Genomic DNA, 229,036 nt, shown 5'->3' with positions numbered 1-229,036 from the left:
GTTTGTAAAAAAAAAAAAAAAAATTGTTTTATTGTTTGAATTTGCTTCTATGTTAATATTTAATATTTTATATCATTTAAACTTAAATTGAAAGATAAAAAACCAAGAATAATTTCTAAAATTAATTGTTGCTTCTTTTATTCTTATGTTTGTTATTTTATTACTAAAATCATATGCATCGATGTATTCCTTATTTTTATTATTTAAACATTTTTAATCAAATTTAAACGAAACGAAATATTTGTTAATAAAATAATGAGTCGACTCGGTCTTGAAATCTTAGCCCAAGCCCATTTCAAAACTGGTGAAGCTTACGAGCTGGTTGAAAACCCTGGTCCACGGACACGAGTAATGGTAACGGTAGAGTGACGGAGAGAGATTCATGAGTGGGCCTTAGCCCCTGACAATGCAAAAAAGCCACTTACTAGTTATTGATTATGGTGAGGCTCTCGTTGTTCTTCAACTTTTACTTTTTAAGTTGATAATTATTCGGATTGAACGAGATTTGATTTAATTTTTTTAATAATATAAAATTTTAAAATGAATTTTAATCAAAATTTTATATTATTTAATTTGATTTGAATTGAATTTTATTGGTTTGATTTATTGATTTTTTAAATTTACATTTTTTATTTTTAATTATTTTAATATAATTTTAAATATATTTAGGTATAAAATAATTATTTTTATTTTATATAAAATACATATAAAGTTAATAAAAATATATAATTTGATTCGATTTAATTTTTTTTAATTTTTATTTTTTTATATGAAATTCAATGTAATTCTAATATACATTTAATATCTGAATTTAATTCAAATCAAATAAAAAAATAATCCAATTGAATCAAATATTATAATTTTAAATTGATTTTCGATTTTCTCAAAATTTTTTCTCACAAACACTTTCTTTTCCTCACTTTTCTGTTTTTGTAGGTTTTTTTTTTTTTTTTCTTTTCTTGATAAAGTTAGATTCGGTTGTTGCATCCTGCAACCTTATTAATGATTATATAATCAACCAATCTAAAAATCAATAAGAATAATAATGATACCAATATGGTGGTGATTATTGATCATAATCAAGTTTAAAAGAAACAAAATTTCACTTTAAAATAGTGCAATTAATACAGGGGTAAACTTAAACGGTGTACAATCCCATGATCATCTCCTTCGTGGATGTTTTGTCTGACCCTTCTGAGTACTAATTGTATTTTATTTTATAAAAAGTCAAGAAACAAATTAATTGTCCTGGAGACTCGATGATTTTAAAGATTGGCACATTTTGGGCTCTGTTTAATTGGATTTTTGGACCCACCCAAGAAAGTTCCTGGGCTAAGCTTCAAGCTATTTTAGTTGCCTTGAATAGTAAAATACGAAAGTGAGATATTCAACTCGTTGCATGGTTCATAATTACACGTCAATTTTCTTCCCAATTGTCGTCTTCTGGCCTCAGCTAAGCTTTTCGGTGAAGCTTTTTCTGGTTGTTGTTTTTTATTGCAATGTCCTTTTGTCGATGAAAAACATGTGCTTCCCTTATTCATTGTTATCAACACCATCTCAATAAACAATAGGTAATAGAACAGAAGAAATAAAATACATATAGAAGAAACCACCATGTGTTGCATGTGGTAACTTTTATCTTGTTCTAATGGGTGATTATTGATACAATTATTTATATTTAATGCATAATTTTTTAGATATTAAAAAAGAGATTATTCAAATCCAACTCTTTAAATAAAGAGAACATAGATTCATTATCGAGTATTTGGGTCTAATAATACTACATGCCCCCCCTTCTCGTATTTCTTGATGTAATCCTCATAGTTAATTAGTAAATTATTTCATAAATATTTAAATTTTATTTCTAAAAAAATTATATCTTTTGCTTCTAAAGTTCTAATCTAATTTCATCCATGATTTATAGACAATCTTTGATTTATTTTCTTCTTTTTTATTCATCTCTCAAACTCTCTTGGCATGTGGAAAATATTAACTAATATATTTTTAAAAGTTACCCAATTTTTTTCTTTAAAATTCTTAGTTAGACTTTTTTTTTTTTTTTTTTCATACCGAGACTTTAAATTTTATTCAATATTTTATGTACAAAACTTATATATCACTTCAACTATAATATTTGAAATTTCAGTTTAAATTTTCTGAAAAAACGAATTTATATTTTGTCATCGTTATGCACTAATAATATTGTTATGGTTGCCTAATTTATTTGCTATGCCATTTTTGCTCCATGTCGAATTTTTTGTGTTTTTGGTCATACGAGTGGATTAAATGTGTAAAAAAAATTCAATTTATAATATGTTTAATTAAATCTATTTAGAATAAACTCAAAATTAAAACTAAAAAATATTAATTTTAATAAAATTATATGTATAATTAAAAATTATAATTGTAATTAAATAAAAAATATCAAATAATAATTTTATAAAAAATAACATAAATTAGATAAACTTATCTATATCCTATATATAAAAACTATCCCTAAAGGATAGTATACTGAGATATGGCAAGTCATTGCTTGCTATTTGTTAATTTTTTATTGTTTTTAATTTTATTTTAAATATTTTAAAAAGTTAGTATGTTAAGAACCCTTTATTTATCATGTGAAAATTATTTTCTTAATTATAATTATAATAAAAAAAATAGGAGTTGAGTATAGGGATGATGATGCATTGTTGACAATTATAATACCTTCTAAAGTTTTTGCAAAGAAAAAAACAAATACCTAGATAATAAAAAAATCCATAAAAATATATCTAACTTATCAAAAAAAAAATCAACCTTCAAAATCTTAAAACTAACCTATATATTAAATTTCAATCACTTACTAAAATTAAAAAATTGTAACTAAAAATAATCAATTGAAAAAATAATTTACATGAAAATCAATTAAAAATATCTCACAAAAAATAATAAAAATTCTTTAAGAATTATCAGATCTAAAATTTAAATACTTTTTAGAAACGTTTTTTAAAAATAAAAAATATATAATTAAAACTAAAAATATTAGATTTGAAATTTTTTAATAAATTACAAAAAAAAAATTTAACAATAACCAATCAATACAAATAATCATATAAAAAACTCTAGATATAAAATTTTTAAAATTTTAATCTAAAAATATTTAAAAAATAAAAAATAAAAAATTTAAATTATTTTTTTTATAAATATTAAAAAATCCCCATGCTAAGCAGGGTAACACACGTGGAAAAGAAAAACATCTGTCGCTTTCGATCTTAACGGTAAAAAAATGAAAAATCCCATTCCAAGCCAAACGCCGCGGTTTTTCCAAAGAGGCAGGCCAATGGCCCATGGGCCCCACCGAGAAACCCGATGCCTAAGATTTTCCGATGCCCTTTAATTAACTTTCTTTTTAATTTTAAAAGAGTCTTGCTCTGCAAGATTTTTGTTTGACTTTTCCTTTTCTCGGTTTCCTTTCGAACTTACAGATGTTGCCACTCTAACCATACAAGCCTTTCAGTTTTGCCACCTCCTCTTCGCACTTCCATCACCACCCTCTCTCTTTTCTTTCCTTTTTGTTTCTTTAGGTTTAATCTTCATTTCCAGCTTCAGAATTAAAAAAAAAATGGGGACTTCGAAGAGGCAAGTGAAAGCAATGCTTAAGAAAAACTGGCTTCTTAAGATTCGTCACCCTTTTATCACTGCTGCTGAGGTTTTACTTCTTCGTTTTTCTTTATATTTTCTAAATTCTTTTTCGGATTCTTTCTTTCTTTCTTTTTTTTTTTTTTATAACTTTGTTTGTTTCTTTTTTCGTTGGTTGTTGCAGATTTTACTTCCAACAATCGTAATTTTATTGCTAATAGGCATAAGAACACGTGTTGATACCCAAATTCATCCGGCTCAACCGTAAGTCAAAATTTTTTTCTTTCTGTTTTTACATTTATATATTTGAAATTTTGGTCTTTCTAATTTTTTTTATGATGAACTGAGTGTTATTGAATTGGTTTAGGTATATAAGGAAAGATATGTTAGTGGAGATAGGCCAAGGTATATCCCCTAATTTCCAACAAGTTTTGGAATTATTGTTGGCCAAAGGAGAGTTTATAGCTTTTGCTCCTGATACTCAACAAACAAGGATGATGATTAACTTAATATCCATCAAATTTCCCTTATTGCAGGTATCCTTTAGGTTTTTTTATTTTTCACTCTTATTATTATTTTTAATTTTGTTCTGTTTCTTGTTTTTTCTTTTCGAGATTGTCTTCGTTTATCTGTCATACAATGAGTGTGATTTACCTATGGTTTTGTTTGGTTCATACATTCGCTGTTTACCTTTTAAAATTTGCTGAACTGTAATGGTAAATGGTAATCAAACAAAACACATTAGAATGTCATTGTTCTTAGTAAAAGTAAGATAATGCATTTTGTTCTGAACAGAAAGTTAAATTTTTAATCTTTTGTTATTAAAAAAAATGTTAATATTTTCATCCATATCAGAATGTACTTTTGTTTCAAGTAAAAGTCTAGTAGAAATATAAACTATTAAACAGAGCTTTTTCTAATGTTTACGAAATACATCATTGAGAAATTTAAATATCTAGGTGGTTTGGTTTCCTCTTTTTTTTTTTTTTTTTTTCTAGGTCAATGCAATGTTTTTCATATTACAGTTGCAGATCAAAAGCCATAATGTGTTCTGAATGTTGGTTATAAATTTATTTTTCATTGTTGATCCTTCCTTGTGGTGAAGTTATAATTTAGCTGTTGCATTTGAGCCACTATCCCTGTTTTTTTGAATTTCTCTCTTACTGTGATTAGCAACTTCCCTGTTTTTGCATGCACTTTTATCACTTAATCTCATGAAACTTGGTTTCCCGGCTGCAGCTAGTTTCTAAAATATACAAAGATGAGCTTGAGCTGGATACGTATATACAGTCAGATCTATATGGTACTTGTGATTTCAAGTAAGTTACACTCTTTTTACTGTGGTAATGATATGAGGGCAGCTTGGTTATATTATTATGTGCTTCATTGTTGTCATGAACAATTTTAGGAGAAATAAATGGGGAACATACTATTTGGTTACTTCTACTGGGTAGATTGACTTTTCCAAGAACTTTGAAGGACTTTCAAATTAGTAATTAATAATTCTATGATGGAAGTTGACATACACTTGAATTTAGGTAAAAATTAGATCTTAAATGGTTTTACACATTTTTCATGATACCGTGTGAGCGTTACTGAAATCCTTGCATTAGTGTTGGCCCCCCCTCCCCCTTTTTTTTAATATTTGTTTAAATTCATGTGGTTAAAATTCATTTTTATTTGCTTTGCAAAAAAGAAAAAATGATGATGTAGAAAACCTTTACAGTTATTTGTTCTACATTGCACGTGTACAAGTTGTTTTTACTATTGTGTTGTTGTTCATCTTTCCTTATATTCCCTCTGCTCCATTTTTAAGTATTCTGTTGTTCTTCACATTTGTATACATTGGATGCCCTTCATAATCTAAAATATCTTTATCTTATAAGAGAAGCATAATTTTATGAGAACTCTTAGAATGGTACATAGCACAAATAAACTTGGTTTAATTTTGATTTTATCTTGGCCTAGGAATTGCTCTAATCCAAAAATTAAGGGAGCAGTGGTGTTTCATCATCAAGGTCCTCAGTTGTTTGATTATAGCATTCGCCTCAATCACACATGGGCTTTCTCTGGATTTCCTGATGTTAATAGTATCATGGACACTAATGGCCCTTATCTGAATGACTTGGAATTGGGTGTTAATAACATCCCAACAATGCAATACAGCATCAGTGGTTTTTTGACGGTATGAACCAATAGTTCCTTCCTGATAGTGTTTGTATTGCACAATTGTTTCTTTAGGTTTATGGCTTTTCTTTTGATATTCTTTTTCTCAGTTTATGCTTATCCTTAGGGTTGATGAAAACTGAATGATGGATTTTTTCTTTATTTCAAACTATAAATTTGAAAGACAAGATAATAGTTATTTTAATGTGCATACCATATGCATCGTATGTATTAATATTCAAATGTTGTCTTTATTTCTATTTCTTTTTGTAGAATTTGTACTTCATTGAGTCCCCCCTCTTGTTATATGTAGTATGAGTTCTCTGATTTTGCTTCATGTATTCGTTTTCCTTTTTTTTTTTTTCAAAATTCTCTTCACTGTGAAATGAAGGTCATCTACTCCAGTTATCATCCCAAATTTGATGAAGTATGTCTTGCTCTTGTTGATGATACTTTTTTACTTACTGCAGCTTCAACAGGTGCTAGATTCTTTTATCATATTTGCTGCCCAGCAAACAGAAACTGGCATTGCCAGTGAAAATATAGAACTTATACCATTGAACTCAACCGGTGTAACATCATCCCTTGAGTTACCTTGGACGCAGTATAGCCCTTCAATTGTAAGAATAGTTCCCTTCCCAACTCGAGAATACACGGATGATGAGTTCCAGTCCATCATTAAGAGTGTCATGGGCCTGTTGTATGTTCCTCTTGATCATTAATGTCTCTGTATTGATCCTTATTAATTTTACATTAAAAAGGGTATTTCCACTGCTAACATGTTGGCAAACTGTTTTTTGTTGTCCTGCCTTTGGAATTAACAGGTATTTGTTGGGATTTCTCTATCCAATCTCTCGCCTGATCAGCTATACTGTGTTTGAGAAGGTTTATAATGACTATAACAATTATAATTTCTACATGTCTAACACATTTATACATTTTTGGTTAATTTTGCTTCTATTTGTTTTCAATATTTTATGTTTTCATATAGAAGAAGTTTGTTCTTTCTATTTTCCTAATCTCTAAATAATTTTCCTTTTCTAATGTTTCAGGAGCAGAAGATAAGAGAAGGTCTATACATGATGGGTTTGAAAGATGGGATATTCCATCTCTCTTGGTTCATTACATATGCTTTTCAGGTTAATTTTTGGTTGTGGACTTCTAGTGAATACTCTTGTATTTTTCCCTTTCTTTGTATTTTTGACGGAGTGTGAGGCAGTCCTCTTTTGATTTCTATTTGAAACTTTTTCTTGATTCAATCTTTTAGGTTAGAAATCTACGATCTGCATTTGGTGTGGATCTAGTGCTAATGGATTAAATTGACAAATGATTCATTTGAAATTAGATAAAGTGTTAATTTCCTACATTTAATTCAAATATTTGATCAAAATTGATATTGAATTGTAGCATTTTAAGTGGAAGAAAAGTAACTTTGTCATACCAATGGGACACTTTTTTTGGTTTTTAATGGGAAATATGAAATGCATAAGGCCTGTCCACACTGTATTTGTGACTGCTTCATGGACTTAACTGGTGTCTCCATAGGACCTGTCACAATTAATATTGATTAATGTGATATTATGAAATCTTTACATGTCCAAATTAGTAAATACCTTAATTTAGACAAGAATGCTGTATGTGTTTTCTGGAATTCGGCAGGTTGAAGTGGATCTACAGAATGGTGCTTAATTCATGTTTAGTATGCAATATGCTGTGTGCAGTAGCATACATCTAAATTTGAACTCTTTTTAACTTATACTTCATGAAGGCTTTGTCCTGTCTTCTTTTTAATCTGTAATTAAAGATGTCTAACTTTTTGGTTATTTGTGCATTTTCTTAGTTTCAGATTTAGACGTTAGGGTCAAGGTAACAGAGCTGCTTCAATGATGAGAACCTCTTCATTGCATAACCTATTAGGGACATTATTCTTGCTTTCATATTTTTTGTCCGGAAAGTAGATTTTGTTTCTTAAATAGCCATCATGCTACCTACAGCCTCCTGAACCTAGATGAAGTTGACCCTGGTTTTCTACTACCATATTGTTAGTAATACTACTTGCAGGCTGGATGGTGTCTTTGTAGATTTATTAAATCTGTCTTGTGAAGGAGTTGGTATATGATATGGGTTGCAAAAATTTTACTATAATGGTGGCAGTATAAGAAAACATGTAGATGGTTTGGGAGTTGCTCTTGATGTTGTCAGTCTTGCTTCAGCAATGATTTTTGGTGGTTGATTAGAAAAGAAAAGGAAGAAAGTGGCAGCAGTGGGAGGAGGCTTGTAATATATTCCTGTACAACACATTTAGGTTAAAAATTGGAAAGAATTTATTTGACTTAAGCTTCTTTTATGATTTTGAACAACCATGTATCAAATATGTTTCTGTAGTTCAGTTATGCTATGGAATTGTTAGTTCAGTTTTTCTTTTGTAAATCTACACCTACCTTGCTAGAGAGACAGCAGATGCTTAGAAATTTTTATTAATATCATTAGTTTCATGACTTAAGAACCCGTTTCTTTTAGTTGCTAATTTTTTATTTATGTGTGCTAAAATGAAGTAGTGGGTGATGAGTTGTCTTGGGTTGGGGATCATTACTTCTGGGATTCTCATGTTGATTTAATTTGATTCCATTTGCAGTTTGCTTTTTCATCTGTGATCATTACAACATGTACCATGGATAACCTTTTCAAGTATAGTGATAAGACAGTAGTGTTCGTGTATTTCTTTGTATTCGGACTCAGTGCAATCATGCTATCATTTTTGATCTCTACGTTCTTCACACGAGCAAAGACTGCTGTTGCAGTTGGAACTCTTTCTTTTCTTGGGGCCTTCTTTCCTTATTACACTGTCAATGATGAGGCAGTTGCTATGTAAGTACTCGTGCAATGGACAGATCCTATTCTTTTGATAATTTGTTTCAAATTGTTGTGATTTCAATTAGCATGTTTTATTACAGGTCATTAAAGGTCATTGCCTCTTTTCTCTCCCCCACGGCCTTTGCTCTTGGATCAATTAATTTTGCTGACTATGAACGTGCTCATGTAGGGCTTCGTTGGAGCAACATATGGCGAGTATGTTCTGTATGAGGGAATTTTTTTGCTGCTAGTTAGCTTATTTAGATTCTTTTTTATTTTTAAACTTTTCTTAAACAATCGTTGATGTAGGGATCATCTGGAGTGAACTTTTTGGTTTGCCTTTTAATGATGTTGGTTGACACTTTGCTGTACTGTGCAGTTGGTCTCTACCTAGATAAGGTATATCTTTTAAAAGCCTAATTTTTTCTTTTCTCTTTTGCTTAAAGGGTTTTTAGTTGTTAACTGGTATCCAATTATACTGTTTGTTATAATGGTCTCTTCTATTGTTATGATGCATATAATGGAGAAAAAGTGGGAGAATTGCTCTTGTTATATAGGAAACCTTTTCGGTTATAGTTCTGCTGATAACAGAGTTAAAACCTTGTTGATGTAGAACAAGTAACTTGTAACTCAAATATTCATAAATCCAATATTCAATAATCTATTAGTTGTCTGAAGTGTTTTGCAATGTTAAATGAATAAGTTATTGTCATGTTAAATGTCAAGTTAAGAGAACCTTTTTGGCTTTCAATCGTGATGGTTGGAAAATTTCAATTACACTGGTTAGTGACAACTGGTTCTTCTCAGTACCTGTTTATCATTTTCTCAAATCCGGAGGAAATATAAGGTTATTCATACTTTATAACATAATATTCAGCCTCAATATCAGGTTATTTATAGTAGTGAATATTAGGATGGTATATGTCAAAAGAACTTTTAACAAAGAAATTCTTTGTTACGAATAATGAAATCAAACCTTTAAATGGACAAGCTATCTTTTACTGATCTTGCCACATTATCCAAATCAAAATACTGAATGAGTTTAAACCCTGCACAAATCACAAACTAAACTAGTATCACGTTGAGAGTTTTGTTCTCATCGAATCAAACCATTTGCTCCAACAATAATTTTTTGTGTTGCAATATATTTGTCCAGATAGTGTCTTTCTCAAGTTGACAGGGTGCCAGATGAAGTTTTGTTGTTGAGTTTTGTCATTGACGGAGATTAGGTTTGTTCCAAAGTTGTAACAATTGATCCTGAAAAGGGATTATTATTATTTACTATATGCATCAGGTATTTTCTGTCTAGTTTATGCCTTTTATTTAGAATCCTTAAAAGTCAACACTTCAGACCTAGTATCTTTTACAATATTCTATGATGTCGCAATTAATTTAATTTAATTGCTTAATAAAGCAGCTTTATGAACTAAAGTATTCTCATGGTTAATTTTGGTTGACTAATATCTTACATGGAAATATGTCTGATTCTATGAGGTTACTATGCCTTGTCTGCCTTTGCTAGAGTATTTTGTGCATGAAATGTGCTGAAATCTTCCTTGGATCAGGTTGTTCCCGGTGAAAATGGATTGCATTATCCTTGGAACTTTATATTTGACAAATGCTTTTGGAAAAAGAAAAGTACCATAAAACATCATGCTTCCAGTTATGAAGTAAAAATGAATGATACAATCTCCAAAAGGCAGAGTACCTTTCCTAGAAAGGGTATGTCTGGAGGTGCTTTGGAAGCAATAAGCTTGGAAATGAAGCAACAAGAGATTGATGGCAGGTACATTTACTGAAACTAGTATGCTTCTTTTTTGTTGATTTTAATTGGTTTTGCCTTTCAAATATCATGTTTGACATGCAGATGTATCCAAATAAAGGACCTGCATAAGGTTTATGACACTAAGAAGGGGAAGTGCTGTGCTGTTAACTCCTTACAGCTCACCTTGTATGAAAACCAGATTCTAGCTCTTCTTGGTGAGTATGCTATACTTTCACACCTCAATATCTCTCACCTCTTTGGTCTTCCCAACCCTCCACTGCAATTTTTTTGTTCATTTTTTGGAACCAATTGTTGAAATTCCAATAGCCTAAAGTTGGTTCTTCTCATTAGCTCTTGAAGGTTTTGCTATGTTTATGGCCATGTTTATTGAAATGTACTAAGTTTAGGAGTGGTGGTGGGGGCTGCCTCCTATTGTCCAAGCCAATGGATGGGATTTTAAGAAGAAAAAACCTTTGATAACCAGGCTGTTTAATCATATATATTTTTACCATAGCCAGCACTTGCATTTGACGGGTATGTGAGTAATTTCATTAAAACATTTAAAAGTTATCTGAGTTTTCTATACGAGAAGAGAACAAGTTGGTGAGAGATCAACTCATTGGCTACATTATATGTTAGTGTATATATATATATATATATATATATATATATATATATATTCTTTAAAGAGGATATGATGCTTTAGTTCATTTCTACGTAAGATCTTGCCTTTCTTCTTTATGACTTTTTTTATATCAGCATTCCTTTTGGTAGCATGAATAAGAAATCATGTCCATATATATAGACATGAAGACATTTGAAATCTCAATGTTGCATTTGATGATGTGACTTCTAAAATTGGACTGTTAAATGTGTGTTTTAGTTGGCATAAGAAGTTTTTAGAAGTGTAAACTCCTTTACAATTGGGTATTTCATTAGTAATTGCATCTTGTTTTTGTTTGGTCCACAAAAAAGAGGCACCTCTATGAGCTGAACATCGGTATTGCAAGTTGATGTTTCATTAGAACAATTTTTCTATCAGGGACTTGAACTTGAGTGAAGCAACTTTGACTTGAGTGAAGCAACTTTGACTGCATCATTTATAAAAGGAAATGCTGACTTTATTTCTGGTACTTGAGAAAGAACTGTCTTACTGGATGAGCTAATATTGCTTTACAATCTGTAACCTTTTTTTTTTTTTTCCTGAAAATGATAGAAAAGTTAGCAAACTTCTATCAACCCCTAACCTGTTTCCAAGTTTTCTTTTCTTTTTTTTTTTTTTTTATAGAATTCCGAAACATTGTGTTTCCTTATATTTGTACACTTTTAAAACTACATACATGCTGGAAGAAGTACAAAAGTCCAGAAAAAAAGATTGCGGCTATGCTTCTGCTTCTTTATTGCTGACATGTTGGAATATTTGCAGTCTTATTAAATTTCGGTCCATCAAAAAGAAAAATCTCTTTCTTTTTCTTCTTAACTGGATAATTTTGGTTTGTCAATTGATTTTATGCTGTTATATTGAAGGACATAATGGAGCTGGTAAAAGTACAACAATATCCATGCTTGTTGGCCTTCTTCCCCCAACTTCAGGGGATGCTTTGGTATTCGGAAAAAGCATTCTAACAGACATGGTATGTTGTATTTTCCATTGTATGCCCTCAACATGTTAATATATTGTATGCCTTCTTGATTAGTAGTTGGAAAGGAGTTTTTCTGTATATAGCTCTTGTGGGTTGTGTAGTGCATGCTTCCCAATCTGTTTATAGTTGTCCTTGGTGGCACAGTGGCTTGTAAGTGCTGCATTATGGTATATTTTGATCTGGTCTATTAATTAGAAAGACTATTCTAAGTCAACATCTATTCATTTGCATCTCACTTTGAGGTGTTCAATTTGTTTTAAGAGTCAACAAGCATTAAAAATTAATGCTTTTGTAATTTTCTTATATATCATCCTGGTTAATATTGTTGAAGCTGAAACATTCACCAAGTGTATTCCACCTTTCGCCTCACTTTTGTGTTTTTTATTGTCAAGTTTGGAATTTAGAACTAACTTGCTGATATTCCTATTAGAGTTTGATATCGAACAGGACTGGTAGTCACTCAGGTATGAATAGGAGGTTTTGTATCCATTGATGATCCACTTTCTTTTATTGTATCAAATTAAGCTGATATCGTGTTATGTTCGCAAAATTTTTTGGCAGTATGATAAATTTAGGCTCTTTTGAGATTTGCATAATAATAGCTCTCTTTGTCTCTCTCTTTTACATGCACCTGCAACTGGCTTGTTTTTATGCATTTTATTCTTTTCTGTTTAGTGAATGCATGGACATTGAGATTGTCTCAAGTAACTTGAGTTTGTTGTAGCTTTATGACATATGGTGCATAAGCTATATCAAATTCTTGACTTACTGATTTTAATTAAGTTTTAAGCTGTTTAAGTATTACTGCTAGAAATGGTTTTTTTCCCCTTTTTTTTTCCTGCTTCATTCTTCTTTTCCCAATCTCTTTTGTTTCTTTTGCTGTTAAAAACTGATTATGTTTCTAATGTTGTTATTATTATGAATGTGTGCTGTAGGATGAGATACGTAAGGAGTTGGGGGTCTGTCCACAAAATGATATCCTTTTCCCTGAATTGACTGTAAGGGAGAAGCATCTTTTAATTTTGAATTTGTACCTAATTAAATGTGTAGTATTTGTTATTTAATTAAATTGTTTTATATTTAGCTTTCTAAATGCACTTCAAAATATTGAATGTTATTTCAAGGGAAGTTTTGGTTTGTATGGTGGATGATAATGAGCTTCTGCCACAAGGAGGCTATTCTAGTATACGTCTACTTGATATAGTTTTTCTTTCACATCTTATTACTTGGCATGCTACATCCTTTTTCTCATTCCTAGGAAAAGCTTTGTAATCTTGTATGTTTGTATGCAGGTTCATCTCAAACTTTATTCATTTTTTATTCATTTTCTTTCATTACTTATCAGATGGTACTGGAAATATTTTAAGTCACTTGGTGATCATTTTGTTTGTAAGATCTGTCATGCATGTTGATTTGCAGATGGACATCCATAAATAAGTGCACAAATGTGCATTTGTTCTCTCAGTTTTACTCATACAGGTTTATGTTTATGTTGTTCGAACTCTGGATTAAATGTTGAACATGGTTAGGTGTCCAGCATTCAAGTTTTTCTAAGTGTTCACTTATAGTTGGAGGGTCGAGGCCTGTAGCAGTGTCCATTTGAGGTGTTGGATAAGTGTCCAACATAGGTATTTGTGGCAAAAAGAAGAGTTGAGCATGTAGGTCTACACGTTATATGTACACTCTATGCTAGAAGCCCCTTGTAACAGTTTTTGTAGGCCTTCTTCTGATGCTGTCTATGGAATTTAGCATGCTTAAATTTTGTAACTAGAGTAATTTATTGTAAAATAGCCCTAACCCTGTTGCCAATATTTTGTGATAGTCAAAAACTTACTTTCTCTTCTTTTTAAAAGGGTGTGGTTAATGGGTGGGCACTAGTTAAAAAATTATTTAATTACTATTTTAGGAAAATTTTTTGCATTTAATACACTAATTTTAACTAATTCAATATGAACCAATGCATTAATTGTACTTTTCTTTCCTTAAATATCACCTTAACCAGTGCTACTAGGCATTGGTTAACAATTTCCTTCTAAAAAATCTGGATTTCCAAATTTGTTCTAGTTTCTTTATATCTCTACATTTAAAGTTTCTGATTGGTAACTATGGTGATCTGAAGTGGCAAAGTTTGACTTTGTTGATTTCCATTTTCAGGTCAGAGAGCATTTGGAAATGTTTGCCATATTGAAGGGTGTGAAGGAGGATACTTTGGAGAGTGCTATAACTGAGATGGTGGATGAAGTAAGTTCGTGTCTACCTTACTGAATTTGTGTGCATATCTTCACTTGATATTCTGAATCATTAGTTTGTTTTTGATGCAGCTTAAGCAGATCTGTTATTTTGAAAATCTATAATTCTATGTTTGGGACAATGCATTTGTGTTTGGTTTGTTGGATGATTGTGAGTGATGAATATGGACATCATCTGAAAGTTATTTAGGATTCAATGCAGCTATGTATTTGAGAGGGTATAAGTGGATAAATTTTGAAGTCCATAAATCACTACAGTATCTCAAATGCACCTCTAAATAGAGATCTAGCAAATCCATAAATTTGAAAATATCAAGAAAATCATGTTTTATTGGTTTCTGTTTCCAACTCTTAGACAATTTGAAATCCAAATCCCTTCTTCAAAATTTAAGTTTCCAAATGCAGCCTAATATTAGGTCAATTAGCTTTCATAACAGTTTTGATTTAATTGGTTCATTTTAGGTTGTTTTGGATTTTTGGTCTGTAAGCTTTGGGTGTTTTTGAGCTGTGCATTTATCATGTGGTGTTTGCCCGTTTTGGTAAAGTTTGAGGTTTTGTGTAGCCTTATGTTTAAGTTAGATCCCTCCACCTTAATTAATTGGTTTTAGGTTAGGTGCCTTAGCATGGCATTGGGGCTTATGTTCTTTGTTGCCTCAATTGTTATTTGTTGACTGTTGTTTGTTTTATTGTAGTTGTTGACTGTTTACCGTGGTAAGCCTATTTGTCTAAGTTGTTAATATTGGGTTGTCAGGAAAACTAAGTAGTGTTATCTGACCTTGTGAATTTCAAGAATTGTTGTTGCCTTATATTCCAATATAGATTCCAATAGGGTCTTTCCATTATTTTCAATTGGTATCTAGCTGTTTTTTGTTAGGTGTTTTAGCAATGTCAATTGTATTTGTTAGGTATGAGTAAAATGATTGGCTTATTTTAATTTAGGTTGGTTTGCTCTCTTTATTGACATGATAAACTTCATGTATGGTTCATTAAGTTGTTTATCTCTGTAGTGAATAATTTTTTTTCCAACTCTTTTTTTGTGATTTTTTTCTCTTATTTGGTGAGTACCTAATTCTCACAATAGTTTTTTATCACAATTTTATTGGGCTCAGATTCTATATGCATCATTGGTATTACTTGAATGGAGGGAACCTGGCTTACCTTGTACGGAATGTGTATTTCTGGACTCTGAGACTTGCCGAAAATGAAGTGTTCAATATTATAGGGTCTGAACCAATCAATTTGATTTAACAACATGTGTTCTGTAAAAATTCTAGGGTTATGCATAACAGAAACATGCCAGTCTTTTGGAAAAAATGTTAATTGAATCTTATGGAAAATTTGTTTTAGAATCGTTTAATAAAAGCAAAAAATATCTTACATGCTTCTTTGTCTCAATCTTGAAGTCCAGAGGACCTGTCACATGCTCTCTCTCTCTTTATATATATATGTGTGTGTGTGTGTGTACATCTATCTATCTATTATTTCCCCTTGAATGGTTACATTTTTAACTTCTATTGTTATGGTCAGGTTGGTTTAGCAGATAAACTGCACACTGTGGTGCGGGCCCTTTCTGGTGGTATGAAGAGGAAATTATCTCTTGGAATTGCATTAATAGGAAATAGTAAGGTGTGAAAATGTTCCAGGTCGCTATTAATATTTCTTGATTCTGGAAGTTGTCTTTGTTGATTCTTGTTTTTCATTTGTTCTTATCACAGGTTATTATTCTTGATGAACCTAGTAGTGGAATGGATCCATATTCAATGCGTTTGACCTGGCAGTTAATAAAAAAAATAAAGAAGGGTAGGATAATATTACTTACAACCCACTCAATGGATGAGGCTGATGAACTTGGGGATCGGATAGCCATCATGGCTGATGGTTCTTTGAAATGCTGTGGAAGGTTGATGTTTGTTAACCAAATGTTTTATACATAAGACGTGTTTTTTTGAAAGTTATTCTTGAAAGAAATCAGAAATCAGGCATTAGAATTGCATTTTCTCAAAACTAAATAACATATATGTATAATTCATACTCTTGCTTCTGAAATGAATTTGAATTTATTACAATGTCTAGGAGTTTGTAGACTTCTGCAATACTGTGCTGACATTTTTAGAGTTGTTGAGGTGAAGGATCACTAAAGACTTGGATTTCTTCCAACCAAAATATAAATTAAAAAAAGTTCTTTTGTCTCATTACCTTTTTTTCTCCTTTGTTTTTCTCCCCCTTAATTCATGGAAATCCATCTTTTAGATTGTGGGATTTTACATTTGGTTATAGGCTAAAAAAATTGTACAAGATTTTACTTCTTTTTTTTTTTATTTTCTGGGAAATATTTTAACATTGCTTCCATAATTTCTAATGCTTATTTTTGAACAGTTCCCTTTTCTTGAAGCATCAATATGGGGTTGGCTACACTCTTACATTAGTGAAGGTTAGCTTCTGTTTCTTCTTATTTTTCTTATGATTTTGTTCAAAGATTAATGTATTTTCATGACATCCTTGGTGGTCTGATTATTCATTTTACTCTCAGTCTGCACCAACTGCTTCTGTAGCTGCTGATATTGTTTACCGTTATATACCATCAGCAACCTGTGTAAGCGAGGTATTCATGTGCTTTTATACTTCATTGTGTTTCTTTTAAATCAGTTTAATGTTAAATCTAAGGAGTATTCATCTGTAGTAGCATCCAATCTATCAACATCTCTAATACGTAAAGGGCTGAATTTTTTTTTTTTTTTTATTTTTCTTGTCAATTTTTTGCGGGTAGTTTTTTCCTCAATGACTTTGAATAATTTTGGAGTTAATAGATATTAGCTTTGATTGTTGTTTACATTTTTGTTTGTTACTGAATGTGTGTAATGTCTTGGTTTTACATGTAAAAAAGGCAGGTTGGAAAAAAGTAAAAGCAAAAAAAATAAGAGATACTTTTCATAAATAGTGTGATTTGCTTATTATAGCATATATTTTTGCTTCAGTAAAATTTTCAAAGGCTCAGAGATGGGTTTAATAAAAATTTCTTGCAGTTATAGTCTTTCTTTGCCTTGAAAACATATTAAATATGAAGTTTTTGTAATGCTGGTTCTATCTTATACCAGCAAAAAAGTGTAAACAGGTGAAGAAATAGAAGGAAACTACAGCTAGCCATAATTATGAACAGAGTGAAAGTGACCCATGATTTAGAATTCATTATCCATGTTGTAGTTCTGGTAAAAAAAGGTTGTCTGAAATTATATGTGTTGTATATTGTGTAATATAATTGTTAATTGTCTTATAGGTTGGAACTGAAATTTCCTTCAAGCTTCCTCTAGCATCTTCATCAGCCTTTGAAAGTATGTTTAGGGAAATTGAAAGTTGCATAGGAAGATCAGTTTCTAACTCAGAAACAAGAGTTAGCGAGGATAATAATTATCTTGGCATTGAAAGTTATGGTATATCTGTTACAACTTTGGAGGAAGTGTTTTTGAGAGTTGCAGGTTGTGAGTTTGATGAAGCTGAATCTGTTAAACAGGGAAATAATTTTGTTTCACTGGATTCAAAGCCTTCTCATGAGCCAGTGCCCAAAAAAATTTCACATGCTAAGCTTTTGGGAAGTTTTAAAAAGATAATTGGGGTCATGTACTCCATTGTGACGAGAATTTGTGGTTTGTTTGTTGCTACATTTATAAGTTTCATGCACTTCTTAAGTATGCAATTCTGCAGCTGTTGCATTATTTCGAGGTCAATGTTTTGGCAACATTCTAGGGCATTACTTATAAAGAGGGCAGCTTCTGCTCGAAGAGACCACAAAACAATTGTTTTCCAGCTTTTGATTCCTGTGATCTTCCTGTTTTTTGGTCTTCTTTTTCTCAAGCTTAAGCCACATCCTGATCAGCAGTCTGTGTCTTTCACCACTTCACATTTTAATCCTCTTTTAAGTGGTTCTGGTGGTGGTGGACCAATTCCTTTTGATCTATCCTGGCCTATTGCAAAAGAGGTTTGTTATTCATTGTTTTTTACATTTTTCTAGTCGCAAGTTCTGTTTTCTGATTTCATTAACATGACCAGAGTTGTATACTGCTAAAAGTCATGATACTTTTGGTATCATGCTTCTTTTGATAAATGATATCACAAGAAAGGAACTATTCCTCTCTCAAAATGCTGTCTACTGCAGGTAACAAAATATATTGAAGGAGGGTGGATTCAAAATTTTAAACAGACTGCATATAAATTTCCTGATTCAGACAGGGCTTTAGCTGATGCTGTTGAGGCAGCAGGACCAGCTTTGGGACCAGTTTTACTTTCAATGAGTGAATTTCTAATGTCCAGCTTTAATGAATCATATCAGTCAAGGTAGATTTGCCTTAATTACTAAATTATTTACTTTTATTGTTATTTCTACTGTTCTCAAAATGGCAGAAGATTGTCTGAGAAGCATTGAATTATTTGTAGCATTCAAAGTCCATTTCTCTACATGATTATGCCCTGCTAAAAGCTTTTGTTTGTCATATTGTCCACATTTATTTATTTGTAGCTTTTCAATTTCATCTCTCTTTCTGGTTAGTAATCCATAATAAAAGCCTTAATTTGTTATTGTTCGATCTGTTTTAAGATGTTTGTTTTCAATGCTGTAGATCTATTTTTATTGCCTCATTATCATACAGCACAGACTTTTCTATTTGTTGTTAGACATCTCAAGCTTTTATTTTTTTTTTTTGGCCAGTAGCCTCATAATGATTTAATTGGTGTGGAATGGTATGTTTTGTGCTCATATTTTTCTATATCTCAAAGTGGTAGCACATTTGCCTGTTTGTCCCATTTTTGTTTTTTAAATGAATTTCTGAATTATATATCTTTTAAAGTGGTACTATCAATTTAAAAATATTCCAAAGGTGCTTCTCAAAGCATTTGATGCATGCATGAAGCCTGTTGAGGCAACAAACTTTTGATAGTACTACTAAGGCTGTGGTTGATATCTGGTTATTGCATCTTAGGGGTTAAGCTGGAAATATACCCAAATAGTGATTGAGAATTGATACTTGGTATAAGGATATGAGTAAGTAGAATCTATTAGATGTTTTAAAATCAACTGGACCCTAAAATATGTGAAAGGGTTTTGTATGTCTGGAATTGTTTATTTAATGTGGTGGAATGACTTCTGTTCTAAGTTGGTTATCCGAGTATATTTTCACAAAATGTGCAGTGTTGATAAAAACCGGGATTTTAGGTTTTGCTTCGTTTGGGCAGTAAAGTGTTTAATAACGAATGAAAAAATGGGTTGGAAAGTGGAGTGGATACCAAATAAGTGGGAATCATCTAGCAGTTATTTGTAGATTTAGTAAGGCAAGTTTGAGGATAAAGGAGTTACGTTATTTAAGTAGATGACACAGAAATGGCAAATCTAAGAGATGAAGCAAACTAGGTGAAAAGGACTTTGTCGCATGTGGCATAGGGAGGATTTTGTTCTATATACAGAAGAACCATAGAAAAGAAATTGTATAACCATGCCCACATAGTTCGATGAAGACTGTTTTTGAGTTGGGTTCTTTTACCATTATCTGTCTGTGCACATTATTTTAGTGATTTTAACTGATTTATGCCACAATAATCATTATCACATGCCTTTCTCTTTTTCTTCATGTAAGGATTAATTAATCTATGCTTTTTGCTCTGGTTTCAGCCTATTCTATCTTAGGTTGAAAAATGTGCCTAAAACTTTTGTTTCCCGTGGTTTCTTTCATCATGTTTGAGTATTCTAATTGTGATGAAAACAACTGGAATTCGAATCACTTACTTTAAGCATGTATGTTACTTTTTTTTTTTTTTAATATCACAGTTGCTTTTATGAATGTTTGGGTAGGTATGGAGCAGTTGTGATGGATGACCAGTATGATGATGGGAGTTTGGGGTATAATGTACTGCACAATTGTTCTTGTCAGCATGCTGCTCCAACCTTTATCAACTTGATGAACTCTGCGATTCTTAGGCTTGCTACTAACGACAAAAATATGACAATTCAAACTCGTAATCACCCTCTTCCAATGACAAAAAGCCAGCGGTTACAACGACATGTACGATTCTCACTTCTTATTAATATAAATAATCCAGCTACAAAACATGGTAAGTCATCCTATAAGTGTAGTAAAGATCTAAACATGTGGTTGCATTTTTGACATATGTTTACATCCTGTGGTATTTCTTGTTAATTTCTCATTAAAATAAGTTCTGCAGTTATTAAGTTTAGGGTACCCTACATGTTTAAACATAACAGAGATCTCTCTACCTGTTTCTAATTGGTTTTAGGATGGATGTCATGACATTCTTGCTTGATTTTAATAATTTTGTTTTATACCATCTTAATATTGACAAGGTATACCTATGTGAGAAAAAGTTGGGCGGGATGATAAAGCCATTTAAAAAATGTATAAGATGTTTGTAATATTCATGTAAACACTTTGCGATGTTGTAGGGTAAATTCTTTTCTGTTCAAAATTACAAATTAAAGAAAATGTTGGTATTTTTGTTTTGCGCCAACTTAATATTGACAAATACTGCAAGGAATTACCAAGGGAGAAAAAAGTGGGAGGTCTAATAAACTTTCCTGAGAATGGACATAATGGTTCTAACAAGAGGGGGAGGGGGAGAGGAGGGGTTATCATTTAGGCTTAGATTGTATGACAGGTTAAGTGGCCACCTTTCTGGCAGAAGTACAAGTACCAGAAAGTGCAATTATGGATAGGGATGTCATACCCTGAGCCACTCTGTACCTTTGATGATTTAAGACAAGCATCTTTCTTCTATGTAATACATGTGGGCTTTGCATCGAAGTAATGATTTACATGCTTGCAACTTTGCCTAAAGCACCAAAAACATTTAAAAAAATAAAAAGGCCCTCAGTGTCTTTGTTTTGCAGTTTTTAACATATATTTTAATTTCTAAACAGCAATGTAGCTGCTCATTGATATTTTGTTTCTTTCATTTTTTTCAAAAACTCCTGCTGGATATTCACTTTGAATTCTTATCTGAAATTTGCAGGATCTGGATGCATTCTCTGCTGCAATTATTGTTAACATAGCCTTCTCATTCATTCCTGCTTCATTTGCTGTTCCCCTTGTAAAGGTATAATCCTAGGTAGTTTTCTGAGTATTATTACATGATTGTAGCATCATAAAATACTTGGTTGTTATTCTTGATAAGCAGCAGTTAATTGCAAATGTGGAAAGACAAAGATGTTTGCTTTCAGTTAGACCCTGCCTTTTATTGGCTCATTTTTCTTTAGCAATTAGATATAAGAATAAGAAAAAAAGAAAGAAACAGATGAGCAACTTTCTTGATATTTCATATTAATACAAAAAATTCACTTGCTCATTATTGAGGGAACTTCATTCAGAGTGGTAGGTTTGTTCATATATGTTATGTTAAAGTTTAATGGTCAGTTATGTTGTTCCCTTATTTATTCTTTCCAGGTTACCTTGTCTCTTAACTGTCAGGCTACAGATATGTTGATGTGTCTACATAGAAGTACTTTGATGATTGATTTTCTAAGTTATGACCTGAGTCTATTTTTTATATACTCTTTCTAATTCATTAAGTGGTTTTGATTTGAAAACAAATTAAGAAATCCAAAGTGAATGGCAGGAGAAGAGAACTTTCTTTTTCATCATTCCATTCAAAATAGACAGTGAAGCGTGTGCATAGCATTTATGCAGGCACATCAAATATATGCAGTTCATTGCTCCATTCTCATGTTTTCTCAACCTTTATTTAGTATGTTTACCTTTTGCCTGTTTATACTTCTCTGATATTCCTCTTCTGGGTCCTGTAATATAAGTTTTCCTTTTTTTGGGTGCTTGTCGTCTGTACCAGATTCATGCAGTAAGCCTTTTCTGTCCAATACATCATCATGGTTTGAATCATTGCATTCCTGCTTAACATAAGGTTTGGTTAGGCCAAAGTCTATTAGCCAATTTTCTTTACTTTTGGCTGAAATTTTGTTGCAATTATAGATTTCATAGGATGGATGCAACATTTGGCTAATTCAAATGGTTCCAGGAGTCAGGACCATAGGTTGTGCATTCCATTGTCCGTATACCCTCATCAAATTTCCAAGGGTGCCCGTTTGATTTTCCTGCTCTTTAGGAGAAATGTTGATTACAACTGTCTTGAGTAGTAAGGAGGATTGGACCCTTTTCTATGACTTGACCGTCAAGCTCTTTTATTTCTGCTTTGGCTTCCTCTGTAATATTCCCCGTATACATTCTTCTCTTGATCATCGCAGGTTTACTGGGTTCAGTCCTTTCCTGCAATTACTAGTTTCATGCTTCAGTAAAAATCTTTTTCAGTTATATGTATAGCCGATAAAATGTTGTTTGTCTCTAGATGAAATTGTTTAGTTCATGTGACACAAATTGATTCCTTGTCTTGCATTGAAATTTATTCACCCATCTTTATATGTACCATAGACAATTATGTGCCATTGAAGCTTATATCAGCAGTCAGGTCCACCTGAAAACTTGCATATTGTGGAACAAAGTTTGTCCATGATTTCTGCTTTTTATTTGATGCAGGAACGTGAAGTTAAAGCTAAGCACCAACAACTGATTAGCGGAGTATGTTTTACTTTACCCAAGAATCCAACTAAATTTGTTTAGACAATACATTTATTTCATCATAAATTTTTTTCTCAGGTTTCTGTAATTTCATATTGGGTTTCAACATACATATGGGACTTCATCAGTTTCTTATTTCCTTCAACATTTGCCATAATTCTCTTCTATGTGTTTGGTACATTCCTAACTAAAATTTTCTCAACTAAGCACACACGCATGGATAATATTCATATTATTGATTGTTAGTCGCAGTTATGCATTTCTTAAACATTTTGAGCCTCCAAATGCTTTGGGAGTTGCTAGATATCCGAGATAGTAATTAAATGTTCAGAATTATGTATTTTTGCTATTAATTAACGAAAGATGTACTCTTATTTCATTTTGCATTTTCTGAAGTCCATAGCATTTCCTAGGGACGTGGAAGTTTGGGAATTTGGACATCATGTGCAGTTGTTTCTCAAAGTTGCTGGGCTAGTATTCATAAGATAATTTGTTACAGTTAATTATAAGTATTCCTTAGTTTTCTAGTGACAAAAGGAGGTGCTACTAAGTACCTTTTAATATGGTTGTGACTCCTGACACTTAGTGCATGACTCATGCAATATATAACGAGACTGAATGAATTATGCTTTTTCTCCCTTTTATATCATCACTTTGTCATGCAGCTTTATCTTGTTTAATGATTATTTTACCTCTTTTTATCTTTTGAAGCTTTTTCTAAGTTGCAATGTAATTGGGGTCTTTAGGTCTTGACCAATTCATTGGAAGAGGTTTCTTGCCAACAGTCATCATGTTTCTGGAGTATGGCCTGGCAATTGCAGCATCAACATATTGCCTTACATTCTTCTTCTCTGACCATGCTATGGCTCAGGTAGGGTTACATTCTTGTTTTGTTCTTTATTCTCAGCATTTAAGGCTGTAAGTTTGTTATTGAAATAAACGTTTGCCTTGTGCTGGCAGAATGTGGTTCTCTTGATCCACTTTTTCACAGGACTCATTCTCATGGTTATCTCATTTATTATGGGGCTTATAAAGACAACTGCAAGTGCAAATTCTTTTCTGAAGGTTAGTTTCCTTGAGTTTAGCATTCACCATTCAGTAGTTAGATTGTCAGTTTCTATGATGGTCTCTGTTTCACAGCAATCAAAAAGTAACCTTCTTTAAAGGTTTTCTTTTCCTCTACATCAATAATTTTCTATCATCAAGGCCAGCATGATTGTTATAACCGTACATTGAGTTAGTGAGGCGAATCTTAACTTTCAAGTTTAGTTATAGTGTCACTTTTTTAATGTTAATGAAGTATTGAAACTAAACTTTTCAATTGTGGAAATTCACAGTGTCTCACAGGCTTTTCAAGATCATTGTTTTTCTTATTTTTTATTCTTTTTTTTTTTTTTTTGGAATTCATTCTCTCTCATGTCAACAATAATTCAGCAATTTTGTATGCTAAAACTCATTAGTTTCAAGTACAAGTTTAGTGGCAATTTTTGGAATTCTCTCTTAAAGAGAAAAGATCTAACCTTGTGAAAATATGGATTATGGTATGATATAATACCACATCAATGCTGCTTCTATAAAGTAAATCGTTCCAAATGTTGGTCAAAATATTTATCAGGAACTAATTAATCAGGGCCATTGAAGAAAGTGGATAAAATTAAATGAATAATGGATTAGATGAAAGACTGATTTGAGCACTCATTAGAGTATCTTTTCATACTTTAATTTCTGGATACCCACATGATTTCCACCCCCTCTACCCCTCCTTCTCCTTTCCCTGTAGAACATCCAGTGTGCACTACCTAATGCTTGAAATTTAGAAAAAAACTCTGTTGTCCCAGCTACATTTTTAAAGAATAATTTCTGAAACTTGTAAGAACTTGCTTATGTATTTTAAATTGAATTTGATGCTATTGATAGTCCCAAATGACTAGGACTGTTCCAATGCCTTTGTTTGTCTCACAAGAATATATATTTATTGGCATTAAAGAAAATTAACACTGCTATAGCATCTTTCAAATGTTTGGAATTTCTGAAATTGGCCAATAACCGATGTTGTTATTTATCATTGTTCCATGTGCTGCAAGTTTGTTGCTAGTATCTGTGGACTTGACTAAGTTATTATGTATTGCTACAGAATTTCTTCAGATTATCCCCTGGGTTTTGTTTTGCCGATGGGCTTGCTTCACTGGCTCTTCTTCGGCAAGGGATGAAAGATAAGTCTAGTGATGGGGTTTTTGATTGGAATGTGACTGGTGCTTCCATTTGTTATCTTGGAGTTGAGGTTATTATCTTTCGTATTCCTTCTGCTTGATTATTGTCTGCTATTATGCTTATCATCATCTTTACCATGTCAGAAGTGGAAGTCCTTTGTGAATACAGTTTTGAGTTGTTCATGTTGAGAATTGAAATTTCCTTTTTGAATCCCATATTTGTTCTGATTAAAAAATTCTTTTTCTTATTTCTCCGAGGAGTTGTTTGTATAAGTACTAGAACTAGCCATTTGCTTTATCTTGATTTTCCTGTAACATGGAGTTTCAAACAACAGACTTGTCTCTTTATTCTTGGCTAATTTGGACTGTCAACCTGGCATTGATTGCTTATCACTCCTGATAGAAGGTAATAATGGAGAAAAACCATTGTCTAGTAACCTGAGATCTTTGAAAATTTTAATGCATGAGGAGAGGGGAGTGCATGATATTCTTGATTAAACAATTATAACCTTAAAAGGTTGCAGCTAAATGTGCAGTTTGAAACTTATGTAAGTGGTTTAATATTGTATAAAGAAACATTTATCTGTTAGCTCCTTTTCAAGCCAGATATAACTAGTTATTTCGGTTTTGCTTAGGCTAGAAGCTTCCTTTGCTCTAGGGGATTCAGATTTCAAAAGGAGAGTACAAATTGCAGGATGCCATTTTTTTTACTATGCAGGAAAATTGACTAAATTGCTTAAGTTACATGAAGGAGTGCAGAAATTGTTTCCTCTTATTGCTACATCCCACCTTGGTGGTGAAGTTTGCCTCTGGACATGGTCCTCAATAAGCATATCAATGGATGCATTATGCATTAGTTACCGCTTACCATTTTACTCATTAGGTACAATTTGAAAATGGGCTGATTTGGATCTGATTCAGTTTTCTTTGTGTGGCAGGCCATTTGTTACTTTCTTCTGACGCTTGGACTTGAACTCTTACCTACTTGTAAATTGACTCCAGTAAGACTTATAAAGTGGAGGAGAAAAAATTTTCAGGGTGATGCTTCTGTTTTAGAACCTTTTCTAAAATCTTCCTCTGAAACGGCTGTTCACCTTGATGAAGACATAGATGTAAGAGCAGAAAGACAAAGGGTTCTTTCAGGTTCCATTGACAATACCATTATTTTCCTGCGTAATCTTCGGAAGGTATCTCCGTGGACTCTACTGTCCTTGATTTTAGTCATGTCATTCTGGCTCTCTTATTATTGCTTAGTTGTAACATTTATCAACCAAACTCAGGTGTATCCTGGAGGAAAGCATTACTGTGCAAAAGTTGCTGTAGATTCATTAACTTTCTCGGTTCGTGCTGGAGAATGTTTTGGCTTTTTGGGAACAAATGGAGCTGGGAAAACTACCACTCTGTCAATGCTAACTGGTATTCTGCTACTGTCCAGCTTAGACATTAATATTTTTATGCAGAACAGTCCAAAATAAGCATAGTTTATGCCAGATTGTTTTGTGAATGTATTGGTTCAATATTGTGGAGTAATGAAATTCATGAAGAATGACTAAGCCTCCATAATTGTTAATAATTTAATTATAATTTTCTTTCTCTTAGATTGTGCTGCATTATGTAACACCTGGTTCATGAATCTTCATGAGAACTTTACTCTGTTTTACATATTGTACTGTAGTAAGATTTTAGTCCATCTGAACCATATCTTTTGTTTTTCTTTTCCCTCTCATAGGAGAAGAATCTCCAACTGAAGGAACTGCTTTTATTTTTGGCAAAGATATATCTTCAAATCCAAAGGCTGCCCGTCGCCATGTATGTTATATTCTTTTATTATTTTACTCTTATGACTGATCTATATGACTGGATGGTTCATCAAAAAGCATTTAACTATTTTCTTTTATTTCATGAATCATCTGCAGATTGGGTACTGCCCTCAGTTTGATGCTCTATTGGAATATCTTACTGTGCAAGAGCACCTTGAACTTTATGCAAGAATAAAAGGAGTTACAGATTACAGAATAAATGACGTATGTGTATCTATCATAATTATTCTAATCATTATACTAGAGGGGTTCTAGTTTTATTTGATTTGAGAGGATTGACTATTAGCCAATGAGTTGTCTAGCTGTACTGCCTTTCTCCCTTTATTTGAAGGAGCAGAATATATGGTTAAATGATTTTGTTTTAGTTGCAGTACTCCATTCTGATTGACAGTTCAAGTTCTTTCACATAAACTCCTTGAACCATGTATCATCAATTATCCAAACAAATAAATAAATAAAAAAGAATTATGTAGTTTGTAGTATTCAATGTAGACAATAATTTGAGAGGTTTGATCTGATTATAAGTCTGTAATAAGCCCCCACTTAAACAATATGTGGTGACACCAGTTAGCATGTTAGGATCTATGTATTAATTTAATGCAGTAATGACCACATGATGCATGGAACTGTTTTGGCAGGTTGTTATGGAAAAGCTGCTAGAGTTTGACTTACTAAAGCATGCTAACAAACCATCATACACTCTTAGTGGAGGAAACAAGCGTAAATTGTCTGTCGCAATTGCAATGATCGGAGATCCTCCAATTGTCATTCTTGATGAGCCATCCACAGGTATGCACAAGTTGCGGAAACTTGTGAGTTCTTGGAAGGACTTGATAAATGTTTTATATGCAGATCTCTATGGTATATGCCATTTTTTCTTTAATGATAGAAAATAGTTTATATCTTTAGACATTAGAATGTTAATAGCTTATAGATCTTGTGATCAAGCTTCGATGTTGGCTTGGTTTCCTTGCTATGTTGTAAGCATGTTGGTTTGCTTTTTCTCAAATGGTTGAGGGTTCTTCCCAAAATTTATGCATGATTTTATTCTAAAGCTCCTAGAAATTTTTAATCTCAAATTCTCAATGCATTATTTTTAGTTCTTTTTACGTGCTGCTTGTTTTGAGTTTCAGAGCTACCAGTCACTGTAAAAACTGTTCATCCCTCGTGTGAAAGCCATGCCTTTCTAGTCTGTTCTGTGTTGTTCAAGAGTTTTGTTTTGATTAAATTCTAGCTGATTGTTGTCTTAGAAGGGCATGTTATGTGAAATGTAAGATATTTTATTTAGAGCTTTCCTTGCTTCATAGCAGTTAGTAATTATCAACTATTATAGGTATGGATCCCATTGCAAAAAGATTCATGTGGGAAGTAATATCCCGCCTATCAACCAGACAAGGAAAGACAGCTGTGATCCTTACTACCCATAGCATGAATGAAGCCCAAGCTTTATGCACCAGAATCGGGATAATGGTATCATTGTTCCTCCCATTCTAAAAACTTAAGCAACTTGTTGGCATTCACTTAAAGTGCACTGTCTTCCATTTAGGTTGGAGGCATGCTAAGGTGCATTGGAAGTCCCCAGCACTTGAAAACAAGGTTTGGAAATCATCTTGAGCTGGAGGTATGTAGTTAAATATGATGTCATTATTTGATTTAATAGTGTTTAATATTCCAACTTAATACACTCAAACACTCGTAATGTAAGAAATTTTCACCTGCAATCAGGTCAAACCCACTGAAGTGAGCTCTGCTGATTTGGAAAATCTTTGCCGCATTATTCAAGAACGGCTTTTTGACATTCCTTCCCATCCAAGAAGCCTACTAGATGACCTTGAAGTCTGTATTGGGGGCATTGACTCCATTACATCTGAAAATGCATCAGTAGCAGAAATTAGCTTGTCAAAGGAGATGATAATTGTTGTAGGACGTTGGCTTGGAAATGAAGAAAGAATAAAGACTCTTATTTCTTCTAGACCGGTTTCTGATGGGCTTTTTGGTGAACAGTTATCAGAGCAGTTGGTTCGAGACGGTATAAGTGATCTACTGATGTTGCTTATTTTAATAGCCATTCACTGCTGATGCAATTTTTGCATTTAATAGAAGATGTGAAAAAAAGTTTCTTATCACAAATTTGAACTTGCATTGCACAAAGACTAGGAATAAAACAAGACATTTCTAATTCATAAGGGCAATGACATTTTTAATCATGTTATCGTTTCCCCATTGTTGCTTACATTTTCTTTCTTATAGCATTTTTGGCTTATTGTATGAATTTCTCTAGGGGGTATACCATTGCCAATATTTTCTGAGTGGTGGTTAGCTAGAGAGAAGTTTGCAGCCATTGATTCTTTTATGGTATCTTCATTTCCTGGTGCAACTTTCAACGGGTGCAATGGAATAAGTGTTAAATATCAGGTAACATTCATAGCTACTTACAGCTATATATGCCCTCCTTAATTTTTAAGTAAGAATAATCCCTTAGTTTTCAATGAATTTTCAATTGTTTGATCGATTTGGGAGTAATTCTATGGTCTAATCACTATTGATTTGTGCTATATTTTTTGCACTAGAAGCGAGTCATGTCAGATTAAACATGAGATATTTCAGCTCTGTATCTAATCAAAATAGTAGTTGTGTTTAATTTTATGGTACCTACATTTCTTAAATAAAATGAAGCTTATAGGAGATGATGAGGAAATAAGTTCATATATCACATGGCCAAAGACCATGATAAACCCATGAAGAAGCTGAAGCTTCTCTTGGGTGCTTGGCCTGGGGCCTGTCATCAGCAAGATTATAATGGGTTCATGTGACACGCCTTGTTACTATGTTTCAAAGTCTATTCATTTTTTTTAGTACAGGATCCATTATCAGTTACAGATTTGCATTTTAGGAAAATGAGATCCATTGCCTTTGTTGTATTGTCCTTTACTTGGGATAAGTACATCCTTTAGAATCTTTACCCTGCAAAATATTGTAGGCCTTTCATGACTCCATTGCCTTTGCTGTACTGTCCTTTACTTGAGATAAGTACATCTTATACAATCTTTACCCCGCAAAATATTGTAGGCCTTTCGTAACGCTGAAATATAATGGGGTGAATGTGTCACTTCAGTCTCATAAGTTATCATAAGCCAAATTAATTCTCGTATCTTGTATAACAATCCAGAATCCAATGTTTTCTACATCTCATATCATATGCCAAATTAATTCTCAAGTATTGTACCTAGATGAAGCAGAAGAATTTGTCATTGTCATAAATCTGATCTTCTACATCACTGTAGGTTGATATAATCAATTTTTTCTACATTATTGCCGCTATAGGGTTTTTCGGTGTAATTGAAACATTGTTTTTCTTATCTTAGCTTGAGTGACAGTAACCGATTCAGAATTTTGTTGCAGTTGCCATATAGGGAGGGTCTCTCACTTGCAGATGTTTTCGGGCACCTGGAGAGAAACAGGTTAGCATCTCTCTTTAACTGCCTTTCCTTTTTCTTTCTATAATTTTTTTAAGGGACTTTACAATGATACTGATTTTTTAAAATTTTTTATCAGAAATCAACTGAGCATAGCCGAATACAGTATCAGCCAATCAACTCTTGAAACTATATTCAACCATTTTGCAGCTAACTCCGGATAGATCAAAAACATTAGTGCATCTTTACATTTATGACCCTTTTTTTTTTAAAACGGGTCACATTTGGTTAAGCTTCTCCCTTGTTCTTTGTATAAGATTTTCAGGGAAAATGTAAAAATAAAAAGCAGGCAATATATATTATTGCAAAAACTAGAGCACATTGAAATGTAAATTTTGCCTATCTAATTCAAAAGAAATATAATTTTACAAGATTACAGCCCTGTCCCTGCACTAGTCCAGATTTGATTGGGACAACAGGTGGCCATTGAAAGTTTGAAGCATGGAATAAATCAATTGTTGATCTAATTGACACCAATGCTGACTCTGTAAGATCTGCTTTAGACCATTTAGATAGCACTGCATCTATGAGTATTTTTAGCTTCCAGGCTGAGGATCCTGACGGCTGTCTTGTCGGTTATCATCGTGACTTTTGTTACTTTTATGTTCTGCTGCCTAAATGGCAGGCTATAATAGCCGGATTGTATGGATTTTCGAATTACAGTAGTGCTAGAGTATCTAGGTTTATTTACTCTTGCATACGTTGACCAATCTAATTTACTTTGTTTCCACTCACTCAAGAAAAGAAGCTAGTATTTCCAGGTTTTGGGGGTCAAGCCGAAGTAGCCAAAGTCATTGTGATCACTTTGAGGCTATGTACGTTACCCATGCATTTGGTAACAAAGAGAATTTTGTCACATGATATTGGCGTGGTGAATGAGTAATGCCAATGCCGTGTGTCTAAATAATTTCTCAGCACTTTGCTTCAATTTGTCTAAGTAAATTCCTTTCCTTTCGTAAAAATTCCAACTTGCAATTTTAACTTAATTAAACCAAATATTCTAACGTTTAAGGAAGGAAAATTCTTCTTAACGACACCTTTCGTTTTCTGTGTCCCTTCTTTTCTTTCTTTTTTCAATTTATTACTAGGCCACGATATAATTAATATAACCACTTAGTCAGAGTATATTATTTTACTCAATATATTTCTAATTATTAGGGAAAAAAATGGAAGTAATATTCCTTGTTTATGCAACCATAAATATATATTTCTTGTTCGGTAAAAATGGAATTTGATGTTAAATTATTAATATATCCAGCTATTCTATCTTCTCCGTGTATTTTAAGTTTGACATTGGAGATGGACAATATTTCAAAATTTTTACGTACCCAAAAAAAAAAAAAAAAAGGAGAAGAATGTCACAGAAAATATTTATATAGTTTATATATTATGATATATGAATAAATAGTTGGTTAAATTTTTAATTTTAATGAGTCGTAGCTTCAAATATATATAAAAACAACTTTTATATAGGTATGAACCAATATGAACATAATAAGAATGTATTAACCAATTAAGCAATGGACCCATTTTGTTTATATGTATAAAATAAAATATAATCATAATAACAAGGCCATCTTGTCACTGCATTTTTCTTAAAATTTGCATTTGACTCATTTTTGAAGGTATAATAACCTTGAAATTAAATATCGTATTCACTTTATCTTGTACCTTTCGCCGTCCGGCTCTGATTTTCCAACCCATTCAACACTTCTGCTGGTCAAATACAGGTTGCTATCTTTATACATCATTGTTCTTATCGTTTCAAAAAAAAAAAAAAATCAAATACTTCTAAATCATATATATGGATCAGTCTTACCTTCATTTTTAATAAAACCAGCAAAATGTCAAAGAGAAGACATTTCAAATCAGCTTCTAGAAAACTAAAGACTAGTTCATATGTCAATCATATTTTTTGACTTTTTTTCTTTTTTGTTTCTGTGGATGAATTAGACCACATATATTAATTTGATTTGCAAATTTTGTGAAAATCGTGTGCCACCCAAGAAAGAAAATCAACTGCCAGCAATTGTCCTAGTTGACAATTTGAGGGAACGGAATTTAAGTTTTTGGGGACTTTGTCAATCTTTTTAATACATACCGGCCAACTGCTCGTAAACTTAATATTATGAACATTTTTTTCTACACTGATTTAGACCCCCAAGTTATTATATTTTTTATCTATTTGCAGTCACTAAGGGATAAGGAAAAATTATATCATTTGGTCTTAGGGTTTGTCAGACATATAAGAATGTAAGATCAGGGGATAGTTTTTTTACAAGTAGAGTTGAAGTAATAGACAATGGGTTCAATAATAGGAGAACATATAGAAATTTATACAAGAATGTATTTTACGTATTTTATTTATGCAATAAATTTTTTATTTTAAATTTTAATTTTATATAAATAATTTTTTTTTTAAATTTCACGAACTTTACTTAAAAATATATTGTATAAATTTTTTTTGCGTGTTTAATTAATTAAGATTGCATTTTCCAACAACATATAGAAGCTTGTTTTCAACTACTAAAATAAGTCTAGTAAGGCCAACCAAAAGCGTACATACACATGCAAAGTTTATCATGACTACATGCATGCAATCGTAATCTATATTTATTAATTTTTGCTACGATTTCGTATATATCCTCCTGATCAGATTTTTTTTATACAAAAAAAGTCATAGTTCAAAGATAAGGGAAAAGATTGCAAGTACTTATATTCGAATCCAAGGCCTGATAAATGCTAACTACACAAACTAATTCAGCTAAGTTTTGGATTTCTTTTATGATCATTATTTGCAAGATTGAGACAGTAAAATGCTTGCGCTTTCACTGATGATCTCAGCTCTCCTTCTTTTCCTCTCCCTCTCTCCTTCAGCTTCCAACCTCACTCCGAACAGCTTCGGACTCTCGTGCTCTTCTTTTTCCCTCTCAAACTGTGCATACTTGGTCACCAACTCAAGAAGCTCCTTACATTTTCTCTTCATGCTCGTCAGCTCCAAGCGTAGGATCCCGTTTTCCTTCCTCAGACGCTTGTTTTCATCGACTAGGTTGTTGTATCCTGAAGATGAAGAAGTTGACGAAGATCTCTGATCTTCATGATCAGACTCCTGAGGTGACCCTTGAATTATTGATGCAGCTGTTTGTTGCTTATTATTTGACCATGCTTTTCTTCTTCGGATATTGCAAAGTAGCTCTCTTTCGCCCTTCCTAAACATGTCGGTGCAAAATTCCCATCGGCTAGTTGCAACTTTCCGAAATCCCTATACACACACGCACGCGTGTATATGCTTTCGTAAGTGAATCTTATAATGATATTTTATAAAAATTTAATTTTAAATTTTTAAAAATATATTTAAAATTAATTATTTTATGAAACACCATTGTATGATTCACTGATTATATATAATATTTATATATTAATATTGCATCAAATATAAATTCTAAAAAATAATAAAATTTTGATAAACATATACACAAATGTTTAGTTCATGTTATATCAGGCCAATAACCTTATGATTCCTACTTAATCTATATATATACATATATATAAACAAGTCAACTCAACCTAAACAATAGAAATTGATGCTATAGGATTTTATTATAAACGTACAAAATTTGGTTGCAATATCAATTGCTAATATCAATAATAAAGAAAAAGTTTACTTACGTAAGTATTAAGCTGGCGGACAAAGCTAGAGAAGTTGCTGTGCTTGAAAAGTGTTGGGAGGAGATCTTGAGCAAACTCCGCCGGCTGCCACACCACGAACCCTGTCCCGTCGGCGTTCCAGGATATAATATGGTCGGTGGCCGGATCCTCCACCAGCTTGTATGTCTTCAACAAAAATGGTGGTGGTGTTGATTTCCTAACATATTCTAACAAACCCTTATTATTATTTTGATCACTTGCGGCCATAGACTCCATTAATTACCAAGTTTGGAAACTGAAATATACTATATTTGGAAGAAGAAGAAGAAGAGATTAATCAAGGAAAAGAGGAGAAGAGAAGAAGGGCAGTTAAGAACTCCCAACCCCAACAATAGAAACCCAACACGACTCCACAGTTCATGAGAAATGCAAGGCCTTTTCCTTAACAATTCCTCTCTTCTTTCCTATTTCTCCCTAAAACCAAATATATATATATATATATATATATATAGTTGAAACGTATGTTCTAAGCCTACCGCTTTTTATATTATAGTACCTTGGGAATTTCACATCATCAATATTTATATAAGAATTGAAGTCTGAAATGGGTAACCTATATATATTACAATAAATCAATTTCACATGAATTTATATGAGCTAAAATTTAATTTGATTGATTTATATTATTATTTTTAAAAAAAATTATATTCAATAAATTTAAAAACTAAAATTTAATATCTTTAACCATTTATCTTATTTTTAAAATACGTGTACAATCAATATCCTGTATATTACAAAATAAAAAGAGTTGATTTAGTAAGAATGAATGGATGAGATTGGCAAGGGACTAGAAGAGTCTAAGACGGGTAACCTTAGTGTAACAAATTCTCCAATAGATAAAAGAATAATGTTAGTTTAGTTGTTTCTCAGATTGTTGATTTTGATTTCTTCTTCCTTCATGATCTCATGCTTTTGATTTTTTAAATATGACAAGTGACTTTCTTGACCATGCGCTATTTCCTGCCCCCACTTGCTATAGATGGGAGCTTGTGCAACACACTCCAATTGCTCCTAAATGGTGAAAGAATAATAGCGTTGGTCACTTGGTTGAGCCATTGCTCTCCTTAATTAAATAATTGGTGAAAATTCTTTTGAATTAGAAAGTAAGAAGTTAGGGGGAGATTTAGTTATGATGACACTCCTAATAATTACATAAGTTCAAGAAAAAAAAATTGTTAAATTTGTCAAACCTTTTTTTTTTGGCAAAAGAGAGAAAAAAATAAAGATGTTATTTAACATTAAAATGACCAAAAAATTTTTTATTCCGAAAATATCTTCAATTTAATTGTGCAAAGAATTCATGAGATATAGTTAATTTTTTATTCAAAACAAGTGTAATTGATTTTGAAAGTAAAATTATTAAATTTGTAAGATAAGAAAAAAATTAAAATTGAAAAAATAACTTTTCTTAGTTTTTAGAAATTAATAAAGGTCTGTAAACAAAACAAATATAATTAATGGTTTTAAATGATATCGGTATATACTTCATTTTATTGAGGAAAAAAATTTATTTTTAATTTATTTTTTAAAATTAAAAAGTCAAAATTTATATAAATAAAAAATTACAAGTATAAGGATCGAATTTCAATTTCATCAACAATTTGAATTAAGTTTTAAATTTTCGAACTTAACTTTTTAAATAAAAAAAAAATTCGTGTATTTGTCATTAATTCAAATATTGATCAATTTCATAGGTATATACATATGCTTTTTAATGTAACAGTTAAATGAATAAAAGTCGAATAAATACCAATGTCCAAATTACTAACAAAAAGTAAGCATTTAGTACAAACGAAGAAGGTTTGCATTGATTTGCATTAAATAAAGCTATTGAATTACATTATCATGTATTGATTAACAAACAAAAGGTCAAGATGGCCTTGATTTGATTTTATTAAGTTTCTGGTTTATTTTGGTCAACAATTTTATCATTTATTAAAAAGTCAATAATGTTACAGTTAGTCAATCACTTTGGCACATTAGTAACTCTGGACTTTTGCACGTTCCAATGAGGAGGAGCGTGGATTACACGCTTCTATTCATTGGTAAGGTGAGAGTAGCTGTGGGACAAAAGGAAAAATAGGCATGTAGACACGTATTGGAAGCTTCTGAATTTGATTGGGCAGCTGTGCTTTCTTGACTTGATTATAATTTTAGTTTTAATTTGTTTATTTGTAAAAAAAAAAAAAGTAATTTTGTTTATCTGTTTATATTATTTTCTACATTCAACCCTCCAAAAAAAAAAAAAAAAAAAAAAAAGAAACTTTCTGCATGTTTTGTAACTTTGGGATGGCTTTTGTCTCCACCATTCCTTCAACAACCATAGCTTTTGCTTTCCCATTTGTTTCAACATGTGAATTGAGATTTGGATATTATAATTTAAAATATTTTAAGATAATACGAGATAAATATGATATAAAAAATAAATATAAAAATAATATGTTTTAAAATTTTAATAATTATTATATATAAATTTAAAAAATTTAAAAAATTATTTTTTATATTTTATATAAATATTAGTTGTGATATATAATTTTTATATAAAATATGATATAAATATATAAAATTTAATATTTTAATAATATAAATATATCAAATTTATTTAAGAATAATGTGAAAATCGCCCAAAACTGGGGCAGGAGCATCACAACTCCCCCTTTGGGCCCGGCCTTAGTTGGACTTTGGTGCCTTCCTAACGAGTTTAATCCACGAGACTGTCGTATTGTTGGGAAGGCGGGTCAACTTTCATGTCCCATAAAAAAAACATTTCACATGAATGTTGGTCCGGTTGTTAGAAAAAGAAATTTTTTTGTAAATCTAAGTTTAAATTTTTGTAGAAAATATTTGAAAAAGATGTTTAGTTCGCAAAAAATTAAACTTTTTTTGAAAAACTGTATTCCTTCAAATTGTTTTACTTAATATATTTTATTGGAAAGACTATGGCATTGACAAAAAGAGTCTACGAAATTCTTTAAAATAATTCAAAATATTTAAATATTAATATAAATTTTCTATTAAGTTTTTAATTTGAATATTATTAAACATGAATATTTTCATATTTTAATAATAAGTAGAAATATATTATTATTTGAATAAATAAATAATAAATATTAATACAATAAGTAATATTTTATTATTTTAATAATGAATATTATTTTATATAACAATATTATTATTTTAATAATAAAATTGTTAATAGCTTGAATATTTTTAATTATTTGTTAATTTTCTTAAATTTAAAATATAGAGTATTTTTAATATTTTAAAGATAAATATTTTTATATTACTATTTTAATAAAAGTATAAATAAATAATACTTTTTCACGATTTAATAATAAGTATTTTCAATACAAAAATATTACTGTTTTTAATATTTTAATAATTACTCGCTCTCGCCTGCAGCTTACCGATTTACTCGCTCGACAAAGCCTCGATGCTTTTGTAATTGAAGCGTTTGTTTGACTGTTTGATAAATAAAATTTGAAAAATGTTTTTCTCTTTTCTTGACTCTTCTTGTCTTTAAAAGGAAAATTTTATGAACAGAGATTAAAAAAAAAAGTTTATTCTTAAATTTGACATTATACATTATTATTACTTAATATCTTTTATTTTATTTTCTTATTTTCGAGCCCGTTGTTTTTCATATTATAAGCATTGCCTTCTCTTAAATTATAAATATATATATATATTAATAACAATTTAATATCAATTTTAAAATATCTTAAAATTTTATTATTAATAAATAAAATATATTCTTACCAAAAAATAGTACAAAAGTATTAATATACTAATTTTTAAATATTAATTTCTAAAAATATATATTGTACTGATATCTACAACGTATATCTTAAAAAGAGTAAAAAAAAATGGTTAAATCAAATGCATAAAAATTTATTTTTTTAATATAAAATACGTAAAAGATGTGCTAAATAATTGGAATTAAAAAAAATGAAAAAAAGAAATAATGACATATAATATGTAAAAAATTCAAATTTTAGAAAAAAAAAAACTTAATATCCCATATTCTTACATTTTTGGGTACATAAAAAATTACATAAAAAATAAGTTAGTTGAGAAAGTAAGAAGAAAAAAAATTGTTATAAAAGACAAAAAAGAAAAAAAAAAAAGAAATAATCCTTATCTGGAAGGCATGAGGCTAGGGATAACCCCGAAGACAGCAGCCTTACCTTGACACAAGAGAACTCCATTACTAAGTGCTGTCAGCAAGTAATAACTGGCTTTGGCTTTGGCTTTGGCTTTGGCTATGGTTTTTCTCTTTCTTTTTTCTTACATAAAAAACAACAGTATTATTTTTTATATGGTCTGAAATCCAATGGCTGTCTCTCCCAACATAAGAATCGGAATCCCATTCCCCCGCACTCCTTCCACCCACCGTCTTCCTATGTCCACTCTCTCATACCCTTTCTTCTTCTACTACTCTTTCCCTCCACGCGCCCTCCGTTTTCACTCTCCCTCCACGCGTCTCCGTCCCCTCTCTATCCGCCCCAAGGCCTCTGTCGAACCCCACTCCGCTCCAGGTCTCTCTCTTTCTCTTTTTCACTATTTTATATTTTGTTTGCATTTTAATATGAATTTTAATGAGCCAAGGCCTCATTGGCTCAAATTTAATTATCATTTCACTTTTTACTCTTTGCTTTTACTTTTTAGTAATTTTTAAGAAAGCAAAAAGCAATTAGTGGGACTAACAATCAAGCGGAACTTAAGTTCAGAACAAGTGTAATTTGTGACTGGCATGGGTTAAGTCGTTTTAACCTCTTACTTTGAGCTAGATTAGAGGCAGGTTCAGGGCTATGTTTGTCTTGGTGTTTGCAGCCAAATGACTTTTGAAGGCATTGAGTAACGATTTCGTCTTTCACCTTGCAGCTAAATCAGTGGAGAATGTGGTGATCATAGGTTCAGGTCCTGCTGGATATACGGCAGCAATATATGCAGCTCGTGCCAATTTGAAGCCTGTAGTGTTTGAGGGATATCAAGTAGGTGGTGTTTCTGGTGGCCAGTTGATGACTACCACTGAAGTGGAGAACTTCCCTGGTTTTCCTGATGGAATAACTGGTCCAGATTTGATGGATAGGTAGTTAAAAGAAGGATGAAAGCTTGTCTTCTGTTATTTTTATGGACAACTACATTTTCAACTAAAATAATTACACAATAGAATCTTGATCATGTTTTGACTAGGATGCGACAACAAGCTGAGCGTTGGGGAGCAGAATTGTTCCAAGAAGATGTGGAACACATTGATGTTAAAACCAGTCCTTTTACAATACGGAGTACTGAACGTGAGGTGTTGTAATAATTTTTTTGGCTACTCCATTGTTATGTTGAAGTGGTTAAAATTATTAGAATAGTGAATTATCTTAACATATTTCAAAATAGATGCTTTGACTTGAATTGCGTCATTATGCCAAATAATGACCCCTTGTAAGACTCAAATAATTAATTTTCTGGCTGAATTTAATGCTGGTCAATGTGATACCAGCTTTTTCCTTTGGAACACCATATGAGTAGAAAACTTTTCTTGCTTGTTATGGTGCCCATGTGAGGCAGTTATTCAATGACGTGATTCTACTGTCTCCAAAAAGAGGGTTATGTTTAGTGTTTTTTTACCGTTTACTTTGTTACTATGTTGAATTTTTAGGGGCTCTGTATTTATTGGCCCTTGAATAAACTTTTTGTGGTGCTTATTCTTTATTCAAATTTGTTCCTTACATTTGTATTTCAGGTTAAGTGTCATAGTGTAATTTTTGCTACGGGAGCTACGGCAAAAAGGCTCAGGTTACCCCGTGAAGATGAATTTTGGAGTAGGGGAATTAGTGCTTGTGCAATTTGTGATGGAGCATCGCCATTGTTTAAAGGACAAGTACTTGCTGTGGTTGGAGGAGGTGATACAGCTACTGAGGAAGCATTATACTTAACCAAATATGCTCGGCATGTTCACTTGCTTGTTCGTAAGGACCAATTAAGAGCATCAAAGGCAATGCAAGATAGGTGAGTTTGACAAACTCGTATTTTGTTTAAAATTTTATGGCCAATATTTTACACTATGCTTTAATAATTCAAATTGCTTGCATGTATATGTAATGTTTATGGAAGGCAGTAATATCTGCTTGTGAGATATCATTTCAAAAGTTCTGGAAGCTTGTACTTAACCTTTTTCCTTTCATTCTATATCTTACATGGTGTTATTGAATCTTTTATACTTCTAGGTTTTCTCTTTTGTTCGGATTTTTATTACTTCATATCAACCCATATGTTGTGCATTTGCTTGCATAAGTTGTATATGTTCGAGGATGTGCAAATCATGATCTTCACTCAGTTTAGTTAATCCTCCTATAGGAGGTTTCTGCAGTTTTAACTTTTATCAGTACACTTTTGCTTGGTCTAGAATATGTCATGCAATTTATTGAGCTATTCCATCATATTTTTTGTGAAATTTTCATTCTATACTATTTGAAATTTATCAAGTGAATTATCTGAATGCATAAGGCTTTGCTTTAATGGAACTTGTGGTGACTGTCTGCATTTTATATCACCTTCTGTTCTTTCATTTAAATTTAATTTACGTCAGTTGCATAGTGCTAGCTGAAATTTCTCATGATGATTCTAATTACTATCATGATTGTGGTGCATTGTGTACTAATGAACAATTTGTATGTCAAGTTTTCAACTCCCTGAATGTTTGTTTAACAGGTTACTTATCGCGAATGTTTCAGAGTTTACAACAATCCAAATATCACCTTGCACTTCAATACAGAGACTGTGGACGTTGTTAGCAATACAAAAGGTCAAATGTCGGGCATATTAACCAGAAGAGTTGATACAGGGGAGGAATCTGTGCTTGAGGCAAAGGGCTTGTTTTATGGTATAGGACATTCACCAAATAGTGAGCTGTTGCAAGGTCAAGTCAAACTTGACAGCTCAGGATATGTGCTAGTTGAGGAGGGCACTGCTAAAACTTCTGTTGAAGGTGTATTTGGAGCGGGAGATGTGCAGGTAATCTCCCTCTATCTCGTATTAGTTTGGGAACAGTCAGCAAACATTGCATTTCCTAAATTCCTTGAGATCTGTGTCAGCACCAGAATTCATGGCATGGTCTCATTAGCCTTTCAAAAATTAATCAGTCAATATAAACACTTGTGTTTGGAATTATTCATAATACTATGGTACGAGCATCTGAAGAATCTAATCATTGCTCTAGCATCAGTTAAAATAGTTACATGAAAGGAAACATTAGAACAAGAAAAGTGATAATGGAATATATCAACTTCAGCTGTTTAAAAAGCTAGTGTATGCTCTCATATGCTGATTTTGGGTTGTTGGTGGGCAAGAGTGACCAATTATAATAGTGAGAGAATGAATATTTGCCATCTTGTTCATCACCATTTGAGGAGAGTCAAACCAGTTATGAACTCAATGAGTCAAATTTTAGGTATACATTTCTCTCTTCTAATCCTGCACCAGAGGATTATAGTGTAGTATAGTGCGTTATATTTGGTAAACCTTATGATCACTTGGCTATTGAGTGGGATTTTTTGGAGAAATGCCAATTTGAACAAGTGTCAAGCTAATCTAGTAGTCAAAATGATAAAATTAAATTGAGATATTGGCTCCCATGAATTGGAACAACTCTTTGATTACGGATTTGTGAAAGTAATAGTAACATAAAGTTCTAATTTTTATAATAAAGAAATTGTGAGTAATTTGGATTTGATCATAGTCAAATACCATCAAGTTGGGTGAATATTTATAGTATAAAGTTATGTCAAAAGATTCCTCATACCAAAATATTAGTTTTGGCCAAAAGGTTTGTTGCACTTAAAATTTCTTCCAGAATTCGGATAATTTGGTATCATTGCTTAATCATGTCATCTATAGGAATCGTGTTAAGGTCCTTTTATCTTTCTTGGTGTATATGATTTCTGGAATGTGCCTCTTTCTGTCATGTATGTCAGATTATAATAGTATTACGGTTGGAGAAAAATAATTTTTAGGTGTAGGATGGAGCTTCTGTTATATTTGTTGTTGGAACCATAATTTGTAATCTATGTTTTCTGTTAGTTAGGATAAATGACGGGCATGGGCATTTGTCCAACATGAGCATGTATAAATTTTCCTAAGTTTTCCCCTAATTTGGAGTCATCCTGCCATACACATATTCGACACCATACTCACTTTGAGGTGTCAATTATTTGCACGGAACATGTTGAAAACATAAGTGTCAAAGAAACATAGATTTAAGCATTTAAGATGACATCTTTTCTTTTGACAGTGTCTAAATATGAAAATGAGAATTAGTCAGTTCTTTAATGCGTAGGTGCATCTTCTTGTTACATGAAACAACAATTCTTGACTTGTCGCATAAATTCAAACCATCATATGACTTCACATCTTTGGAAAAGTCTGTATTATAATGAATTTATCTTGTAACTCCATTGGTCATTTCATTTAACAGGACCATGAGTGGAGACAAGCCATAACTGCTGCTGGATCTGGATGCATTGCAGCTTTATCCGTTGAACGATATCTAGTTAGAAATGATATCCTTGTTGAGTTTCATCAGGTATTTGTCTTTCTAACAAATGCCAACTCTGGCCATTATTTGGTGATTTACCTTGTGTCTAAGCTGTTTATTTACTAAGCACCTTTCGAATTCACACATGCTTTTATTAATCTTCTTCATGAACTTTCATATTACAGCCTCAAACTGAAGAGGTTAAGAAGGAACTGGCAGATAGAGATGTTCAAGCAGGTTTTGACATTACACTCACAAAACATAAGGGCCAGGTTTGTATCTAATTGTCTTATATAAATTTTTTAAAGTTGATGTACAAAATCTTCCTGCTTTTGGTTTTCCAAATAGTCTTACCTCTAAACCTGTGTTTCTTTTATCTATTCCAGTATGCTCTACGGAAGTTGTACCATGAGAGTCCGAGGCTTATATGTGTGTTGTATACTGCACCAACTTGTGGTCCATGTCGAACTTTGAAGCCAATTCTTAGCAAGGTATGTTAGTGTTAATTGTTTCAATGCTGCATGCTACTTAGCTTCCAGAGTCCAATTAATATGACTTGGTTGGTCTTCGACTGTGATTTGGATATGGCTTTATATGTTTCAGGCTTCTGGGTTACATAGAATAGACCACTAAGCTTGTGTAAATATCCAAACAAGGTTTCTATATTGTATTTACTATTATATTAAACGACTTCTTGTGCTTATCTCTTGCTAAATTTCTCTATTTACAGGTGATCGATGAATTTGATCAGAACGTACATTTTGTTGAAATTGATATCGAGGAAGATCCAGAAATTGCTGAAGCTGCTGGAATCATGGGCACCCCATGCGTGCAGTTTTTCAAAAATAAAGAGATGCTCAGGTTGGCTAATCTTGTTCTTATTTCTGTTCTTCTATCTTTTCACATATGTGCAAAATGAACTTGTTTTATATAGTTCATTGGTGATATGGCATGTCGCAAAAGACATGCATGACAGATAAAAAGTTACAGTGTCCAAGGTTGTTAGTTGTTGCCTGCCACCAACCCTTTTATGCTGGTTATGCAGGACTGTATCAGGGGTCAAAATGAAGGGAGAGTACAGAGAAGTCATTGAAGCGAATAAATGAGAGTATTATGGTGCATTCTTTGGCTATCATCATTTGTGATTCAGTTTTGTTCCTTCTGAAAAGTTAGTTGAACAGTGCCTTCAATTTAGAAACTGCTAATAAAGTGGCAAGTGCTGCCTATATATTCTATTTTTTCAAAAAATATATATTATTATTTATTTAATTTTATATTTATATACATATATATTATATTAATAAATTTATTATTTAATATCTTAATTTAAGAGATTAACTTAATAAATATATTATATTTATATATAATTAAGATATAATTTATATTAAAAAATAATATTTTTATAAATATTATAATAAATTAAAATCGTTGAATTAATTTTAAATTGAATCAAATCAGATATAGATTTTACATGTGTCGAATCTAGAGGCTACCTCTTGTAAAATTTTTTCCTTTTATTTATAAAAATAAATATTTTATATCCATCCGTATTATTGTAGGTTTTATATAGAATTTTTATACTATTATTATTATTATTTTCAATTAAGGTATGATTGATTTATTTAATTTGCATATCACAGTGCAAATTGTTCTATCGTACTAATATATTTTTATTTTTTTCAATTAAGGTGCAATATGATCAGATATGGATATGCAACCATGAGCACCAATAAATATCTAATTGCCTAAAGAGATGATTAACTGTATGAACAAATTGAAACTGGAGGGCTTTGACATTACAAAGGGATAAATGCTAAATTGTCAATACAAACAAATCACTCTGAGGCCACTTGACTACCTGAATCATTGCTGACAGGTTCAATCTTTGCCACTTTCCTCTTGCGGCCAACATCTGAAGTCAACCTGAGAAGCAATGAAAGTATCAGTCACATGATGATATTGTAATGAGCAAGAAATGGATAAATGTTCAAAGAAAATGTGAATGACAATTTCTAGCATACCCCAAGTGCAGGGAAGTGTCTGAGTGATCATTGTCACCGTTGTCATCATCCTCATCCTCTGAATCACAACTATAATCAGGCTTTGAACTAGTGGGGGAAAATCTTATTTGCAGCGGATTGAATTCAAGCAAATTTGAGCTTTTGTTTTGTCTCAGTTCCTCAACCTTAGTGGAGCAAATACATAATTAGGGAAAATATAATATTACAAATTTGAAAACCTTAATATCAAACTGCCTTTTTAATACATATGACAGTTGATTCTATGGTCTACCTGTTTACGTAGAGTCTCATTCTCCAGAATAGCCTTCTGCTCCTGAAAATAAAATATTAAATCAGAGAAGAGAGTGTCAATTACAATTATTTAATTGCTAAACATATGATCCTTTGTCCTCGCATAAGAGCAGGTTTTTAAAGTTTTAATTGCTTTTTCTGCAGTCATTCGCCTTTTGTCAAAAGTCCCAAACTCCTAAATGAAATTACAATTTACCTGTAGTCTGGATCTTTTAAGCTGCTCCAGTAGAATTTGCTCCTGCAAAAGTAAATCCTCAGTTTAAGGGCTTTGAGCATAGCTTTACAGATTACAATTTAGGCTATGTTTAAGATAAAGTAATAGCCCACAATCAGGCTCTGAATTGAGCACAAGATATGAGATAAATATTAGTAGTATTTATTTGTATGAAATGGATTTAAATTTCTGTTTGTACGATAGAGTTATCAAAAATACTCTTACGAGTCAATATATGTATATATGTATGTATGTATGTATGTATGTATAGCATTTCTGACCAAATATTGAATCATCAAGAACAATAAGCATGATGTGTTGGCTGCTGACGGAGGAAAAAATTAACCAAACAAGCAGTTCATGTCCAAGCATTAAAGATAAGGAGAAAATTGTCTACAATATTTATGAAAAAAATAAATATAGCGCAACTTATAATTTGAAGTTGCTAGTGATTGGCAGCATTTAAAGGGAAAAAGAGTGCAGTAAGATGGAATATTAATATTGTTCAGTACCTTTTGTTCCTTAACTGATAACATCCCTTCATTTAACTGATGCTCCAGCTGTTGCAGTTCTTTGAAACTCAGACCGTCCAGCTCCTTACCATTAAGTCGCCTGCAAATCAGAGCTGATATTAGATAATGGAATATTGATGTACATGCTCTAGATTCATGCATTTTTCAACTTATTGTATGGCAACTGAATTACTCAAGAGAAACAAATTTTCCTTCATTAACATTTCCCTTGAGAACATAAAAAGGAAGAAAATGTGATATTCCTGTCATCAATATCATTCTAATTCCTTGTCATTTTAAACTAAAAAAAATAATTAATGGGACATCATTTTCATATCTGCTACTACAAGGTTATCTTTGGAATATTTCCTTCTCTTTCACCACCATTCCCATGGTTATATAATTGGCAAATAATATAATGGAAATGACTTACATGTATGCCGCACGTAGCCTTAAGTACTCCTCTTTCAGGGTGTTCACATCAACTGGTTGCGAGCTCTGCTTATTTATCCAATGACAAAAACCCGAATCTAAATGTGATTATTATTCATAGCAAAAGGTATGTAAATTAAAAAAAATGTGTGGATGCAATGCAACATTTTAAGTCTTGTTCGTCTTCCAAAACTTTCATGAGAGCTACACTGTAAATGCAAAGAAAAATTGTAAGAATGTGGCATACCTCTGCCTTTCGTTCAACAGAAGGGGACTGATCCACTCCCATGCCTTTGTTGTATCTTAAAAGAGTGTGTTCCATGCTACATTGATAGGAAACAAAAACAAAAACAAAATCCAATTCATTTTGGGACTTTAAGTACATGTCTGGTCCAACAATATTTGGGCATTAGCCCATGAAAATTTAGGTCAAGTTAGCCTCAGCCTTTTTTTCTGGTAGCCGAAAAACAGACAAAAAAAGTGGTTTTCCAATTTTTTCCATTTTTAGTGGTTTTCCAGTCCAAGGGTTTATCTTTTTTTTTTCTTTCTTTCTTTCTTCTCTCCAACTTTGTCTCCCATACAAAATACATTAGAAATCAGTTAAAAACCCTGTTTTCATTTGTTAAAAAATCATATAAAAATAAAAAAAATAGTTAAAACCTACAAGGTTTACGTACGTACCTGGTGCTAGACCATTGATAAACTTTGCCAGTGCTAGAGAAAATAATGACTCCAACCTCTGCATCACACAAAATAGACAACTCTCTAGCCTTCTTCAACAACCCATTACGTCGCTTTGAGAACGTTACTTGCCTGCTATTCAAGTTCTCAATCTTTTTTATCTCAATCTTCCCTCTACCCATCTCTTCTTCTTTCTTTTCCCTCAGGAAAAAAAACAACCCTAAATTTCTATCTTTTCTTTATTTGTTTTTCAAAGCAATGTTGATTAAAACACAGAAAAGAAAGCAGTGATGTTTATATAGAACAACGTTTGTTAAATGGAATTGGATTCCAAGGGACAAATAATGAAGGAAAGTGTATAAAGAGTAGAAAGGTGACAGATGGGATACTATATCTAGCAATTCTCCAAATATGGAACTCTAATTATTATAGGAGTCGCTGTGTTTGGCATTTTACTCAAAATGGATTTCATTGTTGTTTAGGTTTCTTTTGCTTCTTTTTTTTTTTTTTCATATTTTTCAATTTTTGATACTAGTAAAACGAAGATAGAATTTTTATTTTTTAATTTTTTATACATCTTACTAAAAAAATTTAAAATCTTTAATAATAATTAATATTAATTTGATGACATGCATGACAAGTTTATAATTCATTGATACTATATCTCTATTCATTTGATCATACCACACATACTTCTTTCCAAAAGTAGGTTGAGCATGTGAAATTTGCAGTTGCTTTTGAGATTTATTCAAAAAATAATTTTTTTAATTAAAATTTTAAATGGGTTTTGTTTAAATGCAAATGAAATAAAAAAAAAAAAAACTATATTGTTATTAATTTTCCTTTCATAAAAGCTGTTTCCAAACACATCCTTGCTAAATTTGTGGCAATAATTATGAATGAGAAGCTCCTATAGTTAGTAAATCTTGGAGGGCAAGGTCTCCCAATGGTTTTGGCTTTTGTTGGATAAGTATGGAATAAATATAGATATATGTGGAAATAGCGATATCCCCCAATAATTTTGTTTCCAACCATTCTTAGAATTTCTTAATTTCTCAATTTCTCCAAATTTAATAAGGCAATTATCCCACCTATTAATTGAGGTTCCATTCCAAGGTAAGTAGGAAATTAAGAAATCGTATCCCCATGATACTATTATTAGCTCTTATTCAAAATGACCATATTCACCCTAGAAAAATCCATTTGCATATATATATATATATATGCTACCCAAATTGTCCATTAATTTGAGTATCCAAATTAAATTTTCATATATTTTCTTTATATTACTCAAAAGGTAATTAAAAGAAAGATTTTGATAATGAGTGTCGGGCATTGGAATAACTAAGGGACTTTGATTGATTCTATGAGTTAGATCCTCTTGGTGTCTAATATTGTATACAGTTATGTGCGTGAAAAACCTTAATTTAGCATAGAATGATTTGATGATGCTAGTAAATTATCAGCAAATAGCATGCTTCTTGACTGTGCTCAAATCTGAACATCTCTGCATAAAATTACAGAAGAACACGTACGTTAGAACTCAAGTCAACTCTCAGGAGAGTCAATGTCAAATGATTTGAAGTCACCATTCACCGCTAAAGAAGCAGTGCGTAGGCAATTCACTTAACAGTGTCCAAAAAATGATATATTAAAGGCAAAGTTTTCGAGGCATGATTTCAAATGGTTGAATATTGCAAGGCTCCATTGATGCTTTGACCCGAAGCAATACTGACTTGCTGACATTTTTAGAACGTCCAGAGCAAGTCAGCTATCAGCGTGAGAACATATATAGGAAATAATAGAATGTCAGCCGAGGCAGGCTGATCTTTGTATGTCAAACTGATTCACAGCTGATCATTGTTGCAAAACCCGGCCTGTTTTCTCATTACTCAGGAGCAGTTTTTTGACCTTAAGATATTTTTGGCCTGAATCCTGAACTTGCCTGACAACCTTTTTTCTCTTTGAGCTTAATGGTTCCTTCACGCTTTATAATATCATGACAGTACTGCTCACATTTAAAATTTTGGAACGAGCTCTAGGTTTGTCAGACTTTGGAAGTGCAAAATTAAATCCTCCTATCTGATTCATATCTTGTGTTCTATTTTGGTTGGATCACTAGGGAGAATTGTTTTGGCTTAGACCTTACATGGAAGAATTGAAGAATACCAAAAAGGATGTTTTATTCTGTTTTTACCAGTAATTGTTAGCTATTAAAATGGTCATTTTTTTTAAACTAATCACTTTTTTATTAACTAAATTGGAAATTTTTAGACCTTTAGGCTTGCCCTCCATTGTACCCGGATTAACTTTTGTTTGTTTCATACAATAATTTTCATGTGCAAATCTTGACATGGAAAATGACAATCCCTTGACAGAGACCATAGTTGGAGTAGGACCATTTGAGTTTCCCCTTTTTCCATGAGATCTGAAAACCAAACAGATAAAGAATTGGATACCCACATCTTGAATCAAGATGGGGAGAGAGCAACCCTAAACAACAAATTTGGCTTACTATAACAGGGAAAGAGCCAAAAACTCCATGTTTGGCTACCTTGGAGTTTCAGCTTCAGGTCTTAGACCAAACTGATGCAAACCATGTGCCGTAAAAATCAAGGATTGCAGAAGAGTCAAATACAGGAAATGCAACGGAAGCAAACCACATGCACTAGTTAAAGAAATTTATAGTCAAAAACATAGCAGGTGTCACAAATGCTACCTTCCTGGCCTAAATATCAGACAAGATGATTTGCGATGCCAATTGATACCACGAGAGGAAGGACATAAAAATTGGCAGAAGAAATAAGAGAGTAACCCATTATTTAATGGATGAAATCTGAACAAGTATCAGCAATTTATAACAAGGAGTAAATTCCCTGAAACCAAAGCCTTAAAAGCAAACACATAGTTGCCAAGCTGTAAATATTTTAGTCAATATATACAAATAATTGGTATAAAATTTCATTAGGCTAAACAATATGAAGTACGAAAGTTTTACAGAATATGAAAGAGAGGTTGCAACTCATGAATGGCCGATTAGCGTTTACCAAAATGAAGTTTATTTGTCATGGTTTGTGGTGCCAGCTGTACAAAACAGACAAGTAGAAGAAGGGGTAATCTCTACAAACGAAGGTTTACAAATTATGATCAAATAAATCAAATAATAATGAAGTGTAAAGAATAAGTAATAATCACATTTCAATTATGTTACATAATGAGAATTACTGTGAATGGAGATAAGATTGTCCGTGGATTCTAGTGATATAGTCATAAGCACGAACCAGCCGCTTCTGAAATCTTCTCAGGTCTAATTTTACAGTTTGCCCTTCAAGATAGACCTTCTTAGTGTATTCCCAACCTTTTTCAGTTATACTCGAAGGATTTCTTAGAACAGGATCATCTTTATCATATTCATCAAACAATGAGCTCTCTCTAGTCGTGATTTTGTAGCCAATATATTTCAAACCAAGCTTCCTTGCGGGCTCCCCATAGTATGTCTCAGCTGCCCAGTCTGTTCCTAGGGGAATAACTTGAACAAAAACAGAGCCAGGTTTCATGAACAGAAAATGAGTCATAGCAGCACCATGGACGCCAATCATGACATCACTTGAATTAAGTGTCCTATAAATCTTTGCTAATTCTGTTGTTCGTTCAGGCCTCAGAACATGAACCTGGAACCCAATTTTCTCAGCTGCTTTCACCAAAATGTTCTCATTAGTTATAGCTCTAGAACCATTTCGAGACAAGATAACCAATTTTGGTCTACTTGCTTGGTGTTTCACCTTTTTTCCAATATCTAATGCAGACCCTGATGTTGGACGTAAGGAGATTTTCTTCTCTTGTGCTTCTCGTTCCTCAACCCGAATCAAACCTCTAATTCTAGGCCAGTAAGCTCTATCAAGAAGATTCCGAAAATCAACGATACTCTTATTGCTTCTCATCAATGAAGAGTCCACAGTGAGCTCATCATGGATCCTCAGACCAACAATTGCCTCAGTGAAGCAATGGGTTCGATGGTCTCCACTAAAGTCTATTGTTGGATAATCCGAGAGACGTGAAAGGATGTCACCATACTTCATAACCCACCAATTATGATATTCAAGAATGACAAACACAACCTTCTTGTTAAAATGCTGTGAAGTGATGTATAAAGGTATGAACCCATCATTAAACTCATGATAAACGTTGCCGGTATAGCCTCCAGTTGAGAAGATAACAGCTGGAACATTATGAATCACATCACAAGGATGGCGAACACCCGAATTCTCTCTCTTTAAGATAAGGTCCAATTCATGAACGGTGTCCATCACACTTGTTTCCCATTTTCGGGTATAAGGTTTGATCTTTTCATGTTGAAGTTCATCATCTTCTTCTTCTTCTCCATCATCAACCATCCTTGAAACATAATTGATGAAACCGTTGCTGCTTTTTGGTGAATAAAGGAATACTGAAGAGGAGGAAGAGTGTGTTCTTATGTCACCCTTCATAAAACAAATATCAGAACGAAAATGGCTTCTGTCACAGCAAATTGTACCTGTATGTATTTAGCCCAAGAAGAACCATCAGATTCAACTAAACGGTTGGGGACATTGGAAATGTATATGATTCAATTAAAAATAAATCAAATAATAACATACACTCCTATAGTTCAATCTTGTATTTCAAGCAAGGCTGGAAGACATACTACTAACCATTAGAGATTGAAGAGCAAAGAGGAGTATTTACATCCCTATCACCGGGAAGGCCTTCATTTTGCACACCAAATGAATCTACAAAAGAAACATATATGAGAACTCAAAACGCAGAAACGGAGACAAAAACAGAGGAAAGTGAGCAAAAACCAGGGAAGAGAAGAGCTTACAGAGATGAGATAAAGCAAAATAAGAACTAAAGAAGTGAGGAGCCAATAAGAAGCTACAAGAGAGAAGAGAAAGCATGAGGAACGAGAAAAGTTTAGGCCTCCTTCTCCTGCAGTAACCAGGGTTTGTCCAAACAAGAACAATGGTCCCTGCTTCTTCATCTCCACCCTTTTTCAACTGATTATAACGCTGATAGCGCACCATTCCTTATGTTCAAAGCCCAATTCTTTTTCCTTTTTTTGGCTTTCAATGCTCCTGTTTGATCAGCTTTTAAGTGCACTACTCAAGCCAACAACAAAAGAGAGAGAAAGGAGCTTGCTTTCTAGGCTAAGTACGGTTGGCTGGTTGAGAACTAAAACCCCAGTTTCAAGAAAGAAACAAACACAACGTTTTTAAAAGAGAGAGAAGCAATTGTGCATATGTCTGAGTTTCTCAGCTTTGGGGAAGCTCTCTTTTGGTTTTTTTTTTTTTTTTCCTTTTTGAGAGTGAGATAATAAAAGAAAAGAAAGTTGTAATGGAAAGATGGCAGAAAAAGAGAGATATTTATATGAGCTGCCCTGTTACAATTTAAGCAAGCTTTTGTCGACTGCAGCCTTGCTTAAGTAGAAGAAGAAGAAGAAGGAGAAGAAGGGAGTTTCTGGGGTTGTTTTTCTTCTTTTCTTTAATAATTTTAAAAACGAAAGGACAAAAGGAAAAAAACCTGTCAAAGTAGGCTAAATCAATTCAGCGGGTTTGAAGTGGAGGGTTGTACTTTTTGGGTTTTGGGAAGTCAAATCAGAATTGCGTGTAGATTGTACAATCTACCAACCATTAATGTTTGTGATTTGTGAACTGAGAAAGACTTGCTTGGTCTCGTTCTCTGTTGGCTCAAATATCTAACTTTTTTTTTCATATATACATATACAACTATTTTAATTTTTAACATCATTAAATAATATTAATATAATATTTAAATATTAACATAAATACTATATAATTTAAGATTCGATTGTTATGTATTATTTAAAAATATTTTTTAAAATTTATTTTAAAATTATTTTATTTTTTAAAAATAATATATAATAATCATATTTTAAATCATATAACAATCATTTATTATTTATTTTTATTTTTAAATACAACATTAACATTATTCTACCCATATTAAAAAATTAAAATAATTTAATACATGAAAATAAAATTAAAATATCTAATTAAAATTTTTTTGTTTAAATATCATATTAAAAAAATATAATAATTTAAGAACGAAATGAGTGTTTTTGTTTTTTTTTGACTGGGTTGTTTTTCAACGTTCAAAAACAGTGTTTGCCTTCAACATCACGCGCCTGCCAAAGCTGCACAATTGTCAATTTTGTTTTTAAACAAAAGCCAGCAATTTAATAATTTCAGTAGTATTTAAATATTTTGTTTGTTAAATAAAAAACCGAAATTAACAGATTATATTGAGAGTGAAATCTGAACGTATAAAGATGCCATTTTTGGTTAGTTAAAACTAAAATTATAATTGGTCACAATTTATAGAATTATAAATTCATTTTTGGATATGGATGACATTCCAACCATATTATGCTTAGGAATCGAACCATATTGTTCAGTACAACTCTAATTCGTTTATTTTGAAGTATAAAATTAATCTAAACCAAGTCAAATTAATTGAACTCATTATTGTTTTGTATACGTTCAAATTCATTAATGTTTTGGAAGTCAAACTAATAATAATGGCTGTTTACATTTTTATTTGAAAAAGAAAAATTCAATTTTAGTTCTTTGAATTAAGAACATATACATTTAACATTAAATCACATGTTCGGTTATATAATTTATCAATATTTAAAAGTTAAATCAAATTTGCTCAATAATTACGTATTTTGTTGATAAAATATTAAATTTTTAGTTTCAATAATTAAAGTTTAAATTTTAACTGTTATAAATATAAAAAAATTAAGTGAAACTTTTTAAACAGGAAATATATATATTTAATAAATTTCTACATATTCAAAAAGCAATTAAAGAGAATGGAGGAAGAACAAGCTATTTTCTTAGTATTTGGATTTTCTAATTTTTATTTAAATTTTACAATGCATCATTGGTTATATTAAAAATTGTTTAAGGGGAAAAAAAACTTGCATTATTAGCCAATAACTACTGTTTTGCATTATTTTACTAATTAATCATATGGCTGGTGGCTGCCTATTTATTTTATTTTATTTATTTATTCGGTTCAAAAGATGGATAACCTATGATTCCTTTGGAGATGTAAGGATGTAGACCAATGTTTTATCCCTGATCAAACAAAGGAAAAACTACAAGGTCAAGCACCCATTTGCTTCTAATTGTAAATTTTACTAATATTCATTTCTTTTTAATATATATGGCATGCATTTGAATTTAAAATTTAGTTCAATTTATTTATATAATTATCTTTAATAATTGGATTTCAGCAACTTTGAGATTCAAATATCAATAATTATAATCCATTTCTTTATTCTCAAGTTATGATTTCTTGTAATTTATATCAATATATATTTATTTTTATATATTTATATTTATATGGTATGTGAAGAGTTTCATGTGGCTTTGCTAATTTATACATAATATTTTATAGTGAATTATTTATAAGCTCAAAATAATTACATGATGAAGGGGAAATTAAAAAATTAATAGTAGTATTATCAACCTAAGATAATTGAAAAAGCTTTTGAATGTATAGCATGCAGTCTGGTTTGCAAATATTTTAACAATAAATAATTAGCTTAACTGGTGGCTTACACATTTGGATATGGATTATCACAAGAGCTAGGGTTACCTTTTGATACTCTAGATTAGGCAGGTGATATCTGCAACTGATCACATTTTTCAAGCAAAGGAAAAAAAAATGCAAAACCAATAATCATTTTCTTATACAACTTGATGATTGAATAATTATAAGAATGTAATTCATTTTATTTTGATTGGCATGTGTAAATGTGCATGTGAATCCACTTATTCATTCATTGTAATGGTTGTATGCTTTTCTCTATTGGAAAAGGTAGCAAATTTACAATTAAAATGTTACCCACCATTTTTTGAATATTTATAAAAAAAAAAACTAAAAAATAATTTTAAATTAAATAATAATAATAATAATAATAATAATAATAATAATAATAAAGGTAATTATTTTAAAGTACTTGCTCTTTTTAGATTTTTTTTTGTTAGAGTATTATTGTGGGAGTAAATTGTTTATTTAAATAATTTTTATTTATGTATATTTTAATATATAATCCATATATATTACTTTATATATCTTTTAATATTTTTTATTTAAACTCACTAATTTCGCATTTTTTAGTTTTTTTTTTAGATTTTTATTATAAGGAAAAGAGAAAGTTTTTGAAAATCTCAAATCTATGGTTTCTTGTGGTGGTTTTAGATGGCATGTGGTTGTTGATTTTTTTTTTTTAGTTTTGATAATTTTTTGTTAATGTTTTTTATTTTCTCATTTTCTTTTTCTATAAATCTTTTCACAAAAATTTAAAATTGCTATTTGATTAGTTTATTTTTCGATGGATTTTTCGACTGAGTTTTATTTTTAGTGATTTTTTGGGTTGATTTTTATTTTTGTTGGATTTTTTCATCTTAATTTTTAAAATAATGATGGTTAGTGATAGGGGTTTTGAGATTAACATGTTCCCCGGTTAATATTTAGTTATTGAGATTAACTTCTTAGATAGTATTTATTTTTTTTATATAAAAAAGGTCGTAAGTTAAAAATAAAGAAAGTAATTGCTGAAACTGAGGATCAAAATTCAAATATATTAGATATCATTTTTTTAAAATAATTATATAAATTAATAATTTATCATAACTTTAGTCAATTTATTCCACTATAACTGTCTTTGGGAGTTTCAAAAGATATATACCACAAATGTTATTTTCAAATTAATTTCCACTTGCTATAATCTGGTTTTAGTCAATTGCCTAGCATTAATTTTCTACTTTGAAATGATTTTTGCCATTAAAAAATATGGACTCATATGTAACATCATGATTCTCGAAAATAATGTGTTTCTATTCTTAATTATATTAGCCAAGACGAGTTGATATATAGCACTAATATGGACTCATATATAATAAAATTTATTTATTGAATTCAGTTAATTCTTATTCATACTAGCTAATAAATTGGAATCAACCATAAAAATAAATTGCGAATTAAAAAATAAACTTGAAACAATGTTGATTGAATAACAAATAATTTACTTCACATGTAGAAAAAAAATCAGAAGAGAAGAGAAAAAAAAAACTTAGAAAAAAATTTTTTTTTTCTTTTTAATTTAACGCATCCAAAATTGATCGAGTTTTTTAATCAAGCATTTGAAGTTGAAGCTTAAGAGAAAATGGAATAAATTTGAAGCATCAAAAATCCAAAATTTAAATAAAGAAAAAGAAAGAGGGAGAGAACTCGGGTAAAGTTTTTAGGTTAAATTTGTGATATTTTTCGTTAAAACAATAGAATGAAATAAAATTTAAAAATCTAAATCAATAGATTGTTAAAATTCAATGAAAATTAATTAAAAAATAATATTTATACAAAATTTTAATTAAATTTAATTGAACAATGAAAATTTTGTCGGAATTTTTAATAAAAATATTTATTTAAATTATTTCAAATGTTGAATATTTGATTTATATAACAATTATATTTGTTAGTATATAGATTTGAATTTTTAATTTTTTTTCAATTTTTATATAAAAGAAATCATAATCTTAAAATAAAAATAAAATTTTAAAATTTAGATTTACTAGATATTATTTTTTAAAATAATTAAATCAAATGAGTTAAATTTTTAATTTTTTATTAAATTATTTTTAATAAAAAATCTCACGAGAGTTTTGACTGGGATAGAGGATGATGATGATGATGATATTGACAGGTAAGTGAATTTGAATACATTTAAGTGTGGGTAGCACTCACTGTGGCATTTTGAAAACTTAACTGGTGGCTTACACATTTGGAAGTGGATTATCACAAGAGCTAGGGTTACCTTTTGATACTCTGGATTTGGCAGGTGATATCTGCAACTGATCACACATTTCAAGCAAAGGAAAAAAAAAAACACAAAACCAATAATCATTTTCTTAGACAACTTGATGATTGAATAATTATAAGAATATAATTCATTTTATTTTGATTGGCATGTGTAAATGTGCATGTGAATTCACTTATTCATTCATTGTAATGGTTGTATGCTTTTCTCTATTGGAAAAGGTAGCAAATTAACAATTAAAATGTTGCCTACAATATTTTTTAATATTTATAGAAAACTAAAAATAATTTTAAATAATAATAATAATAATAATAATAATAATAATAATAATAATAATGAAGGTAATTATTTTAAAAGTACTTGCTCTTTTTAGAATTTTTTGTTAGTGTATTATTGCGGGAGTAAATTTTTTATTTAAATAAATTTTACTTTATGTATGTTTTAATATATACTCCATATATATTACTTAATGTATCTTTTAATATTTTTTATTTAAAACTCATTAATTTCATATTTTTTAGTTTTTTTTTTAGATTTTTATTATGAGGAAAAGAAAGAGTTTTTGAAAATCTCAAATCTATGGTTTCTTATGGTGGTTTTAGATGGTATGTGGTTGTTGACATTTTTATTTTTTTTTAGCTAAGATAATTTTTTGTTAATGTTTTTTATCTTCTCATTTTCTTTTTCTATAAAATTTTTCACAAAAATTTAAAATTTCTATTTGATTAATTTATTTTTCTATGGATTTTTAGGCTAAATTTTGTCTTTAGTGATTTTTGGATTGATTTTTATTTTTGTTGGATTTCTTCATCTTGATTTTTAAAATAATGATGTTAGGGGTTTTTGAGATTAACTTGTTCGATGGTTAGTGTTTAGTTCTTGAGATTAACTTCTTTGATAGTATTTTTTTATATAAAAGACATTGTAATTTAAAAATAAAAAAAAAGTAATTACAAGAATCAAGAATCAAAATCTAAATATATTAAATATCATACTTTAAAAGTGATTATATAAATTAATAATTTGTCATAACATCAGTCAATTTACTCCACTACAAATGTCTTTGAAAGTTTCAAAAGATATATACCACAAATGTTATTTTCAATTTAATTTCCACTTGCTATAGTATTAGTCAATTACCTAGCATTAATTTTCTACTTTGAAATGATTTTTTCCATAGAAAACATGGACTCATATGTAACATCATGATTCTCGAAAATAATGTGATTCTATCCTTAATTATATTAGCGAAGACTGAGTTGATATATAGCACTAACATGGACTCATATATAATAAAATTTATTTATTGAATTCAGTTAATTTTTATTCATACTAGCTAATAAATTGGAATCAACCATAAAAACAAATCGCCGATTAAATAATAAACTTGAAACAATGTTGATTGAATAACAAATAATGTACTCCACATGTAGAAAAAAATCAGAAGAGAAGAGAAAAAAATCTTAGAAATTTTGTTCTTTTTTTTTTTTTTTTTTAATTTTAACACATCCAAATTTGATGGAACTTTTTAATCATCTTGTTACTTTTAACTTCAAGCATTTAAAGTTGAAGCTTAAGAGAAAATGGAATAAATTTGGAGTATTAAAAATCCAAAATTTAAATAAAGGAAATGAAGGAAGGAGAGTACTTGAGTAAAGTTTTTAGATCAAATTTGTGACATTCTTCATTAAAAACAATAAAATGAAATAAAATTTAAAAATTTAAATCAATAGATTGTTAAAATTCAATGAAATTTTAATTAAAAATAGTATTTATACAAAATTTTAATTAAATTTAATTGAACAATTAAAATTTTGTAGGAATTTTTAATAAAAATATTTATTTAAATTATTTCAAATGTTGAATATTTGATTTCTACAACAATTATATTTGTTATTATATTGATTTGAATTTTCAAATTTTTATTCAATTTTTATATAAAAAATAATAATCTTAAAATAAAAATATTTTTAAAAAAAATTAAATCAAATGAGTTAAATTTTTAATTTTTTATTAAATTATTTTTAATAAAAAATCTCACAAGAGTTTTAATTGAGATAGAGGAAGATGATAATGATGACATTGACAGGTATGTGAATTCGAATATATTTAAGTGTGGGTAGCACTCAATGTCGCATTTTGAAAACTTAATGGTAAAATGATTTTAACAACCATCCAATGTTATTATGCCAAATTTTATTTAAAAAATTAATATGCAAATTTGACAAATGTGCCACATTGAATTCTTTATAACAATTATATAAATAAACATCGTTGTTGTAAAATTTTGAAAGTTGTATCATATGATATCATGCAAAGAAAATTTTTATTTTTGAAATTAATTATCTGTGGATAGAATTAACTCACAATCAAGTGAATCAAATGTCAGCTTTGGTTGAATTTTTATTAAAGAGCAAAGATAATGATGGGAGGGGGAATTCCATTAGGTATAGTGTGCATATATATATATATATATATATATATGAATGTATGTATATATGTATGTATTTATTTATTAAAAAAATTATATAAAATAAAAAAATAAAATTTTTAATCATTGATTCAATATATTTAAAGGAGAAAATTATTTTTTTTTAATTTTTTACTTATATCACTTATCTCTTAGTTTATTGAAATTAATAGTTAAAAATATATATATTTTAATTTTATACTAAATAAGTTGTTTCATTCTCATATATAATTTTTTTAATTATGGATTGAAATTGAAATAATATCAGTTGCCAATTGGATTATCAAATTAATTCAGTTTGATTTATTAATTTGATTAAAGCAAAATTACGGACATGCCTAAAGTATTCTATTATTGACAAGCAAATAAGCTTACACTTAAATTCACAATAATGATTGAATCTGCGAAAGGTAAGGTAGTGAGGAATTAATTATTTTATGAAAAATACCCAAATAAGTCATTTCCAAATTATGTTACCTCAAACCAATGACGATCAATATATAATTAAATAAATTTATATAAAATTAAATCAAATTCACTTACGAAAACTTGAAACGTAAGATTTTATGAGCCTTTTGTTTTTAAATGGCTGATCTTACATCATGCTTTATCTGTTAGACTCAAGGCCAATTGAAAGGGTGGCATATTTTTAGTTTTAGCTTGCTTGTTTAGATTTGGTTGGCTTGCAAATCTTATTCAACTTTACCTCACTCTTTTTCAAATTCTTCGAGATTTTTTTTAATCAATGGCACATCTCAGCAAATTTAATATATTGGAGGTTTTTTTAAAATTTTTTTTTTGTTTTTACATGAGAAAGTTTTTTTTTTTTTTTTTCATCTCGTCTTCTCTTTCTATTTTTTTTTTTTAATTTTACTTGAGAATAACATTATATTATTAAACACTTTTATGATAAAAAAAACGAAACAAATAAATTATTAAAATTTTAAATCAAAATAAAATATCCCGTATCTCATGAAAATTATGTATTGGATATTAATAAAAAAGCACAAACAACATTCAAATCTAAAAGCATTGTTTTAATTAAGATGAACAAATTCATGAGCTGGACCAAGATTATTACTCAATATCAAACCCAAAAACAATTACCAATGAGGTAGAGAAACTTATCAATTGAACAGCTTGTTATGCGTTATTATTATTATTAAATAAGTTTGTAATTGAGCTGGTACACAAGAAAACAGGAGTGCCTCGGGGTAGGAGATTCAGAGGTTGGATCAGCAATAGAATGCAATAGTCTATAGAATTCGAACGTTTAGAGGAAACAGCAAATTTGCAGTGGCAGTGGCAGTGGCAGGACTGAAATCAAAGAAAAAAAAATAATTATATCCAAATTATCCATTTTCTACATCTTTCTTCCTAGGAGCAGGACCACCCGCAAACAAGGACAAAGTCACGTGCCTCCATTTCATGCAGAATTACCATTGCATGTACAAAGGCAAACCCCTTATTTTTTTTTTAACTATCAATCTATAGTTGGCTTGTATCAATATTTAAAGATGATATTTTTCGTATAAAATTAGACCATATAAAATTAAAAATTATGATTTTCACATTCCGAGTTTACACATTTGAGGATAAACAAGTGATTTTTTGGTATCGGGAGACCGATATAATATTTCATTAAAAATTTAATAATTATTTATAATATTTATTTTAAAAATTTAAATTAATATGTGATATTATTTACTTAAAAAAAGTATAGACTCGTTGCGCAATGTAGGTGTGAATAAAGTGGAAATAAAACATGAAAAAAAATTAGGATTATGTTTTGGATAATTTGATATCATTTCAAAAACCATTCATCTAAAGGACTTAAATTGGTATGTAAGAATATAAAATATGTTTACTGATTAACAAATAACAACAATATAAAAATTTTCCCATGGAATTCAATTCCTTTTTCAATTCTTAACTTTTGTTCTTGTATTTAAGTGTTTTCATTTTCTTTTCTTTTTTCCTTTGCATTTTGCTTCTTAAAGCAAAATGCAATAATTAAACTTATACCTAAATAGAATTCATACAAATTAAATATGTGCATAATATTTAAGCCTAAGTACTAAAAAAAATCATATAAAATCAATAAATATTCGATCTTCGGATATTTTTATTATCACGATAAATTTTTTTTGAAATTATTTTTATATTTTTATAAAATTTAGGATAATTATTTTTTTAATAAGGATTACAAACTAAACCAATTAAATTTATCATTGTACATTATTGAATCATCCTATATTTTTTTTTATGCAATGATACCATTAAATTGAGATTTTCTATTTTTTTTCAAATAGGAGCAAAAGTGCAAAACGGAGTAACTGCGTTACTTCGGATTGAGCCCAAGTTCATAAAAGCCCAAGTACATAAAACGCCATCTGCATCGAGCGGTGGTCCGTGGACTTGACTTTGGATCGAAGGAAAGTTATGTACTTGCGGTGAAACGACCAGTAGCAATCAAAACTTGGCTGGGGCATTCAAGGGCCTTCCTTTCCCTCCCCCAAGTTGCTGCAATTTCTGCCAACAATCGAAGGTCTCAAACACTAACGACGCGATGTTCGGACCCAGAGGGTAAGTTCATCAAAACGCTAATTTCAATTTTTTATCTTGGTTCTTGTTCTTGAATGGAATTAGGGTTTTCTCTTCTCTGATTTTGTATTGGGCATGAAAAAGTAACTAAAATAAATTGGAGATAATAATAGCAAAATATATACCCCAAATTGAGTTTTGAACTGAATTTCTTCATTTTCTATATTCGGTGGCTTAGATTGCAATTTATTATTTTCAGTTAGTTTTATACTAAGAACTAATTTCAAAAGTAATATGAAAATGAATGACAAAAGTATGGAAACTTAAATTAATTTATAGCATGATTGCATTTGGTGTGAGATTGATTCTTTGTCTTTATGCTGGTAATGAGACTGTTTGAGTAATGTAAAGATAGAACTCTGTTATTTATAAACCAAACTATTCGCAAGAATAACCAATGCCACATGGTTTGACTTTACCAAATGATTTATTTTATTTCATGTTTATTGTTTTAAGTAGGGTTCATGAATATATATAAATATAGGAATTTAAGAAATTAGGTGTTCGGGATGTGTGGGTTGGGTTTGGCTTTATTAACAGGTTTAGTGGGGGATTTTTGTTTGTTTTTTGCTTTTTGGGTATGGATAATTGAAGGGCAATGTTGGGGAGCGGGGGGGTTTCGGACGGGTACGAGGTCGGCTCAAAGAGACAAAGAATGATGGAATCAAATCCCTGCTTCGCAGTGAGCAGCGGTATGAGCAGCTATCAACCTTACAGTTATGGTGGTGGCTACCAGCCACCTCCCTTTCCTGTGGTACGCCTCAGGGGTCTCCCTTTCAACTGCACTGATATTGATATTTTCAAATTCTTTGCTGGACTGGACATTGTGGACGTTTTGCTGGTCAACAAGAATGGAAGGTTCTCTGGAGAGGCCTTTGTTCTCTTTGCAGGGTCCATGCAGGTTGATTTTGCTTTGCAAAGAGATCGACAAAATATGGGACGCCGCTATGTGGAAGTATTCAGGTGCAAGAGGCAGGATTATTACCATGCTGTGGCTGCGGAGGTGAATTATGAAGGAATTTATGATAACGATTTCCATGGAAGTCCACCATCTCGAGGAAAGAGGTACAACGATAAGGATCAAATGGAATACACCGAGATACTGAAGATGCGTGGTCTTCCCTTCTCAGTAAAGAAACCTGAAATTGTTGAATTCTTTGGAGACTTCAAGATCATGGAAGACAGGATACACATTGCATGCCGCCCTGATGGGAAAGCTACTGGAGAGGCATATGTGGAGTTTGCTTCTGTGGAGGAGGCAAAAAGAGCAATGTCCAAGGACAAGATGACAATAGGTTCCCGGTATGTGGAGCTGTTTCCTTCAACACCAGATGAAGCTCGACGGGCTGAGTCAAGATCAAGGCAATAAAGAGGCAAAAACAGGATACACTTTGTATGTGTTGCCAGCCAGCAATGCATGTTCCCCCAGATTTTTAGGACAACCTGTATGTTGTCAATGTACTTTCATCTCTTTTAAAATGTTTGAATTTTGGATTTAAGGATAAAAAAAATTTAGATACACAATCATGCCCTATTATTGTTATTATTATTATTATTATTATTATTATACGAGCAGCTGCTCAAAGGCAATTGCATAAGCAACTGCCCATGGCATTCCAAAAAATAAAGATGCATAATCATTATATTATAGATCCCATGAACTGATATCGGTAGGTTGGCCCAACAAAATTTCATGATAGGTCCCTTGAACTCGGCCGTATTATATAATTTTTTTGCTTCACATCTTCGCGTTGTTCCCTTCTGTTCGGCTTGAGAAAAACACATTTTCTTGGAAACCCAGAAAAAAGAAAGGGGAGAGAAGAAGAAACAAACCAAACCCGAAAATAGAATCCTAACAGATTAAAATATAATAAAGCAGAGTTTAACGTAACAAGCTTTTCTATTCACATCTTTGAATCAAGTTGAGAAAAGAAAAAAAGAAACAAGAAACGGTTAGCTGCGGCGGAAATGGGGGACGCGTTTTGTTCGGACTGCAAGAGGCAGACGGAGGTGGTTTTCGATCACTCGGCAGGCGACACTGTGTGTTCGGAGTGCGGGCTGGTATTAGAGTCACACTCGATCGATGAGACATCGGAGTGGAGAACCTTCGCCAACGAGTCGGGCGATAACGATCCCGTCCGTGTCGGTGGTCCCACCAACCCGCTTTTGGCAGATGGCGGTTTATCCACCGTTATCGCTAAGCCTAATGGTGCTTCCGGAGAGTTCCTCTCATCTTCTTTGGGTCGATGGCAGAATCGTGGGTCAAATCCGGATCGGGGGTTGATTCTCGCTTTTAAGACTATTGCTACTATGTCTGATAGGTATTTTAATTTTTTTTGTTGGTTTTTTATGGATTTTTTGGAATTAATTTTTGTTTGGTATTTTTGAGGTTGTGTGGATGGTTAGAAATTGTGGGAAAAGAATGGGAAACGGTTGTTAGGGTTATGGATTCTAGGTGAAATTATTTGAGCTTAATTTGATTGATATAAATGAGTAGTTGAGTTTGGGATGTCCATTGTTTCTGAAGACACATTAATGGAAATGCCTTGGGATATTTTGAGGGATTTGAATTTGTTTCTGATGTTGCTTGACAGCTGGGAAAAGTAGATGCTTCAGTTATTGGTGAAAATAATTTGTGATGCTATTATTATTTACATGTCCACTTGTTTTTACTGGAGAAAATTGTGTCACAAAGTTTGAGGGCTGATAATAGGAAATTTAGGATTGATTGTCATTGTAAATTTGTGATTAACTGCAAAGTGTTATGCTTTTGAATTTTACTTTTCTTCGGCAGAATCAAACTGGTATTGAATTGTATGAATTAGATGAATATGCTGTTCTCTGTGGAATCCAGCTTAATCCGATCCAGCTGAATATTAAGATTGAATTTCTTAAGAACAATTGATGTTCTCCAATCTATGTGATTACTTTATGAACTGGTTCAATACTGGCTTTCGATTATTATTGTGTTCCGTTTAGGTGTAAAGATTTGCATATTTATGCTTTCCTTATTCCCATTCTCTGTGAAGTGAAGTTCTATGCTTGAGAGATGGTAATTTGCTATGAAATATCACTTATTTGGATAAGTTTGTGTTTCAGGTTGGGTCTTGTTGCAACCATCAAGGTATGCTACCCGTTTCAGTGTAAATATAATTTGAATCATATATGGTCTTTCAGTCTATTACTATGGACTTGCGACATGTACATATGCACATAGACTTGTTTTACTCTATTATTTTAGTATTTCATTGTATTTCATTTGTATTATTGATACTACTTGGTATTGCTACCATAGACCAAATAAAGGGTTTATTAAGTACCAGACAATATCATGTCAGCGACAATACTAAATTGAAACAAAGTTAAAAGTGAAGCTTGACAGGCTTTAGAAGAATGACTTGTTTGAAATAAAATGTCTTTAGTGTAAATGCTGACAAATTTGTGATAAATGAGCCAACTTGAAAGAAGGTATAAATATGAAACTCCGATCTTGTGCATGAGTTGAAAGCCTCGAATACATACAAACTTTACCATAACTGCTGCAGCTCCCTTTCCAAATCTGTACATGAGCAGAAAGGAATTATAAATTTAAAATTCCAATCTTCTGCATGAGTTGGGATACATATAAACATTACCATACCTGCTGCAGCTTCCTCTTAGAGTCCCAGTCTCTGCATGAATGAAAAGAAGTTATGAATTTAAAACCTCCAATACCTGTGCACGAGTAGAAAGAAGCTTCCCCTCCTCTTAGTCACCTTCCCATCAGGAAAAATAAGGTTAGGGTTGGTGGCTGCGCAAGAAAGCATCTTGTTTATTGCACAAAATTGTTGGTAAGTTTGATTGAAAATAGACTTCTGAGATGTGTCTAGCTCTGTATCTAATAAATAAGGAAAAGTTACTAGAAAATAATACACTATTGTTTGATTTATTTATTTATCATTTTACGTGTTATTTGACTATCTTTATAACTGATAATAAAGTAGTATTTCAGTTGTTTAATAACAAATAAGTTAACCAAAAAATGTACCAGCTACCAATAAAACTTGAATGAAGTATTAAGTAACCAAAGAAAGTTGCTACTGCATAGAAGGCCAGAATACAATGCTCTATAAACTTTGAAATATTTTGAGTAACAAGTAGGAGAGAGAGGCATCCTTCTGATAGTTTCTTTGCTATGCCTTTTTATAAGTGACTTGAGCAATGAGCATTTAACACTTAGAAATGGATGAACATCCAATTCTCATTTTAACTTGTCCATTATTCACAATTTGTTGTATGTAAAGCTTAAAAAAAGGAAAATAATCTGTTAAAAATGAACTGTGCCAGGAATAATTCTTAGCAGTGGCTGTGAATTGGAATTTCACTTTTCCCTCACTTTTAAAAGCTTTTCTTCTTTAATTTTGGAAGGATCTTTTATTTTTTTAATATTTAAAACTAGGTGCTTTTTCAGTTATAATTAATTTTCTTCATCTGGCCACTGAAATTTTATTGGAATCGCTACCCCTAGTAATTTACTTCTCAGTGATTATCTTCTAATGATCACTATATAATTTTGAGCATGTTTATGCTTCCAAAAGAAAATTATTTTATATTTGAAGTATTTGTTTAAGCTAGATTGAGAGTTTTCCTATCCATGGAACGAGCATCTTATGCTTTACACTTTAAATTTCAGCTTGATGACCTTTTCATTCTTTATTAGTTGTTGCTTTTATCAATTATCATGTGTATGTGATTTATGGGGATTTTGCAATTGATTGAAGGATCGAGCCAATGAGATATATAAGAAGGTGGAAGACCAGAAGTCTAGTAGAGGAAGAAATCAGGACGCATTGTTGGCTGCTTGCTTATACATTGCTTGTCGACAAGAGGACAAGCCACGCACTGTCAAGGGTACAGCCTAAGATTCTTTTTAACATCTGGATGCTTTGTGATTTATCTTTCCTAATGTGTATGAGCTTCCTTGAACCTTTGGATTTCAAATAGAAATTTGCTCCGTCGCCAATGGAGCCACAAAGAAAGAAATTGGCCGAGCAAAAGAGTATATAGTGAAACAACTGGGATTGGAGACTGGTCAGTCTGTGGAGATGGGAACCATACATGCTGGTGACTTCATGGTGAGTTGCCTTTTGTTTTTTCTCTTAAAGAAAATCTATAGCAGTCCTTTCAGTTAACAACTGTGTTGTTGTTTGCTGAATGCTTGGAAGGTTGCATTTCCTCTGTTGAATATCGTATTGCTCATTTATGCTTACCATTTATGGTTGCCACTGACTAATTTCTTTAATTATCAGAGGCGTTTTTGTTCCAATCTTGGTATGAATAATCAAGCAGTTAAAGCTGCCCAAGAAGCAGTTCAGAAGTCGGAGGAGTTTGATATAAGGTAGTTATTATTCTATTTTCATCATGATGCTGTGAGCCTAAACTGAAATTTCTTTTTAAGCCCTTAACCTTTCAAACAAATTTTAATTTAATGTCCTCTATGACGTAGATAATTCTGTATGGACCTCTGCTGTTAACAGAATGCATGATCAGGATGTGGGGATTTTAAGTTGATCAACTGACATGATTAGGAAATAATTAGAATGTTAGAAGAATGATATTAAGAAAAAGAAGCTAAAATCGAGTACCCAGAAATTTGTTCTGGGTACTTTTCTCCAACCTTCTCCTCTCTTTATTGAATACCCCCCATCCCTCCCCTGACTTACCTCTTTCGTTTTCTCCGATTCTTTCCACCCTCATTTGGTTTTTGGACCAGTTTGTAGAAGGAAGAAAGATGAAGTTGCTAACTTTATCTTAGGGAGTTCTGCCATTTAGCTCTTGTAGATTGGTTACCGAGTTTGCTATTTAAGAGTCAGGATTGTTGCATTGAGACATCTGATATTTCTTATGTATTATTATATATCTTCTTTAATAGTTTTGTTCACTTGTAGTTTGTATATGTATTTGCTTAACAATTTGCATAACTTTTGCAGGCGAAGTCCAATATCAATTGCAGCAGCAGTGATTTATATTATAACACAGCTTTCGGATGATAAGAAGCCTCTTAGAGGTTTGATTTCCCATCTTACTTGTTAAGCAAAAATAAGATATTTTACGAACTTTTTTTATGTGCCTATTTTCTTCTTGAAACAGTGCTGATTATTGCAGTTTAGGTTCTAATATCGAATTACCTAACATGGGTGCTTATGGAATGTGTTTGTCCTTGAAAAATAAGAAAGCAAAAACAGCGTCTTCAATTTTTTTTGAGCTGCTATTATCATTCTTTGAAAAATGAACACGTACGTTATTGATCGAAAATGTGTGGGATGCTACAGATATTTCACTTGCTACTGGAGTTGCAGAAGGGACAATCAGAAATTCATACAAGGATCTTTATCCCCATGTGTCAAAGATAATGCCAAACTGGTATGCCAAGGAAGAAGATCTCAAGAGCCTATCCAGTCCTTGAAGTGCAGAACAAACAACAATAGGTATACAAGAACCGAAAAAAAAAAAAAAAACCCTCAAAATTGGCTTTCTTTCTTTCTCTTGGATGTTCTGACTATTATGTTTTTTCTTTTTCATTTTTCCTTCATTACTCCACCCTTACAAGTAGAGAGGAAATGTGGACATCCACGGTATTTACTGATCAATTTTAATTTATGTATGAAGTTGCAGCAAATTTTTTCATATAGAAGTGTTAGCTATCCAAAAATTGATATTGTTAGCTGTAATTTATTCCACCATTTCATCCACTCTGCGGTCTCTCCATAACTCGTGAAGAATTGAATAAATTAAAAAAAAGTGTAAATATAATTCTGCTTATTTTATTCACTTAATAACTAAAAGTTATTGAAATTGGTACATGTTGACTGGGCTTGAAATAACGGTAACCTACCCAACATTTCTTTATTTTTCTCTATCTCATAGCCATAAGTTAATTAATTAAATCTTTTGTAATGTTCAAGAACTCCATGTAGATTAGAGTTGCTCATGGCTGGGTTGGGTAGGATATGGGCGGATTTAATATGATATTTTAATATTTAAGTAAGTTCAGATTTGGTCCAATTCGAATTTTTGGATATTATTTTTTGTTTAAATTTATTTTTATATGTAATAATAAAATTTAAGTTCGTCCAAAGTATTAGTATTTAAAATTAAAAAAAATAATTTTTTTAAATTTTTTGTAAATTATTAATTTAATTAATTTTAATTAAATTTATGAGTCATTTGTGGTTGGATTGGTTTTAATTTTGTTGAATATAATTTAAAATTAAATTATTATTTTAATATTTTACATAAAAAAATAATTTTTATTCTATTATAAGTAATAAAGCAAATGGATCTTATTCACCATAAAAATAAAGCAAATATATTTTATCCCATTATAATAAAAATATTTTTTTAATTTTCAAATTGGATCAAGCTAAGCTCGGACCTTAAATAATGAAATTCAAGCTCGATTTTATTTTTTTGATTGGCTTTCATTTATTTGTTTAGGTATTTTAAATGAGCTTAATATTCATATCTAAATTTTTTAGAATTTTGGATAGATTTTTTGATTCAAACAAACTGTCTAACTTATGAGCAGGTTTAATATAGATGTATAAGAATTAATTGACAAATATATATTCAAATAAGTTTTCAAATATTATGTCAAGTAGTAATTTTCATTTTTTATGATTAGGTGAACTTGGTATCAATTGTTTACCTTAACCGACATGTGTAAAGTTTAAAATTTTTATAAAGCATTGATTGGATAGGTAAACTTAAAACAAAATTAAGGAGATATATATTGATGCACAGCCAAGAAAGTGAATAAAAAAAAGAATGAAAAACTAACCTCAATCACTAGATCAAATGCAAAAGGTAAAATTTCCCCCTTTTTTTTTTTTTTTTAAGAGCACGATAATTTTTCTTCTAATCGTATTGGTTCTTCGTGCGAGTCAATGCCAATGTGGCCATGTGGGTATGAATTGAAATTTTTAAAAGCTGTCTAAGAGGGGAATATGATGCTCTGAGAGACAACTACTTCTATGAAAATTGCGACCTTTTTTAGCATTAAAAAAAAAAAAAAGGATTGTGGCCTTTTCTGCTAAATGGAAGGATAATAAAAATTCGACACTCCTAGGGAAAAATAAAATTAAAGAGTGTTGTATCAATTTATGGCGCTCATAAATTGGCAAACACTATGCTAAAGCCATAGCAAACTAAATCATCACTTAATTTTTTTTTTAATAACAAAAATCCCACCACAACATCTCAATGTTTGTTTATATATAACCCCAACACAAGCAAGATTTATCCATAGATTTTCATCAAAGAATTAATATTGCAATATAGAGAGGGGATTCCTCTGGGTTCTTCCCTAAAATGACAAACAAAGAAAACTCAGTGGCTGTGGTCATGGTGCCATTTCCAGCACAAGGCCATCTAAACCAGCTACTTCACCTGTCTCGGATCATCCTCTCCTATGGGATCCCGGTCCATTATGTTGGTACATCCACACACAATCTACAGGCAAAGGTCCGAGTCCATGGTTGGGAACCGGAAGCTGTTGATAGTTTCCATTTCCATGACTGCCAAATCCCTCCTTTTCTTTCTCCTTCTCCTAACCCCAATGCAGCAATCAAGTTCCCTTCTCATCTCCAGCCATGTTTTGATGCCTGCTGGCATCTTCGTGAGCCTGTCACTGAACTGTTACGCATGCTTTCTTTGCAAGCAAGAAAGGTCATTATCATTCATGATTCTATGATGGGATCTGTAGTTCAAGAAGTTTGTTCAATCCCCAACGTAGAGTCCTATGCTTTTCACACTGTTTCTGCATTTTCTCTCTTCTTTTATGTATGGGAATCGATGGGGAAGCCAAAAGTTAATGCAGAAATGCCTGATGAAGGTGATGTTCCTTCTCTTGAAGGATGCTTCACCAATGATTTCTTGGAGTTCATTGCTTTGCAATACCAATATCTCAAAGTCAATGCTGGGAATATATACAACACAAGCAAAGTGATTGAAGGTACTTACCTTGAATTGCTTGGTGACACAATGAAAGGAAAGCAATATTGGGCATTAGGGCCATTTAATCCAGTAAGAGTACCAGAGAAAAATAGTTCAGCTAGCCGACACTACTGCTTGGAATGGCTTGACAAACAGGCCATAAACTCTGTTCTTTACGTGTCTTTTGGGACAACAACCACCATGGATGATGAACAAATCAAGGAGCTGGCGATCGGTTTGAGGAGAAGCAATCAAAAGTTCATTTGGGTACTAAGAGATGCAGACAAAGGAGATGTTTTCAATGGAGACGTTAGAATACCTGAGCTTCCAAAAGGGTACGAAGATTCAGTGAAAGATATGGGGTTGGTGGTGAGACACTGGGCACCTCAGCTGGAGATTTTAGCCCACCCAGCCACAGGTGGCTTTGTGAGCCACTGTGGCTGGAATTCATGCATGGAAAGTATTACCATGGGCGTACCAATAGGGGCATGGCCTATGCATTCTGATCAACCAAGAAATACAGTGCTAATCACAAAATTGCTCAAAGTTGGCATTGCTGTCAAGGACTGGGCACACCGGGATGAGATAGTAACAGCAGCGATGGTTGAAGATGCTGTGAAACGGTTGATGGCTTCAAAAGAAGGAGATGACATAAGAAAGAGGGCAGCAGAACTAGGTGGCTCGGTGCGGCAGTCGGTGGGTGAAGGTCACGTTTCTCGGAAGGAATGGGACTCTTTCATTACTCATATCACTAGGTAGGTTTGTCATTATAATTATTACCACAGTAATGCTATCCGAAAATTTCCTTTCAAGTTTATTTCAATCTATGAAACAAAATGTAGTGCCTTTTCAGTCTTTAAATCTATGAAAAAAATTTATGGAAATGAAACAAAGAGAAGAAAATGGTTACATTCTCATTTTCCATCATATATATTCATTATTCATAAAATATACATTTCACAATGACTCGTTATGTATGAATCATTATAACAAATAAAGTTTTTACTAATAAAAATTTTCATCGTTGAAAGTTTGATTACTGTCAATATTTATTTACGAATGTAAATATACGTATGCACTTACAATTAAAAGTGCAAGTAAAAGTAAAATCTTGTTCAAAAAATTAACAAAGAAAATAAATTAATTAATAGAGTATAAGGTGGAATCTTTTCCTCTTTGGCAATATCATTATATTGCCATGAATCAATGTTGGACCATTAAGGATTAAGGACTAATTATTAAAGCCAAAATAGACCTTCCATCCAAACATCCAGCTGGATGGCTTACAAAATGTACAAGTCTAAATTCATAATTAATCAGTAGAAAGCACACTAGAAAAAGAATGGGATTTCCTCTTAATTAAAAGAATAATACTCTTGATGTAAAATAAGGATGTGTAGAAGCTGTTCAATTGCAACTACTGCTACCGATTTTGTACAAAAGGAAATGAATATGCAAAAAAGAAGGGTTGTTGCAAAGAATGAATGCATCATTTAGGATTTATCCAAATTTTATGTTGGATTAATGTCCTGAGCAGATCTTAAACGCTAAATTTTAAAAATTTTTAATATTATATTAAGATTATGAATTTATTAATTAATGTGATATTCATTTTAATATAATTAATTTCAAATAATAACACATTATAAATAACTAACTTTACAAATATCATATTAGATAATAAATTTATAATTCGTATATTGAATATTTTATTATAATTTAAGAGATATTCATAATATTAACCGTTCAATCTTTTAAATTACGAATGGCCTGTTGGTTGTATTAAACGAGTTTTGGTGATTTTATAATTAAATAACCAACCAATGAGCAATAGTTTTCAAAGAAATTAAAGGGATAGCTATGTATATGTAAAATTAATCCCCTTCAAACCACCCATCCCTTTCCTTGCACAACCCCAATTATTGTTCTCACTTTCCTGATTACATCACATCACTTTCTAAAATTAACTTGTCCTCTGCTCATGCATATGTATTCTTTTTTCTCTATAGTAGTCACTGTGAAAGTTAATTTGCTAAGTTGCCATTGCTAGATCATTTTAAACGTGGAATTGAAGAGCATGTGCAGTTAAGATTTAAGCAACAGCTACACACCACCAAGCATTATCATTAATGCATCCACTTACCATTGCTAAAGAGATAAAAGAGGAAACAAAAATAAATGAACTTTTTAGGTAATGAAACTTTAAAAACTTTCATATCCAAAGGTCCAAAAGCAACGCTCTGATAGTAAGAGTTTAAAACTTAATTTTGGAAGTCTCAAAACTTTAAGATGAATGGGTTATCTCCTATTGTGTTGCTTAATATCATATGTATTAAAAATAAAAGAAAATTTAAAAACTATGGAGTGGTTGAAAACTTATTATATGTCAACCGCATATTAGTTCAGATGACATGCATGCTAGTCAGACTCTTAAAGGTTTGTCCTTTTCAAGTGAATTAAGTAGATAGGGGGTTTAGATTAAGGTAGATTAGAAATTTCTAAAAAAAAAAAAAAGAGAAATTATAATTAATGGCTAGATTATCAAAAAAGTTTTTTTTTTTTTTAATTTTTCAAAATTCTTAAATAAGACTATTTTTTTATTGTTCCTAATTACACTCTTAAAGTACTTTTTTTTATTTAATTAAGTTTTTAAAATATTATTTTTGTCTAATTAAATCCTTAAATATTATTTTTATTTAATTAAACTAACAATTTTAGTGCTTTTAATATAAAATAAAAACTTAATTAAACAAAAATAATACTTTAAAGCTCAATTAGGTGCAATAGAAAGATAAAGGCTTATTTAAAAATTTTGAAAAAAATATAAGGGCTTTGGTAGTGTTTTAGCCTAATAATCCACAATCAATAGCTACAACTATTTCCACATTCTACTTTTGTTCTCTTAGATTTCGAACAAAGCTTCTTCTTACTTAATATATATATATATATATATATATATATATAAACCCACAATTAATAGTGAATAGACATAACATTTTCTCAAGATTAGTGATGATAACTTGGAGAAAGCCCAAGGTAAGCAATTAATAAAAAAGAAAATGGTAGAATTTTTAGTATCACTTTAATAGAATATCCTCACTACAGCAAAATTGTGTATTAGTAGTGTCATAACGTCTAGATCTCAGGATTTATCACTAGACATTGATTTTTAAAGAGTCGTCACCAATCTTTTTTATTTAGGTGCGATTGATCACCTAAGGAATCTGTCCTTTCAATGAACACCTAATTTTAAGGGTCCCTAAAAGAATAAGTTCAGGTCTACTAACTAGAACAGAGTTCGGGAGTTCGGTTACGTGTGAGGAAGGTTATAGCACCCTTACAACGTCCATCAAAAGATGGTACCAGCTTAAATTTGTGTTATCTAATGAGCCTTAAAATTTTACCAAGTAATTAATTATTGAAAATTATTTTCAATTGACTCTAATACTTTTAACAAAAAATTGAAAAAATCCCCTCACCTCAAGAGTATGTAAGAAAAACTACTGTTTCACTTGCAGAAGCTCCATCGTCAGATTATTTAACATTTAAAAAAACTAAAAAGAAAGAAAAGAATGATTGTTTTTGTGCAGGAAAAATTGATACTTTCAACTTTTCCTCAAAAATTTATTTTTTGAAAATTTATTTTTAAGCAAAATTGATACTTTCAACTTTTTTTCAAAAATATTTTTTGAAAACTTTGATTTTCGAGGAAAATTGATACTTTCAACTTTTTCTCAAAAAAAACTTTTTTGAAAATTTATTTTTAAGGAAAATTGATACTTTAACTTTTTCTCAAAAATATTTTTTGGAAACTTTGATTTTCGAGAAAAATTGATACTTTCAACTTTTCCTCAAAAAAAAAACTTTCTTTTGAAAATTTATTTTTAAGAAAAATTGATATTTTCAACTTTTCCTCAAAAATATTTTTTTTGGATTCTTTGATTTTCGAGGAAAATTGATACTTTCAACTTTTCCCCAAAAATATATTTTTTAGAAAATTTATTTTTAAGAAAAATTGATACTTTCAATTTTTCCTCAAAAAAAACTTTTTTGAAAATTTATTTTTAAAGGAGAATTGATACTTTCAACTTTTTCCCAAAAATATTTTTTGAAAACTTTGATTTTCAAGGAAAATTGATACTTTCAACTTTTTCTCAAAAACTTTTTTTTGAAATTTTATTTTTAAGGAAAATTGGTACTTTCAACTTTTCCCCAAAAATATTTTTTTTGGATTTTATTTAAAGAAAATAAAATAATAAAACAAAATAAAAGTGAAAATAAAAAAAAGAGTAAAACAAAAATAAAAATAAAAATAAAATGAAGATAAAAGAACATTAAATAATCTTAATTTAATAAATAAAATAAAAAAAAAAATAAATAAATAAATATAAAAAGAAAAAAAATGAAGCGGCTCGAAATACGGCTTGGCTCGACTCAAGGAAGAGAAATGGCTCAGAGAAGTGGCTCAGGACGTCGGCTCGGCTCGACTAACGGCTCTGGGAGGCAAAACACGCGCGGGTCAGAAAGCGGGTCGACGCTCGGGTTGGGTCGGATCTCGACAAAACGCGTGAATCTTCTAGGTTATTTAACGCAAAAACGACGTCATTTTGGGAGGGTATATAAGGCTGTTTCCTTCGTTTTTCGACAGAAACCTTTTTCCCTCTCTCTCTCTTCCTTCTTTTTTCTCTCGCGCCTCTTTAAATCGGTCGAAGAACTCCGATTGAATATTCATCGGATTCTGAAATTTTTCACCAGAATCTGAGTTTTTCTCTGAAAGTTCACCGAAAAGTTAATCGGTTTCTGAGAATCTTCACCGAAAACTGGGCAGCTGACCAGAAACTTCAAACTTGGCCGAAATTGTTGCAAAAAAATTCAACATTCGTCGAAAAAATCACCGGAATCTGGAAATTTTCCAAAAATTTTTAGAAAAAAATTTCGTCAAAAATCTCCAAAATTTTTTTCTGATTCCTACAACTGTTCTAACATTTCTAAACCTTTTCTTAGCCTTCAAAAATCTTCTATATGCCATTTTCTCTCAATCAATAGCTTTTTTTCCACTGTTTTTTTGTGTCTGTTGTTTCGTTCCAGAGGATCCCTTTTATAGGGATTGATCAGAAGAGTTTCTGATCAATCCCAATTCTTCTTTGGATCGAAATTCAATCATTGAATCCAACATGGACTCTTCTGATTGAATCTCAATCTAATTTTCAGTCAGATAAATCAAAAAAATAAAAAAAATAAAATGAAAATAAATCAGATAAATAAAAAAAATAACAGAAATAATACATAATACATAATCTGATATACATAAATATTAATAGGAAAAAAAATAAAGATATATACATATTAATAAATAAGTAAATAGCTAAGATAAAAATAAAGGAAAAAAATATATATAAATAATAAAAATAAAAATAAAAATAAAATAGAAATAGAACAAAAATAAAAAAAATAAAAAAAATAAAAAATAAAAATGAAAAAAAAAATAAAGAAAAAAAAGGAACATAGACTTACCTATTTGGACCAGGCCCAATTGATCCGGGCCTAGATCAAATTGGGTGTCTACAAGTGGTAGTTTTGTAGCGGTCTTTTACTTACAAACACCATTAGTTTTCGTGTTTTTATAAAATTTCAGGCGTTTATTATCCAAACGTCACTAAATATTCAAATAGCAACGTTGTTACTTATAAACGCCACCAAAGACTTAATATTAGAGGTGTTTCTCGATTAAAATGCCTTAAATATTTTTTATTAAAAATTTCAGTGAATAGTTAAGGTATATTTTTGGTAAACAACTCATTCAATAATCATATCATAAAAAATTGTATGAAATTAATGAAGGCGTTGTCTACAAGAAACGGCTTTAATATTTGGACCAAAAAATTTCACAGGCTTATTAAATTTATTTTTCAACAAAATAAATTTAATATTAAGCTTATCAAATTGTTTGGATCGTATGGATGTTTACTATAAAGGTTGTTGGTTTGATCCGTCCTTTAGCTTTTTTTAGGTTTTTACATATATTATTTGTTATTGATTATTCTAGATGTTTTCTTGACAAAAATGCCTTCACCAATTGCTTTAAAAAAATTTTATTGAATATTGAAGGCATTTTTCGTGGAGAGACGCCTTTAATAATCCATAGGAAAAATATGGAGTCGATTCTTGAAGGCGTTTTTGGTCGAACTCGCCTTTTATAATCCAATTAGTAAATTTTTTTTTATGATTTTTAAAGGCGATTTTATAGAAAACGCCATCAATATTCCATAGACAAAACTTAGATGGGATGTTTGAAGGCATTTTTTACTGAACTCACCTTCTATAATCTAATCAGTAAATTTTTTTATGATTTTTAAAGGCAGTTTTATAAAAAACGTCTTCAATATTTCATAAACAAAACTTGGATGGGATGCTTGAATGTGTTTTTAGCTTAAAATACCTTTAATATTCCTAATGATAAATTTTAATGGTTGGATTATTGAAGACGACTATATCCAAAAATGCCTTCATAAACATTTTGTTAGGGATTATTGAAGGTGTTACCCATTGGCAAACGACCTTCATAATCCATTCAATTAATTTTTAGTTGGTATTATTAAAGACGTTTTTTGCCCGAAATACCTTTAATTTTCACACAATAATTTTCTTGAGGGATTATTGAAGGCGATTTTGGTAAAAAACGTTTTCAATATTTTTTGTTAAGGGTGATTGGAGGCATTTTCTTGCTAAAAACGTCTTCATTAATCGCATCAAAAAATATATTTGATATTGTATATGTAAAGTCAGTTGTAGGTTTATGCCCAAAAAAAATTTGCTGTCAATTGTATATTTATGCCCAGAAAATATTTAGTTTATATATCTGATACTATGAATTGCATTTTGAAATTTACATAATGAACATTGTTGTATTTCAATAAATTGATCACACATCCGAAATTAAAACCGATAACGTTGCCATATTAATATACTTTTATAAAATAATCGTACTCAGTAATTTATTAAGTACATATAGTGTATTCATATTAAGTATAACAATAATATTAAACCAATACCCCCAATATACAAACTTAAAGTTTCCATTCAACATGGCATGTTAAAAACATTATAACAATTTATTCCATATATATTTTTACATTCAACCAACAATGTCTAACATGAAGATTTATCAACATTGATAAATGACAATACATAATCACACTATTCTTTACGGACTTCATCCAGCTCTTCTCCCGTGAGGCTTTCTTTATCCTCTCACTAAAAAAAATCAGAAGTAAATGTTAATAAATTAGAACATAATTTACCATTTTATTTTTTTTTGAATATATAATGAGTTTATGAAATTTATACTAACCTTGAATGGTGTGGTCATAAAATCATGTAACACTATCTCTCGCATAAAAAAAAAGACATAATACCTACATTCAGTGTTATCGGGTTGACAAGGTACCTAAAAATTAAATTGATTCTATTTAAAAAATATTTATCTACACAAACTTAGCATTAAAAGAATATATTTCACATTTACTGATAATGACACCCATTTTGATTTTTTTATTTTCTTATTGAATGCAGATATATACTTTAAATTGAAAAGAAAAAAATTAGTGGGAACATAAATAAAATTACTTATGAAGAAGTAGAACATATACAATATAATAAAGTACTGTAATACCTCTTTATAAAAGTTTTAATATCGGAGTTTGACATCACCGTTGGATTAACTGAATTAAGAAGGTATGGCATTAAGGATTTGGTGTTAATCACAATAAGCACCCAATCACAACTTCAAAATAATAACAATGATATACTCAGAATACACATCAGATTATATAATGAAGCAGGTTGGAGTAATTAAGGTTGAAATATAGCTTACTACGCATTATACAAGAGCAAATAATAATCAGCCAATCTTTTCACACATAGGATAACATGACTAGCACTATACATGACTGTGCCACTCTACTCACTAATGAAGTTGGGATCAATGAATCTAAATATGTTCGTAAACTATCTCTTATTTAGCTCTCTATATAGGAAGCTACACGATAACAATCAGCACTGCTAGTTAGTATTGCACCCTAATACTAACTACATATTGAATGTGCATATTTGTATTTATAAGCCAACTTCATATAAGCAACGATTTCAGCAACTGATAATTCATCTATTTCACAAAATTTTTTCACCTTCTACACACCAATGAAAGAAAATGATTGTTTATCAAATAAATCTTTATCAGACTCAATGGATATGAAATTTTCATCGGATAAATGTTTCAGCGACTATTTTGTTAACTCATCCATAGAAACCTGGGAAAGGGTCATACTTTGAGTCTGAACATCCTCCTACAATATTTAATGAAATATAAGTATTAAAACAAAATCAATCAATATAATAAACAAATGAATATTCAAATTATAAACATTATCATACTTCTTGGGTGGTAGCGGATGATGGGATCACTTCTTTACTTGCAACAAAAGTTTCTTGTATGGAGATGATGCTATCAGGCCAGGCTACTAGCATAACCTGCTGCATTACTGCCAACATGGACTCCAAAGTAACGAGTCTTTGCTGTCGGTCATTGAGGCATTGCTCATGGTCATTAATTTATTACTGTTGTTGCTCAATTATTGCTTCATATTATGTATTTCTCATTCGTGGGATTTTTTATTGTTTACCAAAATATATTGATGGCAAGACAAATTTATCAACCCCATGAACCCGACCAAGCTTTTTTTTAGTGCCTAATGTTAAAGACAAAAGATCTTCGCTATACTGGGTTGCCAGTTCATCAGATTTTACTTTGACAGCATAATAATCCTGAAAGACAATAATAAGTTGGGCTATTAGAATAAATCTACACAAGCTAGTATACACTCATGCATACAACCACAATGCCAATCATACATTATATTAAAAAAGTAGTTATACATACAATCTTTTTTGTTATTTCCTCGATTGCTTCATCTACGAAAGATCTATCCTTTCGTAGATATCCTTGTTTTTAGACATCTCATCTAAAAATTTTTATGTTTGAGCTACAAATTATCGTAATAAAAGAATCAGAATGTATGAAATGAATATTCATAAATATTCATTAATGAGTATAAAACAAGTGTACGAATATATACAAGTTCATACTTTACATTTGCATATCCTTTTCTTGCTGTCCAATGGTGATATTACTATTTGGCTTGAATGTTTTGAAGTTGTTCTTTGATTTTTCACGAAATCAAGAAATTATGTTAATCACATATAAAGATCAAAGGCTATATTGCATAAAGAATTATAAACTTGGACTCTTTTGGTAATGGATTTGTGTATCGAGAAATCTTTTATAAGTTGATATTGGACAAAATTTATCCAATTTTCAACACTTATGACATCTGCATATGTCACAGGTGGAATAGCTAAAACATCACCTTCACCAGCCAGCGAAAAAATATATTGGGATGTCAATCTATTTTTAAAATCTCTGAAAGCTTTTCCAGCAGATTGTAACACAATCTTTTTACATTCAATTGGGACATCGAACCATTCCTAAATAAGTTAACACAATTAGTATCAACGCATTGAATTTCAATTAAATGATCATTTAACAAATTTTACGAAATAGTTGAATAAACATACTACAACGGATGAATAAACATACTACAACAGATTGCCATATCTCATTCTTTAGATCATTAGGAACTCATCGCCAATCGATATACGTAATTGAAATCTTTCGATGGATGATGGCTTTAATATGAGTAGCCATCTTGGCAGCTCTTTTCGACACAAGCTGCCCATTTTGATTGAAATCAACATGAATTTTTGTGTCAGTCACTTTGATTTATTTATTTAGGCCCCTTCCCTTTCTTTTTTAGCCTACACTTCTTTCTTTTGCATGTTCATTAGAAAGAGAATGATGTTGTTTGGAGTCCATAATACCTGTAACATTGATCAAAATTATACAAATTACACAATATGACTCTCTAAATTGATCATTATACATAATTTAATACAATCAATATCATACTATGTACACAAACAATATTTAGCACACCATTAAGCAATGTGCTCATATACATCATTCAGCAAACCATTCAGAAACACCATTCAGCATATGATTCAGCCCTCAAATTTCATTCAAACCTATTCAGCAAAATAATATCAGACAATAAGGTTCAACAAACCATTCAACATGAAATATGATTCAGACCCGCAATATTATACAATACCATTCGATAATACAATATAAGTAAACAAGGTTCAGCAAACCATAATTTTTAACGCGTACTATATAGAAATAACATACTTGCAATATGAATAGAATCTTGGATGACTATGCTGACGGTGATGTTAATGAAAATATATAAACGCATATGTCAATATTAAGGAACCGAAAAAACAAAAATTCTCTATTGAATATTGTAAATAATATAGTAAACTAAAAAAAAAAAAAGACTTACCGATTAAAACAAAGGTTCGTAGTAGTGATTTGTTAAAGGTTAATGGCGACGAATGGGAGAAAGAAACCAATGGTCTGCTAGAAATGTGTTTAAGGGTTTGGTTTGTTAGGTTGAATAACGTAGTTTTTAATCATTCTGTGTACTAGCCTCTACAAATTCCTATGTTCAAGGCAGGAAAATGAATATAAAATTAATTATTAAAGGCATTTCCATGGAATAACGCCTTCAATAATCACCTAAAAATTTTATTAGAGATTATTAAAGGTGTTTTTTTATAAAAAAAAAGACGCCTTTAATTATAAGCCTTTAAAACTTATTAAATATGTTTTTAATAAAAAAACACATTTTCTAATTCTTAAAAATTATAAAAGGCGTTTTCAATAAAAAATCATCTTTAATAATTATGGATTTCTAAAGTTTATAATAAATTATTGAAGGCATTGTTATATGCAACCGTCTTCACTAATTATCTACAAAACTATAAGAAAAATTATTAAATGTGTCTTTCGTAGATATACGCCTTTTATAACCGTGTTAGAATTAGTGTGACAGTATATAGAAGGTATTTTACAGTAGAAGTTGCCTTTAATAATTTTTAAAATTTTTAGTAGGAAAATTTTAAAGGCATTTATTATTAAGAAATGCCTTCAGTAATGGATTACTAAGTTTAAAATATATTGAAGGCACATTTTTGAATAAACACCTTCCATAACCATCGTGGTATATTGAAAGCATGTCATAATAAAAGATGCCTTTAATAATCCAAAAATTTTTTTTAGAAAAATTATTGAAGGCATTGTTATCTGCAACCGCCTTCACTAATTATATACAAACTGTGATAGAAATTATTAAAGGTATCTTTCTTTTATATACGCCTTCAATAACCATGTTAAAATTTGTGTGACGGTATATAAAAAATATTTTACAGTAAAAGACACCTTTAATGATTCTCAAAATTTTTAGTGTAAAAATTTTGAAGGCGTCTGTTATTAACAAACGCCTTCAGTAATTGATTACTAAGTTTAAAGGTATATTGAAGGCGTCTTTTCGAATAAACGCCTTCCATAACCATCGTGATATATTAAAGGCATGTCATAATAAAAGACGCCTTTAATAATCCAAAAATATTTTTTTAAAAAAATTATTGAAGGCATTGTTATCTGTAACTGTCTTTACTAATTATCTACAAACTGTGATAGAAATTATTAAAGGCGTCTTTCTTGGATATACGCATTCAATAACCATGTTAGAATTTGTATGGTGGTATATAAAAGGTATTTTATAGTAGAAGACGTCTTTAATGATTCCCAAAATTTTTAATGCAAAAATTTTAAAGGCGTCTGTTATTAACAAACGCATTCAGTAATGGATTACTAAGTTTAAAGGTATATTGAAGGTGCCTTTTCGAATAAACACCTTTCATAACCATTGTGGTATATTGAAGGTGTGCCATAATAAAATATGCCTTTAATAATCTAAATATTTTTTTAAAGAAATTATTGAAACTTGTTATCTGTAATTGCCTTCACTAATTATCTACAAACTATGATAAAAATTATTAAAGATGTCTTTCTTGGATATACGCCTTCAATAACTGTGTTAAAATTTGTGTGACGATATATAGAAGGTATTTTACAGTAGAAGATAGCTTTTATGATTCTCAAAATTTTAAGTACGAAAATTTTGAAGGCGTCTGTTATTAACAAATGCCTTCAGTAATGGATTACTAAGTTTAAAGGTATATTGAAGGCCTTTTTTCTAATAAACGCCTTCCATAACCATCGTGGTATATTGAAGGCGTTTCATAAAAAAAGACACCTTTAATAATTCAAAATTTTTTTTTAAAAAAAATTATTGAAAGCGTTGTTATCTGTAAACACCTTCACTAATTATCTACAAATTATGATAGGAATTATTAAAGGCATCTTTTTTGGATATATGCCTTCAATAACCGTATTAAATTTTGTGTGGCGATATGTTCAAAGCGCCTATAATATATTCAAAAAATATTTAGAAGGAAATTATTGTTGGCGTTTTTCGTTAGTAAACGCCTTCTATAATCCTGTCCAATAAAAATCTTCTCAAACTTAGCGCATCCAATCACCAACTTCAAGTTTCATCTTCATTATTATACTATTTCTCTTTTCAGACCAAGTACAATTTACTTTCCCTTTCCTTTCGCTTTTAGTATTTGAGCATTATATTTTAGAACCTTATTTTGACTATTCATCATTTATTGACTTTAGCTTTACTTCATTTGACTATTCTTTTAGCTCTTGCAATTCATTATTTTCTTTTTGGTAAAAAAATTTTTCTTCAAAACCCACCTTATTTCACTTTATGTCAACCCCAACTACATTAGCAGTAAAGTTTTAATAATCATAATATCTGGTAGCTGATACATTACTTTACAATAAGAAGTTTTTATTTTGTGTAAGTACTAGTCTTGTTATTATCTTTTGTTTAAAACATAGTAAACTTAAGTATTATACGTGTTCATTTTCATATTAATTATTTATATACATTTGATCTGATAATGTAGCAACTAATCAATAGATAAGAGTTGGATGCAAAAGTCAAGGTTAAGTCAAAAGTACAGAGATGTAATGAAATTTTTTTTTAATTTTGCATTTGAAAATACAAGTGATGATAATATAATATTATGCCCATACGTGAAATGTGCTAATATCGAGTGACAAATGCATCAAGTTGTTTATGAGCATTTAATTTGTATTAAATTTTTATCAGGATATGTTAATTGATATTTTTATGGAGAGTCTGTACCGTCAAGGTCTTCTACTACAGTTTTTTCAATATCAAAGGTTTCCCATCACCAACATGATCTTTTTATAGCAGATGACATTGAAGGCATATTGCGAGATGCTTTTAACATTCATAACCAAAATTTTCATAATTTTTCTCCTCAAAATGAAAGATTTAATTAGTCTAATGTTGAAATGCATGAATTTGGTGAACCTGGGATAGATGTACGTGACCAACAACCTAGAGAAGAAGCATCAAAGTTTTATAGGTTGTTTTCGAAGAAGAATGAAAAACTTTTCGAAGGATCGAAACATTCAAGGTTATCTTTCTGTATTCATCTTTTTCACTTAAAATGCTTATGTGGATGGATGAAAAACTCTCTAACTTTATTATTACAGTTTATGAAAAAAATATTTCTTTTTGTAAAAATTCCTGAATCTTGTAAGGAATCAAAGAAGATGATCAAAGATTTAAGTCTCTGATATGAGAAAATTCATAGTTGTCCCAATGATTGCATGTTATATTGGGGGATAAAAAAATCAAGAATCTTGTCATTTGTGTGGTATTTCTCGTTGGGTCTACAAAAATCTCGATGAAAGGTTGAATGATAATGGTGATGAGATATGTGTCAAAAAGAAGTTTGTTAAGGTTTTAAGCTATTTTTCATTAATACCAAGACTTTAAAGACTCTACATGTCTTTCAAAATTCTAGATTCAATGAGGTGGCATCATAAGAAGTAGACGGATGATGAAACATTGAGGCATCCTACAGATTTTTTGGCATGAAAGTCATTTCATTCTAAGTTTTCAGACTTTGCATCTAATCTTTAAAATATTATGCTTGGACTGGCATTTGATGGATTCAACTCGTTCAAAATGATGAGTACTTTTTATAGTACTTGGCCAGTTATATTGATTCCTTATAATTTACCACCATGGATTGTTATGAAGTAGCAGTCATTTATATTGTCTATGATAATTTTTAGAGAAAAAAGTTCGGGTAATGATATAGACATCTACTTACAACTTTTTATTAAAGAGTTAAAGCAATTATGAGAAAGAATTGAGACTTATGATGCATTAAAAGTAGAGAACTTCAATATGTGTGCTATTTTATTATGGACTATCAATGATTTTTTTGCTTATGTGAATTTATTTGATTGAAGTACACAAGGTTGTTATGCTTGTCCATGTTGTGCTGTACAGACATGTTCAATGTGATTACATAATAGTAAAAAGTTCTGTTATATGGGACATCATCGATGGTTAGATGATAATCATCGATTTAGATTTTAAAAATATCTCTTTGATGGAATTGAAGAGTTGAGGAGATCACCTTTACCCATTCTGGGTCTAATATCTTGTCAAAGTTAAAAGACATCAATTTCACATATGAAAAAATAACTCAATCAAGAAAAAAATGAAAGATATCTTTGAAGGTGTCTAGCCTCGTATTACGTAAGTTGGTGATAATCATACAGAAGTTGGTGAACTTGATGTTCAGAGTGATGAATATGATGATAAAGCAGATGATCTCAATGAATATGAGTTGTGGAAAAAAATATAATTTTTGAATTGCCTTATTGAGAATATAATTTATTACATCATAACATTGATTTGATACATATAGAGAAGAATATTTATGAAATTTTATCGGGATAATTCTCAATGTGAATAGAAGATCCAATGATGACTTAAACAGTCTGCTTGACCTAGTTGATTTAAGGATTCGCCCAGACCTTCATCCAATGTTGCTTCTTAATGGCAAATATCATTTGCTTACTGCTTATTTTGGGATTTCTAAAGCTGAAAAATATGTATTTTGTAAGGTTTTGAAAAATGTCAAAGCTTCGGATGGCTATGTGTCAAATATATCAAGATGTGTGAATATGAAGGGGTGAAAACTTTCTTCATTGAAGTCACATGATTATCATATTTTGATGCAAAACTTATTTTTAATTGCTATACGTTCATCAATACCAAAGCAAGTGACTTATGTGATAATTGAATTGAGTAACATATTTAAATCTCTATGTCAGAAATGCATGAATGTAGAAGAGCTTGACAAAGTTCAAGATTGAGCCTTGATTACTTTATGCCATTTAGAGAAGATATTCCTTCCAAACTTCTTCACTATTATGATGTATTTGGTTATCCACATTCCATATAAAGCAAAATTGGTGGGTCGATTTATTATCGATGGATGTATCATATTGAAAGGTATTATTTGTTAATAGATTGATTACGCTTTTATTGATTATCAAGCCAATCTACTTAGAATAACATATGACTAATGTTTTATGCTATATGTTTTTGGAGAGGTTAAAGTCTTATTGTCGCAACAAACGCTATCCAAAAGGTTTTATTGCTGAATGATATTTAGCAGAAGAATGTATGACATTTTTTTCTCGTTATTTGGAATATGTTGAAACGAGATTTAATAGACCTTCGAAAAATATAGGTATGTAGCATACAGACTCGACCTACAATTATCTTTTTCAAAGTTTTGGACAACCCATAGGCAAAGCTGAATTGGTAGAGTTAGATGATAAATTTTGGGCACAAGCACATCGATATGTTCTTTTTCATCATGACTCAATTGAATCGTTTCGCACATAAGTTGTTTAGCAAGGAAATTATTCATTACATTAGGCATAATTAATTATGTTTATTTTTTTATTGTTAATACTTTATCATAATGCTTTATAGTGAGTATAGAAATAATTTGAGAGATCCTGCATATTATCGACGATCAAACCCTCGAGAGCTTGATAAGATGTTTGCTGAAAACTTTCATGAATGATTAGGAGCAACTGTAAGTAATGACATACTTCTCATTATTTTTTATCTACATAGAATGCTTACGGTAAAAATAATATTAATAACATATATATATTTATTTCACTTTTATAGATAGGAGTTGAAGGCTTGTTAGTGAAGAGGTGAAGTGTCTTTCATATAGTCCAAATTGGATTGTGAAATGATATAAAAGTTTCATCATTAATGGATTTAGATTTCACATGAAATCTCGTGAGAATTTAGAAGTACATAAAATTTAAGAGTTGTTGTGACTTCATCAACTACTAGCTATGCTAGTGCTAGAGACACAAACCCTTTAAAGGAAAATATTGATTATTATGGCATGATTAATGACATCATTGAGTTGGATTATTATGGCAAGTGAAAAGTTATCTTATTTCAGTATGATTGGACTTATGTGAATAGTGCGAGGGGTCTTAAAAAAGATTAGTACGGATTTACACTTGTGAATTTTTCTCGATTAATTCACACTGGACAATAACTCATCAATGAACTTTATGTATTTTCATCTCAAGTCAATTAAGTATTTTACTCTGAAGATCCGAAAGAATTGGGTTAGTTTATTGTTCTTTGAAAAATACCTAGAGACTTATTTGATATGGGGTTATATACTAAAGGTGATGTTGAATATGAAACTGAATGTTATCCTTTTGTTGAACAAAACTTGGATGAGAATATCTTCACTACATACGCTCAGTGGGTCCACGAAGATGTTACTGAAGACATTTACGAACCGTGATTTCGTGCATCTATAATTTGTAATTTGAGTGTTTAATACATAATGTAGTAAATAATAGTATGTAAATAATGTCACATTCATTATTGTATAATTATTTTCTTCTAAATCATACATTATATTTTGATTTAATTAAATTGATATATTTTTTATATATCATAAGTTTTGATTTCTTAAATTGTCAATGTCTTTATATATCTTCTAAACTAACATTTTTTCTATATTAGTTTTTATGATATAGGTAAGCTACAATGCAAAGAAGTAGATTGAAAAGAAAACATATCAGAGATATTAGTTTAGAATCGTCTGTGGCACATGTAGATATTGGCCATAGATTGAATCATTTGGAGGCAAATGAACGTACTATCAGATCTAACTCTGTCAATTCTAACCCTTCAACTGATATTGGATCTGATAATACGGGAGGTCCAGGTTTAGGTAGTACCCCATCAATTAATTATGTTTTAAATTTGAATGCAGGTATAATATACTTCAATTTTAAAATTCGAGTATAATGATAAAAGTATTACGATTTTACAAATATATTTTATATTTGTTATAGTTGATAACAATGATCAACGGAGGACTAGAAGCCAGACAACTTTGAAGAAATTGTTTGCATTACCTTATAATGATCATATTGTAGTATCGCAAACTCTGATAGGCAACCAATTGGTGAAGAGACTCAACTATTGGCTAGATTTCTAGGCATGCTAGCCCGTAATGGAATAAAATTGCCTATTCATTATGAAACATTGCATAATGTTCCAAGAGAAGTTAAGGTCGATGCGTTAAACTTTATTGAGGTATTAGTATAATTAATTAGATATATTCAAATTTTTTATTTTACATTTTGTTTACTTATTCAAACTTTTTTTTATTGTATTATTATAGTCAAAATTTGTACTTGAAATACCAACTTCATTTGTGCTTAAGTCATTGGGAAAGAAATGGAAAGATTATAAGCATAGTTTGAAAAATAAGTATTTCGATCGAAATACTACTGTAGAGGCGATGATGCAAAATCTACCCAGTAATATGATTAGGTGACAATATGAACAACTGGTTAGATTTTGGTTCTCAAGAAAATGAGAGATACTAATTTATAATTTTGTACAATAGAATGAAATGATGAAAGTGTTTGATGGTTTCAGTTGGTAATATTTGTATTTCTATTATATATGCAATTATTTTTTATGACAAAAAAGAGAATAGATTGGGATTGGTAGCAGAAAGCAACAAAAATATAGCCACACAAGTGGATCAAAAAGTTTTACAAGAAAACAAAAAAAATCGTAAGTTTATGATAATTAACTTATTCTAATGAGTGAACTTTTTCTGTTATTAAAAGGTAAATATGCAAATTAATATTTATTGTTCTGTTTTAATAGATTTGATTGTTTCAATACATGATATTAAACTTATCGAAAATTTTGAACTTAGTTACACAGATGATATGTATGAAAAGTTACTGTTTACGTATATTTACGCCTTTAATATCTGGTTGTTGTGATTGTTGTATTTTAACAGTTTTGATAGTTTCAATACTTGATATTAAGCTTATCCAATTGATTGAACTTGGTTTCTATAATTGATATAGGAGAAAAAGTTGTCAATTATGTTTGTTTGGGAATATTTTTGCATATAAAAGGCAAATATACAAATAAGTTTTGGATGCCTTTCAAAATATTGAATGGCTTCAATCCAGCATATTAAACCAGAAGAAAATAAATGAATTTGGTTTCCATAATCGATATGTGTGAAAGCCCAAAATGCTTTTATTTTTCACGTATGTTTAAGATTATTATGTTGTTACAGGGCCAAAATATAAATAAATGGGATTAAAATTATTCAAGATTTTAATACTTGATTGATATGATTGATATGCCTAAATAAGTTGTGATTGATATGTATCCTATCAAATAACATATTTTTTTGTATAACAGAATGAGATGGGCGATACAATTGGTTGTGGGGAATTTTTTTGCGTAACATACACAAAAAAAGACGGATCTTACATGAATATCGAAACACAAAAAATTATGGTAATTTGTATCATCTATTTTAACATAAAGTAAATATTTACTCTTTTTAACATGTAATCAATACTTGATAGTTGTACATGACAAATTCACAGGAGAAAGCGAAAGAGAAAATGGCTGCTGAGATTGAAATAGCATCTAAAGGTTCTCTCAATATGCCAAAAATGAAAAATCAGATATTCATAAAAGTTGTTGAAAAAGAAAGGCATGGACGGATCCGAGGCCTTGGATTGGGTCCAATACCATCTGCCTACTATGGACATAACTTTCCACAATTTACACTATCAGCAAGTCAGTCTTCACGAGACATTCAATATTGAGAGGGGAGTTGCAAACTATGCAACAATGTTTTCAGCAAATGGAAGCAGAAAGAGAATGGGAACGTGCCAAAATTGAAGAAGAACGTGCTATAATGAAGCTAAAGGGTGTAAAATTTCAACAGTTGCATGATCGATTCGATCATCTTATGAATTTTGTGCAACAACAATTTTCAAAAAATGATCTTGGTATTCCACCAACTCAGGTATTATACTTACTAAATATTAAAATTTTTAAATAAAAAAAAATACAATGAAGTGTTAAAAATTGTATGATATTATTCAGTAGGTTCTTGAGCATGCTAGTGACCAATGTGGAAAATTTTTTTAATCAATTGGTAGCCAGCAAAATATATGTAGTCATCTATTTCATACATTTTAATTTTTTATTTTGTTAATGTATTCAAAATATTTGAATGTTATTATACTAATTATTAAACTTTGTATTAATTAGATGTATATTTAAACGTGAATGAAGTTAATATTAATTTCAGTTTCTGAATTTAAGCTCTTTACTGAAAATAAAATTTATTATAAGAAATTAAACAAATATATATTTTTACATAATGACGACGTTTGCGTTGGGCAATGTCGTTAGATGAATAATTTAGTGATGTTTGTTACATAAAACATCACTATAAGTAGCGGTGCTCTTTCCAGCAAATGTCGCTAGTTAGGTGGTATTTTTTATAGAAACACCACTAAAGCAACGACGTTTTTCTCATAACAACGTTACTAAAATAGTAAGCCTAAAAGATACAAATGCTACAAATATTGAGGCGTTTTTAAATTCAAATGCCTATAAAGTAACGGTATTTTTTGTTGTAAATACCGTCAATGCACGACGTTTTTTTCATAAAAATGCCACTGAATTAGTGGCGACTAAAAGATACAAATGCCGTCAATATTGAGCTATTTTTATATTCAAATGCCTCTAAAATAGCTACATCTCAAAGATATAAATGTCGCTAAAATAACGACATTTCATATATAAATATAGCTAATATTGAGACGTTTTTTCCAAAACGTCGCTATTTACCGCGACGCGTATATAGGCGACACTCTACGTGATATTTTTCACGAACGTCGCAAATCATATAGCAGCGTTAATAAACACTGCTAAATGGTAAAAAAACGTCACTAAAAATCAAAACTTCTGTAGTGCATCTTTTTACAAGATTACATGTATAAGCAAAAATTAATTATGAAATAATTATTACATTTAAGAAAATTCATTAAACAAACTCATTAAAAAAAAGCAACAACCTGTGATACCCAGATAAATTAATATACACTTATTGGTTTGCATGAAGGAAGCAAGGCAAATGAAAGTATTGCAGAAAACAACTATGTTAATCACATCCATTGAGTTGAGTTATGGGTAAATAATTAATTACTTGTGGAGATCATGAATCTTATAAGGATGATAAACCCTATACAATCTCCAGTATTATAACTTTCACTGCCATGTAGAGACAAAAAAAATGACAATAATTAGGTGAAGATTCAATTCCCTGGTCGCACCACAGGGTATCGAAGAATTTGAAAACCAGTGGGGATGGTAGGAGTCTTATTGGTTCTTAAATGAAACAACAACTTCAGTACTTTTAGAAGAAACCTATTTATCTATTCTTATATATTGGCTCCAAATTTCACGGTCCAACAGGATAAGAACTCGTACATATATATCACATGCCAATATTTGTTCCTGTTGAATGGATTGGACTGCAGAAAAGATAAGAAAAATTTGGGAGTACTCTACTGAGAACGGACCCCATGACCACGTTGGACCTGTATAATTTATTTAAAGCTGAAATATATAGATAAAGTTTCAGCTTCAGCTTTGAAGCACGAGCATTCCTTGCCATAACAAATTAGAGAACGTGCCCTTGTCTGCAAGGACAAACGAACTTTGTCAGTATGTGTCCAAAATACTTCAATCTAGACTTATATGATATTTTTTTTGGGGCATTACCCCAATGACACATTGGCATCACCAAATGTTGATACATATGCTGTTACTGGTGCTATAAATCTACCATCAGAATTGATGTTTGAAGGTTTTTTCCTTTTTCTTTTTTTTCTTCTGTCTCAAGTACGTGTAAAAGATTTCTATGTATAGCTCAGGCTCAGATTTTTCCTAGCAGAAGAACAAAAGTAATGACGACCCTGACTAGTCCTGATCTGAGAGCTCAATTTATGAAGCGGAAAGAAGTCATTATGGTTTCAGGTTTCATCATTTCTTTCTGTCGGCGTTTCGCAAAGGCAGTCGTTTAAAATTTGGCCACTTATTGCTTGAAGTTGCTTGTTATATATAGTGCTTATCCAAAGTTGAAGCAAATATGAAATGAAAGATGCAATAATCTCAGCAAATTAGAATTATACAATAACAACAGGCAGCTAGAATTATCAAAGGCGTTGACCCTAGAACGTGCTGTCTAATGGAAAGGGCTCTCAACCCTTCTATTTAGAATTAAGGGAGGCCGGAAAGGTTGATTTCCTTCCAATCTTTTTATTCAGATGTCCCCATCATGAGCGGGGTGAGTACCCCAAATTACTTTCTGATTTAACTCGAAGGTAGCCATGTGTGTGATTTAGAACTTCATCGTAGCTTGGATGCAGCAGCTGTTTCCATCTCAAGACTCTACAGTTATTGGAGCCATCCGCCATTTTTCTCAAAGCTGTCTTTAGTGAGCATTAATATTGTTCACAATAAGAAAGCTACAAACCTAACAGGGAAATATTAGAACTATTGGAAATCCTTATTATCACATTAATTTTCTTGCAATGGAAGTAATGGAAACTTGGGAATCTCTAATTCAAATGCCGACATTAAACCTGATTATTTATATATCTAGAAAATTTATATATTAGTATTGTATAAAATATTGATAATTCATGATATTATCATCAAATCCTATTTTAAATTAAGATGCAGCCGACATCCCCCCCATGTCAATGTTAAGCCTTTCTGAATCCAAAGCTATTGTTATATATCTCCTTAAAAAGTGAAAACTGAGGCTTGCACTTTTTCACCTGCCTTGCGGACATCCTAATTATTGCTTATTGGGAGACAAAATAGGCTTTTAGTCAAATCATAAACGAAACAATATCTTAGTGTGGCGGATTCATACCCATAACCTTAACACCCATTTTAATTTTATTTTGTATGAAAAGTTTTGTGTCGGGTGTTTTATGGCCTTATATGTAAATCCCAAGCAATTTACTTACAGGAAGTAAAGTTTGAGTATTTGATTGCGAACTTTTATTTTTAAAGTATCAAATTACAAAAATATTATAATTTGGGAACCAAATCACTATTAACCCTATAATTAAGTTGGTTTCTGGAATCAGCAGGCAATGCTTACCATGGTAGAGAGAAACAGAAACCGAGGTTCATTATCCCTGCTAGATTGAATCAACTGTTTGTAGACCTGAAATTATTGCAGGCTTTTCATTTTGGATTAGCTCCAGGATTTGATTTTGTAAAGAATAATTTATAGCCTTATCAGTTAGAACCTAGTTTGGAACCCCAAGGATTCCTTCAACAAGACAGAAGCTTGAAATACCATTAATGCTTGAATAGTTAAAAATCATTTTGAACACGGTCTTTTATGTCTCAAAAAGTTTGGTCGATGATTTCTAGTGCCATTCCAAATCTATGATCTAGCCTATCTTTTTCAAGGTTCCTGATTAGCTCACGCCTGCAGATATGATTTGGCACATGGTTTGATGGTACCATCAAAGCTCGATGCTGGTTTGCTATTGCTTTCCGATACAAAAACAATTTGGCACGAGATATTTATGGTAAATTCCAAGGAATGGATCATCAAAAGTTTGGTCTATAGCCCTCTGTTTTTAATGTGCCATTCAAATTCCATGTTCGTAGTTCATTATTTTCTAGGTGTCTGAATATGTTCACCCGAATAGTTATAAAATTGAGCATGTTTTAGTTGAAAGTACCATTAAGCAAGCGCTAAACTTTTTATTTTTTCGTTTGTGAACGTAGGAAGGAATCACTGGCCAATGGCCAACCATACCAGCCATCAAAAATATGATTCAATCAACCATAAGCAAGCCCCAGTTGTCGTGATCGTGGTGCCTTTTCCGGGCCACAGCCATCTGAACCAGCTTCTCCAACTATCCTGCCTCATTTCATCCCACAAAATTCCTGTCCATTATGTCTGCTCTAGCATTCACAGTCGTCAGGTCAAGCTCCGGGCATATGGCTTGGATCCCTTCCACAATTCACTTTTAAGATTCCATGAATTACCAATCCCAACTTTCATCTCTCCTCCACCCAATCCAAGTGCCACAGTAAAGTTCCCTACTCATCTCCAGCCATCGTTTGAAGCCTATTTGCACCTTCGCCAGCCTGTTGGTGCACTTCTTCTTGAGCTTTCTGGATCAGCTGAAAGAATAATCATTATCCATGACAGCATAATTGCTTCCATAATCCAGGATGCTGTTTCTATCACTAATGCCGAAGTTTATGCTTTTCAAAGTATATCCCCTTTCGCTTTGTTCTACAACATATGGGAAGCCAGGGGGAAACCTTTCCCAATAGAAGCTGTAGTATCCCAAATACAAAAAAAGCTCCCATCTCTTGAAGATTGCTTCAGCTCTGAGTTCGTAAATTTTGTCACTTATCAATATCAATTCATGAATTTTCAAGCTGGAGAACTCTATAACACTAGCCGATTGATTGACGGTACTTACATTGACCTTCTAGCAAAACTGCAGACCAACGAAAACAGAAAACAATGGGCAATTGGACCGTTAAACCCTTTAAAAGTTCTTGAGCAAAGCAACCCAAATAGATATCACAAATGCTTAGAGTGGCTAGACAAACAAGCACCAAAATCTGTTTTGTACATTTCTTTTGGAACCTCAGCTTCCATGACCGATGAGCAGATAAATGAACTCGCAATCGGGTTAGAACAAAGCAAGACAAAGTTCATCTGGGTATTGAGAGATGCTGATAAAGGAGACATTTTCACAGAAGAAGTTAGGGAACCCGAACTTCCTGGAGGATTCGAGGCAAGAACAGAAAGATCAGGAATGGTTTTGAGAGAGTGGGCACCCCAGCTTGAAATTTTGGGGCATCCATCTACAGGTGGATTCATGAGTCATTGCGGATGGAATTCCTGCATGGAGAGTATCAGCATGGGAGTACCTATTGCAGCATGGCCTATGCATTCAGAGCAACCAAGGAACACTGTTTTAGTGGCACAAGTGTTAAAAATAGGCTTGGTTGTCAAAGATTGGAACCGGAGACAGGAAATGGTGACATGTTCTCACATCAAGGATGCAATAGGGAGACTGATGGCATCAATGGAGGGGGAAATGATGAGGAAAAGGGCAGAGGAATTAGGAGAAGCTGTCCGGAAACAGTCTGCTGCTGAAGGTGGAGTTTCTCGTGTAGAGTTGGAATCTTTTATTGCTCATATAACTAGATAAGAAGGTGTTGCCAAGGTAAATTTAAGAAGCTTCTATGTCATTTCGATTAAAAATTCTGGACAATGCTTGTTAACAGTCATGCCTTTGTGTTCTGATTGGAACTTTCGTAGAATATGGATTCCTAGTAATAGAAATCAAACAAGCTGAAAGAGAGGCGAGTGGCTCATTATCAGGTAATATTAAATAATGATGAATTTGACTGAATAAATTTCTTCCTCAAAGCCTAAAATGAAATATGAAATATCATAAAAAATCAAGGAGATACCCAAATCTAGGGACTTCACTCAAGGACTGACAACTCCAAGCATTGTTTGAGCCAAGACAAAAATCTTCTTAGTTCTTTTGCTGTATCATCTTAGCAAACAGATCTGTAAGACAGCAAAAAGTTTTAAGGTAGGACAGCAATCTCGACCTTACCAAAGGAGAAGAAACTGACACGCCCGTTCTCTACATGACAAAACTTCAAAGGGATGGCTCCATGTTTTCTTTCAAGGGCCTCAATTTCTACTCTAGAAGGTGGACTGCACCTGTAAGAAGAAGACAAGTCAAGCAAAATAAAAAAAATGGCAAACAATAAGATAGTAAATTAGAAAATCATGTTGAGAATTTCCCAGAAACAAGTTATATATTAAAAAGCCCCCAGACAGTCCTACATAAACCATGCAAATTATGCTAAAAGGGGATTTGAATTCTCCAAGCTAACAACAGCTTCTCTTTGTAAACTACCAGCAGAGCACTCTTAAGAAAAGTGGCTGTAAATATCAGTCTCATTTCCATCACAAGTTATGCAAACAGCTAATGATAACAATAAAATCACAACAACAAGCATTATGAGGAAAAACATCTCCATGCTCCAAGGTGTGGCTTTTTGCCAATGGAAAATGAACTTTTTGCATAAATATATATGCTTACTCCATATAGCAATAAATGTTCATTGATTTCCCTGAATGCAGGGCAGTCCTGAGTCCACAAATCAATCCAAGCAAGTAAATAAATGAACACAGTGCATTTTTCCAGAAAAGCAAGAACCAATCAGGTCAGAAAGGTCCTCTTCTCCCCATGATTATCGAATTAGGTGGCAATGAAAGGAATTGGAAAAAGCCACGTGATCCTAGCTTGGGCACACCGGAATGTGGATTTGGGTAGAGATCTTAAGTTAGAATTGCAGTGTTATCCTCACATTCTTTCCTATACTAATGAATAAGTAATGCAAGTTACAATAAAATAATTATTTGACCTAGAAGCAAAACTTGAGAAGTAAGAGACAACTGCACTATAGAGTCAAAAAAAAAAAAGACTACAGGTCCAAGGATGGTTAAACTCATAACAGTGTATTTAAATGTTGAACAGAAATTATGTTCGAAAATAAAGGATAAGGGAAGAGGCATAAAAAGTCAGGAAATATGATGTTCAAGCATATGATAATTAAAAGATGCAGAAAGGCTCTACATAAACTACTTCCTTTTCAGCAGCTTTGGGAAAAAAACCATGGCAAAATACTCAACACAGGCAATTTATAATTTAGCTTCCAGAAAAGAACCAATTTTGACAAAAATTCAAAGAACAATGTTGGTTTCACACATGAAGAGTGTGGTTCTGTATTCAGTTCTCTTTAGATAAAGTTAGGAGAGTCTCAAGAAAAAACACAAAAGCAAATTGAGAGCAACTGACGAACAGAAGATATTAAGAAAAGCTCACGAAGTACAGTTTTACTTTTAATAAATTCAGATTTTATATTGCTTGTGTTTACCATGACAACTTTGCAGTAAAGCCAATACACCTCAGCCTTACGTGTGTCAAAAAATGCAACAAGTTTTCTAATTAATGCAAATAGCTATGAGAAGCCTTAGAAATTTTATCACAGTCATTTCATGACTAGGTCTTCCTCTAATAAAGTTAACATGGTGGGTAAACCGTTAGGCATCCGACTTATAGTACAAAATACTTTATATGGAAAAAATCTAACACAAAAACAGATATTCAATAATGTAAATGAAAGATATGCAGTCAATCACCATATTCAGGAGTGTAGAAGAGTTTTCCAACTCTTGGGATAAGCAATATAAGCTTACCTACTTAAGTAGAGAACAAAACTTGGAGCGCCTAGAGAAGACTTTCTAAACTTGCTGTTTGGAAGACAAACATCAAAAGCAAGACTAACTTCCATAATCTGCATCTTATCGAACAACTTAATGAAGGAATTCTTGTCTTTCGGCTCCATTTCTAGTAACTCATTTCTCTCTTGACTGCCCTGAAGCAAACAGGTTCCAGCTTTAATATTTTGACCCTTCACAGACCAAGGGATACCATGGCGCCCAACTACATAACCATGAGAAACTTCAGGTGCCTATAAACTTCAAAAAGCTCCCAATAGCATCCACTCTTTCCATCTGAAAACTTCTCATATAATTCTTTTAAAGAAAGACATATACCATTTTCGTCTAAAAGATGCAATGCCCCTATTTCAATAAAAAAGCTACAAAAGTTATTTCTAAAAAATTACAATAAAAACATAAATTTACAATAACCAAAATTTTAACTCAGGTTGGGTTTCACCCACAGAGTTTCCTCAATGGAGCAATATGCGTTGCCGCTATGAACCATCCCCATAGTAACCCATATCTTACCCTTCTTTTTCCACAACTTCGGCCATAGCCAAATCATCAATCCATCGGGCCTTTGAAATATCTTTCCTGAAAACAGATTTTAGTCACATAATTCAAGTTTATATAATCCAGTAGAATTAACTCCTCTAACTATCTAGGGCTTCGTATGGTCATTAGAGTTAGATTTTTAATGTTTTTAGCTACAGATTGCATTTCTATCAAAGCAATATTTTTGGTCTTGGATAGAACTTAAGTGACGTTTCTTATATCCTTTTCACCATGTTCCCTAATGAAAATAAGTCAAATCTTTAAAATTGCTGATTTTGCAAAAGAAACTTAGCATGGTTCCATGCAAAGTAAACACTTTTAAACAAAAAACAGTATTTTTATTAGGGGACACAAGTAAAATATTACAAATTTATTCTACATGAAAAAGATTTTACAACCAAAAGATAGCTAACAAAACATAGAGTACCTAAATTGTAACCTGGATAAGAAGTAGCAATTCTCTTCATCATAATCATCCTCGTTTCTGTCTTGAAGATAGACCTCGTTGTCTGAACAACTTTCCATTATAATTACAGACTGCTGCAATATATATATATATATATATATATATAATATGAAAAACATGGCTCAAAATATTCGATAAATAATGAAACAGGATAAGTATAGTTGTGAATTTTTGGTGAAAGAAAAAGTCAAAGAGAGGTGTCTAGGAAGATAGAGAGAGATGATCCCTCATGAATCATCACAACAATGTAGGGAAAGAAGATGACAGCCAAGAAAGAGAGAGATTGGGCCATTGAGGAGTCGTGTATTGTGTGTAAAATCGGTGGCTATGGCCAGTCATAAATGGGATCGGCTAATAATTACCTATTCCTTACAAGGAACGAAATCACATGAAAACCAAAAAGCAAATCAAGCCCAACATGAAGCATAAAAGCTTAAACAATCAACCATCGTCATAATCAATACTCAATATTACACCCAAAACCAGAAAAATCCAATAAGCTCGCCAAAGCTGTAAGTAGCAGTAAAAATAACTGAGACGGACAAAGAGCTGACAACTTACAGAAAAAGCGGAAACGAAAAGAAACCAAATTCCCAATCAAGAAAAAAAAATGAAAACAACTCCAAATTGCAAAGACCATGAAGTTGCATATTCATAATTCTAAGTCAGAAATTTTAAAATTTAAGTATTAAATTAAATATTTTGTTATATATATTATTTTTATTATTGTTTCTTTTATTTGACTTCAAGAATTTTAGATATTAAATATTTATAATTATTAAAATTTTTATTTACATATAAATATAGAAATATAGTCAGCACTGTATAGAAAAACCCTTCAATACCAAACTTTTTCAGTGCAGCCCCTCCCTTTCTAAAAGCATAACAACTTTTTCTTTTTCTCTTTTTCTTGATTTAAAATTCATTTGTGGAATCTATTTGGCAAATCCAGAAAAGCAAAACAAATCCCAAAAAAAGTTCAACCCTAAAAGGAAATCGTAGCTGTTAATTACTGTATATATACAATACCACAAAAGCCTTAGAGAGAGAGAGTTAAGTCTTTTGCTTCGGTTTTGATCGCTGGAAACATGGATGAACTGTTGAAGGATTTTGAAGTGGAGCCGAAACACTCGTCGGAGGCGGCGTTGCGGCGCTGGAGAACGCTTGTTACTATTGTTAGGAACCGTCGCCGGAGGTTCCGTATGATCGCTAATCTCGATAAACGATCCGAAGCCGAACAGCAAAAGCTCAAAATCAAGGTTTTCATCTAATCTCCTCCATTTTAAAATTTTTTTATTCAAGGGAAATTAATTAATTAATAGCATAGAAATTGTGGTCTGGTGGATCAGATCCATGTGGTAGCTCCTTACAATTCGGAAACATACTGATTTCCGTCCATTTTACCGTACTTTTTTGCACGAATCAATGATGCCCTGCCACGTTGCGGTGCATATTGTCAACGAAATTACAAAAAAAAATCTGTACGGAAATCTGTGGTGTGGACTGTGGTCCACCGCTGCCCTTTTTTCTAACAGTGGAACTGCACTGTTGCACAGACCTTTCAGCTTAACTTTCTTTTGCATTTTGGTGGTGAGCCGCTGGGTTTAGATCTGCTCCAAAATTTTATGTTTTTATTCATTATTTTATAATATATTTATTGTCATCGTCATGATCAAAAAGCATGAAAACCCTAAAAAAATAAATAAATCACTTTCTAATTAAAAAAAATAATGGCAATTTCAGTTCATTTTTCTTAAAGCTTTAATTGGGGACGTAGAGCCGGGGTTTGAATTTAATATATGAGTCACCCCGCGAATTAAATCTACTTTTTTGACTTAAGATAACCACGAATAATAGATTATCCAAGGAAACTTCCGTGAAATTTCCTAATTCTCTTAAAATACAAATGCAAGTGGGTCCAAATAAGAATATCATGCGTATTAAATACGGCAAGAAGACGATGTCAGGAACCCTTTATTCCAGGGATAAAGAAGGCTTTTAATTTTGTCCCATTTGCTCCGCAAGAATCGTACGCCTCACATGTTGTTTGCCCCACTTCACATGTTTCTTATCGTGATGCTATAAATAGTAATTCCTTGACCAAGTGGCCACTCTTTTTATTATTAAAACCAATAATGGTGCTCTCCTAGTTCCTTTTAAGCTTTTAACTGTTATGGCTGTTAAAGATTTGTCTTAGAATTCTAATATTTGATTTTATTTATTTTGTATTAAATATATATAAAATATAAAAATTATTATATTAAAATTTTTGTTGATATGTTAAACACATAATATATTTTTTATTTTTGTCAAACTCATGATTTTTACTAAAATTTTAAATCATGTAACTTTTCTCTCTCTTTTTGATATAATATCAATGTGCCGTATTTAAAATTGCCCCTTGTCTTTTGGGTTCACCTAACTGTAGCAGATAACTTTATAAAAAAATCTTCATTATGTAATATCTTATATTGTAATTATTGCATGTTGTTCAAGCTTGGGATTATGAATATGATAACCTGATGTTTGATTTCTTTTAAAGTATTGTGTAAGCATGAAGAGAACTATGATAATAGTGGCACATGTACTCAAGTTCTGATAGAAGGAAATATTTTATGAAAATGGTATAAATGTGTCAAATTCATCTTAAGCATTGTTTTAAAAGTTTTTCCTACATTGATAAAGCTCTTCTGAATTCTGTTAGTGCTTTTGCTTCATGTTAATGAGGGTGCAATCCTTATCAAATACCCAGAACAGATTTCCTGTAAATTAAGCTCTATAACTCTTTTTACATATCACCTGAAATAAAAATTTCTTGCTGCAAAGACGTGGATATGGCAGATGAAGTGAATCCTAGTGATAATACCTTACTCTTATCAGAAAATATTTGGAGAAGCTCAAATGCAGTCTATTATCTGTATTTATCTTTCTTGAATAAGACAAGTTTCCCTTAAGCATCTAAATCATTTGCTTTTAGATGGCAATATATATTTTTAATATAATCATTCACAAAAATTTGGACCATTGGAAACAATATAGTAATTGATAATGAGATTTTTTTCTTTTTCTCAGATTTTCTAATGAGATATTGGAACATTACACATTGTTGTGCGTTTCAAAGATCAGTTCTCAGTCACCATCTTAAACGCCAATGATACCACAACCATTTATGTGTCCTCTCAAAATGTTACTTAAGAACACGAAGAACAACAAATTATGGCTCATTAGCCTCTTTACCAACAAAAACAAATGTCCTTTAACTGCATTTGGTTCTAAAGTTCTACTACAACACCAAGTATTATTGTTGCAATGAATTTTGTGCAATTATTGTTGTAAAGTCCTTCATTGACCTTATAATACTTTTGATCTGTTTATGGCTTTTCCCCCCCAAACCAGGAGAAAATTCGAGTTGCTCTTATTGTTCAGAAAGCAGCTTTGCAGTTTATTGATGGTATGATATGCAGTTTTGTAGTTCTAACAAAATTTATATGATACCATTGTATATATTATCACTGCTCTCCTTTATTACTTAACTGATCCAGTGGTCATATTCAGCTGCTGGTCCACCTGATTACAGACTTACCGATGAGGTTAGAGAAGCAAATTTTGGAATCGAACCTGATGAACTCTCTTCTATTGTTCATGGCCATAATATTAAGCGCTTAAAGTTGCATGGTGGAGTTGAAGGGATTGCTGGGAAAGTCACTACCTCCCTTGATGAAGGTGTCCTTTCCGACGACATATCTACTAGGCAAAAGATCTATGGCTTCAACCATTACACAGAGAAACCTCCAAGAACTTTTTGGATGTTTGTGTGGGATGCACTCCAAGACTTGACCCTGATTATCCTTATGATATGTGCTGTGATTTCTATAGGTGTAGGACTTGCCACGGAGGGGTGGCCAAAGGGTATGTATGATGGAGCGGGAATTCTACTTAGTATAATCTTGGTAGTATTAGTTACTGCTATTAGTGACTACAGGCAGTCCTTGCAATTCAGAGATCTTGACAGGGAGAAAAGAAAGATTTCTGTTCAAGTTACAAGAAACGGGCTTAGGCAGCAAGTTTCTATTTATGACTTGGTTGTTGGGGATGTTGTTCATTTAGGTATTGGAGACCAAGTTCCAGCTGATGGGCTGTTCATATCAGGATACAGCTTGCAGATTGATGAATCAAGTTTGTCGGGGGAGAGTGACCCAGTGGACATATATGAACAAAATCCTTTTCTTCTTTCAGGAACCAAAGTTAGAGATGGGTCAGCAAAGATGCTGGTTACAGCAGTTGGTATGAGGACTGAATGGGGGAAGTTGATGGAAACTCTAAATGAGGGGGGAGAAGATGAGACCCCACTTCAGGTGAAATTGAATGGTGTTGCCACAATTATTGGTAAAATTGGCTTGACTTTTGCGATTCTCACGTTTGTAGTTTTAACGGTGAGGTTTCTCGTGGATAAAGCACTCCAAAATGAGTTCACAAAATGGTCTTCAACTGATGCATTGACGCTTCTAGACTACTTTGCTATTGCAGTAACTATAATAGTTGTTGCTGTTCCCGAAGGATTACCATTGGCAGTGACACTGAGCCTGGCCTTTGGAATGAAACAATTAATGGATGAAAGGGCATTGGTAAGGCATCTCTCTGCATGTGAGACAATGGGTTCCGCAAGTTGCATCTGTACGGATAAGACAGGGACACTAACTACAAACCATATGGTGGTTAATAAGATATGGATATGTGAGAAAATTAAAGACAATGGTGGTAATGTGAGCAAAAACTTTGATGAGCTGATGATATCCGAAAGGGTTTTCAGCACCCTTCTGCGTGCTATATTTCTAAATAGTAGTGCTGAAGTGGTGAAGGATGCACAGGGAAAGAACTCCCTTTTGGGAACACCAACAGAAACAGCACTGTTGGAATTTGGGCTTCTTTTGGGTGGTGATCATGTTGCCCAACGAAGACAGATTGAGATACTTAGGGTTGAGCCTTTCAATTCTGACAGGAAGACGATGTCTGTATTGGTGGCTTTTCCTGAAGGTGGGATTCAAGCCTTTTGTAAAGGTGCGCCAGAAATAGTATTACGTATGTGTGACAAGGTTGCTGATTACACTGGAGAACCAGTTCTTTTATCTGAAGAACGAGCAAGAAATATCACAGATGTCATAATTGGCTTTGCCTCGGAAGCTCTAAGGACTCTATGCCTGGCTGTTAAAGATGTAGATGAAACTTATCCTGAGAGTAGCATACCTGATAGTGGCTATACCTTGATAGCAGTTGTTGGGATCAAGGATCCTGTGCGTCCTGGAGTCAAGGAAGCAGTTCAAACCTGTTTAGCTGCAGGAATTACTGTTCGTATGGTCACTGGTGATAATATCCATACAGCAAAAGCGATAGCTAAAGAATGTGGCATACTAACAGCAGATGAGAATGCCATAGAAGGACCAGAATTTAGTAGCAAGTCTCTTGATGAAATGAGGGACATTATACCAAATATTCAGGTTCTAATGATCATATAAAAACTTTTAACATTCAATTTATGCTTTGGGAGGTGTACATCTTGAACACTGTTGTGGATTTCAGGTAATGGCACGGTCAAAACCTTCAGATAAGCTCAATCTGGTAAACCATTTGAGAAATATGTTTGGGGACGTTGTTGCAGTGACCGGTGATGGGACCAACGATGCTCCAGCTTTGCATCAGTCAGACATCGGACTTGCTATGGGGATAGCTGGAACAGAGGTTTGCATTCATACACAGTTTTATTTAACGATGATGATGCTAACAACCTCGAACATGTTTACCTTCTTGTCTTTGCTCACATGTTTTCATTCTATTTGCCATCCCATGTGATGTTGTTATTGTTTATTCTCTTAATATTTTCATTCGAGATCTTCTCTCTCTCTCTCTCTAGGAACATCTTTATTTTCTTATTCTGGTATTTGATTTACACCAGGACTTGAAAAACTGTATTTATTCTATGAAATAAACTGCAGTAGAGGATTTCTGTTTTATTTTTGTAGTTATGTTTACAACCCCTATTATCTCAATTTTCTTGATTTTCCTGAATTAGTTTATCCATCAGGAAGGAAAACACAAGTTATTTTCCAGTGGTACAAATTGTGAATTTTATTGGCTTTTTGAACAAGGTTTCTCAATATCTTGATTCCAACTTCTATTTTCTAAAGGATACTTTAGTGAATTTTTTGAGCTTTAGAATTTTCTCCCTTCCTCTTTTTAATTTCATACTTCTCCATTTTTTGGAAGAATGGCCTGCATAATTTTGTAACCAACCCTTCTTATCCAAAGAGATTTTTGGAATCATTGCTGGCTTGCTGCTTCTGATGATTTTTTTTGGTATCATTGAACTTATTCTCTTAGTTTCTTTGTTCTGAACATGCATATATTTCGATTAGGTCATGTTCTTAACATTTTTGGTTTTCTCCTCCACATGCTTATGGGAGATATTTAATCTTCTTTTGGAAGAAAGACCTGTCTAATATTGTGAATGGTCCATTTTTTTTTCTATAGAGATCATTGGATAATTTGCTTCTGATGACTTTTCTTGGATTGATTTAAACTTATTTTCTTAATTTCTTTGTTTTATCAGCTATTCGGTATGAGAATCTATAATTGTTAGCAAATAACGTTTCTTTATGCGAAGAAATGCAATCAAGTTTTTTGTAGATTACCTGAAATAATTAGGCATTGTCAACATAGTCACCTTGCAAATGCATCTTGTTGTTCAGGTGATTCAGAATGGATTGATGTTTGTTAGAGGCTGTTAGCTGGTCTATCTCTTTTCTGTTTATGAAGATATCTGCTGTCAGACTATGATATTTTTGTGTTTGGGGCTGACTTTGTTGCTATATCAAGCTTGTTCACATTCTTCTCATTGTGCTCCAACTTTCATGTTGTAAATACCTTGATAGTACAGGTTGCCAAAGAAAATGCTGATGTCATCATAATGGACGATAATTTTGCTACTATTGTGAATGTTGCCAAATGGGGACGTGCAGTATACATTAACATCCAAAAGTTTGTGCAGTTTCAGTTAACAGTTAATGTTGTTGCTCTTGTAATCAATTTTGTTTCTGCATTAATCTCAGGTGTGTTATTATATGAAGCTAGCTTTTGTCAGACATGTATTATAGTTGTGATGATTAGAAATCACCCTCATCATTATCTGATTTGTGTTTAACTTTCAGGATCTGCCCCCCTTACAGCTGTACAATTGCTTTGGGTTAATATGATCATGGACACTCTTGGGGCATTGGCACTAGCTACAGAACCTCCTAATGATACATTAATGAAAAGGCCCCCAATTCCAAGGGTTGCAAGTTTTATTACCAGACCAATGTGGAGAAATATCATTGGTCAGAGTATATATCAACTAATTGTCCTTGGTGTTCTCAATTTTGATGGGAAACAGCTTCTAAGGCTTACAGGTTCAGATGCCACCAGTGTTCTAAATACAGTGATATTCAATTCCTTTGTGTTTTGTCAGGTATGGTTTTTCAGATTTAACTAACTGTTGCTATTGTAAGTTTCTTCTTTGGCAATCCTTTTTATGCTTATGTTCAGATGGATCCAGCATGACAAATAGTCTCTCATAATCAATTAGGTGGGACAGTCATTATTTGATCATGCCAAGATATCTCTATTTAGAAGTGTGCTAATATTTAGCAGCTTAGGGCTATAAGTGAGCTTACTGATGATTATTAGTAAGAATTTGTTAGAAGAGTTTTTAAATAAGATTGTTGAACTACCAAACTTAACATGGACATAAATCGCAGATTTGAATTGTTAGGTCAATAAATCATAGAAAAATTGTCAGAGAAAGTTATACGGACCATCTGGTTAGTTATCAGTCAATTTGACAATTATTGGAACAAAAACAAACTTTACCCGGAACACAAGCTGATTGCTATTGATCTTTTGTTGCCTGAACACCTGGCTTGATTTGCTTGCAACATTTGACTAGTCAGAAGCAAATGATACAATGTGAAGTTTACGATTGACATTTTTAATTTTCTACTTGGCTGGAATATTCTTAGCTGAAGAATAATTGATATTATGTAGTGATTATTGAGCTTATTTTCATTTTGGGTTTTTCCCAGGTGTTTAATGAAATTAATAGCCGTGATATAGAGAAGATAAACATATTCCGGGGCATGTTTAACAGCTGGATATTCATAGCTGTCATGGTTTCAACAGTAGCATTCCAAGTAGTCATAGTTGAGTACCTTGGAACTTTTGCCAGCACTGTGCCTCTAAGTTGGCAGCTATGGGTACTTTGCATCTTAATAGGGTCAGTTAGCTTGATTGTTGCTGTTATTCTCAAGTGCATACCTGTTGAAAGAGCAGTTGTTAAGCCAAAGCACCATGATGGTTATGATGCACTTCCTAGTGGTCCTGGTCTAGCATGATTTCCCGAAAACAGACTAAAATTTCATTTCTGAGGCTACTTGAATGCCAATTGATTTGTTGACAGGTTTTGCTTTTGGAATTGCTGTTTTTGTTTTTCTTCTTTATATCCACATTGAACCCCGGAGTTAATAAGGATATTTTGGAAATACTACTGGAGAGACTTTAACTTTTAGGCACACACTACGCCTCATCTGACTTCTGACTTAGAAAAATTTAGGATCGAGGTTAATTTTGGACATGAAAGGAGTACTTTTGAAACATGGTTTGCAGCCATGTTTATTTTCTCCTGTGGTTCGCAACCAATGAAATTCCAGCCCGTAATTTTTGCTGATCTTTATGTTCAATAGCATCATTATGGCAGGTATCTTATGTCGAATAGCATCATTATGGTTGAGCTTCGAGCAAGTTTTTAGAACCCTAGTCTGGGGGGAGTGGCATTTATATCAGTATTAATTCAAGGTCTTTGTTGCAAACTATGTATTGAGGCATAATTGTTTGTATCTGTGTTCTTTTTGTATTGCTTTGGCAAAGTATTATTGACTTTCGTTACTGGTGGAATGTGAATGTACAAGGAAATGAAGCCTTCTTTTTAGACATGCAAAACTGTCAAAGACGACTTCTATTCTAGACAATCATGCCATTTGGCTTGGGCTATAGGTAAAACAAATGGGGCTTGATTAAGGAAGTTGAAAGGGGATGAGGCCACATTACCTGTCATGAAATGTGGCACTTCATATTTCCTTTTGTTGATTAGGTAAAAATAAAACAATGTTTCAGTCCCCTGGTTGGCAACGACTAGATCCGATAATTTATATAATTGTATTGTATTTATTTCATATAAAATATGAAAGTTATCATATCTCAATTTATATAGATAACATAGAATAAATGAGGAAATAACATAGAATAAGTGAGGAAAGAGAAAAATAGAGCCTCTAATTCAAGGGAAAATAGGACTGTATAGGCTATTAAAGTTAACCCCGTAGATAAGTTAGAAGAATAGACTAACACTCAAACACACTCTTTCTACAAAATACTACGCACCAATCATCCATCCATGACTCATTTGGAAATGACAGTAAAAGACACTGGCACTTAAGCATGAACAATTAGCTTGGGGAAGAATTTTTTTCTTATTAAAAGGAGGAGTTAATAAAAACAAGCTCACAGCATCAATCATCGAATACAAAATTTGAAATAGTAAGAAATATTTGAGGTCCAAACTTTTTGCTCTGATTAATCGCTTAAGTTGGAAGGCTAAGCTAAAGGGCATGTCACTTGTAAGGTTTCTTCTGGATGTCAACGATTACGAGGATCCCTTTTTGGTCTACTTTCATATCTTTTTCCACTAAAAAACAATGAGACAATCAACAATCAAAGACATTTATATATGAACTAATGGTGGAAAGTTTTCTTTTAATCTTTGCTGTTCAGACGCGCTCTTTGTCAGAAATCAACTCATGAAAGTCAAAGAAGAAAGGAAATATCTAAATACTATCCGTTAGGTTTTTCAGCCACTTATTTTCCTCCACTTCACCTTTTTTTGCCCCAAAATATTGTTTCTATAAGGGAAAAATGGAAGAAATATATCCCTTATAGCTGGCTGGGGATGGAATTCAGCTAAGACAAAACATGCAACTCATTCTCTTTAGTGGATTGCAATGTTAGACGATGACAAGAACATAAAACTTAATAGCAGCATTTGACTACATGGCCTGGCACTAACAGGAATTATAAGCAACTTAACTTTGGTTCAAACTCAAGTGACCGCTTTTCCTCATCCACCTTCTGACAACTCCCCATAAAAAGAAGGCAGCCTGGTGCGTAAAGCTCCAGCTATGCGCGGGTTCTGGGGTAAAAAGCAAAAGGAAACTAAATGCATTGACTTCTGTGGCAGCAAAAATAGACCCAACACATGAAGAAATATGCCAGTTGCAGATGATGAACTAACAGAAATAAAACTGTTACACCCTTCCGAAGAAAGCAGGATACCCTGAAGAACAGACTTGAAGGCCCTTGTAGCAGTTACACTTATGCACATAATGAATCCAAACCAGTGAAAACCTGGTTCACCCTGCCACAAATAATCAAATTCAAAGGTTAAAGTTCATTAAGCAAAAGAGTTTTTAAGGAAAGAAAGAGGCAAAGGTTGCCTAGAACTGCAGAACGTTACTTTGAGCTCTGTCTTTTTCCTAGTTAATAAATCATGAATTCACTGACAGGGTCTAAACAGTTCATTTCCTCCCTTTCTGCAAAATGAATTGATGACATGGTGCAAACAGCCAATTTAACTTATTCAAAATATTGACCAAACACATGAAGATGGGGTTATGGAATGACACAATGGTTAGATGTGTTTAAACATAATAAGGAAACTTCCTTCTGGTGCAGCCAGCATAGGCCATAGCTATGCTAGGGAGGCAGAGACATGTATGAATATGAGCACTAAACCTGCCTTTTCCTCCAAAAATACCTGTAGTGGAGCCCACTGTGAAGCCATCTTCTTCATTTTTTTTTCTTTTTTCACTTTTGTCATATTCTTTTGGAGCAGTTTGGAGGAGGGAGACGATTATACTTACAGCAGCTAAAAAAATGTGGCAAAAATAGGTTCTGTTAAATCAATGGTCAATTATACATCAAAGAAGACATTACTGATAAACAGAATGAATCTCTTACCAAGCAAAAATATAAAAACTTTCTTCTTCTTCTTCTTCTTCTTCTTCTTCTTCTTTTTATCATCAAATGATCCAAAAAGGCAGAAAAAGAAACATACCCCACTAGCAATGACAACCCCGGCAACAACAGAAACAAGGGCGCCAAAAGTAACCCAAACTTCTCTCTTGAAAGTCAGAAAGTAAGCAAACAAGGCAGTGAAAAGGGGTATGGTAGCACCAACAGCCTGGTTAAAAGACACAGGGAAGTACCTTAAGAGAAATGTTACCTCCAACAACTGAAGCACAAAAGACAACACTTAAAAGTTGCGATCTTTAGAAGCTGAGGCCTGGATTTGATTGGTTGGAGAGGGACAAGTTTCATGAACACAGTGGAGATGTAACTGAAAAAAAGCACAAGCTGACATGTGACACATTGTTAAAAAGATTGGGAATTGAAGACCGTAGTTGGAGAGTAAGCAATTGTTTAAGAGAAGAACTCCAATGCTTGAGCATTACCATAGGATTATAAGTGAAACTATGAAAAGGGTTTTTTTTTTTTTATGATGATGGCTGTTGGGTTGATGACATTTTTGGAGTTTTGGAGGTTGGAAAGGAAAAGTGTTGGATCCGTTGTCGATGAACAAGATAAAAAAGAAGAAAAAGCTGCCATTTGATCTTCAATGAAAATTTTGGATTTTGCATTTTTTTTCCTAAATATAATGCAATTTTAAAATTAAATTTATAAAAGTGGATGACTTTTATCTTTTCTTTTTTAAATATTGATTCATCGTTAAGAAAGAAAAAAGAAAATTGATTTAATGTAACAAAAAATTAGAGAATACTGGTTTGCATATTCTTGCATTTTTATATTATAAATTTAATTTTGAAGTAAATTAAATATTAATAAATATTAAACAGCTCCAAAAGCAGCTAATAAATGTGGCAGCTAAAGTAATTTTGACTCTGCTCCATCTATTGACAAGTGGGATTAAAGCATTGTAAAGTGGCGCAGCGCAGTCAGGGCGTCCCCGCTGTCAAAAATTCCAAAAGGTACAGCTGCCCAAGTTTTATACTTTGCAAAACGCACGTCTTTTCCAATCTATTTACCATTTTACCACGCCTTTATTGAAGAGAGATATTACTCTGTAGGCGGGCATAGAACTTTCAGAAACACATACCGTCCGGAATTAAGACTCTCATCCTAAAGAGGGTCCCAGCACTCAGATAAAAAAGAAAAGGACTGTTGCATATAGGAACGGCAGTATCTGAATATCTTTAAACTTACTGCATGTGGACCCCATGAAATTGAGGCTTTTCTTTACCGTCCGATGTGCCTTTGTGAAAGTCAACGAATCAACGGTCCACGAGCAGCCAATATCGCCAAAAAGGGTCAATAAAAACGAATGGGGAATCTCTTCGGTGGGCCCATAACCTCCTACGCGTCCTACGTGTGATCTGACACAAATTCCCTTTCCTTGCCACCTGTATTTATTATTCCAATTTGGCCCCTAAAAAAGTCATATTTACAGAATAGTGCCCTTCCAAAAATCAGTTTTTCTTTAAAGAAAACGTTCGTCGCTTTCACTCCCAGTCACGTATACATAACTCTGCTCAATCTCAGCAAAAAGAAACGGAGTTCACTCACTCTCTCTCTAAAAGTTCATGTTCTCTCTCTAGAATTTTGAGATCTTGAAACCCTAGAAATTTCCAGATTATGCATTGTAGGGATCTATCAGGAAAGCTGAGTCGTTTCTTCTTCTGTTCATCGTGATTCGTTGTTGCAAATTTAAGGTACTGTTTGGCGTTGGAGAAAAAAAATGCCAAATTTCTATTTTTCTCGCGTTTTCTTTTCTACTTTTTTTTTTGTTTGGAACTGATTTCTTGTTTTATATGGCGTTTTGTTTTCTAGTGTTGTTTGAGCCTTGAATTTCTCTTCTGAATTTTGTGTTGTTCGATTAAAATGGAAAAAGGAACTGTTTTTAATTTGAATATTTATGATTTTATTCCTTAATTAGTCAATGTTAATGAACAAAGCTTAAATGAAGGTGATTGATTATAAGCTAGTTAAGGTAACTAAAACTGAACATTTTTATTCTTTTACTGTTTGTTAATAATTTGACGTCGTTGAGATTAAAAAAAGTATATACACACACACATGTATGTATGTGTGTGGACTAACTTTGTTTATGTTAGCGTTCTTAATGCTACCTTGTTAATCTTGTTTACTTTGATTGACACCGGAAAATCATTTCTTGATTGAAACTTAAGGACCCCATAAGTTTAAAAAAAAAAAAAAAAGGAAAACAGTAAAGTGAAAAAAGACACTTGTAAATTGAATTTTCAGCTCTTCAATTAGTTATTGAAGCAATTAATAACATTTTCCCATTTATTGTGTAGCGAATCATTATTTTGCTGTCTTGTATTCTGCAAGAATCATAATGTTGAATTGCTTGCATTTCAGGATACATATATCAGAAATTTATGGCTTTTGACCTCTGCGGCCCATCATTCCCTGAAGGTGGTTTCTTGTTTCTCGGATTAGCACTTATGATGCATTGTTAGTTTGATAATTGTTTTTGAGTGTGATTTGGCTGAATGTTTGTAATCTGCTGTAGAAAGCAGCTGTTGCATACAACCAGAATGGCAGTGTGACTTTTACTTTGGTTATGGCATTGGTATATTAATGCTTCTATCTTTATTGTAATTCTGGTTGGTATGGTTTGTTTCTTGGCTTTTGTTATTAACATAGTTATGCTATTTTTTTGTTTTTTCTGTAGACATGATTGAAGAAAATGCCTTGAACGAGAAATGTTGTGTTCAAGTTCTGAGGATATTGATTACAAAAGCAGATACTGAAATCGATGAACTTGAAAAAGATTTGGTATTTCTCCAAAGTGAACTGGCATGGGCTGAACATGAAGAATGGTCTGACATCTGCTGCAATGCTTTGAGAGAAAAGATCAATTGCCTTGGTATCTCAATAAGGAAATTGAGGAACAAGGATGAGAATGACATTGAGGTTTATTTATTGATGCATACAGAACCTGCTGAGAAATTGCATGAAATGGTGAAGGCCCTGCTCAAAAGTTTCTGCCATGAGAAAAATGAACAGGTTTGACTCTTGAATATGTTTCGTTATTCTTTTACTAACTGACCATGAATGTGATTCAACTCTGAACCTTAAGGGGACAATACCAGAAGATTGTGATTCATGTTGTGTTTTACAAATTGTCTCTATTAACTCTGCAATTTCAACTGATATTGTGTACCATAGCATAGTTTTTTGCATTGGAATTTTAAGTTATTTTGACCGGATGCTTCACGGCATTTGTCAATTTCTGGACTAGTGTTGTTTAATATTTGTTATGAATGTAGGTTTAGCACTGTTTAGATGTCATAGAGTCATAGTCATGTTGAATTTTTCTGCTACCCTTGGTCACCTTGGAGGGAAAGATGATGGAGAACCTTTAATAGAGTGAATTAGAGGTGGAATATTGTTTAGTGTTTATTTATTTGGAGTGCTTTTGCATCGTTGTGGAACTTGATAAGAATGGACAACTCCTTTTGTTGTCAGCAGATTGATTTTGTCTTTGTATTTCATGTAGTGTTATATCATTTACTTATTTAATTTTTCCTTCTAATATCTGTTTCTTTTATGCATTATTTCATGAACTAAGACAGAATTTTCCTTCTCAGAAAGTTGTTGGCTTAGATTCAAGGTCTGGTTCTCCAGAGCAGTTGGCTGGCCTGCATAAGAACCACAAATCGAGCAATTCAAATTCATGTTTCATTGCAAAGGAGGAAAACAATGGAACCAGTTTTACTCCCAAAGAAAACTGTACTTCCTCAAATCCATCTAAAGAGCTTGAAGAGAAGAAAGCAAATAGTTCAGAAACAGTTAAGTTATATGAAGCTTTTGGTAAAAATGTATCCAACCTTCTCATACTTGGAAGCTCAGAGTCATGGAACAAGTTGGTGTCTTTGCTTTGGTGCTACTGCTAAGGTTTTGTTAGGACATTGATTGAGAAGGTCTTTAGAGGGACATTATTCGGAGGTTGACACACACTGCATATTCTTGCTATACTGATACTAAGTAGTAGAAATATATTTGGTTGAGAAAAAGGTTAAAATAATGGGAGAGTTATCTTGACTTTGATTTTAGTGCTAAAATTTATGGTACTGTTTATCTTGATTGTCCTTTTTGTCTTAGATATTAAAAAAATGGACTCTGGGGTGTAGAAAGCTGAAGAGGAATGATTTGGTGCCTATGTTTTATTTATTTAAAGAAAAAATTATGAACAAATAGCACCTATGAAGGAAGATAAACTTATCTGCAAGGTTGTAAACAATATAGATTGGTAAAGGTCATTTAAGGTGGTAAAAACCCTTTTTTGTGATGCTAGTTGCAAGAATATATCAGCCAAGCATGCTTATAACCCATGCATGCATTTTATGGGTATGATGTAACAGCTCATTAGTTTTGATCATAACCAAGTATGTGTGAAATCTTGCATGGAGTTGTATCTTGATGCTATGCTTGTTCTTAGCTGAGCCTTGGATAAAATGTGATGGTTCACAACCATTGGCCATTCAAATATGAAGTGCATACAAATGGTAAAGAATAGAATATAAAACAGAAAAAGAAGAGAAGAAAAATAAAAGAATGAAGCCTTAAATTCCTTGCATACTAACATGGGTGCTTGATTTCCCTATAATTATGTTTGGCAGCTGCATCTTGATTTCTTTTTGTGTACAGCTATAGCTTGAAAAAATTTGACTGCTTTACTGCCTCCGCTTGATGTTCTAATGTATCATTGCCAGCTAGCAAATGCCGATGTCAAAGATCTGATACTTCATTCCCTGCCACCAGCAGCTGATCAATTTGATGAGAAGGAAGTTGTAACCATCCTTGATTTAGAAACTACCAAGAAGCAAGGAATCAAAGATTGTGGTCTCACTCTTAAAGACAAAAATGTGATCCAGCATTCATCTCCTAAGTCTACACAGAAGAGGATGCATAACTTAGACAGGACAAAGATTAAGGTAGTTCTCTTGCTCTCTTTTTGGTCAAATAATCCAATTCAAAATCATTTAGTAAGTTCTGATTAAAAAGTGAAAAACTCAGGGAAAATTTGTTGAGCGGGTTTCATTGACATTGGTGAAAGACATGCTATCCTGCAACAGAAAGTAATCTTTTCATTGTGGCTGACCTAATAATTGAAATGACAATGTTAATGCACTTGAACATTCGAAAGTACTTTTTGTGGTTTTGCTTAACCTTTTGCTTGATATAAAAGGTACTTTTAGTGAATATTAGTTCTCTTGTAATTAGTTCAGTTCAACAAGGGAAAGTTATTTGAACATTCTTTTAGCCCTTCTTTAATTTTGAATGACTTATAAATGTAGATAACAAATGGGCTGTTCGTGTATGTCTACACAAAAAGATAAGGTGGACCTTATAAGTTCATCTCTCACATGTTACAATCAATAGAATGAGTTTGTGTTAGTGATACCTGGGAGAAAAACTGAATTGATTGTGATTTATGTTGGTTTAGGTTTTAAACTGCTGTGTGTTTGTAAGAAACTGGTCTTTTGCATCTTCTACTCTTTTTAACTTTATGCATGTTATCATATAGGTACACTCTTGCTCTTTCACATATTTAAATAGTCATGTGCTTTGTAGCATTATAGCTCTCCTCTGGTGTTGCAAGTAAATTAAATTGAGTATGGTTCTATTCAACAGGAGCTGGCTGCACAGTTTGTGAATAACTCAGACCCGGATACTTCAAAAAATTCAGCTGGCCAGCTGAACAAGAAGAAAAAATTAAGTTCTTCTAGTTTAAAAATTGTGAGTGAGGAAGCAACAGTGCAGACTTCTATATCTGCAACAGATATGTTAATCCTAGGTTCGTCATCAAATCCAATGGGGAAGAGAACAGATCTTAGCAAGAAAGTGAAGGTATGGCCAGCTATCTAATTCATGTCAGTGCCAAAATGTGCTTCATCGTCAGATACCTTCACAGCTATACTTTACATGCTGTGTGTCAAGCTGTGAGATTGGTTGATTCTCTTAGGACTGCTCTGACTTGTGGGGGCTGTTGCATTCTGTCTTAACTTATTTTTTCGGTTCTCCTTTCAGGAGGAGCAGCCTGCAAATATTATTGCCAAAGATTCAATCGCTCGTAAACAGAAAACAGGCCACTCCAATGAGATGAAAAAGCTGTGTAAGTGTGACCTGAAAGTTAACGGATGTGAAGTGCAAGGATGTTATACAACTACCATCGAAAGTAAAATTTCAAATTCATGTTTGAATCCTGAACATAAAGGAAATATTCTGACAGCAGATAAGGTACAATAATTTCTCTCTCTCATAGAATTGTTGTATGTATGTAATTGTTAATTTTAGGAAAGGAAACCTATGGCTTTGGCGAGCAGTTATTTTCATAAGAGTATTTCAATTGCCACCGTGAGTTGTTTGAATCTAACTTAAACTTGCCTCTTCAATGAGCTTATAATGTCATTTTCTGCCAGCCTGCAAATGCTGTGGTTAAAACTAGTAGTCCTGATACTTTGAGACATACGACTGGCCTCAACAGGAAGGAAAATAGCTCTGATTCAAGGTTAGGTGCTTTCAGACAGGCAGAAAGTCTAAAATGTGATATGGAGCAAAAACTATGTGACTTAGCTGTGAAATATGCATGTAAACGAGGCATCAAAGAGTTAAAGGTTGCTTCAACTGACAAGAAAGGGCCTTCAAATTCATTATTTAAGGGAGAAGGGAAGAGAAAAGACTCTTTACAAGTTGTAATGCAAAAAGAAGCTGCTCTGATTGACAACAAACATTCTGCCTTAACCTCACTCATAGAACTGCAGGATGAGAGGGGCAAGGATAAAACCATACAATGTATGGAGGGAAAACCAGAACCGGAGGAAGTTCAGATGGCTGAAATTGCTGCTAGTGATGACAAACTTGTTATGAACTTTAAGGAAAAGACAAATATGGAGTCAACTTCTGCCATTGTTGAAGAACCTGGTTTAAATTCAAAGGAAAATGCTTCAAACTCATCTTCATTTTCAAAAGGAAAGAGGCCATGGAAAAATGCTAACAACCATACTTTAAACTATTCTTTGAGTGGAAAAATCCATGAGAAAACTGTTCAGCAGAGCCAATGTGAAGAAGAAGAGCAGAACATGATGCTGGATTCTAGCCAGAATACCATTTCACTGCCACAAAAGAAAAGCAAAAAGTTTTCTAGTGTACCAATCGTTGTGGAGATCAGTGGTTCATCTGTTCAAATGAACATCTCACAGTTGCATGGGGACATAAGTATGTGTACCACCAAGGCAGATTTTGCTATATCAGAGGGTGTTGATCATTCCTGTGCAAAGGGCGTGGCACCCCAGCCTTTCGATACAAGTAACTTGATGAAAATGAAGTTGTGTGAGCTAAGGGCCATTGCAAAAGAGCAGAAGCTGACAAAATACTCCGCACTAAAAAAGGAAGATCTGGTCAAACAATTGGAAAATCGATTAAGTTGCTAATGAATATATGAATGGATTCTGTACAGGTTGGTATCCCATATATTTTGTTTTCTTCTGCTACATGTTATAAAGAAAGCCTTGCTTTTGCATGTTTGAATTGCTCCATTGTTCTGCATCATTGTATGAATCCCAAGGCAAAATCTGATGGGTGACACAGTCTTCATTGGAAAGCACATGTTTGTTCAAGCCTCCAAGTATCAGCTGAAAAAGAACATGGCAGATTAATCTCTTAGTAACCCACTATAAGAAACTAACTAGGATACCTCCATTGAACTCCACTGCTGGTGAAAATAATAAAGCCATACATTTGACAGTAAAAAAGGGGGAGAGAAAAATACCCAAAATTTTCCTCAACAGAGAATAGCTGTATTGAGAACAAAATGGGATGAACTTCAAACCCAAAAAAGAAAATGCAGATTAAAAGAAAACCCTTTATCTAGAATTAGACAAAACCTGAGTTTTATTGGAACATTTCAGTTATTTTTACAAGATTAATCATTTAAGAAAATGTCAAAACATAAAGGAAAACTAAATAAAGCTTAGAGGAAAAGAATGGAACCTCGGCTTGGATAGTTCTCTGGAACAAGGGAAATAGCCAAAACTTTTTTAATAGAAAAAATGTGAAATAATAAGCTGTAATCGGAGACGATAAAGGAGCTGAACTCGAAGCACTTTCAATGGATGTGACAGGAATTATGGATCCAACAGTGATTGAGATGATGGCAGCAGCTAAAGCAGCTGACATGGGTTTCGGCCAAGTTACAATGGAGGGACATGCTTCAGGAATTATTCAACAGACACAACAACTGGATACAGACTTATCAGCAATAGGTAATTTCATTGATGTGAAAATGATCGAGGCTGAAGAGATTTCATGGTTCTAAATGTGCACATGTAATAAGAGAGGCTAATGAGGCCACCCATTCGTTGGCTAAATTTGCCTTAGTGAATAGGGAGGATAGATACTAGGTTGAGGAGTGCCCAAATTCTGATTAAGCAATGAAGTTTACTGATTATTAAAAAATAAAGTTTTTTTGGCAAGGTTGTACATAATCTTTGACTCTTTCACTTCGTTGTTTGCTTGTCAAAGGAATTTCAGGCCGAATAAATCTTATAACTATGTCCAACATTCCTTTTCTTCGTAGCATCAACGTAGCATAACTGCAATATTCTTGCTTTCTCTTTCACTCTTGCACGGTTTTTACTTCGTCAGGAACAAGCCAATTATTTGTTTGTTGATTGCTATAATCATAATTTAAAGTGCCTATCTCCAAATCAGCTACCGCGGTCTTTATCAATAACAAATTGCTATCATATTGTGAAGATAAATAATTTCCGATAATGTCTACTTCAAGTAATAAAAAGAATTTTTTTTTTTATTTGAATTCGACTCTATTAAAAAATTATAAAAATATAATTTTTCATGAATTTGTTAAAATCGATGTAAATTAATATATTTGAATCGGTTCAAAAAAAAAATGTACCAAGTAAATCCTTTCTGCTTAAACAAAATAAAATTCAAATAATAATTACAAAACATTGATATATGACTTTATACATTTTACTAACTATCATGTCTTCGATGAAAGCGGTCAACCTAAATATTTGACTCCATATAACTGTCAATATGTTGAGCAAACAGAAATTCTTCTTGAAAGGCCGTAGTGCCAGAAATTGTCCTAATTTTTTCAGATTAAAAAACTGATATTTTGAATTACTCATGGCTAATCTCTATATATTGCCTTTCCCCACTTGTAGTTTCTCACACCAAAACATCAAAACAGAAGTGAATTTAAAAGAAAAAAAAAATGAAGAAGCAAGTTAGTTCAAGTGTCTTTCTTCTGATCCTTTGCATTCTTTTCTTTTCCTGAGTGCTGAAGCTCAAACCTGCAGGCCTAGTGGGAGGATAAGAGGGAAAAACCCTCCACCAGGGCAATGCAACCCAGAAGATGACTCTGATTGTTGTAAAGATGGCGAGTGGTACACAACATACAAATGCTCACCGCCTGTGTCAAGCCAAACAAAAGCAACACTGACACTGAACAGCTTTGAGAAAGGCGGGGACGGTAGTGCACCATCCGAATGTGACAACCAGTACCACTCGGATGATGACCCTGTGGTGGCACTTTCAATCGGGCGGTTTAACCACAAAAAGAAGTCTTTGAAGTACGTCAACATCCATTGCAAGGGAAAAAGTGTGAGGGCTAAGGTTGTGGATGAGTGTGATTCTACAATGGGCTGTGATTCTGATCATGATTACCAGCCTCCTTGTCCTAGCAACATTGTTGATGCTTCAAAAGCAGTTCGGAAGGCTCTAGGAGTGCCTGAAAGCGATTGGGGCGAAATGGATATCTACTGGTCTGATACTGATTGATCACTTTAGCCATATTTATCATGATGAATGTATTATAATAAAGATTTCTTGTGTGTTTTAGGTTAATCTTTATATTACCATTAATGTAAAAGTCATACATTTTATGTTATCTGCATTTTACTTGTGGCAATCCTTTAGCTTTCTACATATCCTTCTCTTTGCAACTAATAAGTAGATAATTATTATAAATATTATAAAATGACCTGACAATATTAAATACAATACGAAAATGATAAAAAAACACTTTGAATGTGTCAAAATTTTTCTAAAAAACATAAGTATGAGAACCACATAGTTGACATTCAAAGTGTCACCTGTCTAAATATTATTCAACAACTTGGGCAAACATTATGCAAGAATTGATCCTGAAAAGATGCTGAAAACTTAGACAAATTTCATCAATCAAGCTTTCAATATATATTCCAAAGAGGTACCATTCATTACAAAACCACCAGGTTTCTCTCTGAAACAATTGATTCCATATGATTAGTCTCCTTTAAACTTGAATTTGCTGTGCAAACTTGTCAAGGTTGGCCTAGGAGTGAAGGTCTGTAGAATGCATGGCTCTGTGCAATCTCAATGCGGTCTCGGGGATCATTCAAGGTTTCATCCCTCAGTGCCTGAAGGATAGCTTGAGATGACTTCTCCCTAGAGATTCAAAATATATGACAAGCTTAGCATTGCACTTATTGACCATCAAAAACTATATGAATACCGATTGGTCAAGGAATAGACAAATCTAGTGATAGTTTATGTCATGGCAAGAGACATGGGTGTTCAGGTTTTCATTGAGGTAGTAAAACAATAGCAAAGCATATTTGACGGTACCAAGCTATGCCGACTCTGAAGCTTAGATATAATAAATCTTGTTATTTATGATTTCCAGGATGAAAAGTAAATTTAGGTAACTATTGAGGAATAAGAAATTACCTTGTTATAAGAATTTTGTAGAGTGTCTTCAATATAGGACACAACTCAACAGGAGCAACAGGCTTGTTTCCATCTGGATGCAACACACTTAAGCTTGATTGACTCAGAAGTTCATAAAATGCTCCTACTGCAGATACACCCTAGAAAGGAATTAACATCGGTTAAATTTATTGTCCAATGATCAAATGGATATGTGGTGAAATTTCAGTTCTAGATGAAAGAACAAATTGTAGGTTATGCTAATTGATTTGACCTTCATCAATTTTTCTGCAATATCTGCATAGATAATCCACAATTATGACAGACAGCCAGCTACAATGCATATTCACCTTTTCTGGTTCTTCCTTTCCCAATATTTTCAACTTGAATATTAAGAACAAAAACTTAATAATTTGTTCTGAAGAACTACCTAATGAGATAAGCATAATGAATAACCAGTTCATAGTCCACTTAATGCTTGAATGCATAACATAAATGGGATAAATATTTCATTACTAGGTAAGGGATATATAAAAGAGGAAGCAGTTTAGCCAAAAAGTCAACCCAAAGTGGAAGCAGGTCAACCAAAAGTGCTTCTAGATAAATGTGATTTGCTAGAAAGATTGAAACTGAAGGAAATAAAAATGATCATTGACATTCAGCGGCAATAGGCTTGAAATGTCATGAATAATAACAAAAGAAAAGATGAATAATATGTCAAGAACCCTACTGCCACAAGCTCAACAAGACAATTTTAGACCAGCAATTGCACTCACTAAATACAGTTGTAAAATAAGATGTTCAATAACTTTGTTTTTTTAACCTGAATCATTCCTTTTCCACTGATGCTATCACCCATATCCCGGCTTAGTTCTCCTTTGGCTAACATTTGGCCATACCATGCATTACGACCTTTTAACAAAGTTACGTAAGTGTCAGCCAGCAAAGGGCCGGCAAGCTTCTCAGGTTCTTCAGCCAACAAATGAGTGATAAAAATCATCTCGGATGTACAATGTGCAAAATAAACTGATTTGCTGGTAGCACTCTCATTGGTAAGGGCTGCTACCATTCCTGAGAAAATCAAACCTGAAAGTCATTATATTGTTCCAAATTTAAAACAGTATATCTTTTGAACTTTGTATGATTTCCTGCAATGTTATCTCCATAGAAATCGTGAAGATTAGTTCATTGGCTAACTCATTAGTCTCCGACTTCCATAAACACAGAGCTTTGGTACTTTTCTGGTTACAGAATAAATGTCCCATGAAATTAAAACTGTTTGTAGATCCCTACAAATGTAATTTATAACAACAGTATTCCCAGGATGCCTATCTGAAGGGCATAACTCATCTTCTCCAAATTCATTCACCATTAATCTAGAATATTGTAGTTCAATAAAGTGAAAGATTGATCTATCAACCCAAGAACCAAATGTTGATTTTCTACAAAATTTTAGTCAGAACAAGCTGAGAGATATCATACCAACGAGGTGTTCTACAACCATTTTGATGAGACTATTGAGATTTATTCCTATAAATTTTCAAACATAAATAATAAACAAATTCAGCAAAGAGATCTATTGTTATTATTGCACCACTCATTACAATTAAATAAAGCGACTAAACCAAGTTATTGTCTAAACGATAAAGAGGTACTTACCAGCTCCAATGGCATAGACATTCTTCAGGCCACCCATGACTTCATGAGTTACAAGGTCACTGTTGTCCCATACAATGAAATGGGGCTGCCTTAAAAATTTTGCAAGGGGTTTCCTCCACTTTTCGGCTCCACAGATTCGAGCATTGGCATATTCCTTATTGTAGATCTCAGAGGCAATATTTGGTCCCCCAAGATACAGTATGTTCTCTATAGGGATTCCAGCTGCAAGGAACATACACATAGAGCTCAAAAATATGAGATTAATTGATGGTTCAGTGACCTTATAATGTAAAGCCAAAGTGTCTGAGCACAATATGACCAACAATCAATTAAGAAGAACTCTTACTTGCTCGATTAATCATTTGTGTTGGAGTAATGATATGCGGAACAGGTTGCAGAGCTGCCTCTATACCCTTTGACAAGGAGATAATGATAGGCACAGTGATTCTTTCCTTCCAATAATTGCTAATCTCTTCAAATACCTCACGTGTTTCAGTTGAAGGCAAGCCATTTACCACAATATCAGCATCCCAAACGGCTTCCTGCAAATTAGTCACAACCTTCAAAGGACAAAGTGGTGTATCAATCATGTTCAAGCAAAACCCATCTTTCAAAATCTCATCAGCAAAAAGAGTGCGATCGCCTAGTCTTGCCTCAACATACTTTAAGTAGGCACAACGCCTGATCAACCTTCTCAATACATCTTCTCTTGAATTGATCACTTCAAATAGATGTTCTGCTGTGGCTCTGTCAACAGCTTTTCCAGGCCTTCTCCATATCCTGATTTGAACCTTTTCTCGAAACTGGCCATAGCTATCTTGCAACAAAGCTGCAAAAACACTACCCCAAGCACCTGCTCCCACACTGACAATCCTCAATGGATCACCATCAGTCTTGCCAAGAAGGCGTCGAAGCTCATCAAGTTTCTCTTCCACACCATTGCAATTGTAAAACGATCCATTTGAGTACAAACTTCGGTGCAATGTTTCAATACTCCCTACCATCTTCTTACGTAAAAATCCAACACAACAAATCAACTAATCAACAATAACAGAGAAAACCCAATTTCTCTAATTCTACAAAGTATAGTGTATATATGAGCTCCAAAATGATCCCGAAAATTTATCAAGTGCCCCAATGCCTGAAGAAAAAAAAAAAAAAAAGAACCCACCTCTGATTTTATATGGCTTTTGCTCTCCTAAAACCACACTAATCAATCTTTGCTTGAAACAAGAAAAAAAAACTACAATTCCCGAGTTGCACCGTGCTTCAAAGAATAAAATTTTATTGGTGGGTTCTTTTACCTAAACCAAGACTAACTTTGATCATTGCATTTAGATTTTCATACCAACCAGTTCTAGAGATTTGTCTTGTACAGAGTTTCAATATAGAACAGATCAAGACTAAAAAAATTCAGACAAAGGTACAATTCATGAATCTCTATCTAAATACTTGGAGTCTATTGAAGTCTGCTAAAAGAGATAATCTTAATATTCAAAATAATACTTTGTTTTCTCCGTCTTGAGTTTGTTCATCTACCCAACTATCAACTTCAAAAGAAAATATAAAAACAAATTAAAAAAAAAGCCACCCCCTTCCAAAAAAAATCAAAAGAACAAATGGTCAAAGAAATACCAACCTTTTTGGTGTTGTTAGTTACAATTTAAGCCTAGCTTAACAGCAACAAATCTTGGAATGAAACCAATATATAAAGGAAAGAATGTATGAACTTTATGTTGATGCAAAAGTATAACTGAAATGAAACATGAAACGTGTGAGTCAAAAATAAAGCAGTGGCAGCTGGCCTTCGGATCACATTTGGTTGAAGAGATTGAGAAAGAAGACAGGCTAATAAGTGAGAGGCATTGATGAGTGAGTTGGAATGTACACATTGCATTAAAAGGTTTTGTGTGCTGCTGCCAACTTCCCCAACGGTCATTAATATATTGGATGACTTGGGTCGCCTCCCTCGCTTTTCTCCATGTGCCCAACCCCATGTTAGTTAGGACTTTTCCTTCTCTTTTTCTGTTGTTTTGTCAAGTGAATTCCCTCCTTCGCATGAAAAAATATATATGTAATTTGTTTTTATTATTTCTCATTTGTTTTATCATTGTAATTAAGGCTATGTATTTTAATTTTTGTTATATTATACACTTAACGTCATTGATCACAATTTCAGATTACCCCAAATGGAAAACAGCAGCCCATTAAACTTGTTAACAATTTAATTTTGCCTAGCAAAAAAAAAAAAAAAGGAAAACACTGCTCCTATTCATCTGATGCACTTATTTTACACACATACATAAAATTTTGTTTTTAAAATCATATTATAATCCGTAAAAATTTTAATATTTTTCGTTTAAGTCATTAGAATAAAATTTGAGAATAAATGAGTGTATTATTTAAATGTAATGTGTTAGTATTAGATCCATCTACAAATTGAATTATTTATCTATGCCTAGAGGCCCTCCCTACATTTAGAATAGTTTGGGTAAAATTATTAAGTACAAAAAAATAAAGTTAATTTAAAAAAAAAAATAGATCTTGACTTTAATATTTAATGCTTGAGTTTAATCTATTTTTCAATTATACGTATCTTGTGATTAAGAGCAAATTGAATGCCCCATGAGATTTCAAATTCAACAATTAATTATCGTAAATTTTATGTTATTATTTCTCATTCCAACACTTTTATCTTTTTCATTTATCTTTTCTCTTTTCCCTTATCACCTCTCTCTCTCTTTTTCACTCTAAACCTCCATCACCATCTACAAAAGTTCGAGATTCAGTTAAATACCTTCTTGCAAGTTTGTAAATTATCAAGCCAAGGATCACAAAATCAACATCATATCCATTTACAAAAAAATTTTATAAAAAATCTATAAAATTTGCAAAAAGTTTTGATAAGGATGAACGAAAAAAAAAAAAAAAGAAATGCTTGGAAGGTTAGGTCATAGGTGCACGATTGAGTGGGGTCGTCCAGCCCCTAGTTTTGAGAGGCTTTTTTTTTTTTTTTTTCACCCAAAAGCCCTTGGAAGATAAAGAATAATAGAACATTGATTTTAGGAAGAGAAAAAAGAATTCAAAATTTCTGAGATTTAAGAAAATGTGGAAGGGACGAAGGAAAAAAGTTAGCCATGTGGCAAACAACAAAAAAAAGTTAATTCGTAAATTTTGAAACTATCGAAATAATACTTAAAATAGTTAAGAAATATTTTATTTATAATAATTATATTATAATTAATCAATCACAATTTCTAAAATTATATGAGTTCCATCATAATTTTATGTAGATACTACAATTATAAGTGATTTTAAATTTTTGTTTTTAATTAATGTATTAAGAGTTTGAATTAAATGAATTTGTTTACATTAGATATCATTTTGCTATCATTTCCTACATGTTTTTCATTAAAAGTTGTAAATTACTCTTCCGTGAAAATATGTATATTTTATGTGTTTATATTAACAACAAAGTTTTTACAAATTTTTATTGAGTATTTATTCTAAAATACATATTATCAAATAAAAATACCTTAAACGAAACGGGTGCAATAATCTAATATGATATTATATCTTAATATATTAAATATATATATATATATATTAAATTTGAGTTTGAATCTTATAGCTAAGAATAATTTTTTGAAAAATGCCGAATTATATTTGGTACAAGCAGTAATAAAATTAATTTATAGAACCAAAAGTACAATTATACGTACAATTACTAACTTCGTATGTAAAACAAAGTCAAAATAATTAAATACTATATATTTTGAAACAAAAAAAAAAAAAAAGGCATGGCAAAGTTTGCTTAGAATTGACATTTGATGACAGGCTTGTCTTAATCGATGGTAGGTTGTTTTGAGTCTGATAATGTGCCCATCCATGGAGGAGGTAGCATCCCAGTTTGCTCATGAACCGTCTTAAACAATGGCGGCAACATTCGATAAACACCAGCAACCTCCTTCATGGCATTATTACCATTACCATCCATTGCTTCTCCACCGTTAGTCCAAATGCTAATCCTAGGTTGCAGTCCCCGCACGGCGTCAGCGTTGATCTTAGCAATCTCTTGAAACAATCCACCATTGATCATCAAGTAATCCCTTAGGGCAGCATAGTTGCCGCCTAATGCATCTAACAGTGTTCGCAGATAAACACCTTGGGCTTGTGCAAGTGCCATAAGCCCTTCGGCCTCTTTTTGTTTTGCATACAATTCTACATCAGCAGCCCTTTGGCGACCATAGAATGTTGCATCTGCAATTGCCTTCTGCGCCGCCGCCTCTTTTTCCTTCTCATACAGAATTGCCTCTGCTTGTTTCTGTTTCTGGTACAGTTCCCAATTTGCTTCTTGCACCTTTAGAAAAGTCGTGGAGTTAGAAAAGGAAATAAAATAGATTTCAAAATCAGTTCCTTGCATAAATTTTAAGTGAGTTATATATCTTTCACCTTGGTATCGTACTCAACACTTGCTTGGCTAAGATACTCAGCCTTGAGCTTCTCGGTCCTGGTCAAAGCGTTCATCCTCTCCACCTCCCTTTGCAACTCAGTTTCCCTCAATGCAACAGCCTTCGATGCTTCCACCTCCGCCACTTGCGCCTCCTTAGCCCAACCTGCCTTCTTTTTTGCCAGATCTGCATTTGCCTCAGCTAACTCAGCTTCCCTTTGGTTCTCATAAACCTTCACCTCGGTCTTTACCCTTATCTCTTCCTTCAGCCCCTCTCCTTGCCGCTGTGTTGATATAATCTTCGTCTCTGCATCGATTCTTGCAGCGTTTTGAAGCGTTTGCCCCTCCCTCAGCTTGGACCCAATCTCTCCCTTCATTTTGGCCTCTGCCACATCCACTTTGGCCTGATTGGCCGCTTCCATCTGAGTCTTTTGACCCAAGTACGAAAAATACTCATGTCCAGGCACATCCACAAGTTGTTTAACATTAGCGTTGTAAATCAAAAGTCCAAACTGGTTGAGCTCAAGCTGGACTCTCTCAAAAACCTCGAGTTTGAACTCTTTGGTTCCTTTGAAAATCTCTTCCATGGTCATTGAAGCAGCAAGGACCCTTGTTTCTCCTTCAATGATACCTTGTACAAGTTCTTTAACATGGTTAGAGAGCTTGTCATGAGGAGAGATTAGCTTGGCATACTTGAGGAGGCTGGCCTCATCATCCACACGGGGACCAATTGTGAAGACTGCAGGGAGGACGAAAGGGAGCTTCTCGGCACTCATAGCTTGAACTTCGAAAGTGTAATTTACAGGCGAGACATCGAAGACGGTGTAAGACTGACCAGGGAGTACCCATGCCTTCTTCGCAAGCTTTATGTCTTCGATACCTATGCCAGTGATCACCAGATATTCTGATGCATTTGCGACCTTATACATGATTGTTTCTTTTCACTCAAATATTACTAGGGTTAGATGGACTGTACAGATGGAAAAAATACTGGTATTATCAACAATAAATCAGGACTAAGAACTGAAACAGAAGAAGATACACATATATATAGTAGAAAAAAAACCTAATTAAAAGTATTTTTTTAATTAAATCAAACAAATTCAATTAAAAAAAAATCATTTCACATCCTGCAATCCCTCATTCTATTTCCGTGAGCTTGTAACCAACAGGGACATTAAAGTGGCGGAATGTTAAATCTAATGGCTAAGGTTTGGATTATTCATGTATGTGGACCACCTGATCTTGGGAAAAGGGACCGCACCTTCCGTTGATGAGTTGTTATAATCTCTTTGTATAATTATATCATTGATAGAAGGCTTGACATACAAATATCTTATTTGATTTGGATTTTTGATATGGAGTTTTTCATTCTGACAAGATATGCCGGCTTTCTTCTTCATTGGCCACGATGAGAAGAGAATCATGTAATGTACTTGCCCATTGTTTTCGCCCTGAATAAATATGGTTTCGGCTTCGAAAGTTCAAAGGCTTTTCAACTAAAATTAGTGTAAACTTTCATAATAGAATTTTCCTCGATATTTCCATGGAAGTTACATAGTATTATATATACAGCTAGCCGTATTCATATATGTATATAATATATCTATATGACAGGACTTGATTTTCAGGATTCTTAATTTGTTTTTGTTATAGCATTTCCAAGTGGGCCAGCCTTTGTTTTGAAAATTCAATAATGTGCTGACATTTGTGAGGGAATTGGAGAAATGAAATTTCCTTGCTATTATATATATTTATGTTAACCGAGTAGCTTGGAGAAATGGGGAAGCAAGGAAAACAACAAATATATAAACATCAATACATTTTCTTGAGAAAATCAGCCGGCTACATCCCTATATTTTCCATGAATGTTTGTCCAGCTAGCTAGCAACGCGTCATTCTTTTTTTTTTCTTTGGCCACAACGCGTTATTCTATTTTATCTATTAAAATGTGCAGAGCTGATTTCCTTTGTTTTCCATTTATACCCTGTATCAAACTGTTTTCTCTCTCGTAACTTAATTCTACAGAACTCTTCCTGCAGAAAAAATGTGCCTCTTCAGTTTTATGTTACAGACTGAGTCATGTGCGATATGTATTTCTTCGAGTAGGGAATAGAAAAAGAGAAGCTAAGGTTTCAATCGAATGAGATTTTTATCGTTTCGAAGCATCAAAATGGATCATGACAACTATAGATCCAATAACTGGCGTATGTACGATTATGTTGTGAAAGAACTGCCATTAAAACTTCTAAGTGAAAATTTCCGTTAACTTGACACATCAGAAGCATCTATTTCTGGCCATTCTATATGGGTGGACATGGTGCTCTCATAATCTATCTGAAGAACCTTGATAAGTATATGGAAATTGACAGTAGAGATTTTAATTTATTATCTAGCTTAATGACTTCTTAGAATTTCTTTTTTTTTTTTTTTGTCTACAGGACAACTTGATGTGCATTCATCTTTGCTCTTAGTTACTTGCATTTTTCCCTTATTTGTGCTTAATTATACTTTGCAGTCAGTGTCTGCATGCCTGTGGGTCAAATTGACCGATGAATCCCTTCATTTTTACCTAATTTTATATCTTGTTATGGAGATTAACATAACTGAATATGACGCCACTTACCTGATCTGAAAGTTTCATGATGTATCTGCTATCATTCTGATCGATCAGACCAGAGCAGAATGTCACTTATTCAGGTGTCTGTGTCACCCAACATGACACACAACTCTTTGTCTATTTTTAACTCTTTTTTTTTTTTTTTAAAGTAGCTTAGATGTCTTATTTTTCCTTCTGTCTCAAGAGTGCCTTCAAGTTTATTAAATTTTCACAAGTACTAGTTTCTACTACTTTCTACCAATGATATATTTTTTTCGTTTTCATATTTATTTTGCCAAAGATAATTTTAGTGGTTACTGCTCTCATTGCTTGCTACCTACCATACATCAATATTTATGGGCGATGGGGATAATTTTAGGATTTGGACAATTCTTTCATCTGACAAGGAAACTAGTTCAAACAAAAAAGAAAAATCTGCCGATTACAATTTAGACAGAAATCAGAAACCTGGTAGCACAGCCAGAAGGATCATATGAACCATACTTTTAGGCATTCTTTTTCAGTCGAGGATGAGTGAGGGAAGGACGACAAATTTCAATTTTACTTTTTTCTTTTTGTGGGTGAAGGGGGAGGACGATAAATTCTCATATGACCAACTTCTGGCACACAAGTTTGAGGAGGCATGTAGGAGTGTTAATGATCCATTGTTATTGCTATTGCAGCCTGGTTATGATCACTCCTGCTTCTTCATTTCCACCTTCATTGATGATCACATCTGCACCATGCTCAAGCTCCTAAGCTCTAATTTAAACTAAGCACATAAACGAATAAGAGAAATGCCATTAATATTTGAAAATTTCTTCGTTAGTCCTTTGAACTCAAAAGTAGAGTTATTGACAAAAATATCAATTGTTGTTAAACCAACAACATTTACTCAATATATTACTATGGTTTGAGTTGTTATACTCCATTTCAGTCCTAAAACCACCGGCCAGGAGCAAACTCAATCCCAGGCGGATACTGAACTTGCTCTGAAACTGGTGTGGCTGCGGTAGTATTTGCTGGTTTTAGGGTTTCATTTACACTCTTCTTTGGCTTCTAGGGTCTCTCTGATTACAAGTCATCATCTTGAAGGATTTTATCCAACTCATTGTCCATATGGGATAGGACTAGATTCACTCATTTTCTGAGAATTCCTTTGCTTGACAGAAGTTTGCCTACCAGAAGCATTTTCCTCTGCACATAAATTTAGGTAAATAAATTAAATTGTTAACACACAGAAAGTCTTTGTTTAAAGAGTTCATTCTCAACTTCACATTATCAGCAGCACCAAAAGTAAATTGCAGGACAAAACAGCCTTCCAAGAGGATACATAGTTTTCCTATGCTTTGCAATGTTGGAAAGGTGGGGCGCTCAAGGATCAACCAGAAATAATTAGGAAATCATTCTTTCCAGCAACTAATATAACAAGATGCAAACCAATAGGACTATGCAACATATAAGCATAAAAAAGTCTCAGATTAGGTCAGAAGTATTGGCATATAGATACATAGCATTTCTTCTTTTGCAAATTATTTTATTCAGGATATCCCGAAATTTCTCTTATATAAGCCTTCATCATTTCTCGTAATTTCTGCTCCAGCTGTGCATCATCAGAAGTAAAGATACAACATGATCCTCAGGAGGCAAGATATCTCCCTGAACATGGCCACCTGTCATGACAAGCTCTCTGAAGAATCTTCTCCTCAACTGTTTCCTTACAAATGAGTCGGTAGACAGTAATCTACACATACAAGGATGGTGTAAAATTTTAAACGAATAGTAAATCCATACAAAAAATCAATTTAGAAAGATGATTACTAGCTAGACCGGGCAATATTAATTGTTGAGAATGCAAAAAAAAAAAAAGAAAAGAAAAGAAAAAAGCATAACGCATTCAGAGTACGTTACATTCTCTTATCCAATTGTCACAACCACAAGCACGGATTTTATTTTAAGAGAGGTGTCTTTTCAATCTCAATATAATTAAACTGGAGGAGCCAAATCCAAACTTTGGTGCTATGTTATGCTTGACATTTGCTTCTAAAAGAAAAAAGTCTGATACTAAATCTCTTAGAATATGTGAGAATGTTGACTCTAAGCTTCATTTGAGTTCCACTATATTAAGAAGAAAGTTACTCTAAAATACACTTTTAGTAATGAGAATTTACAATTCAAGAAACCTTTTCAGCGTTGGTTTTTGGTTCTTTCTTTTTTTTTTTTTAGTATTTCACTTGTAATTTTTTTTATTACAATTATTTCACTTGCAATTAGTTAATCACAATTTATATTTATATAAAATTTATATAAGAGTTTATCACTTGACAATATTTTAATAGATATTAAACATGGCAAGATTGTAATTAATTAATTATATTGTCATAATTACAAATATTTTTTTTTGTTTTTAGGTTAAATTTTATTCATTTTTTGAAAATTTTGAGATTTTGTATTGTTTAGTGCTATAATTATCGGGTAGAGAATGAGAATATTTTTTTTACTTTTAATTTTTGAATGAATTTTTTTTCATTATCCAAGATTGATTAAAATATTTTTTGATTGTATTTAAATCCAGTGGATGAAATTAATGCTTTCGAATCGATTAGATCAGATTTGGATAGCATAACATAAGTTCAACACCATTAATAGAATCAATAAATAATTTGTTGAATTAATTAAGGTTCATCTTTTTTAATAAAAAAAAAATTTTAATTTAAATCTTATTAATAATTATTTATTGAGATTATTTCGAATGTACGATTTATAATCACTTATTTTAAATTATCAAATACGATATATTTTATTTTAACATAAAAAATTAAATAATTTATTTACTCTAAATTTTATTTCTTACAAAAAAAACCATTAATCAGCACATCACACATTATAAAAATAATAATAATCGATACCATTAAAAAGTTCAAAAACGACTATTCAAATAATTCGAAGAAAAGACGTTGATGCTATTTTAAAATTTCGAAACTTGTTCGAATTATTTGAATGAGAGACATTGAAATTTGTACTATTATTTTAATATCTTCTTCCATCATTTTTCACGTCTATTAGGTGTTTTTTTTCGAATCATTAGCATATTTTTATTTTCTAATATAAAGTAAATTAAGTAATTTGATAAGCTTTTTGCTTTTTGTTCAATAGTCAACCCTTTGCCCATAATTCTTGACCCTTTGCCCATTATGATTGACCGCTGGTTTCTTACCAAAAAATTCAAATTCATTTGAGTACACATCAGCCGCCGCGGAATTTTTAAATTTTTTTTTTTTTTAATAATATACAAAATGAAACTTACTTTGACAAACTCCAGCGTTATAAAATATTTCACAAACCAACTCCGCAAAAAACACAAAAACAAAGTGAAAAGCTCATTTTTGCTCAAATAATTATTCGAAGCATGTCCGGTGGATACCCTCAACACCCTCCAGGCTACGGCTACGGCTACGGTGCCCCTCCGGCTCAGCCCTACACAGCCGCTCCATACACTGCCGGCGCTCCGCCTCCGCCTCAACCGTACGGTGCCCCATACGCCTCTGGACCATACGGCGCACCTTCTGCTCCCTACTCTGCCCCTCCTGTGGAGAAGCCACCAAAGGACAAGCACCAGGCGTACGGCGTCGGTGGCGCTCCTCCGGTTCACGGCGGAAGCTATCCTCCTGCAGGAGGTTATGCGAGCCCGTTCGCGGCTCTGGTGCCTTCAGCGTTTCCACCGGGGACAGATCCTAACGTCGTGGCTTGCTTTCAATTAGCTGATCAAGATGGAAGTGGGTTTATTGACGATAAGGAGTTGCAAAGAGCTCTTTCTTCGTACAATCAAAGCTTCAGTTTGAGAACCGTTCATTTGCTCATGTATCTCTTCACTAATACCAACACCAGAAAGATCGGTCAGTTTCTTTTTATCTTACTTTTATTTATTTATTTATTTTTATTATTATTCTAAATTTTAGCTTTCATTTGGCAATTGCAATTGAGTTATTAGGTTAATTTTACATTGATTGAAAATTAAGATCAACAAAAATGGTTTAAAATTTGTGTGAGGAAATGTAAGACATATGCATTTAATTACAATTAAATGCAATTTGAAAATTGATTACAAAATTAGGCCTTATACATGCCTAATTAAATATCCAATTAATTCCGAATTTATTTATTTATTTATTTTTATCGTTATGTTACTATCTTGTATTGTGAAATTACATCTTCTCCATCACAAGTTTCAAGTAGAGGAAAAACTTTACTTTCTGTTGGAGTCTAACGTACGCCGCCTGCTATAAGCTTCACTAACTTACGCTGGTGTTCAATTACGTCTAATCCGTGCGGGCCGCGTGCCATTGATGCCGGGATTACTTACTTCTATGCAATAAATTGATTAAAATAACCCTTTGGTGTACCATTATGCCACTCTCTTTTTAAGATTTGGCCAATGTTAGTGGGATATATCTGTCCATTGTGAGTGGTGTCACGTGCGTCAGGCATCAAGTGGAGGCATGTTGAAAGGCGTTTATTTCGCCTACAATTTTTTATTATAATCTCATAATTGTCCAATTATAATAAAATATTATGTAAAAATTTATCATTTATAAATGTAAGTTTTATATAAAATTTTTAATAAATTTCAAGCATTTCTAAATTGGCGTTAATTTATTGTAATATAACGATAGCAGGTGTTACGCTTAAAAAAATCTTTTGGCGAGTAACTATCCTTATCCATTCCTACGCAGTCTATATAGATGATGTTATTTGTAATTAGGCTTTTTATTGAATCAGTGGTCTAATTGATTATTTTATTTTCGTCTTTTTATATGTTGGAATTGTTGAACCACCACATATTACTGATTGAGTCAAATATATTGTGGTGGGTGGGTGATTCTCGTCACATGCATTACTTTCAAATTAATTAATTGTATTTGATTTGTCGGATTACTCAAAAGTGCTATGACTAAATGTAGCAGTAATTTTATGATAAATATTTTTATCTTTCAAAGTTTGGTTAGCAATGTGATTAACCTTTTTCTTTTTTTGAAAATTTTTAATTGCAGGTCCTAAGGAGTTCACTGCAGTCTTCTATAGTCTTCAGAATTGGAGGGTAATTTTCTTGAGAAACTTGGTTTTTAGATTTACATAATTTTACCTTTTTCTTGATTGAATTTATGGGTTTATTCAATTGAAAGAACTAAACGGCGACGTTGGTCTGCAGGCCATCTTTGAGAAATTTGACAGGGACAGGAGTGGTAAAATTGATGTCAATGAACTGAGAGAGGCACTCTTGAGTCAGGGATTTTCAGTCTCTCCGGTTGTTTTGGATTTGCTTGTAACCAAGTTTGATAAAACTGGAGGCAAAAACAAGGCCATTGAATATGACAACTTCATCGAGTATGATTGCTCTTCACTATGTTTCATTTCCGAAATTAGGAAACATTTCAGTCTAATCATAAAAACGAATGATCATTCATGTCTATAATATTAACTAATCTAACTTTTCCCTTTCTTTTTTTTTTTTTTTTGATGCAGGTGCTGCCTTACAGTTAAGGTAAGCTCTCACTTTCTACTTCCTCTCTTCATTCAACTTGATTGGAATTTGGTTTTCCGGTAATGGTAATTCAATTGTAAATCAATGTTTCTTTCTTTGTTTAGGGACTAACTGAGAAATTCAAGGAGAAGGACACCATGTACAGTGGTAATGCGACGTTTACTTACGAAGCATTCATGCTGACCGTTCTGCCATTCCTAATCGCATAGGTTATGAAAAACTTATTTTCGATTGTGTGTTTGCGTTTTACGGAGTAAATTTCTGTCTTTGAACTATGCTTTGACTAGAGTTTTTGTTGCTATATATATATAAGCTAAAATAAAAGCTTGATTTGAATCACTTGTATTTCCACTCTTTTGAAGTCAATTTCAATTGCAAGTTTTTCATGTTATAATTTTCATATGGCCATATGGCCATGTAATGAGAGCTCTGAATGTGTAGATTTTTTTTATTTTTTTTTATAAAGGAATGTGATTTTATTCATCGCAAAACAAAGCTTACATTATGCACTTGAACATTCAAGGAAAAAGAAAGTTGAAGCTAATTCCACTAATGAGTAAAGTTATTATTTTATTAATGCACAATGAGATATAATGGTATGAGGTGCAATTTTTCTTTTTTCTTTTTTTATAGTATGTATCGGATTCTAAGCGGAACCGCCATTCATCACCGGAGTATAGAACAAAACTGGTCTCTCATCCCGTCGTTGAGTTGGCCTTGCATTTGCCTCAAATCCCTGAAATAAAACATATTCAACCATTCAAAGTTTCATCAATCGCAAAAGCCTTTTTCTTGTGAACATTCACATGGATAGTATTTGATTAACTAAGGAAAAAAAATATATATTAATATGCAAACTTTAAAGTAAATTCATCTCAGGACTTAAAATATGTAAAAAAAAAATTAATGAATTTATCCATTTTATCGGGAAAAAATTCACCATTTAGATCAACATATGTACTTGACTCATTGGTATTTATATGTATTCCCTACTCAGAGTCGGGTTTAAAAAACACTTACATCGTGAACGGCATCCCTTAATGCTCTTGCTTGCTCCCGGGAGACTGTCCTCACCTAATAGAACCAGTAAGAAATTAATGAAGCATCTATTGGAGCAAAAACAAAACCAGAGACCATGTGTGTGCATATATGTGGTGTTTATTGTTTATACAATTAAGAAATTTGTTAGTGAAATACCTTGTTGACAATTGTCCAAACAACACCCTCAGTACATGGAGGAACTGTTAGTGAACCAATATATCTGTAATACTTTCTGCTGCCAAATTTGATATCTCCTGGATTAACAATCCCCAAATATTTCTCGCCATTTCCAACTGTTTTTATGTGGTGGAAAAGCTGCAACAAGGAAAAAGAAAAAGAAGAGGAAAGAACTAAGATGAAACAGTTGTTGGGGAATGCATCCACAAAGAGTCTAAACATCAAACATATATATGGAATTTTTTGTTTTATATTGCTTTCTGAAGCTTTTCCATCTACTACATCTGTCAAATCCATTTAACATAACTGTGGCATTCATCATTATCCCCACAAGAATATCTAATTGAAGTTACTTTTGTTACTCATCATTTCTTTATAGCCTATCTTCAATTCCTGGTCTATGTATCCATGAAAACACAGAGTTATGCTAGCTGTTGCACTTGCAAACAAGTGTGGAGGGAATATGCAGACAATGGAGTGTGAGTATATGCACACATGTACCGTGTGAAACAAAATGTTGCCTTACCCTAGTAAGAAAGCGGTCAGGTCGGCCATATTTGTAAACAATTGCAATAACTGCAATCTCTCCATGAGCACTTACATGAACTATGTGGAGCTCCAGCTCATATCTGTAAGCAAAATTTAGGGCATAATACATAAATGGCTGTTAGATACAATATAAATCAAGTGATAGCATTTATTTATAATGGCTGATGCATGTAATCTAATGAGGTATAGAAGAGGGGGATATACCTAGTTCCATTGAATGTGTGCTCTGACGGTGAATGCCAATGACACTGAAGCAGTTTATAATCAGTCCCATCTATATTAATTTTTCCAGCTTCCCCTTTCCACTTTACCTGATGGAGTATTCAGATCACGCAATAGAATTGAACAAGAAAAGATGACAGATGATAGTGCGTGATTTGCTATAAAAGAAAATTCTAGCAGAATGAGAATACATGTGTATTCTAGTTAGTTACTGTTTATAAAAAATTCAATTTCCAAATCTGAAAGAAAATCATGCAAGTATATAGTACAGTTGATTGGTTGCACTTGCTGGGTATGCAAAACCATTTTACTTATGTGATTAAAACTTGTTTTCACCAGTAGCTGGTTCAAAATCATTGATATGGAAAAGGAAAACAATCAGCAGACTTTAGCACATTTTACCGTAATGTCATGTCCCCGGTTCTTCACAACAGCGGGAGCTGGTTTGTAGTCCCTTTTCAATTTTCCTAGATTAGGAAGAACTCGCACTTTTTCACCGAGATCTATAGGAGACTGCAATTTTCCGGTGTCACAAAGTTGCCAGTGTGGGTTGATATGGCCCCATTCCTTTGGCCCCTTACCAGTTCCTTCAGTATAAGTAAATGGAATTTCATTCTCTGCACCCCCAACCCCAAAAAAAGAAAAAAAGTGAGATACTGTTGATATTTACAACAGTGAAGGGTTCAAAGACAGGTGAATCTTGCACATGAAGTTAAATAGCAGTGAGAAAAAGAAAATTTCCACATTGCATAGCGAAAAAAAAAAAGCATGATTGTTCTCTATCTTTCATTTCTTGCTTGGATAATTTTTGGTTAATGGTTGTAACAGAAAAACTAGTATAAATTCAATAACATGAGATAACAGTGAAAAATCAGTGCATCCTGGTATCTTAATCCTAATTATGATTCATTGAGGAACTGTCGAGTAGACCTGACAATTTATATATATGTATCATGTTTGTGTAGTGGCAAATGCATATAAAACACAAAATAATATCGTATCAAATTCGTGTCGATACGTCAAACACAAAAAATATTTTTGATTTTGCTAAACTCATACATTTTTATTAAAATTTAAAATCATATCATTTTCGTGTCTATTTTTATATCATATTATGTGTTTAAAATTACAAGGGTCTAATGGCAAGTGGCAATATTTAAACAAAAGGAAACATTTTTAATGTCAAAACTTTTGAATCACTAAGTAAACATATATTCCTTTTAATTTAAGCATCAAAACTTTTAAATCAATTAAGTAAAAATATGTTTTCCTTCTAAACAAAACAAAGTATAAGAGCAATGAGACAGGGGAATCTGTTCTTTTCTTTAACTTCAAACATAAATAAAATCTAGGATAAAATGTCAAGTAGAGAATAAAACACAGGAGAATCTGCAATCTTGTCTAGCCTTCTGAAAGTATTTACTGAACTGAATCAACTTATTAGCACCTAAAAAGTAAAGAAAATAGTTTTTATATTCTATGCATAGAATATAAAACCCAGACAGAAGAGAAAGTGAACAATTAAAGGTGGAATAACATTTTAGACTTTTGTCAATGCCATTAACTATAAATACATTTTACTGAAGCAATCATCTGATGAATATTTGCACAAGATTTGCTATACCATGACCTTTGCTGAAAGCCCTCTTAAAGATAAAAACAGTGAAGCCTGAAGTCTTAAGGCTACTAAAAAATTAATGCCAAAGTAAAATACAACAGAAAAAGATGGCTAGTCTTGACCATATCCATTATAAAGGAAAGGAAAAAGGATGGGGAAAACAGTGAAAGACTTGAGCAAGGTGGTATGCATCTGGAAACAATGAAGTTAATTTTAGTTTAAGTCATATTGATAACAAAAAAATGGAAAATTATGGTCTATCTAATGAATCAATAACGAAATATTTCGTTTCCACTTGAAAGAATGTTGTGTTATAAAGTTCTATCTCAGTAATTGATACTATATACATAATGTTCAAAGGAATGATTTTTCTTTTTCCATTAAAGAATTTCAGTTGAAAGTTGGAAGTGGAGCAATTTCTGCAATGGTAACAGATTTCCAAAGTGGAAACATGAAGCTGGCCAAAAGCATGGACTAGACAATAGCTATTCATAAAAGCAAGGCAATATTGAACCTGGTTTATTTGGTTGATCATACCGTTCTCTGAATTGCAAAAGGTGATCTTTAAATTGAAAAACAGGGGTTCCCTTTCTCATATATCAAACAGCTTAAAGGAAGAGTGAAGAAGTAAGAGCAGATAACGCAAATTCAATAAAACTAGAAAAAAGATTGAAAGAAAGAAACCCTGATCATCTGGCTTATGAAGATATATCAATTAAGCAAAGGAGAATTGACTGGAATCTTAGAAAATGCATGCAATGGCAATTGCCAAAACAGTAGGGAAAAGGGGAAGAAGAGAAACATACCAACTTCAGCAGAAGATGCTATGGCAATGGGGAGGAGGTAACAAACAGAAGAAATGAAGAGAATAACAAAAGTAGTGGATTCAGAGCTACCCAACATTTTCATTATATTTGTCTTCCTTGCTTCAGTTTGCTGACAGACATTGATTATAAAGACGATTTTATAGAAGGAAATCCTTTTTTTTTTTCTTTCTTTTACTTCCTTGGGACTGCATGAGATTCACTGAGAGCATGTACAAACTTCTTTATAACTCCTGGTAAATTTTTGGGTAATTTCTGGCAAGAGCAATAAAGCACTGTTTATATATATATATATATATATATATATATATATATACACACACATGCTCCTGTAATTTTTATTTTTAAAAATTCAATTCAATGAATAATTTTTTGATATTATGATAATAATGATAAATAAAAATAATTTAATTTTAATTTTGATATAATATAAGTAAATTTTGATAAATTTTTTATATAATTTTGACTTTAATACCCTTTGATAAAATTTTTAAAACCTTCTATATATTTTGGTAACTTATTATATAATTTTGGTAACTATGTATACAATTTTGGTAATTTTTGATAAAATTTTAATAATCTCTTTATATAATTTTAGTAATCTTTTAATAACTTATGATAAACTTTTGATGATTATTGATAAAATTTGTATCATCATATATTTAATAATGAATTTCTATAGGAAAGCGTGAGTTCATATTTAGTATAAGATAATTTTCATTTTATAAAATAATATTATTGTTTCATTCAAATTTAAAATTTTTTCACTAAATATTTTTATTGAATAAGTTTTTGGTAAGTTTATCCTAGTCTCTCACGATAAAATTTTTAGCTTTATTTTTGCTAATAACCAAGATTCAATTCTTGATAATTTCAAGTTTTAAAAAAATTATCAATGAGTGACAATTTAATTATTATTGATTTACTATTATATTATCAATGATTTACTACTAAATCATCAATGATATATCGTTTAATTATCAATATTAATTTACTATTTAATTAGTATTAATTTACTATTAATTTATGAATAATTTATTGCTAAATTATGATTGATTTACTATCAAATTATAACTAATTTACTATTAATTTATTAATGATTTATTACAAAGTTATCAATTGTTAACTAATTTGCTACTAAATTATCACTTATTTACAACTAGATTATTAGTGATTTATTACTAAATTATTAATAATTTACATATAAATTATTAATAATTTATTATTATATTAATATGCATTTACTACTATATTATCTTTGATTTACTATTTAATTTTTGATTATTTACTATAAAATCATCACAAACTTATTACAAAATTAACCATAATTTGTTGTCAAGTTATCATTAATTTATATTAAATTATTCATGATTTACTCTTAAGTTATTATTGATTAATTATTAAATTATTGATGATTAACTACTATTAAGTTATATTGATTTACTTTTAAGTTTTCAATGATTAACTACTAAATTATCATTGATTTACTAAGTTATTTATGATTTACTACTAAATTTATTAATTAATTACTTTTAAATTGAAATTGATTTACTATTAAGTTATCACTAATTTAATATTAAGTTATCAATTATTAACTATTAAATTATTACTTATTTTTTATTAACCTATCATTGATTTACTAATATGTTGTTATGTATTTACAAGTATGAAACATGAAATTTAAAAGTCCAATAATAATATATGAGATAATTTTTTTATATAATAACATTATCATTTTATTCAAGTTTATAATTTTTTCACTCATTTTTATTGAATATATTCATGATATGTTTATCTTAATCCCTAAAATGAAAGTTTTTATCTCTTTTCTGCTAGTACTCAAGGTTCAATCCCTTACAACTTCAAGTATGATAAAAGTTATCAATGATTGACAATTAACTTATTAATTATTTACTACAAAGTTATCAATGATGTATTACTAATTTATGAATGATTTGCCATATATAGACAATTTACCAACATTGTTAGTGATTTACTATTAAATTATTGATAATTTATTATAAAGTTATAATTGATTTACTACTACTTTATTGATGATTTACTAAAAAATTATTAATGATTAACTAATTTACTATTAAATTATCATTGATTTACAATTAAGTTGTTAGTAATTTACTATTATATTATTAGTAAATTACTAAGTTATCAATTTACTATTAAATTATCAATGATTTATTGTTATATTTTTATATATTTGTTATTATGTTATCATTGATTTACTACTTAATTTTTAATTATTTATCACAAAATTGTCACTAATTTATCACTAAATTATCTATTATTCATTATTAAATTATGTATAATTTACTATTAAGTTATCAATGATTAACTATTATATTACCGATAATTTACTACTAAGTTATACTAATTACTTTTAAGTTTTCAATGAATAACTACTAAATTATCAATTATTTACAACTAATTTATAATTGATTTACGATTAAGTTATTTATTGTTTACTACTATAAATTAATTACTATTAAACTAAAGTTGATTTACTACTTTATATTAAATTATGTATGATTTACTATTAAGTTATCAATGATTAGCTATTAAATTATTATTATTTTATATTAAATTATGTATAATTTACTATTAAGTCATCAATGATTAACTATTATATTACCGATAATTTACTACTAAGTTATACTAATTACTTTTAAGTTTTCAATGAATAACTACTAAATTATCAATTATTTATTACTAATTTATAATTGATTTACGATTAAGTTATTTATTGTTTACTACTATAAATTAATTACTATTAAACTAAAGTTGATTTACTATTAAATTATCACTAATTTACTATTAAATTATCATTAATTTATTACTAAGTTATCAGTAATTAATTATTAAGTTATCACTCTTTTTTTGTTAAGTTATCTTTGATTAGTATTATGTTGTTATGCATTTATAATTATATTATAATTGATTTGCTATTATGTATTTGTTATTGCATTATTACATATATATAAAAAAGTTATCAACTATTTACCATTAAATTATCATTCATTTACTATTAAATTATTAGTAATTTGTTATTAAATTATTTATGATTATTACTAAACTATATTGATTACATTTAAGTTTTCAATAATTAGTTATTAAGTTATTAATTATCCATTATTATGTTATCATTAATTTATGTAAATCTAAAAAAAAATCACAATATATACTAGATGATGTAATTTGTAAGATAGAGAAATAAAGAAAGAAGAAAAAAATTCAAGTGTAAATGATTTAAAAAATATGAGTAAATAATTTTAATTTACTATCAGTAGTTTAATACGTAATAATAAGTTAAAATCATAATTTTTTATATTAATGTTAATATTAAAAGTAAATTAAATAAATATATACAATATAATTAAGTCAATATTTTTAAGATATTCTTAAATTTTTTAGTTTATGATAAAGTAATACATATTAAGAAAAGTTTTATTAATAATTTAATTAAATTATTAGTATATATGTTTTCATACCTGTTATCAATGTATAATTGTATATAAAAGATTAAATTTTTTAGTTCATGATAAAATAGTACATATTGAGATAAGTTTTATTAATAATTTAATTAAAATATTAGTATATATGTTTTCATACCTATTATTGATGTATAATTGCATATAAAAGATTAAAAAATATAAAGTGTTCTGTCACCAATAAAGGTAATAAACTTTGCCTTATGTTTCTATCTTTAAGTATATAATTTTGGATAAAAAATTGGTTATATATGTGATAAAAATAATGAGAACAAATTTACTAAATAAAATTCATAAAAATTAAACAAATTATAATTTTAAAAAATATTAAATTCACAATAATTACATTCACATTCTCCATAAAAAATTTCTTCTACTATACAAAACTATTGTATATTTTTAATTATTGCTTTCTTGTTATTATCATATTCAAAATGATTTTTTTATATATATTTTGATGCTAATCAACTTCTCCATTTTAAAAGAATAAAGTATATTATAAAAGGTCATAATAACTCAAATAATATTTAACTCGATATTGTATTTTTAAATGAGTATGAATTATGATATCTCTTTCAAATGAAATGTTTGAATTGTTTCCCTCAACCTATATAATAGTAACTTAATCAACAAATGAACGAATACAAAACTCATTAATATAGATTAACATTTTTGCAATATGAATTTTAAAATCCTCAAAAGGAAATATATTCATTAATCTTTGTAAGACTTGTACATAAGAATTTTTTTCTAAAATTATTATTAGTATCTCCAACATTTTTACACTAAAATTTTTTTTGTGTTTTGTTTTTATTCTATTTTAAAATTTATTACTTGTATCATAAAAGTATAGTTAAAAAAGCACGGATTAATCAACTCAAATTTGAAATAATTCAAAACTTAAATTGAATATAGACAAATTTTTTTCTCATTTTAAATTTTAATTTAATTAAAAATAAAATAATATATATAATTATAAAAATAAACTAACTTGATTTCAATTTATTTTAAAAGTTAATAACTTAGTAGTTATTTAAAATCGAAAATGATTAAATATAACCAAAATCCAAATTGAAATAATAACTTAATCAAAATCTAATATTTTTTATTCATCTTCCAGAACAATTTAAAAGTTTTTTATTCAAAAATTTTCCCTTCATTATTTGTGGTTGAATTAATTAATTAATTTTAAAAGCACTTCTAAAATGAAATTGAAATTATAAGTAATTGAATATACTTTTTTTATTTGGATTTAGGATGATTTAAATTCAGCATTTTAACTAAAGAAAAACATGCACCAATTATTGAGTTAAATTTGCTAAGTTGCATAAGTAATTGAGAGCATTATGAATACAAATAGATGATAAAACTTAACTCAACTTAATTGGTCTTTTATCTTAAGTCTAAAATGCAACTCAAAATAATGAAAATTCAAAATGATTGAATTACTAAATTCAAAATTAAATAAAGATTTATCAAATAAACATTGCTAACGAATGCCTTTAAATCACTTTTAAGTTTAATTAAATTATAATTTATAATAATATTTTTATATTAAATATAATAGTGATAATTAATTTGATAAATTTAAATTCTTTTGAATAAATATTACCTAATATAGCAATCTTAAAAATTTTGATACAACTATGAATATTCTTAAATTGATATAAAAGAAAAAATGAAGGAGTATACAATATTTTTCAAAATAAAAGAGTTTCATATTAATCCTAAAGAAATTTGAGACCAATACATTTATATATTTTTTCATTGAACATCATATAGCACTAACCTTCTTTGTCATATAAAAAAGATAGAGTTATACATAATCACTCAATCTCTCATCTAATTTTTTTACTTAGGATAATCTTCCATTTGTACTTTCATCAATTTAACATATTTGTACGTTCTATCAATTGAATGTTTAATTTTTCTTTATTTAAAAAATTTTATTATACATAAATTTTTATTATATAAAAATAGTAAAATACATAATTTTAAAAATAAAATAAAATTCTAAATTTGATACTTGTTATGTTTTTTTAAGAAAATTTCAATTCTAAAAATAACAAACTTGTTATGTAATATCTATATAATTTATACTGATTTCATTTTCAGCATTACCACCATAAATTTTTATGAGAATGTAACTTTGGTATAAACACATTCATAGGATAGTTCCAATGAATTTTGTCACACCTTACAAGAATTCACCAAAACAATTAATTTTACTTAAGTTGATGATTTTTTATTGAAAATAATTCATATTAGATCATTCAACTACCTAGATGATAAAAAAGCGAGCAATTTAATATAATTAAAAAATATTAAATAAGCTTGAGATATAAATTAATAATATATAAACATATTAAGATAAAAGTTAAGAGAAAATTAAAACAATTATTGTTTCAATTAAGGTAAATAATTCTCATGGTAATTTGACAGTAACCAATCTCAAGCTACTGATAGCTCCACCATTTCCTGAATTATTTAATTTTATAGGTTAAAAATCCAATTAAAGTATTCAATGAATCACATAATACTAATTGTTGGTGAAAATGGTGTAATTGATTTGATATCAGTTTTTGTTCATGGGAATAATAATTATAAAATTTTGAAGGAAAAAAATATAAAAGAAAATTTAATTACTGAAGTGTAAGAACAATATATTAAAAAATTATTTCAAGGGATTAAAAAATTTTAATTATATCAATTGTTAAAAAAAATTATATCATAAGTTACCTAAATAATATCAAAGATTATCAAAATTGTATCGAAAGTTATCAAAATTTTATTAAAGGTTATGAAACTTTTAACAAAGATTACCAAAACATATCAAAAGTTATCAAAATTAGTAATTTTTTGATAACTTGTGATATACTTTTGGTAATTATTGATAAAATTTATGTCATCATATACTTAAGTTACTGATAATTTACTATTACTAAATTATATTAATTTACTTTTAAGTTTTCAATAATTAATTACTAAATTATTATTGATTTACTATTAAGTTCTTCATGATTTATTATGGAGTTTATCAATTAATTACTATTAAATTGAAACTGATTTCCTACTAAGTTATCACTAATTTATAATTAAATTATCATTGATTTATTATTAAATTATTAATGATTAACTATTAAGTTATCACTTGTTTTTTATTAACCTATCATTGATTTACTAATATATATGTTATTATTTATACTTTACAACTATAAAACATGAAATTGAAAAAGTCTACTAATAATATATGAGATAATTAATATAATAATAATATCATTTTATTTAAATTTAAAATTGTTTACTAATTTTTTATTGAATAGGTTTATGGTAGATTTATCCTAACCCCAAAATAAAAGTTATGACTTCGTTTCTACTAGTAATCAAGGTTTAATCTATGACAACTTGCAATATAAAAAAATTTATTAATAAATGACAATTAAATTATCAGTGATTTACTACTAAATTATCAATGATTTACTATTAAATTATTAATGATTTATTATTAATTTATGAATAATTTACCATTAAGTTATGAATGATTTATCATTAAATTATGAATATTTTTTATTAAATTATTATTGATTTAAATCTAGTTTATTTAAATTAATTTAGTTTATCCTTAAAATTATATATTTAAGAATAAATTTATTAATTTAAAAATTTATAAAAATATTTAAGTCAATTATTATTAATATTTTTAAAATTTACATTTTTATATATAAATTATATATATATATATATTGGATAGCTAAGGGTTCGATTAATTGGTAGAGTGTTGGGCTTTTAATTCGAAGTTCCAACAAAAAGGACACTAGTTAGCACGTTGGAAACAAGAAAAGAAATGCAAGGATTTTGTATTGAATGTTTTAGTCCAGTGTTCAATGAGTAGTTGCCATCAGGGCTCGTTGGAGGGAGCTGATCCGTTTTTGAAACACCTCCTCTCCTGCAGTTGAATTTGTTAAGCTATTATATATTAACAAGATTATCAGGACAGTGATCCATTTGAATTGGATCCAGTGCTGAAAAAATGAGGCGCCATGGGATGTTAGCCCAATTATTGTTGTTTCATTGTTTCAAGAAGTAAATATGGGTTGCCCTTGTTTTCTTCTGAATCAATGTCTCTTGTTTTGATTTTTTTTAATATTTTCTTCCTTTTTTCCCTTTTTTTTATTGTTCCTTTTCATCTTATTATCAGAATTTTGATACAACAAAAGACACATAAAGACTTCTCCTTTCACACTCAAAATTGAAGTTCTGATAAAAGGAAATTGAAACTATTTTAAGCGATTACTTTTGATTTAACAGCACCATTTTTCTGTTGGTGTGCCATGTTTAACATTTTGCATTAAGGGCTGTTAGTTTTGCTGCAAGGCTAATAGTGTTATTGACTGCTGAATCGTCGAGAAAATTTTCATTAAGCTCCTGTTTGAGTTTCTGCCTTTAACCTTTGTTCTATGCTTATGTTGCTCTACATGCAATTATTTAATAAACCTTGAAAATGAACTTATTTTATGTGATCTTTCTGCAGCCATTGGTGCAACTTTTACAGTGCTTGGCATATGATTAACAAGTTTTGTTTGATCCTTTCTATTGTGACTATTATTGCCTATTGATTATGGATGTTTTTTCGTATAAGCATTAGCATGATGTTTTGCTTGTCAGAATATCAAGTTGTATGATGAATATTAAATGTGAATATAAGAAAAATGAAATTATTCGTACATAAATGGAATTATTGCATTTGACAAGTTCCAACCAATTCAAGAAAAATGAAAGCAAAGAAAGTGCATATAATATTGTGAATATCTTCAAACAAAGCTACATACAAGCATCAATCTCGTTTTGGAAAAGCTTTATTAAATTTCAATCTGAATAAAAGTTACTGCTGCAATTTTGGCAGGGAAGAAAGAACCATCTGCTCCAAGTGCCAGTGCTTTCTTTCCTTGTTTACTGCCTGAGTAGAAGCCTAGAAGGTTATAGATGCAACCATGAATTTTCTCTAGAATTAATCATTCTTAGAAAATCTCTTTACTTTGCAAACTTTACATCTGGATTTCTCATTGTTTTGAGCCACATGTTAGCCATTACTCTTGAGGAAATGCTCCAGAACATATCTTGTCCCTTTGACATCACATGTTTTCCTTTTCTTCCCGACTTCCCCGATCCATATGCTACCAGCCATTGCATAGCAGTTAGTCTGTGCCTCTCAGTATCCCATATGTTCCTTTTCCCTGCTGTTCGCACCTTCAAGCCTCCAACATGCAAACTTGTCATTTTGAACCTCTTCTCTTCATCATACTTGTTTGTTTTAATGTCAGCGGCTGATGCATGAACGAGTGCTAACATAGGGCCTCCAACTGCCTCAAATCGCCTCAAGGGATCCCGTAGCAGCACAACCACTGCAAGCGTCAGTGTTTCTGGGTCTTCTAGCTGAGCTTCAGAAGAAATTAAACTGTAATTTGTAATCCAATTCTCAAGTGGAATAGCAGAAGCCAGTGGCTGATCCTGATCCTTCTCACTATCTATTGCTGTCTTTCCGATGAGTGCTGAAACATCAAAAGGAGCTTCTTCCTCTGCTATTTCTGCTTGTATTTTTAAGGCTTCAACTGCCATTCCCTCAATCTTCTGCAATGAGAAAGCAAGTATTTCCTCTGCTGTCAATGGGTTTTCATTCACATTCCAAATTCCAGTTGCAATCCTTTCTTTCCTGCCTATGCTCACTGCATTTGCCATGCTTTTCACAGTAGCAATGGTGCGAGCTGCACTTGAGCTAGCACCTTCCTTGTTTCTTCCTTGGATAATTGCAGAGGCAATTCCTTCAAAAGCTATCTGTTCGGCAGTTTTACCCATAACTTCATCTAGAGGCATCAAAGATAGAATTTGTGAGCTGAGTTTCTCAAGTCCAACGGCTGCCATCTTCTGAAATATTTCAAAACCACTCAATGATTTATCTGATGGAAGAACCATTGGTTTTGACATCTGCATTGCTAGTTTTAGTGTGTCTTTTCTTGCAACCAAGGAATCCGAAGGATTCATAGCAGCTAAGTAGCCCCCATCTCTTGTTTGAACCACACAGCCTAACCCCTTTCCTAGATCTGGTAGATAAACCTTTGAATCAGATTCGCTAGATTCCTCAGCCTTGTCAAGCTGTAGAGGTGGAATATCAGGTTGATTGAGTTTAAACTCATTACTTCCTTCATCCTCCAGCATCTGGAGAAATTCCCTTGTAACCGTTTCTTCGTCAGCATCTAGTCTTTGTGATTCTGTTTCTTCATCTATTTTCACTATTTTTTCATGCCTCATCATAGATTCAAGAGCTTTTATTTGCTGGGCAATTGAATCAAGCTCTGTTAATCTTATTAGGTGTAACTGGTCATGCATCATCTCCTTAACAACCTCGCTTGAAGCTGACTTATCTTCATCAGTTTCTTCAGATTCTGCTTCCCCTGCTTCTTTCTCTTGAATTTCAACTCCTTTGTCTACAACTTCAAAGTCTGGGAGGTCGACATCTTCAATCCTTTCTGGTTCTTCTGATTTCTGAATGGCGACAGAGGATGAAGGAGGCGGGGCCGGCTCATCAAGATTCAAATCATCTAATCCTTGAAGATCAGCTCTAACTCCTGTCTTTGAAGGAGTCCAAGCGTCTGATCGGCTAGTCATCCTTGGACTTGGGACACTAAAAGATGTTTTGGATTGCTCACGAGCAAAAGATGATGTGAAATTCTTAGATTTGCTACTCTTCAATCCCTCCGCTTGATTATAAATTCCAATTCCCCCATCCTTTTCTATGATCTGAAATCCCAATTTCACAATGAGTTCTCCACCTTTTGGCTTTCCTGATAGATTGAAACTCATGTCCCATTGCCGAACCCGAGTTCCTTCATAGCTCTTCTCCACGGACTCCTGAATAAGCAGACTCAAATCCACAGAATTTCTCCCAAAGTCGAGCTCTTCAGCATCAACTGCAAACAGATAGATCCAGAACGGGCGGGGCTCAAATTTCAGCTGCTTTCCATTGCCATAACTGCCATATACATGGCACCTAAGAAATAGAGTCTCTTCAAAATCCGCAGCTCCTTGTGATACCCGTGATGGGATGGTGTTAACAGCTCCATCTTTGGTTTCTTTCTTCCTCACACAAACGGAAAGTCGCAGGCCATTCATGGAAGCAGGAAGGCCTTGAGCAGTTACAACTTCAACAGACAACAAACAGCTCAACTTTTGCATCCTGATATGTGATAGAGCTCGAATCGGCTTCCAATTCCATATTCCTTTCTTTTCTGTTGACACTGATTTTTCTTCCAACTGATTTGTCTGATTTGATCTCCTGGCTTGATCCTTTTGATCATGTTCATTATCAGGTTTTGGTCTGGAACGCCAAGATGACAAGGACATACGCCTGGACCAAGGCCTGGTACTCGACTTATCTTCAAATTTAGCTTCGGTGGCCTCATCAATAGATGGAACTGAAGCACGAGGAAGAGCGAGCGAAGCCGTTCTTCGAGTGGTGGATGTGTGGGATTGGTAAAGGGATTGACTGAGTGCTTCTAGTTCTTCCAAAAGCTGAGTATTGGAATTCCTACGGCCTCCTGCTGCGTATTCTTTTGCCATATCGTTGAAGATAAAGAAAAGAAACTAAATCTATGAATCCAGGTTCTGCCAGAAAAGTATTTATGATGCTGGAGTTTGAGTTTCTTCCAGAAAGTTGGAAAGAAGAAGAAGAAGAATAAGAAGATAAGGATTTTACATGGTTGAAATGTTATGTGGTTAGAAAATACTGTGAATGATGAGGAGAAGTGGCTGTTGCTGGTCCATTCAATACCAGCCACCAGCAAATCTGTGAGGGTAAACATGTGAAAGACAAGAGCAAACGTTGGCGTCCTCTCCTTCTCCAACTCTCTGCTGGAAAGTGATGGGATTAGCAGAATACGGAAATCTGGTCCCCATAGAATTTAATGTTTGTTCTTGTATGGTAGGTTCTATGTTTTATGGTTGAAATATATGTATTTCCAGGGAAACCTACCAGCCAGCTAGGGTCGTTCTTCAGTTACTGTGATGGTGCGCATATGGTACTTGTGGACCCTCTGGATTTGTCTAAGAAATTTCCTGTCTGTCAAATACAAACGCCATGACTACCAAGTACCAACAGCCAACAGCCTTCCCATTGAAAAGTTACTTATTTGTTTCCTCAAGACATTTTTACATTGAAAAATTATAAAGTTTGCAGACTAAATTCAGTTACTTTGTTGCTTGGTACTACACAATTAGCCATACCATGTGCTTCCATGTTCTGTATCAAAATTTAACAAATAAGAGAAAGTAATTAATAAAAAATATTAAAAAAATAATATTAATAATCGTATTATTTATTTATAAAATATTAAAATTTTTAATTTCAATAACTCAAATTTTAATTCTAATAACTTCAAATAAAAAAATATTAAATAAGATAAAGCTTGATTCCATTGAGATCATGTATATTATTATTAAACTTTCTACAATATAAATCTACAATACACCAAGGGAGATAATGCAAATACGTGGTACAGTAACAACTGCTCTTTGGTTTTTGATCGAGCTAAGGTCAAGCAGCACTCTCCCCTGGATCATAGAACAACACTGGTCTTGCACCCAGCGATTGAGTTGGCCTTGAATTTTCCTTAAATTCATGTAAATAAAAAAGAATAAGAAATAAACTGCAATAGTAAATTTATAATGAAACATTTTTTTCTATGTGTATATGTGTAGAATTTGCTCGACCAATTGCTTCTGGACAAAATGTGTATCTTGTATTCTTAAAGATATTCTTGAGCGAAAAAAAAAATTATTATTATTATTTTGAGATTGTAAGGATCGAACTCTAAAGACAAGAACTAATGACTGAATATTTTATCAACAAATTATATGATTGATGGTCATATAAAATTATAAATCACCCATGCTTGAATTGAATTTTCTGAAGACATTAAGACTCCATTAGGTAAATATTTTTGCACTTTTTGTTATATTTGTTTTTTATTTTCTATTATTTTTACTTTTATTAATCACCTCAGCAAGGGCATCTTTTAAAGCGTGAACTTGCTCGGTCGAGGCTGTCTTCACCTGTGTAACACATAATAATTATAAGTTAATTAATAAAGCATTCCAATTAATGATCAGAAAATTAAGAAGAGATCCATAAGAAAACAATTAACCTCTTGGAAGACTGTCCAAACAACACCCTCAGTGCATGGAGGAGTTGTAAGTGAGCCAGTGTATCGATAGTAGTTTCTGCCAGCAAATCCAATATCCACTGGATTAACATTCCCCAGGTCTTTCTCTCCCCCTCCTATACTTTCTATGGATGACAGTAGCTGCAACCAATAATAGGCCAAAACAATGAAAACTATGATCAGAAAAAAAACCCAACCAACCCTGAAACTATGTATAGTTTGAACTTGAAATTAATCCCCCAATCTAAAATACAAGGATTTAGGCACATGCAATAAAAGAAAAAAAAAAAAAACGTTTATTTGTTGCTTTTTGAAGCATTTTGATTGACACATTGTAGATGTAACATATCAATATTGTTGACATAAATAAGGAATGTTCGGATATTGTGCCCGCTATAAGGTATTATCCATGTCGAGACTGGGAGACTTATCGTTATAGTCTCAAAAAAAGAGAAGAGTGACCTTGACTTATAAAGTTAGGTTAGTCCTTAATTATTAAATGTATATATTACCATGAAATTATTTGCTCAACCACTAGAAGAAAATAAATAATAATCTTTGAAATTATTACTACACAATAATTGACAAAATCAGATACATATTATGTGTCTATGTATTTTATTTAATATATATTATGTATGCAGCCATTATTAATACTATAGTCCACATATGCATGTATATATCTCATTTCAAACAGGAGTGAAATCAGAAATATTAAGTTTGAAGATATAAACAGAATAAAACAAATCTTATCAAGCATACCGAGGAAAGGAAAGGATCAGCTTGGCCAATTTGGAAAACCATTGAAATAACGGTAATCTGATTTTGAGCATTCTGATGAACTATGTGAATTTCCAAATCATACCTGTAAGCCAAAAGAAAAAAACAAATACATCAATATAAATGATAAACTGATTATATATTCTGAATTTAACATGGAAAATTAATTACAGTAATCACAAAGCTCAGCTCATAAGCCTAATATATATATATATATATATATATATATATATTTATATTTATATATCTAGTTCCACCGAATGTGTGCTCCGATGGAGAATGCCAATGGCATTGAACTACTTCATAATCAGTCCCATTTATGTTAATTTTTCCAGCATTTCCGTTCCACAACACCTAAATTAAATATTAATAAATATTATCGAATATATAGATGTGATAAGGACAAACTAACAACGGATTTTGATGAATTGTTTGGTAAAAAAAAAATAAAAATTTATTTGGATGGACGTTAAAATTGATTTTTAGTCATTAAAATATGAAACAAATTAATAAAACAATTTGTATCATTCCATTTGTTTCAGACTTTCAGTTGGTATAAAAAAAAAATAAAAAACACAAAAGATATGCATGCTTGGTTTATGAATATCAAATGAAAACATGAACATGGCAGTAGTGTAGAAAATTAAGAAAAGCAATATTCAAACAGATATATATAGTATCAAGAATTAACTAATTTACCGCAATGTCATGTCCCCTATTCTTCAAAACAGCCGAACCTGATGTATAGGTACGTTGCAAATCACCCAAAGTAGGAGAAATCAGAGTGCTTCCAACAGGAATATCTATGGGAGACTGCGATTTTCCAGTACTGCAGGTTTTCCAGTCCTGCTTGACTGAACCCCAACACGATGGCCCCTTTCCTGAACCTTCATCGTAATTAAACTCATCCCCTCCGCTCATACATGCTTTTGCACCCCAAAATAAAACAAAAACATTCATATTTACAGATTATGTAACAAAAACTAATACATGTATATGATTATGTATATACCTTGTTGATCAGGAACAAAATTGAGGCGAACAGAGTTGGAGGATAGAACGAGAGAAGCAAAAGAGAGCAAGGAAAAGGCCTTTTCGCAGTTGTAATTACAGCACCTCATGCTAAATACATTGCTTTGCTTTGCTTTGTCTTTGTTTTTGCAGTGGATGGATTTTTTTTATAGAGTGGCAAAACTTTTTCTTTTCTTTTTTTTCTTAGGAAAGAAAGAGAATCTTCCAATCCTATGCAAGATGGATGATCTTTAACCCACAAAAGGAAAACAATGAAACGAAATTTGCAATGCAGATTTTGTTCCGATTTCTGCTACGAAACACCAGAATTGAATATATATGATCCGTATATGCATGGTTAAGGGTTAACAAATTGAATTATAATTTTATTGTATATAATATTCTTTAGAAACTTAATATATCTATAATTTTTATTTTGTTTTTATGATATTTATATTTATATTGTGTGACAAATCACTTAATATGCACATTTTAATTTTTTTATCATAAGTTTATAAATTTATTAGATACAACTTGATTATTAATTTTGCATCTTTTACGCATAATAATAGTGTACATACATTTGCAATGAAAATCAATGAAGTGAATATTTTTACGTATAAATGTAATTTAAGACTTGAATCTTTATAATTAGAAAAAAGAATATAAAATTAATTTATATAATAATGATGATAATTAAAGATTTATTATCTTATATATGAATTTAATTGAGAATATTAAGATAAATAATAAAAATAATTATAATTATTTTTTAAAAAAATAATTCAAATGAATTAAAATGCATTTATTAAAAGATTCGTAATGATTTTTTAAAGCTTTTCGCATATCAAGTTTCTATATCGGACATTTTATTTTTTGTCAAAAGTTTTAGCTTAGTAACTTATTTAAAAAATTATCTAATATCATTTTTTAATTTTTAAATTGTATTAATGAAATTAAAGAATGGTCACATGTATTAAGATGTATTTTAAAAATTTAATAAAATAAAAAACATTTAATAATATGAAATAATAATTTATTTATTATAAATATAATAATATTCTGTAATCAAATTGAAGGCAAACTTAATAATTGATGTTATCACAGACCGGCCCAAGTCAGACCGAATACAAGCAGGAGTGGAAGACTGGACTCATGGTGTTAGTGATATTTCGCAAAAAAATCAAGGGCAATTGTGGTATTTTACAAAAAAGACAACAAATCCCAATCTTAGTTGTTTGTGCGTTGATTTTTTTTTCTCATAACCGGACCGCAACCAAGGAGCCTGGGTTAAACCCTAATCGGAGAGGGAGCAGAGGCAATGGCAAGCTACGACTTGACCCCACAAATTGCGCCGAATCTGGACAGGCACTTGGTGTTTCCGTTGCTGGAATTCTTGCAAGAGCGACAGCTACATCCGGACGAGCAGATCTTGAAAGCGAAGATCGAGCTCTTGAACAAGACCAACATGGTCGACTACGCCATGGACATCCACAAGAGCCTTTACCACACCGATGATGTCCCTCAGGACATGATCGAAAGGAGAGCCGAGGTTGTCGCTCGTCTTAAGGCTTTGGAAGATGCTGCCGCTCCTTTGGTCTCTTTCTTGCAAAACCCTAATGCTGTTCAGGAATTAAGAGCTGATAAACATTATAATCTCCAGATGCTCAATGACCGTTACCAGGTCTGCTTTATTATTGTTTTTCTTCCTTAATTTTTCGTTGAATTTATGCATATTTTTCGATTCCTTTTTTTCTTTCTACTATTTTTTTCTAAATTAATTTGAAAATGTATACTTTTTTTTGGAAATAAAAGCAAAAATCATTCTTGGATTGAATAAAAAGTCTCAAAGATTGAATTTTTTTTAAAAAAAAAGAAATTTAAAGAGGGGTTTTTGTCTTAACAGATCGGTCCAGATCAAATAGAGGCATTATATCAGTATGCGAAGTTCCAGTTTGAGTGTGGCAACTACTCGGGTGCTGCTGACTATCTGTATCAGTATAGGGCTTTATGCACAAACAGTGAAAGGGGTTCGAGTGCGTTGTGGGGAAAGCTGGCAGCCGAGATACTGATGCAAAACTGGGATATTGCTCTTGAAGAACTTAATCGTTTGAAAGAAATAATCGATTCTAAGGTTGTTTTGTTATGCTCTTGATTTGGTTGTATGGGTTTTTAACAATGTGCTTCTCCTTGATTCATTGTCTCATTTATTTCTATTTTTGTTTTTTTTTTGTTCTTGCTGCAGAGTTTCTCATCACCCTTGAACCAAGTACAGAGTAGAATATGGCTGATGCATTGGAGCCTGTTCATCTTTTTCAACCATGACAATGGAAGAACACAGATCATTGACCTGTTTAATCAAGAGAAGTATGTCACTTTTAGAACTGACTCAAACTTCTTAAATTATCTGCTTATGTGGTGTCTTCATTTTCCTACTACTGTTTCTACTGCATCCTTATCTTGGAGATTGTCAATATCCGGTCTTGTTGCTGATGACGGCATTATTGATATTGTTAGCAACACTATTTGTATCATTTTACTTTGTATAACATTTTCATGAGAATAGTAGTGCTCATCTACTTTTCCTTTGTGCATTTTTCAGTTTTTCTGTGCTATGTCTAGTTTCCACTGCATTAATGTATGCTTCAGTTTATGATTGCCCTGCAATCAAACATGTTTAGAAAATTTATGGAATTGCTATTATATATTTGTTTGATTGTGTTGTTGCTTAATATGAAAAGTTAACATGATGCTGCCAATAATTTGCAAAATTTTTTTGTCAAAGTTTCAAGGCGAATTGCAATAAAAGTGGGTGAGATGCCTGCTAGACTGCTCGTGGTTGGAATATCAATGCCTAAGGGAGATAGTGGTTGGAATTAGATGTCACATGTCTCTTTTCACTTGAAAACTTTCCACTGTTCTTTACATTTTTGTTCTTACCTTAATGTTTTCTGCAAATTTCCATTTCTGTTTATCTGTTATCAAATTTTTGTCTAGCTGCCTATCTAACAACCTGGTCTCTCTTCTCTCCAGATATCTAAATGCCATTCAAACCAGTTCTCCCCATCTTTTAAGATACTTAGCTACTGCTTTTATTGTCAACAAAAGGAGAAGACCTCAATTCAAAGATTTTATTAAGGTTATTCAGCAAGAGCAGTGCTCTTACAAAGATCCTATCACAGAGTTTTTGACATGTGTTTATGTCTACTATGACTTTGATGGAGCAGAAAAGAAGATGAGAGAGTGTGAAGAAGTAAGTTTGATTTCTGATATTTTCTATCAACTGGTTTTAGTTTGATTTCTGATATTTTTCTATCAACTGGTTTTATTAAGCTTCTCAATGTCACTCAATTGCTGATATGTCCTACCAGAAGATTGTTAGAAAATGTTTTAGCTTGGAGTTCCATCATCTTTTTGGATGCCTTTTGCAATAGTTAGATTTCTGAATTGCCTGCTTTGTTTATTTGCTTATTTCTCCTTACTTTGATGTAGGTGATATTGAATGATCCCTTCCTTGGAAAAAGAGTTGAAGAAGGTAACTTTTCTACTATACCATTAAGAGATGAGTTCCTTGAGAATGCTCGTCTATTTATCTTTGAGACATACTGTAGAATTCATCAGCGCATCGACATGGGGTAAGTTCCTGCTTTCTCAAACTTATAATTTAGCTTTGTATAACAATTGAATCTCATAAATCTAAAATTCTTATTTGTCTTATGAATAAATGACATGGAAAGGAAAGATTTTGAATATCAATTATCAATTGCCATGGGCTCAAATCCTGTTATTATGGTTCTCCGAGTAGGGAAAATTCTTTTGCTAATTGGATGTTGAGGATTTATGAAATTTTAGTAGAAGACATTAGTTCAATCAGATCAAATCTTTCTATCTGTAATGCATGTTTATCTGCACATCAGGCTTGTAACCACACAACATGAACACCTTGGTCTGTTACAGTATCACTTATTGTATTGATTACTTGGATTGAACATTTGTTACTTCCCATTGGCCATCTCAAACTTTGATGTGAAGCAACATTCTAGCAACCTCATTGAAAGGATATAACACTAGGTGGCTAAAGGATTTTTTAACTTATATATGTTGGCTACTTCTAGTTGCTTTTCTTAAAATTTGAGCTAACTTTAACAGAATTTTCATGTGTTCCAAGGGTGCTTGCTGAGAAGTTGAATTTAAATTATGAGGAAGCTGAGAGATGGATTGTGAATCTTATCCAAAACTCAAAGCTTGATGCCAAGATTGATTCGAAAACAGGAACTGTTCTTATGGAGCCTAATCATCCCAATGTGTAAGGATACCTTCATACAGTGATAGTATACAGTGCAGCATCCATTGTTCTTTGAATTGTGCCACAAGTGCTTGGACTCCTTTTTTTTTTTTTCCTCATTTGTCATGTTCTCTCCACATCTTCTCCATAAACCATTTGTTTATTTGGTTCCTTATCTCTTAATGACTTTTGATTTTGGTATTGTATTTCTGCAGTTATGAGCAGTTGATAGACCACACCAAGGCACTCCAAGGGCGTACGTACAAGCTAGTTAGCCAGCTTCTTGAACAAGCACAGGCACCGGCACAGGCTGCACGATAAGTTTAGCGGTGAAGTTTTTTGGCAATTTTGAGCCATCTGCCAGATTGTTTCCTTTTTGAAACCAAATTAAAGTGATTCTAGTTTCTGATTTTTAGCAGGACTGAGAAATCAGTAGTCTTTGGAAAACATTTTATATTTATGATGACAAAGAATGCCATTAACTCGTCTGGATTTGCTAAACCTAAGATGTATTTTGCCTGGCGTCCTGCATGTTAAATTGCCTCCGCGGGCGCCATTTAAACGTGAGACTGAAATTGTTAAATTGAGGAACTTTTTGGGTTTTGTTTTATAAAATTTTCTCTTATTTTCTAAAAAAAAATAAAGAATCAACCTTGGGGGTAGGGCTTTACTTAATTTTGAAGTAAACAGGAAAAAAAGTGTGAATGGGGAGTTCAAGTTCAAGTAAAGTTTAAGTTTTTATTTAAAAAAAGTTAATTTTAAGTTTAAAGTATTGGAATTTGGTTTAATTGCTAAATTTTTGAAAGTCTGTGTGATGTTATCATTCAGTTGTAAAAATGAGGATCATGAAAGAAGTCGCAAAAATGATAAAGTTGAGCTGAAAGAAAAAAAAAACTCAAACCATGAAAGAAGTTGTATGAAAGAAATTGCAAAAATGATAAAGTTAGACTGAAAGAAAAAAAAAATTGAACCATAAAAGAAGTTGTAGCAGAATGTTAAGTGAGCTTAAAAGGAGCTGTCATGTGAAGCATAAAAACTTCGTTGAGTTAGTGATAAGAAAGTGTCGATTAGTTATGAGTAAGTTTACGATAGTGGTGTGAGTAATTTAGCTATAATTAATGGTGGGATAGTAGTACAAATAATTTAGGAAATGAATTAAGGTAATAGTGCGATAGTGGTGTGAGTAATTTAAAAAATAAACTATAATTATGCATAATAATAAGATAGTATTACGAGTAATTTAAAAAATCAGTTATAAATCTATAAATAGATTGTTTCAAGATTATGAATAAAAATTATCCGGTTTTATATTCTCAAACTTTTCTTTCTTTTTTAGTCTCGTACTCTATTCTTTCGTTCATCACTATCTATTTCATCACAGTCTGTCATGCCATCAACTAGTTAATTAATTTGAGCAAATAATTTGAAACCCGGGATCGAAGTTGAAGTCTATTTTTTGGAAGTTGGGTGGCACCTGTCAGTATCAACCAATTATTCTTAACCAGCGTTGCCCAAACGCCAGTCATGTCAAACAGGTGGTTCCCATTTCCATTCTACACGTCGCCATAGCTTTTATATAACTTGCTGAAATGTAAAAACCAAAACCAAAGGCGGCACGGCTAGGCCAACGACTTGACGTTCTCTCAAACTTCTACCCTTTCTGTCACTCAGGTTCCCGCTTGCCACCTTTTCTGTTTATTATTTTCTTTTTCTTGGAGATAGTTATTGCTTTTTATATTTTGCTTTGACATTCAAGAATTGGCTGTTTTTGTTGTTTTGGACTGTGATTGGGGAACTTTAAAGGAATTGATGGTTTGAATAAAGATGGGGTTTTGCTCTTTTTGTTGTTTAGCAAATGGGTTTAAACCTGGGGATTTGTTAGGCACATTCAGGATACTGAGGCCAGGATTAGAAATCAAACAACAGTTGTCAATAAACTTTTAAATAGACATTGAACATTAATGGAAATGAACAAGGAAAGTAATTTTATATAAAGCCTATTATCCTGAATAGGACTGTCATAAAATTATAGTTAATGTAGTTTTTTATTATGATAATTTCTGTGAAAATTGAGAAGTTCATGAATTGCATTTCAAGAATGATAATGGTACATTCTTTTATAGGAAGTCAATGGATTAGCATTTAAGAATAAATGTTGGAGTCATGACATTAAGGTGAAAAAAACAAGAACAAGGAATCTATATTAGGAAGAGGATGAAAGTGCAAGCATTGAATATGTTCAAGCGGAATGACTAGTTTCTCAATACTGTGCTAGGGAATTTGTGTATTTTGTAATTTGTTTTTGTAATTTGTATTACTAAATACCCTTTTGCTCTCCAACTGGTTTTGTAGTCTAGACCTAGTTTAGTTCTATGGATATGCTTGGATTAGTAGAAAAAATTTTGTTTTTGATGATTTCTTTAACAATGCATGGTGTTGCTTAATGCATAATTAGTCGAAGATGTGCCATATTTTATGAGATTTTTCTATATTCTGTCCACTCTTTTGCTCAAATATTTTACCTCAATTATTGAGGTCATGCGCTCCCGGACAATAATTGCATTTACAATACTCAAATTTCTGGCCATAAGTGACTATACTATAGAATGCATAGGCAAAAGTATTGTCATATTCATAAATTGTATTCAATTTTTCAGTTGGTGCATTTTGCAATTTTTTCCAAAGGCTTATCTCCTCAATGCTAACTCTCAGTTTTATAATTTGGTGCGCTTGCTTTGTTCTTTCATCAAAATGTACTTATTCACTCTGCATTGCTGACCATATTGTTGTTATTTACTGCAAAATTTGAACCATTGTAGTATTCTTTTGATCAATTGCAAGACAACAATTTCAGATTTTAATTTTTATCAGCTCTTAGTGGCCAAATGATCATTCATTTTCTGAAATGCCACATTTTTTTACATTTACTATCATTGGCATGCTTCAGAAGCAGTACTTTTTATTTATCGCCTACTGTTCTTTATATAATTGTTCTTTTAATTAATGATCTTTAAAGCAATCTTTAGACTTACTTTGCAAAATCCAAACAGGCAAACCTTGTCACTTAAGCCATACCTAGCAAATGATTTAGTCATGTCACCAGAGAAAGAGAGAGAGATCAAAGGGCAGGGTGGAGGATAAACTTTCATTTCCAGTGCATTGTGAACCTTTAATGTCAATTTACTAATGATTCTTTTCCATGCAATGCAATTATATTACATTAATGTCATTTAAGCAATATATATTCTACATATTACATAATAAACTATTAAATTTGCTATCTGTTGCAGAAAAGAAAACACTGTACTCTGTCAAATTTGCACAAAATTGCAAGCCAGGATGGAGCATGAACCAGTTGAAGTCTCACATGGTACTTTCACATGTTCGACCAGAAATTGTGTATTTCTCCTTGGCTAACTGTGTTTTGCAACCCTGCACATCCCTGGGAATTTTTCTACTTAATGATGCAAGTTTTCATAGTGTTTGCTCTTGCTCTTGATAAGGTTCCTTATGCTTGGAGTAGAAGTTTGAGGAGGAATTAAATCCATGACCATAGGAGTTAAACCAATAAAACATTTCAGGGATGACTTTAAGATGCTAACTCTATCTTGCTATGCACGCAGAATCTTTTAAGTACTCTACATGTACTCTTTGTGATGCATCTTTTCCCTTGGATAGGAGTTTTGATAAAACGGCTCAGACTTTTGAGGTGTTCGTAGGAGATATAAGTTTATTCTCCAAATGCTGCCATGCTAAAGGATTGGATGTAAGTGAAAGGCACTTCTATAGAAACAAATCTTTAACACAGATGGCTTCTACAACCCAGCTTGTGTTCCCCGACAATGGTGTGTTCACAAGAAAAAAAAAAATACAACAAACCACTGAATGCAAAAGTGGGATTATTGAAAATATAAACCCAGTTATTCCTTTGATATAGAATTATTGATATATGATTACCTTCCCTACACTTCTAGAGAAGGCATCTTACCTCCAAATGATAGCCATCGCCTTTATTGGAAGAAATCACTGATGGACACAATTGGAAGGCCCGTATACTAAATGAACAAGGACTTAAACTTTCACTTACAGGTAAGTCAAAGTGAATAGAACGGTTCAACTTCCAAACTGAGATATTAGGCATAGGGATTATGTGGTGGACTATTTGCATCTACATGTAGGAGCTCCTTTATTATTGATTTCCACCATCATTTAATATAAATAAGGTTGTTGAACATTTTTTAAGTTATTGTTGTAGAAGCTGAACATGCTATGCGTGGATTTATCATGCAATTGAGTTGAAAAGGGCATGACTTGATTGTTCTGCACTACATTTTTTCTGTCGTCACAAGAGAATTTGCATCTACATGTAGAAGCCCTTTTATTATCAAGTTCCACCTCTATTACTAGCATAGATCAGCTTGTAGAACATTTTTGAAGTTATAGTCAGACAAGCATAACATGCTAGGCTGGATGTATACTGCAATTGAGTTGGAAAGGGCATGACTTGATTGTTCTGTACTGGGTTTTGTTTGTAGTCAGAGGAAAATACTTCATGTTTAATGCAATGGAAGAATCTCTGAGATAAGACTCCTGTTCATTTGTATGGGGCTGCTTTTGGGGGTTGCATAAAATTATCATTGCTATATTTTGCAAAGAAATTTGAAGCAAGCCTCACCATGCAATTACAAAGATAAATGCAAGGGCATATTTTTCCGCAGAAGGTGTATGGGCATTTCATAGAAACTACATAATATTGATACTGTTATGCACATTATTACAGGATTTTGATTTGTCTTGACATCTAGATGCTTTTTTTTTTTAAATTCATGAGCAGCTATGACTATTGACTATATCTACTATGGAGGTTTCAGTTGGGTTCTTGAAGGACTTTGATGACATGGATTTTCACTTCCATGAATCGAGTTTTTAATAAATCTATTGGAATTGTGAATTTGTGATTCAAAAAATAGACTTTTCTCATTCCATTTCTTTTTCACTTTGAATGCATTGTCCTTTGTTAAGTTATTATTGCTTTGTGAGGCTTGAATTTTACAGAAAAAGAGGAAGGCAGAACAAGGAATGAAGCAACTGAATCCACTAATTCTGAGGTTTCTGTGGAAGATGCTTCTAAAGTGGTGTCAAGTTCTCCACTAAAGGATGCACAGGTTAATGCAATTGATTGGAAAGGCGGGGAAATAGATGGCGAAACTTTGGAAAATGTGGAAACCTCTGGAGAAGTAAACATGGAGGTTTCTATAACAGCTGAGGATGTTATTCGGGCTGGGGGCTTTGGAGCAAGGGATGACATAAGTAGTTTTCTTCCTGTTGCAAGTGACTGGACCGACTTTGAAGCTTCAATTCGTGATGCCAGAGACTATGAAGAACCTCAGGGAGATGTATGCAGGCCAGGTCTTGGCTGGAGAGAAGCATCAGAAAGGGAATAGCTCTGTTTACATTTTCATAAAATAGACTCTGTGTGGTTTGGATTTATTTATTTAGTGATTTGTTGTTTATGGCAGCATTACCTGGTATCTTCAAGGAAGAGAGGATGTTGCACCGCATGATTATGTCAAGACAATATGTAAGGCTCTGTATAACATGCTTAAAATGCCCTTTGTGAGGCTATATTATAACTTCTTTGTACAAGGAATGTTGTGATTGCTTAACATTTCAATTCATCAACAAAATTGTCCAAACCAACCGCTCTCCTATCTTGCTTAGGGTGTTGTAGATGCTGATTAGCAAGCGGAATTTTTGATTGGTCCTAATTTATAGGTTCAGGCAGAACGCTCTTTATTACTTTAGTGCCCGGTGTTTAATATATGGCCTTGGCAAGAGGCAGTGTTATGAGATTGATATTGCCTTTTGGAAGATTCTCTGTCCAGGAGCAAGGATCGCCAAAGGGTCATATACAGATTTTCTCTGTACAAAAGTTTCCCATTGAGGACCGAAATGAACTTGCCACTCTTCTTGGGTGCTGTAGTGGGGCAAATATTGCTTTGCCCCCAGCTGTGCCTTGGCACAGAAATCAAGAATACGTTGGTTTTGGGTTATAATGTGTTCCAGGCCATCAGTTCCTGTGGATGATGGGAGTGCAGATGATAGGAATGCCACCATGTAGATTATATCTTCCTCTGGGGTAACCAGGGATGTTCTATTGTTCCACCTGCAATATAGATGATACACCAGGTTGAGAATATGGCATCTAAGAGTTGTAAATGACAATTAGATAGACTTTTATGATCAAGTACTTGGCCTTGTTGACTGGGTAAATGAGGATAGGACCATTACTGTTGTCTTTAACAATATTACCGAAGACCTCTTGTGCAAAGTCGAAAATTCTGCTTTTGGATATAAGTAGATTCAGCCATGGATGAGGAACTTCCCATAACCCTTTTGATCTGAGTTTTATCTCAGACAAGTGCACTCTATCGAGGAATTCCACATAAGAAACTTCGGATAGAAAGAGTGTGGATGGAATATAGTTTAACTCTGACAATAACTTCTCGATATTCTGCAATGTGCACGGTAGTTAGTTCCATTGTATCAATTAAACATAGAGGTTGATGCTTGAGCATGGTAGAACGTGTTTCTTGTCAAGTTTTACCTGGTTTAAAATATCTGTCTCTTCTGGGTTAAAGTATTTAGCCATTTCTAGACAGTAAAGTAATTTTCCATCTGAACTGAATTGGCTTGCTTGAATTGGGTCTTTAGGATTGAAGGAAGATCTCCAGTTGTTGAGGAGACCAGTTCTGTTTATTATGACAAACCCTTCGATGTAGTCAAATGAATTCTTGGATGATATTAAATGCTCTTGGTCATTGGAAAATGTAGACAATTCAGAGTAAAGAACCCTGATCCATTTCACCTGAAAACAATGATAAAGCATGTTTGAGAAACCCTGTGTCTTTCAGTACAACAGTTAAGAAAGAGTTCTCTTTCTCTTACCATCTTTTCTGCCGGTCCAAGAGATATTCTAGCCCGGGTGATGATGCCAAATTGACCTAGTCCCCCAAGAACACCATAAAAGAGGTCAGCATTCTTCTTATCTGAACAGGTGATCACTTCTCCTCTTCCTGCATCAAAACTCCAAGTTAGATTCCATTTTTCCCATATTGGTTTTCTGTCTTACTTAGAGTTTAACCATGTTCATTTTATTGAAACTGTATCCTTCTACTGTTTGATTTAAGTTTGCTAGAACCAGCTCTGAAGGGTTACAGATGTCATTTCACCTAAAAATAAACGAACTAACTACCCCGCCATGCCTTTTTAACGAAAGGACTATGCTGTTATTTCAGCCTACTCTGTCTGAAATTGTCTCTAGGAATTTATAAAAAGTTGTTTGCTTAATCGCACCTGTTACAACCTCTAGTTGATAAACGTTATGTATCTGGGGTCCGTGCCGAAATGCCTGACCACTTATTCCGGCATTTGATAAAGTTCCGCCGACAGTTAGGTGAAGGTAGTCTGTCCAGGACTTAGGTGAAAGACCATATTTAAGAGTCTCATATAGGATATTAATCCACAACTCACCGCCTGAAACATCCACATAAGGCGCCTCACCGGTTTTAACATACATGCTTGGTCGTTCAAGTGATTCCATGTTGATAACCACGCCTTGATAGGCTTGTGCCTGACCTTGAAGGGAGTGACCATGGCCTCTAGCTGCAACTGTCAACTTTGTTGCAGAACCCATATCAAAGATGTGCTTTATTGTGGAAGAAATATCAGAAACTGATTTTGGGTGTAGAACTGCCATGGGGAGGTATTGATAAATGTTACCGAAGTCTTTGGCGGCATGTTCAAGGTTCTCAAAGCTGAAGTAGCCATCTAGAGTAAGTGTTTTCAAAGACAAGGGGATACTGGAGGAGCCTGAATAAGGTGGAATGGTCGGGGTGTCAAAAGAGTGATTAGAACAAAGGTTGGTTCTATCGGGCATACAGCTCAACACCAGAATCATGAAAAGGAATATAACGTTGTTTTGTTTGAGAAAGCTACAATCTAGTGACCCCATCTCTTGAGGATATGCTTGTGAGTATCTGTCTTGTATGTGCGTAAGAGTGTGTCTGAGAGAGAGAGTGAGAGAGAGATTCTGGATGTTCTGTGGGTAAAAGCTAAAGGAGAGGTGTAGAAGAGCACAACGAAATGAAAGAAAGTGGAGAATTTAAAGGGGAAGGTTTGGGCGGTATGGTCAAACAGAGTCACATATTCTACGGTGACTCCAATCCATTACCTTGTGTTGATTGTGAGTGTGCTTACTTTGGCTTTCCTTTTTGGTTTCTACAAAAAAGTTGAGGAAAAGAAAGTGAAGATTTTCACGTATCTTTGGTACAAAGGAAGTCAGAGATAAAGAAATGAGTTGCAAGTTATCGAACGTCAAATATATTCAATGTTACCTAAAAAATAAATTATAGATGTTAATATTTGACAATCAGATGTATTAGATATTACTTATTACACAGAATAACTGATATTTAAACGTCAGATATTTTAGATGTTACCTATTACAGGAATAAAATAAGTACTAGATTCCATATCTAGTAATTTCTCCCCACAGTTACAACTTACAGCCACATAGTCTGCCCTTTCTGTTACAAACTTTTTTGAGGATGCTATTACCACTTAAAGCAATGGTAACTGTTACAACCACATAATCTGCCTTTTTCTGTTGCTACCTTTTTCTGATGATGCTATTACCACTTAAAGCAATTATAACTGTCTATACAAAGACCATTCACGGTGTCGCCTTTCTACTTCATGGTTCATAATTTATACGCCTGTCTTGTTTCTCTTGACACTGTCTTAGTTACGTATTTTTTTTTTGTATGCATGCACTACCGCTGTAGCCTATTCTACAAGTAGGATTTCCAGTATCGACTGGCCGGCCCCTACTAGGTTGTATCCTGTCAGAGGTGAGTGGGGTGGGAGGTGGGTGTCGTGGGTCCCTAAGCACGTGAATTTCATGAGGGTGTGCTTGTGGGGAACTTGGTATAGCTCCTTGACTCGCTCTGCTGCAACAGATGCAGGCTAAGGCTACATGAAATTTGTAAATGAACAATATATGGCCTGATGTAAACATATGCACATATCAGTACATGCCAATTTGAGATTGAATTGAAGCTCCTATTGGAAAATGGAAAATTCAACTGTGTAATTGGCTGAAGTGCTATTGGCTTTTTGTCCTGAAAAAGTAGTCTTTTTATGGAAATTCTGTCAGTTCAAATTAAAGTCTTTACTTCACTTCAGTGTAGGGATCAGCTCAAGTGGCCAACTGTGATGTTAGATTTGTGCATACGGTGCCATCATCTGCCGAGAAACTACGTGTAGGGGCCGTTGGGGGGGTACCCGAGTCAAGTCCAAGTGTATGAGGCAGGCCAGAGGAAGAGTGGAAAGTTGACATAAGAATGGCAGTCTGAACCTATCAAATAGATTTTGGGGGATGGGGGTCTCTTAAATCCCAGCAATGGGAAGTCCCTAAAATGCTTCCCCCCCAGGGTTTAATATTCTATTAAGGCATTGCCTTTTTGTGCCAAATCAAACTACTATTTTGGGAATTATTACTCCATTTACTCTTCTCTTTTTCCATTGAATTATGGCTTGTAGTTGATAATCACGCACCCATTTTAATCCCAGAAGCCCTTTTGGAAAACCATTCGGATGTCACAAATTTCTTTTTCATTATTAAAAATATTACTATTTATTTACCCATTTCAATTGTTGTCTGTCTTTTGACTTGTATGTGTCTTTGATAATTGCCTTGTCCCAATTATTGATGTCAGTGATGAATAATTTACTCTGAAATCTCATCCAACCCCATAGGCCATAGGTAGGAATTGGAATTAGGAAAGAAATGCAGTGTATATTGTGCGGAATATTCATTGTTTTTTTTTTTTTTTTCTTTGGAACATTCATTGTTGTGTTGCGGCCAAAAGCCTTTGCTTTAGCAACATGTCTCACCTCAATTTGCATTAATTGTACCAAACAAAGTCGATCCAAATGCTTTTGATGCATGATTCTTCTTTAAATAAATGTTTTTGATTTTCTTTTTTATCACAAATTGACAGTTCCCATATCTATTAATGTTTGTGTCATATATGAAAATTATAATATCATAAATACAAGAAATATTATTTAATTTTTTAAAATTCATATATTTTTTGTCTAAAATTTAATTTATGTCGTTTTTATATATTTTTTTGATATCGTATCAATCACATTAATTATTTCATGTTTAAAATTATGTATTAGATCTACTCGTCATGGGAATTTTTATAATTTGATTTCTGTTTTTGATACTTTGTGAGTAGATATTTGTGATTTTCATTAAAAGAGAAACCTAATGTATATATTAAATTGAATACCTGATCAGGAAACAATTGTGTTTAAATTCCTTATATATAAAAATGTAATCAAGAATCAGTCATTGCCCACAAAAGGTTTAAACTGTAATTGATCTTTTGGAATGAAACGTGATATCATCAACCAGCTCTTGGCTTAAAATGGGATTTGTGTTAATGACATACACGATATATTGGCACAGAAGAAGAGTGTTCCACTTATTCACGTAATGTCTAAAAGGAAATGAAGATGGAGAATTTGTAAGTATTAACTATGGAATTTTAATTTTATTAAAATTATTTTTTTAATAAAAGTGGATGAATCATTTGAATTAAATTCGATTTAATTGCAACAATTTATTATCAAATGAAATTCAATTTGATCATATGAATTAAGGATTCATATCCTTTTATCTGAATTAAAAATATGTATTTTTTTAATAAAAATTTAAATTTGAATCTCAATTTTTTTAAAAAAATTAAGTTCTTAATTTTCTATTAGTTAAAAATTACCAATATTATTTTAATTTGACTTAACTATAAACCTAATGATCTAAAAAATTCAACAATTTAGAGCTGATGTAATTCCAACAATTTGGATCCCCATAGCAAAGGAAAGTTGCACCTACGATGATTTTTAGTACGGTAAAAATTGTAAAGCTGACTCAAACCAAGCGGATCAATCCCCTGGCTTAAACACCAATTTGTCTAAAAAGTCAATAACCCATTAACTTAAACAACTCCAAAAAAAAAAAAATCAATTATGAAATCTCCAAAACCTAAACCGAGATCTTACTAAATTTCGTCCAATTATTATATCTACTAACATCAACATATGTAGATTGATAGGTAGTGTTAAGTGGTGTTGATGTAACTTCTTACCTGGTTGAGAACCAGGGGTTGAGAAGAACAATAAACATGATCTCTTACAAAGAAAAAAATTATGAGACATCGAAAATGGTACTTTAAAATGTATTTCGATACTTAAATCAGCAAAATATACGAAGAGAAAGGAAGTAATCGAACAACAATGTTAGAGAAGGTTAAACGAAATGTGCATTCACATGCGTATTGCTATGCGCTATTAAGGTATTAGCTTGTTAACAATCGAATTGGGTCATACAATCGAAGATTCAAAACCTCTCTTCTTATAGATTTTCTCATTTCTATAAGTGAAAATCAAATTTATCAATAAAAACTTCCGATACTTAAATTTCTTGAAATAGTTTGATTTCTATTATAAGTTTTAACAGAGAATTAATTTTATTGAGTTGTAATTCATTTATTTATTTTTTTAAATTTAAGCTCTTGGGTGTAAACATGGAAATTGTTTATTAATAATATTATTAAAATGAAAATTAAGTAAATTTCACATCCGTTAAATTAGGAGTATTTTGGATATACATATATATATATATAACAAAAATTATTTCACTTTTTGTCAATTAATTTTAAATTATATGGCATTTAAAATTTAACATGACATAAAAAAAGCGTTGTTCCATGTATTGTTCTATTTGTGATAGGTTTTTTACATTTATTATATAAATTTCATGTCGCACAATAGATTTATAATTTTTACACATAATATTCATGTCACGTGATAAATTCGTTGTTTTTTTACATTACACGTGAAGTTCATATCACACGATAAATTCATTATTCCTTCACATAAAAAAAAATATTGAAGTGAACATAAAGTTAATCTCACATATATTAAATTAGGTTCATCGTGGACACATAACAAGAATCACTTCATGTATAAACAATTAATTTTAGGTTAAATGTCAGTCTAAAATTTACCATTCATCACTTTTTTAAGTTAAAAAAAAAAAAAAGAAAGAAAGAAAGAAAGGAACTATGCCAAAATTTTTGGCATTCATGATTTTGTCCCCCCAGTTTTCAATTTCAAATCTGCTATGATGAATTGTTTCTATGATGCTTACTCTTGTGAGTTGAAAATGGGGAAATGGTTATTCCTTTCTTTTTCGTTCTCAATTATTTATTTTTTTCCTTCCAAATGGTCTGAAACCTAGAATTGTTATGGAGCCCTAAATCCCAGCAATAAGATAAGCCGAAATCATTCCACCTTTATTTTATTGTACACTGCTACAATGCTCTTTCAGCTTACAAGACATCGCAATTATTATCAGTCTCTACTTTGCTTTTTGTTGTTGGGAACATTTTCACATTTGTGCTCAGCTGCATTTTGAAGCTATATACATTTGCTTGTGTCTCTGGTTTTTCTTTTCCTTTTTTTTTTTTTCTTTTTTTTTTGAAGCTACAAGCCTTAAAGTTGGAAAATGTGAAAGTTGTTTATTGTTCCCAATTTTCTCATTATTTAAAAGGATAATTTTCAACTTGTTTTTAGCGATGTGGTATGCTTGATCAATGCATAACTTAAGATAGCAGCCTTTATCATAAGCATCTTTAAATGCATATCAAGCCTTTTATCTAATTATAAAGAAGAAAAATTTTTAAATTAATATCGAAGAATTTTTTTTTGTAATTAAATACGTGTCTCTCTCGCGCGGTTTTGTTTGGCCTCAATTTAATTTTGTGGTTCAATTTTGTGACCATGATGTACCACGTATATATGTTTGCACATCTTTTGTATGAAAATTAAAATTGCCATCAATTATGTTATCATTACATTGCATTTTCTTGCTCTCCAAATTGAGGAAACTTACATTATGTTTCCAAAAGGCTTATGATTTGGTCTAGAAAATGTAATAACAAAGTTTGTTTGCATGAAGTTAAATTAATATTAACTAAAATAGTTCATCACCCCTACATAACAAAGAAAGAAAAAGATAAAGATAAAATGCTGTGTAGATAGAGACCAGAACGTGTAAAAGGAGGACAAAAGTTAGGCCAAGCAATAATAATATAATAACCCCATGATGGGCATTGATGCCCGTATCAAAGAGCATATCTTGCTACTTTTTCAATTTGAATTAATATTATAGTTTGGAGAAAGGAAATTAAGAAGAAAACAAGGTTGTTTAATTGACACAATTTTGTCCCTACTTGTTCGGCCAAACATGTAATATATATTTCTTTAATTTTTAATTTTTTTAAATTTATAATTTTTAAATATTAATCTTAATATCATATTAACTTCAAAAATCATTAGATATATAATATTGTTTACTTAAATCATTGGCATGAGTGGCATTAATAAATAAATCAAATATCCTATGTTTTGAGACCCAAAATTATTTGTTCCTTAGCTTTTCTTTATTCACTTAATCACATGTCTCAAGCTTGAATTACCTAAGATGGAGAAGGAACAGGATTTATGAGATGAATGAGAGTTACGTAGCTCAAAATACTAATAAAATTTTATCAAAATAAAAAAATACATTTATTCTTAGGTTTATTTTCTTAAATTGATACCAGCTTGATAAGAACATTTCAAAACTTTACTTTAGTTGTGATTTTTACACTAATTTTTCTAAATTGGTAAACTACACCATTAACAAAAATCAAACATCTTTATAAACAAAATAATTTGTATACAGATCAAACCACAAGATCAATTAAGGGTGGTGTAGGAATTTTGTTGCTCAAATATTGGATAAAAGTGAAAAAAAAAAGGGGGGGAGGGGGGGGAATAACATTTGCAAGTTTTCGAAGTGTTATGGCCATTGTCATCAATGGAAAATATAGGGCTAGCTAGGGTACGAAGTTTTAATTAAATTAAAGGTTTTAGGAGACTAGAAATTACCCCATTTTAATTATTAGTTCTTATCATGTTCCCCATCCACTTTCATTCAACTCTTGTCATGTTTTGTCTGTACGTCCCCATCCTGCCCTTTTATTATTTTATGCTCACAGCTTCAAGTCAAAAGTTGAATGCTTTCTTTGCTTTAGAAAATAAAATCACGAAAATTGTTTTTTAATTTAAATTCTTATATCTGTATTGCATTTAAATTTTTTTTTTGTACGTAATTCATCAAGTTAGATTCTCAAAACTAACATTATCCTTTCAAAACTATTGAAGTAAAAGCCAAGGAAGTTATAGTAACAAGCTAAAGTTTGTTTCCCTTATAAAGAATATAAAGAAAATTTCTGAACTGAAAAGAATACGAAAAAAAGAAAAAGAAGTGACTTATACATATTTAAATTTTTATTTATTTTAATTAATTGGATTGAACTTATTTATTTACATAAATATGTGTATTTATATATAGGTACTAAACGATTTTTCTTTTTTCTTTTTGGACGAAATTAAACAATTTTTCTTTATATATATATATATATATTTATTTATTTATTTATTTATAGGTAGAAACTTACGAGCTATCTATCACATCAGGCATCATAGTGTTCCCCCACTGTCGATCCAAGGAAAATTGACTACACATGTGCACTGAATGCTTGGATGATAGAGGATTTAAAAAAATCACAAGAATGAAAAAATATACTTAGAATTCTAAATTTGTAAAATATTATTTTAAAATAATTATATAAATTAATTAAATTAAATATAAAGAATAGATAAATTTGAAGTTTAATTTAATTAATTTTATATAATTGTTTTAAACAAATAATATTTAATAAATCTAAAATTTAACTCACACATCAACAACATTTTTTTATCATCAAATTACAATCTATTTTATAATAAAAAAAAAATTAAAAGTTAGACATATAAAAGAATTTATTATTCTTAATTTCATTTCATTTCCTTCATACCAAATTTTCATGCAATAAAATCTGGTAATCCAAAGCTTAAACAACAGAGTCTTGGTCTCACAATACCTACAATATCTGACTTATAAATATTTAACCAAAGGAGTGGGAGGAGAATGAAGTTTGAAAACATCAAACTCCCGTCATGAGCTGCTTTTGGCCTGAAAATCTGCAAAAACATTAGAAAGAGAAAAAACCAAATCTCTATGCAAAAGTTGCTCACATTCGTACATCACTTGAAAGAAACGATCTTTATCTTAAAGAGATTGCATAATCTTCTAAAGAGCGAGAAGAAAATATGGTTGCACCAAAATTTTCCTATAACCATAGTACAATGCAAGTTGAAGAACAACAAAAAAAGCATAAATGTCTGCTTTCAATAGAGTCCCAACCAACCCTTCTTGTGAAGCCAAACAATCAGAATCCATTATTATCTGCAAAGACCATCCGTAGCCAACAAACTTGGAATGGATCTTGGTGCCCCATCTAAGCAATGTGAAGAAGTTGGCGAGAGGAAGTGCCACTACTAAAAGCTCTATTCTTCATGTAATTCTTTAGACTAGCAACGTTAGAGTTACAAGCATAAGCAGGCCAAGAAATCCCTCCTCAAAGTTAGGCCTATTCCGCAGCTTCCATATGTACCAACGAGTGAAACCAAAACAAATATACCATCGAAAAGTTCCATCTACAAAAGCGAATTTACTATGAAGATTAAAAATTAACCACTCCTTAAGTGATAAAAAATTAAAATGATCTAGATGCGAACCATGCAACCATAGGGACCAAATGGCTTGTGAATCATGACAATCTCTAAGAACAATTAAAACGTCTTACCCAGGCGCATCACACCTAGGACATCTAGTAATTGTTCTTCTTACACAAGTTTCTTTAGTCAAAATTCTATTATGAATGACAAACCAGAGAAAATAATGTACCCTTAGGGACAACTCAAACTTTCAAAACCAATTCCAACAGAAATCAGAATGTGAATCCTCCAATAATATTTCATAAGCCAATTTTACCAAAAACTCTATTCAAGAAGTCACTTTCGATATTAGGGTTAGGGTTCATTGAAGAGCTCTCTATTTCGCTACTAGTCCCTAAAACTACTTTCAGATCCATATAGTTGCACTTGCAATATCATACTTTTATAGGAGGATTGAGGAAAATTTTAAAAAAATTGAAAATAGATTCAAAATTGTAATGTTCGATTTAAATTGAATTGATTATTTTTTTTATTTTGTTCTATTTAGATAAGATAATAAATATTTAAATTCGATTTAGATCAATTTTTTATCATAAACATGAAATATTGAAAATATCCGAATTAAAGATAAATTTTAAATTTTTGTAAAATAAAAATAACTATTCTATGTATAAATATATCTAAATATATTATATTAATATGAAAATAATATTTTTTTAAAATTTAATATTTAAAAATTAATAAATCAGACTAAATCGATAAAATTTAATTTCAAAATAAAACTAATTTAAATTCAAATCAAAATTTAAAATTTTAAAATATTATACATTAACCAAAATAATAATAAAAAAATTCATCCAATCCGTTATTATTTTTTAAACTTGGGTTGCAATGACGATATTATATTGTCATGCCTTTTTAAGAGCAAAATATTGTGGATGTAAGATAATTTTCCAAAATTTTATTGTTATTAATTTTATTTTTTTTTGGAAAGGGAAAATTTAGATGTATAGTTTGCTACATATGACCTCATAATTTTGACTTCAGGAAAAGACAGCTTGAACTAATTAATTATCCACCTGTCAATCAAATTGAGATGGATAAAATGAAGGGGATGATATGCCAAATTTCTGAACCTCTAAACAGAGATTTGGCACAAAGGGGGGACGAAGGAAACACAAACAATTTAAGTGGTTGGGATCCAAAAATCAAATGGGGTTCCACCAAAAGATTTCTCAGCTATCGAAATACGAAGAAATCTAGAATAATTGGCTCTAGCTAGCATAGCAAGCAAGAGTCATGTGAGTTCTAAAGCACGATCACGAGTTTGGGGGGCCACAGATTCCCATCAGCCCCATCATTGATCTTGTGGGCCAAATTTTTTACTTGATAAGATTGATAATTACAATACCATAATTTGAACCTTTATACGAAACCTCAAAAGATGGTTCAGTCTTTTTCTTGTCTGTACAGTAATTCTTCAACGATACAGTAAGGTTACTTCTATTTGAAAGGTCTAAGTCTCCAATGAAAGGGCAATCTATATCATTCATCATTAGCCCAACTAGATGAAACAGAGTATTCCTGCCCACTCCTTAATGAAAATCAAGCCCAATTTCGTTGTTGGTAAAATTTTCTTCAACTGCTCCATCCATTTTCCATGGTTACATGTATAAAACTCTAGGTTGAATAGGGTTTATAAAGATAAAATTATAAAGGTAGGTGAAGAAAACATACATTAATGCTGTAAAAGGTCCCAGATTAGTTAGTGAAATCTAAAATATAATTTAGATTATAATAATAATGAAATCATATGACTTCATGCTTGACTGACTTTATGTAACGTTATGTTTGAAAGGAAATTTAGAACCAATTAAAACTCATATTGCTGTTGGAAGAAAAAAATAAAAAAGTAAGTAGGCAAAAAAAATTGTTGGTCATATTGATCATTATTCAAACCATGATCTTATGATGATTAAGTTCATTGAATTTAGATTAGTACTAATCCTCAAGGTAATTTTACAAAATTGCCTTGTGACTAAACTTGTGCCATGACCATGATGAGGAGATCATCATTGCTTTATTGGCTGAGAAAAAAAAATCATTTCTTTATTGACTTGTAAATTTTTTTCCTTTTACATTGTCGAAAAAGAAAAGAAATTTACATGTCAAAGGATAATAAAATGATCCTTTGTTAATAAATCATATAATTAATCATTAGCTTGGGGAAAAATGAAGAGAATTATATTCTATAAGTGCAAATTAAGGAACAAAATGCAAAGGAAAATGGAGACGAGTAATATTACTTTTTTTTTATAAAAAAAAAAATCAATGTTTAATTTTCAGTAATATATATCAAACAATATAGATAATATATAGAAACTCAATACTTAAAAAAAAAATCAATATTAAGACATATTTTTCTAATATTAAAATTTTTCCATTTTATCGAATTTGATTTGGTGGTTTAGCCTAAGCTCTTTTTACTCCTCTATTTAAAAGAGCTTTACCACGTGATTTGCTATTATCTGTTAGGGGAAAGTCACAAACTCTAGTTAGGAAGTTGGTAAAGCATAAACTTGTGTTGCTTTTTCTAGGTTTCTTCAAATTGTTTCTCATGGAAAATTATCATCAGATAATCAATCAATAACCAACAATAATATGCTTCTGTCAACGTGAAATTTCCTCCCATATAGATGGACATCTAAAACTATAGTATCATTTAATTCGTTCGGAGTTTTATTTATAATTTTTTTAATTTTTTAAATATTTTTTAATGTATATATAACAATTTGGTAAAATTTTTTAACTTCACTAAGTAATGAATAATTTTCCTTTTATTTTTGTTTAAATATATTTATCTAAAAAGAGATCGTACCTAAACTCAATCAGTTTTGAGGCTTCTAACATGCTTGGTTGGGTTGAATGGCTATTTCATTTTGTTCAAATTTCAATATGTACAGTAATGCACAGATTGTTTGGCATATGATTATTCTACAAAACAATCGTTACATAAAAGGTCGTAAAAGGATAAATTTGGGTTAATCACCTAATTTAGTCAAGGATTTAAATTAACTAGATCTGATTTAATTTCAAAGTTAAAGGTTCAAATTAATTAGGTTTAGATTCGATCCAAGCTTAATTGTCAAAATTGAGTTTTTACTTTATTTATCTATATTTTAATATCCTTTTTTATTTTATTTTATTACTTATTTTATCTTACTTATTTTTTGTTTATTTTTAATTATATTTATTTAATTTTTTAAATTTATTTGGTTATTTAAAAAAAAAGATAATTGATAAAAAGAATAAATCTCCATAAATTAAAGAGGAGTGGCTAGTGATAATATAGTTTTATCATGATTAAATTTAAAGTTAAACATTTCAAAAATAAATTTTATTTTTTCATCACAATCCTAATTTTTGGAGTTGGAATCAATATAAAATTCTCCTTATTATGTCCTCTAAATAGAACTTTAAATCACATAACAAAAGGTACAATAATCACAGAGCAATTGAAAAAAGAAATAGAGAAAAAAATGAAAACAAGAGTTTGGCAACAATTGGGCATTTTAATTCGGATGAAAATTTTATTTTAGGAGTAGTTTTGAATTTAATTTAAGGAAGATAGTGAGTCAAATATATTTGAAAGACCGAAGTTTGTAAGAAAGAAATTTTTTGCAAAATTTTTAAAAATTTTCAAAAATCGATTGAATTTTTTTGTCAAGTTCACATTTTCGAATGAAATTATGACATAATTATCATATTCTAAAGGCCAATTCTAGAATCCAGCAACCTATGCCTAAGCCAAGTCAAGCTACTTCCCAAGCCTTTTCAATCAGTTTCATGCTTGCAGTTGAGTTCAACTCCAACTACCAAGCCGAGTCGTGGTATGTTGGTATTATTTTTTTATTCATTTTATTTATTTAGTTTTTATGAGTTTTGCTTATTTAATTATTATTTGTGATATATTTCATTTGATTTTTTTTAGGAAAATTGTTAAGGAAGTAAATTTTAAATTATAATAAATATAAAATAAAATTTTAATAAGATTTTGAGAATAAATAATAATTATCCAATGATGAAATTTTAGAAATTATAAATAATTAATTTCGAAAAAAATTTTAAGTGAGAAATTTTTTTCTAAATTTGATCCAAATAGAGGAAAATTTTAAATAAAGTTTCAATAACAATAATTAACATTTATTTTTAAATTTAAATAAAAATAATCTAAATAAATTTAATAAAATTCTTGGAAATGAATTTCAATTATCTAATTATGAGATTTTTAAAAATTTCAAATGGTAAATTTTTAAAAAAATCTGTAGGTAGAATTTTCCTAAATTTAATCAAAATGGTGGAATATTTTAGATAAAATTTCAATAAAATTAATTTTATTCCTTTCTAAATTAAAAATAAAAAATATGATTTTAAAAAATTTTGGTGTGAAAACATATAATGATTATCCAAAGATATAATCTTAAAAAAACTCACAAATGATTAAATTTCCATAAGATTTCTAAGTACAAGATTTTTTTAAATTCAACTCAAATGGTGAAAAGATTAAGATGAAACTCTCAAAATAATTGTTACGTTATTTTTCTTTTTTAAAGATTAAATGATGAATAAATGGAGACTAAATTTTAGGAAAAATATTTCTAAATTTGGCTTAAAAGGAAAAAAATTTAGAAATAAAACTTGTAAAATAAAAAATAAATTTCAAAAATAAAATTCTTAATAATTGCAAATAGATGATTATTTAATAAATTTTTAAGTGAGAAAAACTTTTCAATTTTGGCTCAAATGATGGAAGAATTAGATATATTTTCAATAAAATGAAAATTTAACAAAAAAAATAAATGATTAAGTTTTTCCAACAATGAAGTCTCTTCAAGAAAACAAATAGGATTCTTGAATACTCTCGAGATAAGAAAATATTTTTAATTTGTCAGATTGATGAAGAATCTTAAAAGTTATTTTTAATATTAAATTTAAGATCATTAGAACTATAATCCTTTAGGATAATTTAAAATTAAATGATACCCTTTTTTAGGATGGGTATTGTAGGGTGTTATAATATTCTCTACATGTAATCGAACTATTGAATTTATTTTCATTCAAAAGATTAGAACCTATTCTTTAAGAATCCTTAATCAAGTTTAAGATTTCTTTAAAAGGATAAATTCATTAAGTAACCAATCACACTTTAAAAAAATATTGGTTACGATTCTTTAAGTTGTATCTAGTAATAAGTATAAAAATTTATACATTATGACAATCTGAATTAAAGTGTTTTCAAATTCAAGACATTCTGGATTCGAGTTTAATTTGGGTTTGAATTATTTTAATTTAGATATTTTTCAAGCTTTTTTGGATTCGAATGTTTGGTGGTTTCTGATTTAGTGTCTAAGCTACAAGTAATGTGCTAAAATGGTAGGGTAAGGTTTTGGTGTTGGTATTGGAGAATCTAGTGAAATGAAGGCAGAAAGGCATGAGGATGGCTTAGTGTCGATTGGCTAGGGCCATGTTTTGGATTTTCTAAGGATTTGGAGGTTTGTCAGGAAGAGATTTGGGATAGGCCGGAGGGTTTGGCTAAGGCTCTAAGCTACTTCGATGGTAACAGGAGGCTTTTTGGAGATTGGAAATGAAGAATTTAAGGAAATTTTTTTTCAGAATTTTGAGAAAAGTTTATGAAAAAGGCTTAGCACTAAGTTTTTCACAAAGGGAGAAGACGAATGCTTGCGATGTGTTGAAATGAAAAATGAGAGAGGCTATTTTTAGCCAAATGTCAGAGGCATTTTGGCGATGGATGGAAGATTGATCTTCCATCTAATATACTCCCAAGTTAATTATCTTAGAATTAATTTTGGAGATAATTTTGATGAATTATCTTCTAGATAGTTATCCAATGTGATACTCTAATCTTATATCGAAATGTTTTAAAGATTCATTATGATATCTAAATTGAAATTTAAATCAAAATTTACGAGATTTTTTTTATGAAATAAAAATAATAAGACTTTTGAATCAAAGTAAATAATATTTTATAAATTAAGTGTGAGATTTCATATCTAACATGTGCTTTCTGCTTGAAAAGGCACAGTTAAATAATTATCTAGCACGTATCAAAATAGATTAATTGAATTCGTGTCCGATCAATCAAGCAAGAATTTTTAATCAAGTTAGCTTTTGTAATTAAGAAAATATTTTCTATCCATATAGGTAGAGTCATATTCACCTTTTGTAATTAAGAAAATTAAAAAAAAAAAAAAAAGAAAGCTCAATATACTCGATGAAACTAAGTTATGGATGAGAATTTAATTTCTCACATGTTGAATAATTTCATTTTCTCTAAATAGAGCATCAAACTGATAAGGTCTCTCACACGAGCATAAAAATTTTGTTCCATCATAAATATTTATCCAATCATGTAAACTTGATTTCTTTCTCATATGTCCCATCATGGCTAATTCAATCATCACTTTGAAACCCTATCTTTTAATTCATGCGCATAAATCCACCAGCACCCCATGTGCTTTTAACATGCCAATGGTCATGAAAAGTCATTGTCATAAACAAAGACGAAAGTATAAGAAGATCAGGAATTCAGGATATCCTCTCTCAAGTTTAAGTGAAAGTCCCAAAATCATTTCAAAGCCCCAGCCAATCAAGAAACTTTCTCAAGTTTTGCCCCCACAGCTTGAACTTTCTTCTAGGACTCTTCCTGTTGGATTGACATGATACATAAAAAAAAGAACTCTAGCTAGTGATAAAATTAGGTCTATGGGGTATGTAATGTCACCGTCTTGCCATATATATCACTTGCTTTTGGGGATCTTTCAGATTTCTATGTGATACACCTATATAAATAGACTAGTTTAGGTTATTATACACAACAATGAGTAATGTTTTGTGGGTTATTACGAGGCTAGTTAGGGCTTGGAATTCAACAACAATGGCTGACACTTTCTCTTTCACGTGTGAAAGGGATATATAGTTGTATCCTGTTAAAAGATATGAACTAAATATGGGCTCTAAACACAACCACTAGGTGCTTTGATTCATTTGAAACCTATGATCAACTACTCTTCCATGTATGTTTCCTAATATCCTCATGGCTATCAACATCCCACTTGTTTTAAACATCCATGATTTGAAACCCATTGATTTTAAAATTATCATCTCATACATAGGTGGTCAAGTTTTTGAATGATAATCAAATGAAACTATGTGATAACAATTGAAAGAGTGAATGACCATCAAATGAAAAGCTTGTTACATGTTTAATTTATCAAATCTATTGTTTAAATATAATTGAAGTCAAAATTATAAAATTCTATCAAATCTATTTAAATCTATTTTAGAAGCTTGACTAATTGATGAGAACTGAGAATTTCTTATTTAGTAAAAAGATGAATGAGATTATACCTCTAAGTTGGAGTCTTAAAATTCTATCATAAAATATACTTTTTGACGTGATACGAGCATTCCAGTTGAATTTTCAAATAGAGCCTTAGATTTTCAAAAACTAGGGTATTTAAAGGAACAACAACCGAATAAATTAATATAGTAGTACTAATAGCTGACTTATGAAAAAGTTTTGAGTCTCAAAATTGTAAGTGATGCCACATGAACAACATAAACGAATGGAAGAAAGAGAATTAAGAGGGACAGAGGAATTGGAACATTACATCTTAATTTCTTAAAATGCCATCTTACATACACATTATTTCATATGACTTGCGTACACATTATGTCATATGATTTTAATTATTTAAAAAATGATTTTAATTGATTAAATGGATATGAATGAGAGTTTGAATATCGATCTCGAGTTCCAACCATAAACTAGTATGCTAAAACATATAGGACGGTTGCTCCAACCAAATGAAATTATTCATTGTAGAAGAAATTGACATGCAAAGAAAAGAAATCGGTTCAGTTTGGAGCCCATATTTGGAGTGAGAGTGACCGAAACAATCTGCATTTGGCAATTGGCAATTGGAAATTGACGTCATCTTCCTTTTTTGTATGGGCACGTGAAAGGACTGCCGAAAATGTTTATGTGCCTGTGGCCCATGCACTCTTTTGGGACAGCAAAGTGCAAGGATGATTCAAGTCCAAGTCGAAGCCCTTAGAAAAGCCACAAGTGTCCTTAAACTAAGCTACTTAACACATATGACTTGTAGCCCCCCCCACTTTTTATCAATATGACATGTGGAAATTGTTATTTTGATGATTTTAATTGTTCGAATCCAATTGCATTTTGCAAGGAAGTTTCTATTTTTTGAATCGAAGACACTAATATCCGATTTACGTATCTATATTGTATAATATATTAACATTAATATATTTGTATCATAAATGAAAATTACATATTAAAATTCATATCAATATAAAAATATAAAATATATTTTTTTAATTTTGTAAAACACATATATATTATATTTAAAGTTTTAAATCATATTATTTACGTGTCTCTTATTCATATTGTGTTCGTATTATATTATTATATTATATTTTAAATTAATAAATTTATTAATATCTTTATGAGAATTTTTTATTATATTAAATATGTTAAAACTATTAATCATTTCACCTTTATTTTTACAAACTTTAATTTCTCAATCTTAAGTCAATAATTTTAAAATATTACAAAATTTCCTGAAGCGTATAATTAGTGAAGTTGACAAAGGTAAGTCCACCTAAGTCAGAGAACAGACGTTATAAATACTTTTTAAACATATAATAGCTAACTCGTGAGTTTTGTTCAAGAGAATATGTTGACATGAAATTTAGCAAAGAAAGTTTTACTCTCCTTTGAGCCCTTTTTATCATGCTAGTCTTTTTATTTGAGCTATTCTTTATTGGGCGTTCCAAAGTTGATCTGATAGAGTTAGGGCCTATAAAAATTCCCAATTTTTCAAGAGCTGTGCAAGTGGAGTTGTGCTGGGGATGGGCCAGCGGATTTTACTGCTTCATAGCCTCACCTTCAACCATGAATTCCCCTAAATCCTTGATCAAATCGGAACATATCGTGTTTATATATTTATACAAAAATTATACATCACAATTTATATTGAGACAAAAAATATAAAATATTTTATTTGTTTTTTGTTAAACCTGTATATGATTTTTAATAAAAATTAAAACCGTATCATTTCTTTTTTATCATCTTTATGTTATATCACTATATTTAAATTGCCATAGAGAATTACATATTCCTATGGAGTTCCATGGCAAAGGATCCAAAGACTTGACAAACCCACCGAATCTCTGCACAAGAAAGAACCCTAAATCAAATCAGCAAGCATCAATTTTGGTATTAGAACACAATCACAATCACCTCTGTCCTCGTTCATCAGAAGAAAAAAAAAATTCTGACAATAATCAGGCAGGAACATCTAATCCCTAGCCTGACTAGAAAAAGGTTGCTCAGTGAAGAAGCTTAGAGAATTTCAGTGACCTCATTGAACAAAACAAAAGTGATGCATATCAAATTTTGGTTCACCAATATTTGTGTTCCTGCTTTCCCTTGCAATCTGGTTCAGGAGTTTTGCTGCACAATTCAAATGCCACTATGCTAATAAAGAATGTGACTATGCCACATATCCATCTGCTTAGAAACACTCATTTAGTCACTCGTACGCATCATGCTATAACAAAATATTTCCATTAATCACAGTAAATTGTCATCAATGCTACTTCCCACAAACCATAGAAAACAATATGCTGTCTCCAAATTCTTTAAAAAAAAAAGTATCCCCAACTAATATGCATTCTCAACTTGTAGCTTTTTCCTTTTGGTTGGATTCCCGACTTGTAGTTAACCAGCAGTTTGCATTGATAAACAAACAATGCTCATTTACCTGTAATCTCAGTTCAACTCAAAATACAACATTATACAAAGGGACCCCAACATTCATGTAAGACAACCTTTAAGCAGTCTCATCATGATTGGTGAGTGCCAGACGGCATCAATTTCTTTGGGGGTGGGTTCCCTCCAGAGATCACCACATATGAATAGAAGAACAACATTGCAGCACTGCATCATACAAAAATTTATCCCAAAGAAAAAAGATGTGAATAAGACTGACTCAAACTTCTTTTTGTTAACAAAAACACTGAGAGCTTTAGGATTAGCACCTTATGGCAGCATAAAATGCATTAGGCAATAGCTTCTTTGTCTGCACCCACATACAATTATAAAGTTAGAAACAAAAAATCAACAAGAGAGATATAAGTAAGATGCACTGATGTGATAAATACCAATAAGTAAGTCTGAAAGTTCTTCCAGAAAAGGACTGCTGCTAGTGCTGAAAGGTCAGAACACACATACAATGAGGTAATCCATTCTAAACAAGACTGAACGTCAGGCAAAGATTTAACACCTTGACCAAATTTTAATATTCAGCATACACCTTGTGACTGATGCTCAAAGGCTATTGACATTTTGCAACATTGAAATTATTTTCTAGAGTGTGTTGAATCTTTACTGAAATGCACTTATAAGTTAGGCAATATTGTTGAACCCAAATTCTGTATCCAAAGATCACTAGAACTATGTCTAGTTGTCTCTTTGCCACATGCCAAAGTCTGTAATAAGAAAAGCACTATTGCATGTTTATGTCTAAAACTTACATACAAGGTAACCAAATGTAAATATATATATATATATATATATAAATATAGATGACCATTAACTGCATGGCAAGGACAGAGATACTTCCTAGTATTCACCTCACATGTTATTATAACATTTTCTAGCCAATAAATCTCATGTTTATCAAACATATGATCCCTTTAAGGGGAGTATCTTCCCTATTATTATGTCCCTAAATGCATCCCCACTTTGCTTCCTTCTTCAGTTGATAATAAATCCTTGATTGCAAACCAAGAGACGGAAAAACAGGGTGGCTAAATAGTTTTATAAAAATCTCTTCTATATGCACCTGTCATGCTGAAGAATTCCCCTTATTACCCATTTTATGTTCTAAACCTGTTTTGAGACCACTCTGCAATATTATGCTATAAACCCATTTTATGCTATAAGAAAGCATTTCACCAAATCCAGATGCATTCTTCTGGTATCATGACATACCAAAAATCTTGGGCCAATAATATCACTTATCATTCACTTGATCGAGGGATGTTTATACCCCTGCTGCTTTCTGATCATCGGTGTTTCAAATTTTACAGCAACTGAAAAATGCATTCCCCTCCTCATATAAATAATTATATAGTGGTCTTTAATTACATGGCTAAAATGATAATGTCTAATCACAATTAAGGCTTGATTCTGTACTGATCTGGAAGATGCATAGTCATACGTGAGGGTTATAAACCTATTTCCTCAAATCTAATTATTTTATAAACCTAACAACAACACCGGTAATTGATTACATAGACCTATAATGAAAACTGAAACTCCAACCTGTGTAAGGCAGTCTAATTATCGAATTATACATCAGCTCTGCCAATTCTGAGGAATATCCCCATAATGAAACCAAGTTTCCAGAATCACTATGTACCAAGCTTTAATGTTGGTTTGTATTTCAAATTGTTGCACTAAAATATCACAGTATTATAAACCATCCTTTCTCTCTATAAATATTAAATGGCAAACCATATGAACTTCTCAAAACATGTTCTGCTAGTTGCATATAGATAGACTCTAGTTTATCTAACTTTAAAACTATAAATAGATATGATGGTAGTCAGTAGATGTGTGGCTCTATGGAACTGCTGCATCATTATCTATCAAGCCACCTGTTTGTACTGAAGGGCTTCTCATTTGGGTACTAAAAATTTCTTTTATAAAATGATAAATAAATAGGCACCCAGAGCAAACATTTCCTATAAGCAACAAAACAGGATTCTAAAGCACAAAAAGGTGATTTTCATAAATTGCTCTGAAAGGATGCCTCAATGCATAGAAAAGTCAAAATACCTGCTTGTCCAAGTATGAATGGTAAACTTGATTTTCCTTGCCTCCAGATCTTCAAGCTGTAGATGCTAAGAGCAAGCAGAGCGCCTCCAAAGAGTAAGGTAGTAGGATTTCTCGAAAATACAAAACCAACAACCCCTCCACTTAGAACAAGACCACCTGTAATCAAGTAATACAAGTCATCAAAGGAGAATCTGATTACGTTAATTTGTTAATTCATTGAAGAATAAAAATTAAATGACTAAGCTAATGTGCTATAAAGATCAAGCAAAGAAAAAATACACACAACATATGCAAATCACTCTAAAGAGACAATTAATCTATAATAAGAGGATTACCAAGTCCTAAATCAATTGATACTGAAACAAGCACAAATAACACAAAAACCACGAAATTATATGAAAGAAGACTTAAAAGAAGAAAAGGATAATTGTAAGAAAGTGATTTCAAATAAATTACGATCAACCTAGCGATTTTTTAAGCAACGGAAACCACGTTCAGTAAATATTTCAACATGTGTCACGCAAAGAGGCATCAACTAAACCTTGTACCGCACACTCACCGTAAGGAATGCCAAAACAAAAATCATGGACTTTTGCTGCCCTTTTTGGTTGTATGATATCATGTTCCTCAACCAGCTCACTTGTATTATTAAGAACACGCCCTTCTGCATTTGGATATGACTCAGTCGCCTCTTCTACAAATGGTTCTGATTCCCCGGCCACATAACTTGGTGTAGTTTTAAGTTCAGAACTAGTAGCTTTAGTACCTTGCCCATCAACACTCATAACAACAACTGACTGAATACTGAAGCAGTTAGTATCTTTTCCAGTTTCCACGATGACCCATTTCTTTAATCTTCACAAAGAACTCTTACAGGTATTGAGGATACAATATTAAAGTGTCAAATCCTAATAGTTTCTTGCATTTTTTGTGATTTTATATTTGATTTGCATTTATGTTTAACCTTTGAGCAAAATGAATAATTGGAAATCGAAACACATAAAGCAATGATCAACATGCATATATTTCAATCAGATTCATTTAATCTGAATTATAATTACCTTGGTGCGAGTAATCGGACGACAAATTGGTCGATGATAGAGCTGTGATTTCCGGTTGATTGAAGAGAAACAAGAAAGCTGAGAAATTGTTGTTGTCGCTGCTTCTGTTGCCATTTTTTATTTTGAAAATCAAAGCAAAGAAAATAATTAAAATTAAATAGAAAAATTAGCGCTTTTTTAGCCCTTTTTGGAAAACAAAATTTTCAGGTTTTGATTCGAAGAGAAGAAGGTGTTTGCGATGTCATCAGTCTCAAGGTTTGAGTCAGTTACGAATTTTCAACTGTTTTTTATTTAATTTGTTGGAGAAATAATAAATTTGTTTCCGTATGCTAGATCTAACGGTGGATATGTAATGGAGATTTTTATTTGGCTATCAGGACTTAAATTTTGATCAATATTTGAATGTAGGAAATAAACTTTTATTTCGTTCAATTTAGGATGATGTTAATCAAATTAAGGAAAATGACTTAAGCTTAAGGATTAAATTTATCATTTATTGTTGTCATGGCTTTATTTAATGATAAATTGAAAATTTTAGAACCCTGAAGTTTTAAGTTTAAATTTTATTGTGTGTAAATTTAATCGTTTAATTATTTTTTAATTTTTTAATTGATTATTTGATGATTATGTAATAATTAAGTATAAGCATGAAATATTTAATTATGATTGTAATTTAAAAAAATATTTATTTTTAACATATTTTATGGCTTTATTTTTTAATTTAGTTAAGAAACAATAAAAAATTCAAGTATTTTATAATATAATGTTTTACTTATTTTATAACATAAGGGGTACAAATGAAATACATTGAAAACAAGGGGCCGCCATGCAAAAATACTTCCGTGTCTGAATCTGAAGAGAGAGTCAGCCGCTGAGTAGACATAATTGTAGAGATGGGATGGCGCGATAATGCTTCACACAAAAAACCCTCGAAATTCAAATAATTTCACACCAAAAGCAAAACCCTAGCAAAGCCCAAACCCCAGAACATTTAGAAGAAAAGAAAAAAGGAAGACGAAAGAATGGTAACCTCTTTCCATTCTCTTACTCTCAAAGCTGTGTCAACATCATCTTGCTTCTTCCCTTTACTCCTTTCTTCCCCTCAGGTTTCTTCTTTCTCTCTTTCTCTTTTAATATTTATATTTTGATTATTTTGAGTGGGATTTTTGTGTTCTTTTCCCTTTTGAAATGACCCACATGGAGATTTGTAGGTATTGAATGAAAGGGACTTCAAAAAATTGTGGGTTTCAAAAAAAAGTGTCATGCTTTGCTTCATAGACTCATATTTTGGTGCAGTGATGCTCATGATTGTGTCTTTTTTTTTTTATCAATAATTTCTTCTTCAAATCCTGCTTTTCTCTATCCTAGCTTTGTTTCCCCATCTTCTTTGCCAAGGACTCGATGAATATTTCTGTACCTTAACGTATTTTTGCTGTCCTTTGACATTGTTGCTTTTTCCCAGCTTGCAAGAAGAGATGCAATCACTTCTATTGGGGCTTTCTCGCGCCATCGTTCTTCTGTAGGTAGCATCTCTTTCACTCTATTGTCTCTTATGTTTATATCTATTTATCAGTTTAACATCGAAACTTTCTTGTGCCCAACTGCCCATAAATGTATGTTAGATGTTCTATATCTTCATAGTTATGTGAATAATGCTTAACCATGTGCTTGAAATTTATGTCCATGATTGGGTTGCTGGGGTTTTAGCTTAGTTATTCTGTTTATGCTACTTGGATTATAAGTAAAGTTCAATCGTTTAAGAAATTAGCAAAGCGCATTACAAATTTAAGAAATAATGAGATTGAGTTGCTGTTCTTGAGAATAAATCATACACTAACTATGTCATTCAAAATTATTCATTTAATCTCTGTTATTTCTTTGATAAGAAAATAAAATAATATTAAATGCTTAATTCAAGCATTGGGCTATAATTTGGCCATAGCATTTATTTGTTGTTATATATAACATAGAGTCCTGTGCAAAGTTTTACATCTAGTGAATTCAAACAATAAGCAATTCATTCTCATTGCCCAATTTTATGTTTTTAACCTTTCAGCTGATGTTTCGGAGTGTGAATGCGATGAATTTCATGATGATAACAATGAAATAAAGAAAGACAGTGCTCTACGTGAGGCTCTCTTGCGGCTTGCTGGTGATTTTGGCAGAGAGTCTATGCTGTCCTTGCATCGTTTTTTCAGCTCACGACGTGCTCCTGTGGTATCTACAGGCTCGTTAAAGCTTGATCTAGCACTTGGGATTGGAGGATTACCAAAGGTGAAAGGTTGATAATGCTTAGTTTTCCCGTTTGTGCATTTCTTTTCTAATGAAACATGTGCTTTTTTTGTACTTGCCACTTTGTGGTCAAGCATATATGCTGAATGGTCAGTGTAAGTATGACAGCAGTCAGATATCTGATGCATTATGTTGTCAACAAATGCTTGGCATATAGGGTAATTTAACCTGATGCTTCTGGCTGTCTCGTAGATTGGGAGTTTAAAGGGTTATTTACTGATAACTGATGTCATATCAGTGTTGATTTATGTCTTTCGTGCACATAGACATTATTATGCTAGTTCTTTACTGATAACTGATAAGCGCAGTTCCATTGTTTTATTTTGAACAAATGTGTATTTCTTCATGATGTAACATTCTGCATGATCAATGTACTTCAAAATTTTGCATGCTTTTCTGTTTTTGCTCCCTTAACTGATTTTGGAAGGAAGATTTGAATTGTTTAATGGATTCAAAGTCCTGATTTTTATACTCTTCATATATTTCAGATAATGGCATATTTATATTGGTTTTCTCTTAAGGAAATCTCGGGGACCATTTATTTCCTTTGATGTTAACGCCCTTTGTGATCTAATTATGTATAAATCTGCATTGTTCTTTGCAGATAATCTTTAGATATTAGTTTTAATGTTGAGGCTATTTTGGCTGCTGCCAAACCAACAATTGATGCCTTGGAAATTAATATATCAATTGTAAAACAGTGTTTGCATTTAGGAATTATTATTATTTATTTCTTAGGAGTTAATCATGATATTTTCATTTGGTCCTCATCTCCTTGGTGGGGGAAAAAATTGTTTGGCTCTAATATAACTATGTTTTAAAAGGTGTTGATGAGTCACACCTTGATGCAAGGCAGAACCAAAAAGCCTTGAGGCATAAAAATTTGACATTGGTACTAAAAGCCACTGTTTGGTTTTCTAGTGAACAGCCATGCTGCTGCTCATTTCAAGGATTTACCATTGTCCTTATTGGTTTTTTTGGTTTAAAGTTCATTACTGCTGATTAGTTTCCATTTCAAAGTTATTTGTATTAAATTTGGATTTTAGCTAAAAGGTACAATATTTATATTTATAGTTATATTTATTTGTTTTTCTGTTATCAAATCTTTATATGTTTCACAAGATATCCTTCATAATTTTATGTTTTCCTTATAAAGGTTTTCATAATTATTATTTCCACTTAGTGATATTTAAGTAGCTTTTTTATAATTTTAATTTATAATGAATAGTGAAAAGGCTTATTCCTCACCTTGCTAAGGTAACCCTCCCTTACAAAATTCTCTGAGTTCTGCTGGTGTTCCAAGCATAGGTCATTGATTTACCACATATTGAGATTTCTTTTTTAACAAAATAATTTAAACATTGGCCACACACACACACGTATAATATGTACACACAAAAAACACTTTTAGAATATTTCTATTTTATGCATGCATGTTATACATAGAAATTTTCAAGAGTTAGAAATAATAGGTACTTGATTCAAAGGCTGCTATTTTTTTTTCTATTTCATGCTTAAGTTAGCTGCTATAAAGTAAAATAATTTCATCATGATATCATTGTGATCTCTGTTGTGTATTATGCAGGGAAGAATGGTTGAAATTTATGGGCGAGAAGCATCTGGCAAGACAACATTGGCACTTCATATAATCAAAGAAGCTCAAAAGCTTGGAGGTGCCATTAATTTGTCTTCTCATACTTTGTGCGTGGAAGCATTTGAATTTTGTAGTATTAGTTGTGTTTCTTTTGCCTAACAAGGGAACCAAGAAACTGCTTTGTAACTCACTGGCCCTGGCATCTGTGGCAACATATAAAAGAACTTAACAAGAGAAGGGTTAAAAATAAAGGAGTGGATTTTACATATTTCTTTTTTTTTTTTGTTTGAATAGAAAGAAAATTGGAGAAGTTGGGAGATAAGGATAAAGACAAAATTAAATCTTCTGTAACATTTAATGATTTGCTATTATCTTCTCAACTTGTAAAGTTACATCTGGTATATTAGTATGATGTTTCATAGATCACGGATTTTCTTTTCAGGCTTAAGGCAATGCTGATAAATATGTCATTTGGAAATATAATTACTGCAATAATTTGTCTCATGGCTGGCCTGAAATCTAGATTTCAATTTCTTTTCTAACTCAAAAGTCTCCTAGAAATGACACATCTTTTAGTGGATCCTCATTCATTTACAGCATCCGCCTGGCTTTTAGTTAATGATGCTGGCCATTGCCTGTATGTTGGGGCTTAAGACTTCTACATTATCTTGTATTTTGAATCCTGTAGGACCATTCTTTATCTAATATCCTAGTTATATTCCCAGCATGAATACTTAGCAGCTACAGTTATGTGTTTTCAGCCTTTTTTCTATCAAAAGGAGGGTACTCATGTGTTTTAAAGTTCATATTGGTTTCTTTAGTTCTACTTTCAGTTTTGTCTCATTCAATGAATCTCTTGGGCAGGGTATTGTGCATATCTTGATGTGGAGAATGCTATGGACCCTTCACTTGCAGAATCAATAGGTGTAAACACAAAAAATCTTCTTATTTCTCCTCCTGATTCTGCTGAGAATTTGCTTTATGTGGTTGACACACTGACCAAAAGTGGATCTGTAGATGTAATTGTGGTTGATAGTGTAAGTGCTTGACTCATGCCTGCTCTCTTTTGCTCAAGCATCTTGTTCCACTTTTGTGTGTGTGTGAATAACCAGTTACCCACACAATTGTTGATTTTATTGTAACTGTTTTCTGTTTATTTTACCTTTTCATTTGTTGGATACTAGACATATGACTTAATGGTCATTGTGTTTCCCTTACAAAAAAGTTTGCACTTTTGATATTCAGGGGATTCATTTTTATTTTGCCTTCAGGTCTGTAGTCTGTATTTGCTGGAGGTGTTAAATGTCAAGAGCATGTTCTGCCTTTTTCCAAAGTGTTACTGAATGAGGTTATATAAGCCAAAGGGTAAAAGTCATGAGGACTTGCTTTTTCGTGATATTCATTATGTGATAGGGGACCTCATCCATTTAGCATATATGCAAAAGACTACCTCCTAAGAGTAAAACTTGTTTAACCACTATCATCATTGCATTGCTGAAAAATAGTGGATTTGATGATATGTGATGTCCTGAACCTTAAGGACTTCCTTCAATACCATGCAAACAAGGTGTTAATCCCATCCTGCTTCAACAAATATGTAAGGATTTGGAAGTATGCATTAGTATTTTATGAAATTGAATCCTGTTTTAAGTTGCATTGGTCATAGAATCTTCTGTGCTTTTATAAATGTGCCTCTTTTATTAAAGAGTGTTGAAATTTGAGATTTTAGGTCTGTTATTTACATCTTTAGTATTACTCTTCATGTGTGTCAGTTTTTAATGCTAATTTTAAATGCCAGTTTCGACTAATATGCTGAGAAATATCAGAACTAATGCACCAGGTCTGATTGGAACTGCCAGTCATTATGAACTTATTTGGTACTATGATCGGCAAGCATATGGTAGATTCAATTCTTAGTCTGTACCCTTCATAATTATTGTAAATTGTGCTTACAAAGTTTTGAAAAGCATATTGCAATGTACAGTTCTTTATATGGTCTTTATCTCAGAGCCTGAGCTATCAGGGAGACCAGAGATCAACAAGGAATTGGCTGTTTATGAATTTTTTATGCATCCCAAATTATAATGTCCTTGACCCTGTGAAGCTTCTAATTTGCTTTCTCTTGAGGGCTTGGCTTGTAAAATGGGGTGGCCTTAATGTTTCTGCTAATGTACTAGTGCCATCATTCATTTGTGAATCCTCTTACATATTAATTTTCATGTACATGCATAGTTGCATAAATGGGTCTGTCTGGGTGCGTGGTTTCAGCCATTGTGGAATATATATTATGTAGGTTGGCCTCTGCAGTTTGCTGCTTTCAAGCTTTTGAAATCATAAATCTCTCATTTTTCTTCCCAATTTGGACGCTAAATTCTTGTTGCTTGGTATTCACAGGTTGCTGCCCTTGTTCCTCAGTGTGAACTTGATAGTTCAATTGGTGACAGTAAGCATGATGTACAAGCCCGAATAATGACTCAAGCACTTCGAAAAATTTATTCTTCCTTATGTCAATCTCGAACTCTTATTATATTTCTTAATCAGGTTGATACCCTGTCAACATTTCTTTCTCTCTCTCTCTCAAAGACATGCATAAAAACAAAATTGCATACACATATACTCCCCAGGTTTAAGTAGTAAGCTGTTTCTTATAGTTTGGCATATGGTTCTTGTCATTTACTTTCAGGTCAGATATAATTCAAAATCTGGTCATGCTTTTGGGCGTATGGATGAGGTCACTTGTGGCGGAAATGCCCTGAAATTTTATTCGGCAATACGGTTGAGGATGATAAGAACTGGATTGCTGAAGAGTGAGGATAAGGTGTAAATCTTCTAGTGCAATTTATGATATTATATTGATGATAAGAAATATCATTAAAAAAATCAAAATTTGTTCTTCACAAGATAGTGAATTGCTCCCTTTTTCTGGTTTTCTTATGAGTTTAAAATATCATCTTGATTTATTAAAAAAATGAATATGTATACTCAATATTGTCTGCTTGGCTAGTTTCTCGTTGAGTTAGAGGGAAGTCACATACTGCTAAGAATAAATAACTTTAAATCCATGGAATAGTCCTATTCTTCATTAGTAACTTTTAGTACATTTGTCTTATTTGTGTCTGATTTGCAATTTCTGTTCTATTTAAATTAAGAATGAATACACATATAGTCCCCAGGTTTAAGTAGTAAGTTATTTGTGCATACACGTGCACTTTCTGATTTGCACTTAAGACATGCCAGTTTTAAAAGATTGCTTTTGTTTGAAATCTCAAATGCATGACTTGCCAATCTATATTGATGGTCTGCTGATATTTGGGGGGGGGGGGGGTGCGGGCGAAGGGCAGGGGTCGTGAAAAGGATGCAGCTCAAATAAAGAAAAATTAACTGATTACAATGCATTTTGCTTGAAAGTTATTTGAAAATTCTTAAAGATACCATTTTTGTCAAAATTGTGACCATCAGTTTCAGCTTTATATATTGGCTAATTTTGTCATTGTGGTTGGGTTGCAAAACTGCAATATGGACCACAACTTTTATGCCAAAGGGATTCAAGATTTATTGGAGTATAAGTGGTGCTTTTTTCAGTGGTTTCCCAAACAACATATATCTATATATATTTTGTCAAATGTAGTTTTTCATTCTTTTTTATAACCTAACCATAATGCCAAACTAAGTCTTAATAGGTCCTGTTGATGGTACTCTATTAATTTAATGTTCTGCATGAATTTTTTCTTTAGCCATCTTTGGGATTTTGAGTTCATTGCAGATATTTTTGGCATATTTTATCACTAAGTTCTTATTATATTTGCATGTTCCATTCATCAGTTTCATTTCAACTATCTACTCTTGTCTACAGATAACTGGTCTTGGGGTTTGTGTGCAAGTGGTGAAAAACAAGTTGGCACCAGCAATGCAGAAAGCTGAACTGGGAATACAGTTTGGTAGGGGATTTTGCTGTGAATCTGAGGTCCTGGAATTGGCATATGAGTACGGAATCATTAGCAGAGAAGGAAGCAACTACTTCATTGAAGGGGAAGTTTTTGGTGATAAACGTGAAGCTGAACGATACTTGGCAGAAAAAGATGGTGTTCTTGAAAATATAGTCATGGTTTTAAGGACAAAATTATTTGAAAGGCAAATCTTATTGTGATAGACCCTAGCTGATGGGAGCAGAGGTCTTGGTTGAATTCATTGGAAGGTTCAAAGTGGTCGACTGACACACATTATTGGGGAAATCAGATGCTCGTCAATTACACTCTAGTTTCATGGTGAGACAATCTTCAGAGATGAAATCAATTTTGAAACAGATTAAGAGAAGATATATAAATTCTTTGGTGAAGCTTAAACGAATGCGATTCAAAGAGATGGTATCATTTACCTGTTGTAAAGATATCCTGGCAGATGAGTTTTAGACTTGTATCTGCCCTGCTTGACTGTAAAATAACAGGTGAAAAATGAAATCTAGCATGTTTGTTAGGGGCAGAAAAAGATTTCATTTAAACTGTATTCCTTTTTTTTTTTTTTTTTTGAAGTTTTTAATTTACTTTTAAACTTTTTTATTACATATTTGATTGAAGGAGACATTATTCGTTTAAGCTTTTTTAAATTCGTAATCTTCAAGTATTAATTTTAATGATGTCAAATGACTAAATGGATAATTAGCTTGAATTCCAATTTATTTAAAAAATTATCATTTGTTATTTTTCATGTTGACAGTATGTATTGTTATTTTTTTTATCAATAAAAGTGGGATAAGCATCAGTTATAATTGCAAATTCAGGAGGATCCTTCCATATAAAATCAGGAAATTGGTTTTTGAATGTTGATCCTGTGAGGAACTTTCGTGCTTTACATGTTTTAACCACTGAATCAAAATGCTAAAGTCTTCAATTGGCTAGACTGTAAATTCTCTTGTACCAAAAAATATCTAATCAATTAGTAACAAGAGGAGATAAACACGTAACAGAGTCATAGCGTAATTTGCGGTTGTACGTACCCAAGTCAAGCAGCCAGCCTAATCTTAGTTCAAAGTATGAATGCTAATAAACGATAAAATCAGTTATTGATTGACTGTGACTTCCCTTTGGCTATCAATTGTAATCGTAGATTACTAACCAAATTTCCTCGCAACGTAAAACGATCGACGTCACAAACAATTCCCTTTCAATCTGGAACTCTATCTTAATTAAACGCACATGGACCCGATTCTGTTTTTTTCTTTTTCTTTTGTTGTTATATTTTTGAAAAGTATATGGAAAAGCCTGGAGGAGTCAATATTCATCGGATTTAATCAAAATCCTTAGAGGTATAAGATGTTTTGGTGCCCAAAGTTAATGGCCACTCATAGCTCCTGTAGAATACTAATAACCAAGAGAGGTTGCATGATCGTGTACTTAGCCAACGGGAGCATATTTTTTGTATAATTTATGGTCATTTAAGGAAAATATTTTAAGCATTTTCATTTCATACAAAGGATTATTTTGGGAGAAGATAACCTATTAGACTAAATTTTTTTAAAAAATTTAAATAAATAAAATATTTAACCAACAGTTCATTGAATAATTTTTTTCATTTATTAAATTTCATAAATAATTATAAATAATATTTTAAATTTTTACTAATATAATAAATTTTATTCATATTTAATTCACTTACATCATTAATTTTGTCGTATTTTTTAAAATTTTATCAATTTTATAAAAGAAAAAGAGTAATTACGCTAATTACCCATTACTTGTATATAACTATGTTTTTAAAATGCCACCTAATTACCCTAAAAGGAGTTGCCGATTTCCTCCTTTTTATCTTGCAGTGTAATGACGGATTATGCAATTCGTTAATCAACCATAATCTATATCCACAAAATTTCCTTTCTCAACTTTATCAAAACAGCCTTGAGACAATGGAAAAAAATTTTTTTAACACAACAATAAAAAGGTGATCTAGTAACAAGAATTGATTTAGGATAAGACATCGATTAATTTATATCTTTCATATTCTAGGTGCTTGTTTCCCCGATTATCATATCTAACATTACAGAAGTCAAGATTATGTCGTGTTAAAATTGGTCGATGATAAATGCTTTTGTCTTTTGCTTAAAGAGTTAGGATGGAATTTTTCTTAAATAAAAAATTTGGTGTAATTTTGTGTGGACTGGCTAAGAACAGCAATCGATCTTGTAAAAACCATTTTGGTTTGATTTTAATGTGAACCCAGTGGCTGGAATTAAATTGGAAGACAAGTTGTTTAACGTACAAAAGGAACTGTCACGAGGGGACACAATTGAATGTTCCCGACTCAAGACTTTTCAAAGGTTATTAGGAGCTAGAAGGACCGGTTAATGTTAGACTTGACGAACTTGAATGATGCCAAGCTGGCGTTTGTGGAAGATATTTTTTTGCATGACATAGTTTTCCATGGTGCAATTCACTTCGGGAAATTCAAGTTGTGGGAAATGGGAAAAGGGTGCATTTTCTTGCCTTTATAATGCAGCAGAGTTAAAGCCTCTCTCCAATTACTTGCTCTTTTTGTTTTGAATCCTCTCTCTGTATATCTCTCCCATGGCTAAATCCCATTTAGCTGCAAACTTTGGTTTTATGGCTTCAGCAATGCTGCTCTTTGGCCTGCTTATGGCCTCCCTACATACCTCGAGTACTCTCTCTCTCTCTCTCTCTCTCTCCCTTGCACATACACATTATTAGCATTTAAAATAGGAAAATGTTGAATCCGAACCTTAGTTAGGATGATTGATGTAGAGATTAAATTTCAGCACATGCAATTTTTTTTGTATGGTTTATTTTATAAAAAAAATGTTGCATTTAGAATAATTTGATTGCTTAATTTAACAGTATAAATCATTCTTAATTACTGAAGTTTTTATTTTGATGCAGGTGCCCAAATAGGTGTTTGTTATGGAATGCTTGGCACCAACTTACCACCAAGGCCAGAAGTTATAGCTCTCTTCAACCAGAGAAACATCAGAAGAATGCGACTCTATGATCCAGACCAACCTGCTCTCCAAGCTCTCAGAGGCTCCAATATTGAGGTAATGCTAGGCGTTCATAATAGAGAACTTGAGGGTCTCGCTGCCAGTCCAGCCACTGCAAACGACTGGGTCCAGAACAATATTAGAAACTACGGTGACGTTAAGTTCCGCTACATTGCTGTTGGAAATGAAGTTCAACCTTCAGAATCTGCTGCAAGCTTTCTAGTCCCTGCCATGCAGAACATTCGCAATGCAATTATTGCAGCAGGACTTGGTGACCAAATCAAGGTTTCCACAGCCATCGACACAAGGACCCTTGGAGAATCTTCCCCTCCATCAAGAGGGTCTTTTAGGCCTGAATCCCGGGGTCTTCTCGATCCTATAATTCGCTTCCTGGTTGACAACCAAGCCCCATTACTTGTTAACTTGTACCCGTATTTTAGCTACGATGACAACGGGGAAATCGATCTGCCATTTGCTCTCTTCACCGCTCCAAATCCTGTGGTCTCAGATCCTCCCTTGCAGTACAGTAACCTTTTTGATGCCATCTTGGATGCTGTTTACGCTGCCCTGGAGAAGGCCGGTGGGGGTTCTTTGGAGATCGTTGTATCGGAGAGTGGATGGCCCACAGCTGGAAATAGGAAAAGGGCAGCAACAACCATTGAGAATGCAAGAACTTATAACCAAAACTTGATCCAGCATGTGAAAGGAGGGACTCCAAAGAAGCCTGGAAGGCCTATAGAAACTTATATTTTTGCCATGTTTGATGAGAATAACAAACAGGGTGAGGAAATTGAAAAACACTGGGGACTCTTTCTCCCAGATAAGCAGCCTAAATACCCAATCGATTTTAACTAATTCAAGAGCTGCCGAAAATCAATAAGAGCATGTTCGTACTAGAAAATATTTAATGTAATAAAACTCACATAACTTACATGTGATGCAAAATTGCATACGTTGAAAAGACTCTTATTTACGATGCGATAAATTATGATTTTTTTAGAACAGATATATTGAAATAAAAAATTAAAGAAATAAAGAGATATTTGAAGGAAATTTGTGTATACTTAGTTTAAATGATTCACTATTTTTTTTTTCTAACATGAATTATACTTAATATTAGTCGCCTATTTTTACTTTTAATTATTTTGTGGTTAGAAAATTTGGTCGGTAATAAATAATAAGTCCGCTGAACCCAAAAAAAAAAAAAAAAAAACCCTGTCATGAGACGGCGGATTATATGTTAAATAATAAAAGAAATTCTTTGATTAATTAAGTTGCTTTTGGCGAAAACGGTGAAGACAGGATGAAAAGCATCACATATAAAGATAAGTAATAAATTTTTGTATAATTTTTATTATAAATTTTTCTTACCAAAAAATTAATAAATAAAAAATTTTTGTATAATTTTTATTATAATTAAACAAATGAAATGATCCAACCGTCGATAGTCAACAAAAGATTCCCCTCCATCACGACTATAGAATCCTATTAGTAACAACTGACAACTCTGCAACAACTAATAATAAACTTAAAATCACTTAAATAGGCAAAGCCCACGGTGTTGTGTACCTAATACTTACCGTGCGAGATAAAAGACAGCACTCGTACTTGAGAAGATTGAAGAAGTAAGGAAATGGCAGCCGCCAAGGGAAAAGTATGCGTGACCGGGGCTGGAGGCTACCTTGGCTCTTGGGTTGTCAAGCTGCTCCTCTCCAACAACTACGCTGTCCATGGCACCGTTAGACTAACTGGTTCTAATTGCCAATTACTCTTCTTCTTTTTTAGCCCTTTCCGCAGCTTTAATTTCATTCTCTCATTTTCACATGAATTGCGCAGGGGATGCCAAATATGCCCATTTGAATCAACTTGAGAAAGCATCCGACAACCTCAAACTTTTCAAGGCAGATCTGTTGGATTTCCATTCTCTTTGTTCCGCGATTGTAGGCTGCACCGGTGTCTTCCATGTCGCTTCTCCTGTTCCCTCCACCACCGTTCCTAATCCCCAGGCAAGAAACGCCTCTGCCGCCCTCAATTTCTCATTCATCACCTCATTATCATATGTTCATTTATTTTGTAGGTTGAAGTGATTGAACCGGCTGTAAAGGGCACACTTAATGTGCTTAAAGCATGCGTTGAAGCGAATGTTAAACGGGTGGTTGTAGTGTCCTCTGTAAGTGCTGTTTTCATGAACCCTAATTGGCCCAAGGGTCAAATCAAGGATGAGACCTGTTGGTCTGACAAGGAATACTGCACAAGAACAAAGGTATAAAACTAGAAGAGTTTGAAATTTTCTACTTTTTTTTATTGATAGTAAGAAAATGTCTTCACTATGAATTTCTATTCTTTGTTTGTTCCTGGCCAGAATTGGTATTGCCTCTCAAAAACAGAAGCAGAGAGTGAGGCTTTAGAGTTTGCAACAAAGACTGGGCTTGATGTTATTACTGTTTGTCCTACTCTCATTTTAGGGCCACTTTTGCAGCCCGCTGTGAATGCTAGTAGCTTGGTTCTCATTAAACTTTTAAAAGGTAGTGCCTACCCTCACCACGCCTGCATAAGCTTGTCCTACTCTCATTTTAGGGCCACTTTTGCTGCCCGCTGTGAATGCTAGTAGCTTGGTTCTCATTAAACTTTTAAAAGGTAGTGCCTACCCTCACCACGCCTACATAAGCTTCTGCACTCCACCCTGAGTGCAAGCTAAGTTGCTTGGCTTTGTGTGTCTGGGTTGCATGTTTTTTGCAAATGAACTGAAGTACTGTTTATGCTTTTGGAATCAAGAGGACTTTCTAGCTTGAAAGTTTTACTAATTCCAGTTTTGGCTAGGCCTTGCAGTATATAATTAGTGGCCACAGCTCCCTTGTTTTAATACGAAATTTACTTGGCTTTTCGAATTTTATATCTTAAATTCATAGTATTGGATTGGAGCTATTGTTGCCGGAGCCTGGAAATTTTACTTTTCTTATTCTTGTAACCATGGTCTTCTGGCTTTTTGCTTTTTGTTTTTTGTTTTTTATTTTCTACAAGTTTGCAAGGAGTTTGGTTTAAGTTTTTCATTTTGAACATGGTATTTTCTTGTGGCATTTCTATTCTAATTCTGTTTGGCTTTCCCTTGCAATGTGTTGATGCAGAAGGGTATGACTCACTGGAAAGCAAGCTTCGGTCAATTGTAGATGTGCGTGATGTAGCTCAGGCATTGCTTATGGTATATGAGAAGCCCGAGGCCGAAGGAAGGTACATATGCACAGCTCACTTGATCGAGACACATGACCTTGTTGGCAAGCTGAGAAGTATATTTCCTCACTACAATTATCCTAAAAGGTCAGTGTCTTGCTGAAGAATATGGTTTCCTTAAGGAATCTGTATGTTACTATGTTATGACTTCGGATTTACCCGCCTATGATTTTCTTGCTCTTGTTTGTGATCTAAATCGCTTGTGCATTGGCAGCTTCATTGAGGGAGGGGACGAAATGTCACAGATGCTTAGTTCAGAAAAATTACAGAGGCTGGGCTGGAGTTATCGGTCCCTGGAAGAAACTCTTGTGGATTCCATCGAGAGCTACAAGAAGGCTGGAATCGTGGATTAAAATAAAAAAGATTCTTTGTGGTTGATTTTTATTTTTGTTGACTCTATGTTGTGGTTTACTTCAAATTATATCTGGATTAATATGCCATGAACCCGAGAAAATTTTAAAGATGAAGATCACAAGTTTTGGGACCTTATTCGGCTTCCTCAACTCTCTTTACCACTTGCTGCCTCACCCTTGCAATGCCTCCAGACAAAGGCCAAAGGCCTTTATTTGTAAGCAGGGAAAGCGTTCGTCAACATCGTAGCAGGATTCTCCCCAGTAACAACCTTACTGATCACAATGTCACCTGCCATAACATAACTATAAGAGAAAAAAAAGAAGTGTAAAAACAAGAAAGTACGTACCAAAGGAGTGCTAGGCATATGCACCTTCGTTACTGCATTAACCATAAACCTTTAAATGTCTAATCAGGTCGGGCTGAACTAAGCACAACTAACAACTTTAAATGTCAATCAAATCCAGACTTACCTTTCTCTCTTTCTCTCTCTCTCTATATATATGCCTGGCACTATTTAAAAGTTTTATTAAAATATAAAAATTAATTTTTATATTAATATTTTAAAATATAATTTAAAATTAAAATTAAATAAAAAATGCTACCGTTTGACATTTGGTTTTCAATTTTTTATCAATATTTACTTAATTTGTTATAAATATATTATTGAATTAAAATTTTAAAAGTATACAACTAAAAGCTAATTTATTCAATGTTTGTAAAAAGTATTTTTTTTCACATTTTAATCAATAATAAATTTAAAATAAAAGGAGGTCAAGGTTAAAAAATTTTAAAAAAGAAGACTTTTCTAATCTTTTATTAATTAAATGATTTTTAAGTTAGACTTGAACTTCGCCAAGCAAGTTTGAGGAGCTGTCAGGGCCATGGACATTAATACATTATCTAATAGAAGTATGCCCTACGTTTAACGATTATTCTTTAAAATTTTTCTTCCATTCAAACATCGACAGACTAAATTTTAGTAATTAGCCAGAATTACAAAAAATGAGATACCCAGCATCATGAATCATGAGTCATCGATGGAATTACAAGGAAGGGACATGAACGACTCAAGACTTTTCTTTAAGTACCAAGGTCACAACTCCCAGTAAACAAGTTGCAAAATGTGCCTTGAATGATCCGAGATTTTTTCTTTCTGTATCATACTTTTCCAAGGAGTAATTGACGCGCCAAATGAAACCCTGAGTTCTATTTCACTATAAAAGGCTGCTAAGAACTGGTGTTGGAGGCATCGGTGCAGTTCCACATACCTAAATATATAGTAACAAATGGGCAAATCTTGTTCGGTTGACAAATGCTGCATCATGCATTCAACTATGCTGCTTTTTGGGTTGCTGATGGCTATCTTCAAAACCACAGGTCTCTCTTTCATTTCTTAGGCCCTCTAGACTCTCTTTGTGTTATCATATATAAACAGCACAGGTCCCGTTTGTCACTACTACATGTTACATTTTTTTTAGTTAATTTCTGATATTTATTTAGCGAAAACTATATTAATTTTTTAAATCTAGAGTCCATTTATAAAATAATTGTATTTAGTAGATGTCATCAGAGATTAAAATTAAGCTGCCACTGAATTAATAATGGAATGCAGGTGCTGAAGTAGGTGTTTGTTACGGAATGATGGCTAAAGACTTGCCACCAAGTGCAGAAGTTATAGACCTCTACCAACAAAAAAACATCCAAAGAATGCGACTCTATGGTCCGGATGAAGCTGCTCTCCAAGCCCTCGGGGTTACCAACATCAAGCTCTTGTTAGATGTTCCCAATCAGAAGCTTGAAAGCGTTGCTACCAGTCAAGGCAATGCGGATCAATGGGTCCAAGACAACGTCAAGAAATACAGCAGCGTTAATTTTCAATACATTGCTGTTGGGAATGAAGTAAAGCCTTCGGATTCATTTGCACAATTCCTTTTTCCAGCGATGCAGAACATTCGTAATGCAATTGTTGGAGCAGGTCTAGGGAACCAGATCAAAGTTTCAACGGCTACGTTTTTTGGTGCACTTGAAGTATCTTACCCTCCATCGCACGGCAAATTCTTTTCTGAATACCAACAACTTCTTGGGCCTGTCATAAACTTCCTGAGGGATAACCAAGCTCCATTACTTGTTAACATATACCCATACATTAGCCACATTGAAAACCCTGGAGAGGTTCATCTTGACTATGCTCTCTTTACAGCTCCATCCATCGTAGTGAATGATGATCGATTGCATTACCAGAACCTTTTCGACGCGATGCTAGATGCCTTTTACTCAGCCCTTGAGAAGGCTGGGGAGGGATCTTTGGACATTGTTGTTTCAGAAAGTGGTTGGCCATCAGATGGTGGACAGGACGCGAGTGTTGATAATGCAATGACTTATAACACAAAGTTGGTTCAACATGTGAATCAGGGGACTCCAAAGAAACCTGGAAAGCCTATAGAAACTTACTTGTTTGCCATGTTTGATGAAAGTGATAAAGAACCGGCATTTGAGAAACATTGGGGGCTGTTTTTCCCAAATAAACAGGAGAAATACTCAATTAGCTTCAATTAAGCCGGTAAAGCCATTTCTCCTAGGTTTTAATTAGTAAACTAAACTGATACCATTGTCATCTCCTCTTAATAAAGGTGTTCCAAAGATGCCAACCTAGTGGCAAATAAATCTGGGTTTTTCATAGTAGTTTTATAAAATTGCAATGTATTCTGCTAAGCATTTTGTCAAGTTAAATAAAATTCCTCTATTCTATTAACAATCCCAGTGATTTTTCACAAAAGACACTAGCCTGTGCAATTACTATATCCTCTTCTTTTGTCCATTACATCCGCAGCAGAGCAATTAAGAATTATCACAATATTTAACAGGGCATGTACTAATAATTGGGCTGGATGCAGGGGAAGCATTGTTCGCCACATTGGAAAGAAAGACCAAGAAAAAGAAGGAAAAAAACTCAGTTGGCTCATGTAGTTATTCGTGAGAGGTAGCATCCAGCAAGTCTGTCTCTCAGTACCTGCGATCCCTTTCCCTATTGGAGAAAGAAACACCCGCCTGATGCCACTCCAATCGTGATGTGCAAGCACCTAAAACTACATTCTAGTTCACCAGACAAGGAACTTTGAGCTCAGTTCAGGAAAGCTAACAATTATATGCAAAATTAAAAAAAAAAAAAAAGCATATTTTAACAGCAATGTTAATTTGGCAAATTAGAACTTGTGCTAGATCAGACTGTTAAGAAATCACATGAGCATTACATGCATGCTGCGTAATTAAAAGGAATTTTGACCATATTAATGATGCAGATGATTAGACAGAAGAAGTTTTGGCATTTAACAATCATATTCCCACTGCCTAGTTTCAAATTTTATCATCAGACAGACTACCACTCAAGTTGAAGATATCTGCAGTAACCAGTATTTCAGATCCGAAGCGAATTAATTCTTTGGTTTTGATGTTTCAATCAAGTATTACAATAATGAACTTTGCTGCAATATATTACTATTTATATTTAACATGCAAACTAATATTTAGTTTGATTAACTAAAATTCATTTACAATAAACATTGCATGAAGAAGTGTCTACAGTTAAAAGAAGCAAACATCTTAAAATAGTGAGAATATAACCATAAAAGGTTTATTCTGCTTATAAATATAAATGGCAATCCATGACTTATTGTCATCCATATTTTGATCATTCTGCTTAGCTGAATCTGATGAATTGACCACAGGGCAAACAAGCTGAGGAATTCCAGGGGCTGAAAACCACTCCATTGGCCACACAAACCACTCCATTGGCCACACAAACCACTCCATGGGCATCATTATTGTTTCCAAAGACACTAGCCCATGGGATGCCCCTGGATCTTGTTGGAGAGAGTGACTGAACCCAATATAATCTTGCATTTGCAATTGGGATGTTTTTCGCCGTAATAACATATCCAAGATATCCTACAAACCTGCTATGCATTTTGGTTCTTAATCACGATTAAATGCAAGCAAAGCACACTGTCGGAAGATTAATTATTTAGTTTCTTTAATGTTTCAAAATTATTCCAGGCTTATTTAGAGCCATAGAAAATCAGGTAGTATAGCAGATATGTAATCAGATTTGAATTGACAAAGCCTAAATTTTTTGCCAATAGCTTTATAAAATAGAAACAGGAGAAATTGATGACAATTGTCTTATTTGTGTTTCTTGTCGTAGATTTAATTGCACCAAGCTCTTCAAAGTCTGGGGATACACTTTGCCTGGAGAGCAAAATGCATACCCATTTAACATCCCTCGTTTGTTTGATAGTGCATACCGAAAACAAATTTGCTGCCACGAACTCTAGTTCCATCAAAGTATAAAAACTCAGCTCATCTAGATCAACATCCCAATCGGGTTGGATCAGTTACATAAATCCTTTTCCTCCATTGCTCTCGGTTAAGTCATTTAAAATGATTAACATTAGGCACAGACATGCCTATTTCTAACTTCTGTTAGGTTTTATTGAAATTCTTACCATATTATTGAATCTTTTACTTTTTTTTGAGTTTGTAACTTTCAGATATAAATTTCAATGTCATATCAACTAATTCAAATGTTAATCAACTATTTTTTTCTTGTTAGACTTAAATTGATCATGAAATGAAACAAAAGTGTTAGAAAAATTACATTTGAGGCATCTTTAAAACATGAGCTCTCCTATATTCTCTGAATTAATAGGGACAATGACAAAAGGTTCTAAAACACATGCAACTTGAGAAACATTAAATCCATGTCTCAATCCAACCCCTCAAGTGATCTATCAAGTTCAACAACTAAGATTTCTCTTAAAAACATATGAGCGGTCTCTCTGCCGAATAAAAAAAATATTCTCTGTTATACATAAATGCAAGGAGAAAATTTGCGATACTCAATGTTTGATTCAATAATTGATGCATAATTTTTTTGTTTCTTCTAAAAAAACAAAAACAAAACTAAAATAAAATTGTCATGAAGCCTTATGAATAAATGTTATTTAGGACCATTGCACTGGACAGCTTCTGGTCCTGTGAAATTTTTAGTACGAATGCTCCATTTGTTGGGAAAGTAAAGATAGGATGGGGCTGTGGACCAGCTCTGAGGGAGATTACCCAGTGGTCTGCTCTTTGCTGGTAACTATAGTTTGTATGCTCCGTTATATAAAATATATTTTTTATAAATTTATAAATATGAATTATAATTATAATAAAATATTATTTTCATATATAAAAAAAATTACATAATCAAATAAATATTTCAAAAATAATTTAACATGTCAATAATACCTTAATAAATCTAATACTAATATATTTGTTTAAAAATACTAAAAGATAAAAGCCTTAAAAATTAGTTTTCCTAAAGAACTTATTAAAAAAAATAAAACATTATATAATATACGGTGAAGGATAATCACATTACACTGATTGTTTCACATTTTATCTCTTTGTAGAGATAATATTTTAAAAAATCAATTTGTTGAATTTAACAATATCTCATTAATTATGTAAATTTTAAATCATGTGATATTTTTAAAAATACCTTAACAATTAAATAATTTATATTGATGAAAAAGAAATAGATTTTATGTCGAAATTAATAAAAAATAGAAAACAAAATAAAATTTATAACGATATAAAAGGATCTATTTTTCTGAATAACTTACTTAAAGTTCAGAAGCATCTAGAATACGAACTCCATTTGAACACGTGGAAGTGTGACCAGTTTAACCGCCAATGACTCGCTCCTTCTCACCGAAGCAAAGCGCTAAAAAGATTCAATTTTGTAAATTCAACAAAAACCATGAGCCATAAAACACCAAAATGGTTTCCTTAAAAATTCAAAAAAAAGCCGTGTTTTAAAAAAACACAAACCTTGGAAAAAAGAAAAAAAAAAGTTTCCTACTTTAATAACTCTCCCCGTAGAACAAATCCTTCAAATTCCCGCAACTTTTCATCCAATCAAAAGCCAAAGTTTCAGATCATAACTCTGATACAAATTCCACTAACCAAGAACTTTTTTTTCAATTATTTTTGGTTTCTTGCTCAGTGTTTTCTTTTGTTGTTGGAAAAGTCTGTCTTTTGCCGCTGTTTATTTCTTGTTTTTCAATTTGATTTTTTTTTTTTTAATTTTTTTATACTTTTAACAGTTTTTGTTTTCTGGGGATTGTGGTTGTGGGTATGAACAATAACTGGAGAAGACAAAAGGGTGAAGTTCATCATCAAGAAATGCAAGGAACAAGATCACATAGCAGAAAGCCACCACTTGGTACTTTATGTGTTTCTTTAGCTTTCACTTTCTCTTAAGTTTGTTTTTATATGGTAATTTAAAGGGTGTGTCTTCATGTGGCTGCCTCTGTTGTGTGTTCATATTTAGGAATTTTCATTAATGGTACATGTTTTTATGAGCTTTTAATATGGTAAACTTAAAATATTTGATCTTAAAGTCTTCATGCCAAATTGATTTATTTTTTTGTTTTAGCGGAGCTGTTAAAGCTTTTAATCAAGTTTAGACTTGGCTGAGTTCTGTAATTAACTGCCTCTTTTCATGGGTACTAATAGTAAGGAACTGGCTGCGGTTCCCACCCTTTTGTTGCAGTCGGCAGTTGTTGAGTGACAAATGTAAGAATTGATATGGAAACCCACTCTGACATTTATAGTGATATTTTGGGATCATCAGAATTGTTCCAGATGAGCAATACAATGCCAGAAAGAGTATGTGTAGTTATTCCAGAATACAATACAATGCCTCGATCTATCTTCTATCTAGTGAGCACACGGCATTGAGTCCTAATTTTCTCAGCTTTCGCTGGCGTATTTATTTTGGTTGTCGTTTTTGAGGTTTTCCAGAAATAGCTTATGAGATCAGCTGTATTCGGAATTAAAGTAGAGATCAGAATTTTTTTTCCTATGTAATGTCTTGTATGTGTTTCCCTTTGTGGAAACTAGAGCATTGTGTTTCAATGAGGATGGATATGCTCATCATTAATCATCTGATTTTATTGGATAGTGACTCCTGTATGAATGATTAACCTGACATTTCTCAATCCTTGTATCTCAGCTACTTGGCAACCAACTGTGCCTTCATGGGAGAAGAAGTTTTGCACATTGGTAGGCTCTGTTCCGTGGCGGAAGCTTCTCGAGACCAAGAGGTTTATGTATCTTTATGACAACGTAGTCAAGTGGAATGATTCAGCTGGTGAAGAGGCATTCCATAATGCTAAGAACCGGTTTTGGGCTGAGATTAATGGCCTTCCTTGTGACATAAGACTCCCAGATCCTGATAGTTATATTGATAAAATAGATTGGGACTCCGAAATCGATCCTGAGCTGCTTCTGGACTTGGAGAGGGAGCCCAAGGCTCCTGACGAGAAGGATAAAAGTGAGAATGTTGTGATCCTTGGTAAATCTCTTATTTTGAATCAGTCATTTTCCTGTGGCGGTTGGGGGGATGCTGAAGAGGGTGTAGCAAAGGAGAATAACATGTCTTCAAATTGGAAAAACGAAGGCTATGAAAATTCTTGGGAGCATAATTGTACCATTAATGGCAACATGAAAGATACCGGATATGGGAACTGTTGGACTAATTCTTGGGAATGGAACCAAAGGGAGAATAACTATAATGAGTGGGACAACAATGAATCCAACTATGTGGATTGTAGAAGGGGTGGAGATTGGGGAGTATGGCGTGTTACTAGAAGAAAGAGAGAAGGCGCTGGTCAGTACATGTCAAGGTATAAAACCTCAAGGTTTCATGGTTATAACCGTCAAAATAATCCTGGATGGAGGAATGTGAGAGGAAGGCAGAGGATAAATTTCGTGCATGAACGACCACCTGTGGATTCGACACACTGGAACTCTGTGAATTATTGTGGGTGGGTCAATTAATCGTAATGAATTTGGCAAAGCACGAGTTTCTATTGGATTGGGAGAGGCAAGTTTTGTAATTATAAATATAAAGTCCCAAGCATATAGTATATAATGCTGTAGATTTTAGGTCTCAATATTGTTTTATTTGTTGCTTTGTGTTGGAATGTATAGCATAAAATATGATCACAACAGCTTGCTAAAGTCCCTGTTATCTGCGGTTTATGTCGCAGTTTTGTAGTTGTCTTCTTCGTAAGGCTTGTCGGAAGTTTTGAATATTATTTGTAGTCCTGAGAATGGTTGTTACGTGATATATTTGTTAATTGGATTTATATTTTATCTACTGTCTGACGAAAAATGTGTTTTTCTTTAAATCACATTGCATTGAGTACAAGGAAGAGAAAGAAATTTAAAGCTTGGATGTTAACTTGAAGTTGTCTACAAATGAAATCTAAAGACCCATAATTGATCCATGCAATTAGACCCTGGACGAGGAAAGCAGTCTGCTTATCCAATTAAAAAAAAAATGTAAAAATCATTAACAAGTTGGGAGCGCTCATTTTGAATTACCATAAAAAATACAAAAGAAATATAGTTCAAATTATCTCAACCAATGTACAGTTTTAAACAGGCAGCGCCATCGTCTAGTTCTACATCAACTAAAGCCTAAAGATTTAGGAATAACTATGCAAAAATGCACAGAATTTGAGTCTTAGGTCTCATAGGATATAATGTTCTCAAAACTCTCTTCCACTCCACACAACATGAAATTAATGCAAGTAAATACTAATGTCAGTATTCATCCCAAACCAATGGTGTGAGGACTGCAAGTCATTTCTCTCTACCGAAAGATGTGCTTCGTGTTCCCGTGCTAAATTATAGCAAACGTTTTTTGCTTTTCTTTTCGATGTTGCTACCTTATTTGTACCAACCAACAAGGAAGTACCTCAGCATGAAACAGAAGCAGCATCCCAAGGCCTAAAAGAAGAGGTAAACATACACTAATGTGAGACAGAAGTAAACGACTGGATGATGAATTGAACTCACAGATCATTCAACTTGAACAAGTGAAATTAGAATTATTATCACAAACTATAAGCTGTGAACTGCATTCGTGTTTAAATTCGGTCTATCTTCAGAGAGCAACTGGAAAATAACAAACTCGTTGTCAGGATCAGAAAACCCAAAACCAATTTATTTGGTTGGTTGGTTAGAGAATTCTGTCGTATCTTTCCACATCAAGCCTGTGTAAGATTGTATGGTCGAGATGCTTGGTATAAGTTGTCTACTACAACCTGACTCCTCTGTTACTTGCAGATTACATTGAAAAAAAAATATTGGTTAAGTGAAGAATGACTGCTAACATGAAAAAATCACCTGAACAAAAAGGTGGATGCAGAGCGACTTTTCTGACTTCGGCCCAAATATTCTCAAGTAAAAGTTAACAAGTGTCCCATCACGTGTCCCAGTAAGTAGTCCAGTTTCAGGATTGAACCTAAAGATACAAAAGGTATCAATGATATCAGAGACAAGAAATTTTTTATGCTTGCAACAAGCTAAGTCTGATATGAGTACAAAGAGTTACCTGGGAAGACGATGTCGGGGACATTTGACATAGCCAGAAAGCTAATAAAAAATTTAAGTGAACTCCAATTAGATGTTTTGCATATCAAAAAGTAACACACAAATAGAGAGAGAGAGAGAGAGAGAGGATAGAAAATCAAACCTGAGGAAGTGATGAGAGAAAGTTCAACACTTGAGGAAGAAAGAAAATCAAGAGTGTTTCACTGGAACAAGAAATTTTGAAGACGAAAAACAATAAGAAATTTAATCAATATTTATAAATATTGCCCCTCTCCATTAAAACTTGCTGATGGTAAGCAAAAATACTTTGTTTGTCCAGAAAAAAAAAACATGAATATTAAGTCACGTAAGTCCAGCGAAATAGCTAATGGGAGCAGGATGCTCGGATATGCCCACTTCTAACCCATGAATACGTATTGAATTACCCAGTAAATAGGCACCAAGAATCAAAATCAAATGAGAAAGGATAGTGGTCAAATCATCAATTTTGTTTTGACGGGGATAAATATTCTAGAACCCAACATGCCATTAATAGAGGGCAATAGTGCATATTTCTTAAAATATGGCCTTCAAGTTGACTTGCCAGGTTCTATTCCTTGACCACATCACCCTTTTTTAACATAAAACTAACACATGTTAACTCCCAAATGTTCAGTCAGAACTCAGAAGGCACCATGTTTACTGCCAGGACATTTGGGTAAAACTGAGATGCATGCACACATACATACATTCATGTGTACATGTATGCAAGATTTATCTATGTATGAAAGTATACAGCTATTGCATTATACAACCAAAGAGCTGGCAAATGAAACAGAGCGTGAGGAACACACCTGTAATGTCCCAGAATCCCAACTACAGCGATTGTCATTCCAGCAAAGTATGTGTATGTATCCCCAACAAAACTGAAGAAGGATACCTACAAATAAGAGAAGCAAAAAGCCATTAGTAAGAATTTATTAGTCAATAAGTAGCATTTGCAAACAGCTTGTGTTAAAATGCAGGATCATTACCAGTTGTAAGAAAGTAAAGCCAAGGAAGTGGCCAGTAAAGGTAGAACAAGATAAATAGAGAAAGCATGAGCTTGTTTATACTCAGGATCTGAGGATGCTCCAATTTGCATTAAATTATGTATCAAAATCTGTGAATTGCGAAAAGAAGTTAGACTCCTAACAAGTCGGATTTTCAATATATAGAATAGTGTTTATGCTTACAGCTGATGCAATCACAACTGTTTGCCCAACTTCAAGGCCATTCAAGCCAGCATGAATGTTAATTGAATTTGTGCAGAATACTGCTAAAAGCCCCATATACAATTTGTACACCAACAAAACTACCAATGAGTTCCTTGAAGATAAACGCTCACTGACATGGTGATCTATCTCTTTAAAAAACAAAAGTAATGAAAATTGGAAATTTGAACAAAAAAATTTAGCAGTTCAAAAACTCTTCATAATTATAGTAATATTGGGCCCTCAGTTTTTTGCATATAAAAAGATTATATGTTAACTCCAACTATATCCAAGAAAAATCGCAACACATTCCCTTATAACCTCACATATCCTCCAACATATATCAGCATATAGATATGACATTAATATAGTATGAAGTTTGGAGTGTCCTTGCTTCAAAGACATATAGTTGTCTGAACATAAAGAAAAAAATAGAGGCATATATTTGTTTGTTTGTATGTATGATCCTGCACACCTATCTAAAAACAGACTCCTCTTATTGATTTAGTTCATCATTGAAAAAAAAAATCCATGTTGATTGATTGCTTGGCATGGCTCAATGAAACAAGGTTCATAATTATACCGTAGGCCCACACCAAGTTTCTTCAATAATATATTATCCTAGGGTAAAGGTTTAACTTATCAATTAGCATATATATATTTTTCATTAAAGAGAATAAAGTTATTATGTTCATCAGCCAAAGGGGCAAATATTTCCACCTCTTGAGGATAATCATTTCAATTATTGCAATTATAAGAGCAGCCATTAACCAAAGCTCAGGACTTGCTAACACGTCAAAACAAGTATATTTAGTGTTTACTGAAGGACAGGTTGCAAACTTGATACAACATTTTGATGACATGTTTTCACTATACTGTGAGCACTTTTTAATAGATAATTCATATTATATATCCATGAAATAGGCATGTTAAAACTTCAAACGTACATTTGCAGTTTACAGCAAATGCCAAATATATGTATGCATTTACCCCAAGCAGAGGCAACAAAAGGTGATCCAACCCCATAAACCTGCCCAACAAATGTGAGATCTAAACCAACCAAAACTTCTTGAAAAGGTCAATGATAAAAACCAAATACCTGAACCTCACCCCAAGCTAAACTTGCTTTACTAGCTTCTTGTGGTGAAAAATGTAGTTTGAAGCCGACCCTAACCCAAAGACCCCTCTATCCAGCCAAAACCCAACTTGACCAACCTGATTTAACACCAAAGGTCATGAATTGAACCTCAACTTGAAATAACCCAAAAAAAGTCAAAACCCTACATGACTTGAACCAAAGTTGATCCGACATACCCAATAGGCAGAACTTAGAGATTATAGGCTTTCATTAGAGTTAGGTTGATGATCACTAAAAGAAAGAAAGCATCCTATCACAACAAAATAGAACAAATACCATCAAAACATTACAAAAGGTTCATATTCTTACAGCCAAATCAATTCTCAGCACCGTTCCATACCTAGATCCAACACCTCTTGCCCAACATATGAAACAAGAGGCTTTGGAATGATGATGGTTGTGTGCCCAGCATAGGCCATTAACAATGGAAGAGCAGCAATTGATGGCAGTAGTAGTTTCCTGCTCTTCATAAAAAAAAAAGGATCTTGAAACATTAGTTCAGAAGCCATGGACATCCTTCCAAATAATTAACAGAAATAAGTAACAGGCTTTCATAGAGTATGCAAAAACCTTAAGGGTAAATATATACTCACACTCTCCAAGGGACATCCAGGACATCATCTACGAATCCAAGTAAAATCATGAAGCAGATAGATGCTAAGGCTGCATTGTACTCAACGAGCCACTAAATAAACAATAGCCAACAGATTGCTCTTAAATTGTATAAAACATTAAACTCTGCATAAATAATCTAACATCAGAGCTAATGCAACGAGGATTCACACTAAATTATGATGCAAGAACCAAAATCTTTATTAGCTTAAAGTTGGAAGACAGAAAACATGCAATGCAGTAGAAAATGTAATATGTACAAGAAAAATAAACGAAGAAAAGTTTCTTAGAAGCCAATGCAAGAAAATGAAGTTATCTCAAAGTTCAATGTTCCCTGTACTATACTCAACTAAGGCTTAACCTCAAACCAGTTGTGGTCAGCTTCATAAAAAGTTATCTACCTTCCACTCAATTAAGGGCTTTACCAATTGATGAAAGTTTTAAAGAAGCTAAATCATATTCTAGAATGACTTCAACTACGTAATATGGTTAACATCTGGCTCTTTTTGTTCTTTTTTTGATATGGTACTCCTTTTTTTCTTCAATACCTACCAGAAACATTCTTTACAAATGCTTTTGCTAATGTTATGTTTGGTTTAAGTATAGCAATATGGCAGGAAATGGAAATAAGAATGACAACAAATATTACAATTACCTAGTTCAGTTGGTGAAAAGGAATAAATCTTGAATTTATATTTTTTTTATCTATTTTTATGCTGGTTCTAACCATTTGCCCTTATTATACATTCCAACAAAATTCCTATTTTTCTTGCTTTTGCTTGTTTTTCCTTCTCTCACCACCTTGCCCTTTACAATCCCACTAATTTCATTTTCATCCAAGTTCCAACATTAATACCTCAAATGTATGGATAATTATAAGTTAAACCATGCATTAACTTCCTGAAAATATGGTATCAATCATTGCTAGTGTTTGAATATTCTCATAAATTATTTATTTCTAATACTATAAAAATACAACTGCACAATGTAAAATCCAAAAAGACAGGAAAAAGCCAAAAAGCAGCTAGAAACTTATTGGACATATGACACTTACATTTGAATCTGCTGTGAAGTTAAAATACTGGAACAAGATAGCCAAAACCAAGAAAACAATGCCTACAACAATTCCCAATGACTCAGGCCTGCAAAATCCAAAACCATCTTCTAAGTAATTTTTATATTTTTGTAAATTTCATGAAAGGACAAAACTCAAACTTAACCATATGAATTCGAAAACATAATGGCAAATAGTGTCAGCATATAGAATTTAAAAAAAAAAATTTTGATAGATTAGATAAAGGTTCTAATACAAAAGTATAAACCAAAATTGAGGATCTAAGTTATAGATAATTCATGTGTTCATTGAATTGAAAGTAAATTAAGAAATTCATTAAACAATGTAAGGTTAAAAAAAAGATCTTGCCAGATACTCAGCTTATGAATTTTAATAAAAACCCTAAACCATGTAGCTAATCCAATCAAAATTGAAAAGTAAAACATACCCCGTTCATCATAATTCAAAAGCAATCAAAATTCAAACTTTTTTCTTATAAGAAAAAACAAAGTTTTGAACTTACACTTTAACGGTTCCTTGAGGGGTCCCCTTCTTGTTAATATCAAATCCAAATAAACCACGTTTCAAAACATATGAAAAAGCAACAGGAATCATTCTCTGAGTAAGGAAGAAGCCAGTAACGCTAAGGGCAGCATTGATAAGGATGGATCTCTTCAGGTCTTGCTCAATCTTATAGTGTTGGTAAAGAAGGTAAAAATATGGAATTGAAAAGAAAACACAGAACTTAAAGATTAAGCCTTTCTTCGGCGGAGCGAGTGGTGGGTCGATTTGGGTGGTTGTTTCTTTGGTTTGAGGAGGACTTGGCTTTGGTTCTGTTCCTGTTGCTGTGGTTACTGAAGCTCTCTTGCGAGCTGCCATCGCTGCCGCCCTGTTTCTCTGCAAATTTTTTATTTCTCTCAAATTAATTCTCTTTGAATTTTCATTGCATCTATTTTTATGTTATATATGTAGAAAGTTTGACTGCGCTTGATTTCCTTTTTTGTTTTGGCCAACAAGACGTAGACTGGGTTGAGTCTTCTTGTTTAGTATCACTGTTGGAGTCACTGAACCAACCAGATCTTGCCACGCGTTTTCCACATAAGCCATTGCACCAGCCAGTATCCCCGCAAGCAGAGAAAGGGTCAATTTGTCTTTTCGGATCGGGTTATTTGGAATTGAGTATGAATCTCTCTCCTCAGTTTCGACATTTTTGGGTTTGGATTTGGACATTGGGACTTTCATCAATGCTCCTGTCCACAGCTGTTTCAGAATGAAGTCTCTTAAAACTGCTTCACTACCTGCTTTAGAGGGGCTCTAAAGCTTTAGGCATGAATCCTTGATGCAAACAAGCAAATGGACACCATAACAATATCAACAATGTAATTGACAGTTTCAATGGAATAAAAATCAACGATAGCCCTTTTTTTTAATATAGCTTTTTATTATTCAGAATCCACAGCTATGCCATCAGCCAGTTCTTTGGTCACTCGAGTGTTCATAAGCTGAAAGATGAAGATGTTGATCAGGTTTATGTTTTCAAAAATCATATGCAGTAAAAATGTTTCAGTTGTAGGGAGTACAAGCAAGCAACGTGAATTTAGATTGTAAAATTTGAATGTCTAGTGTTGATATGAGCTCCAATAAGAGGTTCAATATTTCCATCCAGAACAGAATTTAGGCCAGGTAATTCAATGCCTGTTTTTACATCTTGCACCAACTTGCCGGGGTGAAACATGTACCTCCGAGTCTCCTTTTGCCACACATCCACAATTGAATCTGCTTTGATGCTACTTAAACTGGAGACTCCTTGCTCATTTGCTATAACAAGAAGTTTGGCCTTCAACCGATTGAGGGCTTTGATTTTATTAGCAAAGTAGCTCCTCTCACCTGCACATAAAAGATGATTTTCTAAGACTGTCATGATGAGATGAATTTTGCACGTCATGTGTTCATTCCTTTTGATGCAGAGAACCTTGTATAACCAGCTCTGTCAAAACCATTCTTAACTATTTTTGCCATCACCGAGGACAAAAAACTCAAGAATCAGAAATTCCTGAAAATATATGCAGATTCATAGTAATTTGTGCTGCCTTTGTCAATATTCAATGCTTTTGTGTATCTTCATTTCATGGTAAAAAGCAACTACCAATAACATGATTTAAAAGGTATACATGGAATTTACCAGCAACTAATAAGATTCTTCCATTCTGGTTGGGTGTAATTTAAGGTGAGGGAAATAAGATATTGTTACTTCACTAAATGCCTTCAGCAGTACACAGTAAGTTCTGGAGTTATATTTCTTCACCATCCATACTGGTCAGCAGTGTTCATTAAATTATAGTACATTGACTATTTCTACCTGTATATGCTATTTTCGAAACCAAGTTGATCAAAAATAATTTAAACAAAATATAGCTAGAGGTTGACTCCAAATAAAGCATGGATAATGACTTCTGATAGAAAATTAAGCACCTGAAGATTGAAAAGTTAAGGCAGTAGGGATATGCTGAACACAGACCGTGCATCCAGTTCGGCCATGTTTTTCTCCAAGTAACAAAGGGGGTGAAAAAATCAAATCCTCATCACTGATTTGGAGGTCAGGAGTTGTTCCAAGGAACAGAGGAACAACATCGACACCTACTGAGCTAACCTGCAAGATCTCCCAAAAACAGAAAACGTTTGGTAAGACAGAATGGGCTCTTAATAATGAAAAAAAAAAAAAAAATTTGTGGGAGAAAGGAGGGGAAAAAAGGAGTGAGTAAATTCTTTCCTCGGAGTTAAGCAGGTGAGAAATTCAGATGACCTGAATCTCAGGTCAGAAACGTAGTAGTAAACTTACCTCATTGTGATCAGATCCATTTTGAGCACTTCTTATCATGAAATGGACACCTCTCTCCCCTGAAAGAAAACCATAAGCATATTCGAATTCAAACTCAATAGCTGCTGACTCAATACCACCATTAGTAGAAAGGTTCTTCTCGACCACTCTACCACTATAACCTTGCTTTTTGGCCCACTTGATATACATACTAAGAAGTTGTTCAGCCCAGACCTGAAAAGATTATTTTTTAACACCATGTTAGAACAAAGGGGATATAATTGTGGATCACAAACAACAAAAAACCGAATGAAGCATCAACCTGACCATATGTCTCATGCTCCAAGCTTGCTGCATGAGCAAACACTTTTTTAAATGATGGCATCCACCTTAGCCTAGATCCATAACCTAAAAAAGAGATTGGCCTCAAAACTCTACAAATTTCTACATTGGAGGAATATTAAAAGCTTACAAAATGATATCGGCTGAACCTCACAAAAGTTAAATTTTGTTCGATAATAAGTTTGTATATTAGTTTATGGAACACTATCTATAATTTAAGTCCATGATGATGAATATTCCACTCTCAGTATGTAACTATGAATAAATCTTCAAATAGATTACTTGGACAAAACATTGAAAATATTAAAAAGTTCATAAAAAAACTCCACACAACTAAGAAGTCTTGTAATCTAAGTTCAAAATATCTGACTCAGAGTTACCTATTTATCTGCTCAATTTGGTAATTAAAAGCATTTACACATTAACAGAAGCAAAATTTTGAAGCCATATGACGTTTCATTAAAGAAAGGTGACGCATTTAATTAGTCAAAGTTAAATTTATGATAAAAGAAAAGGAACAGTGGAAGTCAAACCTCATATTTGTAGCCTCCTGGACAAGCTTTAATATTGATACATGCCCCCTCCATGTCATATGGTCCCCCAAGGAGCTTAGAGACCTCATATTTATCTAACAAATCACTGACAACCAAAGATGCCTCATATGCTTGCTCAAAGAGGCTGTAATTGACAGCATCTATCTCAGCCAACTGTGTGATCAGCTTTGCCTCTTCAGCCTGCAGAAACAAGCGAAAATTGTTTTATAACTTTCTGGAAAACTTCAGTTCCTCCACTAGAAGGAAAAAAAAAGCTCCAATAAAGATCTACTAATAAAGTCATACCACAAGAAAGAAGTTATGCAGCAAAAACTAACCAACAATGTATGCATTTGTACAAGTAAGGAGCCAAGAGAGTCTATTAGATCAAACAAAGTCCTATCTGATATTTCTATAAAGTGAAATGTGAAATTTTCATATACAACTCCTTTAAACTAGTCTCAGCTGCACATCACCTTGTATTTTAGATCTTTGAGAGCTTCAACCACTTTGACACTATCGGCCAACTTGACAAGAATTTCATTGGATTTAGCAGGGTCGTCCCATAGATCATAATCACGAATCATCTCTTCTTGCTTGATTCTCCTTGCTTCTTCAACATCCAGGGCAGTTGGTGCTAACATCTCAGCTCGGAGAATGACATCTTCAATCTTCTTTTTTAATGAAAATAGACCTAATGTGAGTAATGATAATGAGATGTTAACTCAGAAAATGAAAAACAAAGATTGCAATTAATTTATCAAAATTGCAAATTCTTTTGATGACTGGCACTTCTTTGTAAGACCAAGAAAATATAAATCATCAGTAATGCCCTGCTAGGAAAACTTATACCCTCAAGTTGCATCATCAGATTAAGAACTTCCTTTCGGTGTTGTCTTCCGGCTTGTTTAGTTAAGAAAGACATTTAGAATGTTAAAGGTAACATCTCCAGCTAGGCAGCTATCTACACAAGAAACATAAGTTTATCCACTAATACTCCAATTAACTAATCAGATATAATTAGCCTTTCAATAAGAATTTTAGTTTCAAATGCCCCTCCAAACATTTTAGATCCTGTAACAGTAGCTGTGCATGTCCCAAGTGTCTCTCACTTAAACAAGCCTGAGTTTCAAAAGCATAGAGGTTTTGCCTAGTATATTATCTCCCAAAATTTATTCACAATTTCAAATTCTTTTGAAGTAAGAGGCATCATACAATGAGATCAGCCAGTTATTAAACATGCACATTAGAAGTACTTAAAGCAGTCCAATATTTGATATTTAAAATCTAACAAAGCAATATGCTATCATTCTGGTAATATGAAAATAATGTTAGGCATCGATTTGGTGTGCAGGATATAACTGAAGAAAAATCGAAAAGTCACATGTTAAATGTTGCATTGCAGTTATCAAAGTCACTGAAAAATCAATGGGAGCATTTGGATAATTTAATATGCCATCATTAATTAAAGCATCAAAACTACAATTATTAAAGCAATGTAGCTACTCTTACAAGGAAAAATACTTTAGATTTTTTGCATACAAAATTAAGCCCAGACAGAACGTTCCCAAACAAATATTAAAACAACGAAAAACCTTTATTCACACTTTTTTCAGCTTGAAAAAGCCTCTATGCAATTCCGAAAATCAGATTTAAGAAGCATAAAGAAAATAAAGCAAAATCAGTGTTGGTTTAGGTTTAACTCCGAAACCCCTTTCAAATTATAAAGCCAAGAAGGTAAATTCGTCAACAGAAATGAAGGAGAAAAAAAGAGCTAAGAAAGGAAACAGACCAAGTTGCTTGTAGGCCCTGTTCTTCTCATCAATGGAATGAGAAGCCCGAATGGTGAAGTGAAAAAGCTGGCTAGTTTTTGACCTTTTATTTGTTGTTGTTGAAGAAGATTGCCATGGAATTGATGCAAGTCCTCTTAGAAACACAGCTTCTGCCGCCATCGTGACAGACAGACAGACAAAGATACAAAGAAAGAATAAAGTGGAGAAGAGGTTTCAGGTTTTGGCAAAGACAACCATAGATTAGCCTGAAACAGGATGGTTCATGTCGTGTGTTTGAACTTGGAAGCCCAAAACTGCACATTGCGTACGGCCCTATCCGCTGTGCCTTATCCATTTAGAGTTACACAAGTTGGCTTACCCGCAAGCCTTTTTTATCCGACCTTTTAAATTTTATTTTTGAAAATTTGCTAACCAATGATATTTTTTAAAAACTCCGAGTGCCATCTCATCTATTGACGAAAGAAAATTTAATTCGTTTTCATGTCTTTGGTTAATTAACGAGTATCATACATGAGTACTTGGTTTATTTTTTATTTTTCAAAGAAATTCTCTACATCCCAGGTAATCAGAACATTCTTTTGCCATAAAAACAACCTTTTCAATCCTAGAAACTGCAATGCCGTCCCAATAAGTCATTGGCGACACGTAAATGGAATCTCCAGTTCTTCCCTATTGACCATGTAAGTTAACGTCCCCTTACAAAGACTCTGCAAACTGGGGAGCCCCCAAATCTAGATCTTGTCTCATGACACAGTTCATCAGCCACTCACTGCTGAAAGTCCATATTCCTTTCTTTAGAGCAGATAGTGCCTCCTCCATGTCTTCTTCGCACGCAATGAAGAATGTTTTTGATGCTTCATTTACTTTGTCCAGTCCACGAATAATCTATGTCGACAGTATGACAAGTACAAATAGCGGACAAAGTTAATCCACATCCAGCTACAATCTTAAAAGCACACCTTCATATGTGGTTGAGAAAGTTTTAGTTATGGTTATAGTCATGAATTAAACAATAATCCGAGCATCATTCAAATAATTTAAGTACATTTAGATGCCGCGAATGCATCTGTGCTTATGTACCATGCATTAAGGCATATGCTTTCTTACAAGGGAAACTCACAAAAAGTAATTGGAGCAAACAAAGAACCCAACAATAATTGTACTAATCTAAAAATCCTCGCATGTTGCTAATTAGCAAGACACTGTCTTCTAACATCAAAATATTACTTAATGATGATTCCATCAAAGGATATGAAAACCCTATAAATCGAGATAGTCTGAACTGAGTTCTCAAGCTTTCAATAAAATTTACATCACTTTTGAGACTAGCAACTAATCTTTGTTTAACATCTTTAGAACCACTATTTTAACTGTAAGCATTCTGTTCATGGGTATAAGTATCAATCATCTAAACAAGTAAAGAAGCCGGATTAAAACAACTGGAGGGCAACAAGACCTAATTCAGGGAAAATTTACTAAGAATTGCTGTCTATACAGCAGCCTCGCATTGGCCAATTTTATCTGTGCTTAAATATGTACTTTTTACTTTGACATGCAAAATCTTTTATGTGTTTATACTAGACCAACAAATAAATCACCATTGATGCCATAAGCATACTAACTGTAACAAGATGCCCAGAAAATCTTTGATGTGATTATACTAGATCAAAAACTAAATCACACACAACAAGATGGTTAGACTCTAGAGCTTACATTTCCACCAGCTGATTTTATGATGGCAGACAGCGTTGTGACAGGAGGTTGAACATGAGCTGCCATGCAGAAGTTGTATCCCTTAAGCAGAGCTCCAGGCCTTGCCTTTGCTCGAAAAACAGAATCTTTTAGCTCAGTTCTATACTTCAATACATAATCTTCATCATGTAATATATAAGGCAATTCATCTGCAGGGTAAGACAGAAAGTTGAAAACTTCAATAGCACTTTATTGAGTATAACTTATAAGTAATCAAAATCTATATATTCTTTTCCACTCACCCACAAATTTTCCTTCCCTAAAGCTTTCTTTTAACCAACTTGGTGAAACTATCCAAGCCCTGCATTAGGTCAAACCTTCATGGAGTGAATCTATAGCACATATCAGATACCTTTGTGCGCTCGTGCAAAGAGAGGCATCCGTGTCAAAACATGCAGGATATGAATCAAGGAGTCTAACAATGACTAAAACTATGAGAAAGAAACCAAATTTATTTTAGTAAAAGATGATCATCATATAAATTTTAGAGGCTAAAGTGGAAATTTCCATCTTTCTGGAAATAATAATGCTTTCTACAATGCTTATGAACTGTGACACGAAAGCCTCTATGCATGCAGGCCAATCTTTAAGCCATCCTTCATGACATGTAACCATGCTTTGAACAACGTTGTTTGTTATGCTATTAGTAGTATGTTGATATTGATGTACCCAAGAAAAGTCTATATTCACCCTCAAAAGTGTTTGATAGGAAATCAATAAGAATTGTACACAATGCTCATTGCTTCTTTACACCTTGTGAGCAAAAGAAAATATTTTGAACTTTAGTAAAAGAATTGTGGATAATTTCTCTCACGCAGCAGGTTTCCATATATTAGCCCCGATACCATCTTTAAATTTGGAAAGCACAATAAGATCACAAACTCGTTAATATGAATACCATGTGTAGAAAAGAATGGAGAAAATGTCAAACATGAAAATGAATGAAAGTACTATATCGTTTTAACATAAAGATAAAACTGAATCTACCAAAAAATGGCAAGAAATCACTCCTGCAAGTGGGGAATAATTAAGGGGGTAAAAGTAGAAAAATTTTACAAGTTAAAACATTCAATGATGTTAACTGGTTGCAAAACCATAGATATATATCATGATATGTTCACATTATCCATGAAAGCAAAGCCATAGGAATTCAAAATCTTATCATTATGCCTATTCAATTAAGACTTACCCTGAACAGAGAGCAGTGCAGAAATTCAGTGTTTTTCTCACTTTTCCTGTCACAATATGTGTGCTTATGCTTCCATTAAACGTAGGAGAGCCACCAAGGTTTTCAATTACCTATATCAAAAAAATATAATGCTTAACACATAGATGTCAAATAAGGCAGCATGAAAAAGTACCAGGATAAATTAAATTGAAGCACAAACCCCATTAATAAATTGAACAGAATCTATTAATGCTTGTTCGAGTCGTGGAAACAGCCTCTTGCAAAAATGCAAGAAAAGACAGTATACAATAGACCTTTCCTTGGACTCGCACATAGCGGGAGTGCTTTACACTCCAAGCTGCCTTTTTTTATTGAACCACCAATTTCTGAATTGAGAAAGAAATCTAGTTATGCCTAAGATGTGCTTGAGAGCATATGCTTTCAATTGAAGAGAATGAAAGGTCCAAAACCTTTCTCCAAGTGAGAAGTGGAAGATTATTTAGGTTTACAAAGACTATTCCCTCCAGCAGCTAGTGATTTGACTTTGTTTTAAGCAAACTCAATGAAGGAAACATGATAGGAGACTAACTTACAAGTTTTGCTGCACAGCAGAAACACAAGTTGATGACTAATAGATGAAATGATGTGTAAGGGTGATAAAAAAAGGTTGAAGGAGACTAGCATTTTGGGCAATATGATCAATGTTTGGTCAGTCTCTACATGGTAGGAAAGGGCTTAGTTTGTGGTTATATGCATGTATATATGTATTATGTACGTATTCATGTATGAGCCACATCAAAAAAATGAAGTGAACATACCTTTATAAGATGTGTTTTCTTTGTATCATCCGCAATATTCATTAACATAATTCTAAAGCATTCTTTATATGACTGAAGTTCTTTGGCAGTCGGTGCTTCCGGTGTCATGCAACTTGGTCTACCTTCTTGAGCCTCATTTATTATACAATTATTAGCCAAAGAAACTCCAGGTGTAACTTCCACTAATGATTTATCTGTTGAAGCAAAGGAACATCCATCAAGCCAAGAACCATATCTGTCACTATCTGGGATTATATGCCAGTTGGAATCTAACTGACAGACATTTTGATGACTGTCAATTTGATGAGTTCCCTTAACTTTTTTCGTCTTCAAAGAGGAAGATGAGGCTTCCCAAACCTTCCTCTTTGCAACTTGTGAAGAACAAGCACACTGGTTCGCACCAATATTGGCTCCCTTTTGACCTCCAGATCCATCAGCAGCCGAGGATTGAGACTTCTGATAAGGCTTTAGTGGAAAACAGAAGCGCAGATATTCTCCTGCAGCTGAAATATCCTTACTAAGATGACAAACCATAAGGGTTGAACCACCAGGAAAGCACAGTGCTCTACGTATATCAGCCTTAATAGGAAGCCTACGAGCTCTACCCTTATTGTCCACTTCTGCTATTGATACAAAGCCCTACAACACAGAAGTCAAACATCATAAAGAGTAATAGCATTCATCAGCATAAATTACTAAGTTTATTGTTTCTAATTAAGATATGATTACACATCTTTAAAATAAATAAATAAATAAGTTCAACATGATTTACAGGACCTAATTTCTTTCTGTACACAACAACTACACTTGTAAACTGGGTAAAAGAAATAAGATTACTTCTTTGCAAAATATATTATCATTTGCATTCAGAATACAGACTAATATAAGAAAAGGTCAGCCAATTATGATATGTTCCATCCATGCATTACCTGCTTAAGCCAAAAACCTTCAGATTCCTTGTCACCCCAGCATAATATTGTGCGAATACCAACACTCTGAAGTCTCTTCTTCAATTCTATATACAACATGTGACCAAAACCCTGAAATTATTGAAATATGTCAGTTACCTTAGAACATGAAATACCCAAACTAGCATCCAATGGTACAAAAAGTCAAATAAAATAATAACACTAAATCAAAATCATGTATATGAGCAGTGTTCAATAATTTTTGAAATTCCAGCAGATTTAAACTAAATCCTCTCTCAAGAGAAGTTTCATGTATATAAAACTTTATTTGCAGTTTCATAGTCCCAATTAGTTTTCCATATTGTTAAGTTGCTCTTGATTTTTCAGTAAATAGAAAAGATTATTGAAGCATATGAGGCAGTTCATATCACAATTTGAAAAACATCAATCCACTGTGTTGTTAGGAATGGTATAAGTCCTTTCCTCAAGAAATCGTAAACCTAATGATATTTTGAACAATAACAAGCAACAAACTAGTGAGTGGAAAACATCTAGTAAGAGAATAAACCTTATGCTGGTAGATTGAATTAACAGCAGCAAGAGGGATCTCAGCAAACTGTGTGTCAGCAGGGATGATTTGATAAGTAATTGCAGCTATAACCTGCCAAAGGAACAAGAAAAAGATACTAAGAAACAAAGAAAAAAAATCATTGCTTTTTTAAATATCCATAGGTGTATGAACCACATAAATAAATGCAACTAGCAATAAACTTGATATAAACAGTTAGAAAATTAGAGAATGAAACAAGGAAAGAAATAAGGTTAAGAAAGTAAGATGGCTTTGAGTCAGACACGTAGACCAATTTCCTTATGGCTTTAATATGAGTCCAAAATACAACAAAACCCTAAACACTCCAAGAAGAACAGTGAAAATGGTTCTATAGAAAAGTTTTTTATGTAGTTGATGAAAATACATGTCATTCATCATGTCATTTCATAAGACAACTCTCGATGAACAAATTCATCAATGATCAAGCATTACTATTCTTTGTGATCAATTGTAATATTTCATCAATGATAAATTATAACCATTCTTGCTGAACAAATGCAACTTTTCACTTGATGCACAAACATAACTTTTCATAATCTATATTTTAATTTATGAAAGCTAGCTAGAATAGTTTGTCACCACCACGAAGTACTTAGTCCACCAAAATTATTTCATAAAGAACTTTTCTTATCTAATGCAGAATAATAAAATCCTTCAATATTCTAAACTACCAACATAAACTTGGAACTTCTTCATAGTAATTTACTGGTCCTGGTGTGCCTAGACTTGAGAAGAAAATTACATGGCCCAAGGAAAAGACAAAGGGATCATGAATTAGACCACCCATAGAGCTATATTCTCTAGGAAAATGCACCTTTCAGATTTGTTAAGTCTAACTTATGGCAAATAAAAAGTAAATTCTAGAAGAATATTACTGGTATGAAACTGCAAGGTAATAAAGAAATGCTGTGGCCAGGTAAGCTTTTATAATATAATAAAGAAAGAGAAACCAAACGATGCAATAAGTCTACCTCCTCAACACCATCAATGGACTTATTCTTCAGAGTCAATGTACAATATTTCCTGCAGCAAAACAATATACAATTTAAAGCTTCTTTTAATCTGTAATTTATTGCCACAATGATACAATTTCAACAATTGTGAATCCATATTCTTAAAAACATATGATAATCATCAGATCAACTAAAACCATTTTGCGTTAAGGAAATAATTGAAATAAGGACAAAATAAACTTGTATGATACCCATTCGACACACATCTCTCAAGGAACATAGACTGCTTTCCTGTGTTTGCAGCATAATTCATAGTCGGTAACTCCCCATTGTATAACTTCAGCACTTCCTGTAAAACCAATTTTGTTCAAGACAATTTAATCAATTGCACAACAAAAGCTATAGCAAGAAAGATCAGAAGAGGACCATGGATACTCGATTAAAAGCAAGGACAATCTCTTATTAAGAAAATCTTCAATCCAGAATGGTAAAAGGAAACAATCATTCTTTAAAGAAGACTCACACGCACACTTACCCAAACAAAGAGAAAGAGCTAAAATAAACATGTATACCTGAAGATAAGATTTTGTAGCACTATCGACATCTTTAGGATTAACAAGGGCAAACATATGCTCATTTTTTACAGCAGAACATCTCTCTTCATCACCTAAATATGCCCAGAAGTGTAAATACAAGATAATAAACCAATTTAATTCATAAAATATCGAACTATCAAGAAAACTCATAAAAGAAGAATTAAAAGTTATACTCGGTAAAAAAGTAATCTAACCTTTTCCTTCAGATTCTGAGCGCAAATGGTCATTAACAGACTTTGCATCCATCCCTTCCCTCACTGCAACAATAGTAACAATGTAACTTACAATCTCAAAATATAATAATGGCTAAACAAGTAAATACTAATAAAGAAACTAAGGTGAAGGTAATTAAATCTTTAAAATTTTTTTAATTTTTCCCAAGTCCTTGATTAAATGCACACCCAGATAACAAATGCACTCTTTGTCTAGTTATTACTTTTGCTACTTGCTTTTTGTGTCAATAAGCAGGAAAAAAAAAAAAGCCTTCGGATACAAAAGCAACTAGTATATTTTAACAATTAAAATTAATAAAAAAATGATTTTTAGAAGAAAATTTTTTTCCTTTTTATATTGTATGATAATATTGAAATTATTGTTGTATTTTGGTAGTAATTTTGTTCTTTCAATGAATTAGAAAATTTCTTTTTCTCATTTGCTTTTGTTTTTTAGCATTTTTTAAGCCAAAAATAAAATAGCAACAACATAACCAAACAAGGCCTAAAAGATTAAAAAAAAAAGAAAGTAGATTTTCAATTTTTTTATTTTTATGAATTTTTTTTCCTTTCATCTTCTCCGGCAACCAAACAAGCAGGCCGGAGAAACCAGTAAACGGCAAGCCATTCTAATTTTATTTGGGCAAATTTTATATGGACAAATTCGACCTACTTTAAACAAAAAAGGGAAAAAAAAACAAAATAGATAATTCCATTAAATTAAGGAAAATAATAAGCAGTACCTGAGATTTTAATTTTTGTGTTCTTTGAGATAGAGATTTGGAGGCTGTTATGTTCAGAGTTGCAACTATATTTGTTCGCTTCAATCAAAACCTCGCAATTACCTGTGAAACAGGAAAAAAAAATTAAATGAGAAAGTTAGGGTTTCGAAACTTAAAAAAAAATGGAGTGCTTTTAAGTTTTACCGATTGGAATTGGAGAGTGAGACGAAGAGCTTTTTCTTGGCGCCATTGGATTTTTTTTTTTTTAGAAGTTTCGTTTCTGGAAGATAGTTATCAATTAGCGGGGGTCGGCAGGAGGGTAATTTGGGTAATTTGATCAAATTTTGTGAAGCTCCTTTCTTGGCGCCAAAGATTTGTAACTTATATTTCAAATGAATAAGACCGAGAGAAGTCAAAGCAATAAGTAGGAATTTTATAATATTTGATTTTTTTTTCTAAGTTTTTGTTCTTATTTTTTACAATTTTTAGTTTTTCTCATTACTATATTTTTTAATTAATTTTTTTTAAATCCAAATTAAAAAAAAAAAGAAAAAAGAATGATGTGGTACATTTTTATTGGTTTTTTTTTTTTTAAATATCAATTTAATAAGTTTTTATTATAATTTGGATATATAATTTTGAGCTGAAAGCCCAAACAGATGCTAACTTTTATAGCCCATCAGAAGGGTTGGCCCTTTAAGTCTGCCCGGAAACAGTTCTCAAAGGCCGATGGGGAATGGCCCATTCAAGATTTTCTATTTTAATATTAATTTTCTTCCATTTCTTTGGTGGGAAATGGCCAATGGGGTCGGCCAAAAGTTTATGGACATTTACCATCCAAATTTCCACACATCAATTCTTAGTCAAATTTTTAATTATAGATAATACAAGTGGGAGACTAGAGATTAAGTTTGTCCCTCTTTATTCCACCATTTTACTGCACAATTATGAATAAATTTCAGCTTTTTGGTTTCCGTAATTCAAATGGGAATTTGATGGGGGGTTTTACCTTTTACCCATTAAAAAAAAAAAAAAGAATCATAATGATTTTGATAAGAAAGAAACAAGATCCGATTGCTTTGGGTATGGGACATCTTAATTCATCTATCTTAGTGTATGTCTGCCCTTGCCTTGACAGAAAGCCTTCACAAGTAGACCCCCTTAATAATAAAAGATAAACACTATGCAATATTGGCCCAATATATCATTATTTTTTTATATGTTGGTAGTGATTTTTTTTTTTTAATTTTACAAATGGGATTAATGAATTGATATATATTTTATTTTTTATTTCTTTTAATTTTAATATATCGATGT

General features: G+C 32.1%; 26 protein-coding genes and 4 pseudogenes across 50 annotated transcripts; 16 read left to right on the top strand and 14 right to left on the bottom strand.

Annotated features, from left to right (window-relative positions):
• Positions 1-3,408: 3,408 nt before the first annotated feature.
• On the top strand, positions 3,409-30,756 carry ABCA1 (ATP-binding cassette A1). 6 transcript variants are annotated; one of them, XR_016333227.1, is made up of 40 exons: positions 3,409-3,688; positions 3,803-3,882; positions 3,986-4,154; positions 4,858-4,937; positions 5,587-5,803; positions 6,255-6,484; positions 6,609-6,669; positions 6,837-6,923; positions 8,420-8,652; positions 8,739-8,853; positions 8,947-9,036; positions 10,203-10,423; positions 10,505-10,617; positions 11,930-12,036; positions 12,981-13,043; positions 14,200-14,286; positions 15,822-15,920; positions 16,010-16,194; positions 16,671-16,725; positions 16,825-16,896; positions 17,569-18,267; positions 18,445-18,623; positions 20,131-20,341; positions 21,306-21,389; positions 22,838-22,879; positions 22,958-23,054; positions 23,626-23,750; positions 23,840-23,944; positions 25,014-25,160; positions 26,028-26,276; positions 26,370-26,505; positions 26,819-26,898; positions 27,006-27,113; positions 27,548-27,698; positions 28,243-28,379; positions 28,456-28,530; positions 28,635-28,938; positions 29,191-29,324; positions 30,275-30,370; positions 30,465-30,506. XR_016333227.1 is itself a non-coding variant. In XM_022910918.2 (40 exons), the coding sequence occupies exons 1-40, from the start codon at positions 3,602-3,604 to the stop codon at positions 30,547-30,549; spliced, it is 5,658 nt and encodes a 1,885-aa protein (XP_022766653.1). In that variant the 5' UTR covers positions 3,429-3,601; the 3' UTR covers positions 30,550-30,756. The 6 variants fall into 6 exon arrangements, 5 of the variants coding, with proteins under 5 accessions (XP_022766653.1, XP_022766656.1, XP_089609749.1 ...); XM_022910918.2 differs by having other exon boundaries at positions 3,429-3,688; positions 30,312-30,370; positions 30,465-30,756; XM_022910921.2 differs by having other exon boundaries at positions 3,434-3,688; positions 18,145-18,267; positions 30,312-30,370; positions 30,465-30,756.
• A 2,312-nt stretch (positions 30,757-33,068) lies between these two features.
• On the bottom strand, positions 33,069-34,509 carry HSFB3 (heat shock transcription factor B3). The gene is made up of 2 exons (XM_022910268.2): positions 34,055-34,509; positions 33,069-33,647 (listed from the first exon to the last, which is right to left on the bottom strand). Exons 1-2 carry the CDS (start codon positions 34,307-34,309, stop codon positions 33,177-33,179), a joined length of 726 nt encoding a protein of 241 aa, XP_022766003.1. The 5' UTR covers positions 34,310-34,509; the 3' UTR covers positions 33,069-33,176.
• Positions 34,510-38,320: 3,811 nt separating this feature from the next.
• Positions 38,321-44,798, top strand: LOC111311497 (thioredoxin reductase NTRC-like). Of its 3 annotated transcripts, none has more exons than XR_002692638.2 (11): positions 38,321-38,631; positions 38,978-39,185; positions 39,290-39,395; positions 39,834-40,099; positions 40,825-41,104; positions 42,564-42,671; positions 42,809-42,895; positions 43,010-43,114; positions 43,354-43,484; positions 43,669-43,791; positions 44,312-44,448. XR_002692638.2 is itself a non-coding variant. In XM_022910915.2 (11 exons), exons 1-10 carry the CDS (start codon positions 38,427-38,429, stop codon positions 43,727-43,729), a joined length of 1,557 nt encoding a protein of 518 aa, XP_022766650.2. In that variant the 5' UTR covers positions 38,321-38,426; the 3' UTR covers positions 43,730-43,739; positions 44,312-44,798. The 3 variants fall into 3 exon arrangements, 2 of the variants coding, with proteins under 2 accessions (XP_022766650.2, XP_022766649.2); XM_022910915.2 differs by having other exon boundaries at positions 43,669-43,739; positions 44,312-44,798; XM_022910914.2 differs by lacking the exon at positions 44,312-44,448 and having other exon boundaries at positions 43,669-43,948.
• Positions 44,344-47,071, bottom strand: LOC111311498 (agamous-like MADS-box protein AGL18). Its single transcript, XM_022910917.2, has 8 exons — positions 46,775-47,071; positions 46,341-46,416; positions 46,095-46,159; positions 45,662-45,761; positions 45,132-45,173; positions 44,916-44,957; positions 44,645-44,808; positions 44,344-44,546 (listed from the first exon to the last, which is right to left on the bottom strand). The coding sequence occupies exons 1-8, from the start codon at positions 46,954-46,956 to the stop codon at positions 44,459-44,461; spliced, it is 759 nt and encodes a 252-aa protein (XP_022766652.1). The 5' UTR covers positions 46,957-47,071; the 3' UTR covers positions 44,344-44,458.
• A 2,621-nt stretch (positions 47,072-49,692) lies between these two features.
• Positions 49,693-52,415, bottom strand: LOC111311496 (xylan glycosyltransferase MUCI21-like). The gene is made up of 3 exons (XM_022910913.2): positions 51,636-52,415; positions 51,466-51,543; positions 49,693-51,308 (listed from the first exon to the last, which is right to left on the bottom strand). Exons 1-3 carry the CDS (start codon positions 51,835-51,837, stop codon positions 49,996-49,998), a joined length of 1,593 nt encoding a protein of 530 aa, XP_022766648.2. The 5' UTR covers positions 51,838-52,415; the 3' UTR covers positions 49,693-49,995.
• Positions 52,416-61,573: 9,158 nt separating this feature from the next.
• LOC111311495 (uncharacterized) lies at positions 61,574-63,261 on the top strand. 2 transcript variants are annotated; one of them, XM_022910910.2, is made up of 2 exons: positions 61,574-61,719; positions 62,332-63,261. In XM_022910910.2, the coding sequence occupies exons 1-2, from the start codon at positions 61,703-61,705 to the stop codon at positions 63,104-63,106; spliced, it is 792 nt and encodes a 263-aa protein (XP_022766645.2). In that variant the 5' UTR covers positions 61,574-61,702; the 3' UTR covers positions 63,107-63,261. The 2 variants fall into 2 exon arrangements, with proteins under 2 accessions (XP_022766645.2, XP_022766647.2); XM_022910912.2 differs by having other exon boundaries at positions 61,594-61,719; positions 62,421-63,261.
• A 148-nt stretch (positions 63,262-63,409) lies between these two features.
• Positions 63,410-68,403, top strand: LOC111311494 (transcription initiation factor IIB-2-like). Its single transcript, XM_022910909.2, has 7 exons — positions 63,410-64,058; positions 64,837-64,861; positions 66,498-66,627; positions 66,721-66,851; positions 67,026-67,114; positions 67,707-67,783; positions 68,049-68,403. Exons 1-7 carry the CDS (start codon positions 63,706-63,708, stop codon positions 68,180-68,182), a joined length of 939 nt encoding a protein of 312 aa, XP_022766644.2. The 5' UTR covers positions 63,410-63,705; the 3' UTR covers positions 68,183-68,403.
• Positions 68,404-69,866: 1,463 nt separating this feature from the next.
• LOC111310893 (zeatin O-glucosyltransferase-like) lies at positions 69,867-71,627 on the top strand. Its single transcript, XM_022910267.2, has one exon. It carries the CDS (start codon positions 70,087-70,089, stop codon positions 71,467-71,469), a length of 1,383 nt encoding a protein of 460 aa, XP_022766002.1. The 5' UTR covers positions 69,867-70,086; the 3' UTR covers positions 71,470-71,627.
• Positions 71,628-95,479: 23,852 nt separating this feature from the next.
• On the bottom strand, positions 95,480-99,104 carry LOC111311492 (uncharacterized; annotated as a pseudogene). The gene is made up of 5 exons (XR_016333031.1): positions 98,987-99,104; positions 98,387-98,499; positions 97,866-97,998; positions 97,378-97,781; positions 95,480-95,832 (listed from the first exon to the last, which is right to left on the bottom strand). The product of XR_016333031.1 is annotated as an uncharacterized LOC111311492 (transcript).
• Positions 99,105-99,250: 146 nt separating this feature from the next.
• LOC111311490 (putative calcium-transporting ATPase 11, plasma membrane-type) lies at positions 99,251-107,443 on the top strand. Its single transcript, XM_022910905.2, has 7 exons — positions 99,251-99,684; positions 101,822-101,876; positions 101,981-103,920; positions 104,003-104,161; positions 105,357-105,528; positions 105,628-105,926; positions 106,540-107,443. Exons 1-7 carry the CDS (start codon positions 99,514-99,516, stop codon positions 106,846-106,848), a joined length of 3,105 nt encoding a protein of 1,034 aa, XP_022766640.2. The 5' UTR covers positions 99,251-99,513; the 3' UTR covers positions 106,849-107,443.
• Positions 107,444-111,086: 3,643 nt separating this feature from the next.
• On the top strand, positions 111,087-118,188 carry LOC111311489 (uncharacterized). Of its 5 annotated transcripts, XM_089753108.1 has the most exons (10): positions 111,093-111,294; positions 111,965-112,021; positions 112,116-112,178; positions 112,281-112,615; positions 113,200-113,400; positions 114,325-114,546; positions 115,247-115,462; positions 115,643-115,852; positions 116,035-117,071; positions 117,736-117,869. In XM_089753108.1, exons 2-9 carry the CDS (start codon positions 111,985-111,987, stop codon positions 117,043-117,045), a joined length of 2,295 nt encoding a protein of 764 aa, XP_089609234.1. In that variant the 5' UTR covers positions 111,093-111,294; positions 111,965-111,984; the 3' UTR covers positions 117,046-117,071; positions 117,736-117,869. The 5 variants fall into 5 exon arrangements, with proteins under 5 accessions (XP_089609263.1, XP_089609234.1, XP_089609368.1 ...); XM_089753137.1 differs by lacking the exon at positions 117,736-117,869 and having other exon boundaries at positions 111,087-111,294; positions 112,119-112,178; positions 116,035-117,142; XM_089753242.1 differs by lacking the exon at positions 112,116-112,178 and having other exon boundaries at positions 117,736-118,188.
• Positions 118,189-118,775: 587 nt separating this feature from the next.
• LOC111310892 (kiwellin-1-like) lies at positions 118,776-119,527 on the top strand (annotated as a pseudogene).
• A 187-nt stretch (positions 119,528-119,714) lies between these two features.
• On the bottom strand, positions 119,715-123,899 carry LOC111310891 (glycerol-3-phosphate dehydrogenase [NAD(+)] GPDHC1, cytosolic). The gene is made up of 6 exons (XM_089752950.1): positions 123,627-123,899; positions 122,334-122,991; positions 121,988-122,209; positions 121,152-121,399; positions 120,350-120,489; positions 119,715-120,067 (listed from the first exon to the last, which is right to left on the bottom strand). The coding sequence occupies exons 2-6, from the start codon at positions 122,989-122,991 to the stop codon at positions 119,944-119,946; spliced, it is 1,392 nt and encodes a 463-aa protein (XP_089609076.1). The 5' UTR covers positions 123,627-123,899; the 3' UTR covers positions 119,715-119,943.
• A 1,756-nt stretch (positions 123,900-125,655) lies between these two features.
• Positions 125,656-127,504, bottom strand: LOC111310890 (flotillin-like protein 4). The gene is made up of 2 exons (XM_022910264.2): positions 126,440-127,504; positions 125,656-126,347 (listed from the first exon to the last, which is right to left on the bottom strand). Exons 1-2 carry the CDS (start codon positions 127,364-127,366, stop codon positions 125,832-125,834), a joined length of 1,443 nt encoding a protein of 480 aa, XP_022765999.1. The 5' UTR covers positions 127,367-127,504; the 3' UTR covers positions 125,656-125,831.
• Positions 127,505-132,360: 4,856 nt separating this feature from the next.
• Positions 132,361-134,964, top strand: LOC111311488 (calcium-binding protein CBP-like). Its single transcript, XM_022910900.2, has 5 exons — positions 132,361-132,932; positions 134,088-134,134; positions 134,246-134,421; positions 134,560-134,578; positions 134,683-134,964. Exons 1-5 carry the CDS (start codon positions 132,446-132,448, stop codon positions 134,785-134,787), a joined length of 834 nt encoding a protein of 277 aa, XP_022766635.1. The 5' UTR covers positions 132,361-132,445; the 3' UTR covers positions 134,788-134,964.
• A 75-nt stretch (positions 134,965-135,039) lies between these two features.
• LOC111312961 (alpha carbonic anhydrase 4-like) lies at positions 135,040-139,117 on the bottom strand. The gene is made up of 7 exons (XM_022913752.2): positions 138,992-139,117; positions 136,970-137,184; positions 136,550-136,656; positions 136,323-136,425; positions 135,776-135,934; positions 135,599-135,652; positions 135,040-135,314 (listed from the first exon to the last, which is right to left on the bottom strand). Exons 1-7 carry the CDS (start codon positions 139,092-139,094, stop codon positions 135,225-135,227), a joined length of 831 nt encoding a protein of 276 aa, XP_022769487.2. The 5' UTR covers positions 139,095-139,117; the 3' UTR covers positions 135,040-135,224.
• An 8,168-nt stretch (positions 139,118-147,285) lies between these two features.
• PMI1 (plastid movement impaired1) lies at positions 147,286-150,751 on the bottom strand. Its single transcript, XM_022910898.2, has one exon. It carries the CDS (start codon positions 150,124-150,126, stop codon positions 147,544-147,546), a length of 2,583 nt encoding a protein of 860 aa, XP_022766633.2. The 5' UTR covers positions 150,127-150,751; the 3' UTR covers positions 147,286-147,543.
• Positions 150,752-151,344: 593 nt separating this feature from the next.
• Positions 151,345-153,778, bottom strand: LOC111310889 (alpha carbonic anhydrase 4-like). Its single transcript, XM_022910263.2, has 6 exons — positions 153,520-153,778; positions 153,207-153,433; positions 152,758-152,861; positions 152,490-152,595; positions 151,710-151,868; positions 151,345-151,617 (listed from the first exon to the last, which is right to left on the bottom strand). Exons 1-6 carry the CDS (start codon positions 153,626-153,628, stop codon positions 151,531-151,533), a joined length of 792 nt encoding a protein of 263 aa, XP_022765998.2. The 5' UTR covers positions 153,629-153,778; the 3' UTR covers positions 151,345-151,530.
• Positions 153,779-154,767: 989 nt separating this feature from the next.
• Positions 154,768-158,394, top strand: LOC111311484 (eukaryotic translation initiation factor 3 subunit E). Its single transcript, XM_022910893.2, has 7 exons — positions 154,768-155,202; positions 155,425-155,652; positions 155,764-155,885; positions 156,552-156,771; positions 157,011-157,153; positions 157,687-157,824; positions 158,019-158,394. Exons 1-7 carry the CDS (start codon positions 154,840-154,842, stop codon positions 158,122-158,124), a joined length of 1,320 nt encoding a protein of 439 aa, XP_022766628.2. The 5' UTR covers positions 154,768-154,839; the 3' UTR covers positions 158,125-158,394.
• Positions 158,395-159,093: 699 nt separating this feature from the next.
• Positions 159,094-163,499, top strand: LOC111311486 (uncharacterized). 3 transcript variants are annotated; one of them, XM_022910897.2, is made up of 3 exons: positions 159,094-159,474; positions 161,094-161,173; positions 162,859-163,499. In XM_022910897.2, exons 2-3 carry the CDS (start codon positions 161,143-161,145, stop codon positions 163,245-163,247), a joined length of 420 nt encoding a protein of 139 aa, XP_022766632.2. In that variant the 5' UTR covers positions 159,094-159,474; positions 161,094-161,142; the 3' UTR covers positions 163,248-163,499. The 3 variants fall into 3 exon arrangements, with proteins under 3 accessions (XP_022766632.2, XP_089608724.1, XP_089608748.1); XM_089752598.1 differs by having other exon boundaries at positions 162,844-163,499; XM_089752622.1 differs by having other exon boundaries at positions 159,430-159,474; positions 160,854-161,173; positions 162,844-163,387.
• A 30-nt stretch (positions 163,500-163,529) lies between these two features.
• Positions 163,530-165,950, bottom strand: LOC111311483 (cytokinin dehydrogenase 1). The gene is made up of 5 exons (XM_022910891.2): positions 165,160-165,950; positions 164,752-164,879; positions 164,411-164,671; positions 164,055-164,317; positions 163,530-163,969 (listed from the first exon to the last, which is right to left on the bottom strand). The coding sequence occupies exons 1-5, from the start codon at positions 165,815-165,817 to the stop codon at positions 163,648-163,650; spliced, it is 1,632 nt and encodes a 543-aa protein (XP_022766626.2). The 5' UTR covers positions 165,818-165,950; the 3' UTR covers positions 163,530-163,647.
• A 17,248-nt stretch (positions 165,951-183,198) lies between these two features.
• LOC111311482 (protein FATTY ACID EXPORT 1, chloroplastic-like) lies at positions 183,199-186,842 on the bottom strand. Its single transcript, XM_022910889.2, has 6 exons — positions 186,556-186,842; positions 186,054-186,291; positions 185,495-185,650; positions 183,814-183,860; positions 183,691-183,731; positions 183,199-183,589 (listed from the first exon to the last, which is right to left on the bottom strand). Exons 1-6 carry the CDS (start codon positions 186,667-186,669, stop codon positions 183,496-183,498), a joined length of 690 nt encoding a protein of 229 aa, XP_022766624.2. The 5' UTR covers positions 186,670-186,842; the 3' UTR covers positions 183,199-183,495.
• Positions 186,843-187,436: 594 nt separating this feature from the next.
• Positions 187,437-195,040, top strand: RECA3 (RECA homolog 3). 3 transcript variants are annotated; one of them, XM_022910887.2, is made up of 8 exons: positions 187,437-187,661; positions 188,018-188,078; positions 188,612-188,829; positions 190,433-190,520; positions 191,306-191,478; positions 192,836-192,982; positions 193,125-193,259; positions 194,295-195,040. In XM_022910887.2, exons 1-8 carry the CDS (start codon positions 187,578-187,580, stop codon positions 194,586-194,588), a joined length of 1,200 nt encoding a protein of 399 aa, XP_022766622.2. In that variant the 5' UTR covers positions 187,437-187,577; the 3' UTR covers positions 194,589-195,040. The 3 variants fall into 3 exon arrangements, with proteins under 3 accessions (XP_022766622.2, XP_089608459.1, XP_089608477.1); XM_089752351.1 differs by having other exon boundaries at positions 187,474-187,661; positions 188,018-188,074; XM_089752333.1 differs by lacking the exon at positions 193,125-193,259 and having other exon boundaries at positions 187,439-187,661; positions 194,295-194,726.
• A 1,743-nt stretch (positions 195,041-196,783) lies between these two features.
• Positions 196,784-198,378, top strand: LOC111311481 (glucan endo-1,3-beta-glucosidase, basic isoform-like). Its single transcript, XM_022910888.2, has 2 exons — positions 196,784-197,089; positions 197,329-198,378. The coding sequence occupies exons 1-2, from the start codon at positions 196,999-197,001 to the stop codon at positions 198,279-198,281; spliced, it is 1,044 nt and encodes a 347-aa protein (XP_022766623.2). The 5' UTR covers positions 196,784-196,998; the 3' UTR covers positions 198,282-198,378.
• A 557-nt stretch (positions 198,379-198,935) lies between these two features.
• On the top strand, positions 198,936-201,138 carry LOC111310888 (cinnamoyl-CoA reductase 1-like). Its single transcript, XM_022910262.2, has 6 exons — positions 198,936-199,177; positions 199,263-199,432; positions 199,504-199,689; positions 199,789-199,951; positions 200,552-200,741; positions 200,869-201,138. The coding sequence occupies exons 1-6, from the start codon at positions 199,060-199,062 to the stop codon at positions 201,005-201,007; spliced, it is 966 nt and encodes a 321-aa protein (XP_022765997.1). The 5' UTR covers positions 198,936-199,059; the 3' UTR covers positions 201,008-201,138.
• A 1,016-nt stretch (positions 201,139-202,154) lies between these two features.
• LOC111310886 (glucan endo-1,3-beta-glucosidase, basic isoform-like) lies at positions 202,155-204,161 on the top strand. Of its 2 annotated transcripts, XM_089764494.1 has the most exons (3): positions 202,155-202,385; positions 202,621-203,568; positions 203,903-204,161. In XM_089764494.1, the coding sequence occupies exons 1-2, from the start codon at positions 202,295-202,297 to the stop codon at positions 203,562-203,564; spliced, it is 1,035 nt and encodes a 344-aa protein (XP_089620620.1). In that variant the 5' UTR covers positions 202,155-202,294; the 3' UTR covers positions 203,565-203,568; positions 203,903-204,161. The 2 variants fall into 2 exon arrangements, with proteins under 2 accessions (XP_089620620.1, XP_022765996.1); XM_022910261.2 differs by lacking the exon at positions 203,903-204,161 and having other exon boundaries at positions 202,156-202,385; positions 202,621-203,779.
• A 2,681-nt stretch (positions 204,162-206,842) lies between these two features.
• On the top strand, positions 206,843-209,217 carry LOC111311479 (uncharacterized; annotated as a pseudogene). The gene is made up of 2 exons (XR_016332421.1): positions 206,843-207,276; positions 208,069-209,217. The product of XR_016332421.1 is annotated as an uncharacterized LOC111311479 (transcript).
• A 236-nt stretch (positions 209,218-209,453) lies between these two features.
• LOC111311477 (uncharacterized) lies at positions 209,454-215,897 on the bottom strand (annotated as a pseudogene). The gene is made up of 11 exons (XR_016332317.1): positions 215,018-215,897; positions 214,495-214,582; positions 213,422-213,513; positions 213,169-213,287; positions 211,673-211,842; positions 211,472-211,599; positions 211,292-211,377; positions 210,601-210,661; positions 210,460-210,500; positions 210,252-210,369; positions 209,454-209,852 (listed from the first exon to the last, which is right to left on the bottom strand). The product of XR_016332317.1 is annotated as an uncharacterized LOC111311477 (transcript).
• Positions 215,898-216,073: 176 nt separating this feature from the next.
• Positions 216,074-221,828, bottom strand: PRFB3 (peptide chain release factor). 4 transcript variants are annotated; one of them, XM_089752199.1, is made up of 7 exons: positions 219,980-220,296; positions 218,664-218,881; positions 218,188-218,388; positions 217,486-217,546; positions 217,334-217,392; positions 216,967-217,144; positions 216,074-216,381 (listed from the first exon to the last, which is right to left on the bottom strand). In XM_089752199.1, exons 1-7 carry the CDS (start codon positions 220,137-220,139, stop codon positions 216,092-216,094), a joined length of 1,167 nt encoding a protein of 388 aa, XP_089608325.1. In that variant the 5' UTR covers positions 220,140-220,296; the 3' UTR covers positions 216,074-216,091. The 4 variants fall into 4 exon arrangements, with proteins under 4 accessions (XP_089608325.1, XP_089608310.1, XP_089608346.1 ...); XM_089752184.1 differs by adding an exon at positions 219,040-219,151 and having other exon boundaries at positions 217,334-217,546; positions 219,980-220,113; XM_089752220.1 differs by lacking the exon at positions 219,980-220,296 and adding an exon at positions 221,694-221,828 and having other exon boundaries at positions 217,334-217,546.
• On the bottom strand, positions 220,433-228,073 carry LOC111311476 (N-acetyltransferase). 2 transcript variants are annotated; one of them, XM_022910883.2, is made up of 13 exons: positions 227,924-228,073; positions 227,741-227,842; positions 226,980-227,042; positions 226,762-226,856; positions 226,441-226,538; positions 226,208-226,259; positions 225,195-225,287; positions 224,648-224,758; positions 223,719-224,357; positions 222,922-223,031; positions 221,975-222,033; positions 221,694-221,881; positions 220,433-220,939 (listed from the first exon to the last, which is right to left on the bottom strand). In XM_022910883.2, exons 1-13 carry the CDS (start codon positions 227,967-227,969, stop codon positions 220,928-220,930), a joined length of 1,668 nt encoding a protein of 555 aa, XP_022766618.1. In that variant the 5' UTR covers positions 227,970-228,073; the 3' UTR covers positions 220,433-220,927. The 2 variants fall into 2 exon arrangements, with proteins under 2 accessions (XP_022766618.1, XP_022766617.1); XM_022910882.2 differs by having other exon boundaries at positions 220,433-220,865; positions 227,924-228,027.
• Between the last annotated feature and the right edge of the window lie 963 nt (positions 228,074-229,036).

The sequence above is a fragment of the Durio zibethinus genome, chromosome 1 (genome assembly GCF_047325235.1).
Source record: "Durio zibethinus cultivar Kanyao isolate XHJ-2024 chromosome 1, ASM4732523v1, whole genome shotgun sequence".
Classification (NCBI taxonomy): Eukaryota; Viridiplantae; Streptophyta; class Magnoliopsida; order Malvales; family Malvaceae; genus Durio; species Durio zibethinus.
Note: the sequence above shows the minus strand (reverse complement) of the source record. Positions and strands in the feature narration are given on the sequence as shown.

What these genes read in the sequence shown, in the direction of transcription:
- LOC111311484 (XM_022910893.2), top strand. Translation starts at nt 154,840, where the DNA reads ATGGCAAGCTACGACTTGACCCCACAAATTGCGCCGAATCTGGACAGG. An exon ending in TGCTCAATGACCGTTACCAG is followed by an intron (nt 155,203 to 155,424) that starts GTCTGCTTTATT and finishes TTGTCTTAACAG; the next exon opens with ATCGGTCCAGATCAAATAGA. An exon ending in GAGCCTAATCATCCCAATGT is followed by an intron (nt 157,825 to 158,018) that starts GTAAGGATACCT and finishes GTATTTCTGCAG; the next exon opens with TTATGAGCAGTTGATAGACC.
- LOC111311483 (XM_022910891.2), bottom strand. Translation starts at nt 165,817, where the DNA reads ATGGGGTCACTAGATTGTAGCTTTCTCAAACAAAACAACGTTATATTC. An exon ending in TCAACTAGAGGTTGTAACAG is followed by an intron (nt 164,880 to 165,159) that starts GTGCGATTAAGC and finishes GTTTTGATGCAG; the next exon opens with GAAGAGGAGAAGTGATCACC. An exon ending in TTGGACCGGCAGAAAAGATG is followed by an intron (nt 164,672 to 164,751) that starts GTAAGAGAAAGA and finishes CATTGTTTTCAG; the next exon opens with GTGAAATGGATCAGGGTTCT.
- LOC111311498 (XM_022910917.2), bottom strand. Translation starts at nt 46,956, where the DNA reads ATGGGTAGAGGGAAGATTGAGATAAAAAAGATTGAGAACTTGAATAGC. An exon ending in CTGTTGAACGAAAGGCAGAG is followed by an intron (nt 46,160 to 46,340) that starts GTATGCCACATT and finishes ATAAATAAGCAG; the next exon opens with AGCTCGCAACCAGTTGATGT. An exon ending in AGGCTACGTGCGGCATACAT is followed by an intron (nt 45,762 to 46,094) that starts GTAAGTCATTTC and finishes TCTGATTTGCAG; the next exon opens with GCGACTTAATGGTAAGGAGC.
- PRFB3 (XM_022910884.2), bottom strand. Translation starts at nt 220,139, where the DNA reads ATGGCGGCAGAAGCTGTGTTTCTAAGAGGACTTGCATCAATTCCATGG. An exon ending in TCAAAGATCTAAAATACAAG is followed by an intron (nt 218,389 to 218,663) that starts GTGATGTGCAGC and finishes TTGTTTCTGCAG; the next exon opens with GCTGAAGAGGCAAAGCTGAT. An exon ending in ATGGATCTGATCACAATGAG is followed by an intron (nt 217,145 to 217,333) that starts GTAAGTTTACTA and finishes GAGATCTTGCAG; the next exon opens with GTTAGCTCAGTAGGTGTCGA.
- LOC111311496 (XM_022910913.2), bottom strand. Translation starts at nt 51,837, where the DNA reads ATGGTGCGCTATCAGCGTTATAATCAGTTGAAAAAGGGTGGAGATGAA. An exon ending in TTTTGCTTTATCTCATCTCT is followed by an intron (nt 51,544 to 51,635) that starts GTAAGCTCTTCT and finishes TTTCTTTTGTAG; the next exon opens with ATTCATTTGGTGTGCAAAAT. An exon ending in TTGCTCTTCAATCTCTAATG is followed by an intron (nt 51,309 to 51,465) that starts GTTAGTAGTATG and finishes AAATACATACAG; the next exon opens with GTACAATTTGCTGTGACAGA.
- LOC111311486 (XM_089752598.1), top strand. Translation starts at nt 161,143, where the DNA reads ATGGAGCATGAACCAGTTGAAGTCTCACATG. An exon ending in ACCAGTTGAAGTCTCACATG is followed by an intron (nt 161,174 to 162,843) that starts GTACTTTCACAT and finishes TTGCTTTGTGAG; the next exon opens with GCTTGAATTTTACAGAAAAA.
- LOC111311488 (XM_022910900.2), top strand. Translation starts at nt 132,446, where the DNA reads ATGTCCGGTGGATACCCTCAACACCCTCCAGGCTACGGCTACGGCTAC. An exon ending in TACCAACACCAGAAAGATCG is followed by an intron (nt 132,933 to 134,087) that starts GTCAGTTTCTTT and finishes TTTTAATTGCAG; the next exon opens with GTCCTAAGGAGTTCACTGCA. An exon ending in ATAGTCTTCAGAATTGGAGG is followed by an intron (nt 134,135 to 134,245) that starts GTAATTTTCTTG and finishes GTTGGTCTGCAG; the next exon opens with GCCATCTTTGAGAAATTTGA.
- LOC111310889 (XM_022910263.2), bottom strand. Translation starts at nt 153,628, where the DNA reads ATGAGGTGCTGTAATTACAACTGCGAAAAGGCCTTTTCCTTGCTCTCT. An exon ending in ATAGGGGACATGACATTGCG is followed by an intron (nt 152,862 to 153,206) that starts GTAAATTAGTTA and finishes TATTTAATTTAG; the next exon opens with GTGTTGTGGAACGGAAATGC. An exon ending in CTGATCCTTTCCTTTCCTCG is followed by an intron (nt 151,869 to 152,489) that starts GTATGCTTGATA and finishes TATTGGTTGCAG; the next exon opens with CTACTGTCATCCATAGAAAG.
- HSFB3 (XM_022910268.2), bottom strand. Translation starts at nt 34,309, where the DNA reads ATGGAGTCTATGGCCGCAAGTGATCAAAATAATAATAAGGGTTTGTTA. An exon ending in TCCGCCAGCTTAATACTTAC is followed by an intron (nt 33,648 to 34,054) that starts GTAAGTAAACTT and finishes GTGTGTGTATAG; the next exon opens with GGATTTCGGAAAGTTGCAAC.
- LOC111311494 (XM_022910909.2), top strand. Translation starts at nt 63,706, where the DNA reads ATGGGGGACGCGTTTTGTTCGGACTGCAAGAGGCAGACGGAGGTGGTT. An exon ending in TCGGAGGAGTTTGATATAAG is followed by an intron (nt 67,115 to 67,706) that starts GTAGTTATTATT and finishes TAACTTTTGCAG; the next exon opens with GCGAAGTCCAATATCAATTG. An exon ending in TGATAAGAAGCCTCTTAGAG is followed by an intron (nt 67,784 to 68,048) that starts GTTTGATTTCCC and finishes GGGATGCTACAG; the next exon opens with ATATTTCACTTGCTACTGGA.
- LOC111311497 (XM_022910915.2), top strand. Translation starts at nt 38,427, where the DNA reads ATGGCTGTCTCTCCCAACATAAGAATCGGAATCCCATTCCCCCGCACT. An exon ending in TTGGAGCGGGAGATGTGCAG is followed by an intron (nt 41,105 to 42,563) that starts GTAATCTCCCTC and finishes TTCATTTAACAG; the next exon opens with GACCATGAGTGGAGACAAGC. An exon ending in TCCTTGTTGAGTTTCATCAG is followed by an intron (nt 42,672 to 42,808) that starts GTATTTGTCTTT and finishes TTCATATTACAG; the next exon opens with CCTCAAACTGAAGAGGTTAA.
- LOC111310888 (XM_022910262.2), top strand. Translation starts at nt 199,060, where the DNA reads ATGGCAGCCGCCAAGGGAAAAGTATGCGTGACCGGGGCTGGAGGCTAC. An exon ending in TGGCACCGTTAGACTAACTG is followed by an intron (nt 199,178 to 199,262) that starts GTTCTAATTGCC and finishes TGAATTGCGCAG; the next exon opens with GGGATGCCAAATATGCCCAT. An exon ending in TCTCATTAAACTTTTAAAAG is followed by an intron (nt 199,952 to 200,551) that starts GTAGTGCCTACC and finishes GTGTTGATGCAG; the next exon opens with AAGGGTATGACTCACTGGAA.
- LOC111312961 (XM_022913752.2), bottom strand. Translation starts at nt 139,094, where the DNA reads ATGAAAATGTTGGGTAGCTCTGAATCCACTACTTTTGTTATTCTCTTC. An exon ending in ACCGGGGACATGACATTACG is followed by an intron (nt 136,657 to 136,969) that starts GTAAAATGTGCT and finishes ATACTCCATCAG; the next exon opens with GTAAAGTGGAAAGGGGAAGC. An exon ending in CACACATTCAATGGAACTAG is followed by an intron (nt 136,426 to 136,549) that starts GTATATCCCCCT and finishes TTTTGCTTACAG; the next exon opens with ATATGAGCTGGAGCTCCACA.
- PMI1 (XM_022910898.2), bottom strand. Translation starts at nt 150,126, where the DNA reads ATGGCAAAAGAATACGCAGCAGGAGGCCGTAGGAATTCCAATACTCAG.
- LOC111310886 (XM_089764494.1), top strand. Translation starts at nt 202,295, where the DNA reads ATGGGCAAATCTTGTTCGGTTGACAAATGCTGCATCATGCATTCAACT. An exon ending in GGCTATCTTCAAAACCACAG is followed by an intron (nt 202,386 to 202,620) that starts GTCTCTCTTTCA and finishes AATGGAATGCAG; the next exon opens with GTGCTGAAGTAGGTGTTTGT.
- LOC111310890 (XM_022910264.2), bottom strand. Translation starts at nt 127,366, where the DNA reads ATGTATAAGGTCGCAAATGCATCAGAATATCTGGTGATCACTGGCATA. An exon ending in GTGTTGAGTACGATACCAAG is followed by an intron (nt 126,348 to 126,439) that starts GTGAAAGATATA and finishes ACTTTTCTAAAG; the next exon opens with GTGCAAGAAGCAAATTGGGA.
- LOC111310893 (XM_022910267.2), top strand. Translation starts at nt 70,087, where the DNA reads ATGACAAACAAAGAAAACTCAGTGGCTGTGGTCATGGTGCCATTTCCA.
- LOC111311490 (XM_022910905.2), top strand. Translation starts at nt 99,514, where the DNA reads ATGGATGAACTGTTGAAGGATTTTGAAGTGGAGCCGAAACACTCGTCG. An exon ending in AGCAAAAGCTCAAAATCAAG is followed by an intron (nt 99,685 to 101,821) that starts GTTTTCATCTAA and finishes CCCCCAAACCAG; the next exon opens with GAGAAAATTCGAGTTGCTCT. An exon ending in ATTCCTTTGTGTTTTGTCAG is followed by an intron (nt 105,927 to 106,539) that starts GTATGGTTTTTC and finishes GGTTTTTCCCAG; the next exon opens with GTGTTTAATGAAATTAATAG.
- LOC111311476 (XM_022910882.2), bottom strand. Translation starts at nt 227,969, where the DNA reads ATGGCGCCAAGAAAAAGCTCTTCGTCTCACTCTCCAATTCCAATCG. An exon ending in GAGAGATGTGTGTCGAATGG is followed by an intron (nt 226,260 to 226,440) that starts GTATCATACAAG and finishes GTTTTGCTGCAG; the next exon opens with GAAATATTGTACATTGACTC. An exon ending in CCATTGATGGTGTTGAGGAG is followed by an intron (nt 225,288 to 226,207) that starts GTAGACTTATTG and finishes TTCCTTTGGCAG; the next exon opens with GTTATAGCTGCAATTACTTA.
- LOC111311489 (XM_089753108.1), top strand. Translation starts at nt 111,985, where the DNA reads ATGGCTTTTGACCTCTGCGGCCCATCATTCCCTGAAG. An exon ending in TTACTTTGGTTATGGCATTG is followed by an intron (nt 112,179 to 112,280) that starts GTATATTAATGC and finishes TTTTTTCTGTAG; the next exon opens with ACATGATTGAAGAAAATGCC. An exon ending in ATATTCTGACAGCAGATAAG is followed by an intron (nt 115,853 to 116,034) that starts GTACAATAATTT and finishes ATTTTCTGCCAG; the next exon opens with CCTGCAAATGCTGTGGTTAA.
- RECA3 (XM_022910887.2), top strand. Translation starts at nt 187,578, where the DNA reads ATGGTAACCTCTTTCCATTCTCTTACTCTCAAAGCTGTGTCAACATCA. An exon ending in GCGCCATCGTTCTTCTGTAG is followed by an intron (nt 188,079 to 188,611) that starts GTAGCATCTCTT and finishes TTAACCTTTCAG; the next exon opens with CTGATGTTTCGGAGTGTGAA. An exon ending in TGCTGAAGAGTGAGGATAAG is followed by an intron (nt 193,260 to 194,294) that starts GTGTAAATCTTC and finishes TCTTGTCTACAG; the next exon opens with ATAACTGGTCTTGGGGTTTG.
- LOC111311482 (XM_022910889.2), bottom strand. Translation starts at nt 186,669, where the DNA reads ATGGCAACAGAAGCAGCGACAACAACAATTTCTCAGCTTTCTTGTTTC. An exon ending in TTGTTTTGGCATTCCTTACG is followed by an intron (nt 185,651 to 186,053) that starts GTGAGTGTGCGG and finishes ACTTGATTACAG; the next exon opens with GTGGTCTTGTTCTAAGTGGA. An exon ending in GCATTTTATGCTGCCATAAG is followed by an intron (nt 183,590 to 183,690) that starts GTGCTAATCCTA and finishes TGTATGATGCAG; the next exon opens with TGCTGCAATGTTGTTCTTCT.
- ABCA1 (XM_022910918.2), top strand. Translation starts at nt 3,602, where the DNA reads ATGGGGACTTCGAAGAGGCAAGTGAAAGCAATGCTTAAGAAAAACTGG. An exon ending in TATGGTACTTGTGATTTCAA is followed by an intron (nt 4,938 to 5,586) that starts GTAAGTTACACT and finishes ATCTTGGCCTAG; the next exon opens with GAATTGCTCTAATCCAAAAA. An exon ending in GCCAGCGGTTACAACGACAT is followed by an intron (nt 20,342 to 21,305) that starts GTACGATTCTCA and finishes TGAAATTTGCAG; the next exon opens with GATCTGGATGCATTCTCTGC.
- LOC111311481 (XM_022910888.2), top strand. Translation starts at nt 196,999, where the DNA reads ATGGCTAAATCCCATTTAGCTGCAAACTTTGGTTTTATGGCTTCAGCA. An exon ending in GGCCTCCCTACATACCTCGA is followed by an intron (nt 197,090 to 197,328) that starts GTACTCTCTCTC and finishes ATTTTGATGCAG; the next exon opens with GTGCCCAAATAGGTGTTTGT.
- LOC111310891 (XM_089752950.1), bottom strand. Translation starts at nt 122,991, where the DNA reads ATGGTAGGGAGTATTGAAACATTGCACCGAAGTTTGTACTCAAATGGA. An exon ending in ACAAATGATTAATCGAGCAA is followed by an intron (nt 122,210 to 122,333) that starts GTAAGAGTTCTT and finishes TGTTCCTTGCAG; the next exon opens with CTGGAATCCCTATAGAGAAC. An exon ending in GTGGAAAAGGAATGATTCAG is followed by an intron (nt 120,490 to 121,151) that starts GTTAAAAAAACA and finishes ATTCCTTTCTAG; the next exon opens with GGTGTATCTGCAGTAGGAGC.